Consider the following 252916-nt stretch of genomic DNA (forward strand, 5'->3'; position numbering starts at 1 on the left):
GTGGCTGGGCTGCGTGAGCGCTTGTGCCAGCACGGGGGAGATGATCTGGAGACACCGCTTGTGGCGAAAGGGAAAGGGGTGGCTGCTGATGGTGTGGTTTGGAGGGGCTGTGAAGCTGGAGCAGACAGCACCAAAACCTGGGCCTGCACCACGATCACAGCCTCGTGTCATGAGCTGTTCTCCAAGCTGTCACATCTTGCCAGGCATCAGACCAAGACTGTGTTTTGTGTATGTATGTCCAGCCACACAACTACAGACACTTAGCAGCCACTGCTGATGGGAAACAGGTGCCAGAAAAGCTGAGCTGGTCTTCAAGGTGAGAGGAGTTTGTTTTTGAAGAATTCGAAGGCCAGCACCCAACCTTTTCTTTACGAATTCAGCTTGTTCCTGGGCTGCAGCTGCTGCAGGCCTGGCCACCCTGCAAAGTGCTGGGGCCGCACACAGTAGCCCCAAGTGCTGCTCGTCCAGCGTGCTCTCAGGTCTCTTGGAAGGAGTAAGAGCACTTCTGCAAATAAGCAGGGCTTTTAAGAAAGTGTGGCAGGCAAGGATGGCCCTGTCTGGTTAGCAGGTCCCATGGGCTCTGGCCATGGCTGGCAGAGCTGGAGCTGTTGATGGGGCCCATCATGAGGAGCAATGGCCCAGGTGAGGGCTGTTGAGGCCACTGGGACCTGGATACAAATCTGAGCTGGTGAGTGCAACATGCAACTAATGTCCTTTGGAGCTCAGCGCATGAACAGAGACTGGGGGGCCTGGGACTCAGTACAGACAGAAATGAAGACCAGCCTGCAGAAGAAAAGACCCACTCTCCTGAGCAAAGGAAGGGGTCTTAATTCCTTGCTGTTTACTTCTGGGCTTGGTTGATTCTTCAGCTTTTTCTGCATGTCCTGTAAGCAGCAACTACTAAATGTGCATCAGCACTATTTTATTTTTGGAGGCTATCTAGGCTGTGCTGCAATCGCTTCTTAAATGTCCTTGGAAGCTGCAGATGAAGGCAGCTGCCTTATATACAGCTGTGTCTCAGGTTGTTTAGGACATTGGTTAGGACTCTATAATGCCCTAAATGACTGAGGACATGACAACTGCATGATGCCAAGGTAGCTGCAGCTGAAGTGTCCAGCAAGTAGCTTCTAGCAAAGCACTTACTTATAGGATGCCCTTGGCCCTGAAACTGCCCCCTCTAGCCCCAGGCTTGACTTTCTGGGCCAGGACCTGCCTGATTCTCCAGTGCACCCAGTAATAAGCTGCACTGATAGCTTTCTAAAAATTAAAAAGAAATCCAGTAGTTTTGCAAAACTCTAAACTACTGTACTGATCTGTTCTGTCCATTTGAAGCACAGGAGCCTTCACTATGCATAATTATAGTGTGTGTCTTTATTCCAGACCCAAGCATATGCTGTCTGCAACTATGTGCACAAGTTGGGTAACTTGACACACAACTCAGGGCCCGGGGGACAAACCAATATCGCAACCCAGACAAGAAATGCCGAGGCAAATATCTTATTTTCTTAGAAGATCACCACAGGGATTACATGCACAGGAAAGGGTCTGATGAGCTATACAGCTGCTGCTGTGAGAAGACGGAAGTATGCCCCAAACCATAGCAGCTGTAGCTGCTATTACAGAAGCTCAGCAAACCAAGGACCAGCTGAACCGGTGCAAGAAGTGGTGGCCAGCAAACATTTGCAATTGCATCAGTGCTTGTTCCTGGAGACAGGAGCACCGTCCAGCTCCTTAGCCAATCTAGGGCACGCTGTCAACCGAGATGCCGCCTGACATGATGAAAGCAAGGAACGGTCTTGCACGGAGTGCATGCGGGCTCACCCGGGGAGGATTGCTTCTGCCCGCCACTAGCTGTTGAAGCTGGATGGAGGCACATGTCACCAAGCATGCGTCACCAGCGCTCATCGCAGCGGTGAAGCGGCTCCCCCCAGGCTGTGACCAAATCCTCTAGATTCTTTCTGTGGACAGTCAGATAAAAACACCTTTTTTCTTTTTTTCTTTTTTTTTTTTTTTTGGTAATGTCAGTGCAGCCTTGCTCCTAGGTCTGCTGCTCTGTTGACCTCTGGCTCCTCTGATGTTCCTAGGGCAGCATATTGTGAAGGGCTGGTGAGGAAAAAAGAAAAAAAAAATCACAGTGCACGGTTGCAGGAGCGACTATGTAACCTGGGCATCTGCTTTTAGCCTTGCAGCCACAGTGGCCTTCCCAGCACTTACTGCTGGCGGTGGTTTCAACCTAAGCATTAACCGGTTATGAGTCAGGCTCCAAAGAATGCTGCGGTGTGGTTTAAAGCCTAGCACTGTTTCCTTTAAAAATAAATTGAAGCCTTTCTTCTTTACCTTCTGCTATTTAAATTGATTTTTTTTTTTAACCTAAAAGAAGACTAGAAACTTCTTAGCAAGCCTCTTTCTCACATTGCCGTGCCATTTCAGGGCCCTAGGGGCTACCAGAAAAGCAGCCAGCTGCTGCCCGAGCTGGCAGGGGTGTACGGGGAGCCGGGTGCACCGGCAGCGTCCTGCCCATGCCGCCCGCGGAGCGATGCTCGCCGCGGGCCGGCTGCCCGCAGCAGCGGCGGTGGCAGAGTCTGCCATGAAGGAAGAGCAGCAGGAAGAGCCGGAGGCTGGATCCCAGTGAAAGCTGTCCTGCTGTCTCAAGCATAAATTAATCAGGTATTTCATTTCCTGAAAAAAGAAAAAAAAGCAGTGTAATTCACTTAGAAACAAAGAATAGAGTTGTTTTTCGCTCTGATGTGGTGAACGCAACTAGCCAAGGCATCGGAGGCTGAGATAACTCACTCAGTGCCAGTCTGCAAAGAAACCATCATCACTGTGTCGGAAACGGGTTTGAGTAACCGTTCACAGCCCGAATGCTAAAGCAGCGATAGGCACAGGACCAGGCCCTACGGTTTCCACGCACCGGCTGGAGCGCTGCAAGCAAATCGCTCGTAGACCAGCACCACGTGCACCGCGCAGTCGCCCCCGGCGCGGCTGGGGTCTGCCGCTTGCGGGCACTGGGCGCCCGCGGTGAAGCGAGAGGGCGGCCAGCTGCGGCCCTAAGCCTGTGCTTGCCCCCCGCTATAATCACATTTAGGCTGCACCCTCCCCTGCCGTTACATAATAGCTACCAGAGGAACCACTTTGAGTAATGCACTTCGAGTGGCAGCAGTCCAGTTCATGACTGGTTTTCATTTTATTTGTATATTTTTATATATATATATATGTGGTTGGGGGAGAGTAGGTTGGCAGAGGGGAGCACGAGTCAGATTGGTTCGCCTGCAATCTGTGTTTTGTTTTAGGAGCTGTAGCGGACAGACACATTCTTCCCTTTCCGCTAATCCTCCTCTGATACAGAGGATTTTCCTGCCATTAAATGATAACTTGCGAGGGAGGGGGGAAAAAAAAATGCCAGTGCTGTCGAGACAGACTCGTATGGCTAACGGCAGGCTCCTGAGCAGAAGGGAGGACACGGCCACCACCGGGCCAGGTAAGCAAAGTATCGAAATAATTTCCATGGGGGGTTTTAGTTCTGGCTGTTCAAAGCTAATCCCCAGCACCTGCTGCTCGGGGCAACGGCCAGCCGCTGACCGCTGGTGATCCTGCCGCAGCTCCGATAGGAACGTGCCTTCAGCACAGCTGGTGGGAAGGGTGCGGGCGAGCCGGCGAGGAAGGATAGCCCAAAGCTGTTCAGGAGCCTCCGAAAAGGTCCGTGGTGGAAGAAAGGTATTTAATGGGAAGGTGCTGGAGACCGCACGGGAGAGCATCTTTCTTGCTGCTCTTCCTTCCTACTCATAGCGCCTGTTACGGGAAGACGACGCGGGCAAATGACAGAGGATGAACCGTGTCTCTGCTCTTCCCGTCTGCTTTTAGATCCCGCACGTTTGCTCGCCAGACCTGAAATGCCACTAGCGAATAGTCAAGGTGATGTTCGCGATCATTTTAAATGGTGAGTAGCACTCGTACTCTCTTTTACCCAGTAGTGGATTAGACAGCTTGTTCTGAAAGGTGTAGGTTAAACACTCAGATTTGGTGAGCCTTGTCTCTATATCCTTCTAAAAACTCTGCAAATATTTTTTTGTTGTTGTTCCCTCAATTTTCCTTGCAAATACTGAATTACTGTGCTATTTAAAAGAAAAGAGCAAAGAAAACCATGCCTGGTGGAATTTTGTTCATTCCCTGATTTTGCTAACAGTTTTGATCTTACTGCTGAGTTTTCATCCTTTTTTTTTTTTTAAAAAAAATCATGTGCTTAATTTGAGCACAAGCCCTTTGTGTCAGTGAGCTGGAGGCAGGTTCCAGCCTCTGTCCTGTCCTGCCACGGCATTAAAAGCAAAGAGCATCCTTCTCTGGGAAGGGCTGAGTAAGGAAGGACAGATGGGACTGCTTCCAGCTCCTTTCACCCGATACATTGAAAACCTCTGCACTCCTTCTCCCGATTTGCTTCAGAGAGAGGATCTGACCAACATCCTTCCTCTGAATACCACCAAGAGCTGAGAGGCGTTTTTCTTTCCTACGCTCTGAGCAGCAGCACTCCCAAGGGTTTGGTGGTGTCCAGGTCGGGGAGCTTGGTGGACTTCCTCTGCAAGGAGGAGAAAGTCACAAAGCCCCCAGGGCTGAGGGGCTCCACTGAGCTCCTACTGCCTGGAGGATGTCTTCTAGTTGGATGGTCCTTGACTGTTTGCTTGCCACATAGAGCGCAATTTGAAGAGACAGCCCTGGAAATAGAAAAGCTAGACATGTGCTGTGAAATGCCACCAGCTGTAGAAGCAGCCTTAGTACTAAAAATCATTTTAAAGTAAGTAAGTCTTTTTGTTTAATTTTAAAGTTTAAGGAGAACAGGCTGGAAAATGGCCTGGATTCAGATGTTTCCTTTATTGAGTGATCAGAGAGCAAACAGGTAGGGGATCTGTTAGCAGCTTGCTCACTAACATGCTGCTCGAGAGCACCCAGAAGGAATCTGCTCTAGAAGCCTGAGATACAACTGAGGCTGGGGTAGATTTATCTAAATTTTGAGCTAGCCCAGGACAGTCTCCCTGTGGTCTATGCACATAAGCCCCTCTGGATGTCACCCTGAGCCCATGCAAAGATTCTTGTTCCAGCAGCAGTATTTCCATTAGTTATTTCTAGACAGACACCTGCAGTCAGGTCTGTGTATCTCAGGCCAGGCAAATCCTTAATCTGTTTGGACTTCAATTTACGTAACTGCAAAACAAGAACAACGTACGCCCCAGTTAGCGTGCAGCAAAGAGGAATGGTGTGAAAGGGAGCAAAGGAGGCAGCCCCCGGAGCAGCCTGCGTGAAGAAAGATGTCCTGAGGCTGGAGCATTGGCCCCTGTTTTGTCCTCGGGATCCTCACCTTCTGCCTACCCGGGGCCCTGAATGCAGGGAGCTTTTCTCTAGCAGTGGCTGTTGAACAGGGGCTCAGGAAAAAACAAACAAAAAAAAAAAGAAGAGCAAGCAAACAAAATGACAACCTTAATAAAAATCCCTCCGCCCTCTCAGAGTCCTTCACTATTGCTTATTCTTGAAGCGTCACTGTTTTGCTAATTCTCAGTTGTGTCAGAGTGGCACCTGAATTTTGATAAAGAGGCCACAACTAGAAGTCTTTCAGGGATGCTCCCTCCCCCTGCTCCATATCTAAATCCTTTTTCAACACCTGGTGACCAGGATGGTTCAAAACTAACCATGCTGAGAGGCTCCTGGTTTACGTGATGTCAGTGGGGGCCTGCTCAGCAGCTGGTTTTGCTGCAAGTCGAAGTGCATGCAGAAGCCACAGCCAGTGCAAGGTTGTAAGTACAGTACCATGCAGGTTACCTTTAAAAAGAATGGGGAACAGACAGAGCAATCATGCTTCAAACTGTAGTTTGGTGTGCGTATTAAAGCCTTAGGGGCTACCAAAATAAAAGATTGACACTTGCTGAAGCCAATGCTTCCTAGCAAATCACCTCAGTCTACCAAAAAAAAAAAAAAAAGAAAAGAAAAGAAAAAGTGCTGCAGTGTCTTAAAAATGCGGCTCAGGAACAGAGCTGTTGTGGGCAATCGCTGTACTGCAAACGCCCGGGAGTGCAGCTGCTGGGAGCTTCCCTCTGCAGACAGCAGCAGGGTGGCTGGGGAGAGGCTGCTCCGTGCCCTTCCGGCCCTCGGGGCTAGCCGAGCGCACAGCAGAAATCACACAATCCCAGCAACGCTGAAATACGTGCGGCTGTTGGTAAAGATGGTATCTCCTGTTCTGCTGAACTACAAGGCAGAATTGTGCCTTCTGTGAGAGCCGATAAATTGCAGTAGAGAAATCATGCAGCAGCAATACCACCATTTCCTTCTAACGACTACGTGGAGAACTTGCTGGTGTGGCTTTCCTTTTCAGTGAGTGACAGATAGGAGGTACCAACTACCAAACGAAATCTGTTTTCAGTTCTTGCTCTCTAACAAGAAGTTTATTTCTCAGATGTCTGGTTGCTTAGTTTTTTTTTCCTTTTCACAAAAACGCCTCTCTGTGGAGGCTGACGTCTGCTGGGTTTTTTTTGTTCTTCTTTGATGTGTCTCCAAGAGCTTTCACCTTCTCTTTCTCACTGTATATCCACCTGCTTGGGGCTCAGTTGTCAGAAAACCACAGCAACCGCACACTTCCAGGATGTCAGGCTGATAAAAGCACAAAACTGTTGCTCCCATAAGGTAACATGGTGACTCCCTTGAGGATTAGCAAAATGTTGCTGGAGGTGCCGAGTATTTTGTCTGTGATGCGATCAGGAAGAAAACATCCCCTAAATGTTCCTGAATTTGCCTTTCCTCATGCATTTCTACCCAAAACACTGTGGGAAGGTGTTTTTAAATACTGTACTGCATCTTTAGCAGCTGGTTGTTCCCCTAACAGTACTGCACCAGCTCTTGGCTCTCGTGGAGAAACGTTAGACTGAATGAACAAAGGAATTAAAAAAAGCAAGAAGCATGGATGCTGGTCCTCCCCCTCCCCCCCAGCAGCTAACTATTCTCCCCTGCCAGCTGCCAGACCAGCATTCGCTGTCCTCCCCTTTTCCCCACCCGAAAATACTGCAACACATCCACAGCTAGTGGCTTTCAGAGCATCTCTGCCTACTCTGGCCAAACCCGGTCCCTGTCATCATGGAGACACAGAGAAGTTCTCCAGTGTGGATGGGTCCTGCCCTTAGGGAGAGGAATTCAAAAGAGATGAAGCAAAAGGGATCTGACACCTTCTGGAAGGGCTTAAAAATCCCACTGGGAGGTTTCTAGGCATCTTTCTCCAGAGTTCCTCAGCCTGCATATGTATGGGTACAGGGTGACAGCCAGTCTGGAAAGAAGAGAAGTAAAGATAGCACAATTTTTCTTTTTTTTTTTCCTGTCACAATTATTGCCTTTACTAACATATCCTGTTTCTCTTCTCCCACCTTTTCACCACGGGATGGCACTTTCCTCTCCGGCAGTTATCCTTTGTGTCCCCCATGTCCATGCGGTGTGGGCCTGTGTGCGATCCTGCCCAGCCAACTGTGTGTGCACCCAAGAGCGGAGCTGCTCCGTCCTCTGTGATCGTGCTGGTCTGGGGCAGGTCCCTAGTGATTTCCCTTGCGAAGCCTCCTCTATCAACTTGGATAAAAACAACATTAAATTCCTCTCTGAGAGGGCCTTTGGTACTTTGCCTTCCCTCAAATCCCTGTCGCTCAACCACAACAATATCTCCTTCATCACTCCGGGGGCTTTCAAGGGGCTGCCCAGTTTGACAGAGCTGAAAATGGCCCACAACGAGTACATTCGCTATCTCCACATGCGGACTTTCACTGCCCTCAGACGGCTTGTCAGGCTGGACCTGGCTGACTGCAATCTTTTCAATATCCCAGACAGGATTTTCATCGAGCTCCCTGCTCTGCGGGAGCTGTTCTGTTTCCAGAACAATTTCCGAAGGATCCCGGGTGCAATCAGGGGCATGGAGAACTTGACCCACGTCTACCTGGAGAGAAATCGGATCGAAGCCGTAGCCTACAATTCTCTGCAGGGCCTGATCAAGCTGAAATACCTGAATCTGCAGGACAACAGGATAAATGTCATTCATGAGCGAGCTTTTCAGGGCTGCCAGAAGATGGAGTATCTGTACCTGAATGACAACCTGCTCAGCGAGCTTCCAGAAAACTCCTTTGATGGCCTGAGGTGCCTGAAAATGCTCAACCTCGGGGGGAATTTCCTCAGGAACATTTCCAACACCTGGTTCCGGGATCTGGTGGAGCTGGAAGTCCTCTACCTGGATCGAAATAGGATCAACTACATTGAGGAAGGGGCTTTCGAGAACCTCACCAGCTTGGTCGTTTTGCACTTGAACAGCAACAACCTGACCACGCTGCCCTTTTCTGTCTTCCAGCCTGTTTACTTTCTGGGGCGGCTGTACCTCTTCCGCAACCCCTGGGAGTGTGACTGCCGCATCGAGTGGCTGAAGGAGTGGATGGAGAACTATAGGCTGGTCAGGGATATTCCCTGTGCTTCCCCATCCTCAGTCGCCGGGATTGATCTGATGGATGTGCTCTACAACAGGTCGCCAGAAGGTTACTGTCTTGATCCGGTGGAGCTGAACGTCACTTCTTACAGCCCGACCCCAAGTGGAGAGCCTTTCTCCACCACGGAGAGCAAGTTCAACAGCCTTATCTCCAAACTCTTGCTCCAGATGGGCCTTTCCGAAGACGTGACAAACGCCACAGAAGCGTTCAGTAACACCACTCTGCCGGACGGACTAACTGACGGGGTTTCTTCTGGGGTGGGGGAACACAGTGGCAAAGCTGTCTCCTCTTTTCACCTCCCAGCACTTTTTACAGTGGTTATTTTGCAGAGCAAATAGTCCAAGGGCTGCCTGGAGCACAGCTCCTGCTTAAGTGTTTGTAGTCTCTGTACAGGTAGTTGGTAGGGGAGAGTTTGCACTGTGGGGCCTCTTGGGGGGTACATGGCTCCAGGCTCCTCAGGGAGTTGGCTGGACCTGGTTCTAGGTTGGGCCTCCTCTCGATTGAGATCTTCTTGCTGCTGGAAGCTTGTGCCATGAGTTCCTGGGGGCTCACGGGCACCAGCAGAGCTTTGTGGAAGATCAGCAATGAAAGAATAGTGATAAGGTTGAATTACCTTAGAGACATGTGGTCTTTCCCTCTCAGAAGTGACTTGAAAAGGTACTTAAGGCACCGTGGCACCGTGTGTCCCCTTGGGCCATTTCCAATTCCCTGCAGATCCACCACCAAGTTCCCATTGACTTTATGAGAGCAAGACAAAGCAGCAAAAGCGGACCTCTTCTTGTGCCCTGGCACCCGCACTGGGGCCTGCTCGGCTGCTCCGCTGGGTGCGGCGGTGCCACGCAGCTTGGCGCTGATGAACCGTTCCTGGTCTCCAGCAGCGCGTGCCGGGGAGCAGGCCTGTTCCCAGCAACATGCATGGCTGCTGCACTAGCCACAGCGAGAAGGAAAGCAGCATCGGCTGCCGGTTACTGTCAGAGCGCCTGGGATGAGCACAGCATTTTGGCTGTGACTGCAGGCAGGATTTTTTTATCCTTCCTCTGCCGTCCTGGCACAGGTGCGATAAAAACAGACAGATTCATTTTTGTCAAACAGTCTTCTATAAGGAAAAAAGCTATTTAAATCTAAAACAGCTTATTTATTAAAATCTGTTTCATATATGTTTTTTTTTCTCCAAGCAATATATAGTTTTCAAGGAATATATCGTTGTTATTTGCAGATTATTTCATGGCATGGCAGCAGCAGCAGAATGTGATGATGACAAATGTGACCAGGTCCTACTAAATATGCCGCACGTTATGTCATGTTATGCCATACTAACCAACTATGCCATCATTTGCTTTAACGGCATCTCACATGTCTTACCTCTAAAATCTTGAATGAATGCTGCTACTAGGGCCAGAAAAAAAAGTCAGGTTGTCTGTGACCGAGCACATTAACAAGACTGTTTGATGATTTCCTCTTGAAAGCAAATTAATTGCTTTGTGTGCTGGTAAACAAAACATTTATTTTAAGGTCCTTGAATTACTTTGGAAGGCCTTTTGCAGGCTACTTAAGTGGGAACAGGAGTGCTTATTTTATATGCTAGAGCAAATGGCAAGCTGTCTCGTTACAGCATAAAGAATAGGCACTTTGACTTAGAGCCTAAGACAGCGCTTGCATCTACGTTAAGTAGCAACTGCTTTAAAACGTGTTTATACGCTTACTTACAAATACGCTTTTGTGATATTTCAGCTACATTGAATCAAAATACACGGCTTAACATAATGTGCTCTATGTGTTCGTGTGACATATGCAGTCCTCCATTACTGCTATAATGTCATGAAACAAAACTGAAAAAGGAAACAATTTAAGAAGAAACCTTCCTGCATTTCCCTAACCCCCCCCGCCCAGCTCTTGCTCTTTTTTGTTATAAGCAATTCAGCACACAAACTCTAGAAATGTCGAAATTGCCGTGGTCTGGCCATAGCGGGCATCAGCTGTTTCCAATGCACAGCCAAAGAGGACCGTGAAGGCCGGCGCTGCCACGTGCAATTGAGACCCGCAGGCGTTATTCCCCCTGTGGAGAGGTCCACCGAGGCTCACGCTCCACCGACGGCGCGGCTTCGGCAGGGACAGCATGCGGGCTGAAAGCAACCAGCCGTTCTTGCCCTGCTGCTGCCCTCCTTCACGCACTGGTGAGTACCCACCAGCACGTACCAAGGAGAGGACATTTGAAGACAGGCTTTGGGCACTGAATGACTGAAAAAAACCCAGGTAATACACTAACGCAATGCACGAAGCTTCTCTGCGTGCTTGCATCTGTGGTTGCCCAAGAGAATCAGGGAAATAAATAAATTTTTAAAAAAGGGATCAGCAATTCAGCCAAGGTGCCTTGGGCCAGGCCCAGGCCAGAGCTGGTGGCACCAGGAGTTACTGCACTCGGCCGCAAACAGCGCGGGCCACCTGAGCGCGGCGGGCGAACGCCACCGCAGACGGCCCCTCTCCGTAGCCCTCGCGGCAAGCAGCTCTAGCGAAAGCCAGAGTGAGCTCAGGCAAAGCGGCTGCGCGCTCCTTGACGTCCAGAGCTGAAGCTCATGAAGAGCTGGAGCCTCTCTCCTTCCATCAGACTGCGCTGGCTGCTTTTAGCAGCATAAAGCAGCATCTCCTGCGGCTTCACCACGCATTCCCGGGGGCAGCCCAGCTTGGTTGGCAGCGCACTGACCAAGAAGGTCTACTGCCTGATGCCGGGCACCTGGCAAGTTTTAGAGGAAAGCTAAATACGGGAAAACCTGCACAGCCCTTGTGGCGATGGTGCCCCAGCTCCCTGCAGCTAGACCACAGCTTCTTCCCCAGTGAAGAAAGATGCCAGATGGTTTGATAAATGCCTATTTGACCCATTCCATGCACTAAATTCAATGAGTTTGGATTTCCAGGCTATTTATGAATCCATTAATCTTCTTAAATGCTAAATGCTAAATACATCTGTGTATTATAAAAGGCTGCTTTCCAAACCTGGTCCAGCTGAATGCTGTAGAGGCGCATTATGCTAAGGATGCCTTTACAGAAGCAGCATTTCATCCTGTCAGGAAAGGTTTAGCAGCAGAAGTTTGACACAGACGATAGGATATTGGGCACAAATGGTTATTATTTTATTTTTTACTTCCCACAGGTATGGATGCCTTGTGAGTGAATTGCTTTATAACCTGCACTTTCAATTTCTGCTCTGAAATACATTAAAGCAGAAGATTTTCTTACTGTGTAGTTGTTAGCATGGCTTTCAAGTTAATTGTTGCTTCAAAGATATGCTTTCTTTTTTTTTCTTTTTTTTTTTTTTTTAATTCGCAAAAGAAAGTAGCGGATTAGATCTGAATGTGAAATGTCCATTTTAGCAGGGATTGCACTGTGAGGTGCTGCACCTAATACTTTGCTATGTGACAACCAGGTCTAGAAGTGCATAGTTCTTGGCTTGGGCAATTCTTGCATCAGTGATCCTTGCATCAGTTCAGATCCTTGGGCATCAGTAATTTTCAATGATGTCTCGTGTAGTCAAATACCCTCTGTGCTTGCCCCAGGAAGCTTTTTCCCCGTGCTACCATAAATACAGTGGTGGCTGCCGAGTGAGCGTGCGGCTGGCACCGTGCTGCATCTAATGGGCTTTGTGCTTGCCTGCAGCACCGGGCTCAGACCTCGTTCGCTGCTGCTCTGAAAGCCTCTGCTCTTCCCTCTGAGCTGAGAGATGAGCATGGCGCGTTTCTCGTTGCACGGGGCCTCTGGCATGTGAGCGCTCCGATTCGATCAGGAAAAGCCCGTGAGTTCATGCGTCACCCTTGCTTTTCTTCCCTTTCCACCGTGTTGCACCTTCCCCACAGCTCTTTTTGCTCAGCTTAGTATAATGAGCACCATCTTTTCCATGTGCTTACCTGGCTCTGCAGCCTTCTGGAGAGGACAGCAAAAAAGGCTGCTGCTGCAAAAAAAATGAGTTTTAGTGCTGGGAAAGCTTGGGTTAGATTAGAAATGCCCAGTTTGCTCTTCATGATCCTTGTTTCCTGGGTCTTAGCAAAAGGCTTGTTTCACTGCAGTGCTTAATTATGTGGGTAGATGCCAACATATCATAACTGCAACTTTTTTTCTTTGTTCTGAGCCTTTTGATTAGAAAACAAATTAAATTATAAATCTGTCTTTTGCATGAATACTTTGACTTCTTTATTTTCTGGGGCTGGAGCCTACTGCAAAACTGCTTCAGCTGGTAAACCTGCTGCTGCTAGTTGTGAGTCCACAGCTCAGAGTCACTTCACAAATCAACACCATTTGCAAAATCTGTCTCTGGTCTGCAACCACCTTCAGGGACATTACAGAACCTTAGATCAAGTCCAGCTTTACTGAGTACAACCTTCCCCTACAAGTGAACCCTTGGGGTCTTCCCTGAAACCAGGTGACCATTTCTATTGTGATTTCCTGCTTCCCACTTACTTACTCTGTATTGGCCATCCCCTCTGCAGAAGCTGGGTAGCCCTCCAGAGCTCAGCAGCGCTGTGTCCTGCTAGAGCAGGGGCTGCAACACACACTTGCCTCTGCTCAGAGTCCAGCTGCATAATCAACGTAAACTCATTCTAGAGAGGGTTCAGCCTAGGTGGTGGTAAGTCATGCTCCTATGGCCAGGGAAGGGGACAGTGGGTGCAAGTGCCTCTTCTGATGCCAAAACCAATTTCTACTGGCTTTGGGCTGTCCATGTTATTGGACTGTTGTCTGAGGTAGAGCTCTGAAGCAGGTTCTACTCTGAAGCAAGTTCTGCTCGAGGAGGGTGCAGTGCTGCAGGAGCTAAGGCTGTCCTTCAGGCCTGAGGGCTGCATGGCTGGAAGAGCTGCTCTGAGGAAGACTGTGGTAGACAAGCTCGAGGGACTGGGCACTGAGAAGAATGAGCCAGGCCTAAAGAGGATTTCAGGCCCTTTAAGCCTCAATCAGCTCATTCTTTGGCATCACATGAAGATACTGCTGAAGGATGAGCAGATCTAACAGGACTGTTCCACTGCAGTCTGTCTGCCCCAGTGTTGTCCATATCCACATGCAACAGCAGAAGGGAGACATCGGAAGTACACAGAGCACCTCATCCCTACTCGAGGACACAATATTTGCCATGCACCCTGATGCTACTCCCACAGAAGCACACGGGCATAAAAGTGACAAGACACAGTTGCATTCAGATCCTCTGGTGCCCTGTGCTCCATACAAGGGTGTGGGTAAACCCTCTAATGGCCTGATAGTTCCGTGGTGAGCATTTCATTGGTATTTACTTGGATATCTTTCAGTTGAGGTGATGTGATTCTGTGTGTATGAGGGAGGACATTGTCCTAGTTCTCACCCACAATATCCTTTCAGTAGTGTCCTAGCTGACAAAATCATTGCCTTGCACTGAATGTGAATCTCAGTCTTAGGCCAGGTATAGAAATACTTCCTCTGGACAGAAGATGAGAAAGGAGGTTGGAGGAAACCTTAAAAGAATTGTTTTTGCTGATTGATTCATTTTGGTTGCATTTACTGCCTATAATCTCCAAAGGTTGAAACATCTCTTGAACATCTGCCAAACTAGTATCTGTTTGGATTAACCCTGACATCAGTAAAGCCCCAGCTGGGAGGGTGATGGGGTTGCTAGCCTGAACCCCCAGTGAACTTTCCTCCCCTGTTCTGCCCTCAGAGGCAGATGCTGGGCATCTGCTTTAGGGAGTGAGGTGGGATGTTCATCTGAGCAGCCTGGTGTTAGGATGTACCTCCTCTCTGAAGGCCATCCAGAGAGCTGTGTTCCCAGACTGATGTGTCTGACGGCCTGGAAGAAGGCAATTTGTTTTAATATACAATACCTATTAATATGGTACTTTTCACTGGTGCAAGTTTTTTTATACTCACTAATAGATGCTGTTAGATTAGAAGGGAGAAGGGGTCAAAGTAAACTGAAAGAAGAAATGACCTGCTTTCGTACCTCATTCTTGGTCCCAGGTTTATATGTTGTGTTCCTAGAGGTCACACTAAGGTGTCTAAAATTAACATTGGCTTTATGTCCTTTGTATAGTTTCTTTAAATTTATAACTACTGCCAGTAACTTCCCATGAAATACAGCTATTAGCTATTTTGCTTATCTTGTGGAGTCTTACAGGATCTTTCTACTTGGGAAAAAAAGTCAAGTTCAGTGCAGGAAAAATCACTTTCTTTGTGAAAAAGTGAAGAAAAAATAACTTTTGCTATGATGGCAGAAAATGCTAGCCAGCTGGGACTCTGGAACTTATTGTCGTTTATAAAATGGGTTGTTATGTATGTAGCTAATCCTTGTCTTTACTACATCTGGCTTTTATCCCTTAAAAAATGAAATACTGAAATTGATGAATTTTTCCTTGATTTTTTTTTTGTAATCATAAATTCAAGAGGAACAAAATGAAGTGAGTAAAAATTTCTTATTCCAGAAAATTGTTATTCCTCTTTTGGAATATACAAACCCATGCAAGAAAATAGCCTGTAATGGTCACTGTTGCCTCAGTGTGGACTTCGTAAGACAGCATCAGTTTGGAAAAGGAAAAATAGATTTCAGCTGTATCGGGCATACCTTTTTAAATGTCCACTTTTGAAGAGTCAAGATAAGGTTACACTAAGGGGTTTGCTCCACAAACATTAATATTATTTATTCCCTCTGTCTCCTTGCCCCTGCCATCTGGTAGGGACCCATAGAGTTCAAAGAACTTGCAGTGAATTTAAACTTCAAAACCTCCAAAAGACTGGTTTGAAAAGAGCTTTATGGAAAATATTAATCATAGAATGAAGGCCATGAATTAAAAAAACAACGCAACACAAATGTTACTTTAAAGAAAAATGCATGTAGTTAATTATGTAAGCATAACAAAATAAATAATCCTAATGCTGAAAATACCTAAGGTGTAAGATGAAACTAATGTTGTGCATTAGCTTTAGCTTTTACATTGCAAAGAAGCACCGACAGGTCAGGACCTAAATGAACATAAGACCAGTGTCAGGTGATCTTCGTCCTAAGGCAAGGCTATTCTTTTAGACTCTACTCTCTTTTATAAAAACAAGTACAAATGTGGCAAATAATAGATATTTCTCGACAGACTAGATCTTACCCAAAGCCTTAATCTGTGATATTTTTGGTGTGGTTAGTCAAGCCACTCTGATCTTGTGCTCTGTGGTTAGCTTTAGCCTTGAATGTGAAATGTTTACTACTTCTTCAGTTTTTCTCATCTTTGACCTTTCACCACATCCTTTGATGATTTTTTTTTTTACTTCCCTCTTCACCTGCTTTTTGGCTTAAGAACTAATTTCTCTTTGTGCTTGTTCAGCACCTGAGACAAGGGAGATATTGTCTTGTGACTGGAGCCTCTTGATGTGGCTGTGGGCCTGCAACGAAGCTAGTTCAAGCTGTCTTTCTTCCAGCCTCCTGCCCTCAAAACATCTCTTTCCCCCATTGCAACTGCTTGTTCCTGTTCCAAGCTAAAGCTTGCTACTGCCTTCACTGTGCTGCTACAGCAGGCTTGTAATGCAAATTGGTTTATTAAAATGTCCTAGCTGAAAAAACCAACTGCCTCCTTTTTGATAGTTAGGAGCCCAACTACTTTCCTAAATTTTTGTGAGTTAAATAGGACATAAGCGTTTAAACTGGGGATGAAAAAAAGGAAAATTTAATTGCTAAATTTGATGATGGCACAATCTAAATTAGAAAGTTTGCACTCAGTTACTGGTTTGTACTGTATGATTTACTCAAGCTAGCATGGTCTGGTGCCAAGGTGCAGGACAGATGTTCTCTTTTTTTCAGAATTTGAATATTTACAATTGAATTTAAGAAACGTAGCAGTAGAATAGGCCCTATTCTGTAGCTTAAGCCACAATACAAAAATGCTATTAATACTATTGTTACAGGACTTTTAGTGCAAAGACCTTTTTTTTGTTTGTTTGTTTGTTTGGGAAATTACATCTTTGTAGCTCTTCCACCTCTTCCTGCATCTTCCTTGAAACAAGATATCTGCATTCTCCATGTTGACTTTAATTAAAATAATAAGCAATGAGCAAAAATCCAATAACTGAGTAGATCTGGCTGCAGGTCTCATAAGAAATGAGGAGGGCAGTTCTGAGCAAGGACACAAGCATTGTATGCAAGCTGTGGCTGTGTGGTCTCTAAATCCAGCAGTAGGAGATGGAGGTCATGGGGAGTGGGTCCTGTTCTTCCTGGCTCCTGGGCTCTCATATTTGCACAACGGGCTGTGTCATGGTGCAGGCAGGGCACGGCAGCAAGGGCTCCCTTGGGCTTGGCTCCATGGGCTGGATTGCAGGCATTAATATTCAAGTAACTTTTTTTTTTTTTTTCCCTGATTCGCTTAGACTGTGTCTGGCTCACAGGCAAGGCTGCTCTCTATCTGCAGACACAGATAGAGACACGGGCTTTAACTTTGTTACTCAGCCAGGGCAGGCTGGGGAGGCACACAGTCCCGCCTGGGAGATTACAAGGACCTTGCATTTGCCTCAGTCACATCAAATTTTATATAAGGTGTCTTCCTATGACATGTAATTTATTAGCTACAGAAAGGATGTGATACTGTAATCCTGCACGGACACTGAGTTTTGTTACTATGAGAAAAATGGGCTTATAATTCACTAAGGACTCTTGGCCCTACACGGTTTATGATATACTCTTACCCTCAGGAGAGGAGCAAGCTAGAACTGCACTTACTTACCCTGGTTTCATGTGTTGTTTACTCCAGTGTGATGGGCTTTCAAGCCAGTATGAAAGGTATTTCAAGGGACTTTCATTTTCTTGGTGACACTCCAGGTTCAGCAGCCACTCGTTGACTCAACAGACTTAGCAGGCGAGATGTGCTCCTGGAAGGAGGAAAATAATGATGATGCCTCTTGATACATAAGAAAATGCCATCTTTACAGTAGCTGCCACAGTGCCCAGTCTCTGTTGTATTTGGCAAAGGGATGCTGCAAGCAAGGAAACACTGAGTGCCAAGTGGGGTGAGGGGCTGCTGAACCTGCAGCAAACCGTAGTGCACGCACGTAGCTCAGCAGGGTTTTACTTCTGGATTTCTGATCATGAAAATAAAGCTGAGTGCACAGGGCCAGGAGTAAACAAATGGGCAAGTGTGATAAATCACTAACAAAGGACAACTAGCTGCATGCTTATAAAACGGGATGAAGTTGAGAGTAGCAATTCCTCATCACATTGAATGACTGTGTCTCAACGTGCTGTGATAAGAGGATATATATCAGTAACTATGTAGGCAGGCACTTTCTTGATGTAGGGATTGGCAGAGAGACAGAAAAGAAAGCAGAAATAAATGTTAAGCTTTCAATGAGATAACACTTGTTGAGAATACCTGCACTGAAACTGGTGACTATTTTAATAGGCAAAAAGTAGCAGTGAAATTTGCAGATGGAGTATCTTTCTTTAGGCCAGGAAGGCCATAAGTAGGCTTGGATGAATTCCAAATTACCTGAAAGACAGGTAATTTGGGGCATTATGGCCCAAAATAGTTGTTGACAAATGTAAGGTAATACATCTTGGAAGACACAACACAAACTGTTCATAGGCATAACTAGGCTCTTGAGGAAAGAAAGACCTGAGAATTGCTGCAAGCAGCAGGTAAAACAACTGTCACAAGCCAAACAAAACAGTAAGTGATAGAGACTGGGACAGGAAAAATACCAAATTATAATGCAGTAAACTATCATGCCTTTTAGTAGTATGTCCTCATCTGGAGTATGTTCAGCTTAGGTCTTGGCCCCTAGGAAAAGACACAGCAGAAAAAGCTTTGTGACAGATGTAAATGAGATTAGTTACAGGACTAAGATTTCTCACTAGCCAAGGCTGAGACGACTGGCTTCGTTCCGAAGGAGAGACCTAGAAGATGGTAAATCTTGTTAGAGTCGCAAACTTTGTCTCGTGAATGTGGTTGTTAGCAAGCCAATTAAGTAACGCTGCACAGGCCACGCACAGCGTGGGATACAACTGGCCACAAATACTAATTGGATTTAAGCTTGGTTTTAGAGACTGAAACAGCTCTACTCTGTGCCACTGGGCAGCACGACTGTTCGTCAGAGGGGACGTGGAGGTCTACTTTGGTTCAGAGGGCTCTTGCACTTTCTTCCTTTTAGTTGTGAGTTTATAAACAGCCGAGCTGGGTTCCCCTATTCTCTGCGTAAGGCTTGTCTGTTGGGGGGTCCCCAGGCCCTGCGGACAACCATTGTAAGTGACTCAGAGTTTTGGACACTGTGACACCCAAGGGCCAGCTCAGGACACACCTGGCCAGTGAAACACAGAGAGCAACTTTGCATCCCAGTCCTCCTGTCCATCAGGACTGCGGTATTTGCCTATTGATTTGTTTAGATCTAATCCAGCTGGCTGATATTGTTCAAATCCTCTCTGAGAAAGCAAATGAGGAAAAGAGACCACCAACTATTTTCAGTTACCACTCTATGAAATACGCCTGTCTCTACAGCAGCTACCTAAACCCACGCTGGATGGAGCAGTGAATGTTACTGCGAAGGCGTAAAAATTCCTGCCACACCTTAAGTCACTCTATTTGGGGCACGCCTGCCCGCGAATGTCTCATCACCAGTGTTCAGCCTAATGGTCAGCTTTTAGTACTGGAGGAATTGCTGTTGCTGCTATCCTGTGCTGCCCAGCAGCCTTTCCTATGCTTGATACTCTACAAACACAGTGAGTGTCAGTTCCTCATGCCCTTAGCTTATAATCTAAACAGATAACGAGTGACAAGGCAGGAAAGGAAATGCAGGCAGAGAGAGGTGAAGTGACTTACCCCATGCAGCCCAGCAGATGAACAGGGGAGGTGAACACAGACGCCAGCTCTCACGATTCCCGAGTCTGCTGCTCCACTGACCCACTGCGTTTTATTTTCTCTGCAGGCAACCTACCTTTCACTTTGTTGGTTTAATTGTACCGTATAATTTCTACCAACAGATAAAATATGAAGCTAAATCTGGTTGGGTATGAACTCTTCAAGTGAGCACGCAGACTATTTAAGTAAGATTCAAGGAGTGCCAAACGCTAAAAGGCAAAAAAAACTGAGAATTGGTTTTGGTTTAAACTCTGCCTTGCTCTATAGATTGAATCTGTAATTTACAATCACCTTGTTTCTAATCTCTGATATCCAAACAGATGCTTAATTTTATTTTAGCAGAGCATTTTCTGTAGCTCTGGAAGTTTTGCGCTTTTGTTGGAATACAGCGCTGTCCCTAACCACTTACCACCGACCGTTGCTGGAGATGGAGGCCAAAATTCTCAGTGCTCTTCTCTGCTCCAGCAGTCTTGCGACCAGTGTCTTAGGGGGAGGCTCTGCTCTCAGCCATGCGGGTTTCCCCAAAGATATCCCCAGGGAACACAAACTTCCCTGCACAGAAGCTGTTAAGATTTGTCTGCCCCGGCCAAGGCCAGACCCTCTTCCAGAGGGCAGCAGCCACCATCCCCGACTCTCGACCCTGAGAGCCTGTCGGACTTCTCTGAACTGTGGTATCCTTCCCTCATGCCTGATTTCTCCCCGCAATCAAGAACACAGTTCGTGAGACTCAGGTAGGGAGGCTCCAGTCACTGTGGTTAGTCTTAAAAGACCCTTTCTAGCATAAGACTATGCACTGGACACCAGAGCTTTCACAGCAACCCGCCTGCTGCAAAAATGTGAGAGGGCAGGAATGAGAAAGTGAAGAGCAACACCTCCACCGATCTCCAGCTTTCAACTTAATTGTTTCAAGGATCAAAACCAGGTAAGTACGTTGAAAACACAAAGCTAGAACCAAAACCAAAGCTGCTTGAAATTACTGGGAGTCTTTTCACGGCTTCGAATGGATTAATATCGCACTGACAGAGTACTCCAATCGACCAGCAGTAGGAAAACACTGAATCAAGTAACACACGAGAAAGCTGAAAGTTTTTGTGCTGTGCCTGAAGTCTTGCTAATTTAAAATCACAAATTGTAACAACATAATGTGGCTAAAGCAGTACCCTCAGACTGCCAGACTGCATTACTCTCTGCCAGCACTAAACCCCTTCAGACGCAGACCCCGGCAGCGGAACACGTTCAAGCTGCTAAAACAAGCAAGCTGTTTTCCCAGAAGCAGCAGAGATACGGAGGTAGGATCTCTCCCCAGTTTCTCTCATAAAACTTCACAAATACTCTAAAGGCTGCACTGAAATGCTTATTTTGATAGCCAACAGTGAAAAACAAAATATTTTACTTTAGGAGACCACCACGACCAGATTACTTGTGAGTTTTTGAGGCAAATCTTGCTTTTTATGTTGTACAGAGTTTCAGTGTATGTATTTTTTCTAACTTTAAACATGAAAAAAGCCTATTTTGAAAGTTTTCATAATCAATATAAAATAATACTGTGGAATTTATTCTCTTTTGCCTGCCGGATAACTTTAGAAGTCTTTACTGATTTATTACATCAGTTTTTACTGATCTATGTTTTTGACACAGAGCTGTTGCTTTTGTTCTATTCACCTTGGTAAACAGAAATGGGTATAGGACAGTAAGGACATGCTTAAACAACTAAACTGATGAATTTAGTGAAATAGGGCTGAGTTTGAAAAAGACTTTTAAAAAACTTAATTTCTGGGTAAGCCTAGGATGAACTCTTTAGTACTTAATATTATGTGCTGCAAAATTGCTGCAGTTTATAGTTTTCACAGTTGATTAAAATATTCTACCAAACTATTTATCAGTAACTTGGTCTTTCTCATCTCCCGTTGGTTAATACGGACAAAATCATTCAAAGAGCTTTTGAACAGGCATTCAAAATAATATAGAGGGGAAAGATAGGTTTGCAAACTGTTAGGAAAACATACCTAAAAATCAAGTTTCCAAGCGTGATGCCATTCCCCACCCCTCAGTTACACAAACATGGACCCCAGTATAAGACAATTTTGCTATTTCATGTCCTTTGAAATTTCTTCTCATACATTCAACAGATTAGTCCAAGAGCAGGTCTACGCACGGGTTAAGGCCATGGAGTTCCCCCTGCTCGGCTGTCTTTTAAAATCCAGTCATGCTTGTGATATATTCCCTGGTCTGCAATTGTGGCATTCAGCACAGTCAACATGTTATCCCCACTATTTACAAGACTTGCTGCACTACCACAACCATTTTGTGAAAAACTGATAGCAAAGACTCCACCTGGCTGGCTGGCTGGCAACAGAGAAAAAGACTCGTGTTTCAGCTTTAAGATGAGCTACAGTCAAAAACACAAGCAACTTCCTCCCTTCCCCATGGGTATTTCCTTTATGGGGATGGAAAAAATAGCTGTGCTACTAGTAGATCAAGTAATCTGCAATTGCTTTACCTTGCTAATACTCATCATGAACTGTTTTGAGGATACAGTATGAAATATGCTACTAATTCAAGTCTCTTTCACAATACAACAAGTTCAAGGTAGATATTAGTCATAAGGACATATGATAGAGGTGTTCCCAAATTTAATTTGCTTGTTACTGATCTTCCTGTGCCAGTTGCTACCAAGAGATACAGCAAAGTACATCGACACACGCACACGGACACCCACTCCTTTATATTTTTTTTTCCTAGAAAGAGAAGATTAAGACTACATAAAAGTTGCTTGCGATTAGCTCGCTAACTCGCTAAATCTTTACTGAGTTTACTGCTAAGGGAGACATACTTCCCAGGTAAGAATTGAACATTTATGTAATACACAGGTTTGGGGAAGAGGCTTTAAAAGCCTTTAACTCTCAGGATAAATCGTAAGAAGTCAAAAGCTTCTTTACTTGTTTCAGTACAGCTTTCACAGGATTGCAGCAGAAGACCGCATCTCACTCTTTCTGAATCACTTACATGGAAGAAAGTAAAAATTACTGTTAGATGTGCTAACAGCACTTATGGATAGGTGAAAAAAGTATGGTAAATATTGAATGATGGAATTTGCTTAGCATTTATTTCTGTACTGTTAGAAAAAATACACCCTGCTCTAACTAAAAAGCTTGTACAGTCATCCTCATGGTAGGCACGTAAGGCGTAAATCATTTGGAAGAAGTTACTTTGGTGTTGTTTGACTATGGTGAGCTATTGCTGTGCAAAGATACCTTAGTTAATAAGTAAGTAAGTATTTGTTGTAATTTGAAGCAGTTTCCTTGGTGAGAGTTCTGGGTTATCTCATACCTTGTTTCTGTACCTAGTAGTACAGAAATGAGTTTGAGTGGCTTATTAAGAAAATGAATATGCCTTAAATAAAGATGATTTTTTGTGATCTCTCCTTTAGCTAAGACTCTGTCCCTTTAATGTACATAAATAGCTGACTGTCACTTAAGTCAATCTAGAAATGTAATTTTCTTGTGGTTTTTAGAAAATCATCTCTTCTACCGAGTATTTTAAGACCTGAAATTGAGTTCCAATTGCCTTTGTTAAAGATATCAAGGACCAATCAGTGAAACAGAACAGGACCAGAACTGCTGGCATCAAATATTTCTATTCACACTTGCAAAAAGCAATGTTAGCTTTAGCAATATTCCCAAATATTCATACAAATAGTAGTAATATTCTGAAATAATTTTCTTTGAGCAAAGAATAAAAATGGAACAAATACTGAAGTTAGTCTATAGATTAACTTTTTTCTAATGGCTTTAGTACCCAGTTCTTAAAATATACACTCCAATTCAGTGCTGCTTAGGCTGTTAAGTTTCATCTCCTAAACCACCCTTTCAAAATCAGTCGAGTAGCCTTGGTAACAACTCACTTTCTAAAGTAGGTAGTGATGTTTTTGTCTAGAGGATGGTGGTACAGCATCTTTCTTGACCCAAATCAAATACAAAATGCTAAAATACACAGACAAATTCAATTTTGGCGATGAGCTCAAAAACGTCCTTCTGACTTTCAATAATTGCATGCTTTTTAAATGAGTTGCATGACAGTGGCCAGGATTGTCTAAACTAGGTGACCATTTCAATACAATAATCTTATCACTCTGAGACATTGAATAACCTAGTGTACTTTTATTAAATAAATGGAAGCAGAGGTTAATGAACATTTATTGGACCGATTTAACACTTTGAAATCACAGGCAGTCAGACTGAGAGGCAGCATACTGATAAGATCAAGTTTTCTTTACAAATCTATGAGCCCCTGTACAAAAATAAAGTATAAAAGGGGCAAACAGAAATGTTTGTTTCTTCCCAAACCCAGGGCCACTTCTGAGGTCACATTCAGCATAAATTTAGAGAAATCCAAGAAGTGCTCTAAATTATGCAGTGATATTTATAGTACTAAGAGGACTCTTCTCCAATTGGAAACTGCTAAAAAAATTGTTACAATAGCTCTGCACCTCCATGAGTCTTCCCCACGCAGGGGAAACTTCCAGTTCAATTTACGGGAGCTTTTTGTGCTCTATATACCATACAAATAACACAGATGGATCAGAAGTGTTTGGGCAGGAGTTAGGGGAGGTATGGATCAGGCAGGCTAAGGAATTCTGGGTTTGCTCTATAGATTATGGAATTGTGCTGCAACTGGTTCACAGAATTAACTGGGCTGTACGGTTTAGTTGTTTTAAAAGCTTAGCTGGATTCTAAGTAAATTTTTTGCTACCTAAGGTTCTTACAAGGAAAACAGTCTATGGTAAAAAGGAGGCAGAACAGTACACTAACTGATGTGTTTTATGGTTTTGTCTCTTAATAAAAGGTTATGCAGTGAGAATATAAGATCCAAAGCTCTCCAAGTCAGAGTTTTTAACCGTGTAATATTAACAGAATGAATAACTCCACTTAGAGAAGAAAAGCATATTAGTTATATTAAATCACTACCTAGTTTCATCTACATAAGGCAGAAGCACCCTCATGGGCCTATGAGTTTTCTTTCCTTACAGGCTGAATATACAGAATCTTCAAGAAATTCACATTAACAGAGTCAAAAGTGTGTAGTCAGACCATGTATGGCGGGCTAGACCCTAGTTATCAAAACTACTTTACCTGTTTAATGCCATGAACATTTGAGATGCACAATGTGTCACTGAAACCAGATACCAAGGCTTACCAGAGAAGTTTGTATTTCTAACATCAGAAACACTCCACTGCTTGGTTTTCGGTAGGTCTTCTCATCTTTGTGCTTTACTGGGAAAAAGAGGTAGTTTTGAGAGTGAATTGACTTGTCACTTTGATGAGCTCAGCTAGTGTTTAATACTACCATTGCAACAAGATCTGATCTACAAGAACACCTGCTAAGATTCATCCGGAACTAAAATGACACAACACTAGTACTTGAAAAAATACCTGTTACTCACTATATAGTTAACAGTTTGTACCTACCCCCTTTTAAAGGGGCTAAATCCAGAACAGAGGAGCAGCTACTATTAATCTGATAGGTTCTTTCTTATTCACTGGCTTCTTTATGCTTGGCCTATACAAGGTAATTTCTCATTATTTTCGTTGCCAGTACTCCATAAATTCTGAGGTCAAGGGGCTGGGCTAAGACTCTTGTTGTGGGACTCGGTCACGCAGCGATTCCCCTCGTAGCATCAGAGAGTTCTGTACCTCGGGCAAAGCTTTGGCTCCAGCTCCCTTCTGTACTACCGGCTGGGAGCTGCGTTGCGATTGCTTCGCAGAATAAAAAAGTTGTCTGATTTGGCTGTCCTGGAAGTGTAGTTGCACCTAGATTTTTCCTACGGATTTGACAAGAATAGAGGTTAGATCACCTCATCTGGAGGAGGAGGAGGCAGGAGAGAAGTAATAACCTATGCACTGTGTGATAAAGGTTTAACAGGGAGAACATTTTCTGACTACATAGTCACCGATTTGTTCTTGAAACTCCCTGAATAAATCTGTGATGAAATGAAGGACCCAAAAGCGTTTAATTGTTGAACACATAAAAGGAAGTATATTTAAAATAAAAAAAAAAATTGGTCAGACTGTAGAGTCAATTACCATTTTTAAAGGAATTTACAGGGCTGTTGTAGATGAGTCTTTTGGAATAGTCAGTTTATCGCAATGCCTGAACTGGTTTCTTCATTGCACATTATTTTCTTTTAAAATGTGTGCATCTTTAAACAATTACATACATATTAAAAATCAGCATTTCTTTGCTTAAACTTAATTAAAACGTTAATACTCTCAGACAACACAGATCTGAAATGGTGAAACCAGTAATTGCCCCCTCCCACCTTACAACAAATTAAATTGAGACAAAATTACAAACACATTTCACTACATGATTATTATTATTAATAAAAATCATTTTTTTATAAAGTTGCCCAAAATGCAAGGGATGTGCATAGGTTTACAACTTAGTCAGAATAATATTTTACTTTATTCCCTTGGGTACGTTTTCCCATGAACGGAATGTACTTTGCTGTAGATTACAGGTTTTTCAACACAGATACACCAACGGCATGAACGCTTGCGACTGTCCACATGCATTAAGAGTCAAGACCCAATTTCAAATTTCTAAAGTTTTACAGAGTTCTTCAAAGAGACAGTATCACATTACCTGGATGTTACACAAAAATACTTAAAAATACTATTCAAAAAAAAAAAAAAAAAAGGAGCAAAGAAAGGCCTTTAAAATTTAGGAGTTTGTTTTGTAACTGCTAGACTAATTATTTCAAATAAATAAAGGAAAGCAAAGTATTCAGATCCATAAAATCAGACTCTAAAAAGAATGTAGTGTTCCACCCCCAAGTTAAGGTAACAGAATCATATTATTATTACTATTAAAATAGATTATAGAAAGCAGCATCTATTTTGTGCAGTTTTCAGGGGCCTTTGAAATAAAAAGCTATGATTTCCAAAAATATAACATTCCAAAGGACTGAATAACACATATATTCAAAGATACAGTTTATTAAAGTTTAGGAGAAATGATTAAAAAAAAGATACTGTCTCTTTAAATTAGCGTTTAAATTCTTTTTCTTTTTTTTTTCTTTTTCCTTTTTTCCTCCTCCTATCTATTAGGACATGACAATAATTATAAATTTAGGTCACACTACATCTAGGTAGTCTCTAGGGGCCCAGACCTGTTGACACGAGGTCAGTAACGAAGAGGTTTTTCCATGGATGAGGTGGTTCCCGGTAACGGTGAGATCTTTTTTTCTTTTTTCTCCCCCCCTTCTCCCCCCCACCCCGATAGCGATCTGCTGCCCGGCCTAATAGACCCAGGAGACGGGAACCCACTGCGATGCCGTACAAACAAGCTCAATGGCTTCCTCCAGGTGCCTGATTGTTTCATCGATCTCATTGTTGATAATGGTTAGATCAAAGTAGTGCGCGTACGTTCTCTGCAAGATCTCAGACTCCTTTTGCAGGCGCTGAAGAGATTCGTCCTATTCGACGATCAGGAAAAAAAAAAAAAACGGGAGAGGTAAGTTGGATCCTTTCGCGCTGCCGCAGTTTCCTAGCTGCTGCTTACAGAGAATAAAACAGGTAAAATAAATAAATAAATAAAATAAATTTTAAGTACGCTGGAATGATTTAGAACCCCCTACGTAACTCTGCGGAAAATACAAGGAAGAAATAGCGCAATTTCTGCCTCGAAACTCACATTCAAACACAATTTGTTAACTGGCAGCACTTGGGACAAAACTCTCATCTCGGATTAGAAAGGCAAGGCACGGGAGGAAAGCTTAGAAAAGCAGCACGGACACGGAGCAAGAGAGCCCACATATGAATATAACATACAAAGTGCACGAACACAAGCCGTTCGGCCTAAACCGAGGTAAGAACCCTGCGAGCAGGCTGGGGTATACTATCAAGTATCAGCTGTTCCCAGTTCTGGTACCGTTTTACTGTTCAACATCAGTCTTTCGGGTTTACTTCCTTTAACATCATTTACTGTTAAGGAACTTCCCTCTCGTTCCACCGCAGTTCCCGTTTCAGATCACGCCCTTTCTAGCATTTCATCGTGCGCCGTACCGTCCCAGCTCTAGGAAAGCGGCAGTCAGCTCCGTACTCTCACGGAGGGGGCTATCTGGTGGGGGCTCTGCCCGATTCCCTACTGCCAGCAACGCTACAGCGACGCGCTTTGCTGGATAGCGATTGCAGAAAGCAATACAGAAGTATGACTTTGAATTCTCCTCTTGCAAATTCCCTTAGAAATACAAAAGATCATTTGCTATAGTCTGCAGATTGCCGCTTTCAGGAATTTTGAAATAGCCAGAGGAAAGTAAATAATTCTCTCCCTTCCCACCTGGTTTAGGGTGGATATGGGGCAAACTACATATGACCAGAATTGCTGCTCTGTAGCATTTAGGGTTATCCTACTCGTTCAGACAACAAGGTTGCGCTTCCTGATTATAGTAAGAGCATTAGGCTGCAGGAAGCACAGAAATGGTGTCTATAGCCCTTTTCGCATGAAATTAATTTTAGGAATAGAATTTTATCTGCTTAATAAGAAACCCTTCGGTTAACTTTCCGAGCATTTGTAATTACACTGACAAGCAGATGTGGACCGGTGGCTTTCAGGTCCTCTGAAGGGAATAACCTGAGCTGAGACAGTTCTCCTTCCCTATATGATGAAACCAACCACTTCCTGAGGAGAAGTTCTGCATCAAAGTTACGGTTCTGCTGGTTTCCTGAAGCTGCAACCCCAAATGTAGAGGAAATATCACCTTCTTTTGATAATAACCAAAATTCCATTTAAACTAAGTCACACAAATACTCCTCGCATGAACTTATGCATAGGGGATGTTCCTTTTATGGAACAACACGCAACTGCAGCAATGCTTGGGGCTTCTATAGAAAATATCAGTGGATTCAAATTTGTTTTATGCTATTCTCCAATTGATCAATACGGATGAATATTAGTATTAAATATTTCTGAGGAATATTTTAAATGGTACCGCGCCTTTAAGTTAAAAACCTAGACAAAGTGAACTGGCAACTTTTCAGGGATTTCCAAAGATAGACAATGGCTTATGTCATTTGATCTTTTCTGTTTAAACTAACCTATTAAAAAAATCGTATTTGTCAAGTAAAATACTTACAGTGCTTTAAACATCTCATTAAAATTAATTTTATTTTTTTAAGCCCATTTTAGTAAAACCATTTTGTACCTTTAAATGACTTTCAGTCTTGTGGCACAAGACTAACACTGTCTGAAAAAAACCATGAAGGCTCAGAACTCTTCACTAATATGTAGCTCTAATTGCTATTCATATTTTCCAGTGTCATTTTTACCTACAACATGTATGAATACGAACTTTTCTCATTAAAGCATCTGTCTCACTGTGATTGATAGAATAGGAATCTGAAAAATCTATCTCAGCTTAAAAAAACAATGGGTAGGTAAAAAAAAAAAGAATGAGAGGAAAAATCCCTTTAAATATTAATATTTAGCTTGCTATCTTAGATGTCACAAAACTAAGAGTTTCAAAAATTTCTTAGATTTTATTATTTTCCTGACTTGCTCCCAGTTTACTAGGTTCTAACTGGGTTGCATTTCAGAATATCTAAATTTCCTAGCCTGTTGCAAACATAAAACATTATTTCTGTCCCATACTCTTAGAGGCAGTAATACATCTGGGATAGGCCACAGCAGCAGTTCTCAAACAAACTCAAAGTTCTAAAAATTCTGTAGAAAGAAGGCAGATTAGTTCTTGGTCTTTGTTTTATTCTGGGGCCAAATTTTACCTATGTTTGCGACAGAATATCTTTTTGTACATTCTGAACAATGCTGGACTTAGCTTAGAGGTTTTTCTAAGTGTAACTATTAAATGCCGAAATGCATCTGTGAAGCTAACATTTCTTCAGAAGTTAGGCAGTAGTAAGTTCTTTCTAATTTTTAAAAATTCCTTAATTAAATCTTGAATAGCGAAGAATGCAGAATAGTCGCCTAAAGAATATTCTCTAGAATTCATGCTTTTGTTAGTGTTAAGAAATAAGATATTTATCAAAATATTCAGATAACTGAAGACAGACAAATGAATGGCCACTTTTTAATTTCACATTCGAGAGCAGAATATCTGTCTTTTCTCCTCCCCTCAGCTCTCATGTAATAGATTTTATATGTCTATTTAGTTGCAGAATGTCCATTATTTGGAACAGACCTTTCTTCCATATAACTAAAATTATGTTCACTTTGCTGATCTTCTTTCTTCCTCCACCATAGCTGGGACAGAAAGGAGGAAACATTACTACATGAAATTTCTCCTATATGCATAGTGATCATTAGTGAAATCTTCAGGCTCTTCTATCTTTGACAGGTCTCTCTTTGTCTTCTTCTTCTTTTTTTTTTTTTTTTTTTTTTTTTCTTAAAATATCTTGGACAATAGCTGCCAGTTATGACAGCCAAGGCACAAAGGACTAATGTTCCCGTATAAGATTGCGAGCAAAGTATTAAGATGCCATCAAGCCTTTGACAATTTTGCTCCAACACCAAAGATTCTCCTTGATTTAAACAGCTTGATTTAAACACTGCAAACATCGTAAGAAAAATCCTTTCTACTGCATGGCTACAGGAAGGGAGGAAGCACAGCTAAAAGGGAGAAGAAGCTACACATGGTTCAGGGAAGATCTAAATCACGAAAGTGGAGCCTTCAGCTCCTCTGTTTCGCTGACTGGCCGACGGATGTGGGGGTGTGGGGAGAAAAAACATCTGAGAGACAGAGGAACTACTCCTGGGTTTCCTAGCGTGCCTTCTTTTCTCTCTGCTTTACCACACTGATAAACTGATTTAAGTTTTCTTTGCCGTGAGACAGGTAGGTAGACCATGGGAGATTTCCAATATGACTTCAGCTGGTTTTGTCCTCAGCAGAACTGCTCATAATGCATTGCGATATTAAACCAGAAAGCAAAATATTTTGTCTCCTAACTCCTACAATGTGATCCTACTGTGTATATTGGAATATTCTTTTTGCTTTATGACAGGCTAAATTGTTTCAAGAAAAATATTTTTAAGATCAGGCCTTTGCGCTGCTGTTACCATGAAGCCCAGATGTACAGTTCTAAGAGCAGGAATTTTACTCTCTAGCTCATTTTTACTAGGAAATAGTCCTTATTACATATATTTTAGCACAGATGTCTAAAGTCTTACATTAAATTTTTATTCAATAATGAAAGTAATGTTGAATGAGAACAAGCATATCTACATTCTAAAACTACTAAAATAACCAGGACTACTTTAGCTCCTAGCTGGTACTTACAGGCAATTTTCTGCACCATTTTGGCAGCTATGTACAATTAGTACGAGTGCAGGAAAACGAAAAGAAAAGCAAAGATGAAATTCAAGAAAAAACATGAGAGGGAAAGGACAGTCATTTACAGAAGTGCTTTCATAAGGTGCTTGTAAAATAAAGTCGGATAACAGGATAAACAGAAAGGGATATTTATTATGCATATGAAGCTTTCAAAAAGGAAGAATGAATGAGAAATATGAAACATGCACTCTAGATTCATGTTTGCTGTCTCACAAGCTGCTAATACACAGACATAATTTGCTTATCTCTTCATGCAGTACAGTAAATCTTGGAAAACAGGACACTGGATTGAGGTAAGGTCTCTTGCTACTGCTATTTCTGCCCTGTCCTTTCTTTCAGTTTAATTGATTCATAAATTAGGATGATTTATACGTGTGACCCATGTTCAGCTGCCTATATGCCCGAGTGAATCCCTGTGTGCCCAGAGACTTTAAGCACTAAACTTTAAAAAAAATAAGATGACATAGTCCGAAAGCATGAACCCAAATATTTAGAATGTAATACTTCTTTATTTTGCTAATATGCTTTGACATGAATAAACATCTCCCACCAGTACTAAAAAAGGTATATTTCTCTCCTCAGTGTACCGTGGAGAACATTTTCTCCCTTATATTGACTATGCCAAATTTCTCTGTATTCTATTCTACAATTGGAAGATTAAAAGGCAAGTACCACTGGCAGATAGGTAAGGCCAATGTTAAGATTCTTTGGGAGTTGAGACACAGGTATGGATTAACACGCACAAGCAACTACATAATTCTAGGGAAAACCTGGGCTTATTTAGCGCTGCTGTAAGCAGAATGGTTGTCTAATGACTGTTTTTCTTTTTAAGTGATGCAGTGCACAAGGCAAATTCAATATAGGGTTCTAGAATACAAAATTTTGGGATTAGAATACAGTTGGGGCATTGGTTCCTAGGACACAGTGAAACGACATAACTTAATGGAAGTGAAAAGATCCTTCTTCCCTCTCCCATCTCTATTTCTGGCTATGCACTTTCGCTGCCTGCTGTGGCACTGGTGCTCATCAGATCCTTTGTGAGCTGCTTTAAAACTGAGCTGAAGTGACTCCTTGAAGGATCTGGCAAGTGCCATGGCCAGTGCAGGTCCAGAAGCAAGCTAGAGAGAACCACTCCCATTAGCAAGAGTCAACTACTGGAATAGTTAGAATTATTAAGGCAGAATCCTTTAGGGTATCTGTGTTTAAGTAGAAGCCCATCCTATTCCTTATCTTCCTGCAAGCCTCTGCAGTGATGTCATGGTTTCATATTTGTCATGTTATGACTAAATTTCTACAGAAACAGACAGGCTCTAGAGACCACGATCACAGTGACTTTTTTTCCCCCCCTCTCATGATCAATGAAACATCAGGGAGATTTGGAATAGGTTCAGGGTCAAATTCAATTAATTAAATACCTCAGTAGCAGGGTTCAAAACAAGATGAGCAGATGAAGTTTTTGGATAAATATCATTTGCACTGATGTGACCTGAATCTTGAACTGCTTGAAATCAATGGATGCTCTATAAAAACTAAGTAGGAAATGGGGGCCTATGGAAATTCAGGATGTGGATCTGCATGAATACTTAACGTTATTCCATAAGGAACTACCCCTCTGGTCAAAGCTTACTTCTAGTTCTTAGAGAACAGCCTTTGAAATTAGTAAGTCTATTCCTGATATATATGTGCTGTACAGAAAAAAATATTTCAACATAAAAGTGGAACAACAGCACAGTCATGCACACTCATTTTTTAAGCTCAGGCCAGCTGTAATCTGGTATTAGCACTGCAACTCACAACTGAGTAACTTGTGTTAATTATTTGTCAAAGATTTGAAAATGGATCCTTTGGCTAGAGTAGAGACTGAAATAAAACAACACATATTTTTAACATATATCCTCCAATTTGAAGCTCATATTTTGAATCAGAAAAAACAGTCATTAAATGACAAATACATCTCAGTCAAGTTCATAATGTTGTTATGCAACTTTCCTTCTGACTCTCTGTTTACAAACAAAGAAACAATTGAGAAGTCTTATCTGCACATTGGAATCCCATCCTTAATTCTGTCTCTGGTAACACATTAGGTTGTAATATGTCTTACCTCATTAATGCCCGGGGTAATTGTAGGTGCAGCAATAAAAACAACAAAAGGAGCAAACTCTGCAGTTCTCAGTACCTTCAGCGCCTAGGTTAAAAAAAAAAAAATCAGATACTTTAGAAGAATCTCCAATTAACAAGCTTAGTCAGAAGTGCAAAAGATTAAAAAAAAAAAAACATGATTTATAAAAGCTAGTATTTATTTTCAACTGATCTGAAGTCATGTACTTCATAATGCAAACACTTCACTTTTAGTATCATTCTGATTTTGGGGGGTTCAAATTGTACATTCGTCATTAAAGTGATTATTAAGAGTTTTCAAGACAGTTAAGGCTCTAGCGTTTTCAGAGAGGTTCTTCCCACAGACAGTACAGACTTCTGTTTATATGAAAACTGAATAGTTAATACTAGTTAAAAAAAGAAAAATCACAGCGACACCATAAGTGGTGGGGAAAAAAGAACTATTTAGAATAAATGTTGCTTAGAGTACCATTTTTTCTAGTCCAACTCATTCTGCTTGTTTTTACTATTATTTTTCTGGAACAAACAAAAATATTGTGAAATGAGAGGTACAAAGCTTTTAAAAAGCATGAAGGGTACTGAACATAGCACTAACGCAGTAAATGCAGAACAGAGCTCCTCTGAACCAAATCTCTGCAAAAGGAACGAGATTTCTCATTGTAAGATGACTCAGCTCATAATCTAATGAGTGACGCAAAGAGCTACCGTAAGTGAAACTTTACTCCAGATCCAAGCCAGACTGAAGTGTAGGATATCAAGTAAACATACCTCAGCTGAACTCAAATGCCTGGATAATATAAGGAAAGACTGCTAAGGGCCCCTTTTCATTTTTTTCCTCCTTCTGCTTCCTGTCCTGTCCAAAGTACGTTTCTTTTTCCCTCCTTTTTTTAGCTATTTTATTTATTTATTTTTTAAACCCATCCTGTTCCCAAGCTAAAAGGTTATTCATATCTGCTGCTTGAAACCCTAGAGATACTGCCAATGCAAGCTCCTCCAAACAAAGAGATAAACTCCATCTGTGAAAGTCAAGGAAACCCACAAAACTAAAAATACCATACTAAAAACAGGTTAACAGTGTAAAACAATGAGGGATATGTCCACGGCCTTAAAAGAGTTGAGACTGATGCAGGAGGAAGTCAGTTAAGAAATAAGTTTACTAGAGAAGTATTGGAGAAGTGTAGCAAGGAAGGCAGTTACCAAATGTAAATTGTGTTGACTAAAATTACTGCTTATCACTGCACCTGACTTTGCATTTCCATAACAAGTAAAAAATTGTATTGCCATCAAGAATTAAAATGGCACCTGAGAACTGCACTGCTTCTGAGCGCAAGAGAAGCAAGTTAGTTAAACTATAAAAGCTCCTTTACCTGAAAACTGCTAAATGTGTGATTTTATTTTCTCAAAATAGTACCACACCAGCATACTATATGAATTGTGCTGAATAACTTAGTCAGGTATCTTATTTCTGTTATGAAATTCTTACTAAAGAATTTTAATTTCTTGAATCCACTCAGAAGAAAGAGAGGTGCAAATTTAAATAGACAATACTGGTTACAATTTTAATTTTGATCAGTGTTTGATAATCTGCAGACCTATTTTGTGGTTGGCAAGACAGAACAGTTACTCCAGAAAAGAGTTTCCTTATGAATTAAATTTTTTTTTCTCTCAATCAAGAGAGAAAGTTTATTTCAATCTGTCTTTCCTCCCATTTTCTTCAATCTGCTATAATAACACAAGCATCACATTTGCTCATATTTTTATTACAGTAACAAAACACAGAAGTACATCCTTGTGAAATGAAAGTCATGACTACATGTGTGTTTCAAAAAAAAATGTATCAGGGTTTTCAACTGAAGATTTTATACCATGACTGAACAAACTATTGATGTTTCTTGAATTCCTTCCTTCCCTCTTCCAGAAAGCTGTAATACCGTAACACACAAAGGATTATAAAGTAACCACATTGATCTGGTCATTCTGCAAACATCATCATTATCAGTGTATGACCCCACAGGCTTTCTGATTTGAAGCTAAGAGGCAGTTAGGAAACTAGATTACCCTATAATACAGGATCAAACGAGAAAAATTTCAACATACTAAAATCTTACTGCTGGCAGCCATTGACAACCAGCTATTTTGAGTCATTTCACTGGACAAAAGTTTCATATATTAAAAGTTTACAAAATAAGTTGATTTTCAAGTAATAGCAGTCCTCTACCAAGCTGAACTATAAACATTTTCTGCTGTATGTTCTTTTAACCTGATGACTAGCAGAACTACCTTGGTGCTCCAGGGACTTCTGTCCCATATTGCTGTATGCGTGACTTACATAGAGAGCAATCTATGAAAAAAATAGATGTACCTCAATAAAAAAAGGGTCAAGGATTTGTGGTCAGTCCTGGTTTTATGTAAATTACCTGAGGTTCTACATCAAGTATTGCAATTAGTCCCTGCTCATGGATCTTCCGTATTGTTTCCAGTTTTGTCCCATACATTGCATCCTCATGGCTGCCATATTCCAAATATTCATTGTTGGATATATCCTGCATCATTTGGTCATGTGATACAAAGTAGTAATTTTTCCCATTCTCTTCATCCTTCTTTGGAGGTCGGGTTGTGTCTGAAATTTCAAACAATACAAAAGCAATATTAAGCTTAAATATGGCATTTTGGCTGGTCATTCTGCTACATCTCCCCCAAATGTTATTTTGTCAAAATACTTCTCTAGTTTTCTTTATATTCTTATGAGATTTTCTTCTCGTGTGACTGTTGTAAAAAAAAAAAAATAAGTTGTAAAAATGTTGTAAATATTGTAAAGAACTCATTTGCAATTTTAAAGTAAAGCACTAACAAGATATAAAAATTTCTTACTAGAAAGTTATTTAACAATAGCTTACTTTCTGAATACATTGCTTTTGCAGATCTACGTGATACAGGCCTAAAAACCCTTTTAATTAACTACTGTCAGGTGTGCACATGACCTTTAAGAACAGGCTTTCAGCAGCTAGATACTCTCTTCATTAAGCATGCCTCCAAACTCCACACCCAACTAAAGCATATCTCAAACACTGTCTTCTTCTTCCATGGACTTGTGAAAGAATGCAGAAAATGCAGTCAAAATCCATTCCTGAGAGCTGCAGAGAATAAATTCATTCACGTGGACACATCTGAAAGAGAGGTCAGGTTCCCCTAATACTTGAAGTACATGCAAGATATTTGTATTATCTGTTTCAGATATCAAACCTAAGGGAATATTTTGGGTCCCTAAACATCAGTTTAAAGTGTTATTTTAAATGCCCTAAAATACCTCATTCATCCACACAGGTCTGGCAGATATGATACAGGACGTAAAGAACTGGTTCATCATATTGCTGCCCTACAGCAGCACAACCTGAGAGGGCTTAGGTGAAAAGCACATCATAAAACATTTATTATTCTTCCTTTAGGTCTTTGTAATGGAGGACAGATAAGCTGGGTTCCTAATCCCCATAAAATCTTGTCTATATAGGATAACATAGGTGCAATGCACATTATATGCTTTCAGCACCACATTGTTAAGTGTCTAATTCAGGATTTTAGTATCTAGATATAGTCAGTAGAGCGATATACTCTGTAGTTTCACATTACTGATAAGATGATTTAATGGCTAATGCTTCCAAAAGGACTAGCTCTTTCTGTTTTCCTCGTGCTTGCCATGAAGCATCTGACCCCTTAGTGAGTCCAGGGAGCTTAAACCAGTCTAACTCTTCTTCACCCTCCAAACAAATTTATAGATACATTCTTAAAAATAATACTTTTTAGCAATGCTTTTTAGGAACAAAATCCTTAGAAAAAACACTCATCTGCAATTTTAAAGTAAAGCACTAACAAGGTATAAAAATATTTAAATTAATGTACAATGATCATCGATGTCATTTCTGAGCAAGGTATAGTGTTTCTGAAGTCAGCCTGAAATACAGTGGATAGAATTTGCTGGTAGATGCTCTTGTTTCAGAAGGCTTAGTTTTAGGAAAATAGGTGCATATCTAACAGATCATTTACTAGGATACACAATTCCTGCACTGGTATTGGAGATTGCCATGGGCAAGCATCCCAGTGCTCTTGTTAACAACCCACTTGTGAGCAGCAAAGCTAACTACATTTTCTTTTCCTTATTGTCACGTCTGGAAACAGTTATTTTAATATGTCTGGAGTTATTTTAAGATGTCACCAGTCCTCAAGGCTGGGCTGTGAAAAATAATTTAAAACATTTAGGCATGGTATTCTTTAATAAAGAATTCCTCTAAATCCAGTATATATTTATTTTCATGGGAACCATACACACTTTTTAACCTCAGGGCTGTTCCTGTTTTAACTTTTAAACTGTAGAAGTAAGAGTAGCACTTGCAGGAAGAAAATGCATAAAAAAATGTTTCAGTCTTCATTCTAAATTAGCAGACATTTGGAGAAGAGAGAAATCTGCTTAATAGGAAGCTTTGTGAATACTACAAAATATTCAACATGAATATTTCCACTACATAACAATGTGATGTTATTTACTACCCCTCCCTCTGAAAAAAGAAAAAAAAATATATTCAGCACTATCACATTTCACTCATCCTTAACATAAGCTTCATCTCAGTACAACTGAACATAGATGGTACTACAATGAGTACATTGTCAAAGATGCTACATATAATATTGTACTAAATTTTATATCACTACTTACGAGGAATAGGGTATGCAAATCTGTCTGGGTGTTTTGTGATGAGCGTGTTTTTTATGTGTCTTCTTCCAACACCATGTGCACCTAATCCACAACACAAAAATGAATTATAAATTTGCTACCGAAAGAGGCTCAAAACTAGCTGTTATGTTCAGAATAATAACTCAAAGTTACCTAGTAAGACTAGTGTTTTCCTTTTGAATGCTGGCAGTTTTACTACTTCTTCATATGTGACGAGATCTAATTGATCAAACACTAAAACACACAAAAAAAACAACCCGCAGGGATAAGAGAAAAAGGCATATTAAGGGAGATAATTAATTATGCTAAAAAGTAACAAATTCACAAGTGTTAGATTTACAATACAAAGTAATATATTAAGGAAAATGAAACCACTTCATTAAGCAATTTTAACAAAAACGTTCATTTAAAAACTGTTTAAAAGCAGTAACAAAGCTACTGAAATGCTCAGAATAGTTTGCATGTCCTGTCATGCGATATTCAGCAGACCACAAAAATCAGCTAAAAAGGCATGCCATTCACATGTTTGCATTCCTAAGGGATAGCAATACTAAAAAAAAAAAAATCTGTAGACAGTGACCAACATGAATACAATATGAGAAACATCTATTTACACTAATGGTAGGGCATACTTTCATAATTGTGTTTGAATAAAATTTATGAGAACAAATAAAGAAGAGGGCTAATTCTTTACAATATTTCTTCTTCAAAACAACTAGCACATTAATTGTAATTAGAGTTCTCTTTAAACACAAGTGCTAGTTAAATTCACATGCTTTTAAAACTTGTGACAGAATGAAAAGTTTTAATGAAAAGTGCTGACATTGCTCTACATAAAAGAATCTCCACCACTGTAAATACTACTTCAGAAATAATTTCAATAATTTCATATGAATTCCATCATGCTTAGCAATCCATTGTCAATTGCCAAGGTATATAACATTTGTCAAATCAAGTTTTGTTCATTAAAATCAGCTTGTTTCTCCCTGTGCCCCAATAACACATCATTTTTTTGTTATTTATGCAGAATTCTAATGAAAAAATAAGCCAGGAGTCAGTTAATTATATTTTTAAAGATTATAGCAAATAGCAAGTGTGAGAAGAATAATAAATAACAAAGAGTTTCCAGTTTTGTATTTGTCACTGCTGTAAAAAGAAGGGAGAGGAAACTGCATCTAATGTATGGGATCTTTGAATATTTCCAGCCCCCAAACTGGTGCATTTGCCTCAGCTTCATCCTGTCCATCTTTCTGGAAAAGACTAGGTTCCTCCTCCCTTCTCTCTCCCTCCCCAAAACCGCTCTGAGTAGGCAGTGGGGCAAGTTTAGTTCACTTGCTCCAGAAATCTTCAGCCATCAAGATCAGGGGATGTTAAGACTACAGAGCCTACTGGAAAACACACATTCTTTGCAGCTTATTCCCAGTTAAAGAAATAAAAAATGATAACGTGTTTAATCAATACATCCCATTTTATGGGGCCTTTTCTTTTCTTTTCTTTTCTTTTCTTTTCTTTTCTTTTCTTTTCTTTTCTTTTCTTTTCTTTTCTTTTCTTTTCTTTCTTTTTTTGGTAGTTTGTATTCAGCTGCAGCCTTTTTACCCTGGAGGAAAGGTACAACTCCTTCACTGTGGTCAAACTAAAAACTAGTCAACTGACCTAACAGACCTGAAAACTTCCCAGTCCATTTGTAAGTGTCTGAATTTCAGCCTGAAGAAAAAATCTCTTTCAGCATTTCCTAAATACTACATTGTGTTTTGGAATGCAAATTTAGTCATATTTTTTTTCCCTTCTACACACCTACAGACATGGAATTCTTCCTACTGTCCTTTTTGCAACTTCACAGTATTTAAATTAACTAATAAGGTCATTTCATATTAGAAAGAGCTAAAGATCTACAAACATTCAACAATTCTAACCATTTAGCCCTGCAAGTATCTTTTCCTGTTACCAAAAAAAAAAAAAAAATCCTTTATATTCTTCTTGAACAAAACCACATTATATTAGATACAAATAGGAAAAAACAACAAAAATGATGCATATTAATGCCTTCATCACAAACCAGGAGCACGGAGAACATATGTCTCAGTCTACACGGAGTCATCTAATGATTGTAGGGTTTTCAAACACAAAAGGAACATCATTAATTTTTTCTTATGCACAAGATACAAGGAATACAGGACACATTTAAAGACTGAACTGTTAATGTTTTGGTGTTACTAGCTAATAAAGAAAAGGAGTTCTTGAAAGGAAACAGTAAGAAGCAAATAAAGAGGCATTGTCACTTGACAGGTTACTTACATGCACAGAGGCCATTGGGAGTAAGACAGCATGAAAAATGTACAGGGGTCATTGAGATATGGCTCGTAATATATTAGTAAAATAAAAAGTATATGCACAAAATAAACTTTACCATGCAATAGTCTAAACACAAGGCAAATAAATCACATTAAGAAATGATAAACATATTTTATAAAATAAACTTGGCAATTTTTTACATTAGTTTAAGCATAATATGAAGCATAGTGCTAGTAATGTTCTCTTTGAGTGTTCTTTTATAAAGTCCTGCAATAACATTTAAGTAAAATAAAAAAAATATTTCTAAATATCAGTACAATATATTTTTAGAGCTTTTGTAAAAATGTCAGTGAACCTAATATGGAAAAATATTTATTTTTTTCTGTAGGCTTTTGTTTAAAACAGACTTTAGAATGCTGAGACATTGTGAAATTGCCTCTTCAAGGGCAGAATACTCTAAGGCCAAATACGGAGTGAAAAAAGTGTAATGACAAATATTTTTTTGTAAAAGAGAAAATATTGACTTATTTATAAAAAGTAAATGCAACATTTTTCTCTTGGCTTCAAAAACTATATCTGATATGCAGAATAATCTCATTTCTAGATCCAGCAACATCATGGACATACCACAATCTCAGATTTCAAATCATTAGCTAGGCACAGAAATCTTAACTGAGTGCGAAGTGTTTGTCTAACTCATCTCTCAGTACCTCAGTCCAATCTCATCCCTAAGAGAAGTAACAGAAGAACGCAACTGGATTACATATTGCTAAACAATATGAAAAATTATATGCTAAAATTTAGGAGAAACAAATTCTACTTTCTTGTGAGATCAAGATTATGACATCTGGATTAGACTTCTCAATCCAAATTAATTATACTCATTTTGGATCCAACAGAAGAAAAGATCAAATTTTAATTCAGAGACAGGTGCACTGAAAGCTTGCAAAAATCAGCGTTGTCATATTTATGGCTGATGATACCATATGTGAAACAACATTTTGGGGAAGCTAAATTCAGTACCACTTTAGTTAATGCACTCATGTGAACATTAGAGCATTTCAGCGAACCTCTCAATACCCTACATTTTTCTTAATTCCCTGGAGCATTACTGGCATCACCTACAATACCTCAAAGACCTTAAGATGAATAAACATTTCTAAGAGAAATTCTGACTCCAACTTTTACTTTGGTTAATCTTTTGACTTTTTAGGGGAAAGCGTCAGATGGCATTCTAAAAAGAATAGTTACTTTATTTTATACCTATTCTGATAATTTTTCATATTCATGTTTCTAATTTTTGGCAAACATTGCACTCTGATGAAAAATGACCAACAACACTGAGGCAAATTGAGTGGAAGTCAAGGTGCCATCAACCTACTCCAAAATGCCCCTCCCATGTCAATCTAGAAAAGTCTGCATTATCCTCCTCTGACTGGGATTTAATCTGTTTAGCATCTTCAGGAACAAAGCTAGATCAGTGCATTGCTTGCTCCTTCCCTGGCCATCCTCTTTTGTTTGCTTTTTCCTTTGTAGCATGCCATGCTCAGTCATCTGTGCAGTGAACTGGATTTAAAAAATTATCTGTTCTGAAAAAAAGAACCCATGTTTTTCATTGGGTTGATTTTTGGCCAGAGCAGAACCTCAATCCAGTTCATAGCATGGGCCATGCAAACAGTTATACAGGCATAACTGAGGGGGAGCAGCCTATCTTGGGAATGTATGCTGCAAACAACTGAAAATACTTTAAAATCAATACTGTCAAACACTTTAGGTCATAAAATCCAGGTTATTCCCAACAGGTTTTGTTATGGTCATAATTAGTAAAACATGTTTCATTATTATTGCAGTGAAGTGAAAGTTTTAAAAACATTCAGAATGATAAATCGGCAAAAGAATGAAAACAAGTTAAAACTATCTGTATTTGTCTCAACTACAGACATTACAAAATGGGTTTGGAAGTAATGAGCTGTGAACATCCTAAATGTCACTATGAATTAAGGAATATAAAAAACAATTACTATTCCTTGACTTTCTTAATTGTAATTTCAAATCAATTTTATGTTAATTTAAATTTGTAGAACTGATATTATGAGCTCTGATACTGCACTAAGATTATACAGATAAAAAAAATGTGAAAATACATATTTCTAATTTGTGTGTTTAAGAACACAATTGCAGCTCCCCTATTCCCCAATTAATACAATATATAAAATACTTTCATTATAATAATTGGACAAATACATCCTTTAAATTCTGATAATCTCAGTATCTCAAGACCCCACCACAAATATTTATCACTGTAGTGTGTGATATTAATGAAAAAGCAGTAAAAGCAGATTCCATGCTATTTTATATTCAAAACCAAGATGAACTAAATTCCTCTTCTCATGAAGAATGGGTTCTTCTTTCTTTCCTACTAAAACTAATGATGTTTGGTCAGCAAGGATTGCTTAGTCTACAAAAGTCTGTCTACAAAACTTTCTAAAACAATTATTTTTTTTCAGCAATCTAGAGAGAATTCAAAAACTCAGGATTCAGACATAAATTACTGTGAGGAGAAAAACTTTCAGTTTGCCCAATTTGGCAACTATGAAATCACACACTGAACATGCAGTAAGTCTTACTCTGCTCTCAGTTGTAAGTCTTCAAGAACAATTTCCCTTCAAGATGTTTTCACATATATAATCTATAACTATAAACACTTATTACAATGATGCTACTGGAAAGTCTTCTGTAGTGCACAGTACAATACAAAATCCTATAGACTGCAAAATTCATATCCTGTATTAGCATATGTTATGATGTATTTATTTTGTTGCAGCTTGCTTGTATTTACTCTCACTGGTTAAGTACTATGTTTAAATAGCAAAGAGTGATGTTGGTATAAATAAGATTTTACTTATTTTTTCCTAAGTAACTCATTAGGTCTATATACCAGTGCCAGCTGAGCAATTAATGGCAAGGCTTAGATTGCAAAAACTTCAACCTGTTAAAAGATACTTGCATTTTTTTTCATACCTGCATTGTGCTTTGCCAAGTATTTGTCTTTGTACTGCTTTTTTTTCTTTCCAAACCAAGTACAGCTGGCCTGTTGCTCCTGTTTGGTCTTCTCCATGGCAATACAAGCAACTCGCCTGACATACGGAGTAGAAAAATACATTTTGTTGCAATAAATGTATCTGGCCGTTTAATGTACAACAAGAACACATTTATTTACAGACATATTTTGCTAACGAGATTTGCCATTTTTATTTGCTAGAGAGATTGTGGTAGATCATAAAGCTCACAGATCAAGGGAACATGGGAGGAGGGGAAACTAAAATGGCTGTAGACCAATTTGCAGCAGTCTGGACTGGAAGAGTACATAGCCTGGAAAGGCCACTATGGTCTGAATTATTTCAGGGCAAGCTGTGGAAGTCTCTTGACATTGACCATTAAGATGAAATACTGCATGATTCCCTGCTGTGATGTATACCAGTGGCCGTAACACTCATGGTGCAGGACTTGCACTTGTCCAAACTCCATCAAATACTTTGGGAGTTTATTAAACAAGCTGTTTTCTGCCAGAAGTGAGTTAAACGCTTCACACTGTTCCTGCAGTAATGGGTGCCACTGCTGTCCATTGATCCTATCATTCATGGATCTCTGTGCTATTTTTTTCTACTTTTTGGCTTTCACAAGAATAAGGAGAAGTGGAGGAGTGACCCAGCTTGCTCAACGACCTTCATGCTTGACAGCTGTCTAACACTCATTCTTGCAGCATGTACATGCATGTCAGCAGTACTAGTGAAAAAAATGTTTAGAACCTAAAAGAAAAATTGATATGATATCCTCATATAACCATTTGCATTTATCTTTCAGTCCTAGTTCCCTAAAGCATATCCGAATGCACAAATGTTTATTAAAATAAGTTTTTATTTTTCTAGTGTAACTATACACTTGGTATTGCATGAAACTTTTACTGCTATGCATATATGAAAACATAATCAATGCCACAGAATCTGAGGGAAAATAGCCTTTTTTTAAAAAGGGGACAGATCACATGAAAACTAGCTGTACATCAAGGAAAAAAGTATGAAAGACAGAAATTAAAGCAAAGCTAAATTCATTTCTGTAGAAAACCTAAGTCATACCATTCTTGAAGTTCAGGAGAAGGAATAAGACCTGCAGTACCATTTTTGGAGTTCTCCAGTTTACCCTGCCACCAGTTGTGATCATCTTTACTAATGATCTGGATAATATCACCAACTCTGAATCTGATCCCAGCTTCTTTGCAGGGTATGAGGTCATCCTTTGCTGGATCATATTCAAATTGTGCTCTTACATATATCTACAAAGAAGAGTTTTTAAAGGACACTGCCATATTATTAATGGTACAAATATTACTGTTACACAATAACAGGTAAAAATTTGGTATGTGCATGTAGTTACACATATTGTTTGCAAACAAAGCAGCAGAAGAAACTGAGTGGCAAAAGCATAGTGATAGTTGAAAATGAAAAGAAAAAAAATCAGTGAACAATGGAGATGTGAAGATATTTTGAATGTTCGTGTCTTCTACATACTCTAAAACCTGAACAGCAACAACAAATGCATTTACACTTTTGAAGACTCTATGTGGATCTACAATAAACTGGTAGAATCCCTCAGGTCAATATTACTTGTCATGAAACATTACAGATTGAAAGCTAGCCCATTATAATTTGAGCTGTAGATTATTTCCAACTAAAGCTGCACAATAAATTAAAAAAAATTGATGACAAGAAATATTATTGAACAGTGTAATGGACTCGAGCTACATTATCAATCATTAGTAGTTAGTCTGAAAATTTAATACCATATTCTCTTTAGATTAAATAGGAAATCCAGGGTTGTGCCCACCATGTATAGTTGTTTAGGGGGAATGTGGGAAATCCCAGCATAGTTTTCAGTAAAAGTCTACTCCCACAGAAATGAAAACTTATGTTTTGAATAACTTATTCTCAAAGGCACATAAACAGTAAGAATGGGGACTTTGACTTCACCATTTTAATAATATACCAGTCCTTCCTTTGTGTGTTAGTGATGTTCTCAATACTAGGAAATAAAAAGAAAACTGAAATCCAGTTTTGGTTGTTAACTACAGTCCTGATGTATCCAAGGATCTTAAAAATCAGAATTCAATGTCATGAACACAATGATACAGATTGAAGAGGAAAAATTAGGTGCCTATTTCAATAATTATGTTACTTACAAGACCAGATATAAAGGTTTGGGTAATTTGTACAGTTTATGAACTTCACACATCACCCTGTAGAGACTCAAACAGCCATGTGTACTCTGCTGATTTTCTAACTAAAAACTAACTAAAAAGACTTTTAAAAATGTTTTCTATTGCAAAGTAGTACCATTTATTTAAACTGTACCGAATACTTTTCAACTTTGTTCAAATTCTGCTCCAGAAAAAGCTGTAAGTGTCCAGTATTAGCACTATTTATGGCACTTTAAAAAGTTTGTTTCTACAGTAATCCAAATATGCAACCCAACTATATGAATAAATTAATGTAAAATCTTGAACCTGAAGTACTTATATGTTTAAAGTGAGTTTAAAGTGAGATGCTAACACTAACAGAGAGCTCAACATTTGATATTCTAAACCTGATCTTTGTTCTGCTATGTATTGAGTGTGTGATTTTAGACAAGCCACCCAACCTTTTTCTTCATTTATTTTTTAAATCTGAAAAATAGGGTGTTTTAATACCAGCTGCTTTCACTTACTAATTTGCTTTCCAAGAGGTAGTCAATATTGCTTTGATCCTGTCTTCCCTCAGTCTAATACAGGTCTAGAAAAGTGAGTAGTATTTTTACCATCTAAAAACGTTTCCTTCCTTTTAAACTGCTTGCTCAAGTTTGAGCTCTTCTTATCCATTTTATCCTCACCCAGAAATAACAGTGGCTGTTAATGGAACGTCACAGGCTTCCTTACACATACCACTGTATCTGTTATCCAAGCCCTCACTGTCTCAAGGATGACAAGCCACCAGAAAAACATGCTGGCTCAATAGGAAAAGAATCTTAAAAAAAAAGACATAAATGGTTTAAGTCTGAGGAGAACCATCATTCTGATACTGTCTTGAACTAACTCTTCTCTCCTGGGAATGCTCTGGGAGGTGGGTGGGGATGAAGGGGGGGGGGGTCAGCAGAGAAAATTAACACAATGGCATGGAAGGTCTTTATGGAGCCTTCCCAGGACCATATTCAGGCAGCCCTGAAACTTCAGAAGACATCAGAAAGATGAAAGAACCAGCTAGCTGCAGATTTAAAAATGTGAAATAAAATGAGAGCAATGCATTTGTGTAATAGATATTACAACTGAGCTAGTAGTACAAAAGGATTTTCAAAGCTTATAAATCATGGAGTCCACTGACTCTTTTGGATGAAGATAAATTGCAAGAAATATTATTAAAATCCTTGGGAAAGTAAGAGCTTGAGCCGACCGTTAAAGATTCAGAGGCAGATTCTGGAGATGCTACATATAAAATGAGCAGTTATTAAAGATGAATCATAAATCACCTGATGCTATGTGCTCATTTAGAGGCTGCAAAAAAAAAAAAAAAAAAAAAAAAAAAAATTCTTAAAATTGCAGAGAGAATAGCTGGGAATCATCTGCAGAGCCCTAAAGGGATTTCTTGGAATTCTCTGCAGAGGGAAGATCTTTCTTTGGTTTATGATGACATGTACAACTGGTTTATTCAGGTGAAGGTTACAAAGTTTAGGGATCTCAGCAAATCTGGTCCTTAGGACTGAAACCATGAGGTTGTCCTTCAGACTTACCAACCCTTAATAAAATCTGTCCTTAGTTTATTCTTTGAAAACCTTTGTAAAAGTAGTTAAACATGAACCAATTCAAGCTTTAGAAGTTCTGTCAGTAAAACATTAATTACTATAAACTTATAAACTGAGACTGTTAGTCTCAGTTTGAGCTAAAATGTAAAATTGAGCTTTCCTCTAAAATGAAAACCTGCACAGGTCACTATTTGCTTGTGCAATAGTAAGTATATTAATGAATTCTTAATTAAAACAGCATCTCAAGTTAAATTTATGATGACTTTGTAACTGTCACATATATGGACACATGAAAAAAATGCTATTTTGAATTAGCCACATACAAATGAGTTAAAAAGAAAAATGGAAAAATGGAATAAATTTTCCAAGCTCAAATGTTTTAGTCCAGCACATACAGAATATGGAGGGGAAATAGATAAGCAGGGGTGTTCACTAGCAGCTAAGTACATAAAAATGCCCGTGGAGGATATCTATTCACCTGTCGTCCTTTTGGTTGTGTTGTCGATGGCAAGTCCTGCAGAATAAAGTCAACCCAGGAAAAGAAATTTTCATTTACTTTTTAAGGGTATACAGCATCATTTGTTAGTGATTCATATTACTTAATAATAAAATGATCAGTCAGACAGAAGTATAAAGCATTGACTCATTTTTAGAAATACTTTTTTCTTAAAGAAAACTCAAACCCAGGCTGTTTAGCAGCAAGCTGAAGAAAGCAGGTAAAAAGTTTAAGCAGGTAGAAAATGTGCTTCTTAATAAACAATGCAGCATCTTCAACACAAAAGCACCTGTAAGTGAAAAAGGCTTTTCATGTGAATGCCTTTTTCCACTTAATGCTTAGACTTGTTTTTAAAACAGAAGAATGCTATAATAAATACTGAAAATTTTATGATAAAAAATGTATAATGGGATAAATTGTGCCAAGGAATAACTACTACAAATCATGTTACAAATTCAATTGAATTCATCAAAATTTCTTATTAGTTCCATTATAATTACTTCCATTGTAGTAATTAAAGCACTTGACCTTGTGGCAAATCATTTCTCAGCTGTAATTTTCTTATTAGTTAAAGGTGTAGTTATTCTGTTTTTGTTTTTTAGCCAGTCCCAAGAACTCACAATATTGACAGCACTGACTGAAGGAACTTGCATGTACAGTTACTACATTAGTCAGAACAAGGACAGATGATGAACACCACAAATTTTAACATCTGCTACGCTTTCCAAATCCAGGAGACCAACAGCACCTTTCTACCTGAATACACTGGAAACAGGAAGTACTTTGTGTTAAAGATGTGATGATAGTAGCTTGGTTTGTAGTGCAGTTTAAAGCCACTTCCTTTTGCTTTTCATATCCAGGCAAGGCTCATATTTCACAAAGTATGTGCACGTACCACAACAGCAGAGGGCACACCAATTCATTAACTCAGATAGCGGAAGCCAGGACACATTCCAGAAGTCTCTCGAAACACAAAACTTAAAAAGTCTAAAATGTCTTGGGATACCAAAATTATTCTTTCTTCAAACACTGCTTCCAAAGTTTAGGACGGAAATAAAACTTCCTCTTTAAACCTTTGCTTGGCTTTGAGGAAACCGCTAGCAATGTTTTAAGGATGACTGAAGTGTCACATTATGGTTATTAACATTTAACTTACTATACGGCTTTTAATGAGAAGAATATGTTGGAAAAAAAAATCCTCAGAAAAGAAAATGGGGAGTCATATACGAAATAACCTTGGTTCTATCAGTAGAACATAATCTTCCACTGAACACACGATAAGTATAACAGTAATGGTAGATGAGCACCAACAAAACTTTCACACTTTCTCGGTGTGGAACTGGAAATCTTACCGAAACAGAATTGTTAGTGCTGCTATGACCATTAGCTGGGGACTGTCTGGATGTAGAGGGGGAATCTCTCTGAAATAAGACACAAGGTTCATTAACAACACAACACTATCACAGGAACACAGATATATTTAAATGAACAGTTACATCCACAGCCCTATACCCATTTACTTAGCTGCTTCATCTGTGAAAGTTTCCACACAACAAACTCCATAAATCTCAACATTTTTCATGGTTGGAGATATTTTCATGTATCCTATGGAATAACTAGTTCTATAGTGCCTTAGCATTCAAATAGTTTTCTAATTACTGAATGTCTGGGACCCCTTAATTCTTATATAGCTGACAAGGCTAAAGGCAATTAGCCACACTGGAGTCTTTGTTAAAGGTAATCACCTAAGAGTTATACGCTGAATAGTTTGAACGGAATGAGGCACATGTTGCATTTTAAACAAGGTTTTAAATCTTTTTTTTGGGGGGGATATGCTGAGGTCAATGTTGCTTAGTTTCTACTCTGTAAGATGGATCTATATGCAGTGTCTGAAAGACAGCAGAACCTGCTGTTTTGAAGCTGACATATGAGAAGTTGGATACTCTAATATTCTTACAGGAGTTAGCACTAAACTTGGCCAAAATGTATCAAATAAAAAGGCACCTTTCTTGACTACCAATGTAGCCCTACACTTCATCGAAAACAGAACAGATGCAGAGTGCATACTAGAAAATGTTATGGAAAGGATAATAGGAATTTGTAACTGGGTCTCGCACAGGCAAAAAAAAGCCACTTGTTAAGCAATCTTTTTCCCAATTTTTTTAAAGTATAGTACTTAACTCCGTAAGATCAGAAAATTGAATTTAACTCAGGAAATTTTCAGGATATCAAATAATCTTCAGGAAATCAAATAATTAACTCGCACATTGTTTAAAAAAATCCCCTTATCCCCCAAAGGAATTTTGGAACATAATGTTCCACATCAAAAGTCCACTGAAGAATGTTTGTGCCGTTAGTGAACAAATTAGATACCAGAATTGAAGCTAAACTCTTTATGTGACAGCATTCATCAACTAGAGCTCCTCCCTTAATACTCACTAATTTATAGTAATTACATGATGGAACACACAGCTATTTTAAGGCACCAGTAAATAATTAAAATAAGAAGCAATACTTCATCACTCTTGCTGCCCATGTGCTTGATGTGTAACAAACTCATTTTGAGCTTCTTGGACTTTTTGTTAGACTCATTAGATCTGATTTCATGTGAAGTCCCATACATACCTATCTAGATGCATGCTTTCATTTTAATACAGCTGAGCACAGATTTAATAGTATTACGGCAGTAAAGTCTGTGGTTCAAAGTAAGTAGGTCTGTACACTTCTGCTACATGTCTAAGAATAAAATGCATGCTCATTTAGTGGTCACCATTATTTGCAATATATAACAGCTTGGGGGAAAATCAGTTCTAGTTCTATTAACAAAATCAATCCAGCATAACAGATTTCAAATATTCAAATGAGACCACCTAAGCTACTTTTTAATCACCAAAAAAAAATATACATATATATACCTAAAGGAACTGTTACTCCATTTTTTGTATATAGTATATCATCTGCACCTTTACCATCAAATGATGGCTGAGAGACTTTCCAAAAAAGCAGCAGCTTCCTCCTCTCATAAATAGATCTTCCACTTACATCAATCCCCTCCACAAAGTAGCTGAGCCTTCAGTTCAACAATTCTGTTTTTGCCCATTTCTCTTGCTTTCAAGAAGAGGTGAATGATTAATTTTACTTTAGTGGGATTTTTTTAAAATTTATTTTTTAAATCCAGTTTGTTACGATCTACATGCTATGATCTGGTCAAGTGATGGTTTGGCATGGAAAGACTTTGAAGGTACTGTAAGCACCCAAGTGATTTGGAGAAAAAACAAGCTGAAGTTGTGAAAAATGCCATGTATTTCTGAACTCAGTTGATGGCTCCTCCCTTTGAAGGATTTTTTTTTGGTTTGAGAATATTTTGATTCATATTCCGCAAGCAGCTCTCAGAAGACAGCATATTACTCAAGGCATATGTTCATCATGACAAACTGAAAAAAAATCTCCATTTTCACTACTATTAGTGACTTCAGTACTAACTGTAAGAAATAAATGAAGCTAGTCAAGAAGCATCTGTACAGTTTTTGGATATCTAGTCATTTTAGCTATAATTTCATCAAAGGCATTTAGATTCTTACTTCCTAGAAACCTGGCCTTTCTTTCTGAAAATACCAGCTCAAAGGTCAGAGAAAAAACTGTGTATTATGCACAGTCTAATGAGACAGAATGGAATGAGCAGAGACTCCCCTGCAGAATGCTAGGACTGCTTAGAACTGGAGTGGAAAACTTCAGCTTGCAACCTGAGTTTGTTTCTCCATTAAATGAGAAAGAGTCTTAGTCCTCTTAGGGACAAGAGCAGAGAAACATTTGGAGGATCAGATGATTCTGAGTTGTGCAGAAGGGATATCATCTTATTTTAGTCTTACTTGAATATCTAGAGTTCTCAAACTTGTCTAACCCCAAGCCAAGTATCAAAGCATCACAACTTTTGGATCCTTCCTCAAGCACCATAGCTGAATCCTTAGAGGGAACAATCACAACCCTTGCCAAATGATGGCAAAACTAGTTTCCCAGGATTGATTCCTTGTTCTTATGTGTTGATTATGAATGATAAATTAAAAAGATTGAGATGCAATCCTCTAACAAGTCAATTATGTCTACTGGATGTGGTCTTACAGCTTAGATCCTGTCAAGAACAACTGAATTAAAGACACGGTTGTCAGATCTCCAGACGAATGAGAGAGATTTTCTAAAAATCTGCAAACACATTTCAGTTCCAGTTTTGTTCAAGCAATGTTCCTAGAAGTATTTTTAATACAACTGTAAAAGGTTTACAGTCTTGGCATTAAAGGAAACACTGCAGTGCTAAAGAAAAGCTACATAAATATTATTCTTAAATACATGATGATTACCATTGGATTTTACAAATCTTGTATTTATGCATATAAAGGCTTTTCTTCTTAATGAAGCAATGGAAATGTTTCACAGAGACAATCTAAATTATAACAGTTGTTTATATGGAAAGTTCCTTGTAAAAAAAGCATACTTCCCTTGGCATTCTTACAAATCCCAACTATAAAAAGTTACTCAGAGGTTTTTGTCAGTGGAAAATAAGAATGTACATGTAGCTAGAGCAAAATGTTTACTCAGTTGGATATAGTATTAGGCAAAATGTCTGTGTGGCATATAGTCATCAGCCATTAGAAGAATGTGAAGTAATTACTACTTAAGTTCACATTCATGTATCAGTCTGTGATTTCCTCAATATCTGAAGCAGAAAAATCAACATCCTGGTCAATGTGTTACCTAGACATATGAATAAATCAGGACGTGTACCACACTGACTACAACAACAGATGTTCTCACAGTAGATCACTGATCCAGACTATGGGAACTCAAAAGTATTATGTTTTCAAGCAAAGTCTACTCTACAAAATCAGAACTATGTGTTAGTGATCAAAAGCTTCTAAGTCTTAAACTAACTGTCAAGATGACAGACTATAAATCCAAACCTAGCCTTGAAACCAGTTTCTTGCACCAGTTTCTACTTTCTTTGTAGAAATTAAGAGTATGGACATGTTTTCAAATTTTGTGGAGAAAAGAATTAGTGGTTGATTTGAAAAATTACACAGCAAATAAGTCAAAGAGCCTTTCTGAAGCACAGAAGTGTTCCTAAATAATGTCCAGGGATATTAGTGTTTCAATTAATAGTTTATCTTAATTGATAATGCCTATATTCCTTTTGCATTGGAGATTTGGTAGCTAAGCTATTTGCTTTTAAGAGTACCTGAACTGTTTCTCAAAAATTAACAAACACTAGGCAAGAAAAATAAAATTCAGGATGAAGTATAGTTGCAATATATTTAACATGGAAGTTCAAAAGTAAAAATCAAGAAGCAATACCCTCAAACCCATCAACTCCTTCAAAAAAGCCTTAAGACTGACTTGAAAGCCCTGATAACTGAATAGAAGGCACAGGTGCATGAACCCCTAAAAAACTTGGAAATTTTCAGTTGAGATTTTGAAAACTTCCCAGTGACACTGAAGTGCAGTTACATCCTGTAAGGACAAGACTTTCCTGTATATGCTAAAGTGACTTGATATTCAAAAAGCATCACCTCAACACTTCTCTTAAGTGTCCACAAAATAGGAAAAATGTAAGTGAGATGCAAATCTCAGTTACTTGAAAATAGATTCCCCTCAACCCTCCCCCATCCCATACCTCTGTATATAAAGGCATATAGGCAGATTCTGTATAAAAGGGGAGGTAGGCAGATCATCTCTGATTCTATGAATATTTAACTCTGCATATTTAAGATTAGCAAGACATTTTGCAATCCAACAATGTGATTATGATAGGAGACGTGAAAAAAAAATTGCTGATTCTGTTTTTTATTCCACTGCTGGTAAAACTACACTACATTAGCAACTGTCCATAATGGAAGGCAGGAAAAAAACCCACCCAAAAGAGAGCTCTAGAAATATCTGAAGCATTGACACAATTAGGTCAACTAGTAATATAGCAAAAAAATAGTGAAGATCAGATATCTCTGTATATATCCTGCCAGAGAGCAACAGAAGGAACGCTTTTTGCGGCTTACTAATGACATTCAACATCTATTTTTAGCCTCTGTGAAGGGCTAAGAACTTGATTCCTCATCTGAATCACAGTCCTGAAAAATTCTGAGAAAGAAACTGAGAAAGTAACAAAGGACTAGAGATGATGTAATAGGATGAATTTAAAATTTTTGTGTACGCTCTTGATGCTTGAAAACCTTGTCAAAGTCATAGTGATGACAGAGCAGTTGGAATAGACCCAGGTGCCTCTGATTAAAAGAATGCAAACAGCCACAAACTGTGATAAATTTTCTCTGCCTTTGATTATCCATTTCTAATTTTCCTGTTTTGTCCACATGAAGACAAGAGTCCATGTTTCTCTTTCCTGTGGAATAAATATTGTGAAGAACCTGAAGACAAAAAACTAAGCAAAAGAGATGATCTGCTATTACTAAAATGACACTTAGTGGCATTAATTTAAATTCATATGCTGGACCTATTTTTCTCCAAATAATCATCTTCTCCGGAAGTATATAATTTTGCCAGTTTTGTATTTTAATACTGGGAAGCAAGGTACTTTTCATTTTTATTGCTAGTTACAGCATTGGAGTCAATACATAAATTCCTCAACACATTCTAGAATATCTATTTGATTTTTTTTACAAAAATATTTGCATCTCATGAAAAACATTTGCTTTTATATTTATACCTCTTAAGGAAATTTGACCTCATAGATGAAAATTTGTCAAACCCTCTGTCTCTAAAATCTTAATCTTTTATCTCTTGACAACTTCTATTAAAAGTACGGAAGGCAACTAAGAAAAAGTATTCTTTTTCCAAACAGATTGTTCTGAATCACAATAGCAGTTTCTATAGGTTCTAGCATCTGCTGAAACCCCAAAACAATTAAGATGAAGTGATAGGTCTAATTAAGCTAAGCTGCTGGCCTTCAACAGAGACTGTGATTTCACTCTGGTAATTCTAATTTGGGAACTGTGTGTGTGCAGTCAAGCATGTGTCACAGAAAGACTGGCATCATCTAGATAGGGCATATGCCATCTATATGCTTACATTGGAACAGTATCTCTCAAGTAGCCATTTTCTAGAATTTAATTCCCTTCAAATGCAATCTGGAACATTGTGAGCAAGAAAGAATCAAACAATCTCAATTTAACTGTGCAAAAACCATAACATCAAGTTTCTAGCTCAATGAGAATTGAACTCCAAACCTATTTTTCTTCACAATGACAAAATATTAATTTTGCATGGAAACATAGTATTAACCCACATGTAACTGTTACAGACAACCATCACAAATTTACCTGAACAGGGTTATACGGAAACAGATTCTTCAATTAACCCTTAACAGCCCAAAGCAATAAAATAATGTTTTATGCTTAAAAAAGGAGGAATGTTCCTCTGCTTAGGAACTCTAATAGACTTCCTGGAGAATGCATTTTAAAATGTGATTTTTAAAGGGGCTTCCTAAATGCATGAGTTGAAGGAACTCTAGAAGATCTCCTCCTTCTCCCCCCCTTTTTTTAAAAAAATAGGCTGTAAAGAGTTAGTTAAGGTGCTGATGAGATGAATATGAGGGCTGAGTAGGTAGGTGGGACCTACTCATGTTCCGTTATCTTTGTTGTAAAATTGGTGTGCGTGATCTAACAGGACAGGCAGAAACAATTTCCCAGAAAGCAGTAACATTCAGCCATCAGCAGGCAGTTAGTTACAGGACTGAGGAAGAAATGAGATGGTTCATTAAATTCATTACCTCACAGGATGAAGACTGTGTGCGATAACTTGGCACAATCTTGAAGGTGATACTCCCTCGCATTTCCCTCTGCAAGAAGAGGAGCACTTCTTTAATAACCATGACACTGAAGAGAAAATCCCCCAAACACTTATGTTTGAAAGGAAACTGTCATAGCTAGTTTAAGAGCAGCAGTACTTTTTCCTAAAGTAAATATTCAGAAAAGCTAAAATACTACGGCAAATTTGTCATTTCACTTGGAAACAAACTTTTAGATGGTCTCTTAATAATCCAAAAGCCAAACATACATTATCAGTTTGTTTGCCTGTTTTTCAAATGTCTAGAAAATAGAACTGTATTTTCAGGGAAGAAATGCACAGGTGCGTAGGCTTTCTCCATGTCAACCTTTTCTCTGTAGCTATATTCTTGTGATCTACACCATCTCTACTACAAAAGTGACATTTTCTTCCCTTCTAAAACAATAATCAGACTTTCTGAAGGAGTTGCATGTCACTCCACTATCGGAAGAAAAAAGATAGCTTCTCAGGACAGAAGATGGGATCTGCTAGTTTGTATTTATTATAGTAAAAAATATAACTGCAGAATAGCAGTGGATTGTGGCAACATACTGGCATAGCTGTATTTTCCTAAATGTTAGGTAGCATATAAATGCCACCACATGGCTGGCAACTGCAGGATTTGATTTGGGCAGAAAGGAAGCAGACCACTTCAAGTGAGTCCTTGGTGCTTTTCCTTTCCTCTCTCTGGCTCGCTTACTGTGAGCCAACAAAATGAAAGTTGCCTGGACTCACTTAAGCTTTTCCATCTGGTTTTTGACACTACAAAAGGAACTGCGATACCATTCAAAATCCCCAGATTAGAGTTGTACACAGGAAAAAATACGTATGTTATGGAACATAAAACTGACTATCAGCAAGGCCGAAGATGGAGTTTCTCTGCAAAGAACTAGACTGTGTTTGAAAAATTTTTGCTTTCTTTGTAACATCAATAACCATGTACAATCATCTTTGCAACTTGTCACTACTTTAGTGTATGGCATGACAGGACATACTGAATACAGTAATGGAGTTCAGCCAAGTCAGGAAGCCAAAAGTCAGTTGATAGGAGAAGTTCAGTAGAATCTAGAAGATCAAGGTGAGCCTTGATCTTCTGGATTCAGGATTTATGTAGATGAAGACTTACTTTTCACTCTAAATGCTCCCAATATGGACTGAAGGAGGAATTTGATATAATGGGGCCATATGCACATGTGAGAATCCTGTCCCAGCTCATATGACACTATTTACAGCTTTGGAATTTAATTTTCTGGCTACAAATAGAAGTGCATCCTACTGTTCAATCCCACTTCAATGTCTGCTTCTCTCTCTCTCTCTATTTTTTTAAAATCATTCAGCAATAGATCCTGAGCAACTTGGGCTGAATTCAGTGTTGACCCTGCACTAAACAGGAGATTGGACTGCAGACCTCCTGAGGTTACTTTCATTGTCTTTGGATTTGTATAGCAATCATACCAATAGGTTTACAAAGTTTCTTTTCATGCACAGTATACTCAGTGACCGCAATTGGTTTAGATTGAAGATTTGAAGAAGCAGAGCATAATCTTCATAGGCTAACTATGAGTAGTAGGAGGTAGGCAGTATTTTTGCTGTTGTGTCCATGAGAGACAAGACAAGAAATTACTGCATTGCAACAAAGGAGACGCAGACATTAGAAAAAAAAATCTAAAATGTAAGACTGTTATACTTTAAAGTCAATTGCCTAGAGTTTGGGGAAGTTCCATCACTTTTTTTTTTCTTTTCTTTTTTTTTTTAAGTGCTGGTCAGACATATATCTGTTGGGAATGATTTAGTGACTACGATCTTCTCCCTGTGACTAAATGGAAAAAATAAAATGGTATCTGGAGGTGCCTTCTTGTAAAATGTGCAAAAGACTACATAATGTACAAATAAGACATTAGACACTATAATGTGCAAAAAAAGACACTAGGAAAACTAAAGGGAAGAGCCAGTTCCCTGAATGCTATAAAAGGAAGATTTTGGGTTACAGGCCCATGCAGGCTATCAAGAATGGAAGAAAAAGGAGAAGACACACTGCAAAGAAGAGTTTTGTCAAAAGAAGACACTTTTATGATGAACATCAGCAAACTTTCAGCCACTTACAAGCATTTTTTGTAGTTGCTCTACAGTTTGATTTGCCACACTGATCCCATTTATTTCTCGGATTTCATCCCCTACATGTAGCGTACCTGCAGAATTAACAAAACAGACGATCACCACACATACTTATGAGAAAATTGTAGGACAACACCAATATTCATATAAAGTCATAATTATGAAACAACACTGAAGTAAGAATTTGGGTTAAATTCAGAAAAGGACAATGGTAGCTATGTGTTAGGAATCCGTCTTTCAGAGTGAAGTCAATAAGTCAGCATAAGATGCCCTGGCACCACATACAGTACAGGGAGAAAGGATCAGTTCGCTCACAAGGACACTCCAAAAACCTACATGTTGAATAGAAAGTCACCTGCAGCTACTGAGCTGGAAATGTTTAGAGATATCTATCTGAAATCACCAAACTTGTCAGAGACAAGTATTTTATCAAATGATTACTTAATGCAGTTTGGTCTCTGGCCACACTCAATTTTATCTGTCAGCTGTTGTATCTCTTCATTTCTGTGATTTTGAAATGCATTTTCTGTATGCACACTTAACTTCAACTTGAATGCAGATACCTAGTGTGACTGCCTACAACCTCACACCATGAAACACATCTCTGCTTATCTTAGGAGAGTCATAAATTGATCTGAAGCTGAAATGGAAATGGCATGCCTTGAGTTAGAACGACAGGACTCTTAAGACACTGCAAAAGATCAACAGGGATGCCCCCAATGAACTACATATCCTCCAGACCAGCAGCAATCTAGGAAGCTCTTTTTGGATTGTAATTTTAGACAGGAGTAGTTTAAGCCTATCTAATTTTCTAGTAGTTCTTCAAAAAATCTCCACAACTTATTATTAGCCAGAAGATGTTTCTCCTCTCTAACAAAATAATGTCACGAGACCATCACTCCACACTGACATAACATATTGAAGATTTAATTTTGGCAGACTTTCTCAGGAAGCCATTCAATATCCAATTTTCACTATCAACAGAGTAGCTTCTATAGTATTGCTCAGAGTGCTTAATGTGACTGAAAGACTTAATCCTGAATATACTGGCAGTTTTTTTTCACTCGGTAGTGAAAAAAAAAGGGGGGCTAATTGCAATTCTTCTACTCTTCAGCAGAAAATTTATTGCAATAGTTTACTGAATTGAATGCAACAGTCCAGCATTTGAATTTCAAATTAATCTAGTTCACATCTAGAATATTAATGATCAAATTACTAATGAAATATTTTGAAAATTTAATTTTGGCAGACTTTGTCAGGAAGCCATTCAATACCCAGTTCTCAAAAATCATTCTAAAAGAAATGTGTCCCTGTTTCTATTGTATCACGTCAAACCTAAATTCTTTTTGAAGTGAGTGTGCTGTTATGGAACAATAACACTGAATCACAAAGAGCACATCCCCTGAAATAGTATATAAACACTTTATTCAACTGTTCAAACTGTTTATTCAAAACATTAATCTGATGAAGTTAAATATTAGAAAGAGAATAGGACTTTGTAATAGCTTTGTATCAAATTATTTCAACAGTGCACTTAAATAGATTCCCTTCTTCTGGAACATTTCCCATTTCTTTTACTCTGGCAGAAGTGAACTTTGTTCTGTATATGACTGGAATATAGCAGTATTCATAAAAGTTGGGAACAGAGAACGGCCATTTAACAGCAGAGGGTCATTTTGTTTTAAGGGGTGGATGGGTTGGTAAAACATAGAAAGATTCTTTCCTTTATATATATTCTTGTTGGAAAGGATTATTCTTGACATCTCTAAATAACAAATCTTCCCATTTGTTGCTTCCATGACCTGTTACAAATATGCTTAACCATCTAATTTTAGCTCCTTTTCTATGGGGTGTATTGTGTTTATTCAGAACTTTGAGTATAAGCTATTCATGATTTATTCAAGTAAATAAAGGATAGATGGATTTCTGGTGTAAATGATTTCTTTGTCTTTACACACCACAGTGAAGACATTTTCAGTAAGTGCGTGCTTGTTCTACACAGAATTATGAGCTCCTACCCTATTGGGGACAAGAAGGAATAAATTATCAGAGTCTCTATTCAGAAACATTTTCTGTAGCCAAAGGAAAATTCTGTAGCTTGGAGAACATAAGGCTGAGAATATACCATCATATTTTCACCCAGTCTTCACATGGATTTTGTTAGGATTGAATAAACCTTACCCAAGGGTATCAGTGTCTTAAAATCACAGTGTAACTCTATTTTGGTGAGATTGGCATTAAGTCACTTTGAGAAAGTAGCATACACAACATACAACTGCTGTTTTTCCTGTTGGGTTAAACAGGCAGCCAGTAAGTCCTCTCTCTTCTTTGGGAACTTGATTTTTCAAAAAATGTCACACTAGGACCTCTTCTAAAACAAATCTTAAAGTGAATTCACTTTTTGGCATGCATACCCCCAAACCAGTCAGTCAGCAGGAAAAAAATCTGTGGGTTATGACAGTGAGAACTGCAAAGAGCTCGAATTATATGCGGCAGATCTCCTGAAAATATATTTACTACATAGGAAGTCTGTACAGATACACTGATAATAAATGAATGGACACTTGAGCTAAGTTAAAGCACAGGTGCAAGAGTGAAAACCAAGACATACTTAAACCTAAGATCTAATTCACATATTTACCCTAAAAAAGCGGGTAAGTCAATGAACTGACAAATTTTAACAATTAAAACTTGTAATTTTAATCTGCAGGACCAGATGCAGTTGGCATATAGATGAGAGGCAGACTTCACTGCAGCTACTGTATTTTGTGATTTGGAATCGTGCAGTTTGCACTTAGTAGTGCTAAGTGAAATAATGCAGTTACTGGAACGCTCCCAATAGGCCTACTATTAAGTCATTGCCATTACTGCCTGGCAGTCCACCATACAAAAAGAGGAGAAAGCAGAAACAATAACATTTTGAAAACAAAATAAAACAAAAAAAGCCACAGATTCTGAAATGGAGTTCAAAAGATATGTTGTGCTTGAGATCACTGTCAACTTACAATAAAAATATTCTAAATACAGGTATTTTGAATGAAGCAGTGAAGTGACAGGTATCTAATAGAGTGCTAACAAAATTAAAAACACTTAAAAATTGGCAATACTACAGAAAAGCTGAAGTATGGTTTATTTCCCCTCTCAACCTTTGTGCAGAAGAGCTCTACCTTAATTAGATGAAGCACATAGTATAGGTTAAATTTCCTGTGGAATTTTCAGAAATAAAAGCTGCTGTATAATTAAAAAGGACCCCCTACCCTGAGTTCTAATAGACATAATTGGAATTAATTATTTAACAGGTTTTGAAAGGTTTTTACTACTCTGTAATGGAACACAGTCACTTGAAACAATACTCTGCAGAGGATCACCACTACCTAACTACGGTTAGAAAACACCTTTTTTTCTGCAAATCTTACAAGACAATCTCCTTTTAAAAGTCACTTTCAGAATCCAAGTAAATTGCAGTTCAGAAGGTCCTTTAAAGGAATATATAAATCTATATAAGTTCTCATCCTTGTTTGATGAAAAGCATCTTTTATACTTCTTCAAATCAAAAATTCAAGGTCGAGAAATTTAAATGAATATATCAGAGAAAGAATCAATATATTTTCCCTGTTTTGTATATTGTTTTCCTAGTTATCTGTTCCTAACTTCTTTTGAAATAGAACAGCAGGCTGCAAGGACTTTGATCTGACAAATTATGACAATTTTTGTGTTATAAAAAGAAAAAATTCACAAAATGGAAAAACTAAAGTAAACCATTTAAAGGCGTGATCCGAACTCGCAGCTAACAACCTAATAGGGAAGTTTATTTAAAATACGACAAAGTCCAGCCATTAGTTATTTCTGAAATCTGATCTGGACACACAAAATGGAAAAAGGAGTAGATTGGAAATGAGAAAAGATGCACGTCTGCACGGTTGTGTTGCAGTAGTGAAAACTGAAAATAAAGACTGAAGTTGTAGGCACAAGAAATATTTCTGTTTTCCAAATCTTTTCAACACTGAACGCACAAAGATCCCCAGGAATTCTGAGAAAAGACATGGAGAAGCCTGATTTTTTGCTGAACAAAGCTCTTTCATTTTGCAAGGAAAAGTACAATAACTATCCTAAAGATTCTTTTTTAAACAGGTATTAGGTAAGTATGGTATAAAAAAAGAATATTAGCACCTCAATCTCTTGATCAGTTATAATCCTGTTCCCCTAATTAAAGGCCTAAATGAAACACAGGGGCTTTCATCTGAAAACACTGTCAGACCTCTAAAACTGCAAGGTGATAAAGGCAGTTAACAGGACTCCATCCAGAGAGAGAGGTCCACTACTACAGAATAGTAGCAATCAGAATGAGTAAGATGTGCTGTTACATATTTTGTACAAAATAATCTAAATAATCCTATTCAAAAATAAAACTACTTATAACACCTAATTACCTTGCCTGTGAATCATTCCTCCATGCATAATTCTTGCCACGATGCAATGGTTCAGCTCATTCATTTTCAAAGTGATTCCCTAAAAACAAAGAAATTGTTATACTCTTAGGACAAAACATTAAAATATTCAGCACTGTAATTCTTCAGTGTTTAAGAATGGTCACTTTTTCTGAATATCTGAAGATAGGGCACAAATTTTAACATAAAAACCTTTATTTAAAAATGCTACTTAAATATGGGCAGGGTGTGTGTGCGTGCACGTGTATGTGTGTGTGTATATATACATATATGTTTTAATTTTGCAGATGGCTTACCTTGTAACGTAAACAGATACCATTTACCAGATGAAGATACAATAATTTAATACAGAAGCATGTAAGATTCTGGTTTGTTAAAAATGTAATTTTGCATTGAAGAGCAAACAGTCCAGCAAAGTTTTAAAGCTTGATCTAGTATAACTACTGCAAGGTTGTTTTTAAACAAAATAAGTTACAGTGGTACAGCCTGTAGCATGGATACATGCATAGCATTTTAAGCTATCTTACTTCATACAGGAGGATATACACAGGAAGATAAGTATATACACTGGATGCTGAACTATACCAACTATCTGGGCAGCTCTACTTCAAAGTGAAGAAACTTGCTTTGAAATCATGATAACACTGGTCTTTAACAATAAAGAATCAAGAAAAATACCATTGGTTCATCTGTGTTCTTCTGGAACTGTACCAGTCGAACTCGTGTTACATTCTCCATATCCATGTCACCGTTAGCGCTTTCTGGAGAATCTCCGTTTAAGTATGGAGAGGTGGGAGGAGGTGTAACTCTCAGCGCTTCATCACTGTAAACTTCATGTGCCACTACATCATGAGTTTGAAGTAAGGCCTAGAGGAAATCATAGTAACAAAATACGAGTCTTCCAAAATCTCTGATGCCCCTGCTCATTCTTCATAAGTGTTTTTGGATTTCTCCAGAAATTAAAGCAAATCCAAGATACTACTGCCTCACTTTCTATATAGGAACTTTTCTCTTAACAGAATCTAAGATAAACTTCAACAGACTCCAAATGCATACATACATGCCCTACCTTTGAAATCTGCATGAGTGAACCTAACTTTCTAATGTAGATATCCCTGTGAGAACGACGCTGCTCCCCCTCTCCCTTACTTTCTTAATACCTGCAAGTTTTACTGAAACTAATGGGAACTGTTCAGGTCAGAATTAGGCTATCTCTATTTATATGCCTAGACATAGAAATTAGGAAATTAATTTTTAGGGCAAACTATTCTTTAATGAATATCCTTGTAAAATGAAAACTTACTCAGATCCCATGGTAGTTCATTATAACAAAGACAGATTGTGGGTCAATACTAATTGAAAGAATGAAACACTGTTTGTTATCGTTCACAAACATAACCACATCCATATTCTCCCTGTCCCCTTAGAGCACAGACTCAGCACAATCACATGGAGTTCCAAATGCCTCATAAAAATTAGTGTAAAACAATAAATTGCTCAAATACTACTTCATTATTTTTACTCTGTTTCCTGCTGTAATAAACGGCACAACTGATTAAATGTACTTAAACATCTTTGATAAGTGCAGCAACCGACTACATAAGCATTCTAAGCTAGCGTGAAGACTTTAAGTCTATACAACTGTTAAAAATGTAACATATTATTATGAGATAGAAGTTGAACAAAGTGTAAACATTTGCTAAGCAGTATCCAAAGATTACCAGGCTTTTCTATGGTACCCGTCCCAGGGGATCTTTAAGAACTCTATGGATCATCTCCATTTCACACCTGCATTGAATTCTTACTAATGAAGATATTATGGCTAGCTTACTCCTATCTGAAAACTAAATAGGACTTATACGTGAACATGCTAATACTACCCTCCCTATTAATTCATCAAGGACCAAACTAAGAAGGGCTTCTCAGTTCAGGATTGAATAATCAAGCCCTGTTATTACAATATATAATATCAGTCCCAATAGCAGTTTGGTCAATCTATGCTATAGTTAGTGTGTTGTTAATTTTCATTTAACAATACACTGACTGCTTGTAGCTCTTTAATTTGCAAAACTCAATCTTGCAAGGCTTAAGACTGACTGCTCAGAATTTGTTTTGACTGAGAAATCTGACTCTGCAACTGCTTAGTCTTCAATTAAAATGTTTAAGCAGGACTTATATTGAAATGGGCAATTCAAAAACATCCCTACAGCACGTATTTCTGAAGTGGAACCCAAGGCAGCAAGCGGATTTTCATAGCTTCTAAATTTGTCCCCATGATACCACTTCTAAAGTGTACCACATTCTAAAGGATGACTTCATAAACTTATGAAAACTACGTAGTCCTCATCAAAAATACTTTTTATGGAACTGCCGCAAGAGAATTCTGACAGTTGGTTTTAAATTTATGAGGACAATCAGTTGGAAATAGAGATACCTACAAAAAATGATTTCAGACTCACTTTTTTTGTTGCTTGATTAAGCGTATTAAATTTTGATATGCCACAATGATTCTTTCTGAGCCAACTTTGAAAATAATTGATGCTTAAAAAATGGTCTTTCTCCATAGAGTATGTCTGTGTAGTACTTATGCAAAAAAGATAAATAAAATTAATTTGTCAGATTCCAAAAGAGGAGCTGAGTGCCAGTCAGTATTGTTTCTGTTTTCTCTTTTTTTCATTCTGTCCTAGAACACGGCTGAACACCATGGTACCTTGTTTTATTCTCTATTTCAACCGTGTATCCCTGTTAAGTGTTGAACCACATCTGCTGCAGATTCAGGATCAGTATTATCTCCAGGCAGTGGCATATCAGGGTGTTGCAGAGAACAGAGGAAAAAACCGTATGTCTATGTTAGCAATTAGTGCAATGAATTAGGAGTGGTCAACAGGGTACACAGCTTTGGGTGCTAAGGACCTGATGTTCACACTGTATGCATTTCAGGTGCTTTAATTCTGACAGCGTCCATACCGCCTTGTGGACTGAATGCCCATTAGCAGCTGGACTGCACTGGATAGGCTTCTGGACTACCTCTTCAAGTTTAATTTCATCTGAAGAGAGTCTAGTTTGCATGCTTTGAGACCTGTACATGATACCAGCCAAAGCATTGTAAAGGGATAATCAGGAGAGTCAATTCATTTGGCACCGCAAACATGAAAACAGATGCACCCAAAGCTACTCTGGTCATCAAAAAAACATACTGGGACATGCAGCTATCCAGATTTCATCTTATACCTGAATATGAGGGTGGTTTCAGCTCACTTTTTCTTGGAAATTAGGTTTATCCTTCAGGCTTTTTACAAGACAGTAATTCAGCTTTCAGGTGAGCAAATTCCACAAAGCCCACAGCATATAATCCTTGGATTAGGGAGAGTCACAATACATTATTTTAAACTGACAATAATGTATATCAGATTTAAGAAAACAGTGTTTTATTTCTGAAGCTTGTGAACTTCATCCACGGCCTAAAAACAAAAGAAACCCTTCAGCTAATTTCAAAAGATTGTGAACTTTAGTGACTTGAATTAGGTTATTAAATGGTCACATCCTTGAGTTTAGGATAAATACTGCCCGCTAATCAGGTATGTGAAACAGTAATTGATACGTAATACAAATTCACTAAACAGTGCACACTATTGATTTATTGTAATCTAATCTTAAATAAGCACGTATTACAGAACAAATTCACATATTTTTATCCTAACAAGACCTTGGGAAAAAAGAATAGAGGATACCAGTTCTGGCTATGGAGATATAGAAAGCTTTGCTCTTTTGAGCATCCCTCCCAGCTAGCCCCAAAAGATCATGAAATTGTAAGCGTAATTTCTATTACTATAAACTGCAGCACTAAAGCAGAGGCCTTTGGGCTGGCCCAGAGAAGTTTTAGTTGCCTAACTAGCCAAATAATTCTACTTAAGACAAAATTGATTTATGTTTTGTGCGGGAGGAGAAAGAAAGGGCTACCTCATTGCCATTATAAAGAGTTAGTGAAAATATTAAAGAGTTCAACCAATAATAACTCCTGTTATCAGCATGATTTTCACATTTTTCATGCTGCTTTCTCTTAGGATTCCTCTTTGAAATGAAAGGAAGGAAAATAAAATCAAAATAAAACATCTGAAGCACTGTCCTATTTGATGAGCACTGGCCCTTTGAACAAGTATTCCTAAAAACTGTTGCTCACCCTTGTAACAGCTGCATGCTATACAATTGCTTGCAAATATATTGGTCCCATGGCAATTGTAGCTATTTTGCCACTTAGTAGATTAGAAGTATTTATGAATATGAATACTATATTTGAATGAAGTTTCATCACTTGTAGGTTTTGGGGATAACTTACTGAATTTTTATTTTTTTTAATAATGATGAACATATTTAAAAGCAACAAGAGTATCATTTTCTTACCATGAAATGAGGTTGTGTTAAAATACGCTTTAGCTCCTTTGCATCATTGTTCTCTGGGTAACATGAAATTTCTTCTAATACCTGTGAAACAAGCAGGAAGAAAGTCAGTAACTTTCTTGTAAAATAAAGCCATTAAACAAACAAATGGAAACCCCCACTGGTTGGAGTTTCCAAAAATATCTCCTAATGATAATACAAAAAAAAAGAGGTTTATGACAGAAAAGGGCTTATGAGAATATCCCCCCCAGCAGAGTCTAAGAGCATAAATATCTCACTTCAATCTTCCCTCTGTGAGATAGAAGAAATTTGAAGGAAACAGTTGCTCTTTTTTCAATCAACAACATTCCCCTAACAGGTAACAGAGACAAAAGGGCAGCACTAACCATAGGTGACATACATCACCCCCAACAACTGCTACTTTCACACATAGTCTCACACTTACTAAAACAATCAGTTTAAAAGCAAAATTAAAAATACACATAAAATAGCCTCTCTGCAAATTAAATAGTTACAAACACGAAACGTAGACGGTCCATCTGCTGCACCACCTCCAAGCTCCAGATTTTATAAAATCTGGGCCATATTTCAGCTTACCACTGGGGGAAGGAGGAGGGAGTAAATGTTTCAACTCCTTTGCTTGCAGCATGATATTTTCACCTATATTTTCAACATGCAACTCTCCGGACAATGAGAGCAGAGCACTTTGCTTTTGGAAGCACCTCTCAGGACATACAGCTAGGAAATTTTGCAGAACAGAACTTCAGGGCTTCTATCAGTGTGAGTTCAGTTATTACACACTGTTTTACAGTGTTCTTGTTCACTCTATTATAATAGCATTGTAAACGAGTTTTTCCTACGACATCACCCTGAACAATTGTACTATCTTTACTGATACTACGTAATACAACTATTTATTTATTACTTGTTTTGCATTTGTTAAGTATAAGAATTAAAAAAATTCTGTGGTACATTTATCTGTAGTGGTAACTTTACTGCATCTCTAGGTTCACTTTTCTTAAAACTATTACTGATACTCCTGTTTTTTCAATTGAAAAAGTTGATACCTAGAAAAAATGAGTGTGTATTTTAGGAAGAAGTCATACAAACATCAAACTTTTGTTGCAGGGGACTATATTGAGCACAAAAGATTTTGCATTTGCCCAAAACGAATATTCCTTCTAATACTGCTATTGTTGTGTCAAAGGTTAAATCATGAAACTGAGTAATATATATAATCCTTATACACATAATGGAATTCTGCAAGTTTATGCAACATGTTATGTAACATAAGTAAGTAATTACTTATGTAGAAGTAATTCCAGAGATTAATTAAGATTAAAAGCCAGAATACCTATCTGTATTTTAAAATGATGAAAATGTTCCACAATAAGACTTTCAGAGTCAGAAATATATTCTAAAATCATTACCTCTTTGGCTCTCTGTACAGCATCACTTGGAGGATTCCTGATTTGCGGTGAAGATTTTGTGTTAATTTTGTCATAAAGCTGAAATAACAAGAAAGCAAACTCTTGAAATCGCATGCTTTGTATAGTTATGATGAGCTCTAACAAAAGTCTGCCTACATCACCATGAGTAAGGTGAACTGGTAAGCTGCAAGTCCCACATATGTTTTGTAAACAAAAATTAGCAGCTTAATGTTTTTCATTTTATTTTTTTTAATATTTTCTGATTTGAAAAATGCCATACATTCAGAGTTTATACAACAACCTGGGAAAGTGTGAGAGGTTAAGTAATTCTGAAAACTTCCCATGCCTTTTCAACCGACTTACAGAAGGCAAACAGCTGTAACAGAAGTGATCCAATGAACGTTGAATAAATACTGTAAATCATATATTCTTCTATATATTCAAATTAATCTGCATATACATTTTTTAAAATAAATAAAACATCCCAAGCACTAATTTAAATAGAGCTTAAAACATGGGGAAAAGTATTTTCTGACTAAAATGTTCTTGAAGACAAAAAGCTACAAAAGCCTAGGTCTTTGGAGAAACACAGAATGGTTGAGGTTGGAAGGGATCTCTGGAGATCATCTAGTCCAACCTTCCGAGAAGCTAAAGCAGGGTCACCTAGAGCAAGCTGCACAGGAGTGCGTCCAGGCGGGTTTTGAATATCTCCTGAGAAGAAGACTCTAGGTAACCTGGTCCAGTGCTCTGTCATCCTCACACTAAAGTTTGTCCTCAGATTCAGGTGGAACTTCCTGTGGTTCAGTTTGTGCCTGTAGCCTCTTGTTCTGTCACTTGGCACCACTGGAAAGAGTCCAGCCCCATCCTCTTAACACCCTCCCTTAAGGTACTTGTAGACAGTGATAAGATCTTCTCAGTCTTCTCTTCTCCAGGCAAACAGGCCCAGCTCTCACAGCCGTTCCTCAGACAGCAGATGCTCCAGCCCTCTGATCATCTTCATAGCCCTATGCTGGACTCTCTCCACTAGTTCCACATCTCTCTTGTAGTGGGGAGCCCAGACCTGGACACATCACTCCAGATGTGGCCTCACCAGGGCTGAGTAGAGGGGCAGGATCACCTCCCTCGACCTGCTGGCAGTATGTTTCCTAATGCAGCCCAGGATACCGTTGGCCTTCTTGGCTAAAAGGGCACATTGCTGGCTCATGGTTAACTTGTTCTCCATAAATACTCCTAGGTCCTTCTCTGCAGAGCTGCTTTCCAGCAGGTCAGTCCCCAACCTGTACTTGTGCATGGAGTTATTCCTTCCTAGGTGCAGGACCTTGCACTTGTCCTTGTTGAACCTCATGAGGTTCCTTCTCCGCCCAGCTCTCCAGCCTGTCCAGGTCTCTCTGAATGGCAGCACAGCCCTCAGGTGTGTCAGCCACTCCTCCCAGTTTGGCATTATCAGCAAACTTGCTGAGGACGCACTCTGTCCCTTCATCCAGGTCACTGATGAAGAAGTTGAACAGGATGGGACCCAGTACTGAGCCCTGGGGAAGGCCACTAGCCACAGGCCTCCAACTAGACTCCACACCACTGATGACGACCCTTAGCTCTGCCTTTCAGCCAGTTCTCAATCCTCTTGACCGTCCACTCATCAAGCCCACACTTCCTGAGCTTATCTAGGAGGATGTTATGGGAGACAGTGTCAAAAGCCTTGCTGAAGTCAAAGTAGACAACATCCACTGCTCTCCCCTCATCTACCTAGCCAGTCATTCCATCAGAGAAGCCTATCATCAGATTGGTTAAGCACGATTTCCCCTTGGGTGAATCCATGCTGACTACTCCTTATCACCTTCTTTTCCACCATGTGCTTGGAGATGACATCCAGAATGAGCTGTTCCATCACCTTTCCGGGGATGGAGGTGAGGCTGACTGGCCTGTAGTTTCCTGGGTCCTCCTTCTTGCCCTTTTTGAAGTCTGGATTGGCACTGGCTTTCTTCCAGTCCGCAGGCACCTCTCCTCCTCTCCGTGACCATTCAAAGATAATGGAGAGTCGCCTAGCAACAACATCTGCTAGCTCCCTCAGCACTTGTTGGTGCATTCCATTGGGGCCTATTTATTTATGGATGTCAAGCTTGCCTAAATGATCTTTAACCCAATCCTCCTTGACCAAGGGAAAGTCTTCCTCTCCTGAGACTTTCTCTCTTGTCTCCAGGCTCTGGGATTCCTGAGTGCCAATCTTAGCAGTAAAGACTGAAGCAAAGAAGACATTCAGTAACTTTGCCTTCTCTGTATCCTTCATCACCAGGGCACACATCCCAGTCAGCAGCAGGCCCACATTTTCCCTAGTCTTCCTTTTGCTACTGATGTATTTGAAGAAGCCCTTTTTGTTGTCCTTGACATCCCTTGTCAGACTTAATTCCAAATGGGCCTTAGCCTTCCTCATCACATCCCTGCATACACTGATAACATTCCTATATTCCTCCCAAGTGGCCTGTTCCTTTTTCCACACGCCGTACACTTCCTCCTTCTGTTTGAGTTTTGCCAGGAGCTCCTTGCTCATCCACGCAGGTCTCCTGCCCCCTTTGCTTCTTACTCATAGGAATGCACTGATCTTGAGCAAGAACAAAGAAGAGCAGAGAGAAGAGAGAAAAGCAAAACAATTCTAGCTGAGAAACAAGGCTCACACAAAGATTAACCTTGCTTTACTAGGATTTGCTGTGGGCTAGAAGAATGCCAATTTATTTAAATATGAAATTATAAAGCACCAAGGTATTTCTTTTCTTTTTTCCTTTTTTTTTCACATTTAAAAATCATGAGTCATATAAAATACAGTAGAAGAGAGAGCTGGCTTCCATTTCAAGTTACAGACTGATGTTATGAGGCTCTCATCCATATAGACCTAAGTGAAAGCATGGACATTGTAGTAAGTTATAATTTCTAATTAAAATCTTTGGCTTTGTTTTGAAACAATATAATGATGCTAATGCTTGTAACGATCTTTCTATTTATGCTACACTTCTCTAAAATGGAAGCGAGCAAAAGCATAAATATAAATAACTATTTTTAGGGCATCAGAGAAATGTTTATTGTAGTGATGGTGGTCAAACACTGGAACAGGTTGTCCAGGGAAGCTGTAGAATATTTTATCCTTGGAGATACTCAAAATTCAACTGGACAAGACCTGGGGTAACCTGATCTAATATTGAAAGTAGTCCTGCTTTGAACAGGGGATCAGATGATCTCCCAGGCCCCTTCTAACCTAAATTATTCTATAAATCTAAGTAAAAACTATTCAGAATTCTACAGGTATCTTCAAAGGAAAGTACTCAAATACAGAAAATATGCAATAACACATGCAAACAAGCATTCAAAATACACAAGGGAACCTAACAGTAATAAATAGAATGTATTCAGAGACAAACAGCAAGTGCCAAGAAAACACCTAGACACATCTATTCAGCACCAAATCATAACACTGTAAAGGATGAGTTTGTAAGAACTCCAAATTTCAGTTGCTCAACAGAGTTGTCAGGAGCTCTCGTTTGTGCAAGTGCCATCTCCATGGTTTGAAACAGGACCAGCCTTGGGTATCTGAAAAAAACGAATCCCCCATACTACAGGAGCGTCATCTTCTTTGTCACATGAAACACCATTTGGTTTTAGAAGAGATACAAATTACAATAAATACAACCCTCCCACATCATCATTTTTATTGTTTTCCTTAATAGTCCATTGCAAATATTGAACATTTCAAATCTATGCTCAAATAAGTACTAAACGAGGAAAGAACGTAACTTCCAAAAATAATGCCCATGGAACAGCTATTCCAGTGTCCTGAGGAAAGAAGAGTAGACAAGTCAAGCTAAACCAGTTTCTTCCACATCCAATAACTTTACTTTGTCCTGGCAAAACAATTCTGTACTCAACAGTCTGAGACACAACAGCCTTGACCAGTGTTAAAGTTACTGAAATCAAAGCTTTCTGCTAGCTTAAAGTTCAAGAGATAATTTAGTTACATATACAATTATTTGTTTCTATCTTTTCAACAAGGAAAATAGGAAAGGAGTGACTGTAAGGACATTCAGGTGAAAAAACAAACAAACAAACAAACAACAACAACAAAAACCCCACAACAGTAAGTTCAAAGTAAACAAGGTTGCATTTAGTTTTCTGCAGCATCTTTATGCTGAGGTATACATTTAAATTTGATTCCCTAGGTCAGCTATTTACTGAGATTTGCTTCCAAGCCAAAACCTGTTAGAGAGAGACTCTGACAGTACTTACAAGAAAGACCTTTGTAATTTCATGAAGGTCTAAGGCCTATATATACCTTAGCCCTAGGATTCATCCATAATTTCTGGGGGAAGAATATAGCCTGAACTAGGGAAAGTATATATTTTGGGGAGCTTTGCAGGCACCAACAGATCTCTTCTAGAGAATCTTCTTCAGTATTCTATCTCCAAAGCCCATTGCAGTGGAAGCACTTGTTCATGTATCTAATAGAAACTGGTGTAAGCAAACAGTCTACACTGCACTGCATTTTTACTATGACTATAATGTGCTTTTCACTAACATTCTGTCCAATCTTAACTCTAAAGAACAAGAAGCAACAAAAACCCCAAACAAATCTGAACAGAAACTTGAACTTCTCAACCTTCTACGAATTTTAAAGTGGTAAATTCCTAATTAAAATCAGGGATATTCATGACGCAATATCAATTCAAGAAAAAAAGAATACACCTTTTTCTTTCTTTAACTGAGTTATCATCATTTTAATATCTGCATGGAAGGAAAAAAAATGTATTTTCTGGCCAAATCAAAGATCATACATGTAGAGAACAAAGAGCGTAAGTAACACCTACACAGGAGGAACTATCTTGACCAGGGAAAGAAGGGATCTCAGGCAGTCAGAAAGCATAAAGTCAGCTGAATATGAGTTTCTAAATAGTGGAACGCTGCCCAAAGGCCGTAATATAATGACAGTATCAATTAAGAAATAATAAGATGATATAATGTTTAGGTGGGACAACAACAGATCACGGTTCTGTTCTAGCATTCAATACACAGGAAGGATGCTAGAAGGCAGGGAGAGCTCAAAGAAGCTCTCTCAAAAGATACCTTCCTCCCCTTGGGTATTATAACAGGCTTAACAAAGACAGAAGTTTAATAGTTTGGGTATTTAGTGTAAATGACAAAACTATGACATGATCCGTAGCAAGGAAATAGTGGGGACAAATTCAGAACTAAAGCACAAATTTCAGCATTGTAGATAATTGAGGTGGGACTGATTTTCTCACTTTGGAATTTTTAAAACCAGAAGCAGACATTTTTGCAATGGTACACTCTAATTCAAATTTATTTCTAGCTTACCATGCAATCAGGCTAGATCATGACAATTGCTTCTCTTAGCCATGCTGTTCATTCTATGAACAACAGATCAAGTTTTAGAATATCAGTGCAAGTCACTTGTTTTGTAATTTGTTGAAAAAAGATATCTATGGAAACTGGTGTTTCAAGAACCACTCTTCGAAGAAGCCAATGACAATATCAAAGAACTGTTTTCGTATGTGAAGTTATCAATGGTCAAATAAACTTTCCACATCAGAAAGCCAAAACGACACGGAAAAAACAGTCTATCAACTTCTGTAAAAGTTAAACAAACAAACACAGATTATCAGCTAGTTATTGCTATCTCTGTTCTGAATTTCTTTTAAATTAGGAGCTGACTGAAGCTTATTTTTTTCTTTTTTTCTTTTTTTTTTAAATAGATAGGCCAAAATGCTTGGGTTTTAACTATGGTTCTTTCAAATGGTGATGGACTGTCTTGGACTAAAACTGTATTTAATCCATTTTAACAACAAATCAAATGCACAAATTTGATACTAGCAACAGAAAAGTTTCCTCGTGGAGACAATTATCAGTACTGTTACCAAACCACCTCAACATCTGTTTTAAAATCTCATATGGAAACAATCTTCTCTTCTTTAGGCCACACAATTTCTCTCTAGTATAACGCATTACCAGAAGAAATTACTTTGGAGCTGATGGCACAAAACATTAAGAGAAATTGAAATAATGATATATACAAGATAATATCATAAGTAATAATTTTACATTAACTGTTAATATAATCACAGCAAAAATAAGAACATACAAGCATAATATGTATCTTTAGAAACACACGAAATCCAAAAACTGTGAAAGGATGTTATTTTGTTTAGTGATTAACCTATTACAGAATGGTATTCATTTTATTTCTTCTGATGGTCCTATGGTCATTCATTGGGACAAAATCTGTTCTACATACACAAAGGTTGGACAGCTGGGTGTTGTCAAAGTGGAATATACAGGTTTGAGAAATAAATCACATTCAATTTCAAACAAAGCAGAGGAGAGCTCACACATTTATAGAAAATCAAGCTGTCTGTCTTCCTCTATGGTCAGAAGAAAAAGATAAATGTTTTGAATAACTCTCTGGAGAGGTTTAAATTTCCTTCCGCTTTGAACAGCCCCTCTATAAAAGGCTCTCTTTTTACTCTTTGATTGGAGGTAGCTAAATGAAATATATGATTTTGCATGTTATTAATTCCACTGATGTCCTCACAGCTAATTTGACAGATTTTGGTAAAGAAAAAACAGCTACGGTTCCCTTCTTACTACTGAAATCATTGCTGGAATCAAAAGAACAATAAAAGTTTTTTAAATTATTTTCTTTTCCTGCTTGGTCTATCCTGCTGCTATTACCTCACTGTCTGACATGGGATGATAATGGTAACTTCAGTGGTCAGGACTACGGTGCAACGTAAAGGCACTCGAACTTTGTATTTGATGCACCCAAGAATTCCACCAAATCTCTCCATTTTATTGCTGTAGCTTTTAATTAATGCAATTTTTAAATAAACCCAGAAACATAGACTGCATTAGTACTTCCTAGTACTTGCTTTATGTGTTTAGTTTTGTTAATATACCGTTTCAACCACACTTTCACACAATTTTGGGAAACATTAGAAAAAGAAAGTCTGTTTCTGAAGTGTTTTTCATTTGGTACATAATCATAGAACCAAAAAGAAGAATCAAGAATATTATTTTGTATTTTTCATTTCTAACTTTAGCAATCAGTTTGGATAGAATTTTTTAGGAGTATGTAATTAAGTCTATTTGAAAAAACACATTAACTCCATCCATAATTAGTCTTTACTGATTATAGATGTTGGTAAGAAGCTTTCAGTCAGAACAAACCAGGAGCTGGCAAGTGAGAGCAAAGCTTGTACTATGCATTATCACAACAGGAACCGGTAAAGTACTTCTACCTTCTTTACAATCTTCTGAAAGACTGTTTTGCAATATTCTTCAAATAGTTTCACACTTAAACTATGGTTACAGCAGAAGCAGACACTTTTAAGCTGATGTAGACATGCTTGGAATTTACAGCCTAGTAGTCCATCCCATTGGAATTAATCGTGTTGTTTCCTGTATACACATCAACAAGAACCTCTGTTTCCTTGAACATAAGGGGGAAACCTTCCCCCTGCCCTAAACACCTTTATACGTACATTTTGCAAAATGCGCACAAAAACCTTGAATGGAACTTGTTTGCACACAACATAGATCTTGTGATACAGAACACATTACCATGTGCAGCTAGCCAAAAGGTTTTATGTACATAAAAAGGCATTTTTCCTATGTGTTGTCTTTCACTAGTCCTGCAAACTAAGGTCCTTCAGGAGATGTATCAAAGGTGGTTACTTACAGCAGGGCAAAATCCACATGTGCCCTGTTGATGGGCCTTCTTTTGCTGAAGCACTTTATTTGGAAGTAATAACAACTAACCCCTACCTCTTCCCCCAACAGCCCAACCCTCGAACTATTTCACTCAGCAAAAAGCATAGATATAACAATTAAAAATTTATAATCATTAAAACATTATAAAACCTAACTAACATATATCATGAACAATTTGGGATACTAACTTATTTTTCAAAGTATAATGTAAAATGATTGTTTGTATTGAAGATTTATGGGATAGGGTACTCTTAAAATTATAAGTAATTTAAACAATTTTTGCTGAGCAGTCCACTTCTCTTTTACTGCAGTACTGAAACTTAAAAAAAGAGTTAATATTAAATTTAACATAATATTTACTTGGCCCCTATTATTTCCCATCAGTTCTGAGCTGAATAATTCCCACTTCTCCACCAATTGCCAAGCGTTTTTTTGTAATAGAATTTATCTCCCCACAATGGACTTTTAACTATGTACTACAGACTGGCATTGTAATTTTATTCTAGATGTATATAGTGTCCAGTATTTAGACACCATGATCCATAACTGCAATTCTCAGCTGTAGTAAGAATGAAGTAAAAGACTGTATTAAGACTGTACTAATATTATATTGAAAAGACTGTACTAAATTATACATACATATATATGTGTGTATATATACATTATATATACACATATATGAAAGCCTGGGCACACAAAAACACACATTGCTGAATATAAACAATGAACTTACTTACTTTACAAACATTGTTCTATATTAAAAAAAGCATACAGCAAAAGCATCTTGCATCAACAAAGCCCCTTTTCTTTTAGGGACTAGAGCACAGGATAACAGAACATCCACGCACATACTACAAATCCTGAAAATCACAACTGAGATTAATGTTATAATTCTTAGAAATACAACCCCAAATCCCCAAATTCTGTACATAAAATGCAATTTCTGTTTAAAGCTCTTGATAAACTTTACTTTCGTGAAACACTAATTGTTTTCTGAAGCCATTTATACTGCTTTCCAACTCTAGCTGATCATCTCACTTCCTTCACTCCATTTCTTCTCATTTTTCTGATACCAAAAATGATAGAAAACAAAAAATCTAAAAGTTCAGCACTAGCTCTCAATCTGCTATACCAACGTAAATGATAAAAAAGAAACAAAATTAACTCAGTCAAGTTGTACTTTTCCACTTCACTATTTTTTCACTTGTTAAATGTTAAGAATGCATTTCTCTTTTATGAAACATTTTGTACACTACGAAACAAAGAGTGAACAATGTAACTGTTGTAAAACGCCACAGCAGTTGCAACCTTTGAAACTGCCAGGCTTGGGAATACTTTGCAGCTCAAGTCTCACTCAGTCCTTCAGCACCAGTCTTCTGCATTTGCTACACAGAAAATTAAGAACTTCCTCTTAAAAAGCTTAACAATTGCACCCCACACATTAACAAAACTTAATACACCAAGTAAACATAAACTAACATTAGAGCGAATTAACAGAACAGTACTGCTCCTTAAAAAACAAGTGTTATTTTAAATCATGTCTGTCACAACACAAGTGTTGTGAAGAGAGTACCCACAACAAGTCCAGGAGTCTCACTATCAGTAGAGCAGCTTTCTTCGTAGGAGTCGAGACTTTTTGCCTTCTGCCTGTACAAAGGGAACGCGTTTCTTCTGATATTTAAAAGCAGACTACGCAAAAGCCTAATCCGCAATCAGGCAGGCGAGACAAAACAAACTTTTCTTCTCTGACTAGTTTTTCAGATGTGCACAAATTCTTTCTTAACTGTTTCCTGTAACAGAAGTCAGAATACTGTCTGACACAATCCTCACTTAATGTCGCAGTCAAAAATTTAGATCCTTCACAAGTAACACAAATTTAGCTTCACTGTCCCATCTAATCTTGAATGCAAATAAAGTTAGATTATGCAGTAAAGTCAGTAACTGTTTTATCTGTCCAGAATCTGGGAGTTTCTGTGATGCAAAGGAGAAACTTTTTTATACTCAAAATGAGAGCTAGTGAACTGCTAGAGTATAAACAAAACACGATCTGTCAACACAAATACACATCAGGGAGGATTTAGTTCTGGTTCAAACAGATATTTGAGGGCTGCTAACCTCAAATGTTAATTCCTCAAATTGAAATATCTAGAAATAATTATTAAAAATGTATGTCCTTATAGATTTGACTTTGGCTTTCTGAACAATACAACAATTTGCAACTCTGTGATATTAGAAGAATAGTTTTCATCATTTTTAGGTTTTGTACCACCTAATAATTCTCCAGTGGAGATGCTGCCCCCATACAGCAACATTTACTAATAGGCTTGTTGCTCTTTGTTACCTTTCACAAATCCTTAGAGTGATGCTCCATTGATCGCAAAAGCTTCACAGGCCGAAAGCTGAAAAAAACCTGACTTACTGAATGAAGCAATATTCACCAGCAATAAAATCAAGGAAGCTCTAAAATTTAAGAGTCAACTAAGTAGCTGATAAATGCCCTCGTTCTTTCCTTGCCCACTTCAGTTTCACCATCTCTTTTTTTCCACGCAAAATGCTCTAACCTTCGATGCCTGCTTGTTTCCTTGTGGTTCTACACCCTCATGGAAATGCTTCACCGAATGTAACAAATCCCATCCCACCGGCAAACACACTAGACAGTGAAGGTCATGGTCAGCTGGGGCTTTATCTTTAGCTTGTGTTTAAAGGCAGATTGTTCTTTTAAACCCTCTGCTTCTCACTGTTAAGGACTGTGCCTGAAGGTGACAATTAGCTGTCAGCATCAGAGCTACCATTCTTTTCCCAGCATAAATCTACAGTGCATATTACTGTCTCATTCTATATGGAAGTCCAAATTGTTTTTAAGACTCTACAGGTTACAGCTCTCCGCAGCCTTGAACTTCATCTGCCATACTAGTATCATACTATAAGAGTATGATCAACCTTTATATTCAAGTTCCCCATAAAGTGAAACGCTGTGCTACTAATTAGTCAACAAAACTATTCCAGTATAAGGTTTTAAGAAGCAGTTCATTAACTAAAACAAAGGTTTCCCAACAAAGTACTCACAGCATGAGATACTTTGAAGCACTACACGAATTCTGTCTGAACAGACAAATGTTTGCTTCTGCGTATGCCATGGCACACGACATGACCTGAGAGTTGCTGCCATTGCAGCTTGTTGCTTCACACACTCATACTTTTGGTAGCTCTGACAGAGGTTATTCTAATTAGAAATACTCCATTTCTTTCTACATTCATGCAACACAAATTACCGTTAATCTAAAAAAAATTCTTCTGGCAGCAAACAGAATCCTGCAATTTCACATTATTCAGGATTGCTTATGTAATGGAACTGAAATGCACATATTCTTTTACTTTTTTAACAGTACCTTCTATCTGCAAAATGTAGGTCAACTGCAATTTGTTTCTAAAAGTCACTTGTATTCTTACATATTCTTAATTTGTTACTTTTAGAACTTTTAGAACTACACTTGTTGCTACCTGTTTTGGAAGTTAACATTAAAACAGATTTTGCTTATCCCTTTTCTAAAGCAACTGTTAAAAAAATAGTTCCAAGTAAACTCAATCAATTCTACAGAATTTCAACATCTACTCTAAATGGCTTCCCTTTTATGGGACTATCTCATAATTGGGCTTTTTTTGCTTGTTTTATTTTAAATCAATAACCTAATCATTTAGGTGAGAGAGGAAGGCAAAGAACTCAAGCAAACTGAGCAAAACATTTTTCTTCTGCACTCTTTCATGCACCACTACACACAAACATTGTCTTCTACGGAGAACCTTTGCCAGTGTTGGCAATAGGCAAAGATGCCAAGAGGCATAACATTGCCACTCAGTATTTTATCATCTAAATCCTGTATTGACATCAGATTTTGTATTAACACACATGAATGTCTAACTCCCTCAAATTTCTTGCTATGTGGTGTAAGATCCATGTCGAGCTTGAAGATGAAGCTTGCTTATGCAATTTTTTACCTCCACACTTTATGAAATTACAAGATTTTAAGTACTCAATAACTCTTTTTTCAAATAAAATCTAAAGTAACCTGTCACATAAACACTAAAGCATACAGTTAGTTTAGCTGAACAAATTTGGCTGAATGAACTATGGAGCAGACGCCATTGCCAAGAGAGCTAAAAATTATTACAGCTCAATTTAAAGCAATCCAATCAGATATTTTCATTTTTGATTTTTCCCCCTTGACTTGTTTTCCTTATGAGCCTTTTCCCCTTCTATTCCTGACAGCCTCTTCTTCACCCAATTTGTTATCGTCTCTTCATTTTTTTGCTATTGTCTTTTTATTACTCTTATAATTTTTTAAAATATTTCCCTCATTTTGTGTTTTTATCCACCAACGCAGTGATCAACTCAGACAAAAGTAGCTTTGTTTCCACTCATTCAGACCACAGAGGAAGATCCTGAAAAATGAGTGCAGCAACTCTACAACAACTTGCAAGTATAACTAGACAGATCAGTCAAAATAAGATATTGGTCCAAATGCTTTTCTTTCCGCCCTAACTTCTGTTTAGCCCCGGAAAAGTCTCAATATTGTTTCTGTAGAGCAGTTCCCAAAACAGTATTAAGGGTGACCCCCCCCAAAAAAAAAATCAGATAACCATTTAATTAAGTCACCCTTCAGCACCTGGATGCATCCAACTACTAAAATGAGAGAGAAAGCTCACCCTCACCAGAGTAAACTATTCAATCCTCTCCACCCCCCCCCCCCCCCCCGGACAATTTACATAAAAAATTTAATCTTACTTTAGCCAAATTTATTTTATTATTTACACTGTAAATTCAGCAGGAACACACCACTTTATCCATTTTGACAATATCCAAAATGGGAGGGGCAAGAGAGGAGCTAACTGTGTGTGTTGCTTTTAGACTCGACCATTCTACAGATTTGACACAAACAGGGAATGGAACAAGAATGTCTCCAGGTGACAAGGCACAGATAAATAAGTATAACATTTCCTAAAAGGCTATCTTTCTGAGACACTTCAAAAGACTGGACTAAAGAAGTCGCAATATGGAGCTGTGTGCTAAGACTAGCTCCTGGGAAATCCAAGGGAACTCAGAAGTTAAGGTATGGAGCACTGAAAAAGTTCTTCCATTTTGCTAAGTACCTAAATGTTGCATCTAAATTTTTTGATCAAAACAAAAACCAGAAAATGTATCTAGCCTTAAATCCTGTCAAGAGGTAACAATCCTGGAGCAGAACTGCAGCAGGCATAAATGGTAGGGAAACTGCACAAAATTCAACCTGAAACCAGAGCTATACCAACCAAGACAGCTCTATACACTAAGCCCACTATGCTTGCATATTTGAGTGTATCCATTTTTAAACTGTCCTTGTTACGCTCCCAGCATTCTGGACAAGTAGCAATTTTAGCCTGTGCTAAAGGCTAAGGAATAATAAGGGAAATACTGCTGTTTAGGTATATTACATGGTGCATTGCTTTTTAAAGTCTTCATAGAACATATTTTTTTTTTCAATTTGTTCACTTTTGACCTATTTTTTTAAGCTGATATATAGATAGCTGGTAATAGCAGCTTCGAAGACACACTTATGCTTACATTGGCTCAGACCACATAATCAGGTACCGACATGTCCCTGACTTGGATGTTCTATTTCTGTGCAAGGTGCCAACATTTTATACTCAGCAAAGATTAGCTACTGACAAATTTTAGCTCTACAGGAGGACTATAGCAGAAGCCACTACGTGCTGTGTGCTTATTACGTAAATTGAAAGATTTCACACTTCAGAGAGAAAGAGCTGAGAAAAAGACTAACATTACCTGACTGGTCTCTTGGTACATTTCACTATATGTTTTATCACGAATATTAACTTACAGATACAATACATTAGGACTCTAACATAGTAATTAGTCTCAGATTTTATGAAAAATTCCACTTAATGCTCATATAAAAATAATTTACATTATGTGATTCTATTAACTGTGAAAGCGGCAATTCTCAACAACTGATAGCTTAAGTTAAAAGATATACCAGACGGCACCTACACATAGCTTGCCAAAGAGGAACAGGATGCAATTTAGCAAAATTCTACATCATATGTGATATATATATGGGCAAACATACGTTCTTCCAAATTGAAAAATGTGGTAAGCAAAGCCTAGACTGAATAATCTTAACTAAATACATGTAACACTTTGAATGATAGTGCCAAAACAAAAAGCATTTAGATTTGGGTAGACTGAGAGGTTTCCTTATCTACTCCAAGGAGGGGGGAACTCTTCAATTCCTGCTGCCCAGAGCTCACTGCCAACATCGAATACCTCTCATCCCTCTACTCTACCCCACTAGATATCTTCTATATGCCATCTAATCTCTTCCTTTTCACAAACTCCTTGCTGCCAATACCTCCAGCCATTTTTTATTATTGTTTTTGTCTCAATTCCTATTTCATATCCTAGAGGTTTGTGTTCTCTTTGTCAGTGTTTTAGCTCCTGTTGGAAAGACGAAAGTACTAAAATTAGGATGGGGAAGGTTATTGCTATGCACACAACATTATCAACAGAGCGGGCACAGCAGTCTGAAAAAAAAATCAACACAACAATGAAATTTTATGGTCCAAATAATAAAAAAAACCCCTCACCCTCATTCTGAGATGTACCAGGATTAGTGTTTTGAAACACATGGGTGATAATTATGCAGTTTTCAAAAGCATTATATGATGCACCTCCTATGTTATTGTTTGTTTTTGAGCATTATCCTTTAAAATAGTATCAACAAACTTGAGAGATCCAAGTGGAGAGCAACAGTAAAAAGGAATTTAGAAAACACGATTTTAAGGATTATCTGAAGGAACTGAATTTCTCTCATGTAACAAAGAAACTGAAAGGGTGAAAAAAATCAGTATGTTGTTATTTTTCTTTTGCAAAAATGTCAATGATCAGTTGCTCTTCATGTTTACTGATAACAAAACAAGGAGAAATTTGCTTTAGCAGAGATGCTGGAGGTGGTGGAGAAAATTTTTTTAATTAAAAAGTCAATGAAATTGGAATGGGCTACAGTGATAAGAGAATTTTCTTTACTGTAATTTTTAATAACATAGTAGCAAAATATTAATGGAAGCCCCTTCTACTCTGTTTCTATGAGTTCATGTGTTACCGATTTTCTTGAAAACAGCACTGGAATCTGATAGCCAAAAAATGATCATTAACCCTAAATCACTTTCTGTTTTAAGTTTTTCTTTTTTTTTTTGAGGCTTTTATCATGATTTAATGAGGTACTTTTAACTTATTTACAACCTCAAGGCCACAAACAATCCCACTATTTCAGGAAAACTATACAGTCACCTAATTATATTGCTGAATCAGAAATCTGAATTAAAGCTGATCTTAGCAACACAAACCAAGGTACATCGCCTTCTTAAGATGACACCGTGATGATTTAGCAGTTAATCAGATAAGATTACCATAACCAACCCCTCCTCCCCCAATCCCTCAATTCAGGGAAGGGTATAAAAGAGCTTCTTTTACATGGAATATGCCCCGATATACTTGCAGAAGCCTTGTTGTCCCCCTCCTGCTCACCCCACCAATATGACCTACTGCATTAATTACAGACTCAGGCTAAGTCAGCTGAATTAAACTCTTCAGGGTTAGATCATCTTGACAAAAGGATGCGACTGACCACCAGTCCCATTCCAAACAGAGAAGCCAATAAACCTGGAAAAAGGCGTAATGATTACAGAGGGCCTGCAAAGGACGCAGTTTCTCACCTCTTATGTGACAAGGGACACATCTTGCACAAGGAGGTACTAATGTGGGGGTTGCAACCATTTATTGTTTCTCCCTACTGAGGTAAACTTTACCTAATGATATATCAAGAATGAAAATGCACTGCAATGAGCCCTGCAGTACCCAGAACAGACAACCTGTACAAGCCAACTACCTGAGTAACTGGAAGTAGGATGCAGTGAGGCCTGACTGACTTCAAAGACCAAGAGTGTGTTCTACTAGGATTTTACTCTGCTGCCTTTGGGTATTTTAACGTAAACTATGTGTAGACTGAAACTCCATTCTGAAGGAAACTCCCAGCACCAACAAATTGGAAATGTTGTTTAATATTCGTGAACTGCATCTCAGGCACTGCAGCCTTTCTTTATTTTTGTCAAATTATCAGAGTACACAAGTCCCAAGCTCCTGCAGAAAAAAAAAATTATCTGCGAATCTCAAGTCTTATTAAAATAAAACTAGGCAGCCCTCCTGTTTACTTTAAAAAAAGTACTGAAGCTAACTTGAATTACATTCAACATTAAACACTTAAAGAAAGTGTATGAATTCAAATATGAAAATGATTCTCAACCATACTCAAAATAATATCAGTAAAGTTAATTAACTGTTCTATAAATGCTGGGAACACCATTTTATGGTTCTTTGCCAGATCAAGACCCAATACTGCAAAATACACTGAAGTAAAAGGAATTCTTAGTTTCAATATACTAAAAATGTCTATGGTTTTATAATAAGCTGTGTTGGGACACAAGACACACACACACACTCAAAATGACACACTACTGACACAGGGAAGAGGACATTAGGCCAAGTAGAATAGGTTAAATAATGCTATTCTCATTTAAAATATTTATTTTATTAAGCTGAATTTCACTTGATTATTTACCACATCAGTCCTATGCTTGTAAATATTCAGAATGACAAACATTAGTTAGCAGAAAAAAAATTGAAGGCAACAGAACAACTATTAGAGATGACTTGACCCAGAATTTTGCATTCTAGATACATAGATATATAGAGAGATATGGTAGATATATGTATTTATATATATATGTTTCTCAAAAATGAATCTTCATCAACATAAATATTACTGTTAGCTCTTATTTTTATTACTCTAGTGCTTAACAGAACCTGTCATAAATCAATGTTACAGTAGAAATTATAAAGGTGCAGAATAAAAAATAGTTCCTGCTCTGATATCTAAGTATAAGCAAAATCTATATAAATTTTTAAGACAGAAAACCAGGGAGAACAAGAAAACAATGAGATGATGCTGACTAGCATAGCAGTCTAAATACCCAGGAAAACAGGAAGGAAAATTCCAGGATATGAGCAAAGTTGAAAATGGAAGATATTATAGAGAATGGTTATGAAACAACACAGGAGACATTCTAGCGTCCTCTCTGCTTTTTAGTTTTCTTTCAGACATAACCTCTTTCAGATAAGTTACCTTTCAAAGGAAAAGCATACTGCGGTGATGATAATGATGATCCAGCCCACCTGCTGAAGGAAATCTTCAAACAGTTCTCTCTAAGGTTTGGCCAACACTCCCTCTACACTACTTGGGAAAGGAGCTTCCATCGCAGAGCGAGAGCCAGTCCCTCCCGCTTCCTGGGGCTGAGCACGTTGCCTCTGCTGGCCTGGGATAAAAGCCAGATTCGGTTCCCCAAATAGCAAGGTGCTTTCTTGCCAACAAAGTTCCTTTTTTCTTTATTTTTTTCCACAAATATTTTCCGCTTGCTTTTGTCTTAAAAATGTATCAATTAAAGGATAATTAAAATTAGGAAAACAAGGCGATTTAAAAATGAGAAAGGTTTATTTTGCATAAACATAACACTCTCTAGGGGAGGTCAGCAAGATATCTGCTACATGTACACTTTCTCAGTATTACTTGCATAAGAAATGTGTTCATGCTCCACTAAATCATGCTCCATTTATTAGTTTTTAGCATAATCAGTACTCAAGAGAGTAAGGGCAAGTGTTGATCCAACAAACTTGAACCACACTGATCTTTATGGAAAGAAAAACAACCACTCCTATTCAGATCAAAACATAGAAAAATAAGACAGTTAATGAAAATGTTAAAGCTTTTTATAGACAGTTGTTTTTGTTGTTCTTTTCTATGTCATATGACAGATTAAAACATTTTCAGATACAGAATTACAGTCTGAATCATGGCTGGACACTGTTGAATAACTGATGCTTTTGTAAAAGACATTCAGATTTACCCTGCCAACATCTAACATTAACAGAGTAAACAAAACAAAACAAAACAAAACCAGTAAAAAGTTTTAGCCAACAATGTCTAAGAGACTAAATCGAGGTTCCAGCAACATTCTTCTCAGCAAAGGAGAAAATACGTTTCCTTAAAAGTCTGGATTTCAGGACCAAATTCGTTTGGATGACTGAGTTTAAAATAAATATTAAGGGAACTCCAAAGTATGTACGTGTGCGTGATCCTTTGAAACATTACCATTAGCTGCAAAGGATAACAAACATAGAAGCAACATTCTCTCCAAAAATCAGTATGACTTGAATATATGCACTATGAATATAAATGAATCTCTGAAAGGAAGAAGCGACTGCATATACAGATACGATAGATACAGGTATTCAAAAATTATTTAATCTTGTTTAAATAAAACTACATGTGTGTAATGTATTGTACCACCAAAAGGTATAATAAAATAAAATTTCTTCAAATTCATAATGTTTCCATTGCAGATATCGCTACAGAAATAATGACACTTACCTTACAGATTCCAGCTACAAAAATAACGTAATAAACTTCTTAAATTAACAGCCAAAACATATCTGCCTAGAGAGCTATCTGACTCAGGACAGACAGACACAGACAAAGCTAGCAGCACAGAGAGGCCCCAGTCACACAAAAGCCAATATTGTTCCCCTGCCGAGTGAAAATTTCCCTTGTAAGTTGAATGACATCTGCATTCAGAATCACTCACAGAAATCGTCCCCAAAGAGGTGACCAAACTACTTGACTCAACAAGAGAAAGATTTCCCTTGTTTCCTTCAGTGCGGGCAGCCGTGTAGTACAGCAGCTTCTGGTTTTACTTTTTAGCAAATCTGGCTTCCTTTGATGTAGTGACAGAGATGAAGCACAACTATTCAGATCTTCCCCATTAAGCACAGCCTTGAAGCCCAGTATACTTTTCAAAACAAATAATCATTAAAGTAAAATCTTTTGCCATGATACAGAAAATAACCAAACACGAATGCCTCCAAACCCAGTAATCTCATTTATTTCTTATTTCTGTATCAGCTCTGCTGACAGAACATAGCACTGCTTCCCAGGATCTCTTTCTTGAAAGTCAATAAAAAAATTTAATCACAGCATTTGAAAAGGCTTCTAACAATCTATTAGTGGTAATAATAAAGTTTTTCACAACCTAAATCTAAGTCTGCTTTTCCATGAAATTACTTATATCCTATGCTTAACGTTATTACATTGTTTATGATCTAAATTGGATACCAGAATGAAACAATCTATAAAGCTTTATATAGAAAGAAAAAACAGGAAAATCTGAGTCACATGCAAGAAAGAACATTCTGCAGGATTCACCCAAATTTTGACCATCATGTTTCTGAAAGAAGTGAGAAAGCATACTTGACAAAAATGTCCAAAGCTATTCTTTTCCTTTTAAAGAACTATATTGTTATTGTTTAATAATTGATATTTCTTTTAGGTATTGAGTATTTCTAAATGTTTTTAGAAGACCCTTTTCATTACTCTCCATGGCAAACAACACTGAATTTTTTAATAATGAAGCATTTAACTTCTGTAAAGCAAAAAACCACTCATAAAAAGGGCTTATGTAAAATTATAAAAAAATCATACAATGAAACTGTACAATAAGCTCACATGAGGATATGCTGGTAAATTGCACATTTGGATCCAGAGTGAATATAAATTACTTTGTAAGCAGTTGGCTTCTTCCCCGCGTAAAAGAAAAAAAAAAATCATAATTCTTACTACAAACAAATAGTAGTGAACTAAAAAAAAACTTCTTAAAATATAAACAAGTAATTATTAACCAAATCACTCCTTGTCAACATAATCTTTGTACTCACAGAAAATTATAAATTTCAAATGGAGATCAGACAATCAGTGTTGCCCAGGGCACACTTCTTGCTTACTATTACTGCTTTGTGGCCAGCAAGAGGATCACTCTCACAGGAAAAGCTGCTATCACAAAATTTTGCTGGAATTTCCAGAAAAACTTTCAAATATTGTATGCTTCTTTTTCTGAATCTAGCATTTTAATTTACAAAGGACAAATATCCATGGGTTTTCAAATATTTAAGTAACCAACAGAAGAGTTGATTTTCCACTTTCCTTATTAACGTTTCTCTTTATGTCATTTTATAATAGTGCACAGGATTTCTCTTTATAACTCGATTATATATACACATCATACTTTTAACTTAGAATAATGATGGTAGTAAAAATAATGCAATAATATAAATATCAAGGAAAAAATATGACTATATGCTGATCACCTAAGAGTAAATAAATACACTACTTGAAGAAACAGATAAACATAACAAAGGTACTTCTATTACTGTAAAAGTATTTCAACTGTAAGGATTGTGCTACTAAATCCTAACACCTAACAAACATCAGCATTTCAAGAAATGTTCTCTTGAACAGCTTTGGCACCTGAGAAAGGTGACAGTCTTTAGATAGCTATTTAAATACATATATAGAAATGAATCAATTAAAAGCAGTCAATGGAGTGATAGGAACTCTGCTCTCTGTAGCCTTCAGAGATGACACTTCATAACACCTAAGTTAATATATTACTGAGAAAGAAAGCCCCTCCACGTTGTGATCTATATTATCTGGAAAAACATGCCCACAAGTAGGTAACTTGCACTCTTAGCATTAATGCAGTTCTCCTTTTTTTGCTTTTCAGTTCAGAAGCAGGAGAAGGTATTTCAGCAGCAGGAATCATCTATCATGTGCCTAATCTAAAAATAAGAATGACTCTTGAGAAAGAGTAGGAACATGAGAACAAATTTAACTATGGAAAAAGGCCAAGAAAAAGGAACAGCAGTTTTTAATGCAATCTGACAGTCACAACTGCATGGTCGATTACAAAATTCTTACTTAGCAGTGCTTCACAGGTAACTTGTTTTGGTGGCCTCATTAAACCCAAATACTGTGAGAGGAATAAACAGTTTCCCTGGCAGAGCTTCACTCAAGCACAAGAGATGATTTTTTCAGAGTTCTGAGAAAAAACAGCACAGTATTGATAGATTTACAGAAACCAAGCTGCCTCATCCAAGTTACGAAATAGGAAACTTGCCCTTTTAAATAATACTGTCTATAACTTGCTCCAGTACTTTCAAATACATATTTTGTAACATTGGAACCTTTTAAATTTTTATTTTGTATTATCTTAATCAGAATATTTTTGGGAAGATGCTATTACTCCCCCCTTCAATATAGCACAATAAAACAAAATTGCTTTTTCATGTTGTTTTTTTGCACAAACATGTTGCTATAGTATGCATTTAAATGAATCTCTCTGTCTCTCTAAGAGAATGACCATGGCTTTTAAAAAGCATGGTAAAATTAAATGAATTCATTGCAGTATTTTCCTGTTTAAAAGTCTTAAGTAGATCATTACGGAAATACTATGAACAGACTGGTACTGAAAAAGTACAGAGAAGATAACGAAAACATTGCAGAAGGATGACTGAATGTCTAGAAGACATAAGAAGGCATACCATTCAGTGGAATATTTAAACTAAGGCCACTTGGTTTATCAAAAAAAAAGAAGTTATAAAATGGCATAATAATGATTAATAAAGATCTGAAATATTTCCCTATAAGTGATACAAGTGTTTAGCTTCTTATATTGCACTTATATTATTCTTCCGTCTAGAGTTTATGTCTGGCTCTTATTATCTGACCACCTTTCTACACAGCAGCATAGAATATAGAAAGGTGTACCAGCTAAGTATCTGTAACAGAAGCTAAATGAACTCACATCGGATAAACAGGTTCATGTTTTCAATACAAAGAGAAAGGCACTTCTAAATGAGTTGGTGGAGATGTAATTCAGAAAAGTCACGAGCTCCTATTTCCTTCTTCTTAAGTGCCTCATAGTTGTACTCTAATGCTTGTTTAATGTAAAATGCACAAACAGTTATTGAGAACACAGATTAGAACTGTGGACTCTTGTGCCAGGGGAATACCCTAATTGCTTCACAGCTAGCTCACTATCTCTGGTTCCTTGACTCTTGTATGGTTAGCTACAGTGCGGGTACAGGTGAAGGTGAAGGATGCACAGAATCCAGACGGCCCACTGTTCACTAACCACTAAACAGTTTGTAAGAAGTGTGTATGTCTTGTACTGTGTTTTAAAGAAAGAATTTGGACATCAGAAGAAATAAGGCACCTTCTATATTTAGATCCTACCAGTGCAAGTGTGCAGGTGGGAACTAAAAAATTCAACAAGTTTTCTGAAACTTTCCAGAATTTCCACATCATCTACCTGATGAGCACAATAGCTGGAATTAATCCTATCTCTGGGTGCCTTTCACTACGTAAAAAGCACAAATATTTTGTAAGAATTATGATATTCACTGAGGGATCCAAGGTGTTAAATTTCAGATACAGTATCAAAACTATCATCTATATGGTCACAAGCATTTTGGTTTGGGTCAGAGTGCAGTTCTGAAATGAAGCTTCTGATTATCCCCACCTACCATTCTTTGGTTTTCACAGTAGAGTGTTCTCAGAGTATATTTAATTTCGAATGACACTAAATGAGAAAATGTGGTTCACACACCAGGGGTTATTCAGTACATATGACTATAGTACAAACTGTCTAAAGTAAAACCTTTCAAAACACCCAGAAGTGTAGATATTAAGTGCTAAGTGTCGGCCTCCTTTGCTCTACGGATCTGCCACTATTGTGTTGCACTACTTGCTAATGTAGATATAGCCTATGCCTCTGTGGATTTAGCTCCACCATCTGATTTTTTTTCCCCTTGATAGTTTTCCTATTGAATGTGCAGATTGTTTTGCGTGAAGTTTGTCTTGTCTGAAAAGAAGTCCACCTACTGAGAAGTAGTAGTTCATCTTCAACAGAAAATGTCCACATATCCCAGATTCAAAGTTGGGAAAGTCTTCTGTTTCTTTTTGACCTTTATTTTATACCCCTATACTGTGTAGACACAGAAGTCAATGAAAGCATGACATGCTTCTGAATTTGTCCTTAGAAGAGGATTCTTGCACTAAATGTGAGGGATGAAGTATTAGCTTGCAGTGATGCTAAAGATCCACGTGGTATTCCAAGTGGCAGAGAATTGAAGTTCAGTGAATACTTTCACCTCAAAACTATATGTGAACTTTCTTGAAATCACATAATTTTGGAGAACGCATAATATATTTACTCCTTAGGCCTGTTCGATTAAACAACTCTTGAGAAATATAAACAAAATTTCTGCATGCAATAGGAGAGCAAGCAACTCAGAAAACAGAAAATCCTTGAAGCACAGGAAGATAAGTAGCGCATAAGCATTTTCTGCTCAAATGCCAAACGATTTGTTTTTCAAAATGACCTTTGCCAAATAGATCACTTCAGCTTTCTGGAAGGAAAAAAGTCCATGAACCATCTGATACCACAGTCGATCTGCACACGTAGCAGGACAATGAACTACGCTTACAGACAGACAGTGAAGAGATGGGAGCTAAATCCTGATTTTGCCTACCAGGAGGCACTAATCTGTAACTTCCAGCTTTGTAATTTTTGCACTCATTTTTGTGGAACACATACTGCTGTCTGATAGACTAACGGTTCTCATGAACTGCACATTAACAGTGATTTAAATGAGTGAGCCTACTACCTACTCTGTTCAAGCCAGGGCAGAAACCAGCACATTCAGCTGTTTCACACACAAAAAAGCTGTTCTTAGAAGAATATCCAGAAATTTGGTCTAAGATTACATTACTTAAAAAAGAATGAATTTGTGCACTTACAAAATTACAGTTCAGATTTTAAATAAAAAAAATAAAATCCAGTCTTTTTCAAGAGACTCTATTTGGATAAATAATTTTAAAACATAGCTGTGAATTTCAATCAGGCCATTAACTACTTACATTTGATTAAAATAACATCATTTTTCTAAAATATTCTGTAAATATAATTTACTAAAATTAATTTTTGTGTTAAGCAGCTCATTGTTGCATCTATACTTAAATAAATTCCTTTTGGTATGAAATAAGAAAATGTAAGATACGCAGAATAAAACAAAATATCTAATAAACAACAGATACAGAAATGCATCCAAACTGCTTATCACAGGAAACTTACATCTAGTAGTGTGTGGAGATGCTGATCCTGGAAAACACTGTGAAGAAAATCTAAGTCTTTTTCACTGCAGTCTGTAAGTGCATGAATTTCCTCCAAGCTGTCCAGCACCTGTGAAACCGCTCCTATGGGGCAATAAACAGGGGGAAAAAAAAAAAAAGAAAAATCAATAAAGCAAAGACTCATGGTAAACAACTTTGGAAAAGGAAACTTTCACTTCATCCAATATAACAGGAACAGGAACTTTAAAAAGCCAGAGTTTTCACAGGAAAATTCACTGAATAAACTTTATACAATTCAACAGTGCCCATATATAGTGTAATTGTAAGAAACAGTTCAGCTGAAAAGAGATTAAAACATGTTTTTATCATGCTTTGTTTGGTTTTATTTTAGCCTGTTTTCCTAAAGAAATCTAATGAAGTCACTTGGTTTATCTGTCCACCTGGCCTCACCATTCTCAGCCCCTACCTCCCTTTCTTCAGCTTTGAACTGTTGGCCAATTTCATATACATCTACTAGAGAGGCAAAAATCACTGAAAGCAACGATGCTCTCACAAATTCTTTTGAAAATCAGCAGCTAGATACAGGAGGGAAGGGTGACAGACCTGAACTGCTGTGCATGCTCCAGAGAAAAAAATGCTGCCACATGAGCTCCATTATTTGCTCTGTTCGACCTGCTTGCCTGGTTATCTCAGACCAGTCACAGCACTTGCTGCTTTTTGCCCAGTGGATTATTTTGGGTTGTAGGAAAATGAGGATGATTTTTATAAGGGATTAGGGTGAAAGGAGGAAGAAGTGAAAGACACAGAGACACATGGGAGAATGAGGAGGCTGTGGAGGGTGGAAGTCCATGAGGCGAGCTGAACTCATAGCAAGGGACGATAAAGAACACAAATCCAAAGTAAATGAACCCATATTAGTTCCTTGTGGAACATATTGTTTTAAAAATCAGGTATCAATGATCACTGACATTCTTGTGCATTACAAGAATGTTCACAATGACTTATCTAAACACCTACAGACCAAGTCTTCAGTTCTTCTACCATGCTGTAAGCATCTGGAAAGATGATCACCTTATCCAATACTAGTCTGCAAAGACACTAGTGTCTGACAGTAAACTGCTGAACACACTTTCATGAATAAATTCTTAATTCTGGATACAGAACTGTACATATCCTGTATTTCTGTGATTTCTCCTTCATATATTTATTGTTTACTTTTTGATTTGCCAGTGTCTTGTTGTGGAGACAGTCATATCATATATGAAGTTCTTCAAATTGCTGTATTTCTTGAAATTCCAGACTCGCTTGTATGAGCAACTCTTACCAGTTTTCCTTGCCTCAGATCCTTTTGTAATCTGTTGTATTTGCAGAATTTAATAAAAGCAAAAAAACCAACCTCCCCAATCACACACAGAGACAAGTTAAATTCAGTAATTTCTCTGCAAATCTTCAAAAACTGGAGTAAACATGACAGAACACACAAAAAAGCACTGTATAAGAATTGTGACTTCAGAGCTTACAAGGAATAAGTTGTAAGTCTACAAAATCTTGTAACATACTTAGTACAACTGTCAACCTAAGATTTTCCTGCACATACATGAAGATTAGAACTACATTATTTCACTGACTCAAACTCATGCCGCATGAGGAATTAGACGACTCCTTTGTTCTGCTGTGAAATGTATCTGATTACTTAAGTGAGTAAATTACTTAAATAAGCAGTTGGATATGTATTAATGTATACCATGTTGCTTTAGAAAGATGGTGGCTGGACACCAAAGAATAAGACTAATCGTTTGCCTTCTCCTGGTTGCTGCACATAAGGTCAGGGGCTCTGAAAAAGGAAAAAACCTGCTCTACCTGTGACAATGAATAAGCATGCTGTGCTAAAGGGGGAATGAACCTACCCCCCTCCTCTCCCTGCCCCTCCCCCTGCACCCCGGGAGGCACAGCAGAAAAGCGAAGAAAATACAGGGACTGGGAATCTGCTGATATGGACATGGGTGCAGCTAAGCTGAAATCTGGCACGCTGAATTAGGCATGCTGAAATCTGCTTTCCATGTGAGGTTCTCTGAAGAGCATGAGTTTATCTTTGAAACAAAGTTGGCTGAAGTCAGGAACAGCAGGATGTACTGAATCTACCACACTGAGAAACCCTTCAGGAGGAAGGGTTCTACCTGATGAACAAGGTGTAAAGCAGTGTCTGACTAGATTATTTGACTCAGATGTTTGCAGTGATTATATGTCCTGTGACAAAAGACTTTTGAAGGTTTCTATAGAAGAATATGGAATTGGCAGGCTAATTTTCCCAAATTACCCCTTGTTTTCCCAAGCAGCAGAAGAGAATTGAGGAATGTATCTGAAATTCTGTGGATACAGGGTGCATTTACAGCCACGTCAGTCACTATTCAAAAAAAACTCAACTGATCTAATACACATTATGTTATCCTCAACGTATGCAGTCCATCAGAGGGACTCACATCACACAGACTCAAAATGTAAATCATTAACATTGATTTAAAAAGCAAAACTTCTGAGTATTGTGTGGAAAAAATAAACACTAACCAACAGAGGAATGAGTATTTTTATTCATCTTTTGAGTTTAGTACATAAAAGTATAAAGAATATTGGGTTGTATTCATGTTTCACTGAAGTAAGTTTCACTGACTTCCATGTGGATTTCAAGTGGAAAGGATACCACTGAAATTCATAGCATTCATTGACTTCCAAGTAGATTTACTGAAGACTACATACCAAACACTACTAGCTAGAAAGCAAATACATATTTTAAAGGTGGTAAGAAAGAAAATGCAGCTGTTTAACTACTTAGTCCTGGTACATCATTAAAAACAAACCAGTGTGATATTATATGTTGAACTGAGTTATTCATCTCTATGGCTTTGATACTAAAAGCAGAATTGAAAGAACATGGCCCGACACTGATGTTGTACTGACATACAGCACAGATAGAGGAGTATAACTGCATTTGCGTATGCATGTGTGCATAATACAGTGCTGCTGCAAAAAACTGTATTTGTGCTTATGTGTGTATATAAAATATGTGCTACATATATGAAAAAAATAAATATAACACCTGAAGTCCCTAATCTAAAAGTCCCTAAACTAAATAGTCATAGTAGCTGTACTGTTAAAGTTGCATTTCTGTGTGAACTACACACAAAAACCAAAACTGACAATATAGACGTAGAACATGTACGCTGAAAGTGAGATTAAAAAACAACCCCAGCTTTCAAAGCATGGGCATTTCAGAAAGCAAGATTTACATTTCACTTTGTTTATGAAGAGATTTGAGACTAGCACATACAGCAAGGAGAGTGAAAAAATAGTTAGAAATTACTAGATTTTATTAACGTCAAATTGTTAGAATCACTGAATGAAGACACTGGATACTCACAGTCTCATGAAAAACAAGCATGCAGTCTTTGGGCATTATTATAAAGGACAGTTCTTTCCAGAAATATGATCATATAAATATTGTGCAAGTCTGATAGAGCACATCTGAAGAAATGATCATGAGATCATTTTTACCAACTTTGCAATGCAAGATTTGAAAGTTTCATTGGCTTTTCTTATTTTTCTTGTATTACAAATAATTAGAGAATCTTTGCTTCTACACTAAAGAGCAAAACAATACTTTTATCTTTAAATTACCATAAATACATGGTGATAACTGCATAAATCAGTACCTCCAGTGGTTTTGTTTGGATGACATCTGATTAGACAACACTGAAAAACATATGGCATAGATGTTTAACTTGGTAAGTAATTAAGCACTAGTAACTGCTGTGGAAATGATGCTAAGGTTTTTAAATCACACACAAATATGCATTTAAAACTGTCTGCTTTAGTCAAAAATGACTCTCTAGGCTCAATAACAACATAATTGTAAAGTTCTCACATTACATACAAGCCCAGATTTGCTTTAGTGGCAGGGGACAGAAGTTAATCATGTATAAGAAAGAATGCCTACTGGCCCTTCAAAGAAAGTATGAAATATATGCTGTTTTAGTAAAATAAAAGAAAATGATCTTACAGAGACAGGACCTCTCCTGTACTTGTCCAGACATAACTCTTTAGATTAAGAGAACACCAACTGAGGACTAGATGCTCTTCATCAGTAAAAACCACACTGGCATGAATCACTAGAGTAGAGATGTCTCTAAACCCACACAGTAACTTGTTGCTCTTTGCTGCTCACTACACTCCAGAGCAACTATCTCTGCCAGCATAGGTGATAGCTCAAGCATATGTAGACAAATGCCTTTAACAATTTAAGGTAGGAGATGCACATTTCATATATACACACAACAGTGTAATTAAAACTAAAGGCACATAAGAATTCTACTCTAACCTAATTCGAGCTATTCAGTGTTTACCGACTTCTTGTTTCCTGAACAGCCAAATTTATGTACTTTCTATAGTTACAATTACAGTCCTTCATGCACGGAGTTCTATGAATGCTACTAGGAAGCAAGTAAAAGAATAAAATATGTATACATATATGTGTGCGTACGTGCACACACACACACACATATAAATCAGGTAAAGTCTAAGAAGGTAACTAGAAGGTTGGAGGATTATGGTGACCTATAACGAGTTTGCAGGGAGAAAGCAGTTAAGGAGAAGGACAAATATTGTAAGGAAGCTGGGATTTACAACTAGATTAAACAAGAAGGGAAGAACACCTAAGGAAATAAGAAGGGAAAGACATACATACAAAAGCGGGAGGAGAAGACCAACAGAAATAGATGTCAGAGATAAAAATAAGGAGAAGGACGAGAAGACAAAAAAGGAGAAGAAAGAGAAAATAATATTTAGTGTTCCTAGACACAAATAGGAATGCAGAGGAGAAGACTATATACGGAAACAAAGGAAAAAAGCAGGGAAGAAAAGAGAGAACAAATTGATGCTTGATTTTAAAGACAGTCTTCATTTTATTTCACACACATAGAGGCACTATGTTTATATGTGTTTCTAGCTTTCTCCTCTCTCCATACTTGTGATGGGACCTTTATACAAAATTCGCTAATTCCTTTTCCCAGCTATCTCTCACTGTAAAACTGCCTGCAAATGTGACAGAAAACAGATTGTGGTAATCGCATAGAAATATGTAGTGAGAAGGTATTGCTTTTCAGAACAGACCCACACCTTAAAAAGCACCATCCTCACATGAAACTAAACAAATAACCATTTAAACAAATGAGTGCCCTTCAAAATTATGTTTGAGGTACTTCTTCCCTCATCGCAAAACTGCAGAAAAACCCTCTTCCCTAACCAGCAAGAGGGCCCATCATATTAATCATTTAGTTTGTTGGTGGAGGTCTCTATGCACATTCCTAAACAAAATAGACAGTAAAGGCTCTACATGAGGTTTAATTTTTTCCCATACCTGCATAAAAATAATACTATTTCAAAACTCTTCTATCAAAGTCTGTTGAGTTCATGCTCTTACGTTATTGGACAGATGTTCTGAGAAGGGGGAATAGGAGGAAAAGCAACAACACCCCCCACAACAATTCTAAAATCAAAACAACAACAACAAATCCATGTCTCCGTTCAGAAATAAGAGACATGGGCAGATACCTTGCTAACCTGACCTAGCATGATTGAAGAACTGTTAGTCTACAAATCTTACAATGGGGAAGAAACGTCTCACTTCTTATAGCTTGCACTTTGAGAGGCTGAATTTGTTGTTTTTGAAATTGTTGCAGGTTATATCTAATTCTAGATTTTCTCAAAATCTAAAATTTCACACCCCTTTCTGCATAAAGCTACTTCTGCCTAGTACAGTATGCAGGTTTAAGTGCTTGGACTTCCAGTCTCTCACAAAGCATGTAGCTAGCTCACAGCACCATCTCCTCTGTACACGTCAATAATACTCTTTCATTAAGGAGACATGTTTTGTATAGTTATTCAAATCAACTGTATGAGTACATACAACGAATATGCATATATCACATATCACGTCAATACACAGAATGATCAGGAAAGTCCATGCAAGGGTATTGCAAGAAAATAACATATGACTAATTCTATAGCATATGCTTAGTATCCAGGAGGAAAAAAATATATTAGTCCAAAAAACCATTAATTCAGGAATTAATAGGCAAACCCAAACCATTTTATCCTATATTAATTTAATGAAAATTTATTTTTTAATCAGTTGTGTTGCAAGTATTATTGAAAACAAAAAAAATCCACATAATTTTAATACTGCCTCTAAACTAGAATCCTCAGAGTTGCCTGGAAATCATATTACTTTTGATTAACTATGTTTTGAAAGTTAAGGAAAGATTTAGTCTAAAGTATATGGGCTATTTTTCTAGAATAGGCAGTATTAAAACTGAAAATAGTAAAGTGACGGAAAAGCTGGATTTTAAACATGCAAAGACACACACCAGAGCTGAATGATATGCCTTAAAGGAAAACAAAGGGATACCTACTTTCTGCTGCTAGAAGTCCTAGTAGGAAGGCAGCATTTGGACAAACAACAAACAGTACGAAGATTTGAGAACAAGCAATTTATAAAACTGCAACCTTGCACACTAGTTTAGCCACAAAATAGTGTGAACAAACATCCTGATAAGACTCCCTCCCTCCCCCCTTTTCTTAAATATGGTTTCTGTATGTGAACCAAATGGGACTTGTGGAGAGGGATGGCAGGAAAACAAGTATTTGCATAACAGCTAGTGGCAAATAGCACATTTACATCTACATTGTTAAGCATCTGTTAAACCAGATTTTTTGCAACACTGGTTGTACTGTGTTAAACTAATGGACAAAAATAATTTCAAGTTAGAGTATCTTAACAGCTGAATGGAAAACTATTTTAATATATCATAAACAAAGCATAAAGTCATACTGTCTGATTCACTTACATTTACCAATTAGAATTTAGCAATGCTATATTGCAATCAAACTATTTTACAGAAATTTCAGTGATTAAATTCTGGGAACCATTTAGAAAAGCAATCATTTTACTACTGATTTTTAATTAACTATGATTTTATATATTAATATTTAGAAGTTTTTGTACTTAAACATATCAGAACAATGTTAAACAGTTGAAAGAGCATAAAGATAAAAATAATAATGGAGCACTGGAAACATTCAAACTTGTAGCTACAAATTGAGCTAAAATTTTTCTAGTAATCCAATACTTAAAAGCTGTAAAGGAAGTAAGAGAAAATAGTTTCAGTGAGTTGACAGCTTTACACTTTTTGTTAACTTCTGTGATTTTTTTTCCTGTTCAGTCATATCTGTAATACCAGATGACATATTAATAACAGTAAATATAAGTGAATGTAATTTATTGAGTTTTTCCCAAACAAATTTATTGAGTTTTTCCTGATGCTTAAAAAAATGTTACACGAGATCCTTAGCAAATATTTGCAAAACCAGTAGTAATTTTGGCATAACCGTATTTCTTATTCTTTCTCATGTTGATGAGATGGATAGTTTTAAAGATACAGGCTTATCTTGTCCATATTCTGCGGAATCTAATTTTCACAGAACTGCTTGTCAGTTAAGTTAGTTCCACAGATGTTTGCAATTACGGAGCTTACAGCTTGGATGTACATTTGGTGTTTGATCCCATCATGAAAGCCTATCAGATCTAGCTTTCTTTTAAATGACTTTCAAACCTGAAAACCATGTACTCATACCATTATTGTCCTCATTTGGTATGAGGAAATAGACTAAAACCCCCTCAAAGCATGAACTTTTCAATTTACATACAAAATCCTGAGATACACATGCCAAAGTGCATATATAAAGACCATATGAAACCTGTACCTTGAAATTCAAAGAAACAAGCTAGGAATTATAATGTAGACTTAAATTTGTGCTTTCTATGCAGTGAAAAAGTACTGCTTCTGTATTCATCGTGTTATGCATTTACCACAGAGCTCAGAAAGTAGATAAATATTCAGGAAATACTGCAACAGTGCTATTTGGTAGCCTAGGTCAGTCAGTCTTACAGATAATGTGCTGCTCTACTTTCCCTGCGATTAAACTGAAAAACAGCATTATAAAATGCCTTACAATAATCAACCTTTATTTGAAGCAAAACACTAATAAGCTACCCTGAAATGGTTAGCCACGTTTAAAAATACAAGTACTACAAACCAAACAATTTAAATATGTGCCTTAAAGGAAACTAGATTTGTTTAGTCTAAAAATCAAGTATGTAATGTTCCAAAGAAGACGGACTGTCCACAGACTTCACTCTTACAGTGTCTCAGCAGTTCCGAAAACAAAGCTCCAAAAGTTTTTTTTTTTTTTTTTTTTTTTTTTTTTTTTNAATGTTTAGTTATAATAAACCTCTTCATTTTATGGCCTTTTCTAACTGTTAGCCTAAAAACCTAAACATCCTGAACCAACTTAAAACTCCAAAATAAACTGAATGATTATTCCTTAATTTCAGCTTCCCAAGTTAACAAGTCAAAACAATTCTATAGCCTTTCCTTCTGCCCTAACACCGAACAGGCAATATCCATTCTTTACCCTACGGCACTTACCAAGACACTTCAAAATCACACATCTTTGCTCTTTCATCATATGACAGACACTCATCATATGCCCTATACAGAGGAAATCATCTGAGCCGATCTTATGTGCAAACAAGTGACAGGAGGGCTTGCAGCACGGGGCTGAAGGGTAAGGGAAGGAAAGGGAAGGACAGCAGACAGCAAACTGATTGATGAATTTATCATCTGGCTCCTGATTCACTTTGTGGTCCACTTTAAGTACTCTCTACCAGGCCAATATTTCATGTGCCAGATCTAGTAGTTATGGCTGTTAATTGATTACTTCTGATTAAAATTTGCTTCACCATATTAAAGAAAGATCTAAGATGTTCTTTAATTTGGAAAACTGACATTCTACAATGTCTTGAAGAGAAGTAAAACAACAGTCAAATAGGTTTTAACTTTTATCAAAAAAAGTTTTAAGACTGTCCCTTGAGCTGTTTATTGCCATTACAAACGAAGTTACCAAACACAAAATAGCATTCAGCAGTAAAGTAGTATTTTAGTTTAATAAATATTTACTGCATTTTGCAAAAATCTTTAAGGTTGTGTTACACTCCCTCAAAATCCATCAAGATTTACTTCTGCTGTTACCTACAAAACACTATAAATTACTAACAGCTAGGCAGATCGCAGGACTAAGGAAGTCTTTCAGATGACAACTGCTGATGAAAGAAAATAGATCATCCAAAGGAAACACATGATAATCACTAGCTGGAGGAACACAGAATTATTAACATTCTGTAACTGAGAAAGAAAGATGTGTGCAGAAAAATACTTGGCTGATTATAAATGAAATTTGTCGAAGTTGATTCACATCAAATTTAGTTGTGCAGTTGCTTCTCCTTGCTGGAAAGTTCTCTAATCATGAAGACAGAATATCTTTTGTAATTCTGTATGTGAGAAAGCGGTACAAGTTGCTACCTATAGCACCTTCATACTGCAGACCATTACTCTAATAGCATAGGAAGAGGCTCAAAATGTCCAGCCATCCCAGGTTCACTAACTGATGCAGAACTCGCACAGATTAATCTACAAAAACAACAGGACTGAAATTCTGTCCTTCCGTGTTTAGAAGGACCTAGAGGACAGCACGTAAGATTTGCATAATCTGTTAACTGTCTACATTTACGGATGATTATCTCAGTAAGACTTCCATGTTCGCCCATTCCTGACAAAGCATTTAATTTCAATAGTACACTTCTCAAATCATGAGATTTATGGGAGGATTAAATAGTTAGTAACATTTAAAATATTAAAGTGCTCTTCATTAGAATTTATTATCTGAAATAATACAGCAAGGTGTTAGACAAGGAACTTTAATTACTTTTAAATAGCCAAGTTTTCCCTGTAATTTGAGAGTTTTATCTCCAATTCCTGTAAATTGGCTCTTCAGTTTATAATCATCATAGGAGCCTAATTTTTATGAGTCAGAAATATTTGAAAATATAACTGAGGCATTCTGAGGAACAAACAAAATAAAACTTCTCAATCTAGCTATTTCATACGGTGAAAGCTGCAATATCTTTTCTTGGAAGCCTTAGTACGTTTATCCTCAGATACCAAGCATTTTGTCAGTTAATTTTATCAGTCAGGAAGCATGAAAACTATCTCCTGAATATGGTTTCTTGATCACTGTGATCTCCAATCAATGAGACTGACAACGTTATCATAAGAATATGAAGTTTTCCAGAGAGCACATCAAGCTATTGTTTTAATTACTGCAGAAGCTAATACAAGATAATGAGGGATCCAATCAAGAATTTGTGTAGAATGTATGGAAAGTGTACTGGATTCATGTATTCTATGAGGACAAAAAAACAGAGAACTTGTACCTTTAGTGCATATTGAGATCTGCAATTACATCACCCAATGAGGAAGAGACATGTCCTGTTGATGTGAGACTGAAACTGTAAAGAGGAACTGCAGTTTTTAGATTAGCAAAGTTGTGACTGCCAATCATGTCAGTGACCTATTCATTTTACTGAAAAGGAGGAAGTAGCTGGAAACAATAATTAAGGCACTGCAAGTAATTGTGGGTGAGAGCAAATCAACTTATTCTTTTTAAAAATATCATCGCTCCCTTACATCAAGGATTCAAAGCTGGCTGCCTGAAGATAAGTCATGAAACTTTAATTACCATTTGCAATAAATGATCTGGGATTTCCACTCACTTCAATGGAAGTTATGAGCAGTAAGCATCTCTAACCACTAGACAGTGTTTGCATTTATGTACTAAAAAGTGAATTCTAAGAAGTGAAATTTAAGAATTTCAACAAAAAATTTTGAAAAAAGTTCAAAACATCCCCAAATTCTTACATTAATGATATTGGAATAGTTTATAAAAATGACTTGCTCATATGAAAGAGGATAAAAGGCATACTTAACATTTACAGTCAGTAATTTTTTCACTTTTAAAGATAGGAAAGAGAATTCATTATCACACAGCAGTTCAATGTATATGATTAAGTTCTTGAAACATTTTCTAGTAAAGTAAGCTTTAAAGTTTTGTGCTTATAGCTCAAATATTCTGCAACTACTACTGGGTAGGAAAGAGAAGAAAAAGGAAAAGAGATTTTTTAAAAAGGTTTATTTAACTTGATCCTAAATTCTACTATTGGAACAGACAGCCCAAACTAGACTTCTGAGCTGCAAATTTTGTGAGTTCTGATGAGGTATGTATGCCAAAATTAAGATACATAACTTATGACAGGGTTGTGTTAGTACAGGGACTGTCAGATTATTTAAATTCCTGAATATGGGCTGAAGACAAAAGGACTGCTACAACCAATATAACTGTGTTTCCCAAGACCCAACTACATGTCCACAGTACAGCAAAGTATCATCTTCCCCTTTGAACTATTTCAGGAGGTCCCTGAAATACGTAGACTGTGTCTCTTAGTTCTTGAAGATTTTGGGATTTGGCTCACAGCATCAAAAATACTGTCTACCTTGCTTTAAAAAAGAGACCTCTTAATCATACTGTTCTCTAAAACAGGAGGTCATGAAACTCTGGTATCCTTTTTTTTTTTTTTTTTTAAATAAATCTATAAATAACTATTACTTGAGGTATGAGAACCTTACTCCTGCTTAAGAATTCAGGTCAAAATTCCAATATGCTCTCACACTCAAGTAATATAAAGGGAATACGAGGTTATAGTAGTATTTATAATTAAATGTACACACATCGAATAATAATGCAGACAGAATTTCTGTAGAAATTTACAACTCTGCAGAAACATTCTCTAGATTCTCCCCAGTTACTAACAGAATTAGGACTAAGAGCATTTAGACTTTCATATTTAAAGGTTAATTTAATATACAGCTTTATAAATTTGTGAGAAATTAACAAATACTTGGGCCTCTTGTCAGCATAAATTTAAGACAGGTTTACTGCAGTACATATACTTTCTGCTAAAATACCTGAGGAGGTAGGGTCTTCAGAGAAGTCTGGCAGCTCTTCAGGAGGATCACCATAGAAGGAATTGAATTTGTGGCTTGACACAGCTGCTAGTACTGCCCCCTGAGTAGAAATACAACAAAGTCTAAATTACACAAAGGAGGTGAACTAACCATTTCCAGACACTCTAGATCATTCATACTAGAGTGATCCCATACTCTCTCTGCCGTTGACCTTCTTGATGAAAGGCACGTAAAAAATTTCATACTCTTCAGCCCTGCTTCACTGTCATCAGTGAACACATAAACAGAAGAACTGGTCATATTCTCTTCTAATGGACAGTAACTTTCTTCTTCGTAAGGGGATTCATGAGAAGAATTCCTTATAAGAACAAATATTCCTTATAAGAAGGAAAAAAGAATTTTAAAATCCTTTTAAAGAAGCAGTAACTCAGAACTCATGCTCTCAAGGCTAAATGATATGAAAGAAAGAATTTTTTTTTCCTTATGGAAAGACAAATTTACCATTCCAAATTTACCAGAAGAGTTTCCAATAGCACTGAATAACCAAATCGAAATTTTTGTAGAATATATTTTGTTCAGATTATATCTTATTTTATAAAAATCAACTCAAATTTGTAATTTGTAAGTTAAAATAAGCACAAGTTAGTTTACTGAGGCAAGTGCCAATCCATGCCAGTAAGTACAGGCCTATGCAACAGATGGAATTTATCAGCAAGTAATATAACACTTCGACTACAACATCCACTGTTTTTTGAAAATTTTCAGATCCAGGGCTTTATATACTCATTCTGGATACTATCCATGCAGAATGGACATTAGGAGGAGAACCATTTGGGTTCAGCAGAACAGAAAAGAATCTGGTAAAGGTCCTTAAAATCTCCACAAACCCTAGAACATCTACACAAAACCCACTTCAGAATAATCTCAGATAAAAATCAGACTTTGAAAAAGCAAAAAAGTAGAGATTTTTTTCTGCCCAAGGACACTTTCTATAATCAAGTCTTTCTGGAATAATAAAATTCTTTCAAATCTACCAATATTAAATATGAGATGGGAGAAAGGGAAAAATATTTTTAGAATGCATTGCTGAACTCTGTGATTGGCAGAACGTTTCTGTAAGAAACAATAGTTTTTTTGCAGGTTTCTATTTCAAGTCCATTCCAACCATCAGGTAGCTTATGCAGAAATTTTAAATAACCTAAAAATTAGAGAAGAGTCGAGAACAATATGTAAAGCTTATCATACAGAAAAGCTTGAAGTCTGTCTGCTTACAGGAAAACTCAGAATGTTTGTAAAACAGTTTCAGCTCCAAACATTAAGAAACTTCAATGCAACTCTACAGAATTAATGTTCAATTGCATTATAACTTCACATCTTTGGCAGCATTAATCATAAACCTTTAATTTTCCGTTGACCTCTGAATTCTTATTCAAGCAAAATGTGTGATACCAGGAAGACAAAAGAGCAGACAAAATTATGAAGAGGCCAATAGTTCTAGGTAGGAAGTCTAGGAAGTATAAAAAAGGGCAAGAAATAAATTTTACACAGGTCAACATTTTCCAGACTCGAATATATTTCTTTACATCTTTTTTTTTTCCTTAAAAAAAAAAAGGAGAAAATCCACCAGAAGTAAAAGTATCGCCCTGTTTTGAGATGAAAGGAAACACTCTTCAGTTGCCATGGTAAAATGTCAAGGTAGCAGGAAGCAGGATGGAAATTCCAGCAATCTCCCTAATCAGGTTCAGGTTGTATTGCACCATTTTAAGCAATGTGAAGTTGGTCTGTCTGAAACTTCTGAAAGATTCAGGGTTTCTTTTTGGATTACTATTAAAATCTTAATTTAGTTTCTGGATATGCTTATTACTTTCTTTGCTTTATAGAAGAGGCAGCAATTCCTTGCCTCATCATTAGGAAATACAAATTACTTCAGATAAAGTAATAGCAAGAGGTATAAATTTCCATAGCACAAAGTTAGCAAAATAAGTACTTTCGTTTCCTCTTTTCCTCTTACCCACACTGAGTGCATTAGCAAGCATAATGATGTACTCTTTACAGCAAAACAATACATTGTGAGTCAGGAAATTATCAGGATGTGATATTGACAGCACTAGAACATTTGGTATCTATGATAACTCTATGTGAAAATGTAATGATCTCAGACTGCTAGAATGAATACTGTGTGGGAAACTGCAAAGCTAGAAAAATCATGTATTTCCTTGTTCAATTAAATTATGTTTGAACCACTCAGTTTTTAAAGTCCTATAGGTGTGGTAGGAGGCAAAATAGACAGCAAAGAGTTTTAGAAGATATTCTGCAAAACAGTACTTTGGATGAAGTGGTAGAAAACAAATAGCAGAAGTTATACTGAATACATAAAAAGCTCTCAAGAGACTGGAAGTAGAAGCTTCTGCCGGAAGTAGTCTAGGAAAGAGCTGAAACTGTGTTTAGAGCTGAAGAACAGGTCATACTTTAAAATATTCTAGCTAACATTTTAATAAAAGCATTATTTGGACATATAAGCCTAAGAGGGGGTGTTATTTATCATGAATTATAGCAGCTGACCAATCCTAATCACCACATGTTCTCAGAGCTACAGAAAATTTTTACGAAGTAGTAACTCAAAATATATCTGCTTCTGTGTGTATTACAAACTATAAAAAAAGTAACGAATTGTAATTCCGAATGTTTCTGTTAAATTCTCTTAACTTTTTAGTAAATTTAGAAGTGTTTCACTTAACATTTCCAAGAGAGGAATACCATTGTTTTGAAGGGGGATCATGTCATTTTCGGCTAAAATATTAACATTATTTTCAATAATGAGAAATGTCTCTGTGTATTTTTAAACATAAAGGAGATAAACTGAAGACTACATCTTTGCTCTCTCTGAAGAAAAGTAGTTGGCAGTATTGAATTCTTTTTTTCCCTTCTTTTTTAATCATAAACTTAAGGTCAACCAAAGCCACTACAGTATTCTCTCCCCCTTTCCCCTAAACTAATATTACACAGAATTATTGTATTAAGATGTATTAAGACCTCATATCAAAGGCTTGGTTGATCAGAGAATTTGCACTCAAATTTAGTTTGACCTAAAAATAGAAAAGGACAAACATCTCCAACAGGACATCATTGTGATAAACCACTGTCAAGATCTGTTTCAACTTTGTTATTTTATCACCGACATTAAACCTGCTTTTTTCTTAGAGCTTTTAAAATCAATAAAATACCACACAAAATTCAAATTATGTAATTACACTGCTTAATTCATTTTACCTTTAGTTTTCGTCTTGCATTGAATTTTCTCAATTGCTCTACTGTTTCTGGAAGATGAATCTTGTATGCATAGCGATCTCTCTCCTTAAAAACACACAAAAACAAGCCAAACTAAAATAACCATTGAATGCAAGCTCTTAATATTCTCTCAACACTAAGAAACTGCACAAGAAACACACTAACTATTGTTGCAAGAAGTATTGGGACTTGGTGCAACTTAAGGAAAACTTTAAAAAATGTTAGGAATTAAAATACTTTGATTCCAGAATGTGAGAAACATGTGCTTATATTTTGTGTAGCTAACATTAGTATCAATTGATGAAAAATTACATACAAACTGCTGATTATAAAGATTTCTTAAATTGTTTGATTTACCTACTCCATCATCATAAACAGCACAGTTTATGGGGACTTCATTGCTTTTAAATGATAGAAGCATCGAGGCAATTAAGCCTAGATGCCTTATAGACAGCTGATCTTAGCTAATAATCCTAAACTGGCAGCCAGAGATATTTAAATCTGAGCCTTGCTGGCTTATTTTCTTTTTTTTTTTTATAATTTTGTTTCCCACTTTGTAACATGAGCCCAGCCTTTTGTTTTACTATTATGTTGTAAGTTACTCTGTGGCTCACACTGAACTCTGAAGCTGGCAAGTACGAAGTAGTTCTATTTCTTTCAGTACTCAACTCCCTGTTAAGCAACATATGCAGCTGTCTTAGGAGGTTCCTGAAACTTGAGGTAAGTTGGGGAGTTGGGATATGTGTACTACAAAGCAGCAAGTGTCAGCTCAATGGCTGGTGATACCAGGTGCTAGGTTACAAGAAGAAACTCTATTGTAGATGCAGAACAGAATTCTGCTAGCAAACAGCAGGCAGTGGGGAAAGAACTTAAAGCAGTTACATGCTTTCCTTCCCTGCCCCAATTCATACCAGAAGCTACATATAGTTATTAGATTATTGCAAATGTTCACCACATGGCTCTGCTAATTCTGAATGACATCACTGGCAGAAGTATTTCAGTCATTGTATGGAGCTAAAAATGTCTCTCTCTCATGATGTAAATAACTGCTATCTATAAATGGTTTAGAGGAAAACTCTGAGTCAATATGGAAAGCAGAGATTGTATTACGCAAAAATATGAGAAGACTGACAGAGTGCTTATAGCTACTAGAAGGCTGGACTTGGAAATAAAGTTCTCTTCTTACTTCCTTGCCTTTCAAGAAGGGAAAGATGGACAAGAAATCTTATACATTTTAAATCTGTACATAGGCAGAATTTCCATATTTACATTAAAGAATTATCTTTTCTAAAAAGCTTAACCAGCTTAGTTGCTCAAGACAGCATAAATGGCAAAGTTGTCTGCCAAAGTAACCCTGAGAAAAACCCTTGCTCTAGCACTGAACTGTAGGAAGGTCACAAAAGTGTATGTAAGAAATAGTCAAATTACTAGTAGATAATCACAGCTCAACTGTGTTCACCAGAGACTCAGTCACTGGGGTATGATAATTGGGATTCACAAACATGGTGCCCATTCCTTGCCCTCTGAAATGTTTGATTTGGTAGGCATACCCAGATGAACAAACAACCTCAGATCCCTTCAGCAGGAAGCTCTAAATAGCAATTCCTAGTTTTCTGGAGAGTGCGTTTTTCCTGATAGGGGAACACCCCTGTTCCCGTCCTCTTTTTCAATGATAGACCATTCTATAGCTAGGAATACGAGAATCAGAGCCAGAAAGAGGGCAGAGAAGTGGAAAAAACGATTCCATTATCCTGTAGTTAAGATTATTCAGTTGGTAGGAGAAGATGACCACACCAGCCTGCACTTTCCAGGTTCTCTTTGTTTTTTTGGGGGAGGGTCAATATCTGCTTAATATAAAACATATAAACAGTCTGCGAACAGACACCAGAATCTCAGTCCCTCCAAATGAGTGCCCTAGCTAAGTTAATGACATTTGGACTGTTTTCCCCAAGATAACACTAAAGAAAAGAAATAAAAGGCAGTATATATAAAAAAGGTCAATCAGTTTCTGTCAAGAAAATATAATACTCTGAACTAGTACTTGCTACTTTTTAAATCTGCAGCATAATCATAATTGTCCAACTCTCACGTATTTAGCCCAGCCTATTAATGGGGACACTGAGAAATTAAGTATATATTTTCCTGCTGCTGCTGTTAATCTTTAGTGTCCAGTAACTACTTACAGCACTATTTGAGCTACTCACCTCTCTACTTTCACTCTAGAGGGATATCTCAGAAGATCCAATTTAAGAAAGCAGCACAGTTAAGAAATACAATTTATTGCAATAAACTGCATAGTTACATGCTGCATAACAGGAAAGAGGTCTAGGTATGACTGAGCAAAGCAGAGATGAGAGATAACTTCTCCGGAGTTTGAGAGGCACAAAAAGACACAAGAATTCCTTCCTCAAACTTCACTCTACATAGCAATGATCCCAATATTCTGATGCTGCCTAAAATGCACGAGTTTGCTCTTGTAGTTAAACAAGCATTCAAGCTTGGAAATTATCAAAATCTCAGGCTCTAACCTCAAAGCATTTAAAGCATATTATCATACATTTTATATAATGCCTATTCTGAAAAGTTCAAACAAATCTGTTTTCTCCTTTGAAGAAGTAACCAGTATTTATATAGCTTGACTTACTACCTTTAACCAAGGATGATTCAGTGCTTCATATACTGTTATCCTTTCTGCTGGATCTAGCATAAGCATACGGCGTACCAGATCTTTGGCACTTTCAGAGATATGGCTCCATTGTCTAGGATTCATCTGATTACAAGCAAGAAGAAGACATTAGTGATAGGAGTACAAAATCATTATTCTTTATGAAAGGTGATCATCACCAATTGGTTAGTATTTGTCAACATCTTGTCATAATAAATGTAAAACATTTGTAAGTTTTAAAGCAACATGCAAAACTGTACATTAATTGCTAATGAAACTGCATAAAAAGATCTGAAGACAGTAAGCATTATATCACATAAAAGCTGAATTTTACCTTTAGTATTGTGATATAATCACAGTATAATTCCTTAACATTTTCAATTTTACATATGGTTCAGATAAAACTGACCTTTCGCTATAAAAATCAAAAACAATTAGGCTTTGTCTAGCAGTTAAATATGCATATGGTAAATAAGGAAATTAAATCTATTCCAGAAATCAATATAAGGAAAGACAGTCTATCTGTATAATGCCACAATTTCATGCCACTGATTCTGAGTAAGAAGGGAGTTGCTTAATGTTTCTTGTTAACTATTTCAGTCCTGTCCCATTGCAACTCTGGACAAGGCCTCTCCCCAGAAAATTCCTTTCAGCTTTACAACAGTTGCACAGCTATGCAGTATCTTTAGTCACTCAGAGTGGATAGCATACCGATATGTGATCAGTAACACAAGCAATCATGCACTTCACACTTTCTAGAGCAGAGCTATATCCTTAGGAAGCATTGACATGATTTATAATAAGTTTTCATGTTTTGCATATATGCAGGTTTGCATCCAACTATTCAAGAGGATGGATAATCAATAAAATCATAGTAAACTAAGAAAATTGTTTCTGCAGTAAAGGAATCTATCCTTAAGCTATTTCTAATATTTAATTTATGAACAGCTTAAGTCTTATTTAGATTATATACTGCTAATTTTATGAGGTACTAAGTGAAAATTCAAAATTATAACCAGACTTTTTGCAAAACTATGAACTGTTCATTCAAAGAGTTCTATTTTATTTACAAATAGTCTTTAGCAAAAGTTATCCCTTTAGATGCAGGCACTCAGGAACACTTATCTGGCTATGAAATGCACATTTATAGTTGTCATTTGTTATTCTTTTCCAGTTATAATGAAATGAAGGTAATGGCAAGCTTATAACTAGACTATTTCGAAATTCTTAACTATTTTCACTGAATAGACATATTACCGTGGAAACAGGAACAGAAAAGGAACTGAGAAGGCACAATGTGCTGGCCATGACTTTAAAAAAAAGAAAAGGGGGGGGGGGGAAAAAAGAAAGGGTAGTTAACTTCTAAACTTCCAGAAGGTTTTCATGGCTTGAGAGATTCCATAGAGAAGTCTTCCATAATTTGAAACTGGAGCACCTAATGGTCTACAAAATCCAAAAACTAGTGCCTTGAAGAAATCTTGCTGTTTCTATGAATATGAAATGCAAAGAGTTAAATAATATACTCTTGGCCAGGTGTGGTGCCACAGCTGTGATTTATGTTTCAGAAGACTGCTGTTAATATGTTAAAAAAAAAAAAAAAAAAAAAAGAAAAAGTACTTCATACAACACCCTACAGGCTATCAGATAGTTTTAATAGTTTCTACTCTTACTCTGGTAACACACAGAATGTGCGTGATCTTTAGTGCAAAAGTATTGCAAAACAGTATGATCTTAGATAAAGCAGCAAAAATAACAAAGTAGAAGCTTTAAATTTGTCTCCAGAGTGGCTCCAGGATGCCTATCTCATGGAACATACTTACCTTGCACGCAGAGCAGTTAGCTTTCAGTTGCAAGTAGCTCCTCCTGAATAACCAGCTATACTTTACTACATACAGTACTTACAAATAAACTAACGACATTTTTTTACAGTAGCAGATATTTTACTTTAAATCAAAGCAACATGATGATCAGTTTTTATGATAATGATTTATTTGGTTAAAAAATTAAATGATCCAAGAAACAGAAGAAACACATAGATCGCTATACTCTACAATTATACCTTATGTAACCTTATTGAGCTCTATGTACAGTTGGGGCTAATGGCTGCACTCTATTATTTCATCTGAGTAAATAAATTTGCCTTCTAAATGCTACCATTGATACGAAACACAATATGAACAAAATGGATTGGAGAGGAAAAAAAATAATCTCTCTTTTTGAGTAACAGAGACAGCTTTCTATAAGCTTCAAGCTCAAGTCAAGGTAAATAAAGAAACCAACTGCCAGAAATTTTAACAGTGGAAGTTCATCTTACTGGAGAAGAACTCATGCATACTGCCATTTACCTTGTATTTTCCTTTAATAATGCCTTCAAATAATCTTTCCTTGGTTCCATAGAAAGGTAAACAACCGCTTAGCAGGATAAAAAGGATCACTCCACAACCCCAAACATCTACAGGCTTCCCATAAGGTTCTCTTTTTACCACTTCTGGGGCCATAAAATGAGGTGTTCCTACACGTCCTAAATAGAAATAAAAACAAAACTGAGTCAAAGCAATGTCTGTCAAACATGGAAATAAAGAATAACATGGCATTAAACCAAAACAATTTTAATAAGTTTTATTTGTGGATTAATATTTCAAAATTCCTTTTTCCTCCAGTTCAGTATTTATTAAACATGTCCAGTTAGACTAATGACTAGTTTCTCTTTTGCTGATTTATACTTTTATAGATTGAGTAATAGTCTATCCTATCTCTGAAAGACAGGAAACAGCATTCACTTAAAAGCACTAAAATTCTTCAGTGGAACACTCTATATAAACATAAAAATATCAACTTAAGCAACCTTGGAAACAAGCATTATTTATCCAGAGAACCTGTACAAACATATTGTCTACATCGCTCATTTGAAAAAGCTGCCTCTAGTGAGAGCAGAGTTTCGTCTGCTGACCTGCTCAAATCTTAGCTGAGATACTGAAATTGTCAACAAGGATGCAAAATACTAGCAAATATGCTGTTTATTTTCTTGCAGTAAACAACACCTTTTAGTAAATGGAAATATAATGTTGATGTGTTTCACGTGGTGCATTTAATGGTTGCCACACAGTAGGGGTTCTGTGACATTACTGATTTTGGCTTGGTAATGAATATGCACACAAGGAAACCAAACAAATTTAGTACCAACTAATCTTTTGAGTGGATAAATGTATCTGAAGAATGTCACTCAAACGCTATGTAACATATTCAGCTAAATAAAAGCAACAAACATTTTACCTTTCCCTACAAATGGCATCCCATGCTAAACAGGATTCCATTGCAGAGGATTTACAAGGAAACAAGAATTAAGTTTTGAAAGACCAGGACACCAGTTCGGATATGAACAATGTAGTGTTTGGGCTAGAGCATTTCTTTTAGGTACCAAAAGAACCTATTCATTTTTTAACTTACGAGGATTACGAGATTGAAAGAAAGACAGTATCTCTTTCACTGTGCCATTCTTAAGGTGAAACAATACTACTGTCCAGCTCCAGGTTATTTTGTGCTCAACCTTTTCCATTTCCAGTTTATGATGCAATCTCTCTATTGAACAAGTGCTAGGAATCTGCCTGTGACAGAGGAATATTACCTTGCTAAGTTAGACTGCTAAATTTAAACGTCCATGCAGTCTAGGCTGATACGATAGTGAAGGGATAATTCCTCCACAGGCTAAAAAAGGAAAATAGCAAGATGTTGCATGTCTTGCTCACCCCTCATACCACTGTGGAAAGAGGCGTGATATACACTCTTGGCAGGGGAAGACATCTGGGCACAGCCAAAGATTACTAATTCCTCTTATTGGTTACACACAGCTGCTTCTAGAGCAGCGCAGAATGCGCTGAAAGGCTTCTGCGATACCTTTATGTCTAAATGATAAACCACAAAGCCAACTCTTCAAGCTCACAGACATATCCATAGATCCTTGGGGATGGAGAAGGGAAGGAAAGGGGACAGCATATATATTTATTATGCATAAGAAGTTACTGAGAACTCATGTGCTTATAAATCTCTGTCTGTAAGGGGTTCCTAACTATTTTTCCTAAGGTGCCATTACTGCTGACAGCAGAGGCATTAACACTTCCAGCTGTGTTTCAGAGCTGATTCTATGATTTAGGGCTATGGATGCACACAAGCAGCAACACTTACTTGCTTAAGCAGTATTTGCACATCACTTAAAAACTGCTCATGTGACATTAGTGGTATGGATACCACACTCTGGAAATCTTTAATATGGAAGATATCATGCAAAGAACCAAAGCAGCAAGGATTGCCCCAGTTTTGTTTATTTCAGTGGTAAATTTATTGACATGTGAGTGCAGAGATCCCCATTTGCAATCTCAGAAGAGGTGCAACCTTTCTTACACGTTGAAAAAACCTTAGTAATAATAAAGGTCCTGTTTAAGTCTTATGCATCACTATGAATGGAAGAGATACTCCGAAGATTCTGCTTTACTATAAGACTAATTGTTGTTATGAAATCTGGGAAGTCAACAGAAATAGAGATCACTCAAAAGACACAGTAAAAATCACTAGACAAGATATCACAACAACAAACACAGCTATCAAAAAATAGGCATTAAACCTGATAGACATACATGGTTACATGGATCAGGTAGCTAATGAAACTGATATATGTACTAACTGATATTCAAGTTGACTTAATGTATATTTATAATGTATATTAATGAGCCACTCCTCTCTCAGCTTCTGCTTCTTTGTGGTATAAGTGAACAATTGCTGCAGAGAGGAACATGTGTATTGTAAGGGAAGTAGGCTTAAATTTTTTTTTGTACTGATGCATTTATGTCAGCTAAGTATTTGTACTGCATTGAAGGCCTATCCCTTTCTAAGGAAAATCAAACAGCTATTGATTCTACACTTTCTCTGCGTTGTAAAATAGCAACATGTGCAATATAACAGCATTACATGGATAACCGTCAACATACAGAACACTGAATAAATGGAAAAAAGGTAAATTGTTTCAGTTTTCAGTTTGAACTGTTGCCTGCCCTGATTTAATCACGGTTGTATCAAATAAGTAGTTTACACTGTCAAGAGAGTATCAAAAGTACAGTTTTTTTTCTTCTTTTTCCTCTTTAGCAAATGTTTCAGTTTAAAACCAAATTTTGCAGAGATCAGCGAACAAGAAAAATCCTTATGTACTCATAAATAAATGCAGAAGAAAATACTGACTTTAAATTGAGCATTAATCAGCTTCCCTAAATTTTGGAAGGAAGTGCCTTGATGGTAGATAACAATTTCTAGTTGTCCTTTCCTCTCTCTACTTCTCTTCCCGACCACAGGGTTAGGAAATATAAAAACACTTACAAAGCTACTGCGTATCAATAAAAAGCAAACACAACTTGCATCAGCGAACTTATCAAAATTGCAGACAAAACATAATATGCAAGAATTTTTTATGCAATACACATCCATTTTGTCAGCACTGTGTTCATTACCAACGACCCTCATCATACTATCATTTTTCTCTCCCTATACACATTTTTTGTTTGTTCTTTTAAACAGAACAAGGAAAGTTCAACGGTTTCTTGAGGCTTAGTCCCTATTTGCTCCGTATGACCTTGGGCAAACTACAGCCTCTTGATACCTCAAGGTTCCTCATTTACTTTATCTGGAGACAATCCAGTACATCACCAGACTCTGAGGTTGCATCTTACTTAGTACTCAAGTTCTCTTTCAGAAAAACGCTGACAGAAGTTGCAGTTAAAAACACTGTCCCTCTCTGATCTGCCCAAATCCCTTTTCTCCTTGTGGAAACATACAGACCTCAGATGACAGGTAAAAGAACGGAATCTTTGCTGTCTTGGTTCAAAAGCAACATACCATAGACAAGTCCACCTTAATGAACTGCTTAATGTTAAGCAGAAGCACTAGACCAGTTAATAGGTCACATCTTGTACAACTGTGTAAGACCCTCAACATATCCCTGCTACAACTGTATGAAAAATGGATGCTGCTTAATAGCATGATGACAAATCAGTACTACTAAACCTTAATACTTGCTTTTTAATTTTAAATAAGAAGTATATATATACTCAAAAAGTGAGAGAGAGAAGGGTACACTAACCTAATGTTTAAAAGAAAGGCTGTAATACAAATTACAAAATGATTTGGTTTTGTAATCTTTTTAGTGCAGATTTCAAGATCCTGCTGCTTTAGACATGGAAGCAGATCACAATTTCACCCCCACGAAAGAGCAAACCCAGAACAAACAGCAACTTGACCGGTTGAGATCTGCACAGGAATAAGTAATACTACATATTATAAACTCTTATAAAAAAGCTAAAATCATTCCTGGGACTGCTGCCATCTTCCTCATGACAACTAACTACTTCACTGTGTTCCTCACAGGAGCAAATGACACTTTTGAGATTATTCTAAAAACTGTTGTCTGAGCAAGAACTATTGCACTTATCTCTGCAAAATGAACAGAGTGCACCCATGAACTTACACATAGGTATGGATTTTTCATATGCTACGGCTATAAGAATTGTAAGGTGTATGTCATTAACAGAATAAAGGAAATCAATATAAAACAAAGTTTGCTAGAGTCATAGATACTGGCTGCTCTTTAGACCAAAGTAGCACTTTTGCTTATAGTCTGTTACAATTTTTGGCAAAATGTTTCAGTTTCTTTTCTAGCAGCATCTTACCCATTGCCTAAATATTTTATAATTTTGAAAAAGTAGGCTGATTATCTAATAAACAAGCTCAGATTCTAAACGTGTCCGCAGTATAATATTTTAAAGCATGTATTCTTCACAGTAGTTCAATTATCTTTAAATATTCTGGAAATTTTTGAATTTTCTTTGGTGTTTTGACGGAACCTTTGTATCTTTTTGGAAGTAGGATGAGACATAAGAGTAAGCAAAGACATTTTTCTCCCTCTGAAATACTTTCTGCCTTCTACAGGTCCTGTATACTTCAGGATATAAGAACACTCAGGCATATATTCTAATGACTGCCCAAGAAAAATAGGATTTATTTACATAAAAATGGATACATGCACACAAATTACTGCTTAGTTGTGTCTGTGTATGAGAAGAGTTCACATGAAGGACTGCAATAAATTATGTTTTTACCTACTTTTAGGTTCTTCTTACTTGTTCTAAAGTAGTATTAACTGAAAATCATCATTATACGAAGACTCTTCAGTGGTCTGTGTTGAATGTGATACTTGCCTCTTTCTAATTGGTTCTAAATAAATGCTTACATAAAGTATTCACTCTCTTAGAAAGCCTTCAACAACTGAATGGGCACAGCTTATTTCAATCTTATTTCTAGAGGCAAGCTTTGTTATCAGCCAGATTTGAAGCATATTGGTACTGTGGAAATGTGTAAAATAGCTATTTTCGCTTATTTTTCCTGTGGTAAAGACAGAGCTTCGGTCCTCAGTGTTATCAATCCAGTACTATTTACAAGCACTAAAGATAAATTTTGACTTACCTTTGGTAATTTAGTTTCTAGGACTGTTTCCATATTATTCCAGACAATAGGGCTATGCTTTCCACAAGAAGAAGAGTATATACAGAGACCCAATCAGATTTTGTCATCCCTAAGGCAGGGGGCTGATGACCAAGATATCAGAAGGAGAGTCTTTCAACAGCAGTAGTATCTGAACGATGTATTAGGAAACAACTGGAACAAATAATTTTTAGGAAAAAAATGTGAGGTACTAATAAACATTACCATCTGACCTCTCACATAGTGTAATAAGAAATATGTTTTTAAATTAAGAAGTTTCTAAAAGAGTGGGATGTCCAGAATAATGTGGAAGAAATCAAAGGATCACATACAATAGATCAGATAGATCATATTTTACTACTTTTAATTCCTTTCCACATTACTCCAGACAACAGAGATGTTTAAAGCCAGTGAACAGAGAAGATGAGTAGATTAAAAAATTAATTCAACTTCAGCACAGAAGACTGTCTGAAGAAAATATATTTAAAAAGATACAGCAGCAGACAATGGGACACCTGGATATTAGTGCCCAGAAAATGAACAAAGATCACACGATAGCCAGACAAATTATAATAATTGATTCATTGGCCTTTTTTAGCCACAAAATGATGACAGAGGAAGTAAATCTAAACTGATTTTAATCACATTAGCCTCCTGTAAGTGCTCTCAAATTGACCCAGATATGAAGTGGAAATTCTGACAGATAGTAAAACACAGTTGTATCTGTCGAATATAACAAAGTATCATACACGAAGTTTTGAAGAGACTCAAATATCTTTTTATTTTTGAAAAAAATCAAAAATATTGAGATAGTCTTGCTGTGCAGAAGAATAAAATACTATTGCGCAAGAAAAAAAAAGAATACTAGTGTAGTCTGTTTACAAATATTTATCTCCCCTTGGAAAATGAAAGATTTTTTGTGCTATTTAGACATAAATGCTGAGCAAACAAAAAAGTCTGATCAGCGTAAATATGTAACATTCCCAAAACATTTTTTTTTAAACTGGGGTATATAAAACCACCAAGAAGATTATTTTACATTGATGGGAACATACCACTAATGAGGAACTTTGAGAGTTTTTCCCCAATTCAATGCTCTTTGGGAAAGGGTCAAGGGAAATTTACAGTAATGCTTTCCTTTGCCATTTTTGTACCAACTCCAAAAGGCTGGCTGATGAAGCAACCAGAACACTTGGTAGCTGTGTGGTGTATTTCTACGAAGAACATAGAAGACACTCTCCAGTAAGATGATGATGATGACGACGATGATGATTTTGTTAGGATCCATAAAGATACTGTACGATTCTAAAAAATTTTGGGGACCTAACTAATGCTTAGTGAAAAATAAGTACTGGACTGGACTGGCATAATGGTTCCTACTACATTTTGTTGCTAATAATAAAAAGTGAATAGAAAAGTAGTCAACTATCCATAGACAAGACACAACTAAACAGCTACAAAATCTCATACCACTCAAGTCTATGCAGTTATCTGATTTTGTACTAGCTGAACCCAGGAGAATTAAAAAAAATTAAGAAGAGGAAACAGAAATCACTTGTGGACTCAATGGCTTCTGTTTTAGAGCTTTTATACTGTGCACTAGTTGAAAGTTCTGAGACTTAGTACCTAAGATAACATATCCGATGTACCTGACATGACTACATTTATTTAAGAAAATACTGTGACAATTCATACTACATTATGGAAGAAAATTCTTCCAAGAAAGAAGAATGAGATCGTAATATGAAATTATTCTATTAAATCACTGACTTGCTGGGTTGCACTACCTCTCCAATTGCATCATCACCATACAAACATATTGGACTGTTTCCTCTCTACACCCTGTCCCATAAAAGTTACATTTGTAAATTATGATGATCTATAACTATTGTCTATATTGAGAGAATTTCATCTTAAATTACCTATTTAAATGCATCAAATGAATACCACTTTAATACGATTTTTCCCTTCTGATCATAAGAACCCCACAAAAAGAGAACTTCAGAGATTGGTAGCTAATGAAAATAATTTCCTGTGATTTAGAAGATGCCACATCTTGATTCTTATGAATTGCAGCCTGTATGGCAAACATAATGGAACAAAAAGTATTTCCTTACATTCTCCCTGTTGGTCTTAATCAAAATGAGTTATGGCTACGTCCACTGGTTTTTGTAGTTTCTTGATAATGATTAAACTCCCTTAAAATAAACTCCATGGATTTTTAGTTGATAAATAAGTCATTTTCCTAAAATTTATTCCACACATATTTTCATTAATGACATCTAGTATCTGCTTGTTAACATGGGCTCTCTAACACTTCTGTCAAATAACTCTCTATTTGCTTGAAAGGACACTGTAGTTTTAATGCTTCTGAACAGTGCAAGTTGGCCTTTGACTTATGTCCAAAGACCAGGACTGGTCTACTCTTCATACTCAAATTTAATTTATTTTTATCAGAAAAAAACAAATAAACCCCAGAATATTTTTAGAGATTTATGCATACTGAAAAAAAAGATTTCCCTTGGTAAGTCAGAAGAATTCCAAAGCCCTAATTAAACCAAAGCTGTATCCTACAAGGTATAGCTTGAGGTGGCTAATGGCTTTGTACTCGTGCTCTCCCGGGGATACATGAACTGGGCTTGTCAGGCACAGGTGTATCAATGTGAAAAGGTAAGACAAAATGGCAAATATTCCTGAAAATAAGAAAAATAAAATAAAAAAGCTAGGTAAGCCCTGAATATTTTGGATATAGCAACTCCCACTTTAGGAGAACAATACTAACACAAAAAAGAATGACCATCACAAATATTGAAGAGCTTCTGTGTAGTGGCTTGTTTTTTGTATGCAAGATTAAGGAAAGAATCCTATCAGTTGAACTTTCCTACAGTTATACTATCTTGACTGTTGACAAGCTTTTTCTAAAAGTTTTCTTTTCTGGTTTGAAAGATAAGAAACTCCAAACAACATAAAATAAGGAAAGATAAAAAGCATTTCTGTCCTTGAATACCAGGATAATCTGTATGGGGATTTACACTAGAAATGAGGAAATTCTTCTAGGATATTGTGCTAATACATATTAATTACTAACCTTTCTGCATCTAGGTAAATGTTGCATTTTTCTGTAACTATAAGAAAGTGCGTTTCTAGTCTTGATAAAATTTTTAAGATCTACTGAAAACCAAGATAGTTTAGAAGCAGGGATTTTTCAGGTCAGTAAGGGATATGTCACAGTAGCTTTCATTAACTGAGCATTTCTTCTTTGATACGTTATGCCTGAGAAGAATCACCAAATACAACAAATGACATGCTACAGGGGAAATAATCGACTATGTTAAGTAGAATTATTGCTTTTAACTTAAAATTAGGGAAAAAAGGATATGACAGTGAACTGGCTGGCTATTATACTGATCATAAATTTCTGTGCAAGTAGAGCACTCCTATTCCATTCAGGAGGCAACTGACAAATAAATAGTCCCTGTAATTTTTTAAAATTATTCATTACTAAACAAAAGTAATCTACAGGGTATAGTAATATAGCTTAGTGCTATGCAAATATGTAAGTAAAGAATTTGTTACAAGAAATTTCTTACAGTCTGGTTCAAACAGACACTACAGTTAAGCTTCATATAACACATATGGGGTATTAATATGTAAGTGGAAGAAATAAAATTTTGCAAGTGCTGTTTCGATAATTCTCTAGTAATATTCCTGCAGAAAGGACTCTGGAAGAGAAAAGAACTGCTAGCCAGGAGATGTAGTTCGAAGTGTAAAGACTGCAATGGAAGATGAGAAGAAAAAGAAAAGGAGGAAACTTGAGACAAGTAGTAGAACTGAGACTTTATATGGTATATAAATTAGGAGGAATTAATATAGGTATTCCTGGAGGTAAGAAAGACAGCTTAATTTTGAAGCTGAAAGTAAGAAATGCTAATGAAAAGGCTACATGTGGGAAATGAGAGAAAGAGAGAGAGAGAGAGAGAATGAATGAATGAAGACAGACTATGAGGCAAAAGTTGACCAACACGCAAAGAAATATTGTACTGGTGAGGATTAAGAAAGAAAGAAGATTCTACAAATATTGCAGACAGAACCAGAAGGGAATGAAAATATCTTTAATAAAAAAGAAAAGGTAAGCATTGATAATGCAGAGATTGAGCATGTGAACAACAAGAGGGATCACAGAACTGTGAATAGTATCAGGGAAGGAAGGATACGACAAATTCGGGGAGAAAATTGAACTCGAGTTTTTTGTGAGACAGCTGGTAGTCAGTGAGCACAATGTAACTGAATAGCTCCCAAAGAGCAGCTGAAGTTGCTCAGTGAGAATATAAAGAAGGAAAATCAGAGAATTATGAGAAGAAGTGTAAGAACTATCACTAAGAAAAGCAGTGGCAGAGGTACAGAAAACAATGTTCGAAGAAAAGGTTGGAACCAAAAAAATATGAATACTTTGAAGAACTGTGTAAAAGCAGCATAAAGGAATGATCTTATAAGTAAACAACATTAGCTTTAATGAATGGATATTTTCCTAGAAAAGATGCATCTAGGTCTCTAAGTAACAAGAAATATTTCAGATATTAAACATATCTGGAAGAAAATGGAAATTGTTGGTGTGCTTATATTGGGGTTGCCTTTTATTTTAAAAACACACAGAAGACAAAATGACACACATCTTAGAAGAATTAGATTAGGAAAGCTGAGGTTTGGCAGAAGCACTGAACTGAAAAGGAATTACCCTTTTTGAAGAAAAAAAAAAACCCTAATGAAAGAAATTCTTTGTTATCGTCCCCTATTCTGGCAATGAAAAGCATCAGAAAACTGATTGGGTCTTCATCTGTGCAGGTTGAGAAAAGCATAACCCTATTGTCTGGAACAATATGGAAGGCAGCTAGAGGAAATAAAATTCACAAAAACCAAAACACAGTCAAAAAATATACATATGTATCAAGATATTGATGTCTTATGCAATACTTAGAATGAAATATAAAAACATAGAAAAAAAAGCCACATGTAATAGCTAATAGGATTCTTCTATTAAACAGTGTAGCATTTTGACAGAAATTGCCAAGAACCACAGGGGAGCATTAAGTCAATTGCTCTGACACGTTTCAATCTTGGTATCACTTTTATTTAGTCTACCATATGCAGACCAGTTATACCACGGATTATATTAATATGCTAAAATCTTTGCAGTTTTCAACTTTGTTTTGATCAAAACAGTGTGAACTCTTGCCGAGTAATATTTAGAGGGATTTAATCCTCTGTACATACAGAGTATGTATGTTACATACACATAACAATGAAGTACAACTGATTAGCTATTTAGATTAACTGTGTGTATTTATAAAGTTAACAGACTCTTTATTGAGAGATTATTTTTGAGTTCATATTTTATAGGCCAGGTCGTGTTGGAAGAACAGAATTCTCCAGTACAACATACATAGTACTCTATAACTTGGAAGGAAAAAAACCCACTAAATTTCTTACCTCCAGCAACTAATCCAGACTCTCCTAACTGAATTGCTACCCCAAAGCCACCAAGCTTTACAGGAGCCGAATTCTCTTTTGAGGCAAGCAATACACAGTGTGGCTGAAAAGAAAAAATAGACAGACTATTACAATACTTGAAAAGTATAATTTGCTTTTAAGAAAATACCTTCGTAAGTTAGCAAACAGAAGCTAGAGTTTTTTTTAAATGGGGTTCTTCATTTCAGATTTTTTTGGCGTGAACTCCTCTCTGTTGGTCTCCTTTTTAACTATCTCCTTCAGGAGTTATCAGTACTCACTGAGAACACAAAGTGAAATGGTAGTAAAACAGAGATAAAGATGAAAGTCTGTGAAGATTTTTTTTTTCTCCTGGAATTACTTTTTCTTTTTACCTTTGACACTTAAGCCTTATACTGTTCCAATTCTTCAGTTGAAACCATGATGCACTTTTATTCTTCACACAAATAATACCAAACACTATTTTGGGCCTTAATCACAGACTTCACCAATCAGCTTCCAACTGCAGAAAAGGAATGTCCCTATGACATTTACAACATATATTCTAGTGAGGGGGAAACTGTTTAGCTCTTTAAATGGGATTCCTTGCACAATTGTACATGCCTTTAATTTTGCACCTTCCTTCTATCAGTAAGAGTGAGATGTAAAATATAAAAATAGAGTAATACTGTACAATTATTTGCAAGGGTAGAGATGAGGAAGTAGAAGGAAGCAGCATATAAGCAACACTTACTAATCACAGTTTAGTATTTAACACACAACTAAAATACTGTAATTACTGTAAAGCTACTTTCTACATTTGCTCACAGCATCCTTTGCATAGTCAGCCATATTAGAATATTTAAAAGCACAAGTATCTGATCATGACAAATGATATATTTTTACCCTACACTTTTAAAATGGTGTTACTGTTTTGATTAAAGTATTAAGAAGAAGATAGCTTGTGCCAAAAAAAAAAAAAAAAAGTGACCAAAATTGGTCACTAAAAACAAAGTTTCTGTGAAAATAATGAACTCTCCAATTTAGAGTGAAATTCAGAGACTTTTTTTCTTTAAACAGAACTTCCCTCAGCAAAGTCCAAATTAACATTAAAATCAGTATTTTCAATAAACTGTGTTTTGCTAGTTAAAAATACCTTTAAAAAAATGCAGTTGCAACATTAGTTAAACTTCCCCTTGTTGCTGCTTGCACTGTGTCAGCTGATTGCTATCACTTTTGCAGAGAAGCTGGTGCTTTAACTTTCTAGTGAGAGGACACGCATGTTACTCCTTCCTCTCTTCAACAGTGGTTTTGAAAAATCAGCAAAAGTTCTTAATAAACGGTAAGTAGCTTCCTCTTAAACTATACTAAAACAAATTTCTATTAAAATACAAATTAGATGTACTACTGAAAATTACCTTCAAAACTTTAATATACTTAGTTTCAAGCCAAATATGTCTCTTGCTTATAGGTGAAGACACTTCTTCTATATTAGAAACATTCTAGCTTTTAGCATCTGCAGTGTAATTGATTTTTCCATCTCTCATTCACTTGAAAGATACAACTACCTATGTCATTATATGTCAAGGGTTTTACAGGATAGCAACATAAACAAGAAATTAAAGTGGAAGATAGCTTTCAAGATATGTTTGAAAGCACTGAGTTATTTACCGGATGAAATTTCTAAAATTATTTCTAGCTCAGATAATATGAAATAGCAAATATAACAAAGCAGTAGTCTTCAGAAGACTGCTAAGACAGTGCAGACCTACTCAATGCAATTTTAAGTTCAGCTAGCAAGGAAGTGTAGACTGTCTATCTGATAATTCAGATTCTGTATACAGGAGTGTTAGAGGTCATTAAGATTTTTGCTTAAAATGATGCTACTTTTACTGCTGCAATTATATTGCACATTTAAATGTAAACAGGCATTTTTAAGGCCTCGTACACAGACGAAGAACTGTGTATGGCACAGAGCACTTTTTCCTGTTGCAGGACTTAGTTGAAATTACCAAGAACAGTTTTGTTTTTTAATGAGACTTATGGGAACAAAAATCTGTCCTTTTAAAAAAATTCTAAATGTACTTCATGCAGTATTTTATCAATATGACACATAAATTAAATACAGAATTTATACTATCACTAACCAGTCTTAACTATCAAAAGAGCTCATTATTATTCTGTTCTCTTAACCACACTTTGCTTTGGCTTTCCTTTTTTGGTCAAAGCTGATTTTTATCTTCTAAGATTATGCCTTCCTGGCCAAAAATAAGTTCACTGCAATTAGAAATCTTATGAAAACAAGGAAAGTATGTTTATCACAGCATCAATGTGGTTTCAAGCCAATATTAGTTTTCTTGCACAACCTGAATATTACATTCAACAAAAGAAAAAAAGATTAAATTTGTATGAAGGTATTATTAAAAGCAAGCTATTATAATATTAGGAACTCACACAGTGTAACTTATAGCAGATTATATAGCCAAGTAGCTTTCATTTAAAGAAGTAATTAGCAGTTGATAACCAGTGACTTGCATGAAAGTGATACCGGGTACCTATCTAAAAATGAATACTGTTCAGTATCATTTGATGTATTTCTAAGTATCCTGTATCAACACTGTCAACACTGAGAATACTTCCTTTTGCTATGCTTCCACATTTTTTGCATCTTAATTAAAAAATGTTCTCATTGTCATAATTGTCATAACAATTAGCTCAGCACAGGTTAATTCACTTATTGTCTTATTTAAATTTACGTAGCTTCAGATTGTGTATGCAGTAAGACAAGCAAACAGTTGGGTGATTAATTTATATAATTTCTCTTTACATCTCTACAGAGCAGCAAAGAAAATTCTAACAAATGATGGCTGCAACTTCAGCTGATTTTTTGAACGTTCTTCCATACAGGGAAGTCATCTGGAGTAACCAAACCAACCTAGCCAGAAACTTCTTGGAAATCCAGAACAATGCCAGTTGTCCCTTAAATGAAGACTCATTGTCATTTGCTTTAATATTTTTTTACTCCACTATTTTTGTTATTGGATTGGTTGGAAATATTATAGCCCTGTTTGCTTTTCTCTGCATTCATCAGAAAAGGAATTCTATCCAAGTTTACTTGCTAAATGTAGCTATTGCAGATCTTCTGCTGATCTTCTGTCTTCCATTCCGAATATTGTATCACGTTACCAGAAACACATGGATGTTTGGATTGATTTTATGCAAGATTGTAGGAACTCTATTTTATATGAACATGTACATTAGCATAGTACTGCTGGGACTAATTAGTCTAGATCGCTATATAAAAATAAATAAGTCTGTGAAACGTCCTAAAATGTTAACTACTACACGAAGTATATATATTTGTTGCATAGTGTGGGCACTTGCACTAACAGGATTTATAATAGTAGTTGCACCATCTTTCCTTGAGAGTGAAGAAGGTAACTCCACTATGTGCTTTCATTACAGAAATAAACACAAGGCAAAGACAGAAGCAATTTTAAATTACTTTATTGTTGTCATTTTTTGGATAGTTTTTTTCCTTTTGATACTTTCATATGTTAAAATTGCCAAGAACCTTCTGAAAATTTCTAAGAAAAGAGCTAATTTTCCTAATGCAGGAAAATACACCCAGACAGCAAGGAATTCTTTCATCGTACTCATTATTTTCACTGTATGTTTTGTTCCTTATCACGTGTTCCGATTCATCTACATTACATCACAATTACAAAATCCATCTTGCTTTTGGAAGGAGATCATTCACAAATGCAACGAGATCATGCTTATATTTTCATCTTTTAACAGCTGCTTAGACCCAGTTATGTATTTCCTGATGTCCGGAAGTGTGCGGAAGACTGTATTCCAGCTTATTTGTAGAAGACTTCATAGGGATTCTACAGTAACTTTAGAAAGTACTTCGGAAATGCAACTTGGACAATACGCACCCGAAAGATTATCTACTACCACTCCCTATTCAAGTTCTTTTAAAAAGAAGTCGCTGATCTGATCATTTAAATTAATGGATAATGGCTTCTCTTTGTGATTTTAGGACATCAGTTCAAGATACACCAACGTAATACTACGCAGCTACTAATCCTGCCTCTGCCTTCCCGTTGAGAAATGATAAGTCTTCTGTTCATGCAAAGAAGTGACTTTTTAGAAATAGTTTACTTTCTTTATCGAAGAAAACAAAATGGGAAACTTCCTTAATGTTATCTCGGACATCTTCTATTCGACTCATCCAGAACACTAACTCTTTGGGGAGATTTCCACAGTGGTTTTAACCTGTATATATAAGGAATCTTGTATGTACACATTAGTATCACCAATTGCGTATGTAAACAACATGAATTTTGCAAAAGTAATGCTTTCGTAACCTATTCAAAAGAGCTATGCTACTTACTACAGATTTCCTACCTTTCTCTGTTTTAATATGTTTCAAAGAGATCAGTGTTTTAACTGCATTTTATAGAACTAATTTTTCAGGTGAATATTTCAGAATTTAACAATGTATATGGCTTTACAATGAGCTAAAGAACAAGACGGTCATTAATTCAGTTATCATTACAGAAAACACACTTTGTTTTATTAAACAGCAAAATTAAAATTTTCAAGCCTTCTAAGCCCTTTATTAAATTTTAAATGTTTTTATGAATATCAAGGTCAAATATCTCAGGAGGAGCATGCAAGGAATTAGGAAAATTGGAAATTCAAAAAGGAGAGAGGATAAAAGGGTATTTTCAGTTAGTTAAGACCTCCTTCAAACTTTGAGTGACAAATTTGGTAATTTCAGCTACAGCAGAATAATAAAAAAAAATAGCTCTTGTGAACCTCTGAAGCATCAGCTCTGACCTTCATTCAGACTCCTAGCTCTTAGCTTCACCTGGTTCTTAAGGCTAACGCCTACCTAGACATTTCCAAAGCCACTCATTTCAACTGCACATTCCCTCTGGCAGAGATATTCTGTTTTCACATGATTAAAATAACTTTGATAACTGCTGATGCTATGTAAACAGTAATAAAATAGCAAATATACCTTACATGCAATTATATTTTCAGATTATAAGTCTTACATATTTAGACAAACATTAAAATTTCAAACTGCTCCATCATTTAAAAAAAAGAGGGAAGGAAGTGAGGGTGGAGGGTGTTAGTCCTGAAGAGTTGCCATGAGAAGTAATTATACAAAAAATAACATGTGTGTCTAGCATGACAGGTCAAAAAGGTGAATAAATTAGATATTAGAACTTAGTTCTACAAAACAAGGTTTTATTATTCTAAACGCATGCAAGCAATACTGCTTAGGTAAACTGGAGTACAGGGGTTGATATGAGTGTTAATATGACTATTAATAACTTCTCTAATGGATTTTGTTACTTTTTTGATCAAATCTATTCCAAAACTAGCAAATTCTACTATTACTATACAATATGCTGGACTTAGAGAAGCTAGTGTTAAAATTCGCATTAAACACAACAGATCTAATATTTCACCTCTGCTAGTTATAAGCCTAGTTTAATTTTTAGTGTGATTTTATTTCACCTAGATTTGGTTAAACTGAATATAAACATGTCAACCAAGTACAACATCTAGCCAATGTATTTTGTCACATTTTAAAAAAGGCACACTGTGGATTTTTTCTTAGTCTGCAAGGGGCTTATTTTTACAAACATTTAATTTTTGCAAAAGTATCTTCTTATTTTTATAAACATTTGATTTTTGCAAAAGTACCTTGGCAACTACATTTTTCTTAAACATTTCAACATAAAATTATTCAAGAATTTTTACAGTAATTTCTGATTTATTCTCTCAATAACTTGTTCTATACCTTTTCAGAATCTTCTACGTGTTATCTCATCATCTTATTACATGTACCAAAGCAGGAGTTGTCTTGACTTTGTACAGCCTTTTTGTGCAGTGCCAAAAATAGCATGTTCCCTGTCCTCTACAGCTGAAGGCATTATAATAACACAAGAAGTCACATCCGCTCTGGTAAAGCTGGTATGGTTTAGAAACCAGTGGTTTACAAGACATAGGCATCATCTCATCATTTTCTCCCCTGTATTTGCTCTAATCTGCGTGGCTATTGGAAAACACTGATTAGCAGGCCACTGGAGGACTTGAACAAAGCATAAATTCCAAAATTCTTTTAAAGAATATATTTGTTTAAAACAGAATTTTCATTAAAAAGTCTTTTTTTTTTTTTTTTTTTTTTTTTAATCTATGGACACTGCACAATTGCAAAAATAGACTGAGATCTTTCTGGAGGATCAAGTAATACTATAGAGCTTCAGTGCTACAAATGAGGTATACTTTTAAAGCCAAAAGCAAATAGCAACGTGTTCCCCAGGACAAAAACAAATCAAAACAAAACAATGTTCTGGATGTGTTCTGGTCCATCACTGGTCTATCATAAAGATATCATTAATATAGATATCATTAGGTAGACTTTTCTGCTTTAACAATTCTAATGGTGAAAGCTATTACATATTTTATACAAGAGTAAAGCCTTAAATATTGATACCTATTTGTATTGATCAGACACGTTCTACACTACAGCCATTCTTTACAGCTTTTAGGGAAGGAGCACCAAGGAAGTCCTGAGTACTATCAACAGAGAGGTTTTACACTATTTAGAAGAAAACCATTTCAGAAGAAATATTGAAGAATAACAGTTTCTCAGGACTACATGCTAGCTGAAAAATGCTTTAAAAGCATTTCAGTACCAGATCATTTAACTCTATAACCTGTCACTTAAATCAGCTTTAGTACATGAGCAAAGAAAAGCAAATGTGACCCAAATTTTTTTAAAGAAACTTCAGAAGCTGCCGTCTAATATTCATATTAGGCAAATTCATAGCACCTATTAAGACAAATAAATTAGGCAAGTATGGGGTACACTAGGGAAGAGCAAACAGAGATTTCTGAGGGAAGTCATATACCAGAAAGTTTGTAAACGGAGGAGCTCTTTAGAGAAACTGAGAAGCACTGGGACAAAAATGATCTGATATCTGGACTTCGAGAAAGTCACTTACTAAAGGCTCTTAAGTAAACTAAATTGTTAAATGATAACTTGTTTTTAGAACTAGTTAAAAGTTGGAAAGAAAGGCTAAGAATACGTTGTCTTTTTACTTTATGATGTTTCCCAAGAACATGCATATGGACCATGTTTATGAATATGTTGAACACTACAATCTGGAATGAGTGAAATGGGATGACAGAGTTTTCAAACAGTACAGGGTAGTCAAACCTAGAAGATAGGTTTAAGATATCAACTCTGTACTCAAAAGCAATCAAACAGCAAAAGGACTGTTCAAGTAATGAGAAAAAGAATGGAGAAGTCATCATTGTGCCACTCTGTCATTCACATGATACAGATTTTATCAAGAATACATTAAATAAAACTCTTCAGCTCAGAAATGAAAACCTGAACGGGGGGCACAAGTCTATGAAATCAGGTATGGCATGCAAGAGTGGATGACGAACAAAAATATGCTCTTTTACACAAGTGTAAGAGTAAGGGAACAATAGTTAGAATGATAAACAAGCCTCCAAAACAGTCAAACAAGTAGAAGTAAGTTATTACAGAATTCCACAACTGTGGATGTCCATGCTTCAAGATGACAGAGGCTGAATGTATGAACTAGCTCAGAAGTGATTTGAATCTAGACAGCATTATCACATAGGAAATGATTACTAATGAATGAAAAACAAAGGCAGGTACCTACTATATTTTCATATTTAACCCTCAAAGTCTTTTTTTTTTTTTTTTTTAATCAATCTGTCCCAACTTTAAAGGTAAAATGTTAGGTTCTGCAAACCAATATTACTGAAAAAGAAACAGTCCTGAAGCATCTTTGGAGGTCTGCTGAAAGTTATGCTGTGACATTTTCAATGGCTGTACTACTGGCACTTTAATACTGTTTCTTACTGCTTGTCTTAGCAGTGCTTACTAAGTACTGTGAAGGCCAGCTACAGCAATTAAATCTTTAGCTGAATTTCAACATCAAAATCATTCCATTTATGCCTATAGAGAGTCACAAGTACAAGACACTTGATAAATAATTCAGACCTCCCTCCGCCTTTTTTTAATGTTTCATATGTTGAATAATATTCTAAATTAGCTTAAATATTAGCTACAAATACATAAACAAGATGCATATAAAGTATACATGTTGAGATGGTCACTTTAAGCCTTTTTGACTTAACAAACATTAATAGCTACATCGTCTTACAAATACCCCTTAAATCAGTGAAAAATATATGTCAAGAAACAGAACTGTTTGCCATAAACATGTTTATAACTTGAATTATAGACATACAAAAACGTATAGGTAACCAATTTTTATTTTCAAAATGAAGTTAACTGTAATTCTATTTTTAGCTTTCAAATTATTTTTTTTCATAAGGGAAGAAATTATAAATTATTCTGGTAATATTAACATGGAAAATTAATTAATGAAACCACAATGAAAGAAGCACAATCTTAGGTGGCTGAGAAACAATTAATTAAGAGTCTCTTATGGACACCTTGATGTAAAGGGCTCTCTGACAGCACATACAGAATCTGGGTGGAGTGGAGGGAGCTGTGCTACGTACTACAAATAAAGCGTACAGAGAAAAGGACCATCAGTGAAACTCAACCAATCCAAAATACATTTTGAGCATTTTCTTTGTAGCAATAGCAATCATCTACCAGCCTTTTTTCCATCTCTTATCCAAATTCCGAACTACTGAGGTCTCTGCGAAATCCAGCACAACGAAGAAGGTGCTACAGAACTGTCACCATCCAGTGGTCATAGACAGATTAGCAGAAAAATTTCTTGTACAGAAGTTGTTTGTGGATGGCTGGAGGGTGCAGATGTTTGGGGAGAGGAAAAGCGATGACGTTGGAGAAGGCCCTCACATTCAAAGTCCACACTTAGAGCTGGAAATACATATACATATGTACATACATACATACGTGTGTATGTTTATGTACGAAAGTGTGTGCACTTGCATGTGTACTTTTTTTTAAACTAGCTAGAATATACTTAGAAGGTGGCGTTTTAATAACCTGAATTGTTAAACAGTGCTGCCTTCAAAAATGTTCTTGCTCTGCTTTGTAAATGATGATGAATATCTCACCTTGGCAGCAATTAGAAAGCAGGGCTCATTTCCTCACAGAATTCTCAAACCACATACAAAAAAGTCTATGTGCTTTTAAAAGAAAAATGTACTTGCTATTCCTTCCACCAAAATTCTCACTATAGTAAGACATCCATACAAGAATACTAAATAACAAATCTGCAGACAATTCATTCTGCAGCTGAAAATCTCCAGCTTGCAGCCAATGGAATCTGTCTTTTAGTATCGGTTCCACTCTTATTGCCATGTTTTTATTTTTGCTTTATTATTTTTACATTTTCACAGAAGCTTAAGAAATATCTGGAAAAGCCAAAAAGCTGTTATATACACATATATTTAACTTGAAAAAATGGTGAGGTATGTGGAACAAAACACAGTGAAACCTTCCTATTTGCCTGTGATAATCAATACAGTTTTCATATAAAAGCTGATTCTAAAGTTAAAAGTAAAAATTGTCATGACAAATACACAGCCACTTTTTTAAAAAAAAGCAAATATAGTAAAGGAGACCTCTTGAGGTTGCACAAAGAATTTCACTGGGGAAAAAACTGTATGCAGTATTTAGAATTAAGGACCTGCAGTATTAAAATTTGGAAAGATGATTTTTCTTCAACATAAGTTTTCCAGCTTGAAAGACCTTGTTTCTTTGTGTTTTATGTATGTAAAAGACTACCTGGAACCTGTGAAACACCTTTCCATATTTTATAACAGTCAAAGAATTGAAGCTATGTGTGCAATGTAACCCTACTTCTATACCACTAAGGATACTGGAAATGCCATGGAGTTATATTGCATACACTCATAATTCATCAAACAACATAGGAACTTTTGCTCTGGATCTATTTTGCTGAATCACAATGGCAGTACTAAAGCTGGTGAAAATAAATCATTAATGCACAGCAGTAAGTCTGACAGACCAACTCCCACCTGGCAAATAATTTATCTTCACTGATTCAGCAATAGTGCTTGACTGAATAGACTAGATTTAAACAAGAGCTTAGAGGATTTTGCTTTGATCAGCACTTTCCCCAACATTAAATACATATATTGACTATAGCTAAAATCTTCATTACATCAAGTCAGGAAGAAACATGGGCACATACTGGGTCTCCCTCTGCAAGGAAATGTAATAAACAGGTAGAGAGGAACCCTGGTGCTCTACAAGAAGTCTCCTGATCTACCTGACGGCCAACTGAACAAAACGGCACACAGTTCTTCTGTATGCTTCTGCCTTACAGTTTATACAGCAGCAGATTTGATGCATGCTATACATTTATTCAGTGTCTTCCAGCCTACATTTGGGTTTGCCTATTTCGCTGCGCCTGATACTCAGTAGCTGTCTTCCACCTTTGAAGTTGCAGACACTGAGACATATGCCCTTGGGTCTTCCATGACTCAGGGAGCCCCGACTGCTATGGGAGCCGGAGGGTCACCAGACCACTGCCTTTTTCCAGCCTACAAGGAGCAGTGGCTACCAGCGTGCAACGTTCCTTAAGGAGCAGGCTGGTTCGCCATCTGGTTTGTGACAGACTGATGGGGCTGTCTCCAATCACCTTGGGCAGGTGGCATGGGAAAGGCAGTGCCCAGGCAGTCTGCAAGTGCATCATTAAGCCTTTTATAATCCATACTAAGCATATTATGTAATATGACCATATATGGCAAACTGAAGTATGTTTCCCCACGGTGAATTTCCCTGGTTTTGTGGCTTTGGGCCACAAAATATGCTGTCTGTATACAATGTCAAATACAATACAAATACATTCCCATTTATGTGGCAATGTGTTCCTTATTGCCACATAAAATCCAATAACATGCACAAATTAGCGAGTGATCACACCTTAAGAGTACCAAAAATATTAAAGTAAAAGAATGTATGTGAAGGTCATTATAGAGAACTTAGAATGAATTGCATTAAAGATACACTTGTACTGTTTGAATATCATCAAATATATTTTAAATAAAATAAAACATTTCTAAGTAAGGTGAATAGAAACAAACCACTAAAAGAATAATCAATGAAGGTACTTACAACTTGGAATCAACAATATACTTCGGGGTTTTTTATTTATAATATTCCATTCCTTTGTCATTTGTATGACTAATCAGTTCCCAAATGAAGTGTGATAGATTGTAATTCAATGTAACAATCTATCATCATACAATAATTCAGAAGAAATGGAGGTGCACTAGCTCCTCCCACACCATGAGTTATGGTCACAGAATCTTAAATACTACAGGTGTAACCAACTGAATAATAACAAAGCCCCCTGCCAACTAAATTTGCTTACATCATTTTTGGCATCTAGTTATGCTTTACTCTTAGCAAATATTCAGAATATGTATTCTTGTATTTAAAAACAGATGGAATACTACAATAACAAAGACTTCTAAGACAGTTTAAGAGACTACAAAATATTTAATTAACAAAAGACTCTATTTTAAAAATAGTTCTAATATACATTCAAAGTAGAAAGGGGAAAAAAACAGTCATGTAAAAACAATTAGTACTCTCCAAAGTTTAACTAAGGCTAACAGGAATAAGAAATAAAGTACATATAAACTAACTGCAGCATTACAAACTGATTACTAATGCTCCACAAGTTTCCCTCGCCTAAATTTAATTCTAAATCAGATTAATTATCTAGTTTAAATAGGAGGCCAGCATACATGCCCATCACTTGAGAAAAAAATATAAAATTAAAAATGAACCTGAACAATACAATTCACAGTACACCACTGAAGTGTATTCTCACTGTGGATGTTTAAACATAGGGCAAAACTAACAAAACAAGGATCTTGATAATATTGCAGAAGTTTTTATATGGTATCTTCTCTGTTCTCACAAAGGAACTTATTTATAGCTGATGAAAAGCCACACTTCACAGCCACAGACATTTCAGACAAAAAAATTCAAGAGTCTTAAGCTCTGCAGAGCTAAACAGATCTTGATCTGTGATCAAACCTTTCTCGTGGAGGAAGAAAACTGTCCTGTGCAGACTTCTGGATAGTTTGTATAAAACACTAGATTTCTTGTACAGAAACGGATCAAGTTTCCCCCAACTGATTGGTAATCCTAGAACATCACACCAGCTGTAAACTGCTTCCATAGAATCCATCATTGGACTACACGTACATAATCTATTAATTTGGTCACTTAAATCTCAAATGAGGATAGATATGGATACTGTATCATTACACATGGGTTTCAAGAACAGCCAGTTGCTTTGTTGCTTTGTGAAAACTCTTGGAGCTGAAGTTAAACAGCACTGAAACCAGTTTTCACCCATAAAATACTTTTTTTTCATTCTGGGAAGTGGGCAGTCTTAAAGAGAATGACAGTAACAATTCCTCCACCCCTAAAAGGAGGAAAGCACGGTATAAAACACTGTAAGCTATTTCTGTGCCATAGCTTCATAAGCAAAAGGCTGTTACAATTACTCTTCCACACTATCTCTTTCTCCTTATTCTTCTAATGGAGTCAAATCTGGATCTAATTTCATAGTCTTTGCTGTGCAGAGTACATCTTTTGGTCTGAACTTTAGATGCTTAGCTGCTTGTTGACTCTGCAAATGAAAGGTGCAAATTCTGAAAACCTATCTATGATGGACAGATACTTTTCTTAACTGTACTTTCCAGATTTAAATAAATATCATTCTTTTCATTGCAGCAGCGGAGACATAAAGGAAGTGCTTCAAATAGAAATATTTCCTCTCTGCAAAGGAAGGTGCTTGCAGCTTATATAGGTAAGGTTAAACTTGTTATTTCTTTGTTTCACCTGACAAAATGTGCGTATTGACAAAGAAATGAGCATTAGATTTCTAAACAACTAAATTCAACAGTTAATTTGTGAGTTTAACTCATTGTGATAAAAGAATTTAATATGTTTTGGCTCAACCATCTATATGGAACTTACACTAAGGCACAACAGCTACAAAATTGTTAATTTTCCAATTGTAAAACATAGACAATTTGCTCAGTGTAATTTTTAATTTTTTTTGAGGGGGGGGCTAGTCTACTTGGTGTCTGGGCTTTTTGTCATAGTTATACAGAATTCTCTTCTGGTTTTGAGTTCAGTTTCTTTTAACTGTTTCAAAAAAGAGTACCATCAATTTATAAGGTGGAAGCTGTTAGAATACTTTACATATGCTTTTATATGGAATAAAAGCTCACTAGGATACACATAACTAAATTTATATCTGTAGAACAAGAGAATCTATTTTCACTACAGGTTAGTAAACTGAAATGGTAGTTTTATATGCAGTCATGGTACAGAGCTTTAAACACCAAATAGATTTTGTTTCTTATTTACAGTTTGGAAATTAAGAAAAAATTGAAAACTGAACTTGGAAAAATAAATATACTGCTATTTCCAGCAATCATTTCTTATGGTTAAAAATATAGACTAGATTGTTTATACAAAATATATATCTAAGACCATGGCTTGAACAAAGTGACATTAGATACTGACAATCTTTACAGTGAGCACAAAATAAATATACCTAGCCAGATTCCAGAATCACGTATAGCTGTATTTCTTCCATATATGGAGGCAAGGAATACTCCATTTCTGCAACTGAAGTAATATTTTGCATTTGTTTTGCATATTTAATTTAAAATGTTTGAGAAGTTGTTTCCAAAGCAGGCTACAGATGTTCAAAAAGACTGAGAAAAACAGACACCACACAAAGTATTCTCAGGCCCTAGCTTAAGCTGTTTGTTTCCTTATTTATGTTATCAGACCGTATGCATATAAAATCTTGGGGTTTAGGTATGTGCCAGCTTTTTATGTAAAAATCTGTCAGTGAAAAAATGGCCAAATGTCAAATGCCCATCATGAAAATTCAGGATGGCCAAAAAGCAGTTAGAAAAGTAGGGGAGGAAAAGGAACAGTTAAAATAAGAACAACAAATAAAAGATGTTCAGATGTTTTAGATGCACACTGCAGAAAAATAATTAATTTAATTGTGTTTCAGCTCTGATCATTCATTCAAGGAAAACTGGTGTAAATGAAAAATTCAACTTGTCTTCAGCCATCGTTAGCTACTACTGTAGCTCTACCAGTCATCTACTCTTTCCTATTTACTACTGGCAGTTTTGGAAATATTCTTTCTGCCTGGATATTTTCAAGGCAAATACCTACAAAAAGAACACAATACATTTACCTGGCAAATCTTGTTGCTGCAAATTTACTCATATGTAGTACTATGCCTTTTCTGGCTGCCTACTTTGCAAGTGGGTCTCAATGGACATACGATTCCGCAGCATGTAGAATAGCAAATCACCTTGGAACTCTCCTTATGCACATCAGTATGTATGTAACCATTACAATTTTATGTTCGATGGCTCTAAGTCAGTATGCAACACTGAAGAAAAGCAATGACCTCACACAATACTCTCAAACAGTTAATGAAAGCTTTTATAGATGTGTGCTTGAAAAGTTTCGTCAGCCAAAATTTGCTAAACACTTGTGTATCACTGTATGGCTTATCGTGGTGTGCATAACTGCAATAGCTGTAACATACGATGCCAAGGCAAAGCCTGTGCAAGAATTTCACAAATGCTACAATATCAAGGTAGAATCTGGTGAATATACCACAAAGATTGCGGCTTCTGTTGCTACTGCATGTTTTTTTGTATCTTTTATAACAGTAGTGATGTCATACTATTCGCTTACCAGACATCTGAGTAAAATACAAAAAAACACCTGCATTGGAAAGAAACATCTGATTTACAGAACAGTCAAAAGAAACATTCTTGTAATTCAGATAATATTAACTGTCTGCTTTCTTCCGTATCACATTTTTAGGCCACTTTTTTATGTTCTGCTTACAAATAAAGACTGCCAAAGGTTAAACTATCTAGTGGAAATTAAAAATTTCCTTACTTGTCTTGCTGCTGCTAAGAGTAGCTTAGATCCACTTATAACCCTTCTTCTAGACAAAACATTTAAAAAAAGTCTGTATGGCCTGTTTAGAAAATCCACATAAAAACACCACAAATGTACAGCTGATACCTTTAATGAAGAGACACCCCCCCCCCCCAAATAGGAAGGAAGATGGAAGGATGTCAGTGGAATATAACTAATAGTAAACTCATTTTAACTATATCTATAACAAGACTTCTATGTGAAATAAGTATTTAAATAAAATGATAAAATATTACTTGTATTACTTTAAGTGATCTTGCTTGCTACATCAACATCAGACATAAATCCTACATGTACATCCAAATGAATCCAAGTAATTTATTCATTCAATTGTGTACTATCATTTTCTCCATGCAAAGTAAAGATGTTACATTTTTAATTTGAAAATAGTCAAGGAAGAAGGCTGAAACTAGGTTGAAGTTGAAGACATAGCTCTTTCATCATCCATATTCCCAGCTTTCAGACAGGAGCTTCCTTCCTATCAAAGAATAGGATAGAACAAAGCACAGATGTTTACTCTGGACTGGCTAAACTATTTATCAAAGACTTAAGGAAAGAAAAAGAAAGCTAACAAAGAACTAAAAACCACATTTAACAAGTATTTTTTGTTTAGAAATAGTTTACTAGAAGGCTTGTTTACCTATGTCCATGATATTAGGGTTTTGCTATAGTAACTGTTTTCTTGGGGGTAGTACCCTATGTGAATAAGTTATGCACCTACTTATTTTTCATTCTAGCTGTTTAATAGCTTTATATTAAAACTGCAGAAATCTCAAGAGGTAAGATTTAATTCATATATCATCCTGCTCTGGCATTTCCTGTCATGGGTACAGAGTGTTATTGAAGTTACATTTGCAAGAGAGTGACTCAGAAGAGAAAGTTTTGATGGTGACTTCCAACATGCAAGGGTGAAGGATCCAGAGATGGGGGGAGCTCTCATGGCCCAGCTGAAGGATTTGAATTAGTGTTTGAGAAGAACACATTTTATGTGCTCTGCAGATCGGTCAGAAATTGTTTTTCTTGGAGTCTTAGTCATGGCAGTTATATTTAATGAACACTTTCAACAGTAGTTACATTACTGGTACATAGCCTTTGTGTGCTAAGCATACTGTATTCATCTAAGAGTGCTATAAAATTCTCACGTCAAAGGTGAATTAACACATGCTACTCCAAAAGGCACTTAGTTCAAAACAATGTTTACATCCAGACCACTTACAGAAGATGACTGCACAAAATTAACACAAAAGATCTACAACATTGTAACAGATCTGAATGCAAAAAATATTAAGAAAAAAGAAAAAGGATGTAATGCACACATGCACTTATTTCTAATGTCTGGTACTATTTGAGATTAATAAAAAATTTACAGGATTTCTACACACAGATTAGTCTTGTTAGGTAATTCTATAGTTTAATTAGGAAGGCACAAATATTTATTATCACTTATTGGTATAGAAAATATAATTATAAACAAACAATAACACTGTTATTTATTAGGAGTATGAAACTAGGCATATGAAGCACAGCAGGATTTTTTTTTTCTTTGCTGTAGAAGTTAAAATACGATGACTTCAGTAGGGATTTTAATCAATTCTGTGGGAGACACTTAAGATTGTCTTTTCCCTTCTTGACTCTTCTCTGCAACCGAGATTAAAAAGAATTGTCCCCTGAGCACAGTCAGTGCTATAGAACACTAGGTATTCTAAAAAGTCCAGTCACTTGTTCAAAATCGAGTAATAAAATTTAGTGAGCAATTCTGTCTTCAGTACTCTAGTGAGTTCCATGACAGGTACACTAAGCTGACTCGTAAGATTGGCATATAGCACCACAATGCATTAGGTCTCCTATCCTACTGCCTGCAAGCATGAACTTCCCGGGAATGACCCAAAGACTGTCTATCATCCGACACCTGCTACCTATTCTGCAGAAGTTCAATAAACACTCAAATGAAAAAGGCAAATGAAAAAGGCAGAAAATTACAGGAATATAATATTTTATTTAATACAATGGGTAACAACCCATGAGAACAAAATTTGGTACTAAACTCTTTTACAGGATTCCCATGTGGTGTTTATCAAATGACTTAGGGAAAAAACCTTAAGTGGGCAGCTCCAGAGAGTAATTCTACACACTCCCGTGGGAACACTGCTCTAGAAACAGAGCTTATGAGCACAAAAAAGTGGTTTGTGTGGGTGTGTGTTTTTTACTGTGCAACACAGCCAACAGAGAGATCCCTAAACCAGGACTAAGCCGAGCAGCTTAATCCTCATGACAGCACAGTGCTGCTTAGGCTATTGCTTCTAGACTGGTAGCAGTATGTTTGGGAAGCAAACCAGTTTAGGATCATTGTGCTTCTACACTGCAGAGATCAGAACAAGCACCCGCAACTTCTGTCCTTCTTTAAACTCATTTCATAATGAATGCAGTTCACAGGGTATCTCAGTAAGGTGCCTGAGGAGGATGCAATTCTCAATACAAGAATTTTTAGTGGTAATAAAGGCTCAAGTCATTCTTTCTCTACTCTTCTAGTCTCAGACTCTTGTTTCCCAGTGCTGTAATTATCAAAGACATAAAGATGAGTGAAACTTTGGAAACTAGCAATCAAATGCAACTTTGAGACAGATTCTTAATGGAATCCCACTCCACAATTTCTACTTAGGATGATGAAATGACATATACTTTTACTTTTTCCTGTATGTTCTCTTCTAAATTTTTGAATTACATCAATTTTTCTTGATTTACTTACTGAAAAAGCTTTTGTGCAGTACATGTAATTTGAGAAACTACAAATCAAGTAATATATTGCTCAGCATTTAATACAACAGTTCAGGGAAGAAAAATCCCCCAAAATAGAGAGTCAAGATGGGGGCAAAGAAATACTTCAGCAAAACACAGCTCATGTTAAAACTTCTTACATTGCTCAGACATCCCTATGCTGACTTTGAATTATATGAACAAAATGCAGGAATTCAAACCTTTCGTGGCAGGGAACACGAAAAGCTAGGCTAAACATGCCTAGACTATTGAGGTAAAAAAAATCGTGAATACCTTATTCTTGGAACCTCTTTTAACTTCTGTGTTGAATAAAGGAATGCTCCTCAGAAAAACACAACATGCAAGGATTACTTCAGAAGGAATATTCACAAGAAGATGCATCAAAACTAGATAGGAAACTCTAATTCCATCTCTGTTATTCATTTGGGAACCTTAATATTCTTTTAATAATTGGGTATATAACAAAATCCACAAGATCAGATGCCTACTGGATCTCAAAGACCTAATAACCTCTAGAGAAGTCATGAAAAAGGCCAGCTGTTATTATTTGCCCACAGAAAGTATAAAAAAAGTAAACAGACACGCAACAAATCTCATTTTGTTATTCAAAGATTGAAAAGAGAAAATGGTATTACAGAACAGCTACCATTCAGACTATTTTGTATTTGTTTGAATATGTATTTGCAGGCATAAACACACACATAAATGAATATATACATGCGTGTGCATGCGTGCACACACACACACGTGTCCTTCTACACACACACACACGTACAAGCCTTACTTGGTTTCCAGGTACACCTAAAAGCAAAAGTATAAGAGCCTTGAACTTACTGGCAAAGCTTAGGTGCTTAACTACAATTAGTTTAGTAACTGAGCATGCTCTAAGAATCTGTGTGCTTAATTCAGTTATAGATAGCACATAAATCAGCATGTAAATCTACTGGCAGGTCAAGTCTGAAGTCACCTGGACCAACTGAGACTTGCACATGACACACAACAGTGCATAATGCTTAGTCCTATCCTGTTTACACACTGAATTGAATCTTAAAAACAGAAAAGGCAGAATCTATACTTATGCTTTAGCAGTCTTATCTACTTAGCTGATCACGCGTTGAAAACAAACTTTCATGCTTACTGACACAAACCTCCAATTAAAATCTTGTACATTTACATTTAATCAACAAGCTTGACTGATATCAGTTATTTTATTCATCACATGAATGTATACAAGCTTTCAAACTACACGGAAATCATAAACCAAGGTTTGACTATTTGATATATCAAAGGATAAAAACCTAGCTATTAAATATCTTTATGTGATTAAATTATCTTGTATCACTTATATTAAAAGGTATTACACAGCCATCACAATATAGGTTGATATACTGACGACCGTAAAGTCTCTCAATGTTTTACTGATAAAACAATTCAGTTGAAGGTATTGCAAAAATGAACAGGTGAAGGAAATGCACTTTTTACAGAAAAACTTTGTAACATATAATGCTTAAAAATAGTCTGTTTCTTAAGGTGAATCACATTTTGCTTTCAAAAACTAGCACAAAATTCATCTAACATCATCAATAAGTTTAATGCCTTGCTAACAGGTAATTCATTGAAACTGTCAAGACAAGATAAAGCCAGAGCTAGTAACTGCTCAAAATATTCAATACTGACCAAATGTGACCATGAGAAAAAACACAATGTAGCTATAAGTAGTCCAACATCACGTCAAGTGTCATTGGAAACATTTAAGTTCATTTATTTATAACAAAAATGTCACTTTCAGCTTTTCAAAACATAAAAAAAATTCTACAGCACAGAGTTTAAGGAAATTCAATAATTAATGTTATCTCTCACAGTTAAAAGTTGTAGTGATATATTATTACTTTTTCTTTTTCCTGAAGAAAGATGACTTGTCTTTAGTTCTTTTAAATCTTGAGGTACGTTAGTGTCTTCAGTAAGTTGCAAGAGCTGGGCCTGTTTAGCCTGGAGAAGAGAAGGCTCAGTGTCTACAAATATCTTAAGGGAGGCTATCAAGAGGATTGGGCCAGACTCTTTTCAGTGGTACATAAAGATAGAACAAGAGGCAATAGAACAAGAGGCAATAGGCACAAACAAGGAAATTCCACCCGAATATACGGAAAAATGTCTTCAGTGTAAGGATGACAGAGCACTGCACCAGGTAGCCCAGAGAGGTCGTAGATTCTCCTTCTCTGGAGATATTCAACACCCATCTGGCCGCAATCCTGTGTAACGTTCTCAAGGCGACCCTGCTTGAGTTGGGCTAGATGATCTCCAGAGGTCCCTTCCAATCTTGACCATTCTGTGATACATTGTAATATACAAGACGACTATCTTCAACTGTATTTATGTTAAGAGGCAGATTTATCTGACCTCCTGAGAAAACCCACTTTGATGCTGCTAAGTTAATCCAATTTCTTATTTCCTTATCCCAGTAGGTGAAGTAAGAGAAAATGCTATCATGCAGGAGAGACTGTAGTAAAAATGGATATACGGAAGGAAGAGATAGGCCATTTTTTCCTTATTTAACCTGTCTTTAATCACTTATCACTTTTTAATAACGATTTTAATGAAATATCTGCATAATTGTCTATACTGACTGCTCAAGAGAAAGTGGCTGACTTCCATGACAAATAATACTCAAAGTCTCATATGGCTTTTAGTATAGAAAAGAACACATTATTCCTACTACCATTTTCTGTTTTTTTACATAACCACAATTCTGCATACAAACTACTCTGTAAGAACATTTTGGATCAAAAAGAGACCATTTCAGTGTTGATACTTTCTGAAGCTCTCTTTTAGATACTTCTGAACAGCAAGGCCTTGATAAAGAGAATGGCTGAATCCTATTTTATCAAGTTGGCATACTAGGAGTAAAATGTAGTGATAAAGAAAAATGTTTCTGAGATTCATGGTTCTGATGCAGTTTTCTACTCTCTTGCATTAGAATTTTCTGCTTTAGTTATAGTAAGATGCAACTTCCAAGCAGTGGATGAATGCAGCATCACAATGAGTGAAGATGAAGCAAAGATACAATTGTAACTGATTATGATTTTTAAAAATGCTACAAAGAAACTCAAGAAATGCCTGGTTTTGTAGCAAATTAAGAAAATTAAGACAGTCAGAAGCCATTTTAAGAAAGTTTTTCATATTTGGTTCTGCCATAGGAGTTGAGGCTAATGGAATATGGGAGTTTGTCATAGGCTGCAGTCATAGTGGTCCCAAGGCTCTGGTAGAACCTTTTCACTTACAGAAGTCTGGTGAAGTCTCTGGCATCAAACTATAGCAGACTGAAGTATTCCTATTCTAACTCCTTTTATCTACTCATATAACTTGGAAATCAGTTAGTTAGACTACTTCCTTTTAAAACAACATCTACAGTGACATCTAGAGATGGGATATTGCAATTAACTTAATAATGCTCTACACTCAAATCTATGGTTACAGTATTTCTACTCGGTTTTTGTCAAGATTAAACATTATATGGTGTGGGTGGGGATGAGTGGATAGGTATCTATCTATCTATCTATCTATATCTATCTATCTATCGACACATTCACTTCAGACAGTAAGATTAAAAATCTTTACTCACTCATGTAATCAAATAGTTTTATTTCCAAAGAATGATATTTAATAAAACACATTGTTTTTAAAGTTTAAGTCTGGATAGGCTGCAAAATAAATTCACTTTCTACTGAATGAAGCCCTTAAAACAGAAACTTATTTTTTTTGAAGAACATGGCCCAACAAAAACATATGCAGCTTTCAGGATGCCAAAGCAATGTAAAGATCTTGTTTATTCTAAAATTCTCATGTGGTATCAAATGCATCCTAGTAAACTAGGAGCTTCAAGATAAAACAAGACCAGATATTCTATTAGTGAGGAAACAGATGCCTTTAGAAACACTTGCTGTAAGAAATGACTCAAACTTTTGAGACACCAAACAAATTTAACACAAAACTCTCTTATTCTATATGGAATAATCTTCTTGGTTTTGGAGGGAAAGGGGGAAAAAGAAAAGGAAATAAGGAATTGGTGAAATGCCTGCATACTTGAGACCAAATAACTGCTTAAAAGTAAATCATCAGTTCAATGCCCATACACACCACCTGTAGGATGCATGAAGCATACCTCACCCTCTGTCATTTCTGTTCACTAGAACCTAAGCTTCATTTCTCAAACTGCACCATCATCCTCATTAGATTTTTCATTAATTGCTATCATACTTGACTCAAATCAAGCCAGAAAAGCTATCTCAGAGAATAAAATTTACAAGGAATATGTATTCAAATTAAAAGAGAGTCAAGCCCAAACGGTTAGATTAAAACTCCTAATTATTTACGTCAGGGTATTTTAGGATAAGCTAGTACCATAAATACTCAAGAAAACAGTACAAAATTCACTAACTCAAATATCGTATGTATGTAAACTTCTTAAAGATTGCATTTTTCCTCCTAAACTTGATCATATTAGAGAAGTTTTCAGTACAATAAATATCTGGAAACTGTCGGCATAAGTAGGTAATACTATGAATATTTTCACATTTAAGCATGAATATACTTCTCTGAAGACATAGTATGGCTGAAAATTGTCATTATGCTGTCAAAATGATGTTGTTAATCCAGCAATACCAGTTTAGTTTACACAATTAATTTATACCAACAAGACAAGAAATGTAAGTCAAATGCAGTCAAATGCATTTGTACCTCCTAAATGTTCCACCTTGACAGAATTATCCATAGACTTTTAATTTCACACGATACAGTAAGAGTAAGCACACACATGAAATAGACAGAGTTCCCATACTGTTCCCGTGTTCCTCTAAATTACAAAAGTTATAAACATTTAGGTAGCTTATATTATTGTGGTGAGGGGAAGGGGAAAAAAAAAACAAAAAAACAAAAAAACCAGCCTTACCTTCACATCCCTGTGAATTATGTTATTATCATGACAGTAACGCAGCGCTTCCAATATCTGTCTCATGTAATGACTGTGAAAACCAAACACATCATACATGACAAACCTGCAGGAAAAGTTATTATACATATACAACAGACTAGTTTTAAGAGACTAGCTGTATAATTGACCAACTTCCTGTTAAAAATACACTTAATTCAGTAGCACAGGGACTATGTTTATAACAATGAATAATAAAAATCTAAAGTTTGAGGGCTATTCCATTTGTGGTCAAGCAAAAATCAGGGATGAAAATCTGCATTTTCTATTATGTAAGGGTTTGAAATATTCAATAATTTTGTTTCACGTGAAGAACCCAGGAATTCTCAAGATGTTTTTTATAATGAAACATAGAAAGGAAAAAATGACTGAGTGCATGACTGATGTAGAAGAGACAGAACCAAGACTTTGACTTGCCTCAGGCAGATGAAAGACTAACTTTTTTCTCCCCCTGTGTCTAAAGAAGCCCCTAACAGACTACTGACTGTATTAGGAACATTTCTCTCTCTCTCTTGTTGACACTCTTCTACCCTGCACAGTAAATTGTCACTGAACTACTAATGCACATGCACAGAAACGTATTCTAGTAAAAAGGTTTTGTTTCTGGCCAAAAGAAATTTTGCACAAGAAATCTATTACCAATTCTAATTTTTACTTAGAATGATACAATAGATTTTTTAAATGGAAGATTCATATACTTACAAATTTACTATAAAACAAGAATTATTATTAGGAAAGAGATTGTCTTAGTCATATTTTTTACTGTGAAAATCACTTATTTCCACTTATCGTAAAATGATAAAGCATACAGTTGTTGAATGATACACAGAAAATCTGTAAGTGAAGAAGGAATGACACAAAAACCTAAATGATCATGGAAAAACTGATAATGAAAGTAAAAATGATAGTATCTTCTATTACAACAATTTTATTATGAAATAATTCTGTGAAGGCGGAGTTTCTTGGGAAAAAAAGTGATAAGATTGTTAAAGAATACTGGACTGAGGCTGTCTAGAGTTAGTCACTTAGCATAACTCGCTTAGCATTAGTAGCTAAATTTGCTGAAATCTTAGGCCATAAGCTGTGGACTTCTCACCTAGTTAAGTAAAAGAAGGCCTCAAATCTGGTTCAAGCTGGAAGATAAGGAAGCCTACTTTTCCAACAAGGGAAGCTGCTGCTGCAGAGATGAGAGGAATTTCTTTACAGCCTGCCTAGAGGCAATAAAGGGACTCAATGAAACAGGAGAAGACCTCAGTCATAAATTTTGCAATTGATCCAAACCATTGTGTGAGGGGCAGGGAGATTTAGATTGTAAGGGTATAATGGCCCAGGAATTTCTTTGTTTGTGATCTCTCTTCGGAGGCACCCAGCTCCTTGAACTGTAATTTCTGCACACGTGCCAATAAAACTTATTTGCTTTAATTCTGGTTCGAATTTCTGTCTCAATCTTGAAAAACAAAACAGAGGAACTCATGGGCTTTGAGCTCCAATTATTGTGCCACTAAGGACAGATGAAAGTCCTGCATCAGTAAATGCAAATGCTTTTTTCTTTTTTTTCCCTCTGAGTCCAGTCTTTCATAATTTTCTTTTCCACTAATGTTTTCGTGGACCTCTAATCCTTTTCTTAATTTCACACTAAAATTGAACTTTACTTTAAACACTTCCTAACATTAGGATGATTTGACTTCATCTGATGCTCTCTGCTGGCTTTCTTTCTCCTCTTGCATCATATATAAAACCCACTGAAGAATTTAAGTGACTAGAACGCTACGATCAATGTCTTTGATTAAAGGAAAAAAAAAAAAAAAAAAAAAACAGTAGCATCAGGTTGGATACAAAACCAAAAACAAAGAATTTCCATTTTACCACAAACTGAGCAAACATATCCTGACATAGACAAAGAAATCACTATTGATAATCGATTCAGGCCTGTTTGAAGTTCTCTTCACTGAAACATAGGTTACTGGTCACAATCTTTGATTGGTAACTCAGGTTACTGCCAACGCTATTTGTAGAAACTTGATTAATTAGGGACGCAGGGCTCCCATTCTACTTTTACCTCTTTGACTCAGCAAAGGTCTTCCACAGTATGTCAGTTATCCTATGTTAGACTACTGCCATATAGATAAGAATTTCTTTCAGCTTCAGATCACCCACCTAATGGAAATGCACTCTTCTACTGTATTTGACATCCTTCCTGCATACACATTCTCAACTAATTATTCTGCCACCAATCTCCCAGATATCCAGGTCAGCTCCATACTTATGACTTCTCTTATACCCCAAACCATATTTTGTTATACCTCCTTCCTTCTCTAGCTCCTCTAATGCCTATGTTGCATCTTTCATTTCTTCTCTCTACCTTCTAGAACCTTTACTTACTTTCTATTCTGTTTCTCCCAGGTAGTAACCTTCTCCCCTCCAACTCTTTCTGCTGCCATCTCCTGACACACCTCAACCTTATCTCCCTCTTCTGTTCTCTCCTAAAGGTTATATTCTCTCAGTTGCTTCTCACCATAAAAGTAACATCCCTAAGTAATAACATTCTATTTACCAGCAAAATTAATGATACTACCTTGTATAAGAATAGTACATAACATAATTGGGAGGAATAGATGGATTTTCCGTATCTCCCAGAGGCACTCAAATGATACTGATATGTAAAGGAGAACCTGGCCTATTCATTGAAACTATAGCAAGAGTTTCTCGAAGTTTTAATTTTATCAGATTATTCACAAATTCTCTCTCAGGTTCTTCTTCACTATAATTTATGAAAAATTCTCCATCTGCATCTTTCAACATAGTTTCCAATCCTTCTAGAATGATGCAGCACATTGTTTCTTCTGATATCCCTCATAAAAAGGCACAGTATTTTTTTTCCCCCATGCTATGTATGGAATCTCAGCTAACATAACATCAGATGATGTAAAATCTGACTGAAATGATACAACCACCAAATCTGAGTTCTAGAGATACTTCAGGGAATTAAGCACTTAAAAATGCATTTAATTTAACACTAATTACATGGAGTTTTGTTGTCTTTTTATAATTTTATGTTTTGATTTTAGTTCACCTGATAAGTAAAAAGTTGAAGTGAGCACACGAGGAGTGGCTGATTAAAAACAAAACGAAACAAAATCAGCCAATCAGAACTCCCCTCAAAACACACCAAAAAAACCCTCAAAATGACAACAAAACAAAACAAAACAAACCTTTCAATCTAGCAAGACCAATAAAATCACTCCTATCAGGTCAAGCCACTTAACATCACAACGTAAGAGCCTCATTAAAAGGCAAAGACAGAATTAAATATTGAATGTGAAACACTTAATAGTATTTTCTTCAATAATTCCATCCAAATACACAGATAATAAATAATAAGATGCTCTGAAATTTTACTTTTAATTATGCTTATTACCATAATAACCAGACTATGGAAACACGATTATTTACAATACTTCCACTTCTAGCTACCAGACTGTCTAACAGTATATTCTACTCTCTCCTATTCATCCTGTGGGATTAGTTAAAATTATAATACATACCTGGCTACAGCCTCACTGTACACAAACCCAGCATCTGCTCTCTTCACAATTTCAAAACACAGATCTGCTCCATCCATACTGCAGGCAGAAAGACATGGAAAAAAAAGCTTAAGACAGATAGCTACAATCACTTGCATAAAAATGTTCCAAAAATCTATTCATTTCACTTATATAAATCTCATATAAATCTTATAAAAAATAATCTGTATGCACAAATAACATAATTAAGTAAAACAACAGTTAATAGCTATATCTAATAGAATGTGACTTACCACATTTTATGTCCCTATTCTCATATAACAGTGTTCCCAATACTTTATTAGCAAAACCACACATTTCTTCTATTGCTTAAACTACTCATTGAATAAAATGTGCATGACAGTAGAAAACCAATGCCTTGTACAAGGCTCCACAAGTTAACAATTAAGGCATGATATTACCTTAAGTGTGTTCTCAGAAGCAACGCCAGTACAACCCTACAATAAACACTTTAGCTATACAAAAATCTTATTCAAATTCAATTTTAAATGGTGATTTTCAAAAAAAAAAAAAAAAAAAAAAAAAAAAAAAAAAAAAAAAAAAAAAAAAGCCCTACACCACTACACTATATCACTAACTAATAACTGATACTTTGTTCCTTTTCTCCCTAATTGCCTCTTCTGATAACCTAACTTTCCACTTTGGATAGTATAACATTTGTAGAGTCAGTAATATTACTTTCATAGTCTTTAGGCTACAATTAGGCTACCATTTCTCCACCAGAGAAATTTGATGTAGAATAAGTGTCCTCCTTTTCTTTCGCCTGTAAGTAACTTAAGGTAGATTTATATCTAAAAATGTTCATTGCTTGATGGGGCAAGGAAAGAGTTACAAGAGTTAACAGGAACAATGAAATCATGTTTTATAATTCAAACTTAACAAGGCACTTGCAGGGATGTTAATTATAACTTCTGTTAGTTTCAGTCTCAACACCTTTTCTTTTTCCTCTCTACCAAAGACTCAAGAAGAAAAAGCAGATGTTGCAGGACATCAAGAAAGTCAACATTGTCAGGGTCTAAGAACATAATGAAAAAGTAGGTCACTGCGTACAGGAACCCTCAGATGTTCCCTAATTTTTGTTACTAACAGTTTATCTTAGTGCTAACTTACTGCATGGATATTGCTACTAGATTCCATCTGAATTATTTCTCTCAAAAGAAATCAGAGACATTGCATCAAAGCAGATCTTTATATAAGATCATCATAAATTCATGTACTGCTGCATAGAAGCACTTTTGTAAGCTATCCAGAACCTCAGCATACAACCACTTTTACTTCATGCTACACACCTTTAATGCAAAACTTCTGCTTACGCAGTCACAAATGATGAGCAGAAGCTCTAATTACCAAATACTTCCCCCATACGAAATAAACTGCAGAAATCTATTATCACATGCATAGAATACTGACAACTATAAAAGACTGGTGACCAAAAGAAATGCACATTCATTTAAGCAGGGGGCAAATTTCTCCAGGCCAGTTACCTGAGCACCTGGTACCATCTTTAGATGTAAGAAATCCTACAAACTACTGTGAACCTACATTGTAAAACAATGGCAGGCCATCATCACATCAATACACTCCTCCATAGCTTTTTCTAGTAGTTTTTCTGTCTTGGTCCATTGCAGACAGCAACCTATACACCCATCTAAATATCACACAGACAGAGGTATACTACACTATGCCACACATTCGACTGCATGGCAGTGACAGAGTCAGGTACAATGTTGAACTGAGTCGGAGAATGTTATGAAACATTTTTTCTAACTGAGGCTGCAAAAGTAAGAGTCAGCCTCATAAGAAACCCCAGAATATTCAGTGCATTTACAGACTAAAAACTCAGTAATGTCATGACCGCTTAAAAGACTTTTTTGAAGCAACTAAAGGGCTTGTGATGAAAGAACATTAAAGTCTTGAGATACTGATGACATGCAAATTCAAGAAGTCTCGAGTCAACCTAATGGTTATCAGCACTAGGCATGTGAAAACTGTAAAAATTAAACAGAGCTAAGTTAAAATCAACTAAAATAAGCACACAAATTGTATATATATACATACATGCAAACGCACACATAATCATAGAGTCATAGAAAAAGTAAGGTTGGAAGGGACCTCTGGAGATCATCTAGTCCAACCTCCCTGCTCAGCAGGGTCACCTAGACCATGGTAGACAGGGTTGCATCCAGGCGGGCCTTGAAGATCTCCAGAGAAGGAGACTCCACAACCTCTCTGGGCAACCTGTGCCAGTGCTCTGCCACTCTCACAGTGAAGAAATTCCCCCTCATGGTCAGGCGGAACTTCCTGTGGTTCAATTTCTGTATATGAAAATATACACTAATGATGCAATAAGAAACCTGAAGTTAAAGCACTCAATCTCAGCGTATGTATCGGTTGATACCAGCAGAGGGCACTCATGGAAGCTGCATAAACTGACTCAAATAATTTAGGGTATTTACACTGAAAGTGCCAGCTGCTGGTTTGAAGGCATCCTTTCAACGCTTTAAATTGAGACATTTTTAGAATTTTGTTGGCAGCCAAGAGATGAATTTTGGTGCTCTTCATAAACTAACTCATTCCATTTACAGTAACAAGTAATGAACAAACCTCTCTGAATAATACATGATATTTGAATAATTCATAAATTACAGTTTAGCAGATGAGCTTAGGAGAAAAGTAATTTTGAATAGATATGCTTGGAAACAATTTTCTCCTACTGCTTTCACACCAGTAGTCCAACCTCATTAAACAGTTAAAAAGTAAAAAATAAACATGCTTAAGACGACTGCTTTCGTGGTAATATAGAAGAACTGCTGTACCTTATCTGAAATCTTTAATACAGACTCATCTAATGTGAAACCTTAGAAAATCTCCATGTCAGCCAGTATCATGAGGTTATATGAATATATTCAACTTTACAGTGATGATTTGTAAATTAGTTCATGTTTATATAAATTCTCAAAAATACAAGTATAGGAATTAAAACATTATATTAGTTCCTTCACATGAGTTTTGCCTGATATCCTGATATCTCTTTGCCACAAGCTTAACTTGTCTTTAAGCTCTCTAACACTTCAATCAATAAAAAGTTCAAAGCCTATCAGTGGGAAAAAGAAAGAAAAATAGATAAACCCAAACCAAATAATTGCCTAAACCTTGTTTCCACAGGAAATCAGGTCACAATGTACTGGGTATGTGTAATACATAGAAAACCAACCAAGAATACCCCCCTCCCACATGTTTACTCATGTAAACATGGGTTTTATCTTATCAAAAATATCTGTCATTATATCAAAGAGTTTGATGCTCAGGGTACTTGATAGTTTAGTGGAATTTGTTTACCCTAAGGCATTTAAAATTAGTCATTTCAGACTTTTTTTCAGTCCACAGAAAAAAACCCAGCACATCCAGAAGTGCCTCAGATTTAGAGGTCTACAATTTTTAAACATTTAAAGTTAAGATAGACAGAATCTTTAACTTAATGACTTCCCTAAGTGAACTGTAAACTTTACAAAACTGATTTGAAATTCTTCCCTTGCACTGTATATTTTGAAAGTCCAGCCCAAATGTTAAATCTAGAAGCCTCTGAAACTTGCTTTCAGTAATTACTGCAACCTGTTTTGATGCTCAAAAAATGTAGAATTTAGTTTTACACATTACTTTTAACAGTTAACTTAAAACTTTTTTTTTCCCCTAGATCAGGTACTATGCAAGCATGAACAAATAAAATCACATGAGGGGAAAATACAGTGAAGCCATATAAAAGATGAAGGATTCCACACGACACTGCATTTCAAAATAAAATTACAACTGGAGTCCTAAAATGATGAAAAAAAGCAGGTTCCCACACCATAAACGAAGAAACTGCTATTTCACAGTACTGTATATATTGTAGGTAGCATTTTTTTCCCTTTTAACATTTGAATAAAGCAGCATGACTGAATGTATCAACTGTCAATTAAATGCTCATCAGCTTATGTTCATAATAAACTCAAGTAACTGCAACCATTTTAAATTACTGTTTTTATAAATCTGAAATTTTAAAACTAAAGGATTTTTACATTTGTTAACTAGATTAAATTACAAAGATATGTATGTACAACTATATAACTATATATACAACCTAAGTGGTAAATCTAAGCAAGATCAATACATCTAACGTTCCCAAGATATAAATCCCCCTTAGAATGCACTAGGAAAACTAGCACCACTTAAGTAAGCAAAGTGGTGGGAGAATACCCTGTGAATAAGGTATTTGCAGTCTATTCCCTACTCATGTATCTGAGCTCTTCAGCATTGCTAGTCCATGTACTTTGATGACGCTGAGGATAAACTGCTCATCATGTACTCCAAGTCTAAAATGTGGTTTTCAGATGCTTCAAATGTAATAGCTGCCTTGTTATACAAATATTGTTAATAAATGACCCTTATCAAAGCGCCTTCTCACTGATAAAGAACAATGGCCCTTAGACAAAAAGGAATAAGAGACTGTAAAAGCAAAAGCAGGAGTTATATATCAAACACAAAACACTACTCTATGTAAAACCAGTGCTTTTTCCACTACATGTACAAGCTACAAAGCAGACCTTACCTTGTGACAGGGACAGTATTGACTAGAGTAGCATATTACTAAACAGAAAAGCACATTTTTCCACATTTCATAAATGGAATTTTTAAACAGCATGGCAGTTCTACACTGCTTTGTTCTAAACACGGCAAATCTTTAAAAAGATTGGTTTCATGTATTTTGATGCTGTAAAATACACTCGAGGTACTTAAGGTAACTACACACTTGTATTTGGTAAAACACTTGTATTCAGTAAAAGGTCACAGTTAACTCAAGAGTAATCATAGATCACTTGATATACAGCTGTCATCAAATTAACACCACAGAACAAGAAAGTAAATTGACATTGTATGATAGAAATTGCAGCTGGGCCTATCTGTACAGCCTGTCAGGAGCCTCCAAATAACCTCCTCCATCAGTGGAAAATAGTCCGTTGCTCCATTAAAAACTTTTTTTTTTTTTTTTTTGGGGGGGGGGGGAGCAGGCTTCAATGCTGCTGTTCATGTTCTTCAACACTTCTGTGAATTGTGACTTGATTTTTTTAAGTTTATTTTAAGCATTATTTAATGAAATGAAAAGGTTTTAATGAACCTTTAAAACTGGGCATAACTACACTTTTCCCTGAGAAGTACAATCTCTCGTTGTCATTAGACTTGCAGTGCATTTACTTATTTAAGTTGTACCTTTTTAAAATGGAAGATTTGGGAAGATATTCAGGGTCATTTTAGCAGCTGCTCTATGTAGCTCACGGCGTAAAAAACAGTAGTGGGCAGTGAAGTCAGTACATAAACTATGCTGATACTTAAGTTATACGACATGTATTGCAGCTTCTAATACATAAGAAGTGCTATCATTTATGTGCAATTGATGACACAGTTTTAAACTCAGTTATTGTCTATGACAGTACTTTTATGTACTGGTTCTGAATTAGCTCTCATGCAAAGCAGCTGTCCACAAATAGGCTTTCCAACAGCAGCTGGCTGTACATCTCCTCTGCAGATCTGCATTGTCTTCCCTCTTTCTGTCCTTTCAGAATAACTAGCCTCTAATAAGATATATTTATTAATTGTAGACAAAACTTAGTTGCAAAGCAGTTAGGTTTCTGATAATAACAATATAAACAGAAAGCAACACAAGAGAAAATATATTACTTAAACACGCACAGATGTTTCTCTACTGAATTGCAAGTTTCTTATAGCAGTCATGATTACACACTATGCCACTAACACAGCCACAGATCCAACTACACAGCTTTACTCCACAGCAAATGCAATGTTCTGTTAAATCCTTCACCAAAGCATCCCCTCTAGCATAACACATTTTGCATCAATCATTTGTAAAGAACAGTGACAGAAAAATGACACTGTAGGAATACTTGTTCTCAAATTTTAATACGGAATGTAAGGGTTGTGGTTGCAAAGTAACATACAGGTCAGAGAAGGCACATGCTGTACAATAAAGAATTATTACCCTTCAGGTACTTTAGCCTCTTATTTCCTTCTTTCAAGTGACCTGAAGTTAGCTACAGTATTTGTGTTGTAACCCTAATTGTTCAGACTTATTTTTTATGTATAACAATATAAATGATTATAGCCTTGTCATTAAAAGATGATTACAGCTTTTGTCTCATATTTCTGAGCTACCACCACGATAAAATTTTTTTTGTATTTCAAAATCTTATTAATTATCACTGTATGTCTCCCTAAGGTATACATAACTATTTCATAATAGGATAATTAAAGTCCCTTGGTTCACACATTGGGATTTACAGAATAAAACAGAACACCAGAGTCAGTACTGATCTGAAACTTACAAAAAGGAGAGCATAAAACAATTATTTCACATAATCATAATTTTATAAACTTACCTTAAAAAAAACCCAAAATAGAGAAGTTTCAAGCAAAAACTTTTTACATTACATCTCTTTGCTACTGCCACTTAACTCTCTACCTCAGTGATAAAACTAAGTGTGAGAATTATTTTCTAACTACTTGTCTGAAATCAAATTGTTGATTCTCATGGAGGTGTCAGTTCAACCTACCATACTGGCATGACATGGCCAAAAATCATAAGGCAGTAATTTGAGGAAAATTATAGCTGTATAAATGAATGGCAAATGGCAAAATGAGCTGCTAGATGCAAAACAGAGAAAGAAGATTGAACACAGAAAAATCTAAAGAACAAACATAAGCATTAATTTTGTTGCAGATATATTTATATAGTATTTTTCTTGGTGACTGAACAATTATGTCCTCTGTGGTGCACAAAGGAAAACTAGCATTTAGAGGGAAGACGGAAAGTCAGAAACTTTAAAAGATCTACAAAAGATGCATAAATTAGTGCTCTGCATGTCTGTTTTCATTCTTCCCAATTAACTAAAGCTTAACTTAAGGAAGACTAGTAATTTTCCCTCAAAGGAGAAACATGGAGCTTTGGGGGCTTCCTCCCCTTTTTCTATATTTCTCATTTTCAAGTAGAAATAGCTGAACATTGCAGAAAAGCTATCTTTTTTCATCCTTCCAGACTGTAATGGTGACAAAATTTTTGCCTTATAGCTTTCAAGACTTTTTTTTTTGAATAAATGCATCTTTTTCATATGAAATGAATGTGCATAATGAATCATAAGAATACTAGAATACTTTACATTTTTATCTAGTAAAGGAAAAGAAGTACTCAACAAATAATTGTAAAAAAAAAAACCATACAAAACCTTGCAACCACATGAGCACACCATCAGTTACCCAAAAATGATGGCTACCAGGAAAGAGATTTTTAGTTCTTATTCTTATGTACCATATTAGAGACATGGCACCAACAAACAGTAGATCTATCCTTAAAAAAGAATGCTGTTAAGAAACATGATAATGTTAGCCACTTAGCCACTATAATAGCTTTTTAGTTTGTGTCAACATGTACATGCCAGAAATAAATGCTTTCGTACCACTCAATACTTTCAAGCTACAAAACAAGCAAGTAGAAGTTAACACACTTTAAGGATTTTATTTAGCAAATTTAATGAAAAGGTAAAAATCAAGGAGAAAAACTTACAACTCAAAAACCATATAAAGCATTCCATCCGAGCTGTATGTCTCCAATAATTCAACAATATGAGGATGCTTCAGCATGTGACAAATACTGGCTTCCCTCTTCAGATCTGTGGGAAATAATAAAGTAGCATATTAGCTGTATATTCAAGCTGTTGAATACATGAAAAGAAATAAATGTGAAAGAAGAAACAGAAAATAAAGAATTAAATACAGTATTTGGAAAGAGGCACACATCTGACATTTCTAAAATATTCCTGAACTTTTGTAATACTGACAAGATGACATTTAATTATTCTCCTCCACAGCTTAAGTGTGAATTAAATTAAACAACCTATATGAATGTCCTAATACAAAGACACAAAACTTAATATGCTTTCATGATTTGACCTGTTAATAAAAAGTCTTCTGGGTCATAACTTCAAGAACTATATGGTAATAAGCTCTTTTAATGCATAAATTCAGATCACATCAAGATTTTAATGCTAAATATCCTGTATTACTATAAAATTACCCCTAAATACAAAGAATTCAGCCTTCCACTTCATTACAGTAAGCACTATTAAAACTAACACATACAGAATCACAGAACACCTGAGGCCAGAAGACACTTCTGGAAGTATCTAGTTCAAACCCCTGCTCAAGCAGGATCAATTACAGCAAGTTGCCCATGTCCAAATGTCTCCAAGGATGGAGACTCTACAACTTCTTCACTGTTTGACCTCCCTCTTAGTTAAAAAAAAAAAATAATAATAATGGAGTAGAGTAAATAGCAGTGTTGCCCAAGGGTCAATACTAGGTCCAGTGTTGTTCAATTGATGCAGCAATGACCTGGATGAAGGGACAAAGTGTACTCTCAACAACTTCATGATAAAAAACTAGGAAGAGTGGCTGAAACACTAGAAGGCTGTGCTGCCATTCAGAGAGACCTGGACAGGCTGGAGAGGTGGACAGAGAGGAACATCATGAAGTTCAACAAAGGCAAGTGCAGGGTCCTGCACCTAGGAAGGAATAACCCCAGGCACCAGTACATGCTTGAGGCTGACCCGCAGGAAAGCAGCTCTGCAGGGAAGGACCTGGGAGTCCTGGCAGATTACAGGCTGATCATGAGCCAGCAATGTGCCCTTGTGGCCAGGAAGGCCAATGGTATCCTGGGGTGCATTAGGAAGAGTGTTACCAGCAGGTCCAGGGAAGCAATCCTGCCCCTCTCCTCAGCCCTGGTGAGGCCCCATCTGGAGTGATATGTCCAGTTCTTGGCTCCCTGCTACAACAGAGACATGGAGCTACGGGAGAGAGTCCAGTGTAGGGCTACAAAGATGATTAGGGCACTAAAGCATCTCTCATATGAAGAAAGGCTGGGCCTGTTTAGCCTGGAGAAGAGGAAGCTCAGGGGGTGGGGGGGGATCTTATCAATGAGTATAAGTATCTGAAGAGAGGGTGTAAAGAGGATGGGGCCAAACTCTTTTCAGTGGTGCCCAGTGACAGGATGAGAGGCAATGGGCATGGACTGAAACAGAGGAAGCTCCATCTGAACATAAGGTCAAACCTTTTTTACCCTGAAGTTAACAGAGCACTGCAGCAGGTTGCCCAGAGTGGTTGTGTAGTCTCTTTCTTTGGAGGTACTCAAAAACCATCTGGACAGGGTCCTGTGCAATGTGGTCTAGGTGATCCTACTTGAGCAAGGGGGAAGGGGGGGGGCGGCTAGATGATCTCTAGAGGTCCCTTCCAACTTCAACCACTCTGCAATTCTGTATTTATCAGATGACACTGATATTGATTTTAACCAGCATGTATTAGCTTGAATCCTTGTTCTAAAAAAGAGATTGAAAAAAAAGAAACAGTTGTGAATAAAGTAAGAGCAGAAGCCGCTATGAAATCTCTCAAAGGCTACAAGATTTTCTTTTTAAAATCAAATGCTCTATAATTCTGAGCACAAATCAATTCTGTTTTTATAGAAACACCAAGAAACCACTCTGCTGAATTAATTTTTTTTCCTCGCTTATTAGAAATATTGGAATATTTAGTATCTGTGTTACTTGTTCTTCCCTAATTTTAGGTTTCACCATTAGCACTCTAAAAAAATTACTAAGATCTAGAGTGCAGTCTCAATGATAATTTGAAAATTTGAAAACAGGGGAAATATCAGTCTGTATTCTGAAGAAGATGTTTTTGTTTTCTACCTTCATGTGATTTTTTCATTGTTTGAGAATCATCTACGTACGCATTTATGGGAAAATACGAATTCTGTTTCTTTGTTTGAGAATACTTGCCATACTGTCGTGCTACACAATGAAGAAAGCTAAAACTTACTATTTTCATACATGCAGTATCACATTTCCAACATGAATCAACAGTATTCGAAGAATGCAAGAAGCGGCATGAACATTGTTTCATGTAAAAGCATTTAAGATGTTACGCAGATTTATACTGTACTCTCAATCTGCTAGTCATTTTAGAAACTTAGAAGAAATATAGAGTGTTTAAATAATTACATTTTAATCCAAGAAAAGAATTATTTTTCAGACACACAATTGGCCATTTTACTTCTTAGAACTTTCATATTTCACCTGTAATAGGATTCTTTCACCTCATCCTTACAAATGTAACTCAAAGCAAAATGAGCAGAGCAGTTCCTTAAAAAACATTATGTAATACCATCTTAAGAAGCACAAACAGAGCAGTGAAAAGAACCAATAACTGTCTTTTGCTGACAGAGAAGAAATTTAAAGAAATTCATTTAAAATGTAATCTTTATATAGAGATGAATTTCTATTAAATAAGAAAACTGCACTCCACTCCACTGAAAATACTCACTGAAGTTTCCCCTCATACAAAGGAACTACTGAATTCTTAACATTCCCTTCCATCATGCTAAGGCATTGCTCAATGAATACTATCTCTTTTTTAAGCTGCAAGGTACTCCAGTTTCACTGAAGTACACATCCAGTCTTTCCTAAATAGGATCACAGGGAAGCACTGTTGGCAGATGGTTTTAGAGACTAGAAAACTCTGTGATTCTGAATAAATATGATTTCCACAAAATACAGCATCTTTATTTTGCCTCTTACTGTCTAAGGATTTTTATACTACCAAACCTCACCATTCTATCTGATACCTATTTTACATGGAAAGTAAGAGTGAAAATAGGAAACTTCAGAGAAGTTCTGTTTCATTTACAGGTAAAAATTCTGTTCAGAATAGTTTATTTTGGCTGCTTATTTAATTTTTTTCTTATGATGTTTATTTACATTTTGAAGGGAAAGAGAACTGGGAGGGAGAGACTAGCATGTGTTGTGATTTACCTCATGTCCTTCTGTAATATTGCATGAGTTAAACAACTGCTTATTGATTGATCATCATCAACAGAGAGTTGAGAAAGTGGAAAAATCACAAAATTACAGAATAGTTGGGGTTGGAAGGGACATCTGGAAAGAATCTGGTCCAACCCCCCTGCTCAAGCAGGGTCAGGTACAGCAGCTTGCCCAGGACTGTGTCCTGTTAGATTTTGAGCATCTCCAACACCTCTCTGGGAAACCTGCTTCAGTGTTCAACCACCTTCACAGCAAAGAAGTGTTTTCTAATGTTCCAGTGGAATTTCCTGTGTTTCAGTTTGTGCCTAATGCCTCTTGTCCTTCTTTAAGGACTTGTCCCTCCAAAAACATTACAGGAATTAGATAAAGCAGGAAAATGTGGAAAAAATAAAATAATAATTTCCTGCTAATGACAGGTTATATATGAAAGACTGGATCATATTTGTACTTATTAATTACTTATTAGATAAACAAAATCTGTGAACAGGAAAGCAAGTGAACAAAAGTCACAGAACAAAGCTTTAATAAGACTCTGGGGGTTGGGACAAAGAGCAGAACAAAGTCCTATTTTCATAATGGGAGGGACTTGTTTAAGAGTGGACTCATCAAGGAAGGTAGCTCTAAAAAACAAACACATACCCCACTGATTCACAAAAAGCCGCAAGTCAGAAATGAGAGGATGGATTAATAATGTCAAAGATGTTTAAAATTGGTAAGAAGGTGGTGAAAGGACGGGGGGAGAAGGAAAGGCAGTGATGGCACACACATTTCATTTTCTTCACTCTAAAAAGCCACAGCAGCATCTACACAGGAGTAAACAGAATAAATCTTTTGCCCAGATTTAGTTAAATTTCAACTTCACATGTTCCTGAAGAGGTAATTAAAATCCCAAATGCCTTACAGATATTGTTTCAATTCTGAATGGAACATAAACTAGCAGATGTTTGCTACAAGCATGTGAATAAAGATTCTCCAGAAAATTCCCATTATTACCTTGTGGTCACCCTATTATTTGCAACTTATCATCCTGAATATGGTATTTCATGAACTGTTTTCCACCTCTTGTTAAGTTTTCTAAACCTCTGCTGAATATTTTAGACAAGCCCTGTAGCCCATCCCATAACAACACTTGCCCTTCATACTTCAGACACCTAAAGAGAGGGTCAGGAAACCTCTAGAATCTGCTGAAGGATTAAATTGTCCTCAAGGAGCAAGAGGTGATGCACCACCAACTAAATGGTTATGTAACTTGCATTTAAAACAGTCTCCTTAACCAGTCAACAACATTTAGCTAAAAGGACATACACTATGGCAAAATGACATCTTAAAATGTAAAACAAACTGTCCTTTTTATATATTCATTTTCTCTTTTTTGATACTGCTGAAGAAATGACATTCTATCCCGTCCTTGATGCCTTGTCATCAAAATTAAACATTAATGCGAATAGTGGTAATAATGAGATGATGGAAAGCACAAGCTTTCAAGTTTCTCTGCCAATTGCATGAGATTTAAAGCTACGCTATCAGAAATCAGCAGAAAGATATGCTTCATTTCGGTAACCTAACACAGTCTGATACATTACATCACAATCTGAAAAATATTGAAAAGCCATCACTTTTCTCTAACTTTACCAGTAAAGCCTCCAGAGTTTCAATTTGCTTACAAAACTTTTGTTTTAAGCAGCTAGAGACACGTTTTAAGTTTCCATCTTATAAACTACTAAATATTTCAAGTGAGCCACTGGAACTGTTAAAATGGAATGCAGGTTCAGACTACTCTAACAAACAAAAAAAATTTAAGATGGAAAAGGGAATTCCTAGTGATGTTCAACATGCTTGGTGAAAGTGTAGCTATGTGTTTGTATAGTGACAGTCAAAATGTAGTCACTAGAAGCATTAAAATGGTAGTTGCTGTAAATAATAGTGAAAAATTATAGATTATTACTCTTTGACAGAAAGCGTAAAACATAAGCATCATTTTAAAAATTTCCATGGGTGTTAACTACCTAATATACTAAGCATCTCTGGCAATTCTGGAAAACACCTTATTTCCTTTCAAAATCTGATACTCAAGCTTTTAAAACATTGAACATATTTTGCAGGCATAAAAGTAGTATATGTTCTCTAGCAGCCTGAATATTGCACTTCTTTAACATCTTTGAGGATATAAATGCAACAATCTTAAGTGATGCATGCACAGACTGCAGGAGCCACATCTTTTGGGGGGAGGACAGCATCAAGTTTCTCAGTGAGACACAGGGAAAGACAGGGGAACTTTCATGGCAATAGTAGATTAAAAAGCTTAGTTCTCCCCACCTGTTTTGCTTACTCCTATTCCTCTATAAGAATTATTTTTAGACTATTATGGTAATAAAACAGCAAGTAAGTCACAAAAGCAGTCAACATAACCAACATACTGTAACCAGAATGAGCAGTTGGAGGTGGGAATATCTTATACTGAAATCCCTGTTTTAAAGAACTACAGTGATGTTTCTTCCCCAAGTATCTTTTGCTTATTTATTTCCCATGAGAGTCTTCCCATTTTTCTTAACTAAAATAGCATTGCTTTGCTTCCTGGGATATGTGACAAACCTCCCACTACACAGATGAATCTGACCAATTTACAACTCCTGGCCTCAACAAGTAGCAAAAGCTCTCCTGCCTCCCTCCAATGCACTTTGGGGTGGCTAACGTTCCCCTGCAACCAAGCGTTTTAACTGCTGGCTCTTTTTCTCCTCTTCCCACATACGTTCTTGCCCTTTGTTGTTCCATTGTGCAGCAGCATAGAGCTTGTTACACCATACGCAAAACCACTTCAGTCTGTTTACTCAGTAAAATATACATATTTCCCACTGGCTTGGTCGTAGCATGTGAAATGGCTCAGTGAGGCATCTCAAATATGGAAGCTGGCCTAAGAGAGAGGACAGGAATATGCAAGGAAGAAGCAAACAGGATCATGAAACGATAAGATCATTTGACAGAGCACTCTCAGCACTTAGAGCAACTGAGGATGTTGCAAAACTACAGCACAAATACACACTTTTCACTGCAAAATGTTTCCATCATCCTCAAATCTTGCACTTTATATTCAATCTGCACTTTAACAAATATGATTAAAGCAAATATCAGAAACAAATGCAAATAGCTTGTGAACGGCCCTTGATAAAAAGCAGACCCCAAGTAATCAACAATTAGATTGACAATATATGTGAGATAATTACCTCCAGTATCATCATCTAAAAGCTACTCTGACACTTGGAAACCAGGAGGAGGAAAAAGAAAAGCAGAATGTGATTACAGCTAATACTTAGCAATAAGATTCCATTTCTGAATCCCCATACAGAAACCTTTTGGTATCTCCTAGCTGGAGCTACCAAAGTTGGAAATCTGATTCATGGGATCAGACACTTTACAGATGGCTCTCTAAATTCTGAGCAACTTCCCTCTTCTAGTCTCCCTATTCTTTTTCAGTTAATGTTTGGACATAAACACATTAATGACTTTTTATCTGGAGCCAGGTGTCTTGGACATTTAAAAGGCAACTTTCATTCCCCAGTTCAAACATAATCAACTATGAAGAAAAAGAAACCTAAAAAAAAATATGCTGATTGTTGTTTTGGGGCAAAATATCTTGCATATCAAAGAAACAATGTCTTCTTTTCCCCCCTCATGATTTCTGATGCATCACCAGTCTTCTCTAGAACCAGACAACTGTCAGACCTGGTAAGTTCATTTGCATGAAGCCATCTCTTACTTGTTTCCTCATTTTTACTGCAATATGAATAAGTAATGCTTCATAGATATGAGACTGCATTTTGGATAAATTTGGACTAATAAGAAAACATTTAGAATGTCTGAAGGCATATTAACAGTCTCGTATCTCAGATAATCAAAAAGGTTTTCATTTCAACCAATAATAATTCTTAGCAATCTTTTACAAAGCATATACAACAATAAAAAAAAAAATCAAATCTAACCTTTCCCAAACTGGAAAAAAGATTATAAGCCTACGGGTTATCACTCCTCTAAAGCTTTATACACTGTCTTTACTCTCAGTTTATACTCAACAGCGGGTCAGTGAGGTAGGGGGACAGAGGAAGAAGAGGGGAAGCATAGAAAAGCAAATCCCAAACCTTCTGAAATTTAAGTGCACAATCTATAGTGCAAACCAATGCTAGTGGCTCTGTGTTTCCTGCTGCAAAATAGCAGTTTCCAAAGGCAAGTGTTACAACCAACAAGTCGGGACATGATGATCAGATTTAGAATCATAAACCCAATAAACTAATTTAAAGGGAACAAAGCAGCATCTCTCAGTCAGATGTTTGGATGTCCAAACAGAAATGGGGTTTTTGAAAAGGTTCAGGAACTTCTGCTGTGAATTTTGAAACCTTTCTTCTCCTTCCATTTTTGCTCTGTCTTCAAAAATTAATGAAAGGAAATCAGAAATAGCCATTTGCTCTCATACTGTAATTTATCATTTTACGCAAGGGGTTCCCAAGTGATACCCATATTATATTAAATCCCATATTCTCATCTAGTATGCAGCACTGCGTAATAGTCTGACACCCCACACCTTCCCAACTACCACACTGTTAACAGTACAAGCCACAATTTAAAAAAGGCTTGTGATTCAATGATTTTTTTTAATTGAGATAAGTGAAAGGGAACGTATACCAGCTGATCTGTCAGAATATGCAGTGAAATTTTTTTCTATTTTATTGCTTTTATTTTTTTAAAAAAAGCATTTAGACTCAAAGTGTATGGACGGCAGAAAAATGCTGGCAGGAGCACTGAACTGGCAAAATGCTCAGCCTTAAAAAGTCACACTGGCCTTTAATGAAATGACTGAAAGGTTGTTTTGATTACACAGAAAAACAAACTGACAAACACTTTAAACCAGCAACCCCACTAAGAGCAGTAGTTGTTCCCTCCAGGGCAACTCATTCTCCCCTCCTGCACTCTGTCACTTCCATGCTAGTGCAACAGTTTGTACAACTGCACAGGAAATAGGAATAGGGAATTGACCCCAGTGAAGAAGCTGAATATCTGTGTGAACACCCACAAGCACAGTACGGTTGACAGCACAGCAATAGGAACCAGTGGCCAGATTACAGCAGTATTTCTCGTGTCAACAAAGGCAGTAGTGCTGGCTCAAAGCATTTGACAATCTGTCAAACTACAGCCTCTTACGACATTGTTCTCTTCCTCCCAAAGATTAAAGGAGTCAGAAAATGTAAAACACTAATTTTTCCAGTATTACCAGGCTATGCAAACTTGCAGTAGTTTTGTATTTTTCTACTTTTAACTGAAATTCAAATTCAAATTGAAAAATGAACTTATAAACAAAGTCCCATTTCTCTTTCCATCTTCACAACTCATAAAGTTTATGCAACTTGAAGTCAGCATGTGTACCTACAAATTTCTCACTAGGTGGCAACACAGCTCACGCTTTGATCTGCTATGTATTCAGCAACTGAACACACAAGGCATCTACATGTATTTAGCTGCAGGGAGCTTTGTGCTTGGCCAGTTTTAAACTACTGATCTGATTAATGAGGATTAGAATTCAGACCTCCAAACAAAAAATGTATTCCACTTCAAAACTAACATATGTCCACAGTTAAACATTGATGCTGATGATTACACATTGATATTACACACTGATAATTTGTCACAGAATCATAATACATTCAAACAGAGTTTGCTGCTGTAAACCAGAAGTTCTTTGCTTAATCAAGACGACTATAACGGAAAGCTGGATTTATTGCTTCAAAGTCCAGCCAAAAAACTCAGAAAATTAGAACTTGTGAACAGTTCCGTTTAAATCACTGGGGTACTTCCCGTTTAAGAGTAAACTATACAGTAGCACAGTCATTTCAAACATTTTGGCCAAAATTCATTTAGGCAGCTCAAGATAGCTAAAGACTAGACTTGACAGGCCTTTAAATGAGTTTTTCAGGGGATAACGAGATTTACATCAAGTACATTGTTCTCAGAGGCAACAGAACATTGTCAAGAAAAAGAATGATCCTGAAAAAATCAAAAGTTGTATAAAAAAAGTTTTCTAGAAGTAGAAGTTGTGTGAAATCTGTAATTCAGTTGTCTTCCTTTTGTTTGAAATGTCTTCTTCTGCTGCTTAGCTTTTACCTGAACACACCAACACAAAAATTTACCTTCTGATATCATCATAGAATCTCAGTTTTACAGGAGAAAGTCTGGAATCTGAAAGATATCAGAAGTCTATTCTTAAGAAATTCAACTAATCCAGAAAACTATTCTAGAAAGGATTAAATTAAGCCATCACACTGCTGTTGTTGGACACTAACACCCAGAAGAGGGTGTCCAAAAGTCACTCAGAAGAGGCAATTCACTGTTCAAGCTGTTTCTCATACAAACAAAATTTACTTCTTTGCATTGAAGTTTTTGTCTAGAGCTCCTGAACTCTGCACAGCCCATACAAAACCAGTTGCTCACTAATGTTAGATTAGACAGGAACAATAGGTCTGGTTTGCCCATAGCATTAAGTCCAGACCATATAGGCATAAACAGAATCTGAAAACAACCTCCTCTGACCAAATTAATTCTACTGTGCTATATACCTCAGTTAATGATAGCATTTTAGTTGTGGTGGCATGAAATGCAGCACAGATTGATATATTCTTTTTCTCAGTTGGCTAAATTAGTGCAAGCTGCATTATGTGCTTCAGCATACTGAAGTCCACAATAAAGAGCATCTATAACACACTGAAGAGATACACACTAAGTAATAGAGGAGTGAGTGGAATATTTTAAGCATCATGCCAATTATGTCTAACTGTAGCAGAGTGATACCTCAACCCTGAAGAACAATTATTTTAATAAAACTTGTATTGTGGTTCAGTGACTGAACACTGTCAGAAAGCAGTAAACTCTTTCCTCTAAATATTATCATCATATTGAGGTTATAATAATCTACTGAGGTTATTAAATAGATGAAAGCAAGCAGTAACAATGCAAGATCTGAAAAAAGTTAGGTTTTGTTTCCACTTCTGCATATGCTTCTCTTTGTGATTATTAGCAAAAGTTATAGACAAGCTTTTTCTTCTCCTTGTTACTTGACACACTATACAAGAAGCTCTGTAAAACGTGCACATTCCTTAGTCCACTAAGAAAAAACTCTGTAGAACGTATTCTTTATCAGTACTTTCAGGATTTCATGCTACAAACTAACAAGATGATTCAATCAGACTTGTTATTACTTCCACATACTCACAAAATACTTTTAGATACTCAATATTAAAGTAACAATGCTTCAAAAAGAACATTTTCCTCGTTCTGCTTGTGCAGTTGCAATATTCCTTCAAAGCTCTGGAATCAGTACCCTTAAAATACACCCCTCCTTTTTCATGCCAAAAAATCAAATTTTAGTGATGTAATGAGTACAGCAGAGCTCAAATTTTTTTAATAGCAACATCCAAGTCACAGCTCTAGGAATAAGGTTTTGACTTTTCTAGGACTGTACAAGAGTCTCAGAATACTGCCATATTTTATAAACAGTCACTAAAGCTCTTCTTTGTAAACTAGTCAAAACTGACAGATGTTACGTATAAAAACTTACGGCTGAACCTATCCAATGACTATTTTGCCCATGAACTATTTTTTGACTTAATTTTGGAGGGAGTTTTCCACTACCTCTGAAATTCCAGGTGGTGTCAAAGAAGAATCACACCTGAATCATCAATCACTGGAAACAGAAACTACAGTTTTCAAAAAACATACTCATTTTCTTCACTGTTAGATATTTCACTATGTATTTGAAGGGACTGACATCAGTCTATAAGGCCTTGCAGTAAATAGCTGGAGCTAATGGATTGTTCCTCCCACTTAGCAGAATGAAGATTACTGAAGCACTTACACTCAGAGTACTTGCATGTAAATGTTTTCAGAATAATTACACCTTGTTTAGGTGTTAAGGAAAGGCTTGTCTCAAATTTGTTCCAACAACTACTTGTCCTATCTCACTTCTGCACGTTTAGCTTGAGATCCATTTTCTTCCTTTGGTATCCAAATATGAAGCAATGATCAATTAGAGTAAGTGTAGAACTCATTTTAAGTCCTGTTATTTTTTTTTCTTGCTCTTGAGTGCAAAAGTTTATGGTAGGAACAATAAGCTTGTATTTGAGATTAAATGGATAAAGTCTAAGTCCGTTGTTACATGTTAGAAGTCCACAGAAAGAGTAAGGGCTAATAATTCATACCCTCGCTGCAAAACCTAGTGCTTTATAAAAGTAGTAGGTAAAAACTTATTTAACAGGGAGCTTTTTGTTAGAAGAGGAAACCAAGTTTCCTTTCCCCATTAGCTAAAAAAAGATTAAATATCTGTCTACATGAAAAATTTCATGGACATGATGCTGTACCTCAAAATGTAAAACAATTTAGCTGACCGGTATGGGTATGAAGAGAGCCCTGATCTGCTTCACAGATCTCTCAAACTACCTTTTCTGTATACACACACAAAAAATCAAAACTAGGCTTTAACATGAAAATGCAGGTGACTCACCAAGTTGAATGTAGCATTGTCCAGATCCTGAAAATAATTTGAAAGGAAGTTGCACAAGACACATTCTCCACCTCCTCCTTGAAGGGAGGAACAAATACTACTTCTTGGCCTGACCTTCTTTCCTTTAGAGATCTCTTCTCCTTGCCCCAGTGAAACAAACTGTTCAGCGTGCTTTACGCCACACAGGCATGTCCTGCATGTTCCAGAGCACTGCAGTGAGCAGAAAAAAATTGAGGCTGGGATGGCTGCACTCACCCCTATAGAGAGGGGATGGGTTATACACCTGTGACTTTGAAATAAAAGTAAACTTTCCAAATCTATGAGCCGTTAATGCAGCTAATATATTCATCTAAAACAAAATTAAGAGCCAGTTCAGCTCTAACAGAATTTATTAGCTTAAATGCAGTATATGCAAAAAACACTCCAGGGCATGATGATACCATATAGCCTTTTCAGTCAACACCTGAATTAATAAACCCTGATGGACCTGAGCTAGCTTCATGTAAGGTCACTTGAAAGTCACAGTGACCCTGATTCCAGAGGACTTACAAGCCCAGCCAAACACAAGCTGGCAGGATGACATTTGTGCTACGGATATGTGGGCATGTGGAAACATTGTAAGAAACAGAGCACCAAGAAAATGGTGCTGCTACCCTCTAAAGAATCAGTTCTGGACAGAGGTTAAGCTACAGCTCGCAAACTTTGATAGATACACGCTCACTATGTATGTTTTTGTATATCTATGTGCTTTGTAACACATCCCACTGTACTCATACTTTTGGATTTTTTTTTCTTATTAGCTACAGTACCCCAGCTTCCATTTATCTGGCAGTTTAAATCATCCTGTTGTATAAATCTTAAACCAAAAACAACTGATTAGGGAAATAAAATCATTTCAGAGCACAGTGAAATTCAGAGCTTCTACGTATTGCCAGTTGTGCATGTACTACATAAAGTCAGTTTGGGAAGCCTAGTTGTAATTTCAACATAATTAACATTTTAAAACACAATAAACGGCACCATAACATTCTCTTACCAAAAGGAGGGGGAAAAAATATTCAAAAACTCTGAACAAACTGTTTAAACCACTGAACCTTCAGCATTGTCATGTGCTTTATGTATTATGTGTTTTATTAAATTATCTTTCATCATTTTCTTTCTAAAAGACACAGAAAATCACAAAACTAGAATACATTTAAATGTTTTCTTACCACGAGCAGTACTATTTGACTGATGCTCATGCTGCCTTAATAACAATCACAGGAACAGAAGTGCAATGTGATGCCAGTAATGAATACTAGAATCAAAGAACAACTAAAGCAGACAAAGATCTATCTCTCATAAGAATTAATTTTGAAGAGTTTCTGCAAAAATAAATGTGCAATTTAGGAAGTTACATGTTAAGTTAAGCTTTGAAGCAAGTTTCAATGGCCTGTGGATTTTAACGAAAAAATTAACTGAACTGTTACTTACTGTCAACCATTTCTCCTAACTGCTTTCATCATTTTGTGTTTTTTTAACTGCAAATTTGCCTTCATACTCCCAAAATATAGATAATATTTACTTATTAAAAATAAAACCAGTTATCTGTTGGTATCAATTAAGATCTGATTCATTATGTCTAGTTTGAAAAAAATATTTTAATATACAAATTTATTAACTACACAGAATATATTAATTCATAATGTAATCAGTAAGCACAAAACCTTGTAAGAAAACTTATTTAAAAGTTTCCATTTTCTAATTATAAGAGTTCAGAAATCTTTCTCCCGTTCTATATACGTATCTCTCACTACTCTTAACACATTTTCAGTATAATCAACATCAGCACAATACCAGATGAAGAGGGAAAAAGATTTTTTTTTTTTAATTTCTATAATCTCTGAAGACCTAATGAGCCCTGGAGTTGCAACACGAACCAACAAGGACCTGCCCAGACATCAGACTTAAAGCCTGGAACAGAGTTCATTTGTTTTTACAAGATCTTTCTTGACAGAGCTAAAGAAGGCCAAATACATGAAACACACCATCAGAAAGCCTTCTTGGAAACCTTTCAGATGGATGGAATAAATCACATGGCTATAACAACCAAAGCAGATCATCTGACCTCAGGATATTTTCGTGGGATAGCTTTCCTGCAAAAGCCTACACACTAAATGAAAATGAAAATTAACATCCAAAAAAGAACAACAATACAAAAATTACACAAAACTGTTCCTTTTCCAGCTTTATTGCATTGTTATAATGGTTGCTGCATTATAGAGTCATGCCAAAATACAACCTATACATCACCCAATGCCCACAATCAAGTCCGAAGAGGAAGCAGGGAGAGCAGGCCCATCTATCTGCTGTGATCATACTAGCAGAATATGTGAAAAGGTATTTGCCCAACTTTAACTCCCTGCAGGTCAGTAATACTAGAATTCACACCTTACAGTTGCAGCAAAGGGAACATTGCAAAGACAGTTTTTCCAAAAATATTTTCATTTACATATGACCAATTTATTCATTCATGACAGCTGCTATGTACTAATGATGTAATACAATTTGTTTCTCCTAACTTAGTTCCTCTTTGAGTCTAACCAGATGCTCAAGGAATTTGAGATCAGTGGGAGGTTGGAGAGAAGAGGGTAGAAGTGAACGCGTATGTAAGCCCTCACATCTCAAAGTCAGTCTTGGAACTTGGAATTAATTTTCTTTAAAAGTTCAGATTTGAAAGGCTTCTGCATTAAGAGCTCATAATCATCATTTCTTCAAACTGAAGTCTCCTCAAACTGCAGGACTAACTCTACCAAGAATGGGTGCTTAGGCACATCACTTGCTTAAAACTTGCATGGAGCTCCAAGTGGCTGTTTAACAGATGGTTCAAGGGTAGAGAGATTAGAGCAACCAAAGCATTTTCTGCCTTGGAGTGAATTTTCACAACTGAAGAGAGGTATGCCTTGACAGTGTCACAGTAGATCTTTAATGCAGTAATTACTCATTTCACATTAGTGTGTGAGAATGGATGTTCCTCTAGATACACCAATTAACAGTGAAAGGAGCATTGGGACTGCCTTACAAATCTGGTCCTAGCATTCAAAAGATTCCTCTACACTTCACCGATGTAAAACACAGCTTTTGCCAAAGAATCACAATGTTTTGAGAGCACAGCTGAAAAGTTATCATCTATCTATCCTTCCCAGTGGAATCTGTCTTTGGGAGAATACTTGAGGAAACATCCTATCTTGAAAGAACACTATGAGGAGAATTAACCTTAGGGAAGCTTATTTTCCCCATACCACTTCATGGAATTGATTTCCATCAAGATCATCATTTTCAGAAATAGGTCATAACAGGTATCACAATGCACAACAGAAACTGCTGCCAGACAGACTTAATCCAACTATGAAGAAACAAGATTCCTTAAGTTCTCACAGCCCCAGACAACTGCAATGGAAAGATCAGTCTCCAGGAATACCAAACCAAAGTCTAATCCATTTATCCAGATAAGCAACCCTTACCTTTCCCATGACAAAGAGCCTCATTAATAGAAGTAAGGGCAAAACAACGCTGCCATTCAGCATCTACAAAAGGTAAGTGTGGCAAATGTGCACTGATGCATGACTTGGGAATTCTGTATTAACAGGTACAGAAGATGCGCAGAATTTTCTGAGATCGAAGCAAATACTAAAATCAGCATCATCTCAGCCAAGCCTGTACCCTCAAATTTATCAACTGCTACTCTTGCTGTATTGTTTACAAGTAACCTCAGAACTAGACCAAATGTAGTCATTTCCTTTTGGGGCCACTGGATCATAAATACAGACAACAAATCAAGGAAATAAAGCATACTCAGGAACTAAAGGTCCAGGGCTTTTTACCAGGAAGAGTAATCACAATTTCATAGAAAAACAAGAGGCAGTAGAATCTTCTTAATCTGACAAGATATTCTTCGGATCAAATCCAGTAATCAGATTGCAAAACACAAAGGTGATAGTGAAGATATCAAGGAGACAGCTGATAGCAAGGAGAAATCAAATTATTGCAATGTCAAAAACTGCCACCCCAGCATTATCAACTGTAAAGATCTATTCTGCCGTATCTCATTTCTAAATACTAAAACAGATGAGACCTGCTTTTATACATAAACTATATAACAAACCAATCTCACATCAGGAATTGTTTAAAGAAGTTTTTATTAAATGATTTTTGCAATGATAAAAATTTATTGTGACACATATACGTGATTTCAATCTTCGGATCAGTATTTGCAGCCCAAGCAGGTTTACACTGTATTTTCAGAGATTACTATGCCCTTGAACTGCAAACAGCTCTGATAGTGACTACAATGCATAATTCCTCAAAAGTTGTTACAAACTACGGTCTATAAATGGAAGAAGTTACTGAATACAAAAGAACCAGGGCAGAAATTTCTCATGTCATAACATGCAAAGGAATAAGACAAAGAATAGAACAGTATTCTGTATTGAATTCCTATAGTATTTCCCTTGTGATCAATTAAGTCCAACATTCCCTGATAACAGCATACATCCAACTCTTAAAATAGGACAGTGAAAAGTAAGACTGGAGAAAATTTCCAGAAAGTGGAAACAAAATAGAAATTCATAAAAGGAAGTAGAATAAGGAAAAAAATTAAAGGGATAGCAAGGACTGGGGAGGGCTGAAAACAAAAAAAGCCGAATCTTAACCAATTTACCCCTCAAACTCCATCCTTGCAGCCCAGACAGGACATAACAAAAAATGGGAGACTGAGGGAAGCCTGGAAGTCTAGACAGTTTCTAGAACAGGACACAAATGTTCAAAATCAATATTTAGTTTCTGGTCAGTCTTACCAGATGAACAGTAACAAAGATATGTACAGCAGCTTTGGTAAGATCTTAGGCTTTTTCCTCTCACTTCCTTGTGTAGGCTCTTTCTCCAGCTAGCTTGGCTGCTTTATGTTTAAGGCAAAAATAAATAAATAAATAAATAAATAAATAAATAAATAAATAAAAAGTCCAAACAATTGCCTGCAAGCTATTTGGGGAGGAAATGAGCTAGCAACCACAGCTATTTCAAAAGCACGCTCCAACAGTTCCTTTTCCCACATCAGTTTGGATTCATGTATTAAAATAAGAAACACTGAGAGCCCTTAGAAGAAGGGAACCTCTTTTGTTTAATAAGCATCCCATACAGATTTATTATCTCAGATTCCAGATGAACACACAACATACAGAAATATTTTCCTCTGAAGATAATATCCAAAATACCAGCTGAGTAAATTAAAACTAGGCTCTCTTACACTTCCCTCTTAACAAAGTAACTCTTCTTAAAATGTAACATGATTCTAAACAAGGTGTAATTGAAAAAAAGAAAGGAAGCCAATCAACAAGGAAGTGAAGACTAGGAGACTTAGGGTGCAAGTCCTCTGCTCTCCTTTATTCCCCATTTTGAGTTAACAACCTATGTCAATTCAAGGGCCAGAAAAGCACCAAAGCCAGCAGGAATGGTAGGAAAGCATAGTTAGGAATAAGGGATGAAAAAAACTATGACTTTCCCTCCTCCCCCTTTAGTAGCAGAGAGCTGTTAAATCAGCTCAGCCAGTCTTACAGAACACCCTTGGGGGAGGAGGAAGAGACAAAGCAGTGAGACTCGTCCACACACTGCACAGATGGTATGTAGACTTTAATCCTAGATGTTAGTATCCTATATATCCTGGCCATAAAGGTTTCTTTACTTGTTTTTCTACCAAACAGATATGCTTCTGGGAGAGAAGAATGGTAGCTGCTTTATCAATGTGTACCACAATAAGAAGAGAGGTCCTTAAACTACACTACCATACATAAAAAGCCCCTCTCAAATATGTCAACCTCACCTGGCCAGCCCTGTGCTGGAAATATAAGTCCAGTTTGTCATAGTTTTGCAAAGACAACTATAAGGGCAAAACAGAAGACAGTGATGATAACCTACAAAGATTTGAAAATACTTGGCTAAGATACTCTGAAAGAACAAAAATGTTACTTTTTAATACTAGTCTTCTGCAATCAGGCTCTTTTATCAACAACAGTTTCAAAAAAGAAAATTTGAATACTGAGTACTTTAGGCCAACTAACAAAATGAAACAATCCCCCCCCCCCCGCCCTGATCCCTTCCATACGAAAATGCACCTTAAGGCTTATTCTTTGTATAAACTGATCTTTAAAAACAAACCTCCAATAATCTGCCACATATTTTAAATTACACATCACTGTATTTTTCTGTTGACTATTTACAACCACTGTGTATATTGATTGGTGGGATTCATATTAAGAAATAAAATACATACAATATAACCAGCATGAGTAGGCTGTTCAAAGGTGTCCCTGATAAGCATTTTCAATAAAATAAATGACCTGTAGCTGGAAAATGACATGCCAGTAGGTGCTGTTTCAGAGTGCTTAGATTGCAATAATACATTGAGTTTTAAAAACTGAGGTCCCTTTCCAGAAGATTTTAGCACCAAAAAATCCCCAAATTGCTAGGCCATAAACCTAAGATACTGTGAGAATCTTATGATGCTTAAGTAAGATTGAATATTTTTTCTTCTGTGTTTTAGGTGGTTAAGTGAACAAAGTATTTTAAAACCATCATCTATTTTCATTACTTCAGAGGCAAGAGGACAACAGCTGTCTTACTTTCATTCTTAAAATCACGAATTATATATGGAATAGTTTTAAAATCTAGAATTATGAGGACATTTAATGCAATTTTAAAATTAAGAATAAAGTTGAATAAATATAATGCATCTTAATTCAAGTTTTTTCTTAAAATGTATTTTAATATTTAGATAATCACTTCATATTCCTGGACCTCACTTCTTTCACTGTATTAAAAACATTAATATGGTGAAGAGAACCGACAAAAATATTTCACTTTGACACACTGGGATGTTAGAATTGCAGATCAAATATGGAAAATCTTTAAGCTATACTTCACAGGTCTCTTTAGAACCTCCAGGTCTTTGAATTATTTAAAATCAAAATTCTTCCCTTCACTGAGAAAGTAAAATCCCAAATATTCTACTCTATATGTTATCCAAGATCATTTCTTAAACTGTCTTTAGAGCTTTCAAACAACAAACTTTTCCATCTGTCTTCCTATCATGTAAAATTATTGTTCCTCTTAAATTTTCTTATTTTCATTTTCTCCAAAGATTCTTTATTCTAAGAGAAACCAAAGTGCGTGCACTTTTAGTTGTGTCTGGTTCCACTNCCGCCTCCCAGGAATGAAACAACTCTTACTCTGGAAAACATAATTATTGTTTAGCAATCCTTACAACTGGACTAAACCCCATTGGCTTGCCCTCAGGAAAGAGGGCTACATTTGCACCTGTACAATTTAATGTGTGCTGATTTGACATAAATTACTTAATTCTCACAAACAATTGTGTTACTAACAATTTCCTGTACTCAATACTCTTTGAAGTTTCTTCCCCTCTAAGTATTTTTATTTCCTGACATAATACAGATATCGCTCAACTTCTGCCTAAATCATGCAGGTAGTCAAAAATATTTGCCAATGTAGAAATGAGTGGAATCAGAATGACAGCTTCACACAAGATCAATGTTCATTTCGTTTTGTTTTGAAAACCACAGAGTGGATGATGATAATTTGTCACTGGTCTTTAGTTTTATGTTTCTTTTTCTCTGTTTTTAAAATTGGAAAAAGCTGTTAGTTGGTAGGAGGATTCTGCTATGTGTTTTGGTTTTATTAAACTGTTCTTACCCAAAAGCACATTACTTATCTTTTACTTACAATCATCTTCGTGTGGCAGCAAATTGACATACAAAGGTAAGAGCTTCTGTTTACAAACACTGATACAAGTCACAGCAATCGATAACAATCATTAGGTAGTTATGTTGTAATTTTTAAGCAGGTATCATCAAGCAGTCAGGACCAAAAACATTGACTATAGCTATGCATTCTTCTCCATCTCTACACTTGTATTGATTATAAAAGCAAATAACTTTAGTTTTGAACTAAGAAAGACAGTAACTGCATAAAATGAGATAAAATTTGGGGCATCTTTTTGATAAGTTTTATACATATGTAGAATAAACTTTTTAAAATATTTTTAAAGCTATATTTTTTTTTCCAATGTTGTTATTTAGGTTTCCATCAAGGTTTGCTAACACATCTTTACCTTTGTAAATTTCCATTGCCTATGGCTCAAAACCTTGTTTGTCAATTACCCAGGAAAAACATCAGCACATGAAGAAAAGCTCCAAGGGGAAGGTTTGTAAGATGATTTGTGGGAAGATTACCCAAGATCAAGACATCCCTACTCGAACTTATCAGACTACTGGGAAGGGTACAAAAGAATATGGAACTTGGGAAAGTAAACCATGACATCTCTCTTTTTGAAAACATTCAGATCAGATTTTCACAAGATGTAAACTGTCTCACACAAAAAAGTCACGCAACCGAAAGGCTGAATTTTTATCATGGCTTACTACTATGGCAGGATATGTATTTGTCATCCTAACATGAAAAGCAATTCTCGGAGACTTACATGTATTTTTAGACTCACAGAATAACAAAATCCAGCAACTAAATCAAAGGAGGTTCTCTTTGGATCAATAGATTATCAGAAATTGCAGCTCAGCTGCAATTAAGCCTGAGTTCTGTTGAACTGAACAAACCAGAACAGAATACATGCTTGTATCTAAACAGAAAATATTTGAAAATACAGCTGATACTTATTATCTTCCCTATGTTTATAACCAGACCATATTATGGCAAGCCTATTTGGAAGCCTATTTCAGGACAATTATTGGCAAGAATCATGACTGCTTAGATGACTACAGACTGTGTACAAAAACAGAAGTGTTTGGAAAGCAGTCTCAGTTTTTGAGGACAGAAGTTGGACATACCTCATATATTTTGTAAAAGGACCAAAGGCAACAACATTTAAAAACGAAGACTTGAGAGCATTTTTAAAAGTTTATTTCCAGTATTATTGGCATAAATTTAACTATGATTTTACTTTGCAAGTAGGGTTAAGAAACACACATTTATGATTTGGATTACTTGAAAAAAGGCATTACTTAAAGTACTAATATCTTCACTCCTCCTCAAACATCAATTTCTTTATCAAACTTTATACAGTTTGCTTTCTTGAGCAAGAAGGTATAATTAAACTAGCGTTTTAGACAAGAAGTATACGTTTAAGATTTTGGCTTATTTTGGAGGTGATAGTCTACTTTGGTGGGCTTGTTCACTTAAACACTCAAATTCACTTCAAAAAGTGATTTCTAGATTTACAGTGTACTGTTCACTGTACATTTACAATTTCTGCTTAAGCCTCCTACCATACACTCTATGTAAGTTATATAATTATAACTTACATAGAATTATAAAAATCATGTAATTTAATATTTGTAAGAAATCATATTAAAGCTAAGGAGAATTTATAAAGCTGCCTTTGTATAATCTGTATCTACAGTGCATTGCTTCCAAATGCACTTGGAAGCAATGAATACTTTTACAACATATTATCCTCTCAGATAATTCAGGCCTGACTGACCCAAAGCAGAGAATTCTTAGCCACCTTGGTTGAATACTTCATACACTTAACTAACAAACAGAAACTGCTATAATCTTAAACTATCATATGCATGCAACTGTAAATATTTAGTAAAGGTACAGAAAAGTTTATACTAATTTGCAATTTTAATGCCTATTTTTAATTAATAATGAGATGTATCTAATGCCTTGTTTTGCTTGTTTTTCAGGGAGAGAGAGTTGTAGAAAAGGCTTCTTATAACCCTGCTCTTCTTCATTACAGGGTATGGGGATATGCTTTGGAAGGCAGCATCAGGTTCAGTAACTGACAAGAGCATGTAACTCTAGTTGATTGGGATGGACATTTCAGTGACATGTTTACCACCAGGAAAAAAACAAAACAAATCTTGGACAATTATTTTCCAAGACTTCCCTAAGGTATTCAGAAAAGCAGGGGATCTCCCAGCTGCCTGACAGTCATCATTCTGCTAGTCTGTTAAGGAATAAATGGTATCAACTGCTGCTCATCTTTGGGTTCTGTGAAGATTTATGCTGAACTTCGAGATATGTTTTATCTACAGATACGTTTTTCCTAAATTGAAAAATGCTATTAAGAAGTAATAAAATATATACATTAAATATTAACATTTTCAACTTTAATTTTCAGGGAAATTTACTTTCTAAGTGTTTGTGAACTCCTAGCTATAGGTGAGATACAAACAGATTAAAGAACCAGCCAGTTTTAGTCCAGATTAAGCAGAAGTGATGCCTAAGTACAACTTTGTATGGAAAACTTCCTCAAGTCTAAGGTTTTTATTATGCCTTGGAAACGCGAAATGTACATGAAGTGTACTTCTCTGAAAAAGGTATGGTATTATTGTATTATCCAAAAAGAACATTTCCATTAAGATTCACATATTTAATGATACTAGTCATTTCAGCAAAGATTTTAATCCTAATGGTAACTAAGCTCTGTTTCAAATGTACAAAGAGAAATTACCTTTGCAGTGACAAACTATATTCATCGACTTTTACTAACACGAATGATAAAAAATTTAAACAATTCTTTTGTAACAAGATTCATCCATATAGGTCTTATTTTCTTGTTTGAAATGAGATGTAGAATGACAGAAAGGATTATAACAATGCTACTTCAGAAATACTTTTCAAACCATTATGATTACTTTAAAAAATGCATGTAAACTGCATATGCAGTTATGTAACACAACAGTTACAAACTATGTATTATCTGTAGAATAAACTCTGTTTAGTACTGACTGTATGTATTTCATTATTATATGCATTCTAAGAATTTCAAGATGCAGCAACTTTTTATTAATCCTCAAATGTTATTTTTAGAATGAATAATTACTAAAATTACAGTCATGCATTTCAAATAACTGCATTTTGAAACTTAGGCAGGGTACTCAGCTGGATGATGGCACTCTCAAAAGCAGTTTCACAATATTGTTACGCAAACATATACCTAATCTGGCAACGTGTAATAGTCCATAGTGATTTCAACCAATAAATACAACAGATCTTTCTGCAACATAGGCACTAAAGCAAAATCAGGAACAGATTAATCATGTTATAAGAATAATATGTAGCCAAGAAGCAAAGACTTAAAAAGAATGTGTGTGGGGGAGCAGCCCTCCAGAGCCTCTCTGTGTTCAGTACTGTATAAAACCTAACATAAACAGACACATAGTAAAAGCAACAGACTAAACTCATATTAGAAACAAAGCTCTCCCTATTTTGGACACTGATCAGAAGGAATAACTAACCAGTTGCTTGCAATGCATAAATAATTTAATGATTTTCCCGCTATATAAGAGTTTCCCTTTATATGAGCAACAATTTACCAAAATTAAGTCAAATAGTCCTATGTACTTTGAAGTGGCTGTCAAATTCACATGCTATGCTTTTCCTTCCAAAGATGGAAAAGCAAAGCATTATGTTGTCAACATTGCTGTGAATGGCCTTGCAAAAGCTGCTGTTCTTGAAAACACATACTATATTGCTGATCATTATTACTCTTTGCTTACGATCTGGATGAAAGAGCGTATCTCCTTCCTGTTCATTTCCTTGATCCAATCAAATTTTTATGTGGGAACGCAAAAGAGGTCAAAACAATGATAATTTGACCAGTAACAGCCAGCATCTTTACCCCACTTCTAGCTCTACTCAAACCCCACATCTGGGCCCATACCAGAAACAGCATAAAAAATAAAAATAGTAATAATAAAAAGAAAATACAACCTTATTTTACACAATTTTTTAAATATGACACTACACAAAGCCTTGTCAGAAACTGAATTCCATATTTCCTTCAAAAACAAAACCAAAAAACCCCCAAACAACCCCCTCCACACAGACATGCACCAGTACTATCATGAGCAGGAAAAACGGAGTCCTTAAAAAGAAACTCTTATTATGCTTTCATATATTCCCATGATTTATTTTATCTATTATCTGCTTAACATGCTTCTACACTTGCAGAAATGTCTTCTGCGAATAAAAAATGGTTTCACTTTTTTTTGCATTATCCTTCTGCACAGGAGTATTTAATTTCAATGACATTTCATTTACAGAAGTTATAGCAGAACTATAGAACAGTTAATGTGTATAAATTTTATAAATGTTTAACTAGTTAAACTGCATTACAATCAAAAGAGCCTATGATTTCTCCAGAAAAATAAAACTCAAATCCTCCATTAAGTTAAAACAAAGAAACAAAGGTTCAGAAAGGCTTAGGTAACATTTTCTGTACCAAACCAAAACATTTTGACCAATGTATGAGGGAAGTAGAGGAATTAAGCTAGGAACCATGTGTTTCCCAGAAAGGTAGATTCTTGAAATAAAGATTCATGATTAATACAACCAACTTTTCTTGTCATCAAGTTCTGCTGGTAGGCACAAAATCTAGTAGTGTAGTAACCACCAAACCCATACTTTTCCCCTAAAAAGGGGGGCTTTTTTATAATTGATTTTGTATTAGCACAGCTACATGATAAATTCAAATACTTCCCACCTTTTTACCCCAACATATAGTAGTGTTTGTACAGTAACACAGAAGGTATGGTGATATTTATAAGACCAGCAACACAGACACAGTGACAGGTGGCTATGAGCAATCTGAATTTATCTACTTCAAAATCTTGTATTTGTGCATTTTCATATCAACAAGAGGTGCTACTAAGTATGTGATTTTACAGTCTATAGAGATGACTGTCTTTTCAGTACCAAGACTCAATGAATACTCAATGAACTTCAAGAATGTTCCTGTATAATAGCAATATCTACAATACCAGTATCACTACAACATTTAGGCTAAGATTTCTCATAGTTAAAATAATAACAAAGCAAAATCAAACTGATGTAGCTTTTCTTTCTCTGAAAAAACTCCTATTTTCTGCCTTCAGTGAATGGAAATCTGTACCAACTCCTTCCTTCTATTTTCATTAAATCATGGAAATATTGGTGGGCTGTGACCTCGGAAGGCCATACAATTTAACCTCTGACTCAAATCAAGGTTACTGCCAGCACTAGATTGGGATAACTGTGCCTTCAACTAGTTTTTCATCTTGAAAATCTCCAAGGACAGAGGTTCTGTAGCCTCTCTGGGCAACGTGTCCCTGCTGTGTCCCTCCAAACAGCCAAGTTTCTCCTCATGTCTAATTATGGCTTGGAAGGATCAGACTGGTGTCCGTTACTCTTTGCTGTACTATCTGTCACCATTAAAAACAGCTTGGTTGTGCCACCTTCAAGTGGCTGTCAGCTACTATTATGATCATCCCTTAGCCTCCTCTTCACCAGATTAAACATACTCAGCTCCCTCAACCTCTCCTTGCCCATCACAGGCCTTAGGGTCCTGATGATCTTGGTAGCTCTCTACTGGGCCCCTTCCAGTTTTTCAGCATCCCTCAAACTGTGAAGCCCCAAATTGGACGTAACAGCTCAAGTTTGGACCCAACCGTATCACGTAGAAGAATACTTCCCTTTTATCTCCTTTCTGCAGTACTCCTAACAGCCCAGTATGCTTACAAGAGTGAAAAGTTTCCTCTATTTATATAAACTTTGTTAAATAGTAGTGAAATACGGTACAACACAATTGACATCTACTTGAAGTTTTGCATAGGTAGCTGTTTCCAAATTAAAGGCAGAGTCTCTCTTGTTCTTCCTTCAATTCTAATTTACATGTGGTATATCATCATCAAAAAAAAAATCTCATCACACACAGATTTACAATATTTTTATTATTCAGAGATTTGAGCTCATTGAGTAACATTGTATTTTTGTTTAAACCCTTCAAAAGTTGTGGGATAGGGACAGATCTTGCACAGTTAGGCTGTCTTATACATAGATTCTTCTGTGAAAAAATAGCATGTGACTAACCTAGCCTTCAACTATCAAAAGGTTAAGATACTTGGCTATGTATCTTTACTCAGAGTTAAACCCAAGTCTTTCAAATGAACTACTCTAACAAAAAATAATTTAACAAATGCAAGTCTAAATAAAAATAAACAAAAATCAATTCTTTCAAGCTGCAAGGACGATTTATCCAAGGAAAAAAAAAGCAGAACAAGAGCAAGGACACAACTGTAAGAAAAATCACTCAAAATCTGGAAGTATGTCAAGGAAAAGATCTGGGTGCCCTCTGTAAAATAAAAACAATCTGATGCTAATCTGTGTTTTTTTCCAAAAAAATCATTTCGAAATTGTTGTCCTATGGTGCATGATATATAGCAGTATGAGTTTCCAGTTAATTATCTTGTCCTTGTCAGTACTAGAAATGGTCAAAGAATTCATAACACTTCCTTTTTGGTTACAATTTTGTCCTTTGTCACTGTCAAAACATTTACTAGGTACTGGCTTCACAATTTGCCTCTAGTAGAAGCAGCTGGGGTTCTGAAAGGAACCCTGATCATTCATAATCAGCTCATCTATGTAGCTCTGCAGTGGCCTGCTAGCATACAAACTTGTACATACATGCATAAATCTGTCCAATAAGTAATATCTGTCTAATCTATTAGAAGGTGGTGAAAATTATGGTAATTATTTTCTTTGTGAGAACATTTCTATCAAAATAAATGACAGGTAACAGATCCTAATACATGATGAACTAACTCTTGAAAAAAAACCTACCAGACATGCATAGGACACTGCCCTTTATATTTAAATTGCTTTAAAAATACTCAGCATAAGAAAGCAATTAAACATTAAGAAAAAGAAAATAATGTATACTGATTAAATGGCAAGGAACTTACCAACATGCTCTTTTAAGAAATTTAATTTGTGTTTGTACTTCTCAAAACTATTCTAACACTGAATATGTAACTAAATGCAAAATACACAAATCATGCAGGGAAAAAAAAATGAAAATATCACCCATGGAAAGCGAAGAAAGCAGAAGAAAAATCGGACAATAAAAGGTAACTACGGTGTGAGCTATAACAGATTCAGAAACAAGGAAAACACTCTTTTACATGCTTCTATACCAGTATGATGACTAAAAGCCGCATTTGAAAACAAATTACTTTCCTTTGATATTTTTACTAGACCTCAATGGGTATGCTATCTTCTGATAGCATCAAGTAATCTTCTATGTGAATTCTCTAAATTGAGTATTAACAATATTTTCATTTATACCTAAAGAAATTCAAACCTTACAATTTTTATATATTTTGTATTTTTAGTTCTCTGCAATATGAAAGAAAGAGAAGTGCAGAGTCTATCATCGTGTAAAATATCCAACACTAATCCAGTAGATCATGTAGCCACTTAAACAGTGGCAAGGTGTCAACAGATGTTGTTAATATGGATGAATTATAACACTACAGAGACTGATGATGCACAATATGCAAGACCATGAACACTAATACTTAAATCCAATAGAATTTAGTCTAAATGAGATTTGTTAGCTGTCAGGCATCATTATATAGTTTTTTTTTTAATTATTACCAAAGCATTGCAAAGATGTACACAAGGATAAAAATCATTTGAGATGTCTTTGTGTATACATGATATATCTATAAAGCAGCCTTACGGAAAGATTGTTACACTAGTTACAAGTTTTCCTTACAAGCTGGTGACTGCTCTATCAAATAGAAATGCTCATAACAGTATCAATTGATAAACAGAGAACACCTAGAGAAACATTAATTTTTCAGAGTATGATTGTTTTTATTAGTATAGTAAGATAGATATCGTTAATGTAAGAGATGAGTAGATTTTTTTTTAATGAACTGTGAAGACTAGCAAATAGTCTTCCTTTTAAAATGTATTCCATGTTCAATCTGCTGCCAGGTTTAAGAGATTAGAATATGATAATTGCATCAAAACCGTTTTTAAAGTGCTCCTTTTTGAGCACTGTACTGTTAAATCTTAATTTTCTCCATAAATAGTATTAAAACCATATTTCCCCCATAGATCACATGTAGAGTTTTGGTACTAATACCACAGAATCACACAGGCTGAAAAGGTCCTCTGGAGGTCATCTAGTCTTAACTCCTGCTCAAAGTGAGTCAAACTAGACCATGTGGCTCAGCGCCTTGCCCAGCCCAGTTCTGAGTTCTGAGATGCAAACTCTACCACCTCTTCCAGCAACCTGTGCCAGTTTTTTTCACCACAATCAGGGTGAAAACTTTTTTCTTATGCATGGTAACATGCTGCACCTTGCCCCACTGCCTCTTCACTGTGCACCTCCAAGAAGAGTCTGGCTCCATATTCCCATTACCCTTCTATTAGGTAGTTGAAGACAGCACTAAAATCTCACCTTAGCTTCTCTTACGCTGAATAAACCCAGGTCTCTCAGCTTTTCTTCTGACATTACATACTCCAGTCTCTAAACATTTTGATGGGCACTCTGGTGGGCTTGTTCTTGTAAGTCATTCTCTTTTTTTGTACTGGAGAAACCAACACTGAGCACAGTGCTCCACATGCAGTCTCACAAATGCTGAACAGAAAGCATCACTTCCTTTGACCTCCTGGCTACACTTTTGCTACTGGTCTACTATGCAGTTGGCTGCTGTTGCCACACGACTACACTAATAACTTGTACTAACTATGTAAATACATTACAAATGACTGAAAGTTCTTACCCGTAAACACACTTCATACAGGTACTTATGCCAAAGCACTCAAGCGACTTTTTAGATCTAACCGTAACTGCAGAGGCATACTCAGCCCTTACTTCTTACTGCTCTCAATGCATGTGAAATTAATGGATGGACTTGTCATCAGCTCCCTCAGACTCATAACTTCCTTGTGGAACTCTGATGCAGAGAGCAAGCAGGCTGGGTTTTGAATGGGCACACAAAGAATAAAAGTTTCTCTTTCCAAGTACTGGTAATCTTCATTCTCTTTCCACCAGTTGTCCATAATCATATTCATGCAACATTTAACTCCAAGCAGTGCCTCCCAAACTCCACAGGTTGCCTGCAGAAGCATCCTTAAGAAACACAGATTGCTCTTCTGAAACATGATTATGTCTATAAGCCTCTGCAGCAGCATAGTGCTCAGTGAAAATTTAGAAAGAACTGTTGGCAGCCCGTCTCAGAAGTCAAATATAGAAAATCCTTCAGATTCAGAAATGTCACAGGCTAACAGAATTATATAATAATTTGGGCACATTCTACCTGATAATTCCCCATTAACATCCTCACAGTAGGCCAAATACAGTCATCTGTGTTGAGACAAGCCTGTTTGCAGACAAAGAGGCTGGCAGTCTACTTCCTGGATATACAGAATCAAACTCAAATGTAATTTGAGGACTAGCAAGTTTTAGAGAATGTCAGACCATGCAAGGGAAAAGCTGACTTTTCACAAGTCACCTTGTTTGGGAATCTTCCTTGTTTTATGATTTGTAGGTGTCCTTCTCCCCCATTCCCATGTCTCAAAGACAGACTAGAGGCAGAAAGTTTTAGAAAGATAACCTTAAAGACCAAAATGGTCTATGAGAGGGCAGAACTCTGAATATTCCAAGGAGTTAATCTCATTATTCCAGTTTACACTTTAACACAATTCATAAATACAACTCCCCCCAGGTAACTAATCTAGTATTTTTTCTATGTAAGAGGCACCTTCCTGGCTGCAAGCCATGTCCCCCTCAGTATATTTAGGGAATGCCATAGCATTCATTTATACAGCTTGTGTCCCTTAATGTAACAAATTAATGCATTAAAAAAAAATCTGAAGGAAAAAAACCCTGAAAACAAAGTGTTTATGGTCTGTTAAATCAACGATCTGCTAACTTATATTATAAATATATCAATGCAACTCAAATGAATGAAAAAACAAAGATCTTAAGATACTCCCTAGATTAGAAATGCAGGCACTGTGTTAAATCAAGTTAAACTGAGGTACAGGACACTGTTTTAACACTTCTACAAAACAAGACAGTGAGGTTCTTAAAAAGCAAGCAAGCATGGAAATGGTTAAAAAAAATTATCTGCTTCGGATTTACTTAATTTTTCCCTCTTACCTTCTGTGCTTAATCCAGGACTTGAAGTGAATTTTGCTACATCGACAATCTTTACAGCAAACTGTTGTCCCGTTTCCCTGTTGATACATCGCCGTACAACGCTGAATGGACCCCTGAAACACACACAGATAAAAATCCACAATAAAAAATCCATTCTCTTTCCATTATTTCTAATTGAACCGTATACCATTCCAATATATCATTCAGTTATAATATTCACACAGAAGCTGGTATCACTCATCCTTTTTGCCCAATAAGTATAAAATGTAAGTTTGACTATACACTAATGTAAAGAATACTTTAAGAATTTTGTATTTTTTTTATGTTAAAGAAAGCTCAACTATCTTCTCTTTCACAGCTAGTTTAGAAAAGGCTAGACTCTTAGAAACCTTGTATAATACATTAGCATTATTACTAAATTTTAAATGGCTGTTATTTAGATGCATAGTCCAAATGGGGAAACATATAAAATAATTATAAAATAACTGAACTACAAACTTCCTAAAGTGCTTCTAAGTGAAGAAATATCCATGGCTTCTACTCTAATAGATCACATCTGCAGTTCTTGCTTGTACTGTTGACTTCAAGAAGAAAATTTAACAGGGATGACTTCAGAGTTTGACTGACAGCACCAAGCTGAATAAAAAGCAAAAAAATTAAGGGGAGAACTATGTTCTTGCTTTCAGCTCTAGACTAGAGTTTAGATATTATCATTATTTTAAACAACTGAAAGGATATTACTTTAAAGTAATGGTAAAGCAACTAAAGTTGTCATGCCTTCCTTTTTTTTTTTAAAAAAAAAACTAGCTTTATTTTGAACTAATTTGACATGAGTAGACATGAACAACTTACAACACTTTGAAATTCCACAAAAGCTTATCATTTTCTCTCATCTTTAATGCTATAAGAACTCCCATAAAACTGCAGATACAGAAGATTTATTAAAACTAGTTCAGATAGATGTTATTATTACATTGAACTTATAGAAAGTTAGTTATTTTACAAAATTGAAATTACATTTGCCAAAACATGAGCCAATACAATGGTAACCCAAAGAAGTTCCACTTTAAAAAACTCACTACTGAAATGTATAGTTGGGAGGGGTGTCTTTTAGTAGAAGATTTTAAGTTTCTGGTGCTTTAATTTGGAATATGGAATCTTCCATATAGTGTTAATAGACAGTGAAATTAATTATGGTAGGTAAGGCATTCAGACATGAAAAATTACTCCAATGGGTTAGGAAAATGAATTAAGATCTTTTCAAGATTGCAATAGCTGTGACAAATTCAATTATTTTTTGTTGCTACATAGTCAGTGACTGACATGCTGGTCGACTTCATTCTAAAGTCTTCTCAAAAATGGAAAGTCTCAGGGTGGAAATAGACTTTGCTGGGAAGTTCATCTATTGATTGAACAGTCACCTGCTGAGTGAAATAAAAGGTTAAATATAGCCTAAAAGATAAATACTTCCATCCAGGCAACAAATAGGAAATTGGTTTATGGGTTTTTAAGCAATAAGACTGCAAAGCAACCCAATTCTAAAAAAAATAAAAGATTCCCTAAAAGGGAGAAAGCTCCAACTGAGGACAATTACAAACACTCAAAGTTTAGCATTTACACGGATGATTCAAAGCATATATAATTCATTATACTACCAAACCTGCACTCTCAAAGCTAAAATCTAGTTTTTGTACTCTTTGAACATATTCCACCGTTTTCTTGAAATAGGACAATTTCTGTCAGAGCATGAATACCAAACCAGTCAATGAATGACAAACTAAACATTCAGATTCAAGGAAAACATTTATTAACACAATTCTATGCATGCGAATTATGTCACCGCACTCAAACAGCACTACTTATGCAAGGAAACTTAAACATGCTCCTACTGTATGATCAAACACCCAAAACAGATGACTATTTTCTTCCTATCTGTACCCAGACCCTACTATTAGTCACTATTTATAGTTACCATGAATGTTTTAAAAAGATATTCAACTAAGACTCTAAATATATACAACTCCCCAGACATCTGTTAAAAAAAAAAAAAAAAAAAAAAAACTCAATTCACTTAATTTGTCATCTGAGGACTACAGCTATTGACATAGGAACTCCCCTTTCCTCTCTAGTATTTCAAAAAGTAACTTTTTATAAAAAAATCCCATTTTATATAGATCAGTGTCACCTTCTTATCTGAAGTTCCTGCTGACTGTTATAGCACCCGTCTAAAGTAAAATTGCTTTTAAATCGTATAAAATCCATTTAAATTATGTTAATTTAAAAACATTTCAAAACCCTGACTACAGCTTCAGTATAATGTTGGCAATGCTCATTCTCATCCATAATTACCATAGATTCCTAGAAATTAAGTACATTTAATTAAAATAGACTCAGTTTTTCTTTGTTCTCATTACTTTTCTTCCACAAGATCTTTCTGAAGATATTAACTAATGTTTTTAGAATAATCTGATACAGAATTGCAGATAACTAGAGTGCAGAGAAGCTTGACAGGAGCACCATAGCCTTACTGATTAATAGGCCCATGACTTCTGTTCATTCATGTAACTATAGAGATCCTATGAACATAAATTTTTACTCGCTGTTGACTGAGGTACCTCTAGATTTCCTGGTTGAGCCAGGTATGGGCTGGACTGCTTGTCTATCCTCCTGAATAAGTGTACAAACCTCTAGCAGTCAAGGAGTGATAGCTGGTGAGAGCATAAAACAAAAAGAAATATTCAAACTGCAGCTCCAAGAAGGATTAGATTTGGGGTCACCCTTAACCTTCTCTCTCATAACTGTGGCTTATTTCTCCTCCCCAGTATATAAAAACACTTTAGAACCCTGACTGGAACAATCTGAATCCTGAATATTGTTAAGTCTGGGACAAAGCTTAGAAAGCCATGTGTACATAAAGTTACATATGCTAAGAACAACGGAACTATAATCAACAGTCTGGAATGAAAAAAAAAATGGAGATGATAATTCCTTAAATAAGGAAAGCTCTAAATCTCTTAATGACTTTTTATCTTGCAAAAATGCCTCGTAAGTAAGCAATTGGATAATAATTACTTCACAAGACTGAAAACATTTAAATCACAAAATGAACAATCAATAATTTGGCCATTATATTCAGTTCCATAATAAAAAGGTATAAAACCCATCATTATAGTCTTGAACCGTGGCCGTATTTAAACTTATGTATGGTGCCTACAGAACCTTATCTACTTAAGACTAATGAATACCAAGACTCTTAAGTAAAGCAAAGCTGCCATAAGGCATAGAAAACAGGAATTCAGTAGTGCCCACTATACACTCATTCTACTAACAATCTGACATCTGATGTGGAAATCAGAAGAGAGATTTTAACATAACTTCAAGATGTAAGCATTCATAGGCCTCAAATACCCACCTTTTTCAAACCTAGTTCTCTCATATTTGAGCCACAGACACCCTCAAAACTGTACATTTGTTATGACTATACACTAGATGAATACATTCAATGAGAAAAGCAGCACAATAAAAGCTCATTTCTAATTTTAGATCATTTGTTATTTCACGAATATTAGGAACATTCATGAAATGTAGCCTTGCAATTGCTGGAACCTCTTATTGAAATTGATAGGCAGTATAAAACGCAGAGAGTAAGATAGGTTACTTGAAGTTCTTCACTACGTACATTGTTATTTCCTTGCAAAAGGTAACTTTAGAACAACATTTTTAAGAAGATATTGCTGCTTCTGTGTGCCAATTAACAGAAAAGCATTTTTAAATAAATTACGATTGTAGCTTGCTTTTTTTAATATATTTTCCTCATAGCTGCAATGAAACGTAGCAATTTTACAATCTTACAAATAATTTTTTTTTTTAAAAAAAGAAGCCTACAGTGATACTCTGTCTTCTCTACCAAAAACTAGATCCATATTTTCTAACATAGTAGTAGCTTCACATCTTATTTGGAAGTTAAGTAACAAAGTCTTTCAGGCCACCCTCAGTTTAATCACTAAATCACACTCTCTTCCTCAGAGTCAGGAAAAGGACTGAAAATTCTTGATCTCTGGTGATATAAGTGGCTATCCAACAGTTGCATCTGCTACTGGGGAAGCATGTATCTTCACTAAATGACAATTTCTCTATTACTGCAGCTCAAATTATACAGATTTAAAATAGAGAGGTAAGGCCAAAAAACGGTAAAAAGCAACTATAGCTCTGAATACAGGTATCAGAACTGTTATAGATATACCAGACAAATTTGTTCTTTTATTAAAGCAAAGGAACTGGGACAATTAAGTTTTATAATAAAACTTCATCCTGTAAGATTGATAGGAATTAAGAGCTATTGCAAAATTATAATGTAACATGTTTAATATTTCATTTTTCTCTCCATACATACAAACTTATCTGCTGAGATATACAATCCCTTGGTGTACAACCCATCCTCCCTCTCTTACCTCTAGTTTTCAAAATTTTTCACTGCAGTTAACATGCAGAGAATAGACTATACTTGTTCAAAGTCTGAAAATCATTAAAATATGCTAGTAAGGACTGACTAATTTCTTTCACTGGTATTTTATCAACATTGGCAGCAGCACATTTCACCACCTGCAATACCTGGATTCCTATGTGCAATGTATATCAAACAGCAAAACATATTTCAGCTTTCTTAAACTGAAGTTGGGATGCATACTGCTTCTTGCCATCACAGATGGAAACCAAAGCATTACAGAATGCTGGAATACAGTGTAGCAATGCATTCTTAAGCAGGTTTTTTGATTATATATAGGTAATGAAAAAGTGGATAGTAATGCCAAAGAAATGCCTCATAACCAGATCTTTTCATGCTTCCTAAGTCTGGAGCTAGCAGGTCACATCCTACTGTAATCTTAACTCTAGTATAACTATCTTCTGGTAATTAGCTTTGCTGTCTAGCACTGAACAGTTACTTTCATATTAAATTAGCAAGAATGTGAAGAAAATCAGTCATTAATTACTCTTTCCTTCAGCAAGTTTAACACCAGAATTAGGAAAAAAAAATCTTACAAATCTTGGACTATCAAAGCCTTTTTACCTTTTCTTTCAGTTTAAATTCTCTCATTCAGCATATGCCATTAGGACTTTAAGGATAAAGTTTACATAAGGACATTCTGCAAACTTTTCTTTTTTTGGGGGGGGGGGGATCTTGTTTACTTTTCTGTCTGTTTCACCTCCTATCCCCTTCCTCCAGTCCTTTTTGGGGTATGAGAATAGGTTGCAATTACTACACAACTTGTTCATTCTTAACAAGCCTAAACAGCAGCTAGTAACTACAGCTTGTTCCTTCTCATGTTCTGAAGGAACTGAATCATGACCTGTGGGAATCGAGTTCCATCTGACTTTTGCTATAAGGACAACTTCTGAATCCTATGTTTCAGAATCCCAAAACTTTGAATTTTAAAGTCATTTAAACATCAGACCATCAAAACTTCCAGCAGTTTGCCTAATATCTCTCCCAAATGAATCATGACTTTTCAGGAACTGTATATAAAACAGTACATTTGGGCTCTCAAATTCAGTTTCATTAATTGAAAAAAAAAAGAAAAAAGAAACAAAAGAAAAAAAGTTAGACAAGTTGAACAATTTTGTCAGTAAATCCAAAAATAGCACGCAAAGTATTTTCAAATGAACAGATTTCCCCTTTAAAAATGAGCTTTTCTTTAGAGGGAAAAGGCCTTTGATTCCTTTTCCTTATTTTAATAGTCTAACTATGAAGATCTTGAAACATGAAAGAAAGGCCTTAAAACTACATTTGTACTTCACTAAACATTTAAAATGGAAGATCTGTATTTTCTAAAAGAGATTATGTCAGCTTGTTGCATTAGGATAGTACAAACATGCAGAGAAAACGTCATGTAAACCAAAACCATTTGGTAAACCAAATATATCCAGAATTTTTCTCTTTTCTCATTTTAAGGCCAATGTACTTTCTTAGCTAAGCCACTAATAAGACTACTTTGTACTTATTCAGTCTGTTGTAGAGTTCAGTGGAACTCCAGTCAGAAATACTGACTTCTTATATGGATCATAAACCAGTTATAGTCTTTCTTCCGACCTACTACCCTTCCGGCAGCATTCCTCTTCTCATAGTGACATTTGAACTCACTTTTTAAACCTTCCTTGAATCCTTACCTGAAGAAGGAAATAAAAGAGAATATTAAAAACAATACCACACAACTATGTTCAGAGCGAAAAAGCTGGCAGAACTACCACAGAACGAGAGAGAGTAGAGGGCATGAACCTCCAGAGTATATTTTGTTTCTTTCTTTTTTAAACACATTTTTTTCCATCAATAAGAAACTACTACTACTAGAAAGAGTAGCTACTCCTGTGCTTGTGAAAGGGAAATACATGACAAGAAAACCTGGGAAAATGATCAGAATTTGTGGCATACCAAAAAATACTTACTTACTTGCAATTTTAAGATTCCCTTCTAAAGCTCAGAAGCTTGTTTAGATGTTTTTGTCACTATAAAGGAAAAACACTGGCAGAAAGAGCTCTCTTATGCTGCCATGTCTTTTCTAGCCTCAGCTTGCAAGGAGGACATACTATCTTTAACAGATCTATAAGCAGTATCACCAGGAATAATACAATTTTGATTTAGATTTTTTTCTATTAGGCAAAAAGACAAGAATTTATTTAACATTTCAGTCATTTTACATTGCGATATGTCACTTATCTACACTGATATATACAAAATCTCTTAGGCATGCATATTATTCATTGTATGCTAATATGTTAAAAAAAGTCTTAAATGGTTCTATGTTATGTAAAAAAAATATTATTTTACACTGACAAATTTGCATAGTAAGGAAATGGGAAAGATAAAATACTCCTTAGAATCTGTGTTTTATCACAAATGAAAATTACAACATCAGACATAAGCAACATTTTTAGTCTGTGGGCAATTTAGAAAATATTTTAACGTTCACATATACTACAATACCCTTCATCTTCAGAACTCCATAACTGTCAGTTAATGCTGACAGTATCCTTTTAAGTTCTTCATTCTTTACGCAGAATCACAGAATAATTTAGGCTGGAGGGGACCTCTGAAGGAACATGCTTAATAAATTTTGTCATAATATCTACTTGTTCTTGTCAAAAACAATATAACACTAACATTTTCTATTTTTTTAAATAAAATGGCAAAAACACTGTCTCACCCCTGGAAATTATCATTTACAAATAATTATCTACCTCAGCATAGAGACAAGCAAATTTTGTTTTCAATCATTACTGCACTAATCAGTTTCATGGTTCTAAAAGAGTCAGTCTGAAAGCTGCAGCTATAGCACGGATCATAAGGGATCGGAACTATATTCAGCAGTAACTGCTGGGAAGCTTTCAGAGACATGCTTCTACAAGCCACATAACACAGAAGATGGAAATTTTTTAGCGGAAGATTAACAGTATGTAATTTCAAATTCATGTCTGAAACATACTGAAGTGTGATGGCTGTTTTAAATGAAAGCAATAGTTATTGACACAGAACAGCTCTTGCAATAGCCTGTTATCACATCTTCCTGTACATCCTATTTTTAAACACGTTAAAGGACATTAGCAAGAGAAAGGTTAATACCTCAAACTCAAGCAACTCCTAAATTGCCTTCTTAAGTTTTACTATGGGTCACTTAATACAAGACATTACAGAATGAATTCAAGTTGTTAGCTCCAAGGATACCACCTTTAGCTCATTTCTCCTTTGACTATCTGTTTCCAAAGATTCACCAGTAATTTCCTTTTGCTGCAAGATAAGACAGTGGATACTAGTTGCACTTTCCTAAATGAGTGTGTTAAGATGTTACACTAACAGCTCAATCGCTAAGACAGTGACCGATTATGTGTCCCACTGATGGCTTAATTACATAGAGAAAAGAACAAACTAAAAACAGTTTTAAAGCCTGCACGTACTAAATGCGTCAGAGTACTAAATGTGTCAGAAGCAGTCTCTTGACTGAGATGTAAGTAATTTTATGAGTCTCAGAATGGTGCTATTTAAGTGATGGTGAAAATGAAGAATGAAAATACATTTGTTAAACTGAGATGATGCATCTCGTCCTCGCATTTGTGAAGAACTGAAGAAACTGATGACAGATGAGATTCTCCTCTTTTATGATTCACTTCAAGGTAAGTGAGAATCTACTTCACACAGAGGAAGCGATTTAGGGCAGGTGGGGACTTGAACTCAAAACACGGTTTCCTTCTTGAACAGCAGTAGGGGAAAAAACGAAGAAAGATTTATTCACTGCAAGTACTCCAGTAGAAGGATGGAGCCAAAATCTGTGGGCAAAATCTTATTTCTGTGCTTTAACATTCTGTAACAGTTCATAGAATAAAAAATACCATCAGATAAGTCAAGAGCATCAGCTCAAAAGTATTTAAAAAACCCTGATCTTTTGCCCCTTTTTCATGTGAAGAAGGATCTTCACAAAACAAGGAAGCAGTGAAGGAGATCCAGAAAATTAGATAAAAGATCACCGAGCAATAAGAAAAGATCACTGAGCAATAAGAAAAACAATAAGAAAGAGATAAACATGTTAAAAAGAGCACTTCAACCACATTAACAAAACAGCATATGAGAAAGTTGTAGTGTATCTTCAGTCTCATCAGCTAGCCCATCAGCTAGATGGACACTTTTCTTCTTACGTTTCTTCTTTCCCATTCAGAAAACTGCTTTACCCCATCGTGTTACTAGGCCTTTTTCCATTCCAGGTTATGGTTTCACCGGCTTTTCTTTAGCAGCAGTACTGGCCTCTAGCAGCAATCCCTCTAGCTATTCTGTTGTCCCAGAACAGCTTTGGTGTGGTGAACCAGATCAAAGAAGAAACAAAAACCATCTGTCTGTCCCACACAAACCACCTCTCTCTCTCTCTCTCTCTCTCTTTTTTTTTTTTTCTTTCTGTGTGTTATTTTTCATACAGGTCAGTTGCTTGATTTGGTTTAAGGTGTGGCTTCATAAAGAGCTGGGTCACCACAAAGTCAGAACCACAAAAAAAATGGCTAGGACACAGGGGATGCTTAAGCAGCACTGCTACTAAAAGTGAATCCAGTTTCAGACTATGATGATTTTTCTCACATTCCTGCAGCCACCTCTATGATACATACAGTGTATGTACAGTCACACAATGAACCAAAGGACCTGATCTGAGAAAATCTTATTTGAATACACTTAAGGTTGGCTCCACTGTCCAAATCCTATTCATCTCACAACTACAAGCACTTTTGACAACACATAGCACACAGCAAGATGAGACAGAAAAGAAGAACAGGACTATTTCAGCCACTGCTGCCAAAAATTCCTTCATGAAATTATACCCTCAGGTAAGCCTGCACGAATTAACTGCTCCCTACCACCAAAAGGAAAAAGACTTAATCTCCCTCGCATTCCTGCACTGCGGTTCTACACACTCCCATATGCCAACCGAGGCACTTAATGGCTTTATTTTAATTTCCATCTTTAGTTTATTAATGGCCATTTTATATCTTTAGGTCCTTCTGCAACACTGAGCTTACATACTACTTTCTCTTCTGTTTCTCATCCATTGATTTTGCCAAGTCTAACAGGACAAACATTTCAAGACAGGTCCTTTCATTTCAGTATCCCTTTCCTGCATCTATTTGCAGTTTTCATTTTTCTTAACAAGAACAACCAGAACCGTGAGTAATATTCCAGATGAAGTCTTAGGCAAAGTTTGCAAATGGGAATGATACTTTCCTTCTGCTGGAAATACCATGCCTGGTATATCCCGCACTTGCCTCTTCCCCAACAGTATCATATGAACATCTGCTACAGCTAGATTCTTCTTGTCAGTTGATTCTGATCAATTGGTCCCAGCTTATCAAATAGTTATTAGTTTTTTATTCTCAAGTACTTTATTTGGAAATTCATTGTTTCCACTACTATAGTTAAGTCCAGATCCTTCTCTGCAACAATCATCCTCAAATGTCCCATCAATTTAATATTCAGTACAATTCAATTCAGTGTTTTTCTTTTAAAATAACTTGACACACAACCAATCACAGAATGAACTATGACAAACCTTTCCTATCTCACTTTCTCCCTTATGAATGCCCCCTATTTTCTTTTTGTCTTTAGTCTATTACTACCATCCTTGTAATTTCTTCATTTTCCCCAGCTTCACTAAGCATTTTTTGTGTAACACATACAAACAGACTTACTGAAACCAATGTAAGAAAGATCTGCCACATTTTCTTTATGAAAATTAAGTCTCCTATGAAAGTTAGAGCTCTCAAGTTAGCCTGGCATGATTTATTTTGATTAATAGGTGAATTTTATTCCATTACCCACCTACGTATTCTTTCTTCCCCAGCCCAAGCATTTTGAGAATATAATCCTTCTTCCTGTAGTTCAGTATCATCAACAAACCCAATATCTGAATCTAAATGGAATTCCTTCTGGTGATCAGTTCAGTCAAAACTGCTTCCTATACAGCGCAGCATACTTAAATCGTCACTTAAAACGGAAGTCTCAAAGGTAATACTGTGTGACCCTTTGGAACTGATGAGAAGAAGTTACTTAGGTCAGAGAGTTTCCAAATAAGAAAGTTTTCTGGTGTGGCACTGATCAGTGAAGCACCTGCATCCCATAAATCTTGATCCAGATCTGTATTTCTTTCACACATTCGGCCTCTGAATTGCCAAATGCCTTCATGTGCTGGAATAACAAAAAGAAAAATATGCTGAAAAGAAAATCTGTCTTGTGCGTCTCAGAAGCATGTAGATTAGTTTCAAATTTCATGGGTTGTCAAGATCACACATGAAGAGAAGCAAACACTTGAGGTTTTCATGTAAACATGCTGGAAGACTTCCAATATTTCAGAAATCAAGTTTATGATTCAAATTGTCAGTCTTTAGGGAGATTCGAAACATTTTAAATTATGAAAGGATTAATGGGATTTATTAAGAACATTCAGCTAAATGTTAGGAATAAAACTTCCCGGGCAGGATATTTATAGAAGGTTGCTGAATTCTCTCCCTGGCAAAGAAAGTCTAATCCCGAACTCTGACCTCTTGAAATCTGATGTTTTCAAATACGTGCTAGAATGAATAATTGACACAGAGAAGATAAGAAAGTTTAGTTTTTCCTCTTTCATCTGCATCTGTTCGTTTTTTTTGAATACCAGTTCATTGAAAAAAATATTTCTATATATTTAATGCATATACTTTCAAATGCATATACTTTTAAGGCATATACTGTTCAAGGTCAGTTAGTTTCTTTATATTAGCAGATTTCATTTCAATAGCCTAGTATACTGCTATGCAGTATACTAGGAAAATTAATCACTATTGTTTTTAAAAGAAAGAAATATGTTAAGAATCCAAATATGAGATACTAGCTTCCTAAAAAACAAATTTTCATTTTAAACTCAATTCTTCTCTTCATGTATTAACTTAAAGCTACAGGTCACTCCTGAGTCTGTTCTTGTCATTACAGGAAGACGCTACCATGCAGCATAGCTTGCATGAGCAACAGGACAATTAATCCTGTGTTAAATACAATTAGCTACAAGACTATTACTCATTTATACACAGCATAATATATCAGCATTTCAGATTTTTTTTTTTTTGAAAAAAAGACACAACATTATTTTCCTAATTGCTAAACATCCAGCAAATCTTTTAACAGTCTGAGAGAGGAAGCTAAATGTAAAGTCACTACTTTAAAAAAACATATTTTCCCCTTTTCCCTTAGAAAAATGAAAAGTTGTCTGAATCTACACCCCAGTCAGTTCTGAGACACAGCTACACTGACATTTGTGCCAGTATAAATAACATAAAAACTGCACAGAGCTGCTGCCAGGAGAGGGCAAGACTTTTAGTACTGCTAAAAAAAAAAAAAAAAAAAAACTGCAACTATGCAATCAGCAGGAGGTACTGACTCCATCTCTGCATGGTCATTTAAGGTTTAAACACACAAAAAAAACCTTTATTCCTCCAATGATCATTTGACCTTTGGTACTTTGACAAAATATAGGAATTTGAATTCATGGGCTGGGTCAGAAACGGAGTTTATTACTTTATTAGTTTCCAGTAGCCCTTTATTTGTTTTATTCAATGACTGGACAATGAAAGGGGGCAGAGGAGCAACACCCTGCATCAAAGGAGCAGATCTGCTTGTTTTGTTATGTATTGGCAGATCAGCAAGCAAAAGGTCCAAGTGTTCTTTCAGCTATGTCACTCTAAACTCAGATTAAACTAAAATTGATTTCAGCTGCAGTGGGCTGAATCAAAGTCATTCCTTAATCAACTGCCATAAAACACCAAGCTACCTAGACACTGATGTCCATAACCAAAATCTAACAGAAGCACTGAAGAAAGAATTAGGAGATTGGTCAGTAGGAAACTTGCTGTTCTTGTTTGAGTACAAGTCTTTCAGTAAGATCTACAAGCAGACTTAAAATAATAAAATCTTATGCTTAAACTGCCAGGCATTCCCAAGCTTAGTTTGCTTGGCTGCCACAGCAATTGGTGGCAGCAGCTAATGCTTTCCCCAGAAAGGAGTAAATTTGGTACCAACTGTAGCAATTCCAGAGCTGATCCAGGCCGTACACACGTGAAGGCGGAAGCACATACCCACACCAACAACTCCCTTTCTCCTTTAAAGGAGAAATCAAAAGTAGAGAATTTAGCCCTTGCTACATTTTTGAATGATGGCGTATTCTCAGAGTGATGAAAAATTCTAAGTCTTCAAACAATGAGGTTACAAATTTGAACATAACAAGGGTTTGAAACTGCTAATTGCTTTTGGACTAAATGTGTATGAACACATGCTACAGAACTCTTGTTCTGTATGTGTATGAACACATACACAGGCATACAGGGCACCTTACATTACTGCTTTACACTAGGTATTTCATCGTAAATTTAAGCCTATCCGTATTTTTAGATGAATTGGGAGTACATAAAACAGACCCAGATATTAACTGCTGAGAAATGCAAGACTTAAGGAAAGGAAATAAAGAGAAGAGAGATGGCAGTGGAAAATGGAAGAGAGGGGAAGGGGAAAAAGAAAATAAATTACTATAGTGTTCTTTCTTCATTTTGCTTCTCTAGTCAAAATAATTCTAAAAAAAAAGAGAGAGAGAGAGAGAGAGAGAGAGAGAGAGAGAGAGAAATAGTATATATACTGCAGAGAACGTATGCTTAACCGCAGAAAGCAACTTCCTATTGCCAGGATTTTCAAATAACAGTACAACCTTACTTGTGAAGATTATAAATACCTGACACCCGCAAAACTTTAATGAGAGCTTATGATGTTATTTACTTCCTTCAAACACCCATCCAGGAATTTTTAAGCCATACTAACTGCTGCACAGCTCATGCTGGCAACAGATATTTGGCCTGTAGGACCATGGTACTCTCTCTGAGAATCAAGAACTGCTATGAAGAGATGCGATCAACCTAAGTGGAGGCAAAAACATCTTGTGCTAACAGGCTGGCCAACCTGGTGAGGGAAACTTTAGTGCAAGAATGATGAAGGATGAAGATGAGGACCAACTCAAGGGAGGAAGCAATGGACCAATTTGGCAAACCAAGTGAGCACAGTGATACAGACAGGATCTTGGAATCAGCTTAACAGGACTAAAAGGGATCATTTTAAGTGTACGTACATAAATAATGAAGCACCTACAGGACAGCACACCTCACAGCACAGTTCTCACACCTTTTCCGAGTGATCAGTACAACCGGATGCTTCTCTGAAGTGCCTGTACACAAATGCATGCAGCATGGAGAACAAACAGGAGGAATTAAGAGTTTTGCATGCAGTTGGAGGGCTCTGATTTCACTAGCATCAGAGAGATGTGGTGAGATAGACCACACAATTGGAGTGAGAATAGGCTTTTTGGAAAGGACAGGCCAGGAAAACAAGCTGCCCTTTACGTAACAGAGCAGCTGGAATGCATGGAGCTCTACCAAGTGAAGGATGATGAGCCAGCTGAAAGGTTACAGGGTCAGGACTAGCAGGCAATCAACACAAGTGATGTTGTGGTGAGCATCTGCTATAGACTGCCTGTTCAGGAAGTAATAGATGAGACTTTCTTCAGACAATTGGAAGAAACTGCATGTTCGTCCTTATGGGGGACTTCAACCACCCTGACACCTGCTGGAGAGGCAACACAGCAGAGCACAAGCAATTCTAGAGCTTTCTGGAGTGCACTGATGATAGCTTCCTGACACAGGTGATCAAGGAGATCAGAGGAGAGGCACTATGCTGGACCTCATACTTACAAACAAGAAAGAACGGGTTGGGGATGTAAAGACTGAGAGGCAACCTTGGCTGCCATGACCCTGGAGTTGTGGAGTTCAGGATGCTGCAAGGATTCAAAGTAGAATCACAACCCTAGACTAAGCAGAGAAAGGAGAGCAGAAAACATATTTTTTGTAACTTACTAGCACACCTGGCTAAGTGTAAAAATCAAAAAGTAGAAACAATTATGGCAAACAAAGAGTAATGAAAGAAAAAAAAAAACACCAACTTTTATCAGAAAGTGGTTTTGACATTTTGCAATGCCAGAAATGAAAGGGAATTCAATCATGCTAGTTTGTATTTACTCATCTAGACACAAAGTTGACTTATTCAGATAAGTGTCAGAGTAAGAATTCTGCTTGTAGCTGAACATTTTATTTTCCAACTTACGTTAGCATCTCTGCCATCCCCAACTCTCCTAAAAGCTAGTTTCATTAAAAGCTCAGAAAACCCTGGCAGAGGCAAAATTTGACTGATATCTCTAAGCTATATTCTACATTAAAATGAATAATGAGTGGTAACATATGTGGAGCAGTAACTCCTGCCTACCATGAGGAATTCCTGTTCCCAGTTCCCTGGCAAAACTACTACAATAACATTTGAAGCACTTGTTCAAACTGTCAGCAATTTCAAGGAGATATTCAAGCTGAATCTAACTCTTCTTTTAAGTTTCAACTGAGGTAGTTGAAAAAAAATTATCAATATATAGGTAATAAAAATATATAGGTGGATAATGATATATGAAATAGACACACATATACGCACACATATACATACATATACACATCCACACAGACCACCAATGAAATAGACGTTGATATATGAATACACACATATTATCAATAAAATAGATACCGACAGGAGTCCACACATGCTCAAACACACACACGCGCACACACACACATGCAAACTGTTAAAATCTAGTATGCCAAAGCAATTTCAAAATGCTCAAGTGAGATCTTTCACAAACAATTTTGAAATCTAGTTTCCTTCTCTGGTAGGAAAAATAAACCACAATTTAAGAGCACCCGAAACTATACTTCTGAACTAGTACTAAGTAGTATAGATTATCTTCTACATGTAATTATGTTAGAGTTCTTATTCTGCATAGCCCAAGTATGTAAGTTAATAAACAGTCGCAACACAGTTACTAGATAGAGGAAAGATTATCAAGCTTTACCTAGAGTGAAATAAAGCATTGTTATATTTTAAGTTTTCAGTTGCATCCACTCTTGCTTAAAATGTAGATGTCTTTGGGATATATTTTCACTACATTAATAATAAAATTACATATTTTAATTATTCTTGCATATCCTAGCAACACAAAAACATCTAGCATAATGGGTTGACAATGAGGCCAAACTCAGTAATTTAAGATCTCAGATTAAGTTTGGTAATGACTAGCAGTATACGCACCAAAGAAACTGTTGAGATTCTATAACAATTTAATCTATTTATAAAAGTCATAGTTGAGCAAAATTCAGTCACAGATCTTAATTTGCTAAGACAGAAAAGTGTTCATGTCTATGAAGCACCTCAAGATTTAGCTTCACACAACTGCAAAAAACAATGCAACTGGATTGATTTTGATACCTTCTGTCAGCCTGTTAGTGCTGGAGCCCCTTTCATTTGTTGTCCTTTTTCTCTTTTCACCCATTAGCTAAAATGTAAGGAAGGGTGACAGGAAAGTAAAGGATTTTCTTGTTTCTTCAAGTTAAAAACTTAAATTCCAATATAACTGCAAACTCAGTGTGTTACAGAAATTTGCCAAGCCTCCTGGAAATTACTGCAGTATAATTCTCAAGAGTAACTGCCTTTAAAGTATGGAAGACTCCATTCCTCCATTTTTGTTATGATTCCTGCATTTACCCCTCACAAATTAAGAACTAAATAGCAATACAAGAAGGCCATGCTTGTTTGTCAAACTCTATATTCATGAATTATTAGAGATACCTTCCCTTTACTGTATTTTAGTCAAAAGTAGATTCAGATTTTTTTTTGGTCAGAATGAAAAGTTATGTCCCATCTCCTCTGTTTCACCATCAATCTTATCCATCCATTGATAAGAATTTAGTGTCAGGTTGCAATCTTACAAAACATGACATTACACAAATATTTAATTCAACATTTTTATGTTGTGTGTCAGATCTTTAGCCAGAAATAGCATGCACTGTGCTTAAGTCAAAAAAACAAACAAACAAACAAAAAAAACCTCTATAGACAGTAGAAATGGAACAGCAGAACACATTTAGAATACAGAGTGCTTTCCCCAGCTTACAGTTGTTTAAGACCATAGACCAAATTGCACAAAATTATCTGAGTCCTGGAGAGGTCTCATTTCTGAAGCTCATCCAATAAAGGAGAACTAGAGGTTCTTAAAATTAATCATACTTCTATGTTTATATGCATGCCTATTCATAAAAGTACACTGTAGATAATGCAATAATACCTAGGTAATTTTGTTCCTTCCCCCCATGCAAATCTGTGTTCCTTTCACTTCTTGATACTTTGGGAGGAGCATGCATGGAACGTACAGCTATAATATTGGTAAGTGACAAACTTCTACATAGCAGAATCCCTGTAATTTTTTTAAAAAATTTTCTAAAAATCTAAAAACTTTAAAAGCAATTGCATAATATGCCTACGTTTTTAACCAAAGCATCACTTGATCTACTGAGGCCAAGTAAGACACCCCTCCTCCCCATTTTATCAGGAGAAGACAGACGTTTGTAGAGTTTCTCATTTGGAATTTAAGCAGTCTCGTAATATTCACCAATGCAGGACAAAAATTTAGCTCCTAGCTTTTCCAGGATAAGACATACAGATATCACAAATTCACCACTAAAATACAAATAGATGATTCTCAATTCCTCCTGTGAAAGGGAAAAGGATAACATATCTGACATCATCCTCACTTGGGTATTGGAGGCAAAAGGCAAACTAAGGCTTTACTACGACTTAAAAGTCATATAAAGTTTGTTTCTAAATTTAAAAAAAGATGCAAAAATGGCGAAAGTAAAAGGTAAAGAGGGAGATGAACAAGGCAGAACAGAGAAAGCAATACTGTTTATCCAATCAGTAGTAATGTAAGAACCAAAGAGGATGTTAGAACTATTTTTGACTATGTACTGTTTGTGTCATGACTATAAAAGCTACCTGCCCTGAATTAAATGGGCCTAAGAACAAGAAAACAAAATACATTCATTTTCTAGGAACGTTTTTACTTTTTGCAAAAGGTGTATTAAAAATTCAAAAAAAATACAGCTGTCTATAGAGCAACAGATTACAGTTTGCTCTCGTCTTCTTAATATTAGAAGATTTTTATCGCATGCTCTCCCTGCACAGTCCTGGACTTTCACACAGTCATGACAGTTGTTCTGTTATTCATCTTACAACACCCAAAATTACCATGTAGTCTAGAAAGCTTTAGACAAACTCTTTCCACAATCAACCACCACTGCACTATTAATGAAGGCACTTCCTATTAGCAAGAGCTACATTTTCAATATGGTATTTTTCCCATATAGTCTACTCATTTTTAACATTATAAAAAAGTTCTCCATAAAAGCTAAACACCCCAAAAAGTAAAAATAAATAAGTAAATAAAATAAAAAAGGGGGGGCGGGCAGGAAGAGTTGCAGGTTATTCACTACTTTTCAATTTTAAGCTGATTGCTTACCTTACATATAGCACCATCCTTCTTTGTATCTGAAGATCAACTTAAGCCCTGCTGAACTGGTTAAACATTACGAATGACAATGTGAAATAAGATTCACAATTCAATAAGACTCAAGAAATATTCCTATTATAGCTGAACAGAAGTCTTTCAAGACCGGGTGCTCTCCTAGCAACCTTCTTCCACAAAGGCAACCAGAAAGTAGATTACAGCTTTGAAGGACTGGAGGAACAGGAACCTGCTGCTAGCTGTCAGGGTCCTCTAATGCCCTTTTCCAATTACACTCTTGCCCAACACAGAGGGACTACTTACAAACACTGGGCATACTGAACCTCTGCATGCGTAGTAGGTTTTATACTCTTCCTCCACACAAGCACTGCAACAGGACGAGAGCCCCTCCTCAAGGCAAGGAAAAGCTGAGAGATTCAAGCTGACCAAAAAAATTGTTGAATTTCCTAGCACCTTACTGTGCTCTTTCTTCATCAGCTGTCTCTGAAAGACTGCACTTTTGTTCATACCTCTAGAAAGAGGAAGGGTTAAAAAAGTGATGAAGCTGCTAACAGTTTACAATTCCAACAACTGTTATCAGCAATAGCTCAATCAAGATTCACACTTGCAGAATAACCAGTTCCTCTCAGGAAAACTTCAGTAACTTCTGTGTTGCCTTTAGCTGAAGAGTTTTTGAAATGTAAGTTCCAGGTTCTGCCAGGATCTGCAGCACTTATCACCAACTTGCCTCTATGGCCATCTCTTACACCACTGAGGAGTGGCTTTTGCATGTAGCATTCAGAGTTTTAGCAACACGGCTTAAATATTAAGCATCATTAATAAAATGATGTATGGTCACAGCATATTTAGCCAAACAACTATCCAGAAATTACAACAGAAGTTATTTCTGGATACGTAATTAACAATGCTGCTAATGTAATGCTTATGCATGATTTGGTACTACAGTATTTATCAAGGTTAAAAATAATCTCTATGTTAAATTGAGATGTTTGTACCTGTCATAGTTCAGACTGCTTCTTCACACATAAAATACAGATCATAAATGTTTTTGTTTTATTTAAAAGCATATTTCCTGCCGTCATTGTTTCAAATAATGAGCAGAATAGAAACTGTTAAGTAGATTTTCAGAAGTATAAACATTCTTAATACATGCCTTACAATAATTTAAATATAATTTACGTACTCTATTCAGCCAAAAATAAATAGCATAAATTAAATAAGCTTGCTACTTAACATGAAGAACTTCCACTTCAGATATTTTGTGCAAACAACTTCCCATGCTAGACTAGCATACACCTCCTATCATTGCACTTCTATCATTACCTAAGTTCAGAGGTTATATTAAGCAAAACACCTTTCCGAAATAGCCTCAAGCTGCACGTCAAATGCGGCAAACGAAAAATATATATTTTTTAAAACGAACAGTATACGGTCTACAATCATTGATAATTGAATGGTATTTAATTTTCATACCAGTCTATGCTACATCCACTTTACCTTCACTTACTATAACACCTGAGAAGTAAAACCTTTTCAAAACAGAAGTATTTTTGACTGTTACATATAATCAATTATAATGAACAAACCGCATTAACTGTAAACTGTTTAATTCAGGCTGTTGCAATTAAGGGAAACCCTGTTACTTTTTACTACTACAATAATTGAAGTCTGAAGTCAGTCTTCAATGTATAGTAACAAGTAGATAACCTTCCGGAACAATCTATGAAAAGACTTTACTTTAAAGCACAAACACAGATTTAAAAAAAATCCAGTGTTATCTTCCACAAAATTCAGATCACCTGTCTTTCTGTATTTCTTATCACACTTGCTTTTCCCCTGTCAAATGTATTTGAATTTATATGCCTTACTGTACAGTCATACCTCAAACTGACTCAGCTAACTAAACATTAGCAATCCTGATGGTATAGTTGATCCCCAAAATTCTGATCATTTTTTAATTATCTACAAAATCCATCACATTTGTCTCAAAAAAAAAAAGTAAACTGACAAAAAAGGCCAGCGATGCTACAGAATGTTGTACTATACAATGCACAGTACCTCACACTGCAGTATTTTATTCTGTTGGTACAAGACAAGCAGACTACATATTAAATCTTCTCTTCACATCTGTGCTGTTGCCACTGGTAATCAGGTTTGTGGAGGTCTTAACACATATCACAGTGAACAGCTGGAATGTCACAAATCCAAAGCTCTTCTCTCTTGCACTGGACTGCCTACTAGATCTCTCTTGTCCTGGTACAATTCAGCCATGTTCACACAAAGTAGCACAGCATAGTTTCCCTGGAGAAACTGGGAGTAAGCAACTGTCCCCATCAATTTTTCTAGATGGTAAACTGTCAGATAAAAGTTGGAGCGTTTATGTGCGCCAAGATAAACTTCAAGATGAGCAGATTACTGAATTTTGTTCAAAGTTAGCCTGACTAGCTACAGGAGGCAGCAGTGAGCTGCCTCAAGCCCAAGCCCTGAAAATAGGAGATAGTCTGCATGTTCTTCTTGTCCGAAGAAGAACTAAAAGCAGACAGGAATAATTTTGTGGCCGTTTACTTAAGAGGTAGCAGTGTCACTTTCACTCCCTGATAATCACACCAGACTGACAAACCACAAGTGCAAGACACTGCAGCTGAGCCAATAAGTATCACTAAACCCACCTATAACCCAACAGCAGTATCCCTGACTTTGGATGGGCAATACTATATCAGCATTTTCCAAGGCCAAATAGAGCTGTTTTAACAGTCAGGTCTAGCCTTTGGCACACCATTTGGCTATGCTGGTTTATTTAGCCTAAAAGCTGTCAGTCACTTCCTTGCTTTTATCCACACTTTATTTCAGAAGTTAAGAGCAGTTAATCCACATAGCCGCGTAAGGCTGGTAAGTAAAACATGACACAATTTGTCTTTTAATAAGGGTAAGCTCTTTCCACTTACTTGAATAAAGCATGAATAATGAAATTTTCACCCTTTCTGACACGAGTCATGACCAAAATGTGAAGCGGTTCAAATTGGTCCAAGCTAACCAGATCAAATCCATATGCTTTCCTTTTTGGAAAGCAGAGATATGCTGAAGCTAATACTAGCAGAAGTTGGTTATTGATCCCCCTTCCCATCCCCTTCATCAATAGCTCCCCATCGTTAAATGGTCATATTCACATACTTAAATTAGCACAACCACTACCACACCCTACAGCCCTCATACTTTATTACTACTACACTCAAATGCTATATATTCAAAAAGAAAGAAAAGAAGGACAAATGAATTTGTACCTTAGGTTGTCAATTCATTGAAACTGCCAAAACAGAGCATTCCACAACATCCAACACCCCTAGAGTCAAGAAAATCATTTCAAATTATACAACACGGCGTAAGTCTAAATTATTAAGAGCTGTAGTACAGTAGGAATAGATCAGTAAGGTGGAAGTGTACTGAGGAACCAAATGAAAACACTACAAGTGTTTTCAGTGGTTTCACTCTGAACTAGCTCTCATCTGGTCCCAAAGACTTAATATCAGTCTAGAGTGCATTAAGTGCCGCTTCAGAGCTCATTTCTCAGTTTTACTTCATTCAAAAGAATTCAGCTCCTGTGCTCTGAGATCACCCTATTACATGAAACACAGCAAAACACATTAAGGGGGGACGATTAAGAGAATTAATTGAAAAAGTGCACTTGTGATCTGAAATAAAAGGCCAGGCTTACTGGCCTTTTATTTACTTGCTGATTTCAAAGAATTTTTTTCCTGTCAAAAAAAAAAAAAAAAATATATATATATATATCCCTCTAAAAATCATGTTAGAAATAGTGAAAAGTAAGTCATATTATACTCTTTTTTTTTTAATTGAAGTTAAACCAATAACAACTTATATAGCAAACAGAAAAGGATTTACAATGATTCAGGGAATGTTTCTTGCACATTTGTTCTTACAGAAAAGTGTATGCTGACTCACAGCTATCAGATCAACAAGTTACGAAGTGTTTAAAAATATTTTGGCAAGGTCCAGTAAATTAGAGAAATAGTATGGCTCAAACACTTCTGATAAAGACCTACAGTCATTCTCTTCTCTCAAAAACCATAAAGAGATACACTATGGCACATACAGATATGGCTTGAATATACTAAGTTATGCCACTCTGAGGCAGATGTCTGTAATAAAAACAAAAAAAAGAAATATATTTTTATTGAAATATAAGTGAAAAATGCAACAAATAAAAAAATACAATTTTTTCCCACGGAAGAGTTAGTTTTTAAAAGTGCTCCAGGAGATCAGTATGCTCTCAAACACATATACATGTACATACATTTGCATTTATATATACATACACACACACACACTCAGAAGTATACTCTCAAATGTACTTAGGCCAATTCATTTGTCTCTTGATTCTTCCTTTTTTTCCAGAGAACTCACAAGGGGTACACTATATCAACCTAGAAAAATTAAGGGCTTTTACAGCAATCTTCCAAATATCTCTACAAATAGACGCATCATGGAATCTACGTACATGAACACTGCTAAGCTCTCTTTTTTTCCCCACACTTTAAAGGTATTTACACCACTCTTACTGGGCCTCAAGAGTTTATACCTGCTTTTCTGGACTCCAGCTTTTGTACATATACTGAACTTTTGCTACTTTATGATTAAAAAAGAATAATTCTGATTGGCTCTCTACTTCTTCCTTCTGTAATCACATCAATCTTCAGTTAAGAGTATTTGGAAAACCAGTAATTAAAACAGAAACCTACACTTTATAAGTAGATTAATTGTAACAGATATAGCCTGGAACATTACATCTGTAATTATAAAAAGTAACTGTCAAAAAGTATATTTCAGTTAATAATGTTATACATTCAGATATAAGAAGTTAGACATTGACCTTTGAACTGTGTAGCTTATGTTTACATTGCTAAACAAGACAAACACAGACCAAACCATGTATTCAAGGCCAAGCAACACCATCAGATTCATTTCTGCATTGTTTATAGCCAGCCAACTTTTACAAATTTCTGAAAGATGCAGAGGTGGTAATCCAAAACTAAGCCAGGGAGAGCGCTAACAATGACAATTTTATTTTAGAATTTATTCCCTAGCCATTTACTGAAGGTCACAGGCATATCCTGGAGTGCCCTAAAGCATACTAAGTATAGTTTGATTATGTAGAGGGCAAGATACAAGAAGGTTCTATGAAAAATGTCTGGATTCAGTGCATACATGTTAAAATAGACATACTAAAATAATTTCCTCTACTTGTTTGCATTCTCATTCCACTAATGAATGATGGTACTTTTTTGGTAAGTAATGTAGAAAGAAATTTCCAAACACTATACTTCCAAATTGTAGCAGAATTTATTTAACTGTACACTGCAGAAGTTTGTACAAGTTTTAGCTCTAGACATCCCTAAGTTATGGAATTAATCTTTTTCTTTTTCCAGCCCTCATCAGGCTTTGGAAGAACCTGCTACTAGCAAAACAGATGTTTTGTCTAGGAGGTAAAAACTTATCAGAGGAAAAAAAAAAAAAAAACAACTGGAACACCCAAAGAAAAAAACTACTAGCATATAATTCATTCTGTTCTTGAGTTTTAAAGGTCAGACTCCAAATCACACAGCAAGCCACTGCTACAGGTACTCATAACAAAACGGCAGTATATCAAATAATTGATCATATCAGATGGGATATGAACTACAAAGACAACAATGTAAGAACTGAATAGAGGAGGTATAGATAATACTAGTAACATAGCAACATTGGACATTTAACATTGGACAGGCCACTTGGGAGGAATGTAAGAATGTTGTCAGAGTATGCAGGGATGCAATGAGAAAGGCAAAGGTCCATTTGGCATTAAGTCTGACAAGGGATGTCCAGGACAACAAAAAGGGCTTCTTCAAATATATCAGTAGCAAAAGGAAGACTAGAGAAAAATGTGGGGCTGCTGCTGAATGGGGCGGGGGCCCTGGTGACAAGGGATACAGAGAAGGCAGAATTACTGAATGCCTTCTTTGCTTCAGTCTTTACTGCTAAGATTGGCCTTCAGGAATCCCAGAGCCTGGAGACAAGAGAGAACGTCTGGAGAAAGGAAAACTTTCCCTTGCTTGAGCAGGATCAGCTTAGCAATCATTTAGGCAAACTTGATACCCACAAATCCACGGGCCCTGATGAGATGCACCAATGAGTACTGAGGGAGCTGGTGGATGTTGTTGCTAGGCCACTCTCCATCATCTTTGAAAAGTCATGGAGAACTGGAGAGGTGCCTGAGGACTGGAAGAAAGCCAGTGTCACTCCCTTCTTCAAGAAGGGCAAGAAGGAGGACCCAGGAAACTACAAGCCAGTCAGCCTCAACTCTGTCCCTGGAAAGGTGATGGAACAGCTCATTCTGGATGTCATCTCCAAGCACGTGGTGGAAAAGAAGGTGATCAGGAGTAGTCAGCATGGATTCAACAAGGGGAAATCTTGCTTAACCATGGTTATGATGGAATGAGTGGCTGGGTAGATGAGGGGAGAGCAATGGACGTTGTGTACCTTGACTTCAGCAAGGCTTTTGACACTGTCTCCCGTAACATCCTCCTAGATAAGCTCAGGAAGCGTGGGCTAGATGAGTGGACAGTGAAGTGGATTGAGAACTGGCTGAAAGGCAGAGCTCAGAGGGTTGTCATCAGAGGTGCAGTCTAGTTGGAGGCCTATAGTTAGCAGTGCCCCCTGCAGGGGTCAGTACTGGGTACAGTCCTGTTCAATTTATTCATCAGTGACCTGGAGCAACGGACAGAGTGTCTCCTCAGCAAGTAATCTGTCAGTGACTGGATATGCTAGAAAAGCTACACACAGTTACAGAAGGGATGATCATTACATGCATATCTAAAACTATGACTACCATGCTAATCTTAATGACTATGACAAAATAAAGCCCCTTGCCAGGTAGTCTAATTTGAGACACATTTAAAACTAAAATACTTACAACTAAGTCCTGCACATACTCCTTATGGTCACCATATTCACTCAACATTCTTTCATCACTTAAATTTGAACTACCGAAGAACTTCTATATGCACAGGGCATAGCTATTCCTCACTAAATGTGTTCTCTCCTCAGGGACTGTTCATTCGGTGTGTGGGTTCCTCCCTCCCAGACTAACAATTAGGCCACATTTCATACACAGTAGTATCATAACTGTTTTGACTATGCTTTTAGAAAAAGCATTTTAGAAATGCTTTTTACATGAAGTATTTTAGACTGTTAGAGAATATTTATGAAGATCATTAAGAATATAATCACTTTATTATACTTTGCAGTAATATCATAGCAATTTTTACAACACGCAATAAAGAAATTTACTTGGAAATATGTACAGGAATTCCACATGCATGTTAATGATTGTTAGATGTCTGGTACATATCTGTATTTGTATCTACTTTTATTTAATAGCTCAGCTTATGTTTTTGAACAGAAAAAATAACAGATGAATAAGGAATATAATTAATGCAGTTAAAAGCAAAGTTACAAAAAAGAAAAGAAGAAAGAAATCAGAGTTAAGAAGTTGTCATTGTTTCTAACTTACACCATTGTGCCTGCAACCAAACAGCAGAACTGTTGTCTTTTATTAAAGAAACACTGCTCACTGGTGGCTGAATTGGAAACCATTTCATTTCTGTTTTCACTTAAATGAAAAAGCTCTGGTCATTCATTAGTAGCATCTGTTCAGGCCACAGTCTTGCATTTAGAGAACCTTAAACAAAAGAAATGAAGCCACTAAAATTGCTGTTAAAACATTATGCTGCATACAGGAGTATTTTATAGCACAAACACACAAGTAGTGTCCATATTAACGAGTTACCATTTCAAAAACAATACCATCTGATTACTTATAAAACCTATTTGCCTGTTAGTGATGTTCCAGCCATTAATATTTCTTATGTGTTATAACGCTATTTCAGGTTTTAGAACAAGCATCCAATCAAAACTTCTCTTTAAGCTACTGCAATTAATATAGTTAAATCTTCAGACTTACTGATCTGAGAAACAAAAAATAATTTCTTCACAACTACCTTTGGTGCACATTGGTAGACATATATGCACTGCATGTGTGTATTTCACACACAGCACATTTGTATAATAAATTCCTCCAAATTGATGATACACGGTAAAATATATCAAAAACACCTATTCATATTCTTATGTTTCCTAGTAAAGTTCAAGCCTCACAAAATAACTAATATGGTTCAATTTAAAGTTTACGCAATTCCTGCAACAATGTGAGAATGCTATGATAAATGTTTGTTTTATGCCACAACATTGTAAGATGGATCTTAAGACAAAATTATACCATAACTTTTTTCAAAGGGTCAATATGAAATGCACTGCAAATTGCATTTGCAGTCTGAGCACATGCTACAGAGTGCAACTGTACCATACTGTCCATGGAGATGGAAAATTTAGAGCCAGTCTGAAAAATATGTATTATTTTCATTTCTCACTTATCTAATATTAAAGGAAAACTAAAGTTCTAAGTAGAGTGAAAAAGTAATAAAATCTCCAGTTTCTAGTGAAACTCATTTCTTTATTTTACCCTGTATTTGAAGATGCAGTACTTTCCAGGATTTAGAAAAAAATGTATTTATGAAATTTATTGTCTTAATGTTCCAATATTAAATGTTTTTGCTGTGAGTATGCTACAAAACAGTTCTGTCATAGAACAAGAAAAGTTTCTGCATAACCGCTGACATTAAAAGCTATAACCACCTCCTTAAACCCCAAACAAATCAAGCTCAGAGGAAATGCATACATGCACTAATAAACATCCTGCACAACAGAATACAGATTAAAAAAAGTACTGATTTCCCAACTTTTTATTTCCTGACATACTACTTTTTTAACTGACAAAGTGAGATACGATTAGTTTTACAACTACTAGCTTTAGTAATTTTGTTTTGAAATTAAGTTGTGTATGACTGGGTTGAAAATCAGAAACTTGCCTAATGTCTGAAGAGACATTATACTTGTAAGAAAGTGTTTAATAAAACTAATTCCAGTATTACGTACAAAAATAAAAACAGCTAACAGACAGTATATAACTGACAGTTTTCAATACTATAGCCACTGAGCATGACAGAAATCTTGGTCCTGTTAATCAAGAAGCTGATTTGTCTTTCATGATATTCCACACTTCATCTGTCACTGTACTATGCAGAAAACAAGACCCATTGCTCTGCAAAAAAAAAAAAAAAAAAAGAGAAAAAAGAAAGAAAAAAAGAAAAGAAAAAAAGAAAAAAGAAAAAATGTGTACAGTATATTGTTCTAATGTATACCTTCTTTTTTTCTTTTTAGGGATGAAGCATAATAGAGAATAACTTTGACGCACCTGAACTGCTTTCATACATGCATGCACACTCATTTTAAGCAGATTCAGAAATTAATCTAAACATACATTTTTAAAGACCTAAGTATTCATCAAATGTCAACAAGATCATTTAACATCAGAAGAACAGTGTTATGTTCTCCTAGAAAAAGTTTTTAAATTCTGCCTCTGAGGAAGAAAATTATTTTAACACTTCCTCCTGCTCCCCATTATCTTAAAATTTCTTTGAAAATTTAACTTAAATATCTAAAATAGCAGTAGGTGATATCTGGTCTCCCAGTCTGCCATAGCAATCCTGAGGACATTCTTTCCAATTACCTTATTTGTTCCCTAAATTTGGACACATCCTCAAGTATAATTAAGCTATGAAAAGAGTATTTTATGTTTTCTCTTCCTGAGTAGCGAGTTTGGAGCAGGTTATCCTTTATGTTCTTTTACATATCAAGTTTCTACTTATGTCATTTTCAACCACTAAAGGAATTATAAATTATTTTCAATTGTGATTAATCAATTGTGAAGTTTGGTATACTCGGGGGAAAGAACAGAATGTTCTTCAAATATCTGAGAATCAATTTATTCAGTTAATTACTGAGGTAACAGTGGCATGTTTTTAACTCTTCAAGATTTTAGAAGAGCTCAAAATCACTAGATAGATTTACTACCCTTCATTCCTTTCCCAGGACTGAAAATTTTACTTTTCCTATTTATTTTCATAATTGAAAAAGGTCTATTTAAAAAGTGAGCTTACTCACCAGATGGATTCTCCCAGACATACACAGCTGTAGCTGTAAAGCCACACAGAAGCCTGTTAAGTACACTGATGCCGAGGACTGGCTTTAGATCTATTTATAGTAGAAACATGGTGATGGCTAGATAAATCTTATTAGCCTATTTAACAGTTATTTGAAGATTTGCTTATTTAAGTAGTAACCTAAAATAGTAAATTAAAAATAACTGGGTAAGGCTTAGTTTGCTAGAAACATTTTAAAGCTTAAACAACACCCTAAACAGATCTTGAAGATCTTCATACTTTTAGTAACTATAGCTTGTTATGTTACAAGATGCCATGAATTCAAACAAACTAAACAAAGCAAATAAGCCATTACATCACCTTCAAGTAAAAGCCTGTATATACATACATATACAAATGACCAAGACAAATGCAGGAATTAATACCTTTTTGCAATTAGATTAAACAAGCTAATTTTAATCTTTAGCACTGGATCTTAGTAACAGGAAAGGCTTAAAATCACACACTCATGTGGCTAAGACACTGAAGAGTAAACATTAGTGGTGCACAGTTGTCATTGCAGGCAGAAAGATGCAACACACACACAGAAAAGCAAAGAATGCACTTAAAAAAAGAAAATAAGCTGAACTCAGTGAATGCAATAAGCCAAAAAGGAGGATATTTGAAGAGCAAACCAAATAAAGCAGAGAAAAAAGCTCTACCAGCATCACCTATGGCCGTATCACACAGAATCACAGAACGGTTGAGGTTGGAAGGGAGCTCTGAAGATCGTCTAGTTCAATCCCCTGCTCGAGCAGGGTCACCTGGAGCATGTTGCCCAGGACCCTGTCCAGATGGCTTCTGAATATCTCCAAGAATGGAGATTCCACTATCTCTTTGGGCAACCTGTTCCAGTGCCCTCATAGTAAAAAAGGTTTTCCTTATGTTCAGATGGAGCTTCATGTGTTTCAGCTCATGCTTGATTTCTCTTGTTCTGTCACTGGGTACCACTGAAGAGAATCTCACTCCATCCTCTTTACACCCTCCCTACAGGTATGTATAAACATTGATCAGATCCCCTCTGAGCATTCTCTTCCCCAGGCTGAACAGTCCCAGCTCTCAGCCTTTCCTCATATGAGAGATGCTCCAATCCCTTAATCATCTTAGCAGTCCTTTACTACACCACTACATCACTTCAGAATCGCTGTTCTGATGTAAATCAAAGCCTTAAGAAAATGTTTCCTCACAAGAAAAACTCTTGACTTACAACTGAAAAAATACAGCAGAAATGACAACTATGCAATGAACTGAAAAAGCTGGGCACATTTTATGTTACAGGAAATAAAATAAAAAAAAAAAAAAAAAGTTTATTGGGCCCCACTTAAAAAAAAAAACAGCATATCTTAATATGATATGCCAGAGGTTTAACACTTCTGTTTGAATTCCCTTATCATCTGAGGGCAGAAAAGATTGAAGAAAAGAAAAAAAAGAACAGAATTAGACTGTATGCAGGTGTTTCATGTATTGACTTCTTTCCTTTTTCTCTAGGGAGTCTAAAAAGAAAACTTACTAGAAACATTCATGCTTCTGCCACAGATGCATTGAAAGAGTACCTCTGAAAAACATCCCATTTCTTGCTTCTGTTTGCAAGGCAAAATGAGAAGAAACTGAGAACCTACTAAAACTGTAACACTAATTAGGCTTACTAATACGTAACTCCTTGCAAACCTTGTCCATGCTGACAGCACCTACTGTAACAAATCTGAATGAAATTCGGGGTTCAGAAAGGAAGTAGAATTAGGACCCTCTCCCAGTTCTATCACTATTGTCTTATGCCTTTTTGAAGAATTATTTCAGTTAAGTTACTAGCTTTACAGGGCTGGACACAACAGCACTACACTGTGGGAGAAAGCACCTTTGTACATATATAGGGAACAAGGCAATCATAACAACTTCAGTATTTTTTTCTAAATGTCCCCATTCCCTCCCCTGCCACCCCACCAGCTCTTTTTCCTCAGTTTTAGAAAAAAATGAGGTCTGGGATACTGTCTGATAATTTTCAGTACAGAAAGGAATGGCAGCTCTGCCTCCCATTTCTAGAACTCTTACAAACTTAAAGACATTACAAGAATATGTTTGCAAAGGCTCTTCCACTCTCAGATACAATAAAAGGAGCTGTTGCATACAAACCTGCATTAGACTAAATTAAAAATCAAAGCCTTCAGCCTGCTGCTGAAGAAACTTGCCACAGAGTTTCTGCAGAAAAGAAGATGCACCATTTATATCACTAAATCATGTCTCACCAAAAGGACGGAGATGGGTCAATTGCAAGTAGTGACAAAAAGTCCTTGAAAAAAAATGACAAATCTGTTATCTAACCGAAATTTAAATATTTGGCCCAAGAGGAAAAGCTGAGGAAAATGAGCTTATGTATCCAGGAGAAGGAAAAGCTTTGTGCGTTATCTAACAGTAGCCTTTTAACACCTAAGAAGAGGTGATTAAGATGGAGCCAAGCTCTTTACTGTGGTATACAGTAAGAAAATGAGCCACTTTGGTCATAAATTGAATCAAGGGAGGTTCTAGCTGGATAGAAGGAAAACCTTTTACCCTAGGAAGATAATTAAACATGGAAACAGGTTGCCCAGGTTTTCAAGATTTAACTGGACAGAACCCAGAGCAACTGGGTCTGAACTCAGTTTGACCCTGCTGTGAGCAGCAGGTTAGACTGGACACCTTCCAAAAACCCTAAAATCTGAACAATTCTATGAAATCCATTTTACCTTACATTTGCAGTGGCATAACAGTACACATGTGGTACTCAGACACAGCATAACTCATTCATTCCCAGTAACTCATTCACATACCTGAGTCTTCAGAGTTTTCTGATTGTTTTGAAGAAGGAAAATACAACACAGGTCTTACTTACCATTCTACTGCCTGTGAACTGACAGGTCACCATGCAGGAAAGAAAACTGCCACAGCAACAAAAGATTAAAGGGATATTCTGCACTTCTCACCCATAAACCTTCAGACAGTCAAACAAGCCAGCAGCAAAACAGTTTGTACTGCGTTCAGTCTATATAATATATTAAGCATTTCCCTTCTTGTTAGTCTGCACCAGACAGTTGACAACCACCTGCTCCTTTCCCGCAGCATAAAAGACAAACAGTGCTGTCACTCCTCCCCAAGGATGTTTTCTAATTGTTGACTGAATACAAACAACTGTCTGATTGACAGATTAAAAAAAAAAAAATCCTCTGTCTGCACATCTCTACACTGGAATCCTCTTTTTCAGTGATAGATAAGGCCATCACACAATTCTAAAGACAGAAAGCTGAAAGTCATTACATTATCTTGCATATTTAAAGAAAGAAATGTAAAAATTATGATGCTTAATTTCTGCTAAGCCGGTATATAAATTATGACATGAGCAATGGTTTGAATTGTTTATACTATAGAAAAGATCCTTGGTTTTTAGCCTGCTGCCAGTTTAATACTATATGCTGAGTTCTATAAAGCCCACTAAAGTCTAGATGGTTGGTTTAAAAACCCACTCTGCTTACATTATTCACATTGGACACATCCTGTATTTTCTGTGCAAGATGTTTGAAAATAATAGGTCTGCCAAACCAGAAGCTAGTCATCAAATTCTGTTTATGCAATTTAAGCTAGATTGAAAATTTATTATTTTTTTTTAATTCCTAATCTAAAAATGTTAATTCCATCTTTTCAGTAAATTTGTGCTGTAATTAACCATTGCGTAAGCCAAAATACTGAGAATTAAAATCCTAGTACAACAGAAAACTATGAAGATGTATAACTTTATTCACAAAGCACCACAACTATTGATTTTTGTTCTCAGGGCAGATGCATAAGTATTTACAATCAATAGATAAAACTACAAATAATGTCATTTAGTAGCAAAAATCTGCATAACGTCACCAGATTGTTATGGAGTTTGTATTTAAAATAAAAAGTCTAACTGCCAATAAATTGTGAATTTATATGTATTATAGGATAGCTGTAGTAAGTGGAGGATGTTTGTATGCAGAATCTGAGAATCTAAGCTGGTATAGAACTATCAAATCTGGCTATAACCAACTACTGTTTCCTCTCCCAGAGTTTAAGCATGCTATCATCCCTCACCTGGCCATTGTTCACTAACTTGCTTTTAATCAGAATGAGAAATGTTAGCAAAGACATCCGAACCATTTAAATTAACCTAGTTTGTTTAAAATAAAAGGAGCCAGGCCAAAAGGACTGGGGGGCAAGGGCAAGGAAGCAGCAGAGGGAATAATTTAATCAGCTAAAATAGGATTAAGAAACAGGAAAAAATGTAACTTGAGGCAGCTGATAAAAGCTAAGAGTTACCATCCATAGATGCCCCCTATGATTCAATCCAGTATAGCTTCTGAACTCAACATTTGTGTTTATAGTTTACTTTCACAGACTGGTTTCTGCTTTGTTTGCACATGCGGCTAAACTGCTTGTTGATAAAGCAATGAACTGTTGCAATTAAAACCTGTACTGAAAAGTAACAGAATATTGGGGGAAGAATTGATGGCAATGACCTTGTCAAATACCACCCACCCCCATCAATCTTTACACCCTTCTGCCCACGCCATTTAACTAAAACAGACTCTTTCATGCCTGATTATCACTTCACTAATCCTAATCTTCCCTTTCAAGATTCTCATCCCACTTCCACTCTTCTCCCCCTCAGATATTCCCACTACCAGCTGCTTATTTTCCACAAACTTTAGCTCAGCTGGGATGTCGTTTCACAGTTTCTCAAACATTTTTCACAAACCTACTAATTAACTTCCGCTTGCTGCTCCCCTTCCCTGCTCAATCCATTTTCTCTGTCCTTGCAGGCTGACAGTCACAAAGTCTCCTTGGCTGATTATCCAATTTGATTTCTCAGCTATAATTCCTTATTCCTTCCTTCCTATTGGCCTCTCATCCTTTCCCCACCCTCTTCCTCCCACATTCACTTTTGGTTGGAATCCTTCCCTTAAGAGCTTCCAACTTCAACTTCTGCTCCCCTCTTTCTCATCCTGCTCCAACTGTAAACACACTCCTGAGCAGAACTGGGCTGGAACATGCTCCACTCAAAAACCAAGCTGCTAAAATCCATTTGGCCAGGATTTGAATGATTCTTCCTCCCTCGCAGAAACATAAAAAGCACATCCCTGGAAGAGTTTTGCATCTACTTTAAATTAACATTTAGTTTTTAACCAAAATATCTAAGTTTTCAAGCCTATTAAAGGAGTACACCAATTCTAAAACTTGAAATCCTCCAGTTACCAAACATACACCAGACAAATCAGTAAAATATTTTAAAATATTTAACTATGAGAAATTTTAGATTCTTATTTTTCTGATGTACTAATATTATACGTGCTAGTTGCAGTTTTTCATGTATTTCCCATAAAATGTTGTAATATGTAACTCTTAATGAGAAAATTAGTCTTACCAGTTCTATGCGCAACACTCCATTCTGTTCTGTGTTGCACGTGCACAACAATGAATCTCAGTTACAAAGATACAGCTTATTTCTTCAAACATTTTGGCTATAAAGAATAAGTAGCAGAGATTTTTTTTTTCATTTATCTTTATTTGGGTAAATTACACCTACACTGCTTGTACTTCAAAAATAATATTTTCAAATGTATTCTAGGTGAATGGAGTGTTGCAAGACACTTGAGTCCCCTTCTGAAACATAATTTTCATTTTCTTTAAGAAGGAGAAACTAGAAAAAAGCCAGCATATTCGGCCTCCATTCTAAATGAGAATTCTGTCTGACTTGCACACGAATTTAGGAAATGCAAGACAAAACATCCATATAGTCATGGGTGAACTTTTAGACTACGAACACCACAAATTTAAGGGAGAAGGATCATTTAAGTCATTAACAACAACCAAAAACTCAAAGTTCTCAGCCACCATGTCTGTGTCTGAGTTGCTTGGACAGCACAGATACTATAGGAATCTTTTCAGAAAAGGCGCAAAATAACTAACATAGATATGTTCAGAAAAGAACATTCTTAAAATACTAAATGAAGACTAACTTAACAGCATAAAAAACAGGAAACAGTTTGTCATTTAATGTGAAATCACTAAGAAGTACAGTGACCGAGTGCCTTGCTAACAGTACAGTAACCTGCACTAAATCATTTTTGCTAGATATGCTGTACCACAAGATAGTTGAACTCAAAGTGAGTTTGTGTGGTGTTGAAAATAAATCAGAGACTCAAATGTCTTCTCTCAATATGCTAAATAATGGCTACCAAAACAATATACTTCATAATAATTTTGACTCTTAAATGCAGTAAATTTTCAAATCATCATGATACTATCATATGATGCTCTGCTGTCCTTTGAGTCATGTGGGCAAACTACAAGTTGGAGGAAGTTTCAAAACTTGATTACTACTTGCAATATACAGGCACACTGAAGTTATGTATTTTGTATAATAACTAAATAACATTATTTCAGTTTCCTTCAAAAGAAAAGGGACAAAGGGCTTTCTTAAGTACAAGAAGCTTTCTTAAGTACAAGTACACATAGCAACACACATCATTTACTATATTTACAATACATATACAAGCTACAGAAAACTCTTAAAAATAAAATCTAAGCAGTAAAGGGAAATTTGTTCTGTCTGGTCTCCCTATGCACTGCCCAGATGCTTATTCAAGGGGAAGAAAAAAGTTAACATTTGGGTGTTTTTACTGCAGCCAAGTTTAAAAAAAATCCTTATCTATCACAATAATAAAAAATGCTGATCCTTTCTCTTTCCTGTTGTTCATAAAGCTAAACCTTTTCAAAAGGTTTTCAATAAAAATAACTCACCTTTTATAATTGGCTGCTGACCAAAACATAGTTACTAGCATTCAAATTAAATAATGCATTACTGACAAAATTGCATGCATGGCTTATTATAGCCTTATCATCAACCCCTTCACAAACCTGAGTTCCCCTCCCCCCCCAACAAAAAAAAATTGTCACTGTATATACAAACTGCTGTTTCAAGCTCGTTTCTGTCTTTTCGTACAGTTATGCCCATATCTTTTCTGCTTGAATTCCATCAGGTTTCATAATTGTTAACAACTAGTTCTAATATTTAAGTTATTAAGCAGACCCTATAAACACAAAGGCCTCACAAATACTTCTGTCATTTCCCATTTTCCCAGCAGTTTCCTCCTCCCACCACCAATAAGAGTAATTCTGTTTTTCTTTACAAGGCAATTTTAAGTTGCCTTCCATTCTGTAGAATATATTTGCACTCTTCCTTCAGTCTTCAATTCTTTCTATTTACCAACATGTATTCTCCTTATATAAATTTTATATATAGCATCCAGAATATAACTGTAATCAACTTTATAAAATTCTAAGAACTTTTAAGAAGTTTGTCATTTAAAAATCTACATAATTTCTATAGCCTCTTTTAACAATGATTTCTTCTGAACCTATTAAATCTATCTTAAAGTCCATTAATGACATTTTAAAATTTTACCTTCTACTGCTTATTATGGTGGTGCATGTTATACCTTTTTATATATGCTAGAAAGCGTTTTACGTTATTATTGCATATAAGACATTTGAAAATGCATGCTCTTACTCTTCAAAAAAAAAAAAGAAAAAAGAAAGAAAAAGAAAAGGAGGAAAAAAGAGAAGGAAACATTCACAAGCTGAACTGTACACAAACAGTCAGAAGGAGCAGGACAAACCTTTCTGAATACACTGAAATCCCACATTCCTGTAACATCTCTCCCACTAAGACTTGAATCTTACAGCAGCACTGAACAAGATGCATAAACAGTAATAGAAACTGACTCTCTAAAGTGCAGTTCCCTTCACAGGCAAGAATACAGCTGTAAGTCCTCACTTAGTTTAGCCCTGTAACACTATATAATTGGGTACCAGGTCACCCAGCTGAAATAGCACAACTGTAGAGCCCCATATCTCAGTCTGCTTTCTAATCTAGTATTCAGGGCACTTAGTCAAAACCAGATCTCCAACAATCTGGGCCAATGCACTAATCAACCACTGGACAAAATAAAGTCCCCTCGTATTTCCTTTCTCTGTCTCTACAGTTTTGGTCAAAACTAACCATGTCTCATGAGCTCCACACTGAGTTCAAGATGCTCTAAAATGGCTAGATATGACTTGAGAATACTCAAGGGTTGAGGTAGACTTTACATAGTCTCCCCCCTTCACTGCTGCAACGTAACAGAGCTCAAATGGATCCTAAGCACATAGTTCACCAGTCTAAGGCACCTGAACATGTGTTTCTGGACTACACTAAGGCACTTGGCATTTTTTTTTGGCTCCAAAATAGAAGTATTAATTATTTTCAGGACCATGTGAAATTAAGATTATGCATGAAGTTTAAAAAAAATTGAACCATTGACTAAAACTGAGGCACTGCAAGGCTAGAAAGTAGAATCTGAGCAGAAGTTGCCGGTCTGAATTTAGCCCTAAATCAATTTCACTTGACACAGATGCAATTTTTCCTGGAGAGTTCTCTTCAAGCAAGGACTGGAACTGACAACTTACCCAGATTGCTACAGAAATGGGGTCTCTTAAAATGTGTATAATACTGAGTATCTGTATTTATTTTTAGAAAAGGACATTTGTGCATCTTTATACATGAAGCGCATCTCAGGATGGCATGATATGAAGCTCAACTATGTAGAATATATACATTATTCTAATAGCAAACCACAAATATACCACAACTAAGTTCTTCCCAAGGTAAAAGCTAAACAATCTGCTTATATGCATGTGTACAGGCTTCAAAATATTTCAAAACATTTTTCGCAGTATCTTTCATATTTTTACTGTATTCACTTCCTGTGTGCCAAAAGACATACAAGCTGTAATAAGTGACCAAAATATATTTTGATAGATATTTGCTGGTTTTATACATGTATGGAATAAAAATTTCTAACAAATTAAGGGAGGGTGGGAAATAAGTAGTAAGAAAATGAACGAACAATCAGTGTATTGTTTTATCATTTTGCTTTTAATTTTACAAGACTTTAAGATGATTAACTCTATAGTTCTAGTTTACCAATATTTTTGGTATTTTCAAATTTACAAAATAAATTTTTTAAATGTACAACTTCATCCCCAGAAACTGGACCCTTACTGGTTATATGGACAAAAAATTCAGTGATGAATGTCATTAAACTGCAGAGAGTTTGTCACAATATGAAAGCTCAAACTTAAGACTTGCTTTTATATTGTTTACCCATAAGAGATGCAGGTATCTTAAGAAGATCTCCATTGAGGGTATGTGCCCCCTCCCCCCCAAAAAATCCTTTTTTTCATTTTAAAGCAGCAGTGGCAAATTATTAAGACAAAGCTCAGCAGCTCAGTGCGAGTGACAGTTACAAAAGCCTCCAGAAGTTAAATACTTGGATTGGACAGAACAAGATGAGAGCATTTCATCAGTTAGTGTTCTCTGAATATAGACAACTTTTCCCGATTTATGGTGTCTGATAGTCCTCAGTCTTTGCCGAAATCTTCAGATAAGTCTGTGGGGGGCAGGGGGAGGGAAGAGAGTTTCAGATATGGACTTATTTAAATAAGTTCCCACAAAACTTAACATTCAATAATGAAATCAGAAAGCATTAACACGTACCAAGAAATTGCATTTTGAACAAGAAAGATTCAAAGATACTACGAATGCATCTAACTGCCCAAAGGTTGGGTGCAGACAAGACTCAGTCTTGGCAATCATTCACTGACAAAAGAAAATCATCCTGACTAACAGGGAAAGCCTTCTGCAGATATGCTAAATCTGACGTTGTCTTCTGCAGAGATGCAACTTCAGCACAGCAAGTGGAAAGAAACTTCCAAGGTACTGCATTAACTTTCACAGCTGGCATAAGGTTGAGTGCTGAAAGGAAGGATTTAGTGTCAGTTTGTACAAAACTTCCTTTCCTTCAACAAAAAATTGCTTTGCATACACTTTAAAACAAACAGAATGTTTTTTGCTCAGACACTGTTATCTACTTCTAAAACTCTCTGCTATGCTTAAGGTCATATTTCAGAAGTTAACATACTTATCAAAATAAAAGACCTTGTAGCAGCTAAGTTTTCTTCAGTTGCTTTGTCCGAGCATTCATTTCAAATCTATCCTTCCCTGCAAAAAAACAGGTCTCTTTATACAACTGTATTTGAGCATCCAATTATATGTTAATGAGAACCAAGTAGAAACATGGTCACAATAACTCTCTGCATTCCACTGAGAAGCAGAAGAAACCTAGAACCAGGATTTTAGCCAGCTCCTACCAATCACTGGAAATTTCATTTCCTGATTCTCAATGCAAAGAAATCAATTCTACAAATCCACATAGAAACCTCTCCCTCTTTTTTTTTTTTTTTTTTTTTTAAGGTAAGCTTCAATTAAAGAGGAGGGGGGAAAAAAGTGCAATCCTCCACATACTTTTACAATTCAAATCTTAGTTCTCTTCTCCCCTCCAGAAGGGTGTACGTGCAGAATAGACTGTTTCCTCTCCAGCTATTCTTCCTCTGAATGTAAGTTAGAGCCCCATTTATTATGTAAATCTTACTCAACACCAGCTGCTATGGCCAAAACCAGATCCTGTTATCTAGGAAATGAGCAGTGTTCTAAGATGCCTATAAATCATTAGGTCTAGCTAATGGATACAGTAGTTCAAGTGTGTGTCTAGGGTTGCAGCATATTTCTCTTTCTTAATGGTTGATGCACACTTTCTAAATTGATTTTCTAATTCAAATTTGATCGCTCACTTCCTACCATAAGGACTCCCTTCTTGGGGCTAAACACTACTCGTGTAGTCTTGTCTCTTCTACAAGAACGTGACTGGAATAAAGTTTTACAACCAATACTTCATTATCCAGAGTCTAGTCACAATGTGGCTTTAAAAATATTTTGGTTAAGATTATGTTAAGCTAAAATAAGTTATTTAAAAATATGTATATTCGAAACTGCTATTGATCTTTTGGTCCTCTTGGTCTCTCCTCCTCCTCGAATTTTTTGAAACATTCAAGGAAGGTGCTGACCTGGTTCTAAAAATTTAGAACATAAGAACATTATAAAAATAATATATAAAAAAAAAATTTATTATTTTTTATTATTTTTTTAATTTATTTTTATTTATTTATTTACTATATGACACTCCTCTTGTGACAAACTACATTCCAGATAGCACATACTCCATACATCACTAAGGTAGCTTCAGTGGAAAAGAGCCAAGGCTAAAAGGCCCTTCCCATACTAATGTTTTCTACCTCAGAAGCGTGCCATATGATGACCGCATATGATCCACTGAGATGTAGAAAAGAGTCATTTGGGAGGTAGAAAATGGTTATCATTTGTGCTTCCCTTCTGAAGACAAATACTTGTAATCTTCCTGATAAGTTGTCCTTCTAACTTAACTGTTTCCATGAAGATACATGTCTGTTCACAACAATTTGCATTCCAGTGTTCCCTGATTCCTATCCAGGTAGGAATGAAGGTTGTAAAAGAAACTGCTCTATACTTGCAAAGCTGCCCAAAATCCATAATCAGCATGATTCAATGAGAAACTTGCAGAAGACCAAGAAAGATGGGCACATACTCTCTTTCACCATGACTTTTCCAGTCTAGTTCAGGCTTCCAAAACAGGAAGAACACGAGCCAGAATGGCAATATGTGGGGGGGTGGGGGGGCAAGGGAGCAGGGATCACACCCAAAGAAACATTTCCTCATCACATCCTAGGACAAGACACTCTGAGACAAGGCTTTGCATCTGCTTCCAAGTCAGGTCTCATAAGTACACAGAACAGCAACAAGCTGTTGTTGACACTGAACAGTAAGCAGAACTTTGTTCCAAAAATGGCTTAGCTCCAAGTAACCCTAACTGTTGAAGAACGCTAATTACTGTTTTAAACATATTGCTTTACAGGTTTTAAAAACCTTCACTATATACATTTTAGTAAGTGTAAAAAGCTTTGGAAGTGATCATTTACACATAAATGCTTTTCTATATAACATGAAGATCAAACTGACGTGCAACATTAGAGTTGCTGTAAACTTCTTCACAAGGAAGTAATTTGCATCATACAGAATTACCTATGCAAATCTAAGATTTTTATATATTACAAGAATAATATTAATGGCTTATCAAGACCAATATGGACTGTAATTTAAGTTGTTGTCACAACTGTAAAGTTTTGAAGTTAGTTACTGTTAGATACACATTTTCTCAAGAACATAAATTGAGAAATCATTTAATGTCATTTTAACTGATGAAGGAGCACGCACTACTGAATTGCAATGAGCAAGTAACCCCAAAGACAGTATTGAAAAGCTGGGCATGAACTCTTCAGTGCACTCTTAATAGCACCAAGCATTCAAAAATACACTTACAGTTTTGGATAATGGATCATTCCAAGTCATACCAGAATACTTACAATGCTGATTACTAGTTTGCTAACACTGAACTACACTATTTCCCAACATATCTGTTAGAAGAGATGAAGCAACAGACTGAGCTTGAAAAACAAGCTACAATTTAGGAACACATACCTTTTTGAGAAACAGGACTAGAGAGAATATAGAAAGCAGTGTTGACACCATCTCCCATTTACTAAGAGTAGTATCACACTATTTGGAATCTGCTTACTGGCACAAACTTTTCCAAAGAACATATACAATCCTGCAGAAATATTATGGTTTCAAGCTTTGGAGATATGACTACCTCCTTTTCCTTGGAGCCTTATGGCTGAACAAGGGCACTAGGCATACCAGATTACACTTAACTGAGATTTTAAGAGTGAGCCTGTAAAACAGCAGCAACTTAACAAAAGTAGTAGGGAGGGGAAAAAAAAAGAAGAATCGATTTCTTCACAGAATAGTTTGTGCTGGAAGGCACTTCTGGAGATCATCTGGTCCAACCCCCTGCTCAAGCAGGGTCAGCTACAGCAGCTTGCCCAGAACCGTGTCCTGTTAGATTTTGAGCATCTCCAACACACTCTGTGAAACTCGTTCCAGTGTTCCACCACCCCCACAGTAAAGAAGTGTTTTCTAATGTTCAGGTGGAACTTCCTGGCTTTCAATTTGTGCTTACTGCATCTTGGCCTTCTTTGATACCCTCTTAAGAAGTCACAGGAATTAGATAAAGTAGAAAAATTTAGAAAATGTAGAAAAATAATTTCCTGCTATGGATAGAATATATGAGAAAGACTGGATCGTGTTTGTACCTAGTAAATACTTGCAAAAGATGCTAGCATGCTTTAGAACCCTTACAAAACAGCAAAGAGAATGGCATGTATATTAATATATTTAAGCATGCTGCTGCAAAGATGAGTGCCTTGAAAACAGTCTATTAAGCTAATTTCTATTTGAAATAAGAAGTTATTTTTAATTCACTTCCAGATACTTTTTATCATCTATAAACTAGATTATTAAAAGACAAATTGGCAGCTGTTAGGTTTTGTTTTACTATGATCTGCGATCTACGATCTACGATTTATTTATTTATTTATTTTCAGCTGCCAGAGAGTGACTAAATGCAGCAATTTCCAAAGAATTACATTCAGCGTACTACTTGCACGGAATAAGATGAGCAGATTATTACTACCTGGCTAGAAGAGAAAGGCAGCTGCTTGAACAGTGCAGAAAGGGGCAGGCTGCTCCAGCAGAAGGTGGCAGGAAGCAACACAACATAGATGTTAGACTATTCTATGTGAAAGCAGTTTGAAGGATTATGCTTCTGACACTCACATCTTACTCATATACACCCTTTACTAGCCTATCATACTACACTTACAGACTGTATAGAGCACATATTAAAGAGAAGATACAGAAAACAGTTGTTACAAGTGAACAATGATGTCAACTCAATTAAACTGATGAAAATACCATTACAGAGTATCTTCAACTCTTTAATTTGATCTTTTGAAGTGTCTTCATGCCATCTGGCTTTCTTAGTAGACGTCTCACTTCCTCAGTGTGATTATACATACATACTAAGTTGGTAATTCCACTTGAGTACAGTAAACATCTGTAATTTTTTGACATTTGTACCAAAAGTTTATGATGGCTATACTTTTACCATATGAAGTGTCAATTAAGAAACCACCTCAAGAATTCACTATTGCTAAATACTGAGCTTACATTTGTTACTTCTGAAGCTTTCAGGTTCACAGAGGTGAGAAGCTTGTATTACCAGAAAACATTAGTAATTAGAAGTTCATATATTCTCATGAAATTACCTTTAATTTATGACATTCCTATATTGAAAACTATTGATTATCCCTCAGAATTGAAAGCTGTTCAGTTTATTGGCCTAGGCACAGGCAACTTTTGTCATTATATTTTATAAAACAAACTCAGCATTTTTAAGAAATAATATCAGAATATATATGCTCCCATATTTCACAAGTTTGAACAACTTTTTTTGAAAGACCATGATTTGCAAGTATCAGAAAATGATTTGGAAAATATATTTCTATTAAATCCAAACCAAAAGATCTCTGAATCTTTTTTTCCTAATTCAAATCCATTGGCTTTACAGCAACCATCTTCTCCCATTTTTTAAAAAAAGATTTCCATAACTCAGTAATTATACTATGCACAGGCAAAAAAGCTTAACAAGTACTTATGAGAAAAAGCGACAAAGCAATACTAGACCTCTGCCTTTCCCCAAACTAATTCTGTAAAAAAGCACAGTTATTCAAACAAGGTTATTCCTTCCTTATGAGAAAAAGGCTGGATGAACTTCCTTCTTCCACACATGTTCATGGGGACACAATCAGTATGTGGAGAACTACTTCTCTTCCTTGAATTCCAGGCAGAAGCACTGTCTTTAATTTTTCCATGCTTCAGAGGCAAAGCAAAGAAAAAGAGCTCTTTCCAATACAGCTTTTACAGATGTATGAAGAAAGTGAAAGAAAAGATCAACCACTTTAAAAAGAACGTGTGTTAGATACCTAAACTGTTGTCTGAACTTTTAGAAGACAGTAACAGAAGAGCTTACTGTGCTACTACTCCCTTTAAGGACAACAGCCCAGGTCTCAGAACTATTGTCTTGGCTGTCCAAAGATTCAGGGGGATAACTGTAATAATTACATTTTTCAAGAGTTTTGCTTCTTGCAACCATGAGAACAAAACATTTTGTTATTTTTGATTTGAAAGACTTAAAATCAGAGCTAGTTTTGCAGAACAATTCTGCAGCATATCAGTCTCCACGGGAGCAAAATTCTGATAGATGGACATCCTACAGTCTGTCAAGAAACCAATGGATTTGAAGTAAACTATACAAGATCTCAGCATATGCCAGCAACATACATTCTGATGCAACAAAAAAAAAGTGATATTAAAAAAAAAAAAAAAAAAAAAAAAGAAAGAAAAGCCAAGTGGGAGGGAGAGGGAAGGGGTAAGCCTGGAAGATGCTTGGACAGAGCTACTGAGGAGCTTTATAATAGAATAAAAGTATTTCTGAAGTGTCTTTTAAAATTATAGAAAATAGAAAAGATTAGAAACTCAAGGCATGGTATCAAGAGTGAGGACAGTAACATAAGCATGACTTATAAATTTTTAACAAGTACAATGAGAGCAAAAAGTGCTAAAAGTTAGCTTAACAGCTATACCTGGATATGAGGATGAGACAAGAAAGCATACAAGAAAATTATCTTTGGAGAAACTCCTCTGCACTGTCTAAAGGAAAATAACAAAGGACACAACTGTCTTCTTCACTGATGCAGGCTTTACAATACAAACTCTTCTAACAACAATCAGTCATGAAATCCAGTCAAAACTTGTCTTAAGATGAGTACAAATGAAAATGTAGTACCAAATAACAGCTCAAGATGAATTTCCTAAAGAAACTAAAGATGGCAGCAAAGTCGCAAGCTATCAATTGAACAACAAGAGAAAAATTCAAACGAAAAATGTAAGGTCTAAATAATTCTTACATCCTCATTCAAAATGCTAAAACCTTTCACGTTACTTTTTTCTTTTTATAAACAAAAATAAAAAATAGGAAACCTATTAGAAAGAAAAGCTGTGAACCACAGCAAGCATTTTTTAAATGCAGTGATTTCACAGAGTAATTTTTAGCCTGTATCAGAAACATTTTACAATAGCTTTCAGTGAAATATGTATGTTTAAATCTGTCATGTGTCAATATAAGCAGAAGCCACCGACTTCTCAATGTTGCAGTAGTATATCTGAACCACTTTTCAGGCAGGTATTAGTTTCATGTTTTTCCTCAGCATTGCAAATGTAACAAGTACTGAAAAAGCTCCAGTAAGCACAGGACCAGAAACACAATTTTGAATTCAGCCTTCTGCAACACCTTAATTTTTTTAAAGTACCTCAGTAACATAGGAACTTAAATCCTATTCTCAAAAGCAACAAATATTCAGCGTAAGAATCACAGAAGTTCCACAAAATGACCCCCCTCACCCTTCCCAGCCAATTGCATACCTGCAGATACTCTAAACCTCTACACTTCTCAGTTTGCTGTTTAACTGTAGAACATTAAGTAATTGGGCATATTGAAAAGCACTCTACATTAACAGCACTGAATAGCTCAGTATCTTACAACTAAGCCAGTCTAGGAGAACATCCAGACCAACAGTTCTGCTACTTACTTTGCCTGGGTACCACTGGGCCTCATTCTCAGATGAAATCTACTGCTTTTGGCCTAGTGCTGCAGCAGATGCTGCTCACTCATCTCTGCACAGAATATTCACTTAGAAATAGAGGTGTCCACGTCCAAATCCTCACCCTAACCCACGGCTCCTGAAGTAGCATTCACCTGGTTGTAAGAAACAAAGGTGTTCTCAACACTCCCAGCTGACTTATTATGGGATCACTTAATATTTACCACATGACTGAGAAAAAAAAAGAACATCCATGATAACCATACTCTCAAAAAAAAAAAAAAAAAAAAAAAAAAAAAATCCCTCCTCACACACGGAATTCTCATCCATATTCAGAGAATTTTAAATCTTTCATACATATGATGTAAGGAAACTACTTCTGCAGCCAACAATGTATTCGAAAATATTCTTAACCAGCAGAGAAGACAATTCCTATTTCTGAAAACTTTAAACAGCTAAAACTAAGGAGCTGAAACAGAAGGTATGTCTGCACAAGTTAAGGAAGCATCCTAGTTCAATAATAGCTATGAAGGATTGAATACTTTCTAGCTGGAAGTGCCTGCAACTGATAATCTGATCTAAGATTAGAGAAAAAGCTCCTGATATTTTGAAGCACCTTATTTATTTTTGCTACTAAAGACAGTTGAAGTTTGAGGACTGAACGGATGAAATCCAGCCAACAGATAACCATCTTTTCCATAGAGGAAAAAAGTCTGAACCTAATAGATGCAAATGAGCAAGACAATTCTATTTGACTTTAGAAATTTACTCCGTATTAAATGCCAGAAGTGACCACTTACTGCTTAAACTATCCAGAAAAAAAAATATGAATGCTAGCCAAAAACGGACATCAGAGTACCTGCAAACAGTTAAGACATGCCATCGCATAGCCAAAGAAACAGATGAAGTATCCAAGTGAAAACTTATTTAATCGAATTCTATTTGGAAACCTCTGGGGAAAGGAAAACATGCAGAACCCAAGGGGCATACAATGAATAGACTTGGACTATTTGCAACCAAAGCAACGTTTAAGAACACAGGAAAGATGTCTAAATGGAATTCTGTCAAAGAAGCAGCATTTTCTCTAGCCTAAATAATTCCTTCCTCCTGAATTTCAGAGATGTTATATTAAAAGTTGAAATGTTAGTGTTTCAGTATTACATTATAATGGATTGTACTAGACAACTAAACCAAAGAAACATAACATATTACCATTTCTCTTCTAGCATTACATAACCGAAGGAAAGGTACAGTTTTACTTTGTGGTTTTGGGGAGTTTGTTTTTCTTTTAAATAGTCATACACTTTCAGTGGGGTGAATTACCAAAGTAACCATGCTAGTTTGATCTAATAAAGATAAATTTGAAAAAAAACGAAGATAAGGTATACTGTCGTAAGAGTTAAAGAAGGGGGGGAGAATATTTTAAGTATGTAACAACTATGCATTAGTTGTGGTTGTATTCACATGGTGAATGCTGTTTTAACCATTGGTTTTTGAAAAGGTTAAGTCAATATAAGAATTTTGACAAGCCTAAGCCTGGAAAGAAAACACAGTCCCAGCGTACCTTGAATACTGCAATAAAAGACAGGATAAACTAGTAACTTTCTTGCTACCCTATCTTGCTGTATTCCAGCAAAAAGGTGTGAAAGTAAGCAAAGCAGTGTTAACCAAGGAAGCCTATTAATCAAGGAACCTTTATCTCTTGAGACTACATTAACAATATCATATTCAAGTGACAGAGGTGGTCCTCCCAAAGGTTGCAACTGCTTTGTTCTTTTTTCACATCTTTTCGCTGGATCCTGGTATTAAATTCTGACTCTTAGGAGACTGAAATATAGTGATTCTTTGTTCAAGACAAGATACAGTCATTGGTCCTTGTACTCCTGAACTTATCCTGTATTCAGACTTGACTGGATAACGATACCAGCATTGTGTTAATCCATCTAATTCCCACAGAATACCTAACTTACCATGGACCTAGGGAGAATAAGAAACTATTTCTTGTATTACCACATGAAATCCATGTCAAAGACAACACTTAATCTAACAAAGACACACGTTAATCTAACAGCAGAAACAGATGTTATGCTCATTTAATAACCACCACTTTAGTTTTCATAAAAGGGGCTCAACTTTGGAAACAATAGTGAAAGAGCTGGCATCTGGGTTACTTCAGAACACATTAATAGGTCTGCAATGTAAAAGAGCCAAAATGCAGTCTCCTTGCTTCTCTCTGTGGGGCTACCACAGGACAGTATCACTCCACCATTCAAAATTAATCATATACTTGATCTTATTTTTTGACATAGTTATCAATACTGAGCAAGAAGAATACCGAGCCCTGAACAAAGTCCACAAAAGTTCACTTACTATATCCTTAACAGCAAAGCCTGAACAACCAGAACCAGGAATGCCATTGGAAAGAAAGCACAGACCTGTTTTAATTGAGAGAGGGATACCCTTAGAATCATGGAATCAGTAAGGTTGGAAGGGACCTCGGGACATCATCTAGTCCAACCTCCCCACACAGCAGGGTCACCTACAGCATGGTAAACAGGGTTGCGTCCAGGCGGGCCTTGAAGATCTCTAGAGAAGGAGACTCCACAACCTCTCTGGACAATCTGGTCCAGTGCTCTGTCACTCTCACAGGGAAGAAATTCCCCCTCACGTTCAGGCAGAACTTCCTGTGCTCCAATTTCTGCCCATTGCCGCTTGTCCTGTCACATGGGACAATTGAAAAGAGTTTGTCCCCGTCCCCTTGACACCCTCCCTTCAGGTACTTGTACACATTGATAAGCTCCCCTCTCAGGCTTCTCTCCCCCAGGCTGAAGAGGCCCAGCTCTCGCAGCCGTTCCTTGCAGGGCAGATGCTCCAGCCCTCTGATCATCTTCGTAGCCCTACACTGGACTCTCTCCAGTAGATCCAGGTCTCTCTTGTCCTGGAGAGCCCAGAACTGGACACAGCACTCGAGATGAGGCCTCCCCAGGGCTGAGTAGAGGGGCAGGATCACCTCCCTCCACCTGCTGGCAACACTCTGCCTAATGCACCCCAGGAGACCATTGACCTTCTTGGCCACAAGGGCACATTGCTGGCTCATGGTCAACTTGTCAACCACCAGGATTCCCAGGTCCTTCTCTGCAGGGCTGCTCTCCAGCAGGTCAGCCCTCAGCTTGTACTGGTGCCTAGGGTTATTTCTCCCTAGGTGCAGGACTCTGCACTTGCCCCTGTTGAACCTCATGAGGTTCCTCTCCACCGAGCTCTCCAGCCTGTCCAGGTCTCTCTGAATGGCAGCACAGCCCTCAGGTGTATCAGCCACTCCTCCCAGCTTGGTATCATCAGCAAATTTGCTGAGAAGGCACTCTGTCCCCTCATCCAGGTCGTTGATGAAAAAGTTGAAGAGGATGAGACCCAGTACTGACCCCTGGGGAACTCCACTAGCCACAAGCCTCCAACTAGACTCCACACCACTGATGACGACCCTCTGAGCTCTGCCTTTCAGCTAGTTCTCAATCCACTTCACTGTTCACTCATCTAACCAACACTTCCTGAGCTTATCTAGGAGGATGTTATGGGAGACAGTGTCAAAAGCCTTGCTGAAGTCAAGGTACACAACATCCATTGCTCTCCCCTCATCTACCCAGCCACTCATTCCAGCACAGAAGGCTATCAGAGTGGTTAAGCAGGATTTCCTCATGGTAAATCCATGTTGACTACTCCTGATCACCTTCTTTTCCTCCATATGTCTGGAGATGACATCCAGAATGAGCTGTTTCATCACCTTTCCAGGGATGGAGTTGAGGCTGACTGGCCTAAAGTTGCCTGGGTTCTCCTTCTTGCCCTTCTTGAAGAAGGGAGTGACACTGGCTTTCTTCCAGTCCTCAGGCACCTCTCCAGTTCTCCATGACTTTTCAAAGATGATCGAGAGTCGCCTAGCAACAACATCCACCAGTTCCCTCAGTACCCGTGGGTGCATCCCATCTGGGCCCGTGGATTTGTGGATGTCAGGCTTGCCCAGAAGGTCTCTAATCATTTCCTCCTCAACCAAAGGAAAGTCTTCCCTTCTCCAGACTTTCTCCCTCATGTCCAGGCTCTGGGATTCCTAAGGGGTGCCCTCAGCAGTGAAGACTGAAGCAAAGAAGGCATTCAGTAATTCTGCCTTCTCTGTATCCCTTGTCACCAGGGCCCCCGCCCCATTCAGCAGCAGCCCCACATTTTCCCTAGTCTTCCTCTTGCTGCTGATGTATTTGAAGAAGCCCTTCCTATTGTCTTGGACATCCCTTGTCAGACTCAATTCCAACTGAGCTATAGCCTTCCTCGCAGCATCTCTACATACTCTGACTGCATTCCTATAATTCTCCCAAGTAGCCTGTTCCCTCTTCAACAGTACCCTTTGCCTTTTTGCCTCCACTAAGTGGCTATCTCTGACCAACAGACTGAGACTACCATCTCCATTTTCCTCCACCCGTTTCTGTACTTTCAGTATCCAAGTCATTCATTTAATAATTTATTCCCTGTACTTTAAGGAAATCATAAACAAAATTCTTTCTCAACAGCTAAATGCAGTTCAAGGCAAACCATTCAGATGACACATGGTCAAAGCCATCAGTCTAAAAAATGATTCTCAAATCTACCTGTCCTCCACCACTTAAAGCTTCAGTAAGGTTTAGTGAATGGACAGGGTCAGATCATGGAAGGGGAAGAATGTGCTGAAGGTATATCCAAGCAAAGCAGACATTATGTTGATTAACAGAAAGAAAAACCTTAAGAATTCACAGAGTTGGTAGGAAATATTAATAATCAGATAATTCCTTTGGATTCAAATTCTTTGTTTTCAAAAAGCAACATTACTAAGATCATGCTGTTAGCTTGAAGACTCTATGCGATGGCCTCAGATATTCACACTTCAATAACCTTTTAACTGCACTATACTAATGCATATGTATCTGGCTACGAAATCAGTGTATCTTCAGAAACCCAAACTGCTACTAAAAGCTGCACTATGTATTTCCCCATCAATAAAGGCTACTGTAAGCATTTCTACAGAACTTTTCCACATAAATTGAACTGAACTTCAAGACTTCCATCACCTTCAAAATAGCCAACGGTCTGGGTACAAGATAACTAACAAGCTCCCTAAGATTCTAGGAAGAATATGATAGTAGTTGATAGTTTTAGTCCTCAAGCCTAATGAAACTTACAATAGGTAGAGTAAAAATAAATAAATAAATAATAAAAAAATCACCCAACAAATTCTTTTACAGAGACCTGTAAGAAATTATGAAAAAAGAATTCCTTTGGGAACCAATGACTGTAGAACACACACAGGCAAAACCACTACCATATAGAGTACCCAAAAGAAGATGAATGTTTCATATCTTTTCTCATAATAAACATACCATTATAATTAAAAAGACAACACATGCACAAAATAAGCATGACACAATACCATGCTCCACTTTCTAGGGGAAGAAGGTGGAAAAAAATATCATATGCAAGTCACTTGCTGTTCAGATACTAGAGCCATGGTATAAGAACCTACAGGTAATGGGAAATTAAATTCTTAAGAAAAGTACTTTTGAAAGATTCTAAAGACAAAAATGCCCATTCTGATCATCATTCCTTTTTCATTACACCCTGATTCCAGCCAATCCAAACTTTTTCATTATTATCTTTTACATCAAGAAGAATTACAAGCCACAAGCTATATAGAGGTGTATCATAGCCAGCAGCAACTTGCTGAAGAAAAAGCATCTTTTTCAGAGAAACAACTAGAAAAAACAATCCAATCTAGGAGAAACATTTCCTCCTCCTGCTGTCAAAACACCTAGTAGGAAGAAAGTATCAAGCTTCAAATATTATTCCAATCCTTATTCAGCTGTTTTTATTTCAGAAAAACAAAGATGTGGATGAGAAAAGGGCTTAAAGATTAGTAACACTGTTCTAATAGAAACACCAGAAACTGTGTGTTTCTGGGAAGGGAAGCATTCCTTTTACCAATGGACATCTCCCACAAAATGCTGTAATTCCCTTTGAATATAGCAGAAGTTTAATAAAAGAACTAACTAACTTGACACACTAAAATACAGTTCAGTTTGCAGATAAGCTGAAGTGAAGCCTCTCTCTTCCCATTCTGTGGTTGGCCTTACCTAGGTATCTTTTTACATGTTTATCTGATATATGCAAAGAAATGAAATGGGTTTCCTGGGGTTCTTTTTGTGGAGCATATTAGCTGACTGGTCCACTTTTCTTAACAGTCTAAGTTTTGAAATGACAAGGGATGAGAATTTTGGTCATGCACATATATTTTCATATTGTATGTTAAAAATATTACTCATCCTTGGAAAAAGCAGAATTAGTAAGATACTTTTTATTTTTAATTAATAATTCAGCATAAAATCTATACTTTCAACACTAGCCCCTTTCAATTCTGAAGTAAAATATTTTTAAATTGCACGTTTAACGTGACTACAGCTCTCTGAAAAGTGCAAATTTCATATTAGGGTTAATACTGCTTGATTACCTTTCATTGTCATGACATCTATACAATGGATTATAAGCGTATCAGACAGTGGACTAAGTAGGGGAGTACTCGTTGACATAGTATGTAGGTCTGTCTTTCTCCTAATATTACCTTATTTGTCACTAAAATGAAGCATTGTGAAGATAAATTATTATCAGAGAGCACTTGGGTCCCAAAGTCTAGCCCCAGTTACTGAAGGCAATGAAGTTTCGTACTATGTTAATAAAAGGATCAAACTCAGTAATTCTTCAAAGCCAGGTAGCTTTTTGTCCTGCAACTTCTCATAAAAAGCTGCTCCAGCATCTTGGTAGTAAATTGGTTTAAAATCCTAATTTGCAGCCTAAAATCACTCAGGACTAGTTTGCACACATCTGCTTATCTGCTTTTATCTTCAAGGGCTACCTTCTATCGAGTATTTAAACACAATAATGTATTTTCAAAGCCCTTACCACGTTTCTCAGTTCACATTTTCCTGTATCAAATCAAGTTCTTCTAAAGTCCTCTCTTAAAAATCCTCTACTTCCCAGTCATTGCAGCAGTCTCGTTTACATCATGAGGTTGTATGCAAAAATACAGCAGTTTATCAAAACAACACTAGAAAACAGCTGAACAAGTGGAAAGCAGAGTACGGATTAACATGTATTTTGCAACTCAATAGTATAACTCTACTGTATTTAATTATAGTTGGGGAGAACTTCATAGGCAGAGATAGGTCAGCATTACAGTTAAAACTCTATCGCAATACCTTAGCTAAATAGATATTCTAGCAACCAGACAATTCAAATAATCCGATGTTAGTCTTCTGAAGTAATACATGTGACTATGACCTCATGCTTAAGCCAAATATTCATTACAACCTGTTCATCTCTACATTTTAAATGCTTACTTTAACACAGAACAGTTCAGACTATGTTTTCTCAGCACACTAGTATTTTAAACAGTAGTAAGAAATTCCATAGCTAAATTAGGTAAATCACTTTCCATATCCCAAAGAAGTTCTCTTCCTCCTCTCCCCTCTCCAAACAGTGAGTGCATACGCAGTTGTTTCACATTTTCATCTGGTTTATCAAAATTATACCCATAAATTATTTGCATCAGTTTTATGGGAGATTCAAAGATTCAGCAGTATCCTTGCGAAAAAGCACATTTGGGAGACAACAGTATTCTCCTTCTCCAGGACAGAAAATGGAGGCAGTGATGATAAACACTATGACCAAAAGCACCAAAATATTTCTATGTGGTTTTGTTATCACAATTCTTAAAGGCATTAGCACATTTCTTGGACAAGGAATCCATGAGCTCTCTCCTCCCTTCCCTACTCATTCCCTCACTGGGACATAAATCTAAAGCATCTCCATCTCAAGGTAACAGCTCAGAATGGAATTAAAACAACCTCTTCATGTCTGACCTTACTGAGATACTAGCCTTCGGAATCTAATGCAAAAAATCCCCTATCCACTCCCTGCCCAAAGGCCTCACTTCCTTCCCCCTCCCCTCACACTTCCTGCACTGCTGGGAAGCTGAAGACAGGAACACTTCCAAACTCTAGACACTTAGCTCCTCTTATTAGACAGAGAGGCCAACTATAAAGAATCATCCAATCACTGAGGAAGGAGGAATAAAAAACAAACACAAATCCTCACTATGCAATGCAGAAAGGGACTACTATGAATCTAGTCATGTTCCAAAGAACATCCTGAAAATTTCAGTAGTATTAATATCTATCACCATGTTATTTTTTGGTACTAAAAAAAACAATTCCACTACTACCGTGCACAACAATTTCACATATATGATCCAGCAATAGAAAAAAAAAAAAAACTAAAGAGTTTTAAGTGACTGTTAGCACATAGAGAAATGATTTTAATTGCAACCAAAACCCATTTTAACACAGAACTTTTAATAATTTTATCATATAATATTTACAATTTGAGAATTTGAATAAAGCTATACCTATACACCTATACCTATACATATATATATATAAACTATTCTGAAAGCAATCAGCAATTCTACTGTTAGAAAGATCAGCCAGTCTAAATTCATGGTACTTCTCTAGTGCTAACATAAGTCAGCATGAATCCTAAGAGGTGCATAAGTCAAAAGCAAGTAGTAGGAAATAAACAGAAGGACTAGAAACAGAACTACCCCTGCCATAAAAGCCATTTTCAGTCGTCTAGATTCAATACCAACTATATCTAATCTAACTTAAAGACAGACAAATATCCAAGCTGTTTTAACTCTACACCCATTAAACTTTACGAATTACTAAATGCGTTCTGATTAAAGATCGTAACCAAAAATAATAATAAAAAAAAACCCCTCTCTATTATAAACTGTGAATCTAAGGCACTGTGTAAGCAACATTATGAAAGGGTTAATATTTTAGTTTGTGTATTTCACAATCAATACATAGGGAGAGCCTCTTCAAGGGTTATCCTTAAGATAGATACATTAAGGCATTTTTTTAAGGATAATACAGAAACGTTACAATTTTCTCTTGCTTGAAAGGCGTTTGTGTCAGCCAACCCTGAAGAAAGGCAATAATCTAGAATGAAATAGATCTAGCATAGCAAAAATACATGACAAACACTAGTATCACAAAGAATACCACTTAAGTATAATAAAGATTAACAAGAAATTCAGTTTATTATTCCAATTTTTATCTCTGTGTAACTTCCAGAAATTGAAAGATACACCGTAAATATAGGCAAATTGAGATTGCCTTAAAGTTTTTCTAGAGGAAATGTGAAATAATATTTCCTTCTGTTCCTTCTAGCCCTTCTGTTCTCCTGTACCCATTTAAAAAAAGAAAAATGTATGCTTAGAGAACTTAAACACATGAAATGCCATGTAATAAACAGTTTATCATTCTGTCATTTCAGTCATTCCGTTCATATACTATTACATTGTAATTGTTGAACGCTCCAGCACACCAAAAGCTATCGTCACTGTGTTTATATAAAATAAGCCCATCAATTGGATCAGTTTACTATATTTAAAACTATTAATCTAACGTTTAAAATAAGCCCCAGAAAATAGGACCACACAGTTTCCTAGTAGACACTACCTCACAGAGATGACTTATTTTTTAAAGTCAACAGAACAGGAATTGAAGGATTTGTCTTATCAGTTTGACTATAATGTGACTGAATATTTAGTTTAAAATCTCATCCCCACACCTTTTGTGAAAATATCTATCTACTTCAAATGACAGTAGTAACTACCTATTTAGGAAAGGTAAAATACACATGGTTAAATATTCCATGTGTCTGAAACGCAAATGAGGGCCAGATATGCTATTTGCAAGAACTGAATTGCTGTATCAATCAATAATAAATCACAGAAACACGCAGACATTTAGTTGATATTTCACTAAAAGATATTTAGCAAGATGCATATGTAGCAATTCAAAGCAGATTTACAGTAGCCTTCCTGAAATTCCTAAAGATGAGCAAAGTGCTACGTAAAATTATGCACTAAACGAAGACACTGCATCCATGGTCCCTAGGAAGTCACCTACATAGTGTTATAAAGGAACAAGAATACTGCTCATACAACTGTATATGATACTATGTATTTATTTTAAATGTTTTTAGAGAACTCTCATGACATCTGTGCAAAAGAACCTGAGCAATCACAACGAGCTATCAGCCCTTCACACCATCACTGCTGCTATTTTCAGTGATCCACTGTTTTTGCCACAGTGGTCTTGGCATCATTATGCTACTCTGATTTAATATTTGTTAGACTGATTTACATCAATGCTATCTGTACTATCTAAATTTCATGGGAAACTTCTGTAGCTAATATTGAACTCACAGCTTTTGTGCTCTCTCTTCAAAATTCTCTGATCACAAAGCAAAAAGCCCTTTGAAATATGTAGACATCTGAACCCCTGTGAATGATCCATTCTCTAAAAGGATATGCAGTCACCTTAAACATCACTACATCCTCCTCCTTACACTAATCTGGTACGAATAAAATACAGCAGGTAAACTGCAGTGGCTAACATAAAACTACTTGTGAAGTAAGTGTGCTAAGAGTTATCTTCAGAACATGTTTAATAACAGAGTTTTGTTCTTCTACTGCAGAAGCTCCCCATCAACCACCAGCATTAAGTTAGAGTAATCACTTACAGTTTATGCCAGCAAACAAGACCATTGCAGCTCAGAATTTTGGAAAGTTGGTTGTGTTAACATAAAGGTAATACATTGGTAAATGTCAGAACTAGGTGCTGAAACTTCTGCAGACTACAAAGTAACCTGCTAAGTCCATAACCTGCATTTTAGCATAATTCTGTGGAAAGATTAATTTCAGAATATTTTTTAGCCCTAACTTGAAAAGCAGGCAGCTCTTGATACGTCAGCTGAAAGGCATACTGGTGGAGAGTGGACAAGAAAACATAGGCAGAAAATTCTTTGTTTAAATTCAAAACAATTATTTGTATAAAATTCATTGTCAGGAAGAAATAACTGCAGACACACAAAAATAGAATCACTACTAAGACTTCCACAGCAATCTCAGCTTTTGAATCAGAAACATACAGAAAATTAGGAAGTCACAACATTGCTATACCTCTCATATCCCATTTGCAACACAAGCACAACTACAGAAGAGATACAAAAGACGACTAATAAACATAGAACGGATTACAAAATCGGGCAGTCACAACAAATGCAGGGGGGAGGGGAAATAGACTTCAGCTTTAATTCTTGATCACCCTCCGATTTTGGGGATTCTCTTCATTTTGCTAGTGCGAGTATGGAAAGACTGATATTTGATTGTCATTTTCACCCACTGACCAAAGTGGTGACCCACAACACGCAGCTGGGCAATGTTAGCAACTACCTCAACTCCAAGATTTGACACAAGGCTCGAACACTGGTTTAACAGCAGCTGCATAGTAAGATTCAAAAGGCCAAGTTCTCTTACTGCCAGAAACATCTTTATTTCCACATGGATGAGGGTGGAGAGAGATCTGCAAGGAGACTGAGCACTACCCAACTGTCACTACTGCTGCCACTAACAAGCTAGTTATTATGCAGCAAAGGAAAAAAAAACGCAACACCTGGCGCACCAATATGCAGACGCCCAGTGGATAGGTGGATTCACAGGGAGATACCTTTCCTTTCCCTTCTCCAATAGGCGATCATTGATGGGTGTGCCAGGAATGGGATATAGGGGGGAGGAGGAGAAAAGGGGTGGGAAGTGGATGCTGCAGCCAGGCTGAGTGATGGTTAGGTGGTTAATCATGGTGGCTGAGGAAACATCAGGTCACTTCTCCCCCTTCCGCCTCCCGTGCAATAAAGACGTGGGGCAGCGCGCAGAGGGCACTTGTCATGTCACCGCCGCGGGCGCAAGCTGGGGGGGATGCGGCTCCCCCCACCGCCCGCACGGACTCCCGGGCGGCGACTCAGGTGGGTGCCGAGCACAGCATCCTTCTGCGCCCGCGCCCCGCGGGAGGGGCTGGGCACGGCGGTACCGCGGCGCCCGCCGCCGCCGCCTCCCCCGCTCCGCTCCGCCGCGCACACGCACACCCTGCCCGTCTCCCGCTCCCCGCGGCACTCACTTGCCGATCACCTCGCAGAGCTCGTACACGTCCTCGAACAGCACGTCGTCGTCGGCCATGGTCCGGGCGGGGGGGGGATCAGCCCGAGAGGCGGCGGCGGCCCCGCGGAAGGGGGGCGAGGGAGGCAGGCAGGGCGGGCCGCGGGCGCGCTCCCCGCCGCGCGGCGCGCTCCCCTGCCGGTCAGCGCCAACCGCCACCACCACGGTAAATCCCAACGGCTGCAACGGCTCCCGCCGCCGACACCTTCCCCGGGCGCCGCCGCCGCCCGCCCGGGGGCTCCCACGGCCGCGCCGGGACTCCCGGCGCCTCCTCCTGCGGGCCGCGGCCGCGGCTCCCCGCGCGTGTCACACACTCCGCGACCCCACCTTCCTCCTCCTCCTTCTCCCCCCACCCCCCTCCCGCCCCCTCTGCGCCGGCTACTCCCCAGCGGCGGCGGGCGAGCAGCTCTGGCTAGCGGGGCGGCGCGAGGTCCATGGAGGAGATCGGCACCACACGGCGAGGAGGGCAGCGGGGCCGGCGGCAGGCGGCAGCGCCGTCTCGCTCCCTCGCCGAGCGGGCGGGCGGCCGCGCGCGCTCCCGGGCGGCCGGGGGGGGGGGAAGGCGCGCGCCCGGAGGGAGGGAGGGGAGGAGGGAGCGAGGGAGAATAATAGTGGGAGGGGGAGGGGCGGGGAGCTGCCGGCGCGGCGGTTGATTACGCTCCCAGGCGCGAGACAGAGAAGCAGCAGCAGCGGCGGCCGCGATAGGCCCTTGCTTTACTGGAGGGCGGGCGGCCGGGCGCGCGCGCGCTCCCAGCGGCCGTCACGCAAAGCCGCCGCGGCGCGCGGGCGCGCGCACACNACAGAGAAGCAGCAGCAGCGGCGGCCGCGATAGGCCCTTGCTTTACTGGAGGGCGGGCGGCCGGGCGCGCGCGCGCTCCCAGCGGCCGTCACGCACGGCAGGCGCGGCGCGGCGCAGCACGCACGCACGCACGCACGCGGGGTGGCTGCGCTTGTTTCCGCTCGCGTCTCTCTCCACCCTTCCCCCCGCCCCGCCAGAAGCGCGCGCGGGGCCACGCCTACTAGCCCTTGGTGTGTGTGTGGGGGGGGGAGTGGCCCGGTGTGCGCAGGCGCAGCGTCGGATGACGTCATGCGGCGGGGAGAGCGCGGCAGCCGCGCGGCGGGCGGCTCTGGGTGTGCGCGGCTCTGGTGCGTGAGGGCGCGGCGGGCGGTACCGGCGGGGGGCGGGGCTGAGGTAGTCACCTCTCTTAAGTCGGCCCTGCGCCCCGCCGTCGGTGCGAGGGGAAGGGGGTGTTGTTCGGCGGTGTCTGGGCTAACGGCTGGCGCGGAGCTGGTTGCACCGGTGCTGTGGGGCGGGCGCCTCACCCGGGGCTCCGCGCCCAGCCGCCGGAGGCAGCCAAGGCCCGGGAGCTGGTGGGCGCTTCGTACGCAGGGGGGGAGGAAAGAGGAGGGGAGGGGCCTTTCGCCGCTCGCCGTGGGTCGTTAATGCTGTTATTTTTGAAAAAGCTGAGGCGTTTCAGCTGCACGCGTGTTCTGTAACGACCGGCGTCCCTTTTAGTTTTCACGAACTTGGATGTAAAAATAAACGCAAAACGTCATTTTTGAAGCTTCGTCCAGGTGGTGTGGTTTCTTTTCTTACCAATCTATTACTTTTGGGAGGATGTAGGTATTTTCTGCAGCATAATTCGATTCCTCTTCGTTATTAGGAAAGCCACAGCCTTTTTGCTAGCCCTGAAAGTAGTGAATTAGAAGTCCTTTTTAAAGACTATTCCTAGAGGTACTTTCCCCTTTCAAATATATGATGGCTGTTTTTTTTCCCCTCTGAATATTAAAAATGAGTATCTAAGAAAACATGCTTACCTGGTACATTCTCTTCCATTACTTTTGACATGTTAAAACAAAAATCTGTACAAAAGACAGACCAAGTTGTTCAGGTGTGCTTTCCCAGTGTTTGAATTAGATGGCTTGCAGGAGAAAGGAAAGCTCTTTCAAAGGAATTAGACAGGAACTGTTTTGCAGTTTAGGAAATACTTATTTTTGCCAAAGTACTTTAGCATGCGTGCAACTTTTTAAAGCTCATTAATACAAAGGGAAATTATACAGTTGTTTCCCCTATACAGGAAAAAGCCTGTCAAAGCAGAATTACCTGATGAGATGGTTTAAAGGTTAGATTTAAAATGCAGAGCTGAGGACACTTAACCAAGAATAATTTTTTCCTTTCTCCAGACAAATTCACAATAAAAATCAAGAGAATCTGTGGAAATAATAACACCTGTCTCCTGCGCAGTGGTAGCATATAAGGTGAGAGACAGTCTTATAAGACTATGCTCTAAGACATACAAACCCTTATAAAAAATATTAAACATCATCTGCTATTGGGAATGGAAACAGAAAGCCAATAGTTGGATTCTCTTCTCCCTGGATTTCATACTGCTAAATGTGTGGGTTACTGTTTTTCAGTTTCTGAAGCCAGCAGCACCATGTAATAGTACCTCATAGGCCTCACTGCATTAAGAAGTTGCAAAATATGGGTGAGTATATTTTGAACAGAAATTGTCATCTGATTATCTTCAGTCATCACTAGAAGATAACAAGTTAACAAGAAGAACTGGTACAAAAACACACGAAGAAGAAAAATGCATGTTGACATTGCAGATCCACTCCATAGCTGAGGTAAATGTTTTTCCCATTCTAGCAGGACCACTTCACAGAGGTCTCACCTTCCTTTGAATGCCAAGCATTAAGATGCACGCTAAGCTACATCACCTGAGACTGACAGACAAAACCAAAACTGAAGAAACCAAGCATAATAATGTGGGAAGTTTCAGGGTAAATTGTTAGAAGAAACCCTTTTAAGTGCCTGGGAGGGCAGCTGGCTCCATCATGGGATGGCAGAGCACATAAGCATCATTTGCTAATGGATCAGGGTCTCAGTGCAGAGAGTCAGAGTTGTCCTGAAAAGGTAGTTTCCTGGAGGATGCTTAACACAAATGGACTTTCCCTAAGATAGGTGATTCATTCCCTAGAAGCTAGCCTGCTTGAAGGGTCCTACTACCTTTGAGGAAGGAGAGTGGTGACTTCTTTTTTACCTAACGCCCTAAATGTTTCTTTGTGGAACAAAATTAAGACACTCTTGTTAGAGTGGCTGTAGTACTCATTGCTCAGGGTGTGAAGAAGCAAGATAAATGTATCAAAGCTTATGAATTTATCAGGTCTCCTCATTCAACAGGGAAGACCAAAGCAGGTGCTACTTTTTGCCTTGGATGAAGAGTTAAGAATTTGTCTGAACAAGGCTCTAGGATTTGTATGCAGATCAGTTTTATCAAAAATTGCTACAAAAATAGAATCAGCAAGGCTATCACTAAGTCAGAAATTACTACCACTAATGAGAACTATGCTGTAACTAATCTTAGATTCAAATTGAATGGACTCAAGAAAATAAAGAGCATTATTGCCAGTATTGTCAGTAGCCAATTTCCAATAGTAAGTATGATCATGCAGGCAGTATATATGCAGGTATGTTTGTGATCATGATTTCACCCCCAAGTTTGAAAGTAGTCATTCCCTCATTCCCTTGCCCTTTCATAGGCAGACATTAATAAGTTTCACCCAAATATCCAATATATGTCCTTGACAGATTCCAACAACCACAGGAGACCTGGGTTTAATTTAAAAGTTTAAGGTTGAATACCGAAATACGCACATCTAAAATCTCATTAAAAACTACATGACAAAATACTGTTTGAAATACAAGCAGAAAAAAGCCTTACACTTGAAACCTGGAATGATTTGCTTAAAAGGATGATGAAAACAGTTCAGAGCATCAACCGTTCAGTGCTGGGAGAGGGGGATATTGACTTCTTCATAATAACACTGACTATTGAAAGAAAAGATATACTTTACCGTCCCTAGTTGCCTTCCCCAGTCCACTGCACACATTCAAACTGCTTGTTGGTCAGATTCTGAACTGCCAGTTTACAGTGTTGCATTTTTAGGCAAACCACTGTTGTTTAATTCAAAATTTTATTTTAAAGTCATAAGAAATAGTTAAGTATGGGTTTAGGCACTAGAAAATCTATTAAAACTTCATGGGGCTTCCAGATTTTCTCTGGCTATGGCCTTCTTAAGGTGTATCTATATGGTCTATAAGCTACTGATGAGCCACAAAGCAAAAGAGTAAGTTGTTCAAAGTTGTTTGTAGAACCATAATTATCAGTAACATTTAAACAGCCTTTATAGTATTTTCTTTTAAAAGCGTGATGTAAAGGGTACATGGTGATTAACAAGAAATTCCAAGGGTTGACAGTGGTCTGTAATCCAAATAATGTAGGAAGCTCCAAAATCTGTGCCTCATGTTCTAAGCGTAACAATGCTCCCAGTACTTTGATCTGTGACCTGTGTATTTGATCCACTCTCATAGATCTGAGGTCTGAGAATGATACTGACACTGAAGATGAGCAGGAACTGTTAGTGGTTCATAATACATAATTTTAGAGGCCTATCAAATTTCTGACAAACTTTACCATATTGTTTATGAGTGCAAATTTGATGAGCTGACAAATAATTCACAGTTTGGGCAATAGATATGTGTTTAGATTGCAATGAAAAGAGGCAATATTTTGATCACAACGTACACATTTTCAATCGTCGTCAAAATAGTTGTATCAAGAAGACCCTAAAAAGCCATCAGCTCACCCTGAATAAGTCTGGATAACTCCTGACAAAAGTATATAATTAAGTCAGCTTAGAAATATAATGTGTGGCAGAGCAGTCTGCAACTGCAGAACTCTCAGGTAAACGTTGAACAAGCAGTTCAACATCAGAAATAAGGAGGCCTGGTTTCCCCTGAATGTGTATCTTACAGGTGAATGATATTTATTTCTAGGAAAATATATCTCCAACTGCATTTTTTCCTTAGTGGAGCTTTTTAAGAGTCTCTGCAGTGTGCATTCTCCATTGTTTAATGGAAGGTGGACTTCCCTGCCACCCTTCCTCAGTGAAGACAGTAATGAGGTCTCTCTCTTCTCTGCAGCCTGCTCTAAAAAGACAACTGAAGCTTATCTCTGGGATTTGTACCTTTTCCCCATCAAATTCCATTGAAATTGGCCCACAGGTTCAAAAATTCTTGCAAAAAGTTAGATACAGACATGTATGTATATGTGAACATGGCAAAGCATACGTGTCTTTTCCTCGGGCAACTAGCTAAGGGCTGTCTTCTTTGTTTTTTGGCAAGGAATTCTTTTTCAGTGACATTTAAACAGGGTGGCTTTGTCACCTTCACGAAAAACACAGCTCATATGGAATGAGGTACCCAGATAGAGTGTACTAAGTCAAGTAACCAGCCAGATCCTGGCCTAGGAAGGGGAAGGCAAAAAGTCATGTTCCTTGTCTGTGATTAGACCATAGTCATAAAAAACCATTAATGACCGTAATACTACTGAGGACAGTAAACTGAAACCAAGTGAATCTGCCTTGCTTGAACTCATGTCTTTCTGCCTTTCTGCAGTTTAGATTCAGATTTTTGTAACAGAAGTTGATAGTGTTTGGTTGTTGTGATCTGATACACCAAAGAAGCTCATGGTTACCCTTCAAAATCATTTTCCAAAGGTGAAACAGTCCCGTATAGGAACAGCTGGCAACATAGATCGGAAAACTTAAAAATTACACAAGCCCTCACTTAATAGAGTTTTTTTGTTAGCTATCATTACCATTCAATTTTCTCCCTTTCTTGTGTACTGTGTTCATGTGAGCAATCTTGATTCAATTACTGGAGGGTTTAAGGACACACACTTATTTATCCTCTCCCCAGTTGCAGCTTTTCCTCATTGACAGGTATGGATTAAATAGTACGAATTGTAGTGGAAATCTCTCCATGATCCTTTAACTGATCTTTTTTAAAAATTAAAAAGCTCTTACAAGGTGTACAGGGGATAAAAACAAGCCAAAATTCAGGCCCTCTCTTCAATATAATCCCAAACATAGGTTTGCTACCATGTGCTACAGTCATGCACCTATACATAGAAAAATAATTTAAAATCACATCATAAGGACATAAGGACAGCCTCCAAATACCACATACAGTATTGAAATAAAAAATATATTATTTTCATGTATCTTCCTTTTCTTCTCTCTTGCACTGTTTACTCCCTCCCTATCTTTTGCAGAATACGTTAAGTTCTTTTGGGTAGACAGGTGCCACCCCAGTAGCTATGAACTCCAGAATGACCTTGCAAAACAATGCATGGGAAAAAAGGGGCCAGAGGAGCTTTGATGTAGATAAACAGAAGAGAATACTGCATCTAGAGCAAAACTAAACCCACACCATCTGTATGTGATGCTGAATTTGGAACAGGCAGCTGCAGCTCTGGAAAGAGCACTAGAGTCACCCCTGACAGTTTGCTGAAGCCATTGTCTCAGGTGCAGTGGCAGCCAAAAAAGCCAATAAAATATTGGGTGTCATCAGGAGGGGTATGAAAACAAGAGAGAGTGTGTCATGATTTGCCTCCATATAAAACTCCAGTGCACCCACAGCTGGAGAACTGGGACGGCTCAGGCCTCCCTGACAGAGGAGTCTAGGAAGGAACAAAGAAGGACAATGAAAATGTCCTGGGGATGGACCACCAACAGAAGAAGTCAAAAGGCTGGGACTTACCAGTTTGCTGAGGAGATTGCTGAAGGGAGATACAATTGAGGTTTGCAAAATCATGAAGGTGGTAGATAAGGTGAATGCAGAACTCTCACTTGCCAAATCCTGCAATACTAGAAGCAAGGGGCACTCACTGAAACTATCAGGAAGATGGTTTAAAACAGATTTATGTAAGTACTTTTTTTTTTTTTTTAATATACATACACATTGAGTAGTGAACTTTTGGGAACATGCTGCCACAGCAAGGTGTAGAGACCAATAGTATTATCAAGTTCAAAAAGACATTAGGCCAATTCAGGAATGACACATCGTTACAAGCAAATACTAGAAAGAATAGGCAAGGATGCAGAAAGAATAGGCAAAGAATATCTCTAATACAACAAATGAAGATGCTGGGGAAGTAGAAGGGGAACTGACTGCAGATATTGGCTAGGCTTTCATGGTCTTCCTAAATAGTATCTCCTACTGCCATTGCTCTGTTTTCATTTTTAAAGCTGTAAATACTCCACTATAAAGTATGCAGTTAACTTCACATTCAGGCAAATCACAAGAACCAGCACACCTGCAATACAAATGATCAGCCTTACCTCAGGAAGAACATGTTACTGAGCTTAGCATCTACCTAGCTAGATCACAAGTCCTACAGTTGGAGACTTCTAAGACATGGTCATGGCTTTGCCACTTATCCTATAGCCTTGGGGTAAGTCAAGCTTACCACATTTTATAACTTTAGAATATTTAGATTTACTTGTCTTGTAAATAATTATTTGCCAGGTGCTTCATCTTCTTTGCCAGGTTTTTGCTTTCCTCCTAATTTTTTCTGCCTGTGTTCTTTTTATAAGATATAAAGCTTCACAGAAAAGATGAAACTGTTCTGCCTCACCACTTATACCTATATTTGCTTCCTGCTTATTCCTTCCTCTTTCTTATGATTTCTCTTTCTGAAATGTCATACTGTACCCAAACTTAGCCATTCTTTTATCCTTCAAGAACAAAACCACCTGCAATGGAAGGAATTAGTATTGACTTCTTGATTTGGACCTTCTCAAAGTTACCAATGAGTTACAGTCCTTAGTGGAGTTGGAGCAGATCTTGGAAATTCAGCAGAAAAGAGGTTCTGGAGGGCAAAGATTTATGCTTTCTATGTCCTATGAAATTCTATTCAGCTTAGATGTAGGGAGAAACTGATAGAGTAATATCCTTTTTTCTTATGGCTTATGTTGGCAGCAAAATTCTGGCAGCCTGACAAGATAACCAAACACAAGCATTCTCATCCGAAGTAAAGTCTACTGCAAACGATATTGTACTGGGAACCTTAAATAGACAAGCTGTAGCTGAAAAGCTGTAGTGAAAGTTTAGGGACAGCACAGAGAGAAAAACAAACCACACTAAGTTTGTTTTGTAATACCTCACTCCGAATCTAGTGCATGGAATCTCTTTGATCTCTTCCCTTGCAAGCTCGGAAGTTCACTCATTCAGAGAAATTTGAGCTGTACTCCCCTGGTCATCACCTATGTGCTACATGTGATTTGAATCTCATTAGAGGTTTTTAAGAGTAGGTTGTAGCTTTGTCATTTAAGAGAAAAGAATACTTCCACAAAGGCAAAATGTTTTTTTCTTTGGGAAAAGCTATTTGTTTGCTATATACAAGGCTGTTTTCAGGATTGCTACCCTATTTGTGCTAGTGCTAGCTGTCGGATGGTCAATAGAGACTGTAAGAGAAGATGGGAAGAAGTGGAAGGATGAACTTGATGTTAAGACAGGAGAATGCCATACAAGTCAACAAATTGTTATTTACTTTATAGTAAAATGTCACCGGTGATGCTTTGCTCGTTGTTTATACATAAGGCCAATACACTCTGTTTCAGATCCCTTTGGTCATCAGTGCTCATCTGGAAACATAACTTTGCCCTTAGTTTTCTCAGACCTCCAGCTGCACAACAGTATCAAACGTCTCTCTGCTCCTTCATCAGTGTAGGATCCGTATGTTATCATAGGAGTAGAGGAAAAACGAGGATCATAGATGTATATTAGCACATTTTAAAGAACTGCAATTACAATAAGTACCTATTCTTATTTTGGTATATGTTTTATGGGTGACGACTTCTAATCAGAAGCTCTGTCTGATGCAGGTGATATCCTTAGCGTAAGTAACACAACAGTATCCAGCAGAACTGATTTCTAAAAAAATGTATTTTTATTATCAATTACAGAGGACAAGCCTTTAGTAGTAATTATATTTTCTGAGAGGAGAAGAGCCAGAAGGAACTCTTTTTGATGAATTCTAAGGAATTTCTGCTCCAGTCACTGAAGGGCTGAGCTGCATTGGATGTATGGGCTTCTTCAGAAGGAACGTCAGAAAATTAGGGCTGTGATGATAAAAGAAGGGGATGTATTTTAATACCTCTGTTTTTCCTCAACCTGTGGCACAGAAGTCTGTCTTGCCTGTCATTCAGAGTCTCAACTGGTTGCTTATGGTGCAATATTTTTGGGCTATTTCAAGCCATCATTGTTGCTGACCCAAAACTGCTGTGACAGGCAGCAGTTCAAGAACGGAGGATCAGCTCTGAGGCGAGTGTAGAGCAGGAAAACACATTGGTGTCCTCACCATGCTGTAGCTATTTGTCAGTCAGATCCCACAAACTCCCTCGATTTTGGGGGTCTCTTTGAAGAGGAATTACAAGCGTCCTGTTGTTCATTACGTGCTCCATGCTCACAGGTTTTGGGTGCGCCTGTGCTAAAGCATTACTGCCTTGCTTAGAGGACGGCTCTTAGACTGGTTTGAGTTCAGTCATAATAACTGATTCTCCCAGATAAGAAAAACAACAACAAAATCAGTTGTGTTTTCTTGTTCCAGAAGCAGCCAGATGCTATCTAAACCCCCTCAAACTTAACATTGATATCTAATAATTAACTGCTAAGGGCTTATTTACAGTCATTGACAAAACAATGGGTAAATCAAACCGCGAGGGGAAAAGCCCTGACTCACAGTCACAGGCCCGATGGTGGTTGTGTTGCCCCTCCTTTCGCGCCTTTGGTTGGAAGTTAGAAGATAATCACAGAGCAGATGTGGCCCCAAGTATCTGGCCAGAAGCGTAGCAGCTCAAGAATGTGAGGAGCATCCAAACCAGCAATGTAATTACATAAGTAAACACTCTATTACTGCTTCTGCTATAGCTACAGACAGGGCTCAGGGAGTCAGGTAGACCAAGATTTTGGCAAGTGATGATTAACTCTTTTTTTCCTTATCCTTGGATTTTCTAATTTGCATCACCTCATGATACCTGTGATATAGAGGTCTACACCTGAGCTAGTTATCCTGGACTTCCTTTATAGCCAATGGTCAGAAATAGACATTTCTGGGGCATAATTCATGCCATAACAACATAGACATGTTAAACAGGGCAAG

General features: G+C 36.9%; 4 protein-coding genes across 9 annotated transcripts; 3 read left to right on the forward strand and 1 right to left on the reverse strand.

Moving 5' to 3' along the window:
• Positions 1–3700: 3700 nt before the first annotated feature.
• NYX (nyctalopin) lies at positions 3701–8832 on the forward strand. 2 transcript variants are annotated; one of them, XM_085311287.1, is made up of 3 exons: positions 3701–3717; positions 3865–3940; positions 7434–8832. In XM_085311287.1, the coding sequence occupies exons 2-3, from the start codon at positions 3919–3921 to the stop codon at positions 8828–8830; spliced, it is 1419 nt and encodes a 472-aa protein (XP_085167413.1). In that variant the 5' UTR covers positions 3701–3717; positions 3865–3918; the 3' UTR covers positions 8831–8832. The 2 variants fall into 2 exon arrangements, with proteins under 2 accessions (XP_085167413.1, XP_085167414.1); XM_085311288.1 differs by lacking the exon at positions 3701–3717 and having other exon boundaries at positions 3879–3915.
• A 16503-nt stretch (positions 8833–25335) lies between these two features.
• CASK (calcium/calmodulin dependent serine protein kinase) lies at positions 25336–243537 on the reverse strand. Of its 4 annotated transcripts, XM_085311300.1 has the most exons (26): positions 242866–243536; positions 186043–186155; positions 156187–156292; positions 148536–148613; positions 144952–145024; positions 122186–122288; positions 111523–111698; positions 109160–109282; positions 106495–106578; positions 103225–103324; positions 91254–91375; positions 67353–67430; positions 65926–66006; positions 62203–62391; positions 61507–61585; positions 57065–57150; positions 54906–54974; positions 48487–48555; positions 47117–47152; positions 43947–44143; positions 42832–42947; positions 37672–37752; positions 37501–37581; positions 35210–35412; positions 32776–32859; positions 25336–26804 (listed from the first exon to the last, which is right to left on the reverse strand). In XM_085311300.1, the coding sequence occupies exons 1-26, from the start codon at positions 242922–242924 to the stop codon at positions 26628–26630; spliced, it is 2763 nt and encodes a 920-aa protein (XP_085167426.1). In that variant the 5' UTR covers positions 242925–243536; the 3' UTR covers positions 25336–26627. The 4 variants fall into 4 exon arrangements, with proteins under 4 accessions (XP_085167426.1, XP_085167427.1, XP_085167428.1 ...); XM_085311301.1 differs by lacking the exon at positions 47117–47152 and having other exon boundaries at positions 242866–243537; XM_085311302.1 differs by lacking the exon at positions 48487–48555 and having other exon boundaries at positions 242866–243535.
• GPR34 (G protein-coupled receptor 34) lies at positions 123449–126747 on the forward strand. Of its 2 annotated transcripts, none has more exons than XM_085311289.1 (2): positions 123449–123524; positions 125090–126747. In XM_085311289.1, the coding sequence occupies exons 1-2, from the start codon at positions 123463–123465 to the stop codon at positions 126183–126185; spliced, it is 1158 nt and encodes a 385-aa protein (XP_085167415.1). In that variant the 5' UTR covers positions 123449–123462; the 3' UTR covers positions 126186–126747. The 2 variants fall into 2 exon arrangements, with proteins under 2 accessions (XP_085167415.1, XP_085167416.1); XM_085311290.1 differs by having other exon boundaries at positions 123455–123524; positions 125020–126747.
• On the forward strand, positions 136312–137292 carry GPR82 (G protein-coupled receptor 82). Its single transcript, XM_085311304.1, has one exon. It carries the CDS (start codon positions 136312–136314, stop codon positions 137290–137292), a length of 981 nt encoding a protein of 326 aa, XP_085167430.1.
• Positions 243538–252916: the final 9379 nt, after the last annotated feature.

The sequence above is a fragment of the Rhea americana genome, unplaced genomic scaffold, assembly GCF_003343005.1.
Source record: "Rhea americana isolate MKP2758 unplaced genomic scaffold, rheAme1 scaffold_339, whole genome shotgun sequence".
NCBI lineage: Eukaryota > Metazoa > Chordata > Aves > Rheiformes > Rheidae > Rhea > Rhea americana.

Bases quoted from the DNA above. Each gene is read 5' to 3' on its own strand.
- NYX (XM_085311287.1), top strand. From the start codon at position 3,919: ATGTTCGCGATCATTTTAAATG. The intron at 3,941-7,433 runs GTGAGTAGCACT...CCTCTCCGGCAG, and splicing joins GTTCGCGATCATTTTAAATG to TTATCCTTTGTGTCCCCCAT.
- GPR34 (XM_085311289.1), top strand. From the start codon at position 123,463: ATGTTACTCCTTCCTCTCTTCAACAGTGGTTTTGAAAAATCAGCAAAA. The intron at 123,525-125,089 runs GTAAGTAGCTTC...TCTTCCATACAG, and splicing joins GCAAAAGTTCTTAATAAACG to GGAAGTCATCTGGAGTAACC.
- GPR82 (XM_085311304.1), top strand. From the start codon at position 136,312: ATGAAAAATTCAACTTGTCTTCAGCCATCGTTAGCTACTACTGTAGCT.
- CASK (XM_085311300.1), bottom strand. From the start codon at position 242,924: ATGGCCGACGACGACGTGCTGTTCGAGGACGTGTACGAGCTCTGCGAG. The intron at 186,156-242,865 runs GTGAGTGCCGCG...TGTGTGTTTCAG, and splicing joins CTCTGCGAGGTGATCGGCAA to GGGTCCATTCAGCGTTGTAC. The intron at 42,948-43,946 runs GTATGACTTAGG...TCCGTATGTCAG, and splicing joins TCTCCTGAACTTCAAGAATG to GCGAGTTGCTTGTATTGCCA.